The following is a 288,358-nucleotide window of genomic DNA, read 5'->3' on the forward strand; positions in this document are numbered from 1 at the left end:
TGTTCATATGATGTCAATTAAAATGTATTAATCACCTCTATATCATGGCAATCACATATATGTTGTATATACATCAGTGCATAAATATCCTAAAGATACATTTATCTAATTATTCTAAATATTGAATAATAATCTTGACAAAAAGGAGTGCATTAGTCATGATAGGTATTAGTCATGATAGGTATATATTTCAGATATTACATTCCACATAGGACTATAAGAATGAATGCAAGGTATTTGGCCATATCAACAGGAAGGAGTATTTACTTTTCAACTCTTCTATAACTGTATAACCCTTATTAGCTTCATCTGAAGGAGCAAACAACATATGCTTGTGGAATATAAATCATAACATTTACACATGTCACGTTGACTTATGTTAGATAACATATACTGTATAAATTTCAGACACGTATCCCCAAGTATTCTTAAACGGCATAATATGATATCCTCAATAAAAGGACACATAAATTTATCAACAATGTACACCTGCATATTAATTGACATCATGTGAAATAAAAATGAATAAAGCTGTTAATTTTTAGCAGATAAACAGCTATTAGAATAATATTAAGATATATGTTCAAATTTGGATTAGAAAAATGGATGCATATTTATGAGATGAAAATCGCACTTAAAAAAGTGCTTTAGTGCAAAAATTAGATATGATATATCTTGGGTTGAAAAAAAAGAATATTAATTAATTCTTGCGGCGGGATTTTGCCTTTGGAGGAGAGGTACTTAGGGGGGCAGTGTGGCGTCTTGTGCGACGCCCACCAGCTGAATGTGAGGCTAATAACCGCGATTCAGGGTCCTGCAGGGAGATGACAGAGGATGCAAGGGAGGATGGAGTTTGGGGCCTATCCGCGAGCCTCTCCACTGCCTCTGCCAGGCGGACGAGTGAGGCATTATGGATGTCCATTTGGCTCTGTATCCTTCTCAAATCCTGCTGCTGTTGGAGCCTGGACAGCCTAAGCTCTCTATGTATGAGCCTCAGTAGATCATCCTGCTGGGACTGTGCCGGACCCTGTTGTACATTTGGTGTCTCAGGAACTAATAATTGGCTGGTTCCAGGGCTGTCTCTCCGTATTGGTGACTGTGAGGTTGTCTGTGATGGCACTGTTGGCAATACATTGGTGGGTGCAGTGGGTGGTGGTGTGGATTCCTGTTGTGCCATAGGAGTGGGAGGCATATAGTACAGATGATGCAGATCTGTATGCTGCTGTGGTGGGTGCATCATCTGCTGCTGAGGATAATGATGTCGTGGGGGGTGCATCATCTGCTGCTGAGGAGGATGTTGTGGGGGGTGCATCATCTGCTGCTGAGGAGGATGTTGTGGGGGGTGCATCATCTGCTGCTGAGGAGGATGTTGTGGGGGGTGCATCATCTGCTGCGGTGGGTGCAGCTGTGGGGGCTGTGCCATTTGTTGCTGCGAAGTATGCATGAACTGCCATTGTTGAGGAGGATGAGTCTGCTGGGGTTCAGAACCCAAAACATGAAATGTTGTCTCCGAAGTAGATGGAGAAGGGCATGATACATCCTCCACCTCATATGCCCTAGGCTGCTGCATATCATCTTCTAAGAGGCTGATATAGGAGGTAGTGTCACCATAGATATCCTCATCCTCCTCAGTGAATGTAGGAACATCCTGCTGTGGTGTTGGTGCAGCTTCATACTCCTCCTGTTCGGAACCTACAAATAAATATACGGTATGTTTACATTATCTATCTAATAGAATATATTACTTTGTAGCATAACAATACAGACTATTATATTCCATATTTATGTGTATATATGTACACACACACACATACACACACACACACACACATACACACACACACACACACACACACATACACACATACATACATACATACACATACACACACACACACATACATACATATAGTGTGTTTGGGATAAAATCAAAGCATATATGACCATAACTGAGGAATCTTTATAGACTGTGTCTTAAAGGAACATTGTTAAAGGGACACTGTACCCAAATATTTTCTTTTGTTCAGATAGAGCATGCAATTTTATTCAACTTTCGGATTTACTCCTATTTTCAAATGTTCTTTATTCTCTTGGTATCTTTATTTGAAATGCAAGAATGTAAGTTTAGATGGTGGCCCATTTTTGGTGAACAACCTAGGTTGTCCTTGCTGATTGGTGGATAAATGCATCCACCAATCAAAAACTGCTGTCCAGAGTTCTGAACCTAGAAAAAAAGCTTACATGTCTTATTTTTCATGTAAAGATAGCAAGAGAATGAAGAGAAATTCATAATAGGAGTAAATTAGAAAGTTGCTTAAAATTGCATGCTGTATCTGAATCACAAAATAAATATTTTGGGTACAGTGTCCCTTTAAGGACAATGACACATGATTTATATGAAATGCTTAATATTCTTGGATATTATATTATCAATATTCTTGCTTGTCAGAGCAGATATACAATACAGAGTGCTTGCTGAACATATTAAATACAACTATGTAAATTTAGATTCATAGCTAAACACAGATGGGTATTTATGATATACAACATATATACATCACATATATGGTTATATTTAATATTGAATATTCACCTTCATACACCTCTTCAGGTGGCACAGAGGTGTCCATTGTCCCCTTACATCCGTAAACAGATTCATCCGAGATGACATTGGACAGCATCTCCTCCCATGACCTTAGGTGTATCCTCTTGCTAGGACCACCACCTGTCCCACGTGCATATTTGGCCTGCTGTGCCAGCTTAGCTTTGGTTTCCCTCCTGCAGTCATGATAGCGGTGTTTAATGCTGGCAGTAGAACGATTACGTCCTAAGCAGCTGACTGCCACTCGAATCTCCTCCCACAGCTTATTCCGGACAGCCGGCCTCAGGTTAGGGTTCTCCAGCTGAGCTGCCCTCTCCAAGTATGCCTCAACAAGAGCCTCCTTTTCCTCCTCAGAGTACCTCTCCTCTCTTAGCCTGCCCTTCACACCTGAAGGGCCAGCAGACACAGACTCTCCCTCCTGTGACTGGGGACCAGCCCTCTCTACCTCCTCTGTCCCTGCAGGCTGTGACAGGCTACCACCAGCCCCACCCCCAGTTGCCACAGTCTGCCCCACTTTCCCTTTTCTTTTTGTGCCTAGCTGAGGCTGACTCCTCCTCACTCCTCCCACCTCCATTCCTCTTCCACCCTCTCTCCTTCCCTCCTCTGCCAGGGTTTGAGGAAGGACAAATCCTCCACCCAAACCTCGGCCCCTATTCCTGCCCATACTACTCCCTACTTCCCCCCTCCCCCTCCCTCTATCCACCCTCACCACTGCCCTCCCCCTAGCCACCCCCTTCCCAACTCCACTAGGCCTATCCATCCCTTTCTCCTTCCTCCCTAACTCTAACCTAACACTAAAGTCCCTAGCTTACCTAACTACACTAATTCACCTAACTAAACCCTAAATTAAATAGCCCCAAAACTAACTACCTAACCTATCTAGACCCTAACTATCTCTATTCTATATCCCTCAAAATAAAAATAAAATGTGGGGGTGAAAATAAACAAAGGGATGTAAATGAAAAAGGAAAAACTAAGGAGGATTAGAACAAAATTATAGAAAAATAATAAGGGATGCAAATTAAGAAAGGGGTGAGCTATATAGTCAAATGAAACAAAAAATATGGGATGTTAAAAAAAAAAAAAAATAGGATGGGCAAAATGTATATATAAAAAAACAAGTTATATAGTGAGGAAGGGAAGGGTAGTCAAAGGGGGGATGGGAAGTGGAATAAGGGGATTAATGAAAGGAGTAATAAAGGAAGATGGGGATATGGGGGTTAATGTAAAAAAAAATGTGAATGTGTTTGTATCAAATAAAAGTGTGTATGTGTGTGTGTGTGTATTTGTGTGTATAAACTAATGTGTGTTAATTAACTAATGTATGGATGTGTGTGTGTGTGTTCCTAATATTATATGAGGCCTACAATAAGAATATATGGAAATCAAATATCAAACTCTCCACTAACTCTCAAACAACTCTCAAAAACCCAAAACTCCTACCAACGCAACTAGCTCCCGTGTCTTTCTCTCTAGAGGCGATCACAGGTAAAGAGCGCAGGCGCAAACCGTTATTCTTATAGACAGAGGTCGGGTTACCATGGCAATGCACTTGTTATGGCGCGCTTTTCGACAAATCCGACATCGGTTGGCAACGCAAACTTACGTACGGCCGAAAAGAGCGACTGCGCGCAACACGCTAATCTTTTCAATGGAAACCTGGTACTAAAATGGAGCCGTAAATTACCTTTAGCTGTCGTCCGCTTCGGTAGCTTACGGCTCCATTTTTAACGACTCAATGGAAGCGAGGCCTAAGAGTGTATACTAATAAAACAGAATTAGCCTAAGTACAACTATAACAAGTGCATCAAGCAAAAAACTAATAAATAATAGTACAAACAATAGTGTTCAAAAATAGTGTTTCAAAAATAGTGTTCCAAAAAATAGAAAAATGCACTGCAGGGGGGTAGCAAAATAATTGTATAGATACGATCAAATAGTGAGTGAGTGCAAATGGATATAAAAATGCTAGCTACTTAATCCATTGAGGTTAAGATATAATTAAATAAAATACACAATATGCAATAACATAAAAAATAAAATACACAATATGCAATAACATAAAAAATAAAATATAATCCAAAAAAGTGTTCAAAAAGTTGATCAACAAATGTTAGTGAAGAACAAAAATAAGTCAATCAAAACTAAAAAATGGAAAAAATGGGTGATGAAAAGCAAGGTGAAAGTGAGGAAATTGATTCCTTCCAATGTTAGTTACTTTAACAGATCCAAATTCCTGAGTGTGGTAGCTGAAGTAGTTGATTGGATCCTAGCACCTGTCAGCTGCTCCTATGGTATCCTAAAAAGTGTCCCTGTAAAAAAAGAAATTCACAACATAGTGTATCCAATATGAGAATGAAGTAAAGATTAAAGTAATGCTTACCAATATGTCAACGCGTTTCTGCCCTCAAAAAAGGGCCTTTCTCAAGACTAGAATATTGGTAATGGCAGCTAGCCTTATATACAGTTTAGAAGTAGCCTATATGGTAGTTTAATTGATTAATTGTTTGGGCGCCAAATCCCTCCACTTCCTGTGTAACATCTAAAAGATTCCCCCATAAAGTGTAGCATCACTTCCTGTGTAACATCTAAAAGATTCCCCTCCACTTCCTGTGTAACATCTAAAAGATTCCCCCATAAAGTGTAGCATCACTTCCTGTGTAACATCTAAAAGATTCCCCTCCACTTCCTGTGTAACATCTAAAAGATTCCCCCATAAAGTGTAGCATCACTTCCTGTGTAACATCTAAAAGATTCCCCTCCACTTCCTGTGTAACATCTAAAAGATTCCCCCATAAAGTGTAGCATCACTTCCTGTGTAACATCTAAAAGATTCCCCTCCACTTCCTGTGTAACATCTAAAAGATTCCCCCATAAAGTGTAGCATCACTTCCTGTGTAACATCTAAAAGAAAGCCATAAGAAAAGCCGATAAAGGCGGCATGACTGTTGTACTTGACCGTGAAGCCTATGTTGCTGAGGCATTAAGACAACTTAATAATGAGGATGAATACTCTATCCTTAAATGTGATCCAACTTCTGTTTTCAGGAGGGATCTTGTGGATCTTTTGGATGAGGGAGTGGAATCAGGTTTTATCGATTTGACTACTTTTGCATACCTGGTTCCTGATTTTCCTAAAATCCCCGCTTTTCATCATTTTCCCAAGGTCCACAAGTCCCTCTCTGAAGTGAAGGGTCGCCCAATTGTGAGTGGGGTTGATTCCCTTTTGTGCAATCTATCTGAGTGGGTGGACAGCTTCCTACAGCCGATTGTAACTTCTTTACCCTCATATTTGCGGGACACAAAACATGTGTTACAATTAATGGAAGATGTTATCTGGACATCACATTCAATATGGTTGACTGTGGATGCTGTCTCACTCTACTCGTGCATACCACACGATAAAGGTCTCAATGCATTATGCTTTTTTCTAGAGAACTTTGCCGATTACACTGAAGATTTTAATTGTTTCATTGTTAAGGTAGTGGGGTTCCTCCTTACACACAACTATTTTGTGTTTGAGGGGGTGTACTATCTCCATAGATGTGGAACAGCGATGGGGGCGAAATTTGCCCCCTCGTATGCAAATCTTTTCCTAGGATTCTGGGAGTTTTTCCACATCTTTGGAGATAGTAACCCTTTCCGTGCCTATGTATCTACATACAAGAGATATATAGACGATTTGATCTTCATATGGACAGGAACTCAAAAACAAGCAGAGGAATTTTGCACATATCTTAATTTAAATGATATGAACCTCAGATTTACATTTGAATCTAATGACAAGACCGTAAATTTTTTAGATCTTACCCTTATAGGGCTCCCCAATGGCAAAGTCAAAACAGTTTCCTACAGGAAACCTATTTCAGGGAACTCAGTGCTGTTTGGTACAAGTTGTCATCCAAAACATGTCCCTGAAGTGATCGCCAAGGGGGAGATGATCAGGCTCAAAAGGAACTGCTCAGACGATAGTGACTTTAGGACATTAGCTAGGGACCTTGAATCCAGGTTACAGCAAAGAAAATACCCTAAAAAAGCAATCTGTAGGGCTAAACACTCAGTGCACCTTAAATCTAGAGCTAGTCTCCTGGCTGATAGACAGGACACTGATTCTAAGTCTTTCAATGGAGTCACCTTTGTTACCACACATATTGGGCAATACAATGATATTTGCTCCATTATACGCAAACATTTTAAAATCTTACAGGCTGACGACAAATTAATTGAAACAGTTAACAATGGGGTAAGGTGTGCATATAGGAAAGGTCCCACTCTGGGATCTCTGCTGTCCCCTACTGTGCTGCCCACTAACACCAAAGATGCCTGTGCTTGGATCAGACATCAGGGTATGCACAAATGTGGCCACAAGAAGTGTAAGCCTTGTGATTTTGCACGCACAGGGAATACTTTCACAAGTTATGTCACAGGAAAAACATTTAATATCAAAACACTTCTAAACTGCACCTGTACTAATGTCATATATGTACTAAATTGTTCATCATGCAGAATTCAATATATAGGTCTCACTTCTAGAGATGTAAATACTAGAATTAGGGAACACCTTTCCTCTTTCACTACAGCTAAATCCAGTACTCCTGTAGTACAACATTTTGGGGTATATCATGGAGGTAATCTCTCTTCCTTTTCCTGGAGCGCTATTGAGAGGGTTTACAGACCTAAAAGAGGTGGTTCAATTGATCGCATACTGGAGCTGAGGGAGGCATATTGGATTTTTACCATGGGCACTCGTATTCCCAATGGTCTCAACTCCAAGTATGACATCATGAATTTGTGGTAAACCCACACGTTTGGTCTCTGTATTCTAGACTGGCACTTGCACTTTACATATGTTATTTTAATATGTGATTTTCATATTCCATGTTTATATGTTAGTTTTCTAGCTTATTAGTTTAGTGTACCTCACTCTACGCCAATCATCACTCTATTAGAGAATGTTTACAGTTTCTTTCCCATTATTATAGTGTATCCCCATATATAATGTTTATGGGTTAGTTTGAGTAATTTTGACCCCTAATGCAACGTAGTTTCCATGTCATCATATTTTTTTAATATTAGGTTACTATGTGTACCCTCTGTGCAACAATATGAGCATTTACTCTAACTATGCATTTATTTCTTATTGTGTGCCCTTTGCATTTCCCGGTCACGCTGTATGTTAAAGAATAGTATGCTTCCAGCAGTGCTCAATTTGCTAGGGAGGTTTTTCAGATTGTATAGATTAGGTAAGCAACAGCTGTGTTATAATTTCTTTTAACCAATTAGATTGAAGATATGTGTATTTAATAGGTGTGTCACATAGCACTACAGGCTATGACTACGGCTTAAAGACGAAACGCGTAAGCCAGACAGTGCCACACCTGTTGTGCTTTTTCTTGTGTATGCCTTTCGATTTTAATCTTTTTTGCAATAAAGACATTTTAATTATACACTCCAGGATTACCGTTTTTCAATTATGCTACTTTGCCAGTGACCCTGGATGATCGTGCTGTGGGGAGGTGTGTGTTGTTTCCTAACAGCTATTGGTGGACTTTTAGTTCCATTTACCACATGGATTGGTTCAAGTTGACCGACATCTCTACCAGCCAATAGGATTCGGCGCCCGGAGAAAGGCGATCAGGAGATACGCTGTACATTCCTTTACCCACGAGGACACCAAGCAGCTGAGCCGGTGGAGAGACGAGCACTCGGAGAAGGTATAAGGTACCCGTGCATCGCATATTCCAGTAAATTCCAGTAAGAAGAAAGCAGGCTTGGGCAGCAGTGGGGGGACTTACTCCGGTACTTGTTTCTTTGGCTATCCGAAACCGTCATATTGTTCTGATTTGAAGGCTGGTAAATCTTTTGCAATCCACAATATCTATAGCTGGACACAAGTGGTTATTAACTACATATTATCTTGCGCTACTGAGTTTTTTTCTCCTTGTATTCTTAATAAGGTAACTCAGAGATTTTAAACCCTCCTCCCAGTTGTCAATTTCTGTGGATAAAGGGGCATCATGATCACAAAATGATGCAAATATTTTGTTTATGTCTCGCACTCTTTGTTCTTGTCTACTCCTGAAATCTTGTGACAGGCTTGAGGACGTCATACTGTAGTATGATAAATAAATATATTGATAAATATCCCAGAAAATGCTGTCATAAACAGCAGAGAAAATATATAGTTAAATGAAAGAGATGGGATAGTATTTGAATTGTTTACCTCATTCCCAGAGACATATTTTCTCTGGGTCTTTACCCGTATTTGCAATCCACTCAGTTTATCACACTGTGGTTTTTAATTTTCATTTATTTTATACATTCTTATTAAAAGTTACGTTTTATTATCCCTCCTTCTGTTGGATGGTCTCCTATTGCAGCATCCTATGGCTTTCATTTTTTGGTGATGTTGAGTGCTATTTATGTACATACTTTGCAATTGCTTTGTAGTTGCATCTTTTCTCTTCATTTAGAGAAAAAGGCTACAGGGTGCAACTTGGAGGTTAAAGGATCCCTTTGGGTTAGAACTGCTCCAGCCCCTATCTCGGAGGCATCAAACTCTAAAGTGAACTGTAGGCCAGGATCAGGATGGTGGAGCACAGGAGCAGAACTGTACTGGCAGGATTTTTAACAGGATTTGTTTTTACAGAAAACAACAATTATTATCTATAATTAAATAGATATGTCATGTAACATACACTTTATGTATAGGTGTTTAATTTAGAGCAGGAAATAATAAATCATAACTAGATAAATAATTCACTGAAATAAGAATTTATTATACTGACATTAATTTTGAGGGTTAAAGTTCGCTTAAAACTTCCAAACGCCACTACAATGTCAGCTTAAGGTAACAATTGTTACAAAACAAATAATAGTGAATGGATAACGAACTAAGGAAACAAACAAAACTCAGTATTAGTGAATGTAACATATATCTGCTCATAGAACTGAATAAGGAGCAGCACAAATGAAACACAATACTGCCTCATAAGGATATTAAGACTCTCAAAAATAAATATGACTAACTGCATAAATGAGAGCAATGGTACATATGAAAGTTGGTAAGAACGCTACTTACAGTCTTTGATCAGCAGCTCATACGGTACCGTAGTTGGAGGTCAGTCTGTGGAAGTAACTTTGTGATTCACACAGCACCGGAACAGGAATGAGATGAGATCCGGAATCCAAGGTAGGTATGTGAGAGGAAAGTCTATTGATGAAACACACTTAAAGGATTACTTTTCGTTATAATTTTTAAGCCAAACAACTAACTTGATAAAGTTAATAAACATTAATTAAAACCTACTGACCTATATTTTCTCCAAAACGAAGTTTCATAACGTTCTAAAAGTTATATCTTTTATTTGCCAATGATGTCACGTTATCCTGCCCACTATTTTCAGCACTGCATGTTCAAAATACTTAAACCAATGAAATTGTGTTTAAAGCGCCATTTTGAAACCTAGGTATTGTAAACTGATTGGTACAGAGCAAAGGATACCCGTGGAGTGGGTTTAGAAAACAATTAAATTTGCAGACAAGATTTCTGATATACGGTAGAGATATGTTAATGAAATGCTATTGATAAAAAGCGTATTTGGGGTAGTTAGTTAGTAACAGGCATAGAAAATATTTACTTACAGTGCCCCTTTAAGATCAGGTGTTACTACTGAGATCAATCAGCTAAGATACAAGGTAACATAAAACAAGTTACAAGTCAATTATAAACAAGGTAGCATTCCAGAAATAGATTAGCAGTTTCTCAAACGATTATTGCTATAGTAAAAGGCAAGAGGCTTAGAATCTTATAAGCATGGCACACATTAGTACTAGCAAACAAACAATACCAAGCAAAATGGGAAGTGTTTAGAGAGCTCTGATAGGGAAACACAGCAATAGAGAACCTGCCACTAATTAAAGAGAGAGAAGGCATTTATGGCTTCAGGAGGCCAATGTTTACAGTCTTTGTTCCGTTTTGTCAATTCAGTGAGTGAAGCGACTGTTTGGGAAAAGTTCTTTATAAACTTGCGGTAATAATTGGAGAACCCCAAGAGTCTCTGTAGTTCCTTTAATGAAGTGGGTTGAGACCATTCGAGAACTGCGGTAAACTTAGCAGGATCCATGGCAAAACCCTCCTTCGAGATGACATAACAAAGGAACTGGATTTGAACTTGATAAAACTCACATTTTTCTAGTTTGGCTACCAGATAATTGTCTCTAAGACATAGCAGTACCTGTCTGACGTGTTTATGATGCTCCTCCAGGGTGGAGGAGAAAATAAGGATATCATACAGGTAGATGATGACAGTGTGATTGAGGAGGTCACGGAAGACATTGTTGACAAATGCCTGGGGGACTGCAGGGGAGTTACACAGCCCAAAGGGCATTACGAGATATTCGTAATGCCCTGATCTTGTGTTGAAGGCGGCCTTCCATACGTGCCCTGGGAAGATACGAATCAGATTTTATGCCCCACGTAGGTCCAGCTTGGTGAAGTAGCGAGCATTCTGATGTGAATCATACAGTTCAGAGATAAAAGGAATGGGATAGCGATTCTTAATAGTGATGTTGTTTAAGGCCCTGTAGTTGATACAAAGAAGCCAGCCCCAGCAGGAGAGGAGGAAGGGCGAATGAAACCTTTAGCTAAGTTGTCTTGAATTTACTCCACCATGAACTTGGTTTCAACTTTGGAGAGAGGATAAGTCCTCCCTTTAGGAAGTGAAGCTCCGGGTAAGAGGTTAATTTTGCAGTTGTAATGATGGTGGGGTGGTAGCACATCAGCTGCTTTATTTTCAAACACATCTGTGAAATCTGCATATACTGAGGGAATGCTTGAAGGGGTCTGTAGACTGGCTATGGGGATGTTGAGCAGAGGAGTAACCTTAGCAAGGCAGGAGTGGAAGGAGGAGGTACCCCAGGAGGCCAATTGTCCCTCAGCTCAGTCAAGGTAGACCAAGGATGACAGGCTGTGCTGGGGAATGAATGACCTCAAACTGCATCTGTTTGGTATGAAGGACTCCCACAGTCAGGGTCAGGGGCGCTGACTCGAAATGGATTAACCCTGAACCAAGGAGAGTGCCATCCAGAGTAGTTATTTTGAGACAATGGGGCCTATCTATCAAGCTCCGAATGGAGCTTGAGGCCCCATGCTCCATAACCCTGTCCACCTGCTCTGATGAGGCGGACAGGAATCGCCGGAATTCAACCCGATCGAGTACAATCGGGTTGATTGACAACCCCCTGCTGGTGGCCGACTGGCCTTGAGTCTGCAGGGGGCGGTGTTGCACCAGCAGCCCTTGTGAGCTGCTGGTGCAATGCTGAATACGGTGAGCATATTGCTCTCTGCATTCAGCGATGTCTGTTGGACCTGATCCGACAGACATATGATAAATAGGCCTCAATGTCTTTTCTGCAGAAGAGGAAACCCAGCCTGAATCATAAAACGGTGATCCAGAAAGTTTCCAGCTGCCCCTGAGTCAATGAAGGCTTGAGTGTGGACAGAATTCTGAAGGATGGTAAGGGTAAAAGGTACCAGGATCCGAGAGGAGTGAGGAGATTTAGTAGTGATCATGCTTAGAGGTACCTAAGTGTTATCCTCTAAGCATTGGCTTTTCCTAGCCGAATGTCACAATTCTTTAGTTGGTGGGAGTTAGAACCACAATAAAAGCATAGTCTCAATCTCTTTCATCTCTGTCTTTCAGACTATGTGGGTTTGAAGGAGGAGAGCTCCATGGGTTCCTCTACCGGGTTAATTGGAGGTGTTGAAGGGGTAGAGGATAGTGCAGTGACCGGATGAATAGAAGGACGGGAGTGAAGGATTCTCTGAGTTCTGTCTCTCTCAGCTTGTCTCTCCTGGAGGTGAGATTCTAGACTGTTACAAAGTGTTATAAAGTCATCCAAGGAAGAAGGAATATCATGATAAGTAAGTTCAACTTTGATGCGTTCATGCAGACCTCTCCTAAAGGCTGCCTTGAGAGCACTGCCATCCCAACTGGTCTTAAGTGCCAAGGTGCAAAACTCGATGGCATATTGTGCCACAGTTCTATTGCACTGGTGGAGATCCAGGAGAGAGCGTTCTGTTCCATTTCTTTCAGTAGGGAAATGATAAAGGTGACCCATGACTGATGAGACTGGAAGGTGTGAGGATCATTGCGGAAGTGCAGTCTGCACTGGTTAAGAAAACGCCTACAATCAGTAGTACCTTCATATTTGTCAGGTAATAGTATCTGGGGTATAATTCCAGAAGCAGGGGAAGAAGTTGCAGTACTAGGAGCAGATCCTTCACTGGTATCCTTCACTGCAACTAGTGAGGAGAGTTGAGTGGTTATAGCCTCTAGCTTGGAATCCACACTCTGCAACTGTACGGTATGGGTTCCCAACATATGTCCTTGAAGATAAACTGCTCTTGCTACCTCATTTGGGTCCATGGTCCAAGTATAATGTAATGCTCATGGGATATTCCACTATCAGACCAAACTTGGCCAGTAGTCTTCTTATCCCAGCGTCAAGCTGGAATGAAAGGGAATATCCCAGAGCAGATAAACTTTGCAAAATGAGGTAAGCCGTACTCACAATAGGCAGCGTAGCCTTTGGCGGCAACAGGTAGGGAATCCAGTGGTATGGCAGTTCAAGGGTAAACCAATTGAAGGACCGGAAACGGGCAGGAATCAGCAACAAAGGGAATGCAATAATAACACTTCAGGAATAACCAATAGAATGGTCAGGCAGGCAGAGTTCGGTAATAGTATAGCAATCCAATGGTTCAAGGTTTAAACAGGCAAAGTGGTCAGACAGGCTGAGTTCAGCAACTGTATGGCAATCCAGTATTTTAGGGTTAAGCAAGCAGAGTAGTCAGACAGGCAGAGTTCAATAACAGTATGGCAATCCAGTACTTTAGGGGTTAAGCAAGCAGAACAGTCAGACAGGCAGAGTTCAATAACGTTATGGCAATCCAGTACTTAAGGGGTTAAGTAAGCAGAGTAGTCAGACAGGCAGAGTTCAATAACGTTATGCAAATCCAGAATACAGTAACAATCACACCCAGGAGCACACTAAGTAACACCTATACTTGGGCAGTGATAGGTAGAAAGGGAGCAACTTATATAGGTGCAGGATTCATGCCACAGGAGATTTTGAACCTAAATGAGGTCAGTGTCCACAGTTCGAAGTCAAACATAGGACAACAAATGAGTGTATATCTGCACGTTTCGGCTGACCTGAAGCCTTTATCATGATAAAATAAACACTTTTATTATTAATATTATTATTATTATTATTATCGGTTATTTGTAGAGCGCCAACAGATTCCGCAGCACTAAAAACATAGGCGGAATACAACAAAACATTTATAGGGATCAAACGGGTAGAGGGCCCTGCCAAGAGTCGCACTGTTGTAGTCAGTTCTTAAGAAGGTGATCTACAAACAACTGGGCTTTTAAGCTTACATGCTAAGGGGCTTCAAGGGGATAGCCCCATTACCTCTTTCTGTTGGGGTACCGTAAGGCTCTGTCCTCGGTCCCCTTCTTTTCTCAATCTACAAATCCTCATTAGGTTCCTTAATAAATTCCCACGGGTTTCACTATCATCTGTATGCCGATGATACCCAAATCTACCTCTCTGCACCGGAACTATCTCCGTCCTTGCTAACCCGTGTCACTAACTGTCTCTCTTATATCTCATCTTGAATGTCCTCTCACTACCTCAAGCTAAATCTCTCCAAAACTGAGCTCCTTATTTTTCCCCCTTCTTCCAAAATCTCAACACCCCATGTCTCTATAACTGTTGATAACTCCATCATTATACATATATATATATATATATATATATATATATATATATATATATATATATATATATATATATATATATATATATATATATATATTATTTCAATATATTATATTTAATAAATACATAACGCACCTTATTATAACTCATGTTGGGTTAGGGCACTTGAAGAACCAATATACTCCTGTAAGGTTTGCGGCAGGAGTAAACTAATTCTTTTAGGTGCGTTATATATGTATGTACTTAAAAATTCTAAAACATCATCTGAATATATATGTATTTTTCACAGAATCTATAATAATTATTATTCATTTTTTATATTTTATATGTAATATTTGTATAGCACACCTTAAGATAACTAATTCCTAATTCCGCGATAGGCCTAACCTTATCTAAAGTGCATTACGCATATTTTACATTCCTATGTTCTTCTAATAGAAAAAGTTATTTTTATTTTTAAACATATATCTCTATATCTGGTATTATTAATGTAAAATATGTATCTATATAAATATATATATATATATGTGACACACAGAGAAAACCCAGCACTCACTTACAAGCTCTCAGCTAAGATTTAAAAGCAAAACTGGAAAGGTTAGTCACCGCATCTGGCCAAATGGGACAAGCTCAGGTACCACGTCAAGGTCCTTTCCAATACCTGAGACCCTAAAACAGCCACACAATACAAGCTTTCAAATCCAAACAAACTGAAAACAAAAAAAGGGTGCACAGGAATATGTAATCACCCTAGTCATATACAAAACACGGAAGGGAACTGCACTCTCATACCGGACCGGGTACACATCCTATGACCCTGCAACATGCTCAGCCCTGGGTGCCACTGGCACTCACAGGAAGCTGTGCTGTCCCCAGAGCCACAAGCAGTTAACCCCAGACAGGTCTGGGTGCAAGAACCATAGGGAAAATTACAAAACAAATTAATACAACACACAGAGAAAACCCAGCACTCACTTACAAGCTCTCAGCTAAGATTTAAAAGCAAAACTGGAAAGGTTAGTCACCGCATCTGGCCAAATGGGACAAGCTCAGGTACCACGTCAAGGTCCTTTCCAATACCTGAGACCCTAAAACAGCCACACAATGCAAGCTTTCAAATCCAAACAAACTGAAAACAAAAAAAGGGTGCACAGGAATATGTAATCACCCTAGACATATACAAAACACGGAAGGGAACTGCACTCTCATACCGGACCGGGTACACATCCTATGACCCTGCAACATGCTCAGCCCTGGGTGCCACTGGCACTCACAGGAAGCTGTGCTGTCCCCAGAGCCACAAGCAGTTAACCCCAGACAGGTCTGGGTGCAAGAACCATAGGGATATATATTTGTGTATAAATATTTATTTACAATATAGTAATCTGGCCCAATGTAGGTATCTAATACAAAATAATTTTAAATTTGAGACCCTATAATTTAACAAAAAGTGAAAAGAAGCAGGGATGAAATTGATTTTTAAATTGAAGACATTAGCACATGTATATACCATATTAATTTATTTGTATTCAGACCATTGTTGTTGGATTCCTGTAGTTCATCTGAAAATGCCTGAGAGAATATAAATCAGTATAACAGTTTTAATTTTAGCTTTTCCACTCAGTTATCTATATGTGCAGGTTTATTTGAAACAGATAATTTATGAAAAAAACAAGCTTGAAATAACCTCAGAAAAGGCAACTCAATTCAGATGCAACAACTCCTTAAACTGACACCTGTAGCGTATAATGTCCGCCAGACATCGCTGAATGCCGACAGCATAAGCTGTTGGCATTTAGCATTCCACAAGCAGCTCTAGTGAACTGCTTGTGCAATGCCGCCCCCTGCAGATTCGCTAGCTAGCAGGGGGTGTCAATCAACCGAATCAAATTGACACCCCCAGAGGCGGCGGACCAGTTTAAGGAGCAGCGGTCTTAAGACCGCTGCTTCTTCTTCACTGCTGTTTCCAACGAGCCTGCCATAAGTCATTGAGGCCAATAGGGGCAAAATTGTGTTCCATTGTGTTCCATTGGTGTAATGGGGACAGATGGGGTGGAGTCATGGGTGTTTTGTGTACGTAACCTTCCTTATCTGATCTGATGGAAATCCCCAGCAACATAAGCCATTATATCTAATGTAGAAACCCAGCAACATCAACTACAGCACCTGTTCAAATACCAAGAAACATGTTTCCCCTGTGATGAACTTTTTTGCAGTTGTTCGATCCTGTTTATATTTAGGCCCTACTGTAGGTCATTTTTAAATGAGAAACCCAAACATATTATATATCTTTTCAGGAGACCCAGAAGATTCAATCTACACCATTATTTTATGTAGTTATTATGTGTAAGAAAGCTACAACAAATAGTGTAAAAAATGCATTTTGTAATAAAAATGTTAATAAACAAAGTTATAAACAATAGTGAGTGTTTTTTCCCTCTAAACATTATAAAAAAGAAGTGGTTATCAACATATAAATAAGTGGCTTTGGGTATAGTTATGTAACTAAGATCCCATTAACCTCTGGGCAAATAAATGTACATTTATTCACCCCAGTTGATCACTATTTCCACAGTTATTACCTGGCTATTTAAACTTATATAAGGGCTTTATTTTTAAGAGGTGGTTATGGGCTTTAAAACCAGGGTTCTTGTGGGTCCCTAGGCCTTTTTGATGGCCTACTGGAGTGGTATTTATATGGTGTGCTTGAACACATCTGTAGTTTTATACTTAAACCCTATAAGATACAATTACCTTTCAAACAGTAGGTCTTGCAGTCTTCTAAAGCTTACAGGAACTGAGATAGTGGGGTTTAAACACCAACACCCCCATACAGCTCCCTTAAGCCCACTTCACCTTGCTGACACTCCTGGGTTTCCGGGGCTTGGTGATAATATCACCATGCACATGCCTGGTGATGTCACCAGCATCCTCGGACTCCCCAGGCATTGCTGCGCCTTAGGACACCAGGGATTAGGTAAGAGTGTTCTGAAAGCAGCCCCCCTACTTGGTCATCCTTTTCCATAAATACATTTTGTGGATGATAGCCAGGTGTCGTCATGCGCACTTAAAGGGTTAAAAAATATAGAACATAAACCATTCAAATTTAATGAAATCTCCAACAATATGAACTCTGAAATTTGCTTCAACTCTCCAAAACAAGCCTAGAGGACAAACCATTACATACTGTAAATACCAAGAACATGAACCCTTGACTTTCATACAAATTCCAAATATACCCAGCAACATGAGCCCTCATTCTGTTTCCCATCAATTTCAACCTTTCAGTGACGTGCGGTGAGTTCAGAGGCTGGTGAGGCTATTATTAATGTTGCTTCATTCTCTTGTTATCCTTTGTTGAAGGACATGCAGCAATGCACAACTGGATGCTAACTGAACATATTAAATGAGCCAATGACAAGAGGCATATGCACAACCACAGGTACTTACTGTAACTAAGGCAAGCTGGTTAGCTGCAAATTACAGTTGTCTGGTCTTTACTTTATACAATTTTAAATCCATATATTAAAGGTATTAAGACACATGATGGTATGCCAAGCTTTGCTATTGAGCTTTTATTAGTGACACCTCACGTAAACATGCACCACACAAATAGGAGTCAGCGGTCAAATCATAAATGATACCCCAGCCCCACTGCAATAAAATGATGCCCCCAGCACCCCTGCAATAAAATGATGCTCCCAGCAATAAAATGATGCCCCCAGCACCCCTGCAATAAAATTATGCTCCCAGCCCCCTCTGTAATAAATTATCCCCCCAGCAATAAATGATTCCCCCCAGCACCCCTGCAATAAAATTATGCTCCCAGCCCCCCTCTGTCATAAATGATGCCCCCAGCATTAAAATTATTCTCCCAGCCCCCCTCTTTAATAAATTATGCCCCCAGCAATAAATTATTCCCCCCAGCCCTGGGTGCCACTGGCACTCACAGGAAGCTGTGCTGTCCCCAGAGCCACAAGCAGTTAACCCCAGACAGGTCTGGGTGCAAGAACCATAGGGATATATATTTGTGTATAAATATTTATTTACAATATAGTAATCTGGCCCAATGTAGGTATCTAATACAAAATAATTTTAAATTTGAGACCCTATAATTTAACAAAAAGTGAAAAGAAGCAGGGATGAAATTGATTTTTAAATTGAAGACATTAGCACATGTATATATCATATTAATTTATTTGTATTCAGACCATTGTTGTTGGATTCCTGTAGTTCATCTGAAAATGCCTGAGAGAATATAAATCAGTATAACAGTTTTAATTTTAGCTTTTCCACTCAGTTATCTATATGTGCAGGTTTATTTGAAACAGATAATTTATGAAAAAAACAAGCTTGAAATAACCTCAGACAAGGCAACTCAATTCAGATGCAACAACTCCTTAAACTGACACCTGTAGCGTATAATGTCCGCCAGACATCGCTGAATGCCGACAGCATAAGCTGTTGGCATTTAGCATTCCACAAGCAGCTCTAGTGAACTGCTTGTGCAATGCCGCCCCCTGCAGATTCGCTAGCTAGCAGGGGGTGTCAATCAACCGAATCAAATTGACACCCCCAGAGGCGGCGGACCAGTTTAAGGAGCAGCGGTCTTAAGACCGCTGCTTCTTCTTCACTGCTGTTTCCAACGAGCCTGCCATAAGTCATTGAGGCCAATAGGGGCAAAATTGTGTTCCATTGTGTTCCATTGGTGTAATGGGGACAGATGGGGTGGAGTCATGGGTGTTTTGTGTACGTAACCTTCCTTATCTGATCTGATGGAAATCCCCAGCAACATAAGCCATTATATCTAATGCAGAAACCCAGCAACATCAACTGCAGCACCTGTTCAAATACCAAGAAACATGTTTCCCCTGTGATGAACTTTTTTGCAGTTGTTCGATCCTGTTTATATTTAGGCCCTACTGTAGGTCATTTTTAAATGAGAAACCCAAACATATTATATATCTTTTCAGGAGACCCAGAAGATTCAATCTACACCATTATTTTATGTAGTTATTATGTGTAAGAAAGCTACAACAAATAGTGTAAAAAATGCATTTTGTAATAAAAATGTTAATAAACAAAGTTATAAACAATAGTGAGTGTTTTTTCCCTCTAAACATTATAAAAAAGAAGTGGTTATCAACATATAAATAAGTGGCTTTGGGTATAGTTATGTAACTAAGATCCCATTAACCTCTGGGCAAATAAATGTACATTTATTCACCCCAGTTGATCACTATTTCCACAGTTATTACCTGGCTATTTAAACTTATATAAGGGCTTTATTTTTAAGAGGTGGTTATGGGCTTTAAAACCAGGGTTCTTGTGGGTCCCTAGGCCTTTTTGATGGCCTACTGGAGTGGTATTTATATGGTGTGCTTGAACACATCTGTAGTTTTATACTTAAACCCTATAAGATACAATTACCTTTCAAACAGTAGGTCTTGCAGTCTTCTAAAGCTTACAGGAACTGAGATAGTGGGGTTTAAACACCAACACCCCCATACAGCTCCCTTAAGCCCACTTCACCTTGCTGACACTCCTGGGTTTCCGGGGCTTGGTGATAATATCACCATGCACATCCTCGGACTCCCCAGGCATTGCTGCGCCTTAGGACACCAGGGATTAGGTAAGAGTGTTCTGAAAGCAGCCCCCCTACTTGGTCATCCTTTTCCATAAATACATTTTGTGGATGATAGCCAGGTGTCGTCATGCGCACTTAAAGGGTTAAAAAATATAGAACATAAACCATTCAAATTTAATTAAATCTCCAACAATATGAACTCTGAAATTTGCTTCAACTCTCCAAAACAAGCCTAGAGGACAAACCATTACATACTGTAAATACCAAGAACATGAACCCTTGACTTTCATACAAATTCCAAATATACCCAGCAACATGAGCCCTCATTCTGTTTCCCATCAATGTCAACCTTTCAGTGACGTGCGGTGAGTTCAGAGGCTGGTGAGGCTATTATTAATGTTGCTTCATTCTCTTGTTATCCTTTGTTGAAGGACATGCAGCAATGCACAACTGGATGCTAACTGAACATATTAAATGAGCCAATGACAAGAGGCATATGCACAACCACAGGTACTTACTGTAACTAAGGCAAGCTGGTTAGCTGCAAATTACAGTTGTCTGGTCTTTACTTTATACAATTTTAAATCCATATATTAAAGGTATTAAGACACATGATGGTATGCCAAGCTTTGCTATTGAGCTTTTATTAGTGACACCTCACGTAAACATGCACCACACAAATAGGAGTCAGCGGTCAAATCATAAATGATACCCCAGCCCCACTGCAATAAAATGATGCCCCCAGCACCCCTGCAATAAAATGATGCTCCCAGCAATAAAATGATGCCCCCAGCACCCCTGCAATAAAATTATGCTCCCAGCCCCCTCTGTAATAAATTATCCCCCCAGCAATAAATGATTCCCCCCAGCACCCCTGCAATAAAATTATGCTCCCAGCCCCCCTCTGTCATAAATGATGCCCCCAGCATTAAAATTATTCTCCCAGCCCCCCTCTTTAATAAATTATGCCCCCAGCAATAAATTATTCCCCCCAGCCCTCCTGCAATAAAATTATGCCCCCAGCACCCCTGCAATAAAATAATGCTCCCACCCCCTTTCTGTAATAAATTATGCCCCCAGCACCCCTGCAATAAAATGATGCCCTGAGCCCCCCTGCAATAAATGAAGCCCCCAGGCCAGCCTCCCTGCAATAAAATGATGCCTCCAGCAATAAAATCATGCCCCCAGCCCTCCTGCAATAAAATTATGCCTTCAGCCATAAATGATGCCCCAGCCCACCTGCAATAAAATTCTGCTCCCAGCCCCCCTTTGGAATAAATTATGCCCCCAGCCCGCTGCAATAAAATGATGCCCCCAGCCCGCTGCAATAAAATGATGCCCCAGCCCCGCTGCAATAAAATGATGCCCCCAGAACCCCTGCAATAAAATGATGCCCCAGCACCCCTGCAATAAAATGATGCTCCTAGCAATAAAATGATGCCCTGAGCCCCCTGCAATAAATGATGCCCACAGCAATAAAATGAAGCCCCCAGGCCAGCCCTCCTGCAATAAAATGATGCCCCAGCAATATAATGATGTCCCCAACCCCCCTGCAATAAAATGATGTCCCCAGCCCCCCTGCAATAAAATTATGTCCCCAGCCCCCCTGCAATAAAATTATGTCCCAAGTTCCCCCCTGCAATAAAATGATGTCCCAAAAGTCCCCCCTGCAATAAAATTAAGCCTCCAGCCATAAATGATGCCCTGAGCCCCCCTGCAATTAATGATGCTACCAGCCCCCCTGCAATAAATGATGTCCCCATCCCCCCCGCAATAAAATGATGCCCCAAGCCCCCCTGCAATAAAAGTATGTCTGCCCCATAGGAAACAATGGGGCAGTTTGAGCTGAAAAAACCTAACACCTGCAAAAAAGCAGTGTTCAGCTCCTAACGCAGCCCCATTGTTTCCTATGGGGAAACACTTCCTAAGTCTGCACCTAACACCCTAACATGAACCCTGAGTCTAAACACCCCTAACCTTACACTTATTAACCCCTAATCTGCCGACCCCGCTATCGCTGACCCCTGCATATTATTTTTAACCCCTAATCTGCCGCTCCGTACACCGCCGCAACCTACATTATCCCTATGTACCCCTAATCTGCTGCCCCTAACACCGCCGACCCCTATATTATATTTATTAACTCCTAATCTGCCGCCCCCAACGTCGCCGCCACCTACCTACAATTATTAACCCCTAATCTACCGACCGAACCTCACCGCTACTATAATAAAGTTATTAACCCCTAATCCGCCTCACTCCCGCCTCAAAAACCCTATAATAAATAGTATTAACCCCTAATCTGCCCTCCCTAACATCACCGACACCTAACTTCAAGTATTAACCCCTAATCTTCCGACCGGACCTCGCCGCTACTCTTATAACTGTATTAACTCCTAAAGCTAAGTCTAACCCTAACACTAACACCCCCCTAAATTAAATATAATTTTATTCTAACGAAATAAATTAAATCTTATTAAATAAATTATTCCTATTTAAGGCTAAATACTTACCTGTACAATAAACCCTAATATAGCTACAATATAAATAATTATTATATTGTAGCTATTTTAGGATTAATATTTATTTTACAGGCAACTTTGTATTTATTTTAACCAGGTATAATAGCTATTAAATAGTTAATAACTAATTAATAGCTACCTAGTTAAAATAAATAAAACAATTACCTGTAAAATAAATCCTAACCTAAGTTACAATTAAACCTAATACTACACTATCAATAAATAAATTAACTAAACTATCTACAATTATCTACAATTAAATACAAATAAATACACTAACTAAAGTACAAAAAATAAAAACATTTTTTACAAACATTATAAAAATATTACAACAATTTTAAGCTAATTACACCTACTCTAAGCCCCCTAATAAAATAACAAAGCCCCCCAAAATAAAAAAAATGCCCTACCCTATTCTAAAATAAAAATTGTACAGCTCTTTTACCTTACCAGCCCTTAAAAGGACCTTTTGCGGGGCATGCCCCAAAGAATTCTGCTCTTTTGCCTGTAAAAAAACATACAATACCCCCCCGCAACATTACAACCCACCACCCACATACCCCTAATCTAACCCAAACCCCCCTTAAATAAACCTAACACTAAGCCCCTGAAGATCTCCCTACCTTGTCTTCACCACGCCGGGTATCACCGATCCGTCCAGAAGAGGGTCCGAATTCTTTATCGTATCCGGCAAGAAGAGCTCCTCCAGAGGGTCCAAAGTCTTCATCCTATCGGGCAAGAAGAGGACATCCGGACTGGCAAACATCTTCATCCAGGCGGCATCTTCTATCTTCTTCCATCCGGCGCGGAGCGGGTCCATCTTCAAGCAGCCGACGCGGAGCCATCCTTCTTCACCGACGGACTAACGACGAATGAAGGTTCCTTTAAGGGACGTCATCCAAGATGGCGTCCCTCAAATTCCGATTGGCTGATAGGATTCTATCAGCCAATCGGAATTAAGGTAGGAATAATCTGATTGGCTGATGGAATCAGCCAATCAGATTGAAGTTCAATCGGATTGGTTGATCCAATCAGCCAATCAGATTGAGCTCACATTCTATTGGCTGTTCCGATCAGCCAATCAGATTGAGCTCGCATTCTATTGGCTGTTCCGATCAGCCAATAGAATGCGAGCTCAATCTTATTGGCTGATTGGATCAGCCAATCCGATTGAACTTCAATCTGATTGGCTGATTCCATCAGCCAATCAGATTTTTCCTACCTTAATTCCGATTGGCTAATAGAATCCTATCAGCCAATCGGAATTCGAGGGACGCCATCTTGGATGATGTCCCTTAAAGGAACCATCATTCGTCGTTAGTCCATCGGTGAAGAAGGATGGCTCCGCGTCGGCTGCTTGAAGATGGTCCAGCTCCGCGCCGGATGGAAGAAGATAGAAGATGCCGCCTGGATGAAGATGTTTGCCGGTCCGGATGTCCTCTTCTTGCCCGATAGGATGAAGACTTTGGACCCTCTGGAGGAGCTCTTCTTGCCGGATACGATGAAGACTTCGGACCCTCTTCTGGACGGATCGGTGATACCCGGCGTGGTGAAGACGAGGTAGGGAGATCTTCAGGGGCTTAGTGTTAGGTTTATTTAAGTGGGGTTTGGGTTAGATTAGGGGTATGTGGGTGGTGGGTTGTAATGTTGTGGGGGGTATTGTATGTTCTTTTTTTACAGGCAAAAGAGCAGAATTCTTTGGGGCATACCCCGCAAAAGGCCCTTTTAAGGGCTGGTAAGGTAAAAAAGCTTTACAATTTTTATTTTAGAATAGGGTAGGGCATTTTTTATTTTGGGGGGCTTTGTTATTTTATTAGGGGGCTTAGAGTAGGTGTAATTAGCTTAAAATTGTTGTAATATTTTTATAATGTTTGTAAATTATTTTTTTATTTTTTGTAACAGTTCTTTTTTTCTTTTTTATACTTTAGTTAGTGTATTTATTTGTATTTATTTGTAGATAATTGTAGATAGTTTAGTTAATTTATTTATTGATAGTGTAGTGTTAGGTTTAATTGTAACAGGTTAGGATTTATTTTACAGGTAATTTTTTTATTTATTTTAACTAGGTAGCTATTAATTAGTTATTAACTATTTAATAGCTATTGTACCTGGTCAAAATAAATACAAAGTTGCCTGTAAAATAAATATTAATCCTAAAATAGCTACAATATAATTATTATTTATATTGTAGCTATATTAGGGTTTATTTTACAGGTAAGTATTTAGCTTTAAATAGGAATAATTTATTTAATAAGATTTATTTTATTTTGTTAGATTTAAATTATATTTAATTTAGAGGGGTGTTAGGGTTAGGGTTAGACTTAGCTTTAGGGGTTAATACATTTATTAGAGTAGCGGTGAGGTCCGGTCGGCAGATTAGGGGTTAATAATTGTAGGTAGGTAGCAGCGACGTTGGGAGGGGGGCAGATTAGGGGTTAATAAATATAATATAGGGGTCGGCGATGTTAGGGGCAGCAGATTAGGGGTACATAGGGATAATGTAGGTTGCGGCGGTGTGCGGTCGGCAGATTAGGGGTTAAAAAAATTTAATAGAGTGGCGGCAATGTGGGGGGGACCTCGGTTTAGGGGTACATAGGTAGTTTATGGGTTATAGTGTACTTTAGAGCACAGTAGTTAAGAGGTTTATGAACCGGCGTTAGCCCAGAAAGCTCTTAACTCCTGGCTTTTCTCTGCGGCTGGAGTCTTGTCGTTAGATTTCTAACGCTCACTTCAGCCAAGACTCTAAATACCGACGTTAGAAAGATCCCATTGAAAAGATAGGATACGCAAATGGCGTAGCGGGATCTGAGGTATGGAAAAGTCACGGCTGGAAAGTGAGCATCAGACCCTTTCCTGACTGACTCCAAATACCAGCGGGCGGCCAAAACCAGCGTTAGGACCCCCTAACGCTGGTTTTGACGGCTAATGCAGAATTTTAAATCTAGGCGCAAGTGAGTAACAGCACTGCATATTGGAACAAAGAATAGGAGATTCTCTTTAAATCAGAATAAGTATAAGGATGTGGCAGCCCTGTCAGACATGATATTTTCTAACACAACGAATAAAGTACACTGTTAGTTGTAATATGCGATCTCTGTTAAAGGACCAGTCAACACAGTAGATTTGCATAATCAACAAATGCAAGATAACAAGACAATGCAATAGCACTTAGTCTGAACTTCAAATGAGTAGTAGATTTTTTTTCTGACAATTTTAAAAGTTGTCTATTTCCACTCCCCCTGTACCATGTGACAGCCATCGGCCAATCACAAATGCATACACGTACCATGTGACAGCCTTCAGCCATTCACAAACGCATACACACTTATTCTTGCACATGCTCAGTAGGAGCTGGTGACTCAAAAAGTTTAAATATAAAAAGACTGTGCACATTTTGTTAACGGAAGTAAATTGGAAAGTTGTTTAAAATGGCATATTCTATCTGAATAATGAAAGTTTAATTTTGATTGAATGTCCATTTAAATGATAGCAGTTAATTCTAGAAGATAACACAACAACAATGGTGATGCTTCTTTATAGACTAAATTTAGCACTGGGATTGACATAGAACTGTAATTATATTTTCCAAGGTAATGTGCAGCACTGCAGCTATGACTACGTGGTGAGTTGGATTAATCCAGCTGGGAGCTCCCACGAGATATAAACATAGCCTGTCACAGCCTCATCTCTCCGTTGCCATCACATAATTGCACATACAGTTATTCTGGATCCCCCATTTACTCCAGACCCCTACTTACTAGGCAGAATTAGTGTGGTACGGAAGCCCCAGACGATGGGTTGTGAAGATCCTGCAGCCTAGGACTATCTCCTGTTCTCTATGCTTAGGTGCCTCTCTCTGGTCTCTTCCAGTTCCCGCCCGATGTTCAGAGTGACTTCGATGACGTCACAAGCGATGATTGGCTGGGCAATTGGCTGGGCTCCCGAGGCGTTTAGACTAGCAGCCTCTTGGGAGCAATATGGGCCGAAAACTAAGAGACTTAACCACTGGGTGGCAGTCTCTGCAGGTCCCATAGGAAAAAATATCCTCAGGCATCCATATTGCGCAAAGGGAGGGCAGCTGAACGGCTCACAGCCTCTCCTTCCTTGCGCAATATAGATGAGTAGGTAAGGTAATAAAAAAAAAAAAATACTTTGCACTTTGCATTTGAGTGCACTGTGCAGCCATGTTGGCGAACTTTGAAGTGGTGGGGGGTTGGGTGGGTAGGGTATACAAAAAAAAATCAAAAATAAAAATAAAAAAATAAATAAAAAATATATTTTTTTTGTGCAAATAATTACAAAAAGTGTAATTACACACACAGGACAGGTGAGGCGCTGCCTCACATGCCTCCTATGACTGCACATCACTGCAACCTTTAGATATCATGCAAATCACCAGCAATATGAATCCTAAAGTATGATACAAAATCCCAGCAACCTAGAAATTGAATCATCATATTGGATGTGAACAGTAAGTATCTTTTAATATGATCTAAATCACCAAAACATGAACTTTTAAATGAGACAGATCACCGACAGCAAGACCACATTAACAGGAACCCTTAGCTCTAATGCAAATCCCCAGCAAAATTACCCATTAAGGGCCAGATTGGCGCTCTGATAGTTATGCGTGAGCGAAAAGAGGTTTATCATGATTGGAACAGCCAATAGAATGCAAGCTCAATCCTATTGGCTGATTGCATCAACCAATAGGATTTTTTTTACCTTAATTCCGATTGGCTGATAGGATTCTATCAGCTAATCGGAATCTAAGGGATGCCATCTTGGATGACATTATTTAAAGGAACCTTTATTCAGTAAGAAGACTCCGGATGAAGAGGATGCTCCGCGTCTGATGTCTTGAAGATGGAGCCGCTCCACGTCGGATGGATGAAGATAGAAGATGTTGTCTGGATGAAGACTTCTGCCCGTCTGGAGGACCACTTCGCCCGGCTTGGATGAAGACTTCTCCTGGCTTCGTTGAGGACTTCGGCCCGGTTGGATGAAGACTTCTGCCGCTTCCTTGAGGATGGATGTCAAGTCTTCAGAACAGTAAGTCGATCTTCAGGGAGTTAGTGTTAGTTTTTTTAAGGGTGTATTGGGTGGGTTTTATTTTTAGGTTAGGGCTTTGGGCCGCAAAAGAGCTAACTGCCCTTTTAAGGGCAATGCCCATCCAAATGCCCTTTTCAGGGCAATGGGGAGCTTAGGTTTTTTTATTTAGGGTTTTATTTGGGGGGTTGGTTGTGTGGGTGTTGGGTTTTACTGTTGGGCGGGTTGTTTGTAATGCCCCGCAAAAGGCCCTTTTAAGGGCAATTGATAGTTTAGTTTAGGCTAGGGTTTTTTTTTATTTTGGGGGGGGCGTTTTTTATTTTGGTAGGGCTATTAGATTAGGTGTAATTAGTTTAAAGATCTTGTAATTTGTTTTTTATTTTCTGTAATTTAGTGGGTTTTCTGTGATTTAGCTAATTTAATTTAATTTATTTAATTGTATTTCATTTAGGGAATTTATTTAATTGTAGGGTAGTGTTAGGTGTTAGTGTAACTTAGGTTAGGTTTTATTTTACAGGTACTTTTGTATTTATTTTAGCTAGGTAGTTATTAAATAGTTAATAACTATTTAGTAACTATTCTACCTAGTTAAAATAAATACAAACTTGCCTGTAAAATAAAAATAAACCCTAAGATAGCTACAATGTAACTATTAGTTATATCGTAGCTAGATTAGGGTTTATTTTACAGGTAAGTATTTATTTTTAAATAGGAATTAATTAAGTAATAATATTAATTTTTATTTAGATTTATTGTAATTATATTTAAGTTAGGGGGGTTAGGGTTAGACTTAGGTTTAGGGGTTAATAAATTTAGTATAGTTGCGGAAACGTTGGGGGCGGCAGATTAGGGGTTAATAATATTTAACTAATGTTTGCGAGGTGGGAGTGCAGCGGTTTAGGGGTTAATATGTTTATTATAGTGCCGGTGATTTCTGGGGCGGCAGATTAGGGGTTAATAAGTATAATGTAGGTGTCGGCGATGTCGGGGGCAGCAGATTAGGGGTTAATAAGTTTAAGATTAGGGGTGTTTAGACTCGGGGTTCATGTTAGGGTGTTAGGTGTAAACATAAATTTTATTTCCCCATAGGAATCAATGGGGCTGCGTTACTGAGTTATACGCTGCTTTTTTGCAGGTGTTAGACTTTTTCTCAACCGGCTCTCCCCGTTGATTCCTATGGGGAAATCGTGCATGAGCACGCACGACCAGCTCACCGCTGAGTTAAAGGGACACTGAACCCAAATTTTTCTTTTGTAATTCAGAAAGAGCAGGCAATTTTAAGCAACTTTCTAATTTACTCCTATTATCAATTTTTCTTCGTTCTCTTGCTATCATTATTTGGTTTTAGTACTCTGGACAGCACTTTTTTATTGGTGGATGAATTTATCCACCAATCAGCAAGGACAACCCAGGTTGTTCACCAAAAATGGGTCGGCATCTAAACTTACATTCTTGCATTTCAAATAAAGATACCAAGAGAATGAAGAAAATTTGATAATAGGAGTAAATTAGAAAGTTGCTTAAAATGTCATGCTCAATCTGAATCATGAAGGAAAAATTTTGGGTACAGTGTCCCTTTAAGCAACGCTGGTATTGAAGTGAAGTGTGGAGCAAATTTTTGCTCTACACTCACTGGCCTAGATTTGGAGTTCGGCGGTAGATGGGTTGTTAACGCCACGCGTGTTTATGTCTAACGCACGGCATTGTTTGACTCCGGTATTTAGAGTTAAAATAAGACCATCTAACGATGCTCCTAACGCGTGTATGTCACACGCGTAATACTGCCCGCGTTAGACAGTCTCCCATAGAGATAAATGGGAAAGGCAAAAAATAGCTTTTTTCACCTAACACTCGATCTCGCGAGAATACGTACAGCTCGGTCATATGACGCATACCACATCATGCACAACAATAACACGCCGCAAATGTCACAACAACAATCAATCAACAAAGCACACAAGCATTACACATTCACAAGCGGGGGAAGTTTTAATACAATTTTATACGGGGAATACGCATATAGTTTAAGATGCGGAAAATCGCTAAATAACAACAAGGATTAAAAAAGATATACATACACTCGAAACAAAATCGCATTCAATATCACTATATATTAGGACAAACATACATATACAACACTTCACGAAGAACACACCATCGCAAATTCACATTTAAAAAGAATACTATTGGACAATGAAAGATAAAACGAACACTATGACATCATCGCATTCTACACATTCCACAAATACCAACTCTAAATGAGCATGCGCAAATTCACACACTTAATACACATTGCAATAATATTAATTGCTAATAAAGCACACCTGAACACTATTTACAACGGAAATTGGGACATCATTAAACATTTACACAGGGTATATAAGCACCACACAAGCATGGCTTCTTTGACTGTGTTGCTGTTGGGTCTTTGGAGATTGGAGGTTTAAGAATAGAGAGTTTGAGAATTTTTGAGAGTGAGTTAGTGTTAGCGTGAGAGAGTGAGTGAGTTAGTGGGAGTTAGTGGGAGTGGGAGAGAGTCTGTTAGTGGGAGCGTGAGTGAGTTAGTGGGAGTTATTAGTGAGAGTTGTTAGTGGGAGCGTAAGTTACTGGTAGTTAGTGAGAGTTAGTGGGAGTGTTTGTTAGTGAGAATTAGTAGTAGTGTGAGTTAGCGAGCGAGTGATTTTTCTGTACACTTAACACATTTACACGCAAACACATTCAATACATACATACACTTATCAATAACACTACATACACTCCATACCCCCTACCCCCTCATACTACACTCCATACCCCATTCCTTGTAGTCCCATTCCCTTTCATCCCATTTACTCTTATCCCATACCCCATACCCATCCCATACCCATCCCCTAGTTACATTTAGTTTACATATCCTCCTTTTAGTCTTATTCTTTTCGTTTATTTAAATACTCCTTACCCTCTTTGTTTTTTACATCCCTCTCACACTTTAAGCACCTTTCTTGTCTTTTTATTTCTTTATTTTGCCCCCCTTTAATTTCATCACAAACACTTTTTGTTTGATTATTTGGGGTTTAGTTTAGGGAAGAGATGGAGGCCAGGCAGGGGACAGGTAGAGGGGGGAGTAGAGGGAGGGGGAGAGGAACAGGGCAGGAAGCGGGGGTGGAAGCGGTGGGTGGACCCAGCCACTTGGTTCAAGATGACCAAGTGGCTGGGCCCAGTGGCGGTCAGAGTAGGGCTTCACAGTCCGGGAAACAGAGGGCATCGTCACAGGGGAAGGCCAAGGCGACTAGGGAGGCGAGGTTTACGATGGAGGAGAAGGAGGCCCTCGTAGAGGCCTATATGGCCAGGCATAGGATGCTGCAGCACCAAAAGACCACCCCGACTGACAAGAGGAGGCTCTGGAATGAGATCAGGAATGCAGTCAATGCAGTGGGTGGCCGGAACCGAGATATGGATTCGATCAAACATCGCTACCGGGACTGTAAACTGGAACTGAAAAAAAAGTTAGGTCTGGAGCCACGACATGCCGCAGGAACCGGTGGCGGACCTGCCATTGAAATCGAGTACTGCCGATGGGAGGAAATGTTGCGGCCCAGCATCTCCGAGGTGGAAGTAGTCGGTATCGGAGGAATCGATACCGGGAACCTGCCACTCTCATCTGACGGTAAGCTCATTGAACAATAATTTCACATACGAATGTATTTCAATGGACACTATACGCAAACATTTACTTTCATGATTGAGGTAGCGAATACAATTTGACAAAACATTCAAATGTACTTAAATTACCTAATTTGAATCATTCTTGAGATATATTTTAATGAAGAAATAGCCATGCACACGGTGAAACAATCACAGGAGGCAGCTATATTCAGCTAACAATCAGCATCTTATAAGCATATTTAGATATGCTTTTCAGCAAAGAATATCCAGAGAATTAAGCGAATTAGATAAGAAAAGTACATTCGAAAGTTGATACAAAATGTATGCTTCTAAATCATGAAAGATAAAACATTGGGTTTCATGTGTTAAGGATCAGATTAATGCTATAACGTTGTTTACACGCATTCAATTACTTTGCGGTTACATCAGTATCTAGGCTATAGGTTAGGTGTGCATTTAAACAGACTGAAAACAAACGCAAAAACATTCACATTGACCACAGATATCACAAACACGGTTTAGAAAAAGCGGAAATCGTATTGATTGTTTGTTAGATTTCAAAGTGGATTAATGATTCTGCATTTGTAATTGTATCGTAAGCTAAGTCATTTAAACCTTTATTTGCAAATATGCTAATATATACATTTCTTTTTTTCTTTTTTTTTTAATATACAGAGTCTGGGGACGAGGCAGCACAGCCTCCTGCATCTCCCCGGGATGAGAGTGGTGGTGAGGAATTTCCACTTCGGAGGGAAGAGACCCCCCGTGACGAACAGCGCACGGGAGATGATGAAGAGGCCCCGGAAGCACAGAAGGATCCCCCGGAACCCGAGGCCCCTCAAAGACCCGCACTCCGCCATGCACGGGCACCCCGCCGTGCACGGGTACAACAAGCACAACAAGAGGAAATAGCGGAGGTGCGGGTTCTACTGGACTACATAGACCAGATGCGTACCTCCCGGATAGAAAATATAGAAGGACGCAACAGAATACTTGATGGCCAAAATCAAATTATTCAAGGACAAAATGAAATCATCAACATACTGAATCGAATAGAAGAAGGACAAACCAGAATATTTCAGCTTCACCAAGAAATGTTCACTTTTTTCCGGGAGGCGCATGCTGGTCTACCTCCTGGTCCGCCTCTTGTTGCTGGGCCTCTTGTTGCTGGGCCTCTTGCTGCTGGGCCATCTCCTCCTGCCGGCCCATCTCATCCTCCTCAGCCATCTACTCCTCCTCAGCCATCTACTCCTCCTCAGCCATCTACTCCTCCTCAGCCATCTACTCCTCCTCATCCATCTTCTCCTCCTCATCCATCTTCTCCTCCTCAGCCATCTACTCCTCACCTTGGTCGTCCCAGTACTCTTCCTTCCACTCTTCCCACAACAGCTCCAAGGAGGACTCTTCGGAGTCGGCAGTTGCCTCTCCCAGAGCCTCAGCCCCGTGGGAAGAGGGGAAGGAAGAGGAAGTAAGTATTTTTTTTCATCTTTACTGGGTTTTTTTAATTTAATGTGTAATGGATAGGTATGTGATGATGTGGTTTTCATACACTTGTGGACCACACTCCCTATATAATCGACTTCTATGGGACCGGGTCCATGGAGGCAGATTGTTTGCAGAGTGTGGGTTATAAGTGTGTGAAAACCACATCATCACATACCTATCCTTGTTCATGATATTGATTGGTTTCTGTGATGTGATGTCCAAACTGTTTCCCGAATCGCTAACTAAATTACCATAACAATTATCCATGATGGCATATTACTGTTTGAATGCCAATAACACAGCTTAAAGGGACAGTCAGAAAATTATTGATTACAAAGAAAACACTGTATTATGCATTATAAAGTTGGAAACAACAAAACATGGAGAAATACGTGTGACTTATGTGCTTACCCTTGTATCTATGACTATGAAAAATGACCACTTATTTGTTGTTCATACATAACAACATTTTAGATATCAATGATCAATACATGGTCAATAATATGCTGTATGAGCACAAGGTTTTACATATACAAATGCTATCCAAATGCCCTCTAGTGCTCAAATTGTATAATGATTACAAGCACTCTTCAAGATCGAAGAAATGAGCACACCAACCTCATAGGTTTAGATAGCAAATTTAAATAAACCCAGACAAATGTTCAATTGTTGAGAAACATTTGATATCCTTGATATTACATAATTGACTTTTAGAATAATGAAAAACATTATTTTTTTTCTAAACTGTCCCTTTAACAACATTACATATGCTAACACATATTTGAAGCTTGTTGGTATATCTACATGTACTTTGTTAAAAAATAAATATTGAAATCACATTTATATTGACGTGTTAAATAAAGTCTATTTTCTTTAAGAGACATTATTGTGTTAATATTTTATTGTAAATACATTTTTTTTTAACAATGAATATGGTTTAAAGTCCTTTTAGGAGTGTGGGGGGGGGGGGTGAAAATATGCTAACAATAATATATTTGAAGATTAAACTATGTGGATCTCATACATGATACAAAAAACAACATTTGCATTCAAGGGACAGTATCCTATATTTTTAACAGAACTGTATGTAATAGACACTACTACAAACAACAAGATTAACATATACTGATATCAATATTAAAAAGCTTCAAACACTTGAAAATAAAATAGGGTTAGCTATATTGAAAATATAGATGAACCCCCATTACAACCGTAAAACAACACAATACCCCATCATTAACATATGAAAAGACCCTTTACACAAATTGGAGAAAGCTGGAGATGGTACTCACATGAAACTCAGAGGCTTTGCGAGGAGTCAGAAAATTACTTACATCTTCTTAGAACAGAAGAAAAAATAAACGTATTGGTTAAACAATGGACTATCTAACTAGAGACAAAATCAAAGCTTTTGATTTATAATGTGAGTGTCTAATGAACCTTTAATAAAATATACAACGAAATTACATTTAGAAGAAGTCGGCATCATATATTTAGCATATGATAAAGATAAATGCATATTGATTACTTTATTCAAACACAATAGCGCATATTTATTAATTAGATATATTCAACATTAAACACAACATTAATTTTTCAGAAAAAGGAACATTGTTGACAAACATATTAAACATGGACTATAGAGATTTCCACTTGCCTAGAAATATCATATGCATGAAAACATTTTGCTTTCGTTCGTTGATTCAACCAGACATCCAGCAAAAGAGAATGTGGTGGTCTTTATCAGCTACGGGTCAACAATGTAACATGATGCAAATAATACATATTCGCAAGCTTTTTAAAATTGGCTGCAGTCACAAACGTTTTTAACGTGCACAAATATTGCGGGACTACGTAATCCAATCAGACGTTTTTTTACCTTTACATGTGACGTCTTAACATGGCGCTTCCTTGATCACGTAAGAACGCCATCCAATGAAAGGCACATTATTGATCACGTAAGAACGCCCAAAAAAAAAGGCGCATCCTTGATCGCGTCAAAACGCAATCCAATAAAAGGCATATTCCTGATCACGTAAGAACGTCAGTCAATACAAGGAATCATTGGACAGCCTGGCAGGTGACGTCTTAAGCAACATGGCGCATCCGAGATCGCTGAAAAACCGCAGACAATACAAGGACTCAGTGACATCTTGGCATATCACTAAGAAACATATTTATATTTTAGGAACTAGTATGTGTGTAGATTGCTATCTAGGAATGACAACAAATCATGAATCATCTTTTCGGACTTGACTGTCCCTTGAACTATAGCTATGGTGTATATCTTTAACATTTAAAAGATACACATGAGAAATACATATGCCATTGATGTTTTAAGATATGTTTGGATTGTTGTTGAATAACAATAGTTATACATGGATTGATTAAACGTGTCATTTATTCAAGTTTAATTATTGTCAGCCTACCTATAGCCATATATGGGAGGAGATGTATTTTGTTAACATATTTGTTAACAAATATTCATCATCTAAATTATTTGCATTACACACAGAGATTTATTTGGTTACACTTTTACAATAATATAGAATTGAAAATGAAATACAGGTGCTGTCAACATTACAATAAGATTGTTTATAAATAAAATTATATGTCCTTGTTCATGTAAAAAGGACAAAAACGCTTTAGAAATGGAAATACATTCATTAACAATTGTGATCAACATCACTTAAAGGGACATTATTTTGTTTTTAAAAAGAGCATACACATAGACAATACTATTTCAATAAAATGAACACTTTACAGGGATTATATCATTGTATCAATACTCAGATCATTCGGTAAAGGTGCATCAATTCATGCAGAGTTTCTAAATACACACATGGATCTGAACATTGAAATATACATATATACACAACTAACAATCTATATATACATATATAAAACAATTACTATGCTAATCATAATCAGGCAATGATAAAGCTAAGAGAAAAAAATATAAAGACAAATAATAAGATTACATTGGAGATGTTAATCTTAAAGTCATTTACTATTGTCTTACATATATGATTTTATTATAACAAATATATTTGGTAGGTCCCTTTAAGGATCAACAACATAAACTAGAGCTTTCAAAAAATAACATGAAGAATGAGGACAAAGATTCGTGAAATAAAATGTATTTTATTAGTATGTAAGAAAACATACACAACGTTTATAAATAATCTTGTAAAAATAAGGAATATATGAGCCATATGACAAGGTAACACAGTGCATCACAGTCCATGAAGAGAGTTGCCAAGGGCCAGCATAGCCCCATTGGAGACACATGGCAAGGTAACACAGTGCATCACAGTCCATGAAGAGAGTTGCCAAGGGCCAGCATAGCCCCATTGGAGACATATGACAAGGTAACACAGTGCATCACAGTCCATGAAGAGAGTTGCCAAGGGCCAGCATAGCCCCATTGGAGACATATGACAAGGTAACACAGTGCATCACAGTCCATGAAGAGAGTTGCCAAGGGCCAGCATAGCCCCATTGGAGACATATGACAAGGTAACACAGTGCATCACAGTCCATGAAGAGAGTTGCCAAGGGCCAGCATAGCCCCATTGGAGACACATGACAAGGTAACACAGTGCATCACAGTCCATGAAGAGAGTTGCCAAGGGCCAGCATAGCCCCATTGGAGACACATGGCAAGGTAACACAGTGCATCACAGTCCATGAAGAGAGTTGCCAAGGGCCAGCATAGCCCCATTGGAGACATATGACAAGGTAACACAGTGCATCACAGTCCATGAAGAGAGTTGCCAAGGGCCAGCATAGCCCCATTGGAGACATATGACAAGGTAACACAGTGCATCACAGTCCATGAAGAGAGTTGCCAAGGGCCAGCATAGCCCCATTGGAGACACATGGCAAGGTAACACAGTGCATCACAGTCCATGAAGAGAGTTGCCAAGGGCCAGCATAGCCCCATTGGAGACATATGACAAGGTAACACAGTGCATCACAGTCCATGAAGAGAGTTGCCAAGGGCCAGCATAGCCCCATTGGAGACACATGGCAAGGTAACACAGTGCATCACAGTCCATGAAGAGAGTTGCCAAGGGCCAGCATAGCCCCATTGGAGACATATGACAAGGTAACACAGTGCATCACAGTCCATGAAGAGAGTTGCCAAGGGCCAGCATAGCCCCATTGGAGACATATGACAAGTTAACACAGTGCATCACAGTCCATGAAGAGAGTTGCCAAGGGCCAGCATAGCCCCATTGGAGACACATGGCAAGGTAACACAGTGCATCACAGTCCATGAAGAGAGTTGCCAAGGGCCAGCATAGCCCCATTGGAGACATATGACAAGGTAACACAGTGCATCACAGTCCATGAAGAGAGTTGCCAAGGGCCAGCATAGCCCCATTGGAGACATATGACAAGGTAAAAGAGTGCAACAGGCACAACAATTAACTTTTAAAAAGGCCAAATGGCAACAATAAAAATACAAATTCAACATGTGGACGGAGGATTCTTATCTGCCACCATGGAGCATATCCAGATCCTCCACTTACTGGTCATCCTCTTCATTGTCCTGTGCATGTCCAGCTCCAGATTCAGGCCTTGAACTTAATCGCATAATTGCACGCAGAGTCAAGTCCTGAACCCGGAGCTGGGCCTGCATGGTGTCGTTCATCCCTCTCAGGACAGCTGCGTTCCTCAACACGGCCTGCTCTACTCTTGCTATACCTTCTAGCATGAGCCATGCTGAGTCACAGCCTAAAATAAAAAAAAATTAAATATTAAGGATAATTACACAACAGACGAAAAAATTTTACTACATACATTGTCATCATAAAGACAAATAATTCTTTACATCAATTAGTTTACATTTATTCTTTACACATGAATTAGGTTATTCAGACAGACAGAAATCATTAAAGGAACATGTTACTCAAACATGTTGTCCCCTTTAATTGGTTTTAGATGATCCACTTATACAGCTTGAGTGTATCAAATCTTGTTAAAGGATTTACATTGTACTTACATCAGCAATTTAAAAATTAAATTTAGACTGTGGTAGGCACACCTATCCTTAAACATTTTGGCATTGAGGACAAGCTGTGTAAATATAGCAACCTGAAGAAATTACATTCCCACTGGGTTAGACAAGAGATAATGTATCAACATTTGTACATAAATTGTTGGATCCAAGTAGTAGTGATTGGTATATGTAGTGATATCCAATTAAAGGGACACTGAACCTAAATATTTAATGGACTGATTCAGATAGAGCATGACATGACAAATCTTTATAAATTACACATATTCATTATATTTTTTAATTCTCAAGCTATATTTTGAATGCAAGAATGTTGCTTTTTATGGAAGCCAATATTTGTTTATCAACTTTGTTTGTGCCTGCTGGTTGATGGATACATTCATCCAACAATAAAGAAATGATGGCCAGATTTATTTTATTGTTTAAACTAATTATAGGAATTACTTTGTTTCCAAAAATATATCAAGAGAATGATGAATAATTCATAAGAGTATTAAATTATAAATTTGATTAACATTGCATGCTGGATTGGAATCACAATTTAAAAAAATTAACTTCACTGTACCTTTAAGTATCTTATAACGTGTATTTTGAATGATACTTACAGCTGTGCCTGGGAAGGACAATCCGACACCCAGGACAATGAAGGTTGAGACAGGGGGGAGGGATGGGATTGGCTTGGGGAGGGATGGGAGTGGCTTGGGGAGGGATGTTAATGGCTTGGGGAGTGGTGAGCTGCCGCTCCGGGGTAGGCCGTACAGCTGGGGAGTGGGGAGTTTGGGTCTGGGCAGCTGTACGGGCCAGAATACGGGGAGAGCGGCGAAGGGGGGTGTATGGGCGTTTTTTGGGAGGGACAGGATATGAACTATGGGAAGGGCTGGCAGTGGTCTGGGCATGGTCAGGAGTTTGGTCATGGGAAGGGGTCTGGGTCTGTGTAGGGGTCTGGCCATGGTCAGGGGTGTGTGCATGGGGAGGGGTCTGTGACTGGGCAGGGGCGGAAACCAGATGACCAGAAGTGGTGGATCCATCTGAAAATGTAAAGAAAATATATTAACATCTCATACATCCTGACATCAAATCAACGCATTTCAAATTGATTATGTTTTCAATATACTTCGAAGTGTGTTTGAATTTGTAAACAATTCTGAAATGAGGATATGGTATGTATATAGGCACTAAGATGAATATCAATGACTGTCTGTACAATTTTAACCTTATTATTGTGTTTTGGCCTGGAATATGCATGTGACATAATGATGGCATGAATTATAAATTTTTTAAAACAAAAATCCAAGCAGATTTTCATGCTGCCTGATATAGAAAGGGGGCAGTAGTGTATTTGAACAGACAAATAATATTCCTTTTTAAAGGGCAAAAGCTGTAGACTTTGAATGTCTTCAATAAAATGATTTCCAAAAAAGAAACATGTTGGAAACATGATAGATATATTTCACATACCATCAGACTCCAAGGCAGCCTCTTCCTCCTCCGTCCCACATGTTACATCAATCTCTGTAAAACATAACATGTTGTGTACACGTTAAGATCAGATATTATAACATATGTTACTGTTGCTCAAATACGCACATCAATGTTGCATTAAAGATATACACACACAAAGTTATGATTTACATCATTTTGATGGAGCATACAAATGACAATAGATTTGTTATTGTCAATTATTCTGATTTTAAATGTATTGTTTGTATTAGTGTTAAAATCATAAAAGCATAGTACATAGAACATTTAAGATTTCTCATGTGTGTATCACTTGATGACTGTTGTCAAAAAATAACATGGAAACAAACATATGTTATACATCTTATGAATAACAAATGTGTAGACTAATAAAGTTGAAATTATTAATCGTTCAATATTAAAAGAAAATTAATATATAATCAGAAGAGAAATAATTTTAATTTTTATAATGTTATGCTTCATCAGAATCATGATCATAATATTGATTAGCAATACACCTTCAATTACATATAAATGAGTCAATGGACTTACCAGGAGACCGCAAAGGCGGCTCTATGTCACTGCTGGATTCCTGTGGGCTCACCACACCAACTCTCTCTATGAATGATATAGATATATATTATTAAACACATTTGGGATATCACTAAATCACATCTGTCTCGAATTTTAACATTAATCAACTTTAAAATGTGAAGAATAGAGCAGTCATTACACCAGAAAATGCTTGATTGAATCAAGGGGATTCTGTTAAAATTTCTGTATTGAACATATGTTTAATGTCAGACTATATAAGACATCAAATTCATCTCAGATGCTGCTATTGCATATCTAAATATACCCATTGATCAATGTTCTTAACCCTTTAAGGACACAGCTTTCACTTTGCTCAATTGTTTTATGACGGAATAATTCCGTCATATGTCCTTAAGAAGTTAAAAGAATACACACAAACCACATATTGAAGAGCATCTGTTGACAAATCTAAACAAACACATGTGTCACATCGAGCCATTTGTGCAATGTACAGTAATCTTGTTTAGGACACAACACATATTTATCACAATACAAAACAAAATTGATTATTACAAATATGTAATCATGGTGCTGTTAGAGTATGCAGATATCTATAAAGTAACAGAGAATGTGAATTATATATCAATAGTTTTTAATAAAAAGAATGTAAAGATGAATGAATCTATTTTGTCTTAAAGGGACACTGACATGATTAATTTAAATAATTGATTTCTATGTTCAAACTGTTCAAAATGATTTAACATTGACTCCTATTATAATTAGAATGTTGCTCGATTTTAATCTTAAAGGCAGATAAGCAATATTGGATTCAATAAATATTGTTTGTTGAAGGTATCCACCAATCATCAATAAAAACCCAGGTTGGTCAACCAAAATTTAGATGCACATAAACGTACTTTCTTGATTTTAAAATACATTTAGCAATAGAATATGTCACATATGATGATAGTATTATATTTTTATGTTTATTAATATTGCATACTGTATCTGAATGACAATATTAATAATTGTAGCTCAGTATCCCTTTAATCTAAAATTAAATTGATTCCACAATGTTGTTGTTAATGAATTATCTACTCCATATGTTGATGTAATGAATGGTATTGAGCATGCAATTCAAATCTAATATGTTATTTAAGGATATCCGAAGAATTATTTAATTTTCATCTATTAAAGAGACATTACATATAAATATTGAACAATGTGTATTTAGTATGTAATGTTCAGTCCATGTTTCTAAGACAAATGTCAATTAAAAAGAGACATACCATACTGTGACAAGCCCTGGCTTGAGGATCCAGCAGCCACATCCATATCTGTAATATATTAAATGAGGATTGCATATCATTAATACTAATCATGCCATGTTTAAAAACTTTACATTATTAACAAATCAATTGAAAAATATTAATCCTTTGGTAGTCCCATGAGTTAATTGTTTCCTCAATTAAATTAATTATAAATATATCCTGGACTCTTATTTTCAATCAGTTGTGTTGTTTACTGTATCTTTAATAATATCTGCTTGTTATTTCATAATCATCAATTGATGGCCATATGTTATAATTTATTTGTATTCTTTGTTTTTTATTAGCTATAATATTGAAAATAAGAATACTGTATTCTTCACTAATCTAAGAATTCCCATTTAATTTTGAACAACATGTATAAAGCAATGCCACTTACAGCAAAGCCATGTTAACGTGGATGAGAAATGCCATTTTCGCGATCATTGCGCAATGATTCCAAGCGGAATTACGCATCCGTCATTTGACCAACATGTATAAAGCAATGCCACTTTCCGCAAACCCATGTTAACGTGGATGAGAAATGCCATTTTCGCGATCATTGCGCAATGATTCCAAGCGGAATTACGCATCCGTCATTTGACCAACATGTATAAAGCAATGCCACTTTCCGCAAACCCATGTTAACGTGGATGAGAAATTACATTTCCGCTCTGTGACGCATATTCTGTAGAGCGCAAGAAACATCATTCCTATTTCATGTGTCAATAATCTAAAATCAGATATCTAAACATCATATGTAATGTATGTTGTGAGATCTGTATAGGTTTAGTATCTGACTATATACACATTTTTTGATTAAAAAAAAATATATATATATTATATGAAGTTGGATAATTACCTGGTTCAGATTCTCCATCTCCTCCCAGGCCACCGGACGGAGAAGCATCTGCCCTGGCCCCCGCGTCAGGACTTTCAGATCCCGCAGCTGGGAGGGAAGAAGAGGAGGCCGAGGATGGCGAGGATCTAAATCTTTTGGGGACCCGGAGATTGAGGAGCTCGCATAAAGTCACCTCATAAGGGAGTAGGTACAGTTTCCGCGGGGCCTTTCTTTGGCCCCCTCTTTTACGGGCTTGTACCCAGTCCCTTATGAGGTTGACTTTTTTCGATAAACGCAACCTCATATCTCCGAATCTCCTCATGATCTGATCCTGGGTCCTCTGGACGTCACACACCAATCTAACCGCATTGGTGATAGACTCCCAGAGGGCCTTCTTAACAGGCGCATCTGTCGAGCTCCTCTTGTTCCCAAACAGCTGGGGATAAAAGTCCTTGACGGCGTGGACCAGTGCAGCGCTCTCCTCCTTGGTGAACCTGGGAACTGACATGCCTGCTGGGTTGTATAATATATGTATGTATATAATATATACTGGCTGCAGGCATTAGAGAACTGACAAAGATGCCAACGTGTAATGGACTTTTATATGGTGAAGTAAACATGAGATGCACCATGGGACAATTTATCTGTACATCTGATTGGATAAAAGTTTGAAATATTGTTATAATGTCTGTGAGACCATCCTGACTCAAGTTGTGTTTGTGTGATGAACTCTGATTGGCCGTTCCTTAATGTTTCATATCTTAGTAACTTCCTTACACATACCGCTTGGTGGTGCTGTTACTTCATTTTTCATGTAGACTTATTTGTAACTCATGGGCCTGTCATGCGGATATGTGTGACGCAGATTTAATATCCGTGATCCGTTAAATATTAATGATTAAATACTCTTTACAATCTAATACTGTCACATTATTAAATGTTGTCAACATTTCTCGGTTTAATAACGGTCTGTTTCCTTAATACAAATACACATTTAATATTGTATGTCTTTATTGTTCTTTAAATAAATTTATTGTGAAGTATTGACATTGCTCTATTAAATGTCTTTATAATGCACATTGATTGTGTGCTATTGCGTGACATTAGACTCTAATGTTTAAAGATGCTAATCTGGTGTTTCAAGATGCGTTTCCCACGCAATATTTCTTAATGTTAAAAATCAGGTTAGAATGTCAGTAACTTAAATAATCTGTTTATAAATATTAAACTACAGCTTTGTTATTAGCAAATAAACCTCGAGCTTGTATTTGTCTGAAGTGCTCATATATGTTATTGTGCAATGGCGTCTTTAGTTTTAAAGAGACATTAAAAACAAACAATTGTATCAAATGATCTGTAGAGATAGAAGATTGTTTAGACTTTAAAATGTAAATCAATTTCTCTTAGTATTTAGATATCCTCAACAGAAGAAATTTCAATGCACATGGTTGAGCCAATCACATAAGGCATCTCTGTGCATCCACCAATCTTCATCTACTGAGCCTATCTCGATATGCTTTTCAAGCAAAGTATGTCAAGATAGGAAGATAAGTAAATACATTCTTTAAATCTCTTAAAGGGACACTGTCCAAACAAATTTAGCATTGGTGATTGAGCATGAAATGTTAATCAACTTTATTATTTAATCCGATTATCAAATGTTAACAGTTATCTTGTTATGTTTCTTTGCAAATCAATAATGATATTTTATATTACGGACAATTGTTTAATAAAAACCTGGGTTGTCCTTGACGATTGTTGCATCAATTATTCCAAACAATCAAGTTCTGTCCAGAGTACTGAAGCAAATAAATTAGCTATTTACTGCCTTATTTTTAAAGTAATGATAGCAACATCACAATGAGCATTCATAATATGAGACAAGTTTTAAAGTTGATTAAAATAGTATACTCATTCAGAATGTATAAATCATTATTTTTTGAACTGTCTACCTTTAAGTATATTTTGAGTTCATGCCCCTTTAAAGAAACATTTCACAATAATGCTTAAAATATCATAAACCTAGGCACCTTCCTTTTGCTAAATTAGTCTAACATATGAGTAAAGCAAATTTAGATTAACTTCTAGATTGTTTTACACACTGACTGAAATATATTTATTAAAGGAGGTCTTTTTGAGCCTTCAGCTTAGAGGGACATTAAGCTATATGTAATGTATGCATTTTGTATAATATTCTTATATTTGACCAACTTAATATGTTTTGTTATTCAATCATTATATTGTAATTATATATATATATTCTTGGATTAAATACATCTCTACATAGGCTATTTTGATGCTGATTGTTGTTTGCATATAGATGCCTTATGTAATTGACTAAGATATGTGCATTGTTGTTTTTTTTAACAAGTATATTTAAAGACTGAATGTAATTCTATAGTACTTTCTAAATATGTTGAAATTCTTGTATGATATTTTTTAAAATCTATACACAATATACTTTGTGAATGTCCCTTTAAGGACCCAAACATTTTGTATTTTGATTTAACATTGACAAAATAAACAAAAGGGGAATTTACATTCTATATAGATATTTGATGTCTAACCCAAGAGGTAAGATTGTAATAAATACATAATATTACTAAGTATAGTTAAATGACTCCACTAGAAAATTACATAGATTAACCTGGCATCCAATAACTAGCTTTGGAAAAATATAAAGTTAAATGACCTACCATTTATAAATGTAATAATTTAAAGAATTTTTCAAATAATGTTTTGAGATACCTAAGGAAGATACAAGATCTTATACAATTATTTTTACATTCAACAACACTGTCACTTTCATGTAATTGAACCACTTCACCTTCTTAAAAGTTAAAATAAAAAACATTTGACTACATATCCAAAATAATTTTAATATCTACATTTTCAAAAGAAAAGCATTGAAGAATCTCACTCCCTAATTAATGTTATAAAATATATTTTAATTTAATATTCTCGGAAGCATTTGATTTTCTAATATTAATGCATTATTTGATCTTATGCATGTGCTTGTCAAATAGCTAACTACCAGTCATGGGAGTCTAAGTTTTATTTATTTACAGATTATATTGATATTTAGTAGAATCTGTTCAAAAGAATGTATTTAATAATAAAATGTTTAGTATTAACATGAAAAAATAAATTTAATAGAAAATAATTAAATATTCCTGGAAGTCATCAGATGCCAATCTGAAATGACAAATAATAAAAATGGAACAAAGTTAATACACACGTTGTCAAATATTCATAAAATACATTTAAAATCATATGGTGTCTATGCTCTAACTTTGATCAACATTTTTTAAAGATAATTATTAAATTGATTTAAAAGAAATGAAATACATACACCATTATATTGTTGATTCAAAATTCTATTTAAATATCCAAAATTCAAATTATACATAATAATGTATATCACATTTCAACAATATATGTATGCTGAACATAAATGTAATATTTCATGTCCATTCAAATACCTCTATATCAACTATAATATGTATTCCTTTTTCGGATTGTGATCCCTAAATATCTAATGATGAAATAAGTATGACTAATGTATGTAAGCTAACAATAATCAACATTCTTCATGTGATTCTTAACTAGCATGCACCAACCTGGATAATGCATGGTCTTTGAAAGTCAATTCAGGGGTAAACAGTTGATCTTCAATAGGTGTCTTATTCATCAGTTCATTAAATAGAGGACTGGGAAATACCATCTACAAAATAGAAAATCATCTAAGTGTCTCCAATAGGATGTCTCCACAGCCTTATTCTATCAAATAGTTTGCACTTACCATGTGAACATGTCTTTGTATGGTTTTCAAGGTCAGCAGAATTGAAAGATAATGCCAGACATGATCCCATTGGTATACTTCAATTTCAATCTTGGCTTTTTCCCCACTGTCAGTCTGGGCAATCTTCACTGTCAGGCTTCAAATTGTTCCCTTTCAGTCTTTAGATTAAGTCATCTCCCTAATGTAAGAAATATTTTCAAAAGAATTCATACAAGTGTGTGAATCAGTTCTGTACCCCTCTCCCACCCCCCATTTCATAATAAATTTATGTCACTAGCTTACTAAGCCTGTGTATGAACCTGTGTTATTTTCTATCAAGTGTGAAGATGAGTCATATTGAGCAGAACAAACCTCTGTGTGACATTGAACCATAGTCATTCTAGAGTATCCCTTTCTGATTATGTACATTTTAAGTAATGTGTAAACAAATTTATATTTTTGAAAATGTATGCCATATGATGTATTTGTGTACAATTCATGCCAGCAACAGTCCATACATTTCTACTTACCATCTGATGTCCTCTTTAAAAACCAGGTGGCAAAGACTCGCTATAGGACCCAATGCCCAGAGCATCACCTATATGAATAAATTAAACAATTATTCTAACATTTGATCAATCCTAACATGTTTGCACAATTCTCTACTTGTCATTTCCCTAGAGTTCACATCTATTGAAAATACTCCAGTGTAACTTCTATTCTTTACCGTCTAAAGTGGCGGTTGATGACGTCTGCTCTGACATCAAGTCCCTCGTCCTGGAATTCCCCCTCTAGAACAGGATCATCCTCCTCATCTCTGAGGAGGTCTCTGTCCACCGGGACGGCCTGCAGCATCCCAGCCCGCTGTGCAATATTATGCAGGACGCTACAGGCTACAACGATCTTAGCCACCTTCTTTGGGTTGTCTTCAGGAGCCCGAACATCCTTTCAACCACCGCCCTGGTTCTCTTATGAGCCCTATTGTAGCGCTCCTCAGATACATCAGTCGGGCTACGCAAGGGGGTAATGAGCCAAGGCCGGCTCATGTACCCAGAATCACCTATAAATTTTGAACAGAACATAATTCAAACAGAATCCTTAAACTAGTATATTCTTTTATAAATATTTTTTTGTACACGATAATCCATATTAAAAGTTGTCAGAAACATCCAAAAAATAACTTTCTATATTATTCTGTATCTTCCCATTTCAGCTAAGACATGCTACATATGCGTATTTCTCAGAAAACAAACCTTGTGTAAAATGCTAACTACATGGTTACATTGCATTCTCTATCTGAGCACTTAAGGTAAGACATGCTACATATCTGCATTTAAATAAAACTAGACATTAGCGGAAAGAGACAATGACAGGGTTAAATTGCATTAGCTAATATCTTCCCATTTCAGCTAAGACATGCTACATATGCGTATTTCTCAGAAAACAAACCTTGTGTAAAATGCTAACTACATGGTTACATTGCATTCTCTATCTGAGCACTTAAGGTAAGACATGCTACATATCTGCATTTAAATAAAACTAGACATTAGCGGAAAGAGACAATGACAGGGTTAAATTGCATGAGATAATATCTTCCCATTTCAGCTAAGACATGCTACATATGCGTATTTCTCATAAAACAAACCTTGTGTAAAATGCTAACTACATGGTTACATTGCATTCTCTATCTGAGCACTTAAGGTAAGACATGCTACATATCTGCATTTAAATAAAACTAGACATTAGCGGAAAGAGACAATGACAGGGTTAAATTGCATGAGATAATATCTTCCCATTTCAGCTAAGACATGCTACATATGCATATTTCTCAGAAAACAAACCTTGTGTAAAATGCTAACTACATGGTTACATTGCATTCTCTATCTGAGCACTTAAGGTAAGACATGCTACATATCTGCATTTAAATAAAACTAGACATTAGCGGAAAGAGACAATGACAGGGTTAAATTGCATGAGATAATATCTTCCCATTTCAGCTAAGACATGCTACATATGCGTATTTCTCATAAAACAAACCTTGTGTAAAATGCTAACTACATGGTTACATTGCATTCTCTATCTGAGCACTTAAGGTAAGACATGCTACATATCTGCATTTAAATAAAACTAGACATTAGCGGAAAGAGACAATGACAGGGTTAAATTGCATGAGATAATATCTTCCCATTTCAGCTAAGACATGCTACATATGCGTATTTCTCAGAAAACAAACCTTGTGTAAAATGCTAACTACATGGTTACATTGCATTCTCTATCTGAGCACTTAAGGTAAGACATGCTACATATCTGCATTTAAATAAAACTAGACATTAGCGGAAAGAGACAATGACAGGGTTAAATTGCATGAGATAATATCTTCCCATTTCAGCTAAGACATGCTACATATGCGTATTTCTCATAAAACAAACCTTGTGTAAAATGCTAACTACATGGTTACATTGCATTCTCTATCTGAGCACTTAAGGTAAGACATGCTACATATCTGCATTTAAATAAAAGTAAACATTAGCGTCGGTAAATAACAAATGGTTAAATTGCATCCTATAGCTGAACATGACGCTAACATTTACAAACTACAGGGGCAATTGTCAAACTAATTAACCATGTTGTGCACAAATACTCACCAACGAGATAACCAGGGGGCATTTGTCTTTCCTCAAACTGTCTCCACAGGGACGACAGAGAGAGGATGCGGGCATCATGACAAGCCCCTCCAAAATTCGCATACACATGCATAATCCGCATCCGTGCGTCACAAACATACTGCACGTTGAGGCTATGAAAATGTTTGCGATTTCTGAAGGGCAAGTCATCAATTGGAGCACGCAGCGCAATGTGGGTACAATCTATGGCTCCCAAGACATTGGGCAATTGAGCAATATCAAAGAATTCCCGCTTCAGGCGCCTCCAATCACCATCATTCTGTGGGAATCCTATGTATTGCTTACTGATACGTACCATGGCGTCCAGAAAGTTATCAAACACCACAGAGAATGTACCTTGAGCCAGGCCATGCATGTACAGTTCTCCGGATTGAAAACTCCCGGAGGCCAGGACGTATAGACAGCTTAGCATCTTACTCATGGGGGGAACAGCAGTCCTTATTTGTATACGTGGCTCCAAATGAGGTTTAAGAAGCTCGTAAAGGCCAATGAGCTGTTCGCGATCGAGCCGATACTTATCAAAAACCTCAAAGTCGCTCATGTTTTCCAAGGTGGGTCTCACCCTGTAGACAGGAGGACCTCGAACCAGACGACCCCTTCGTCTCGGTCTGAGCCGCCGAGGCTGCCTGATTCGACCAACAGCTAGTTCGCCAATAGCAGCACCAGCAGTGTCTACCATGTCATCGTCATCCATCTTTCAAAACAGCGTAACAAGGTAAGCACTTGATCTGATGTGGATCACAAGTGATGCATTGGCCATGTTGTTTGGGGGATTTATAGTACGATTAGTCCAATGGTAGTGAGTTTTTAAGGATTGCTGATTGTATTCACCTGTTTGTATGTGAGCGGCGCGAATGCTTTCACAGTGGGCGTTTTTTTGTTGTTTGCTGAAATGTTGTTTTCCAACAATGAATCTCAATGTGAAAGTGTCAAATATCACACATACAGTGCATGTTTGTAATGTTTGATCATATGCGTAATCAATATTTCTTAAACGCGATCTTATAGTAACAAGCACACGTCCAGGCTAACATGAATGAAAGTGCATAGTTGTGTATAATGTGCATCGAATGTGATCGATCAATGTTGCTGCAACATTGTTTGTAAACGATAAAGTAACATCTGCCATCTGTAGTATTGTATATATAAGTGATTGCCGAGCTGTCAATATTGTACGCGTCCCTTTAAAATCGCAATAATAATTCCGAACTTCCCGTCTGCCATCTGTAGTATTGTATATATAAGTGATTGCCGAGATGTGAATATTGTATGCGTCCCTTTAAAATCGCAATAATAATTCAGAACTTCCCGTCTGCCATCTGTAGTATTGTATATATAAGTGATTGCCGAGCTGTCAATATTGTATGCGTCCCATTCAAATGGCACTAATACTGAATAACTTCCGGCTGTCATCTGTAGTATTGTATATATAAGTGATTGCCGAGCAGTCAATATTGTATGCGTCCCTTTAAAATCGCAATAATAATTCAGAACTTCCCGTCTGTCATCTGTAGTATTGTATATATAAGTGATTGCCGAGCTGTCAATATTGTATGCGTCCCTTTCAAATCGCACTAATACTGAATAACTTCCGGCTGTCATCTGTAGAATTGTATATATAAGTGATTGCCGAGCTGTCAATATTGTATGCGTCCCTTTCAAATCGCAATAAGAATTCAGAACTTCCCGTCTGTCATCTGTAGTATTGTATATATAAGTGATTGCCGAGCTGTCAATATTGTATGCGTCCCATTCAAATGGCACTAATGCTGAATAACTTCCGGCTGTCATCTGTAGTATTGTGTATATATAAGTGATTGCCGAGCAGTCAATATTGTATGCGTCCCATTCAAATCTCAATAATACTGAATAACTTCCGGCTGTCATCTGTAGTATTGTATATATAAGTGATTTCCGAGCTGTCAATATTGTATGCGTCCCTTTCAAATCGCAATAATAATTCCGAACTTCCCGTCTGCCATCTGTAGTATTGTATATATAAGTGATTTTAGATCTGACAATATTGTATGCGTCCCATAAAAATGGCACTAATACTGAATAACTTCCGGCTGCCATCTGTAGTATTATATATATAATTGATTTGCGATCTGACAATATTTCTTAATTGTCCCATTGAAATCTCCATAATAATGCTGTTCAAAAGTGTGGTTTACGTATATGTTGTATTGTAGTATTGAGTGTTAAAGTTCCTAAAGGGGCGGTACAGTGGTGAATCTGTGATGTGTATGGTTGAATCTTCTAATGACGTCATGATATTCTTAACCTGCCTATGTAGTTCTTAAATCCTCATTGTGTTGTTGTATTGTGCTACATTGTTATTGTGTGCTGAATAAAATATAAATGTGTGCTTTGTGGTTGCGTCATGGGTGATGCGTGTTATGTACATGTACGTATATATTGTGATTGTGTCCCACATATGCTGACTTCTATATAGCGGTCTGGCATTGTTGTTCCTTCCCATAAAGTGACATCTGTAATCTGGTGTAATGATGTTTTTGTTGTAGGTAATTCCTAATGGTTTATTGTGATGGAATCATGATGTTAAAAGTACTGTCAAATCCATATGTTGTGTTTTGTGATTCCTGTAGAGAATGTAATGTGTTTGTCCCCCATCATTTGAATGCACATGTATGAGTGAATGTTAAAAGTAATATATGTGCATCCATGAGTGATTATGTGTTAAGCCTATGTAAATATGCAGTTGCTGCAAGCATATGAGTTGAATAACTGAAATGCAATAATAAAGGTAAATGAGAGGTGTTTCCCATTGTGTACTGTTTGTGAATCCAGAAATGTTTAGTGAATTTTATTTTAATTTTAAATGTAATTTTATTGAAATAATAATGTGTTACTAGTGATGTGGATTTGTAGTTGATGTAATCTAAAAGTGTGAAACAATTTTATGGTGTTGTGAATATTCAATAATTAAAAACCATAAGTCCACCATAGGGAAATAGTCATTTCTTAATCTATTTATCATAGCTGGGTCTAACGCATGAAATCATGTATTTTCTAGCGCTGGTATTTGGAGTTTTTCAGTCTACGCTATTTGCGTGCGTTAGGGAAATGAGGGTTTCGCGTGCACGAGCACGTCTTCCCAATAGAAGTCAATGGAGGCTCTAAAGATTTCTAATTTTTTTTTCTAAGACTGGTTTTCCTCGTAAAGTGAGTGACGTCATGAGCTTGTGTGAAAAAGTAAATAAATCGTGTTCTTTTTGTAATAAATAAATATTTTGGGTATGTCATGTGGTGTATATTGTTTGTATGCATCGATGAGTGTATGTTTGTGATAATGTTATTAGTTAGATGTAGGTATATGAGGGTCTTTTCCCGTATGTCCATGTAAGTCAATGGGAAAATGGATTTGTGTGGATTTTTTTCAAACACCCGAGATCTCGCAACTTTAATACTTTGTATTTTGCTGAAAAAATATTAAATCTGAAAAATAAATATAGTGTAGTGTTTGTATGAGTGTAAGTGTACTTTGTGTAATATTTATTTTGGGATTCGTGGATGTTTTTTTTGTCGGTATATGTTTACTACTGGGTCTGAGGTGGAGGTAGAAATGTGAGCGTTAGGTGTATTTTGAGTGGCGGTAAATAAACTCGAAATACCGGAGTGCGTAAGAAACCCGCGTTAGGAGCCTCTAACGCTGGTTTTCACGGCTAACGCCGAACTCCAAATCTAGGCCACTTTTTGCCTAATAATGCTGGGTTTGTAAAAACCCGTAATACCAGCGCTGCAGGGAAGTGAGCGGTGACAATAAACTGCACGTTAGCCCCGCACCCCTGTTACAGCAAAACTTGTAATCTAGCCGATTGATAGTATAAATTGATATAATCTTTCAACCGCTAAATTTCTATTACCTCCAATTATTGTTATTATATATAATGTATAAATAAAGATTCATTACCCTTAGATTCTTTTTATTCACACTAGTTTAGTTAATATTTGTAATGTCCATTTCTTTCATGTAATTAGCAAGAGTCCATGAGCTAGTGACGTATGGGATATACATTCCTACCAGGAGGGGCAAAGTTTCCCAAACCTCAAAATGCCTATAAATACACCCCTCACCACACCCACAATTCAGTTTTTACAAACTTTGCCTCCCATGGAGGTGGTGAAGTAAGTTTGTGCTAGATTCTACGTTGATATGCGCTTTGCAGCAGGCTGGAGCCCGGTTTTCCTCTCAGAGTGCAGTGAATCTCAGAGGGATGTGAAGAGAGTATTGCCTATTTGAAATCAATGGTCTCCTTCTACGGGATCTATTTCATAGGTTCTCTGTTATCGGTCGTAGAGATTCATCTCTTACCTCCCTTTTCAGATCGACGATATACTCTTATATACCATTACCTCTACTGATTCTCGTTTCAGTACTGGTTTGGCTGTCTACTATATGTAGATGAGTGTCTTAGGGTAAGTAAGTCTTATTTTTTATGACACTCTAAGCTATGGTTGGGCACTTTATATGTAAAGTTCTAAATATATGTGTTTAAACTTATATTTGCCTTGATTCAGGATAATCAGTATTCCTTATTTCAGACAGTCAGTTTCATTATTTGGGATAATGCATATGAAATATTTTTTTTTATTATTTTTTTTTTTCTTACCTTAAATTTTTTTGTTGTTCCTTCAACATCTAATGTTCAGGATGTCCCTGTTAATGTTAAAGAATTTGTTTCTAAATCTAATAGGAAGGCTCTGTCTGTTATTCCTCCTTCCAGTAAACGTAAAAGGTCTTTTAAAACTTCTCATATTTCAGATGAATTTTTAAGTGACCGTCACCATTCTGACTTATCTGTTTCTGATGAGGATCTATCTGGCTCAGAAGATTCTGCCTCAGATATTGACACTGATAAATCTTCATATTTATTTAAGATGGAGTTTATTCGTTCTTTACTTAAAGAAGTGTTAATTGCATTATATATGGAGGAGTCTAGTCCTCTTGATACTAAATCTACTAAGCGTTTAAATTCGGTTTTCAAACCTCATGTAGTTATTCCTGAAGTTTTTCCAGTTCCTGATGCTATTTCAGAAGTAATTTCTAGGGAATGGAATAGTCTGGGTACTTCATTTACTCCTTCTCAAAGGTTTAGGAAATTGTACCCTGTGCCATCTGATAGATTAGAGTTTTGGGATAAAATCCCTAAAGTTGATGGGGCTATTTCTACTCTTGCTAAGCGTACTACTATTCCTACAGCGGATAGTAGTTCCTTTAAGGATCCTTTAGACAGGAAGATTGAATCCTTTCTAAGGAGAGCTTATTTATGTTCAGGTAATCTTCTTAGACCTGCTATTTCTTTGGCTGATGTTACTGCAGCTTCAACTTTCTGGTTGGAGGCTTTAGCGCAACAAGTGTCAGACCATAATGCTTATAGCATTGTTAAACTTCTTCAACATGCTAATAATTTTATTTGTGATGCCATTTTTGATATAATTAGAATTGATGTCAGGTATATGTCTTTAGCTAGCTTAGCTAGAAGAGCTTTATGGCTTAAATCTTGGAATGCAGATATGACCTCTAAGTCAACTTTGCTTTCTCTTTCTTTCCAAGGTAATACATTATTTGGTTCACAGTTGGATTCTATTATTTCAACTGTTACTGGGGGGAAAGGAACCTTTTTGCCTCAGGACAAAAAATCTAAAGGTAAATACAGGGCTGCTAATCATTTTCGTTCCTTTCGTCAGAATAAAGAACAGAAGCCTGACCCTTCCCCTAAAGGAACGGTTTCCAGTCTGGAATAAATCCAAGCCTTTCAGAAAGTCAAAGCCAGCTCCTAAATCCGCATGAAGGTGCGGCCCTCATTCCAGCACAGCTGGTAGGGGGCAGGTTACGATTTTTCAAAGATATTTGGATCAATTTGATTCACAGTCTTTGGATTCAGAACATTGTTTCTCAAGGATACAGAATAGGTTTCAAGATAAGACCTCCTGTGAGAAGATTTTTTCTCTCTCGCATTCCAGTAAACCCAGTGAAGGCTCAGGCATTTCTGAAATGTGTTTCAGATCTAGAGTTGGCTGGGGTAATTGTACCAGTTCCAGTTCTGGAACGGGGGCTGGGGTTTTATTCAAATCTATTCATTGTACCAAAGAAGGAGAATTCCTTCAGACCAGTTCTGGATCTAAAAATATTGAATCGTTAACTGTTGGAGGGGCTGCAACGACATAGGCACCCCAACACACATATGGTGGGCATGTCCTGTCGCCCAAGCATACTGGGAATCAATCAAAATAGAATTTGAAATTTTTTTATCAACAAATCTCGAACTAAACATCTGGTTTTTCCTTTTTAACAAGTTCACTAAAATAAAATGTAAACTAAGACTGGCATTACTAACTATTATGACAAACTCAGCAAAACGGTTGATACCTAAAAACTGGAAAAACCATAGCCTCCCATCAGTTTCAGTTTGGAAAGAAGCGACCTCTCAGTCACTCAAACTAGAAAAACACCACTACAACCGTAATTAACAGACAGATGACTACCATTCCATTTGCTTCCTATGGGAAGAATACCTCAACCAAACACAACCCCCACACACAACATAAGGAACCCTACAATACCTTTTCTCCACATACCTACCTTTACACTCCATTGCCTGTAATTGACAATAGACCTTTCAGCCCCAACCGACCCTCCACCCATCTCCACGACCTAACAACTCTTCTCTTTTCTACCTGCAGGAACCATGCAATCAGACCATACATTATACAGTTAAATACCTAATTAGACACTTTCTTTTATTTAACCAATAGCTATTCTCACCGCTGTTGACCCACAAAGGGTATCTTATTTATGAAAAAAAAAAAAAAGAATTACTTTTCTCTCCTTATGTCAGGTAAAGTTCCCTTGTAATTACAGGATTACAAAAATAAAAAAAAAAACTGACGCATATGTACCATTTTGCATATTTTCATGTTTGTATTGGTTATACGTTTTTCAATAAAGCATTTAAAAAAAAAAAAAAAAATATTGAATCGTTATGTAAGAATTCCAACATTCAAAATGGTGACTATAAGGACTATTCTGCCTTTTGTTCAGCAAGGGCATTATATGTCCACAATAGATTTACAGGATGCATATCTTCATATTCCGATTCATCCAGATCACTATCAGTTTCTGAGATTCTCTTTTCTAGACAAGCATTACCAGTTTGTTGCCCTTCCGTTTGGCCTAGCAACAGATCCAAGGATCTTTTCAAAGGTTCTCGGTGCCCTTCTCTCTGTAATCAGAGAACAGGGTATTGCTGTATTTCCTTATTTGGACGATATCTTGGTACTTGCTCAGTCTTTACATTCTGCAGAATCTCATACGAATCAACTTGTGTTGTTTCTTCAAAATCATGGTTGGAGGATCAATTTACCAAAGAGTTCTTTGATTCCTCAGACAAAGGTAACCTTTTTGGGCTTTCAAATAGATTCAGTGTCCATGACTTTGTCTCTAACAGAAAAGAGACGTCTGAAGTTGGTTTCAGCTTGTCAAACCCTTCAGTCTCAATCATTCCCTTCGGTAGCTTTTTGCATGGAAATTCTAGGTCTCATGACTGCTGCATCAGACGTTATCGCTTTTGCTCGTTTTCACATGAGACCTCTTCAGCTTTGTATGCTGAACCAGTGGTGCAGGGATTATACAAGGATATCACAAATAATATCCTTAAATCCCAATGTTCGGTCTTCTCTGACTTGGTGGTTGGACCACCATCGTTTAATTCAAGGGGCCTCTTTTGTTCGCCCAACCTGGACTGTGATCTCAACAGATGCGAGTCTTTCAGGTTGGGGAGCTGTATGGGGATCTCTGACAGCGCAGGGGGTTTGGGAATCTCAGGAGGCGAGATTACCAATCAATATTTTGGAACTCCGTGCGATTTTCAGAGCTCTTCAGTTCTGGCCTCTTCTGAAGAGAGAGTCGTTTATTTGTTTTCAGACGGACAATGTCACAACCGTGGCGTATGTCAATCATCAAGGTGGGACTCACAGTCCTCAAGCTATGAAAGAAGTATCTCGGATACTTGTATGGGCGGAATCCAGCTCCTGTCTAATTTCTGCGGTTCACATCCCAGGTGTAGACAATTGGGAAGCGGATTATCTCAGTCGCCAGTCGTTACATCCGGGCGAATGGTCTCTTCACCCAGAGGTATTTCTTCAGATTGTTCAAATCTGGGGACTTCCAGAAATAGATCTGATGGCCTCTCATCTAAACAAGAAACTTCCCAGGTATCTGTCCAGATCCAGGGATCCTCAGGCGGAAGCAGTGGACGCGTTGTCGCTTCCTTGGAATTATCATCCTGCCTATATCTTTCCGCCTCTAGTTCTTCTTCCAAGAGTGATTTCCAAAATTCTAATGGAACGTTCGTTTGTACTGCTGGTAGCTCCAGGATGGCCACACAGCTTTTGGTATGCGTATCTCATTCGGATGGCCAGTTGCCAACCTTGGACACTTCCGTTAAGACCAGACCTTCTATCTCAAGGCCCATTTTTCCATCAGGATCTCAAATCATTAAATTTGAAGGTATAGAAATTGAACGCTTGATTCTTAGTCATAGAGGTTTCTCTGACTCAGTAATTAATACTATGTTACAGGCTCGTAAATCTGTGTCTAGGAAGATTTATTATCGAGTCTGGAAGACTTACATTTCTTGGTGTTCTTCTCATAAGTTCTCCTGGCATTCTTTTAGAATTCCTAGAATTTTACAGTTTCTTCAGGATGGTTTGGATAAAGGTTTATCTGCAAGTTCTTTGAAAGGACAAATCTCTGCTCTTTCTGTTCTTTTTCACAGAAAGATTGCTAATCTTCCTGATATTCATTGTTTTGTGCAGGCTTTGGTTCGTATCAAGCCTGTCATTAAGTCAATCTCTCCTCCTTGGAGTCTTAATTTGGTTCTGAGGGCTTTACAGGCTCCTCCGTTTGAACCTATGCATTCTCTGGATATTAAATTACTTTCTTGGAAAGTTTTGTTCCTTTTGGCCATCTCTTCTGCTAGAAGAGTTTCTGAGTTATCTGCTCTTTCTTGTGACTCTCCTTTTCTGATTTTTCATCAGGATAAGGCAGTGTTGCGGACTTCATTTCAATTTTTACCTAAGGTTGTGAATTCTAACAACATTAGTAGAGAAATTGTTGTCCCTTCATTGTGCCCTAATCCTAAGAATTCAAAGGAGAGATCTTTATATTCTTTGGATGTAGTAAGAGCTTTGAAATATTATGTTGAAGCTACTAAAGATTTTAGAAAAACTTCTAGTCTATTTGTTATCTTTTCTGGTTCCAGGAAAGGTCAGAAAGCTTCTGCCATTTCTTTGGCGGCTTGGTTAAAGTCTTTGATTCATCATGCTTATGTGGAGTCGGAGAAGTCCCCGCCTCAAAGGATTATGGCTCATTCTACTAGGTCAGTTTCTACTTCCTGGGCTTTTAGGAATGAAGCTTCTGTTGATCAGATTTGCAAAGCAGCAACTTGGTCCTCTTTGCATACTTTTACTAAATTCTACCATTTTGATGTTTTCTCTTCTTCTGAAGCAGTTTTTGGTAGAAAAGTACTTCAGGCAGCTGTTTCAGTTTGATTCTTCTGCTTATGTTTTCAGTTTTTTTCGTTATTTGGATTAAAACTTTTGATTTGGGTTGTGGATTATTTTTTCAGCGGAATTGGCTGTCTTTATTTTATCCCTCCCTCTCTAGTGATTCTTGCGTGGAAGTTCCACATCTTGGGTATCTGCTATCCCATACGTCACTAGCTCATGGACTCTTGCTAATTACATGAAAGAAAACATAATTTATGTAAGAACTTACCTGATAAATTCATTTCTTTCACATTAGCAAGAGTCCATGAGACCCACCCTTTTTGTGGTGGTTATGATTTTTTTGTATAAAGCACAATTATTCCAATTCCTTATTTTTTATGCTTTCACTCCTTTCTTATCACCCCACTTCTTGGCTATTCGTTAAACTGAATTGTGGGTGTGGTGAGGGGTGTATTTATAGGCATTTTGAGGTTTGGGAAACTTTGCCCCTCCTGGTAGGAATGTATATCCCATACGTCACTAGCTCATGGACTCTTGCTAATATGAAAGAAATGAATTTATCAGGTAAGTTCTTACATAAATTATGTTTTTTAGACTTTTTTGTTAACTTGTATTAGGCTAACAATTTAGGCGCAACTACGCTAACATTTCTCCCATATCTTTGTCATATACTATAAATTCTTTAGGTTTATTGATTTTGCAAGGTTGTTTAGTGGATATATTACAATACACTATCTTACTGTTTCTTATATTGTATACTCAATGTTTTTCACATCGCAGAATATGTTCTAAGTATATATATATATATATATATATATATATATATATATATATATATATATATAAAATTGCAGAGGTGAACGGCACTCACGAGTATGTCAGCTACCTGGTGCTCACACTAGGGAGAGACAAACAGTAAAGCAGTTATGGATCCCACGGACGGACTCCGTGTTGCAGCAGGAACCAAGAAAAGCAGGCACACAGGTTTTTTCATAAACACTCCGGTTTATTTGCAAAGTTGATTACCAAACGTTTCGGCTCACACACGAGCCTTTGTCAATGGTGTACAAAACCAAATGTGGAAAACTAGAGCACAAACTGGTACGACAAATCCTGGTTGACAACCCACTATATACTGGTCCACCTGTGGAATTTCTGCTGCATCTGATGGAGTTCTGCTTGGAGAAAAACTATTTTCGATTTGAAAACGAGTACTTCTTACAAGTTATGGGCACTGCGATGGGGTCAAATATGGCCCCATCGTATGCTAACATTTATATGGCGATGTATGAAAAATACAATATATTCTCCAGGCAGAACCCCATCAAAATGTATCGCAGATACATAGACGGTGTCTTCTTGATTTGGGGTGATACCCCTGAAAAACATATTGAGTGGGTTGAAGGATTAAACACCCTTAACTCCACGATTAAATTTAAAATGGAACATAATAACAATCAGATTCATTTTCTTGACCTGGAAATTTTCAGAGTAGTAACACCTAATGGTGATAAATTGCACACCACCTTGTTCAATAAACCCACTGATAAGAATTCTATACTCCATTACCAGAGTTTCCACCCTAGATTCCAGAGAGATGGTGTTAGCTCCTCACAACTCCTGCGGGTCGTCCGGAACAACACGGATGACTCCCGAAAAGAGAGACAGCTTGAAGAAATGTCACAAAAATTTCTGAGCAGAGGATATCCACCTATGCTAATAGATCAACAAAAGAGTGAAGCCATACAGCTCATCCAGAACGACACTATCCCGAAACGGACAGTAACGGAACAACCGAACCGGATGAACTTTGTAACTACTTACACTCCGGGATCAGGGATGCTTCAGAATGTGATAAGGAAGAATTGGATGATGATCTCCAAGGACACTAGTCTACCTTTTGTGGATGCTCCGGTACCCCGGGTGGTATACAAGCGAGCAAGTAACCTCAGGGATCTACTAGTACTCAGTGATCCCACACACTGCTATGAAAAACAGACATGGCTCACAAGAGGGAAACCAGGATGTTACAAATGTGGCAATTGTGTCACTTGCAACAATCTCATTGCTGGGACATCATTTCAACATCCCCATAACAACAAAAGATACAAAATAAGACATCGATTATCCTGCACATCGGAATATGTGGTGTACGCCATTATTTGCCCATGTTCCAAATTCTACATAGGCAAAACAGTGACAGCGTTCAAAGAACGTTTGGCTAACCATAAAACAGCAATTCGTCAAGCAATAGAAAAAGGTCGATCTGAACAACCGGTTGCGCGACATTTTGCAACTGCAGGACACTCTGTTTCCTCTTTGCGAGTGATGCTGATTGACCATGTGCCCCACAACAGACGTGGTGGTGACAGAGGACTGGCACTATTAAGAATGGAATCCCGTTGGATCTTCACACTGGACACAGTTGCCCCTCGAGGCCTGAATGTCAACATAGACTTTGGCTGCTGGTATAAACACAAATAAGATGTGAAGAATTGGGAGTCATCCAGGACTTAATTTCTACCTACTCCTGATGCAATGTATATCTGCCTAAATATCCAGGGGGCTTGAGATTGTTTTTTATGCCCTCACCTGCTACCTCCCCACATGCCTTGATACCATGAGTATAGAGGGCTGTGTTAGTAGTTTTTTATACTCTGGGTTTCGGTAGCGCTTTTTACTTTATAAGTTACGTATTAGGTTTGTCTTAGTGTTGCATATAGATAGATACCTATTCCTTTATTGTATTTGTATATAGGGGTATTCAGATCACTGTTTGATTAATTGATATGTTTTCCATCAGAGGCTTACCCGCCAGCGCACCCGCACAGTACATTTGTGTATGTTTTGTCTCCATGGTTACGCATGTTTCCATGGTTACACACAGGACGGCGGTAACGTGATGACGTCACGTGACGCCCACATTGAGCCCGGCAATAAGCTGTTTAGGTCTGTGTGAGTGGGTGTGCCGCGGTTACTCTCTCTGATTGGTCTATCACTTGGGCTGGGTGGGTATTTAAGGTTAGTTTGTGCTCTAGTTTTCCACATTTGGTTTTGTACACCATTGACAAAGGCTCGTGTGTGAGCCGAAACGTTTGGTAATCAACTTTGCAAATAAACCGGAGTGTTTATGAAAAAACCTATGTGCCTGCTTTTCTTGGTTCCTGCTGCAACACGGAGTCCGTCCGTGGGATCCATAACTGCTTTACTATATATATATATATATATATATACACTCACAGGCCACATTATTAGGTTCATCTTTCCAGTACCGGGTTGGACCCCCTTTTGCCTTCAGCACTACCTTAATTTTTCTTGGCATATATTCAACAAGGTGTTGGAAACATTCCTCAGACATTTTGGTCCATATTGACATGATAGCATTATGCAGTTGCAGCAGATTTGTCGGCTGCACATCCATGATGTGACATACCTAAGGTACTCTATTGGATTGAGATCTGGTGACTGTAGAGGGCATTGGAGTACAGTGAACTCTTTGTCATGTTCAAGAAACCAGTTTGGGATGATTTGAGCTTTGTGACGTGGTGCATTATCCTGCTGGAAGTAGCCATCAGAAGATGGGTACATGGTAGTCATAAAGGGATGGACATGGTTAGCAACAATAATCAGGTAGTTTGTGGTGTTTAAACAATGCTCAATTGTTACTAAAGGGCCCAAAGTGTGCCAAGAAAATATCCCCCACACCATTACACCACCACCACCAGCCTGAACCATTGATACAAGGCAGGATAGATCCATGCTTTCATGTTGTTTACGCCAAATTCTGACCCTAATATCTGAATGTTGCAGCTGAAATTGAGACTCATCAGACCAGGCAAAATTTTCCAATCTTCTATTGTCCAATTTTGGTGAGCCTGTGCGAATTGTAGCTTCAGTTTCCTGTTCTTAGCTGACAGGAGTAGCACCCGGTGTGGTCTTCTGCTGCTGTAGCCCATCTGCTTCAAGGCTTGACATGTTGTACATTCAGAGATGGTATTCTGCATACCTTTGTTGTAACGGTTATTTCAGTTACTGTTGCCTTTCTATCATCTCGAAACAGTCTTCCAATTTACCTCTGACATCAACAAGGCATTTTGTCCACACAACTGCACCTCACTGGATATTTTCTCTTTTTTGGACCATTCTCTGTAAACCCTAGAGATGGTTGTGTGTGAAAATCCCAGTAGATCAGCAGTTTTTGAAATACTCAGACCAACCCGTCTGGCACCAACAACCATGCCATGTTCAATGTCACTTAAATCCCCTTTATTCACCATGCTGAAGCTCGGTTTGAACTTCAGCAATTCATCTTCACCACATCTAGATGCCTAAATGCATTGACTTGCTGACAATTTGTGCAATTTGTGTTACCAAGCAATTGAACAGGTGTACCTAATAAAGTGGCCAATGAGTGTATTTATATCATGATATATATCTACACCTATAATTATATATATATATATATATATATATATATATATATATATATATATATATATATATATATACATACATATACAAAATGCGGAAGGGAACTGCACTCTCATACCGGACCGGGTACACATCCTATGACCCTGCAACATGCTCAGCCCTGGGTGCCACTGGCACTCACAGGAAGCTGTGCTGTCCCCAGAGCCACAAGCAGTTAACCCCAGACAGGTCTGGGTGCAAGAACCATAGGGAAAATTACAAAACAAATTAATACAACACACAGAGAAAACCCAGCACTCACTTACAAGCTCTCAGCTAAAATTTAAAAGCAAAAATGGAAAGGTTAATCACCGCATCTGGCCAAATGGGACAAGCTCAGGTACCACGCCAAGGTCCTTTCCAATACCTGAGACCCTAAAACAGCCACACAATTGAAGCTTTCAAATTCAAACAAACTGAAAACAAGGGAAGGGTGCCCTGAATATGTAAACACCATAGACATATACAAAACACGGAAGGGAACTGCACTCTCATACCGGACTGGGTACACATCCCATGACCCTGCAACATGCTCAGCCCTGGGTGCCACTGGCACTCACAGGAAGCTGTGCTGTCCCCAGAGCCACAAGCAGTTAACCCCAGACAGGTCTAGGTGCAAGAACCATAGGGAAAATTACAAAACAAATTAATACAACACACAGAGAAAACCCAGCACTCACTTACAAGCTCTCAGCTAAGATTTAAAAGCAAAAATGGAAAGGTTAATCACCGCATCTGGCCAAATGGGACAAGCTCAGGTACCACGTCAAGGTCCTTTCCAATACCTGAGACCCTAAAACAGCCACACAATGCAAGCTTTCAAATCCAAACAAACTGAAAACAAGGGAAGGGTGCACAGGAATATGTAACCACCCTAGACATATACAAAACACGGAAGGGAACTGCACTCTCATACTGGACCGGGTACACATCCCATGACCCTGCAACATGCTCAGCCCTGGGTGCCACTGGCACTCACAGGAAGCTGTGCTGTCCCCAGAGCCACAAGCAGTTAACCCCAGACAGGTCTGGGTGCAAGAACCATAGGGAAAATTACAAAACAAATTAATACAACACACAGAGAAAACCCAGCACTCACTTACAAGCTCTCAGCTAAGATTTAAAAGCAAAAATGGAAAGGTTAATCACCGCATCTGGCCAAATGGGACAAGCTCAGGTACCACGTCAAGGTCCTTTCCAATACCTGAGACCCTAAAACAGCCACACAATGCAAGCTTTCAAATCCAAACAAACTGAAAACAAGGGAAGGGTGCACAGGAATATGTAACCACCCTAGACATATACAAAACACGGAAGGGAACTGCACTCTCATACCGGACCGTGTACACATCCCATAACCCTGCAACATGCTCAGCCCTGGGAGCCACTGGCACTCACAGGAAGCTGTGCTGTCCCCAGAGCCACAAGCAGTTAACCCCAGACAGGTCTGGGTGCAAGAACCATAGGGAAAATTACAAAACAAATTAATACAACACACAGAGAAAACCCAGCACTCACTTACAAGCTCTCAGCTAAGATTTAAAAGCAAAAATGGAAAGGTTAATCACCGCATCTGGCCAAATGGGACAAACTCAGGTACCACGTCAAGGTCCTTTCCAATACCTGAGACCCTAAAACAGCCACACAATGCAAGCTTTCAAATCCAAACAAACTGAAAACAAGGGAAGGGTGCACAGGAATATGTAACCACCCTAGACATATACAAAACACGGAAGGGAACTGCACTCTCATACCGGACCAGGTACACATCCCATGACCCTGCAACATGCTCAGCCCTGGGTGCCACTGGCACTCACAGGAAGCTGTGCTGTCCCCAGAGCCACAAGCAGTTAACCCCAGACTGGTCTGGGTGCAAGAACCATAGGCAAAATAACAAAACAAATTAATACAACACACAGAGAAAACCCAGCACTCACTTACAAGCTCTCAGCTAAGATTTAAAAGCAAAAATGGAAAGGTTAATCACCGCATCTGGCCAAATGGGACAAGCGCAGGTACCACGTCAAGGTCCTTTCCAATACCCGAGACCCTAAAACAGCCACACAATGCAAGCTTTCAAATCCAAACAAACTGAAAACAAGGGAAGGGTGCACAGGAATATGTAACCACCCTAGACATATACAAAACACGGAAGGGAACTGCACTCTCATACCGGACCGGGTACACATCCCATGACCCTGCAACATGCTCAGCCCTGGGTGCCACTGGCACTCACAGGAAGCTGTGCTGTCCCCAGAGCCACAAGCAGTTAACCCCAAACTGTTCTGGGTGCAAGAACCATAGGGAAAATTACAAAAGAAATTAATACAACACACAGAGAAAACCCAGCACTCACTTACAAGCTCTCAGCTAAGATTTAAAAGCAAAAATGGAAAGGTTAATCACCGCATCTGGCCAAATGGGACAAGCTCAGGTACCACGTCAAGGTCCTTTCCAATACCTGAGACCCTAAAACAGCCACACAATGCAAGCTTTCAAATCCAAACAAACTGAAAACAAGGGAAGGGTGCACAGGAATAGGTAACCACCCTAGACATATACAAAACACGGAAGGGAACTGCACTCTCATACCGGACCGGGTACACATCCCATGACCCTGCAACAAAAAGCTTGCATTGTGTTGTAAGTGAGTGCTGGGTTTTCTCTGTGTGTTGTATTAATTTGTTTTGTAATTTTCCCTATGGTTCTTGCACCCAGACCTGTTTGGGGTTAACTGCTTGTGGCTCTGGGGACAGCACAGCTTCCTGTGAGTGCCAGTGGCACCCAGGGCTGAGCATGTTGCAGGGTCATGGGATGTGTACCCGGTCCGGTATGAGAGTGCAGTTCCCTTCCGTGTTTTGTATATGTCTAGGGTGGTTACATATTCCTGTGCACCCTTCCCTTGTTTTCAGTTTGTTTGGATTTGAAAGCTTGCATTGTGTGGCTGTTTTAGGGTCTCAGGTATTGGAAAGGACCTTGACGTGGTACCTGAGCTTGTCCCATTTGGCCAGATGCGGTGATTAACCTTTCCATTTTTGCTTTTAAATCTTAGCTGAGAGCTTGTAAGTGAGTGCTGGGTTTTCTCTGTGTGTTGTATTAATTTGTTTTGTAATTTTCCCTATGGTTCTTGCACCCAGACCTGTCTGGGGTTAACTGCTTGTGGCTCTGGGGACAGCACAGCTTACTGTGAGTGCCAGTGGCACCCAGGGCTGAGCATGTTGCAGGGTCATGGGATGTGTACCCAGTCCGGTATGAGAGTGCAGTTCCCTTCCGTGTTTTGTATATGTCTATGGTGTTTACATATTCAGGGCACCCTTCCCTTGTTTTCAGTTTGTTTGAATTTGAAAGCTTCAATTGTGTGGCTGTTTTAGGGTCTCAGGTATTGGAAAGGACCTTGACGTGGTACCTGAGCTTGTCCCATTTGGCCAGATGCGGTGATTAACCTTTCCATTTTTGCTTTTAAATCTTAGCTGAGAGCTTGTAAGTGAGTGCTGGGTTTTCTCTGTGTGTTGTATTAATTTGTTTTGTAATTTTCCCTAAGGTTCTTGCACCCAGACCTGTCTGGGGTTAACTGCTTGTGGCTCTGGGGACAGCACAGCTTCCTGTGAGTGCCAGTGGCACCCAGGGCTGAGCATGTTGCAGGGTCATGGGATGTGTACCTGGTCCGGTATGAGAGTGCAGTTCCCTTCCATGTTTTGTATATGTCTAGGGTGATTACATATTCCTGTGCACCCTTCCCTTGTTTTCAGTTTGTTTGGATTTGAAAGCTTGCATTTTGTGGCTGTTTTAGGGTCTCAGGTATTGGAAAGGACCTTGACGTGGTACCTGAGCTTGTCCCATTTGGCCAGATGCGGTGATTAACCTTTCCATTTTTTATTTTAAATCTTAGCTGAGAGCTTGTAAGTGAGTGCTGGATTTTCTCTGTGTGTTGTATTAATTTGTTTTGTAATTTTCCCTATGGTTCTTGCACCCAGACCTGTCTGGGGTTAACTGCTTGTGGCTCTGGGGACAGCACAGCTTCCTGTGAGTGCCAGTGGCACCCAGGGCTGAGCATGTTGCAGGGTCATGGGATGTGTACCCGGTCCGGTATGAGAGTGCAGTTCCCTTCCGTGTTTTGTATATGTCTAGGGTGGTTACATATTCCTGTGCACCCTTCCCTTGTTTTCAGTTTGTTTGGATTTGAAAGCTTGCATTGTGTGGCTGTTTTAGGGTCTCAGGTATTGGAAAGGACCTTGACGTGGTACCTGAGCTTGTCCCATTTGGCCAGATGCGGTGATTAACCTTTCCATTTTTGCTTTTAAATCTTAGCTGAGAGCTTGTAAGTGAGTGCTGGGTTTTCTCAGTGTGTTGTATATATATAAATATATATATAAAAAAAAAATATATATATATATATATATATATATATATATATTATACCAAAAAAAATTCAGATATATGTAGAAATATGTATTTAGGAATAAATAGAACATATTCTGCTATGTGAAGAAAATTGGAATGTGAAATATTAATATATTAATGTTGTTTTAGAGCACTTTAGAATATGTGTTTTGCAAGTGAGTAGGGTGCATCAGGTTAGCAAGTAAGCCAAAACTCTTTACTTTCAACTTCTAATACAAGCGCTACCTGACACGCGTAAATACCTTATTTCTAGTGGAGTTAGCGTGCAAGAGTGTTAAATACTGCTCCACTTGAAATCAGGCCCTAAATCGGACGAAAGTCTAGAGAAAAAAACATTAAATCTTATACAAATCCACAGTAACATGAACCCTTAGCTCTAATGCAAATCTAATGAAAAATTAACACAGAACAGATGAAAATCCCCAGCATGACGCATTTTAAAATATAATGCAAATCAACAGCAACACAAACTTTTAGATCTCATGCAAATCACCACCAACTTGGAACCTTATATCTGATGCAAATCAAACACACAAAAAACTACAATCTAATGTATTCCAGCATCATGAACTGTCAGGACTGACAATAAATTCTAGCAGCTTGAACCCTTAGATCTCATGAAAACCACAAGAAACAGTAACCCTTTGACCAGGTATAAATCCCATCAACAATCCCAGACCTATCAATTAGGATGAAATTCCAAGCAATATGAACCCTTTCATTTGATGCAAAATCACAGTAATATAGACCCTTAGATATAAAGCAATCCCCTTCCAACATAAGCCATTATATCTGATGGAAGTTCTCAGCAACAGAAACCATTAAAGCTAATGCTAATATACAACAAATTTAAGGCAAATTGAAGAACAAGAACATTTTGATCTCATGAAAATACCCATCAACATGAATGCTTATATCTGCAAACCCCCAGCACTGTAAACCCTCAGCTCTAATACTGATTCCCGGCAACATGAACCTTTAGATGCCATGAAAGTCCCCAGTAAGATGAACCTTTAGATCTGACACAAATCCCCAGCAACATGAACCATTTGATCTTATGTAGACCCCCAGCAACAAACCTAGATCATGAATGATCACATCTGATAAAATTACCCAGCAATATGAACTCTTAAATCTCATACAAGTTTCCTGCAAGTCTTTCATGATATACATAACATGTCAGTTGCAACCCTTTTCTGTCAGATACATAACTAGATCTAAAATAAGGTGCTAATCCCTTTAAGTCTGTGCTTCTCAACCTGTGCTACGCGTTTACCTAGAGGTACGTGGACCACAGCCAAGGGTTCGCAGGAGTGCCCAGACAAAGAGGTGGCCCTAGCGTTAAAGCCTTCCAGCAAATCTCTGCACCCAGTATTACTGTGACAAACTGACTGAGAGTCACAGAAAATGTACCATATCCCTGACATTCTGCCTGCTCCTGCTGTGTATCTGGAGACTACATTTCCCAGCACCTACTGGTGACAGAGGAGAGGTGTGGTTGAGGGGTTATATTGTGCATCCTATATTTAGAAATGCTGCTAATGACTCTTTAGCCAGACAATCAGGGAGTGTATCACACAGCAGGTAAATAGAAGCAGGTGCGACTGAGAAGAGGAGGTGAAATTGAGCCACCTACTGCTTGAAGAGAAGCATTGGTCATGGGTCAGCCAGCTTTGGGGGGGCGGGGGGTTGAGGGGATTTTATTGTATGTATGTGATGATGATATTTATTAAAAATAATCCTTCCAGGTCTTCTATGATATTCCATGACTACATTCACTCTCCACTTTCTCTCGTCTCTCTTCTGTCTTAATTCTTTATTCTCTTTTTCAGTCCTCTCTCTCACCTGCTCTCTCTCTTTCTTCCTTTTTCTGAAATCATTCCTTATCTGTTATCTTCATCCATTCTCTTTTTTTCACCACTCTCTTTTTATTTCTCTTTTAGTACTTTTAATTATCCCTCATTACTGTCTCATTCTCTTTTCTTTCTCTCTTCACTCTTTTCACTCTCTCCTCTTTCTCTCCTTTTTTCTCTGTTCACTTTCTCTCTGTCTCCCCTCCTCTCTTCCGTCTTTTCTCTTTCCTTTTCTCTCTTCAGTCTCCTGTCTTCACTCTCTCTCCCTTTTGTCTATATCTCAGAACTTTGTCATTTTCTCTCTTTATTGTCTATCTCTCCCTTTTTTCTTTTTTATTTCTTTTAACTCAGCCTTCTTCTGTCCTTCAACAGTCTCCTTCTTCACTCTATCTCTCAAACCTTGCAATATCGAACAATATATACAAACTTTTAAAGTTAGGGGTACTTATATTTTTGAGGGGAAAGCAAAGACATCAAAATGATAAAATTTGGCAAATGTGTGTAATGAAGACCACGTTGCAGCTTAGCAAAACTGTTCCATTAAAGATTCATTTTTGAAGGCCCAAAAAGTAGAAACTGATCGTGTGGAATGAACTGGGATACCTTTAGGTGGCAACTTTTCCACCACTAAGTAAGCTTTGTGAATGACCTGTTTTAACCAAGAAGCCAGAGCAACTGTAGCCTTTTGTCCCTTAAGAGGACCAGAATGATGGTCAAATAAATTAGAACTCTGTCTGAACTCTTTTGTAGCCTGTAAATAAAACGTTAAGGCCCTAACCACATCTAGGTTATGAAGAAGTCTCTCTTTGGAATTTGAAGGATTGGGACACAAGGTGAGATTTAATTCCTTGGTTTAAGTTTTCAGAGGAAAGAACCTAGAACAGCTTTGTCTTTGTGAAATATGAGAAAGAGAGATTCACACGATAGGGCTAATAGCTCAGAAACTCTCCTAGCAGAATAAAGTGCTAAGAGAAAGAGATCTCTGAAGAACAGAAAGAACTCCATGGAGGAGAAATTGGGTTTACAACAGCTATAATTCTAACCAAGACCTGAACATTGACTTGAATCTTGACTATTTTTTTGTGAAAGAAAACCGAGAGAGATGATATTTAACCCTTTAAAGAACTTGTAGATAAACCCTTATCTAATCCGTCTTGAAGAAATTGAAGAATTATAGGAATTCTAAAAGAATGCTAATTGAATCCTTGAGATTGACACCTGGAAAAAAATACCTTCCAAATTTTATGATAAATTTTCCTAGTCACTGGCATTCTGGCCTGCAAAATTGTGTTGACTACTGCAATTAACATTTTTTTGTTTTTTTGACAGTAGATAAGAACCAAAAAAGCCCATCAAGTCTACCCATATTACATGTTACTTTTTCCTTAGGATAGCCTTATGCATGTCCCAAGCATTTTTGAATTCCTTTACAGTCTTTGTGTTTACCACCTCAAATGGAAGTTTATTCCATGAATCCACCACCCTTTCTGTAAAAAAATGCTTCCTCACATTACTCCTGAATCTGCTACCCTCTAACTTTAGATTGTGACCCCTTGTTTTGGCATTTATTTTTTGGTGAAAAATGCTTTCAGCTTCAATTTTATTAAGTCCCTTCATATATTTGAAGGTTTCTATCATGTCACCTCTTTCCCTGCTATCTTCTAAACTATACATATTTAGATCATAGAGTCTTTCTTTGTTTGTTTTATATTTTAGACAATGTACCATTTTAGTACATTGTCTAAAGCTTCTAGTTTATTTATATCTTTCTGAAGATATGGTCTTCAGAACTGTACACAGTATTCCAGATTTGGTCTAACTAATGATCTTTAAAGTGGCATTAGAACCTTGCTATTTCTGAAACTAATACCTCTTTCAATGCAACCAAGTATTAGACTGGCCTTACTGGCTGCACTGCTGCATCGTGTACCAAATTTTCAATCATCTGTAATAATAATTCCAAAGTCCCTTTCTTTTTTAGTTACAGTCAGTAATGTACCATTTAGACTATAATTGGCCTTTGGGTTTTTGGATCCTATATGCATAATTTTGCTCTTGGTAATATTAAATTTCAGATCCCATTTATTTGACCAGTCCTCTAGATTTTTAATATCACAGTTCATTTGATTAACCCCTCCTGGAACATCTACCCTGTTACAAATGTTTGTATCATCAACAAACAAGCAAACCTTCCCCTTAAGCCCACTTCCAATATCACTTATGATCATGTTAAACAAAACAGGCCCAAGAACTGACACTTGGGGAACACCACTAGTAACTGATGCCTCATTTGAATGTACTCCATAAATTGAAATCCTCTGTCATCTATCTTTAAGCAAGCATTCTACCCACTTAACAATTTTAGCATCTATTCCAAGGCAATACATTTTGTGAATAAGTTTGTTGTGTGGGACGGTGTCAAATGCTTTGCTAAAGTCTAAATATGGAACATCTATGGCTCCTCCCTGGTCTATTATTTTAGTTACATGGTTAAAGAAATCAATTAGATTAGTCTGAAACCATGCTGTCCTTTGTCTTATAAGTTGTTTGTCTGAAGGAAAGATACAAGCCTTTTCTTTAAAAGAGTTTCCATTCCTTTCCCTTCAATTGAGGTCAAACTGACTGGCCTAAAGTTAGCAGAATCTTCCCTACAACCCTTTTTATAAAAAGGGGCTACATTGGCAATTTTCCAGTCTTTTGGAACAAATCCTGTTAGAAGTGACTGATTAAATAAATCAGCTAATGTAGTAGCTATTATGGATCAAAGTTCTCTTAGAACCCTTGGATGAATATTATCTTGACCCACAGACTTAATTTCTTTTATTTTTGATAAAAATCTCTTTCTCTGTAAAAAGAAAAGTACTACTCACATTCGCCTAGATTACAAGTCTTGCATTAGCCTTAAAAAGCAGCGTTGAGAGGTCCCAACGCTGCTTTTTAACGCCCTCTGGTATTACGAGTCTGGCAGGTACAGGTGTACCGCTCACTTTTTTTCTGCGACTCGAGCATACCGCAAATCCACTTACGTCAATTGCGTATCCTATCTTTTTAATGAGATGTGCCTAACGCCAGTATTAAGAGTCTTGGAAAAAGTGAGCGGTAGACCCTCTCCTGTCAAGACTGATACCGCATTTAAAAGTCAGTAGTTAAGAGTTTTATGGGCTAACGCCGTAACATAAAACTATTAACTAAAGTGCTAAAAAGTACACTAAAACCCATAAACTACCTATTAACCCCTAAACCGAGGACCCCCCATCGCAAACACTTAAATACATTTTTTAACCCCTAATCTGCCGACCGGACATCGCGGCCACTTCAATAAATATATTAACCCCTAATCCGCTGAACTCCTGCCTCGCAAATATTAGTTACATTTTATTAACCTGTAATCTGCCATCCCTAACATCGCCGACACCTACCTACATTTATTAACCCCTAATCTGCCACCCCCAACGTCGCCGCAAGTATATTAAATTTATTAAACCCCAAATCTAAGTCTAACCCTAACCCTAACACCCCCCTAACAAATATAATTTAGATAAATTGAAATAAAATTACTACAATTAAATAAATTATTCCTATTTAAAACTAAATACCTATAAAATAAACCCTAAAATAGCAACAATATAACTAATAGTTACATTGTAGCTAGCTTAGGGTTTATTTTTATTTTACAGGCAAGTTTGTATTTATTTTAACTAGGTACAATAGTTATTAAATAGTTATTAACTATTTAATAACTTCCTAGTTAAAATAAATACAAATATACCTGTAAAATAAATCCTAACCTAAGTTACAATTATACCTAACACTACACTATAATTAAATTAATTACCTAAATTAACTACAATTAATTACAATTAAATTAAATAAACTAAATTACGGAAAAAAAACGCACTAAATTACAGAAAATAATAAAATAATTACAATTTTTTTAAACTAATTACCCATAATCTAATCTCCCTAATAAAATAAAAAAGCCCCCCAAAATAAAAAATATCCCTACCCTATACTAAATTACAAATAGCCCTTAAAAGGGCCTTTTGCGGGACATTGCCCCAAAGTAATCAGCTCTTTTACCTGAAAAAAAAATACAATACCCCCCAACATTACAACCCACCACCCACACACCCAACCCTACTCTAAAACCCACCCAATCCCCCCTTAATAAAACCTAACACTAACCCCTTGAAGATCCCCCTACCTAGAGGCGTCTTCACCCATCCAGGCAGAAGTGGTCCTCCAGACGGCCAGAAGTCTTCATCCGATCCGGGCAGAAGAGGACCTCCAGACGGACAGAAGTCTTCATCCAGGCGGCATCTTCTATCTTCATCCATCCGTAGCGGAGCGGGTCCATCTTCAGGCCATCCAACGCGGAGCATCCTCTTCCATCCGACGACTAACACTAAATGACGGTACCTTTAAGTGACGTCATCCAAGATGGCATCCCTTCAATTCCGATTGGCTGATAGAATTCTATCAGCCAATCGAAATTAAGGTAGAAAAAATCCTATTGGCTGATCCAATCAGCCAATAGGATTGAGCTCACATTCTATTGGCTGTTCCAATCAGCCAATAGAATGCGAGCTCAATCCTATCGGCTGATTGGATCAGCCAATATGATTGAACTTCAATCCTATTGGCTGATTGCATCAGCCAATAGGATTTTTTCTACCTTAATTTCGATTGGCTGATAGAATTCTATCAGCCAATCGGAATTGAAGGGACGCCATCTTGGATGACATCACTTAAAGGTACCGTCATTTAGTGGTTAGTCGGCGGATGGAAGAGGATGCTCCTTGTCGGATGGCTTGAAGATGGACCCGCTCCGCTCCGAAAGGATGAAGATAGAAGATGCCGTCTGGATGAAAACTTCTGCCCGTCTGGAGGTCCTCTTCTGCCCGGATCAGATGAAGACTTCTGGCCATCTGGAGGACTACTTCTGCCCGGTTGGGTGAATACGTCTCAAGGTAGGGTGATCTTCAAGGGGTTAGTGTTAGGTTTTATTAAGGGGGGATTGGGTGGGTTTTAGAGTAGGGTTGGGTGTGTGGGTAGTGGGTTGTAATGTTGAGGGGGTATTGTATTTTTTTTTACAGGTAAAATAGCTGATTACTTTGGGGCAATGCCCCGCAAAAGGCCCTTTTAAGGGGTATTTGTAATTAAGTATAGGGTAGGGATTTTTTTTATTTTGGGGGGCTTTTTTATTTTATTAGGGGGATTAGATTAGGTGTAATTAGTTTAATTTTTTTTAAATTATTTTATTATTTTCTGTAATTTAGTGTTTGCTTTTTTCGTAATTTAGTTTATTTAATTTAATTGTAATTTATTGTAGTTAATTTAGGGAATTAATTTAATTATAGTGTAGTGTTAGGTGTAATTGTAACTTAGGTAAGGGTTTATTTTACAGGTAAATCTGTACTTATTTTAACTAGGAAGTTATTAAATAGTTAATAACTATTTAATAACTATTGTACCTAGTTAAAATAAAGGCAAACTTGCCTGTAAAATAAAAATAAATCCTAAAATGGCTACAATGTAGCTATTTTAGGGTTTATTTTATAGGTAAGTATTTAATTTTAAATAGGAATAATTTAGTTAATTGTAGTAATTTTATTTAGATGTATTTAAATTACATTTAAGCTAGGGGGATGTTAAGGTTAGGGTTAGACTTAGATTTAGGGGTTAATAACTTTATTATAGTTGCGGCGATGTTGGCGGCGGCAGATTAGGGGTTAATAAGTGTAGTTAGGTGGCGGCGACATTGTGGGCGGCAGATTAGGGGTTAATAATATTATGCAGGTGGTGACGATGTTGGGGATGGCAGATTAGGGGTTAATAAGTGTAAGATTAAGGGTGTTTAGACTCGGGTTCATGTTAGGGTGTTAGGTGTAGACATAAAAAGTATTTTCCCATAGGAATCAATGGGGCTGCGTTAGAAGCTGAATGCTGCTTTTTTGCAGGTGTTAGACTTGTTTATAGATTTCTTAGAGACTCTAAACATGCTAAGATCCCCCACCAAACCCTTATGCGACATAGAAAACTTGGAGGAGTTTATCTTGCAGATTATTACTTGGCAGCTAGATTAGCTCAAAACTCCCTACTTGGTTGGACAAAGGAGGATGTGATATGGCCTATATTAGAAGCAGTCATAGGGGGATATAATTCACAACAGGATATTATATGGGAAAAGGAAAATTATGTCTAGTGATATTAATCGTAATCTGATTACTACAATGGCAACTAAACATATAAGACTAGCAAATAAGGACATAATTTTACTACGCACTAATTCTTTAACGAGGCCCTTAAAATACCTGCTATCAGGGGATCCTAGAACTCAGCTAGAGAAACGGGCACATAAAAATCTTTACCGAATTGCGGACTTTCTTGCTAATATGAAAATATTGACTTTTACTCAACTCCAACAAAAACTAGATCCCATACGTTTACAATTGTTTCTATACTTACAAATAGCATCAGCCATACGCACGTATATCAACACTCGAAATGTATCACAACCTAGAACTATTTTTGAGAAATTTTGCAGTGCCCTACACAGACCAAAACAATCAATTTCTCAATTATATCTTGCTATACAAGGGACAAACAATATATCTAAATCTTCTACTGTCTACCAATGGGAGGGAGATATACACGAAGAAATGGATTTGGATAGGTGGGATAACATTTTCTAGGTAGAGGTCTGCTGAGTGCAGATCTACGAGAGAACTGTATTAAAACTAAATTCCAGTGCTATCTAACCCCACTGAAAACAGCACACATGGTTAGAGGAGGCTCAAGAAATTGTTACAGAGGGTGTTCAGATATAGGTACATATTTCCATATGAGGTGGACATGCCCAAAAGTACAAAGAGTGTGGCTTGATTTAGCTAAATTATTAACCAACATCCTAGATGAGCAAATAACACTAACCCCAGAACAAGCTCTACTAAGTAAGAGGAATCTGAGGTTGAATACACCTATAAATACATTTATAAGAATCTTATGTACAGTAACTCATATAAGTATAGCTAAATACTGGAAAATAGGGATACCCTAGTGGTCAGAAGTGTTGGGGAGGATTAAGTCAACATTTCAAATGTATGAGTCAGCAGCACATATTCAAGATTTAGTGGAGTCTTTTAGCAAAATCTGGTATTACTGGCTTCTACAAGACAATACTATATAATGTAAAATCAGACATAAAGGGATGGGATCTTCACTTCTGATAGAGGGATTGGAGATCTCACTCCATTACAGATAGATCATTTATATAGGAATATTTAGAAATCAAAAACCCTACAGTCATTTAGAAGTATTGAATGATGATTGATTGTAAGAAGGTGTACAGTGAATTAGTTTATTTGTTATATATGTTTTATTGGTTGGTTGTTTATGGTATAATAAGGTTGAACTATTTTGAAAATAAGAACACTTATGGTACAAATCTGAATGTCTTTCAGAGAACTAGATTAGAAAACATAATGTATGGCAATTGTGGCTAGACCAAGAGATGAGCTACAGGGAAGAAAACCATTATTAACCTACATGGATATGGAAATGGACAACTTCAATTTACAGAGCTACTAATCAGCCAAAGAGATTGGAACTTTGCTGGACTCAGATTTGCTCCTTGGCTTTTTTCTGGTTGACTATAAATTTCTATATAAACAAATGGACGTTATGGAACCAGACTCTGACACAGAAGCTGTAATCATGTTGCTATCCATTATGTAATATGAGAAGTGTTCAATAAAAATCTATTTCAATTAAAATAGAGTTTTAGAAAACATGTTAAATGCTCTGGTCTTTTGAGTACGTTTTTTGTCTGAAATTCCTTGTCCGTAAGGGGATAAAAATTAAGTCTTTTCTTTCAATGTGCGGATTTCATTTGTGAAATATAAAATGTAGAATTCGGCAAAATATTATTTTCTACTTTATTACACCATATCTTAATCCAAAAACAAAAATACAGTTAAAATATATAATATGAAAGCTGAATTGATGCTGAAAAAAACACTATATTTTATTCCTGTGTATGTATAAATCTACATTCAAGAGTGAAGTCCAAATAAATACATAGCAAAATCATACAAATCTGTCTGGCTTCCAGCATTATAAAAAAAAGACTCAAGAGACTAAACTAATCTTAAAATTAGACACTAACAAGTCTTTTTTGTAACATTATATTTGCAAATTATTTCTGCCCATTACAATGAGGATCTATGTTTTGATATTTGTGTGTTTAGTTATAAAGTTCACTTTCTTGTTTAGATCGGGTCTTAGCATGATGATGTAACACTTGGGGAAGAAGATACAGCCCAGTATTCCACTGCTGGATGCCGTGATGGCAAAGATCTCCAAAGCCACCATGTATTTGCTGTTGGAACTCAGGTAGGCTGGGATAAAGGTAATCCAGACACTGCAGAACACCAGCATACTGAAGGTGATCATCTTGGCTTCATTGTAATGATCAGGCACCTTCCTTACTACAAAAGCAACAAAGAAACTCAGAGCAGCAAGAACCCCCAAGTAACTAACAACAATATAGAATGCAATAGGGGATCCTTCATTACACTTTAATATCATCTTCCCTGTGACGGACTGGGAGTCATAGTCTGGGTAAGGAGGAGAAGTGATTAACCACACAGTACATATAACAGCCTGACCCAATGAGCAGATAAGGACAAAACCAAAGGACATGCTGGTCCTTAAAAAATTCCTTAATTTGCTATTAGGCTTTGTGGCTTTGAATGCAATGACAACTGTGATGGTTTTAGCCAGGACAGAAGAGACAGCAACAGTGAAAAAAAGTCCAAATACTGTTTGTCGCAGTTTACAAGTCCCTTTCCCAGGATACCCAATAAATAACAAGGAGCAGAAGAAGGATAACATGAGGGCAAACAGGAGCAAGAAGCTGAGGTCCCTGTTATTGGCTCGGACTACAGGACTGTCCCAATTTAATATAAAAAGTCCTAACACTAATGCTGTTATTACAGCCAGGACAACAGCCACAGCAGCAAGGGCAGCACCCAATGGGTCTTCATATGAGAGGAACTCTACAGTTCTTGGAATACAGGTGTCTCTTCCTTGATTGGACCACTGATCTTCAGGGCAGAGTGTGCAGGTTTCTATGTCTGTAAACAGAAAATATGATCATTTTTGTACTGACATAAAATACCTGGTTACCACCAAACTTTATTAATCATTCTGAAGATTTAAAGGGTTGGTATTGAACTCTCCCATCCTAATAGTGATTAATTAATTACTTAACCAATCAGTAAAAAAAAAAAACTTTATGAAATGTAGGGGCAACAGGCCAGGTCAGGTATATCATTAGGTATAATAGTGGGAGGGAATGAGGGGTAACGTTGCAAAACAAATGGGGAGTTTAGGCCTTGCATTTGTACAAGATTACAGTGGGACCTTTGGGTCATTGAAAAAGTTATTTGATATGAGGAGGGTTGTAATGTGGTTGTTCCTTTAAAGTTATAGTGTTCTTAGTGGTATATGGTTAAAATAGGTTGAAGGAGTCTAGGCAGTATGAAATTAATAGCAAGAGTGGTCCAGGTGGCATGGGCATACAGGATTAATGGAGTGAGTATGGTTGTGGTAGGTCTTTGTGGTCAAGAGAGCTTTGAATTAATTGAAGAGGGTGGTGCACTTAGGATTGATAGAGGTTTATGGGCTGGTACTGTTAGGGAAATTCGGTTCAATAATGGTGTATGTCTAAGTGGTAGATTTTAAATTACCGTAATGTCTGTGTTTAGGGTTAGCAGTAGATGGTCTCGTACCAATATTATATATTTCAGAAGTAGGGAGTTAATATGTCACAGTTGCAGAGTGTGATCTTGAAAGTCTGGTTTTTTTTTCTGATACATAAGTTATAAAAAAAAAATCTGCTTTGGGCCCATGTTACACTTAGCCACTGGAAAGTTTTAGAGTTAAAGGGACATGAAATACTTTGGGCATGAATTAAAAAAAAGATTAAACTGTGGTTCCAGTTCGGAGAATTAAACTGTGCCCACAGCGCTGTCCCTAATTGGCTACATTGGAATGCTAGCTCCCATTTTGCTAAAGGTCTTTTTATGTTATATTTGTCTTTTACCTGGAAACTAGATAAAGCTTTGCTTTCAATAAAATGTGGAAAAATTGCAAACACATTACTCCCATTTAACTTGTCCTGACCTTAACCCTTATGTGCATTCCAGGCAATTTGCCTTACATTTCCATTTTCTACTCATAATATGTTCATTTATTCCAAGACTACAAATGTGCCACAATTTTCATTTCTTAAATAAGGCATTTTGGCCTCTAGTTATCAACGTGTCTTCTTACCTGCCATCGCCGGCCCCAATACGCCCACCTAAGCTCGCCTCACATCGCTGCCGCGGACCTGAATACGCTCGCCAAAGTTATCAAAAAAGCTGTCAAAAAGCCGCGCACCAAGTACGGGGCGATGAGCAGCGGACTGTGATAGTTATCACTCATCCAATTTCGCTGCTCTTCGGCTTTTCTACAGCTTTATTGATAAGCTGTCACTAAGCACCCACACTAAACTACACTGTTCTACCCCCTATTCCGGCGCCCCCGGAGCCCCCCGCAACTAAATAAAGTTATTACCCCCTAAACCGCCGCTCCTAGACCTCGCCGTAACTATAATAAATGTATTCACCCCTAAACTGCCGCTCCCGGACCCCGCCACAACTATAATAAATGTATTAACCCCTAAACCGCCGCTCCCGGACCCCTCCACCACCTACATAATACCTATTAACCCCTATCCTGCCCCCCTATACCGCCGCCACCTATAATAAATTTATTAACCCCTATCCTGCCGATCCCGTACCCCGCCGCAACTAAATAAATTGTTTAACCCCTAAACCGCCTCTCCCGGACCCGGCCGCCACCTATATTAAACTTATTAACCCCTAATCTGCCCCCCTACACTGTCGCCACCTATAATAAATTTATTAACCCCTATCCTGCCCCCCCTATACCGCCGCAACCTATAATAAAATTATTAACCCCTAAACCTAAGTCTAACACTAACCCTAACACCCCCCTAACTTAAATATTAATTAAATAAATCTAAATAAATATTACTCTTATTAAATTAGTTATTCCTATTTAAAACTAAATACTTACCTATAAAACAAACCCTAAGATAGCTACAATATTACTAATAATTATATTGTAGCTATTTTAGGATTTATTTTTATTTTACAGGCAAATTTAAATTTATTTTAACTAGGCACAATAGCTATTAAATAGTTATTAACTATTTAATAGCTACCTAGTTAAAATAATTACCAATTTACCTGTAAAATAAAAACTAACCTAAGTTACAATTACACCTAACACTACACTATCATTAAATAAATAAATCCTATTTAAAACTAAATACTTACTTGTAAAATAAAACCTAAGATAGCTACAATGTAATTAATAATTACATTGTAGCTATTTTAGTATTTATATTTATTTTACAGGTAACTTTGTATTTATTTTAACTAAGTAGAATAGTTATTAAATAGTTATTAACTATTTAATAACTACCTAGCTAAAAGACATACAAATTTACCTGTAAAAAAAATCGTAACCTAAGTTAAAATTAAACCTAACACTACACTATCATTAAATAAATTTAATTAATTAACTACAAATACCTACAATTAAATACAATTAAATAAACTAATTAAAGTACAAAAAATAAAAAAATATTACAAGATTTTTAAGCTAATTACACCTAATCTAAGCCCCCAAATAAAATAACAAAGCCCCCCAAAATAAAAAAATGCCCTACCCTATTCTAAATTACAAAAGTTAACAGCTCTATTACCTTACCAGCCCTTAAAAGGGCCTTTTGCGGGGCATGCCCCAAAGAAATCAGCTCTTTTGCATGTACAAAAAAATACAACCCCCCCAACATTAAAACCCACCACCCACATACCCCTACTCTAACCCACCCAAACCCCCCTTAAAAAACCTAACACTAATCCCCCTGAAGATCATCCTACCTTTGCAGTCTTCAGCCAGCCGACCACCGATGTAACAGAAGAGGACATCCGCAGCGGCCGAAGTCATCATCCAAGGGGCGCTGAAGAGGTCTTCCATCCGATTCTATCAGCCAATCGGAATTAAGGTAGGAAAAATCTGATTGACTGATCCAATCAGCCAATCAGATTGAGCTTGCATTCTATTGGCTGATTGGAACAGCCAATAGAATGCGAGCTCAATCTGATTGGCTGATTGGATCAGCCAATCGGATTGAACTTGAATCTGATTGGCTGATTGCATCAGCCAATCAGATTTTTCCTACCTTAATTCCGATTGGCTGATAGAATCCTATCAGCCAATCGGAATTCGAGGGACGCCATCTTGGATGACGTCACTTAAAGGAATATCCATTCGTCGGGTAGGCGTCGTTGGAAGAGGATGGCTCCGCGTCGGCTCGTTTGAAGAAGGCTCCACTCCGCTCCGGATGGATGGATGAAGATTGAAGAGGCCGCATGGATGAAGACTTCTATCGGATGGAAGACCTCTTCAGCGCCCCTTGGATGATGACTTCAATCGGATGGAAGACTTCTTCAACGCCCCTTGGATGATGACTTCTGCCGCTCCGGATCTCTTCTTCATTTCCATCGGTGGGTCGGCTGGCTGAAGACGGCTAAAGATAGGATGATCTTCAGGGGGTTAGTGTTAGGTTTTTTAAGGGGGATTTGGGTGGGTTAGAGTAGGGGTATGTGGGTGGTGGGTTTTAATGTTGGGGGGGATGTATTTTTTGTACATGCAAAAGAGCTGATTTCTTTGGGGCATGCCCCGCAAAAGGCACTTTTAAGGGCTGGTAAGGTAATAGAGCTGTTAACTTTTGTAATTTAGAATAGGGTAGGGCATTTTTTTATTTTGGGGGGCTTTGTTATTTTATTAGGGGGATTAGATTAGGTGTAATTAGATTAAAAATCTTGTAATATTTTTTTATTTTTTGTAACTCAGTTTTTTTTATTTTTTGTAACTTACAGCTAGATTTAAAGTTTTGTCGGTAACGACCCGCGTAGCTAACGCTGCCTTTTTTTTGGCCGCACCATAAAAATAACTCTGGTATTGAGAGTCCAAAAAAAGGCTGCGTTAGGCTCCAAAAAAGGAGCGTAGAGCATTTTTAACGCAACTTCAACTCTCGATACCAGAGTTGCTTACGCAAGCGGCCAGCCTCAAAAACGTGCTTGTGCACGATTCCCCCATAGGAAACAATGGGGCTGTTTGAGCTGAAAAAAAACCTAACACCTGCAAAAAAGCCGCGTTCAGCTCCTAACGCGGCCCCATTGTTTCCTATGGGGAAACACTTCCTACGTCTGCACCTAACACCCTAACATGTACCCCGAGTCTAAACATCCCTAACCTTACACTAATTAACCCCTAATCTGCCGCCCCCGCTATCGCTGACCCCTGTATATTATTTTTAACTCCTAATCTGCCGCTCCGTAAACCGCCGCTACTTACATTATCCCTATGTACCCCTAATCTGCTGCCCTAACATCGCCGACCCTTATATTATATTTATTAACCCCTAATCTGCCCCCCACAACGTCGCCGCTACCTACCTACACTTATTAACCCCTAATCTGCCGAGCGGACCGCACCGCTATTATAATAAAGTTCTTAACCAGTAATCCGCCTCACTAACCCTATAATAAATAGTATTAACCCCTAATCTGCCCTCCCTAACATCGCCGACACCTAACTTCAAACATTAACCCCTAATCTGCCGACCGGAGCTCACCGCTACTATAATAAATGGATTAACCCCTAAAGCTAAGTCTAACCCTAACACTAACACCCCCCTAAATTAAATATAATTTTAATCTAACGAAATTAATTAACTCTTATTAAATAAATTATTCCTATTTAAAGCTAAATACTTACCTGTACAATAAATCCTAATATAGCTACAATATAAATTATAATTACATTGTAGCTATTTTAGGATTAATATTTATTTTACAGGCAACTTTGTAATTATTTTAACCAGGCACAATAGCTATTAAATAGTTACCTAGTTAAAATAATTACAAAATTACCTGTAAAATAAATCCTAACCTAAGTTACAATTAAACCTAACACTATACTATCATTAAATTAATTAAATTAAATACCTACAATTACCTACAATTAAACCTAACACTACACTATCAATACATTAATTAAATACAATATCTACAAATAAATACAATGAAATAAACTAACTAAAGTACAAAAAATAAAAAAGAACTAAGTTACAAAAAATAAAAAAATATTTACAAACATTAGAAAAATATTACATCAATTTTAAACTAATTACACCTACTCTAAGCCCCCTAATAAAATAACAAAGCCCCCCAAAATAAAAAATGCCCTACCCTATTCTAAATTAAAAAAGTTAAAAGCTCTTTTACCTTACCAGCCCTGAACAGGGCCCTTTGCGGGGCATGCCCCAAGAATTTCAGCTCTTTTGCCTGTAAAAAGAAACATACAATACCCCCCCCCCAACATTACAACCCACCACCCACATACCCCTAATCTAACCCAAACCCCCCTTAAATAAACCTAACACTAAGCCCCTGAAGATCTTCCTACCTTGTCTTCACCATCCAGGTTCACCGATCCGTCCTGAAGAGCTCCTCCGATGTCCTGATCCAAGCCCAAGCGGGGGGCTGAAGAGGTCCATGATCCGGTCGAAGTCTTCATCCAAGCGGGGCAGAAGAGGATCTTCCATCCGATTGAAGTCTTCATCCAGGCGGCATCTTCTATGGTCTTCCATCCGGAGCGAAGCGGCAGCATCCTGAAGACCTCCAGCGCGGAACATCCATCCGGTTCCTTTAAATGACGTCATCCAAGATGGCGTCCCTCGAATTCCGATTGGCTGATAGGATTCTATCAGCCAATCGGAATTAAGGTAGGAATATTCTGATTGGCTGATGGAATCAGCCAATCAGAATCAAGTTCAATCTGATTGGCTGATTCGATCAGCCAATCAGATTGAGCTCACATTCTATTGGCTGTTCCGATCAGCCAATAGAATTTAATTAATGTATTGATAGTGTAGTGTTAGGTTTAATTGTAGGTAATTGTAGGTATTTAATTTAATTAATTTAATGATAGTATAGTGTTAGGTTTAATTGTAACTTAGGTTAGGATTTATTTTACAGGTAATTTTGTAATTATTTTAACTAGGTAACTATTTAATAGCTATTGTACCTGGTTAAAATAATTACAAAGTTGCCTGTAAAATAAATATTAATCCTAAAATAGCTACAATGTAATTATAATTTATATTGTAGCTATATTAGGATTTATTGTACAGGTAAGTATTTAGCTTTAAATAGGAATAATTTATTTAATAAGAGTTAATTAATTTCGTTAGATTTAAATTATATTTAACTTAGGGGGGTGTTAGTGTTAGTGTTAGACTTAGCTTTAGGGGTTAATCCATTTATTATAGTAGCGGTGAGCTCTGGTCAGCAGATTAGGGGTTAATGTTTGAAGTTAGGTGTCGGCGATGTTAGGGAGGGCAGATTAGGGGTTAATACTATTTATTATAGGGTTAGTGAGGCGGATTAGGGGTTAAGAACTTTATTATAATAGCGGTGCGGTCCGCTCGGCAGATTAGGGGTTAATAAGTGTAGGCAGGTGGAGGCGACGTTGAGGGGGGCAGATTAGGGGTTAATAAATATAATATAGGGGTCGGCAGTGTTAGGGGCAGCAGATTAGGGGTACATAGGGATAACTTAGCTGGCGGCGCTTTGCGGTCGGCAGATTAGGGGTTAAAAAAAAAATCGAGTGGCGGCGATTTGGGGGGACCTCAGTTTAGGGGTACATAGGTAGTTTATGGGTGTTAGTGTACTTTAGGGTACAGTAGTTTAGAGCTTTATGAACCGGCGTTAGCCCAGAAAGCTCTTAACTCCTGCTTTTTTTCTGCGGCTGGAGTTTTGTCGTTAGAGCTCTAACGCTCACTTCAGCCACGACTCTAAATTCCGGAGTTAGGAAAATCCCATTGAAAAGATAGGATACGCAATTTACGTAAGGGGATCTGCGGTATGGAAAAGTCGCGGCTGAAAAGTGAGCGTTAGACCCTTTTTTGAGTGACTCCAAATACCGGCGGTAGCCTAAAACCAGCGTTAGGAGCCTCTAACGCTGGTTTTGACGGCTACCGCCAAACTCCAAATCTAGGCCTTAGTTTATTTAGTAGTATTTAATTGTAGGTATTTGTAGTTAATTAATTTTAATTATTTATTGATAGTGTAGTGTTAGGTTTAATTTTAACTTAGGTTAGGATTTATTTTACAGGTAATTTTGTATTTCTTTTAGCTAGGTAGTTATTAAATAGTTAATAACTATTTAATAACTATTCTACCTAGTTAAAATAAATACAAAGTTGCCTGTAAAATAAATATAAATCCTAAAATAGCTACAATGTAATTATTAATTACATTGTAGCTATCTTAGGGTTTATTTTACAGGTATTTATTTTTAAATAGGAATAATTTAGTTAATGATAGTGTAGTGTTAGGTGTAATTGAAACTTAGGTTAGTTTTTATTTTACAGGTAAATTTGTCTTTATTTTAACAAGGTAGCTATTAAATAGTTATTAACTATAATAAATACAAAGTTGCCTGACCAAATAAAAATAAACACTAAAATAGCTACAATATAATTATTAGTAATATTGTAGCTATATTAGGGTTTATTTTATAGGTATATATTTAGTTTTAAATAGGAATAATTTAGTTAATAAGAGTACTTTCTATTTAGATTTATTAAAATAATATTTAAGTTAGGGGGGTGTTAGGGTTAGTGTTAGACTTATGTTTAGGGGATAATTAGTTTAATATAGATGGCGGCGGTATAGGGGGGGCAGGATAGGGGTTAATACATTTATTATAGGTGGCAACGTTGTAGGGGGGGCAGATTATGGGATTAATAAGTTTAATATAGGTGGCGACGGGGTCCGGGAGCGGCGGTTTAGGGGTTAAACAATTTATTTAGTTGCGGCGAGGTACGGGATCGGCAGGATAGGGTTAATACATTTATTATAGGTGGCGGCGGTATAGGGGGGCAGTATAGGGGTTAATAGGTATTTTGTAGGTGGCTGCGTTGTCCGGGAGCGGCGGTTTAGGGGTTAATATAATTATTATAGTTGCGGTGGGGTCCGGGAACGGCGGTTTAGGGGTTAATAAGTTTATTAGAGTGGCGGTGGGCTCCGGGAGCGGCAGTTTAGGGGGTAATACATGTATTTAGTTGCGGCGGTGTAGGGGGGGACAGATTAAGGGTGTTTAGACTCAGGGTACATGTTAGTGTGTTAGGTGCAGACATCTCCCATAGGAATCAATGGGATGTCGGGCAGCAGCGAACATGAACTTTCGCTATGGTTAGACTCCCATTGATTCCTATTGAAAACCAGGTGCGCTGGGCCGGAAAAGTGCCGAGCGTACCTGGTAGTCATTTGATAACTTCCAAAAGTAGTCAGATTGTGCCGAACTTGTGTGTGGAACATCTGGAGTGACGTAAGAATCGATCTGTGTCGGACTGAGTCCGGCGGATCGAAGCTTACGTCACTATATTCTACTTTTGCCGGGCAGCAGGGCTTGATAACTCAGGCGAATCAGCCTCGCCACAAATACGCTGCGGAATTCCAGCGTATTTGAGGTTGACGGCTTGATAACTAGAGGCCTTTATGTGATTTTATTTTTAATTTCTTATAGAGCCATGTTGGAGAACTGAAAAAAAACAGCACATTTTCCTCTGACACATTTGTATTTATTTTAGCTAAAGGGACATTTTAGTCAAAATATAAATGCACATAGGTGAATTACATCTTTGAGTAGAAACATATTTGCAATATGCAGTACATGTATTGGCAAAAATGCTTCTAGTAAACGTTATCACTGTTTTAGTGTTAACATTTTTCTATGCAAGTGCATGTGAAGCATAGCTAGATATTCTCACTGCACCAGCATTTTAATACTGTAGCTGCTCAGAGACCCAGTGGGGTATGTATCATTTCCGCATTTAAAATATTGAGTCATTACGAGATGGTACAAGCACCTTAGACTTTCTGTTGAAGTGCAGTGTTTAAAATGCTGGTGCACAGTGCATACTTAAATACACTTTTAAAACAGCTATAGCTTTTAATAGAAGTATTTTGATAATACATGTGTACCACAAAAATGCTTCTATTCAAAACTGAAATGCATTCATGTGGATTTCAATCTTGTCTGGCATGTCCCTTATACCAATCCTAAATTAAGCACAACATCGATCATTGGAATTCTTTGTTATATACATTTTTTTTTTAAATCGTTAGTTTTTACCTAAACATTGGATCCTCTGGTGTGAACATGCAATAGATAGATAGATAGATAGATAGATAGATAGATAGATAGATAGATAGATAGATATATGATAGATAGATAGATAGATGATAGATAGATGGATATATAAATAGATAGGTAGATAGAGGATAAATGGATAGATAGATGATAGATAATAGATAGATAGATAGATAGATAAATAGATAGGTAGATAGATGATAAATGAATAGATAGATGATAGATAGATGATAGATAGATAGATAGATAGATAGATAGATAGATAGATAGATAGATAGATAGATGATAGATAGATAGATAGATAGATAGATGGATAGATTGATGATAGATAGATAGATGGATAGATTATAGATAATGGATAGATGATGGATAGATAGATAGATAGATGATAGATAGATAGATAGGTAGATAGATGATAAATTAATAGATAGATGATAGATAGATGATAGATAGATAGATAGATAGATGGATAGATTGATAATAGATAGATAGATAGATAGATAGATGGATAGATTATAGATAATGGATAGATGATGGATAGATAGATAGATAGATAGATGATAGATAGATAGATAGGTAGATAGATGATAAATTAATAGATAGATGATAGATAGATGATAGATAGATAGATAGATGGATAGATTGATAATAGATAGATAGATAGATAGATAGATAGATGGATAGATTATAGATAATGGATAGATGATGGATAGGTAGATAGATAGATAGATAGATAGATAGATAGATAGATAGATACATGGATAGATATAGATAGATAGATTGTAGATAATGGATAGATAGATAGATAGATAGATATATAAATAGATAGATTGATGATAGATAGATAGATAGATAGATAGATAAAGCGAGAGATAGATAGATACATAGATAGATTTATGATAGATAGATAGATGATAGATAATGGATAGATAATGGATAGATAGATATATAGATAGATAGATGGATGGATAGATAAATAGATTGATGATTGATAGATAGATAGATGATGGATAGAAAATGAAATTAATTGATATTTAGACCGAGGGGCAGAGGAAGCACAAAAGGACAAATAGATTTGCACTGACCTGATTTTCTTCTCAGTGATTCAGAGAGAACACAATTTTAAACAACTTTCCAATTAACTTACATTATCTAAATGTGCACAATCATTTTATATATACCCTGTCTGAGGCACCAGCTCCTACTGAGCATGTGCAAGATTCACAGGATAAACGTATATGCATCTTGTCATTGGCTGATGGCTGCCACATGATACAGTTATACGCACACTGTCTGAGGCACAGCTCCTACTGAGCATGTGCAAGATTCACAGGATAAACGTATATGCATCTTGTCATTGGCTGGTGGCTGTCACATGATACAGTTATACGCACACACTGTCTGTGGCACCAGCTCCTACTGAGCATGTACAAGATTCACAGGATAAATGTATATGCATTTTGTGATCGGCTGATGGCTGTCACATGAAGTATTACAAAGGAAAATTTAACAAATTTTCAGGTAGATTACGAGTTTTGCGTTACGGCTTTTAACGCTGAAAAAATGTAAATTTCAGAGTAAAAGCATTAACGCAGCTATTGGGAGTTGTGTTGGTATAGCTATACCGCAAGCATTTTAGCCTGAAACACAACGTCGATCCCGCACAAAAATTACATTTGTACGTGGGAATTTAATAGCGCCGGTATTATAGGTTGTGCGGTGAGGCTAAAAAGCTTGCGTTACAGCCTATACCGACACGATCCATACGGCCATCTGAACGCAGTAGTTATGAGTTTTGCGCTACAAATATGTTTCACAAAACTCATAACTAAAGTGTTACAAAGTACATTAACACCCATAAACTACCTATATAACCCAAAACTGCCACCCTCCTGCATCGTAAACACTATATTAAACCTATTAACCCCTAATCTGCCGCCCACCCACATCGCAACTATTAAATACATATCCGACACTAATAAAAATGATTAACCCCTATTCCGCCACGCCCCGACATCACCGCCACTATAATACAGTTATTAACCCCTATTCCGCTGCTGCCCGACATCACCACCACTATAATAAAGTTATTAACCCCTAATCCACCGCTCCCTGACATTACCAACACTATAATAAAGTTATTAACCCCTAAACCTCTGGCCTCCCACTTCTCTGCCACTAAATAAACCTATTAACTCATAAACCTCCGGCCCCCCACATCGCAAAACACTCCCCTAACTTTAAATTAAAATTATAATATAACTATCTTAAAATAAATAAAAACTTACCTGTGAAATAAAAATAAACCTAATATTAAACTATAAATTAACCTAGCCTAACTATTAATAAAATAAAAAACTACTACCAATTAAAAATTTAAATTACAAATTTAAAAATACCTAACACTACAAAAAAAAATGAAAAACCTAAAATTACAAAAAATAATTAACACTAAGCTTACAAAAAATAATAAATGAAATGATCAAAAATAAAAACAATTGCACCTAATCTAATAGCTGTTCTACGGTAATCAGCCAATAGGATTTCAGTAGCTCTGTTTTGAACAGCCAATAGGATTGGCTGATTTGAATTTGAAAATCAAATCAGCCAATAGGAATGCAAGGTACGCCATTTTGAAATGGCTACCTTGCATTGAAGCTTCAGTGTACGGCGCGGCCCATATGAAGAGGATGCTCTGCGCTGGATGTCTTCGCCACTCTGTGCCGCCGGGATGAAGATAGAAGATGCCCCCGTGTTGGATGAAGATTTCTCGCCACCTGGACGTTCGGACTTCAGCAACCATGAGTACATATTCTGGGGTTAGTGTAAGGTATTTTTTTATTTTTTGGGGTGTCTTTTTCAGATTAGGGTTTTGGCTATTTGAAAAAGAGCTTAATACCTTTTTAACCTTTTAAAGCCGTTATGCCGTTCCATTCCGTCATAATTAGACTGGGCTTTAAAGCCGTTATGACGGAATGGAACGTCATAACTAACGGCTGTCCTGAAGCCTTCTGTGCTTCAGGGATTTAATCGCGGTCTGGAGGGCGTTCCTAGGATTGTAGGGACGCCCCCCAGATGCGATCCAATAATTGAAATCTCGCGATCGTATGCACGATCGCGTAGTTTCAATTTGTCTACATCGGAACAGTTGTTCCGATGTAGGCACTTTAACCCTGTCACGAAAGGGTTAAGGACAATGAAAAAGAGCTGAATGCCCTTTTAAGGGCAATGCCCACACAAATGCCCCTTTATGGGCAATGGGTAGCTTAGTTTTTTTTTTAGAGTTAGGATTTTTTAGTTTGAGGGTTGGTTGGGTGGTGAGTTGTACTGTTGGGGGGACTTTGTATTTTTTACAGGTAAAAGAGCTGAGCCTTTTAAGGGCTATTGGTTGTTTATTGTAAGCTAGGGGGTGTTTATTTTGCAGGGGCTTTTTTATTTTATAAGGTTATTAGATTAGGTGTAATTGTTTTTATTTTTGATAATTTCGTTTATTATTGTTTGTAAGCTTTGTGTTTTTTATTTTTCGGAATTTAGTGTTTATTATTTTTTGTAATTTTAGATTTGTTTTATTTTTTTTCGTAGTGTTAGGTTATTTTAATTTTGTAATTTAGATTTTTTAATTGGTAGTATTTTTTTATCTTATTAGAATAGTTAGGTTAGGTTAATTTATAGTTTAATGTTAGGTTTATTTTTTATTTCACAGGTAAGTTTTTATTTATTTAAATATAGTTATATTGTAATTTTAATTTAAAGTTAGGGGGTGTTAAGTTTAAGGGTTTAATAGTTTAATTTAGTGGTTTCCGATATGGGAGTTTGGAGGTTTAGGAGTTAATAGGGTTAATAACTTTATTATAGTGGCGTTGATGTAGGGGAGTAGCGGAATAGGGGTTAATAACTTTATTATAGTGGCCGTAATGCTGGGGAGCGGCAGAATAGGGGTTAATAACTTTTATTAGTGTCGGCTATGTCGGGGGCGGCAGATTAGGGGTTAATAACTTTATTATAGTGCTGGCAATGTCAGAGGCGGCAGATTAGGGGTGTTTAGACTTGGGGTTTATGTTAGGGTGTGAGGTTTAAATGCAACTTTTTTCCCCATAGACATCAATGGGGTTGCGTTACAGAGATTTTTCATTCCGTACTTCAGGTGTTAGTTTTTTTTCTAACACTCTCTCCCCATTGATGTCTATGGGGGAAAGCATGCACAAGCACGTCAAAGCAGCTCTTGGATTTTGTGCGGTATGAAGCTTAATACAACCATATCGAAAGCACAAGGAAGTTTTTGCAGTAATTCGTAATGACAGCGATATGGAGGGTGAAATAACACAAAATTTTTGTCGTTAGTTTTCCACCCTGTTTACCGCAAAACTCGTAATCTAGGTGTTTGTCATTTGACAGAGAAAAATCTACTAATTATTTGAAATTTCAACTAACGCCTAGATTTAGAGTTTGGCATTAGAAGTCAAAAGCAGCGTTAAGGGCTCCTAACGCTGCTTTTGGCCGCCCGCTGGTATTTAGAGTCAGCCAGGAAAGGGTCTAAAGCTCACTTCCAAGCCGCGACTTTTCCATACCGCAAATCCCCTTACGCCAATTGCATATCCTATCTTTTCAATGGGATCTTCCTAACGCTGGTAATTAGAGTCTTGGCTGAAGTGAGCGGTAGAGCCTCTACCGTCAAGACTCCATCCACAGGAAAAAGTCAGTAGTTAAGAGCTTTCTGGGCTAACGCCGGTTTATAAAGCTCTGAACTACTGTGCTCTAAAGTACACTAACACCCATAAACTACCTATGTACCCCTAAACCGAGGCCCCCCCCACATCGCCGCCACTCTAATAATTTTTTTTAACCCCTAATCTGCCGACCGCACATCGCCGCCACCTACATTATCCCTATGAACCCCTAATATGCTGCCCCTAACATCGCCGACACCTACATAATATTTATTAACCCCTAATCTGCCCCCCCAACATCGCTGCTACCTAGCTACACTTATTAACCCCTAATCTGCCGACCGGAGCTCGCCGCTACTCTAATAAATGTATTAACCCCTAAAGCTAAGTCTAACCCTAACCCTAACACCCCCCTAAATTAAATATAATTTTAATCTAACAAAATAAATTAACTCTAATTAACTAAATTATTCCTATTTAAAACTAAATACTTACCTGTAAAATAAACCCTAATATAGCTACAATATAACGAATAATTATATTGTAGCTATTTTAGGATTTATATTTATTTTACAGGCAACTTTGTATTTATTTTAACTAGGTACAATAGCTATTAAATAGTTATTTACTATTTAATAGCTACCTAGTTAAAATAATTACCAAATTACCTGTAAAATAAATCCTAACCTAAGTTACAATTAAACCTAACACTACACTATCAATAAATTAATTAAATAAAATACCTACAATTAAATAAACTAAACTAAATTACAAAAAAACCAAACAATAAATTACAAAAAATAAAAAAAGATTACAATCATTTTAAGCTAATTACATCTACTCTAATCCCCCTAATAAAATAACAAAGCCCCCAAAATAAAAAAATGTCCCTACCCTAATCTAAATTTAAAAAAGTTAACAGCTCTATTACCTTACCAGCCCTTAAAAGGGCTTTTTGCGGGGCATGCCCCAAAGAAATCAGCTCTTTTGCCTGTAAAAAAAAAAACACAATACCACCCCCCAACATTACAACCCACCACCCACATACCCCTACTCTAACCCAAACCCCCCTTAAATAAACCTAACAATACCCCCCTGAAGATCTCCCTACCTTGAGTCGTCTTCACCCAACCGGGCCGAAGTCTTCATCCGATAGACCAGAAGAGGACATCCAGACCGGCAGAAGTCTTCATCCTATCCGGGCAGAAGAGGACATCCAGACCAGCAGACATCTTCATCCAAGCGGCATCTTCTATCTTCATTCATCCGACGAGGAGCGGCTCCATCTTCAAGACCTCCGGCGCGGAACATCCTTCATGCACGACGACTAGACGATGAATGAAGGTTCCTTTAAGTGACGTCATCCAAGATGGCGTCCCTTGAATTCCGATTGGCTGATAGGATTCTATCAGCCAATCAGAATTAAGGTAGGAAAAATCTGATTGGCTGATCAGATTCAGATAGTGTAGTGTTAGGTTTAATTGTAACTTAGGTTAGGATTTATTTTACATGTAATTTGGTAATTATTTTAACTAGGTAGCTATTAAATAGTAAATAACTATTTAATAGCTATTGTACCTAGTTAAAATAAATACAAAGTTGCCTGTAAAATAAATATAAATCCTAAAATAGCTACAATATAATTATTCATTATATTGTAGCTATATTAGGGTTTATTTTACAGGTAAGTATTTAGTTTTAAATAGGAATACTTTAGTTAATTAGAGTTAATTTATTTTGTTAGATTAAAATTATATTTAATTTAGGGGGGTGTTGGGGTTAGACTTAGCTTTAGGGGTTAATACATTTATTATAGTAGCGGCGGTGGCGGCGATGTTAGGGAGGGCAGATTAGGGGTTAATACTGTTTATTATAGGGTTTGTGAGGCGGGAGTGCAGCGGTTTAGGGGTTAATACATTTATTATAGTGGCTGCGAGCTCCGGTCTGCAGATTAGGGGTTAAGGGGCGCAATCCGATATGCAGCGTAGTTTGCGGCACAAGCGAGGGAACCCCCGCCGCCCGCAGTTTCAGCTCGCAACTCGAGCTATCCCATATACGGCGCCGTCAGATGCTAAAGTGCCGTAAGTCTGATAAACCAGCGATGTCCAGAAATCTGCGTAATTACAAATTTCTGGAGTCGCCAGTGACTTACGGCACTTTAGAAACTGCCGGCGCCTACAAAACCTGACTAAAGTTATAAAATCACCCGTACTGTCTAACACGCCTCCCAAACATAGCCCGACACGTCTAACCCTCTATCCGCTATCCCCCCTCACTATCCTAACAATAAAAAAGTTATTAACCCCTAAACCGCCGCTCCCGGACCCCGCCGCCACCTAATAAAGTTATTAACCCCTAAACCGCCGCTCCCGGACCCCGCCGCCAGCTATATTAAATCTATAACCCCCTAATGTGAGCCCCTACCCCGCCGCCATCTACCTTACCTACCCCCTACCCCGCCGCCATCTATTTTAAAATTATTAACCCCTAATTTAATCCCCCTTCCCCGCCGCCACCTATATTAAATGATTTAACCCCTAATCTAATCCCCCTACCCCGCCGCCACCTATATTAAATTATTTAACCCCTAATCTAATCCCCCTACCCCGCCGCCACCTATATTGAATTATTTAACCCCTAATCTAATCCCCCTAACCCGCCGCCACCTATATTAAATTATTTAACCCTTAATCTAATCCCCCTACCCCGCCGCCACCTATATTGAATTATTTAACCCCTAATCTAATCCCCCTACCCAGCCGCCACCTATATTAGATTAATTAACCCCTAATCTAATCCCCCTACCCCGCCGCCAGCTATATTAAATTATTTAACCCCTAAAATACTAAACTATCCCTATTACTAAACCTAAGTCTAACCCTACAAATAGCCCTGAAAAGGGCTTTTTGCGTGGCATTACCCCAAAGTAAACTGCTCTATTGCCAGCCCTTAAAAGGGCTTTTTGCGGGGCATGCCCCAAAGAAAACTGCTCTTTTACCAGCCCTTAAAAGGGCTTTTGGCAGGGCTTTGTCACAAAGTAAACTGCTCTTTTGCATCTAATCTAAATCCCCCTACACCGACGCCACCTATAATAAATGTATTAACCCCTAATCTAATCCCCCTACACCGCCGCCACCTATATTAAACACATTAACCCCTAATCTAATCCCCCTACACCGCCGCCAGCTATATTAACTATATTAACCCTAATTATATTAGGGTTCATATAGTTAATATAGTTATTATATTATATATATTAACTATATTAACCCTAATTATATTAGGGTTAATATAGTTAATATCGTTATTATATTATATATATATATTAAGTATAATAACCCTATCTAACTCTAACATCCCTAACTAAACTCTTATTAAAATAAATCTAATATTAATATTATTAATAAAAATATTCCTATTTAAATCTAAATACTTACCTATAAAATAAACCCTAAGATAGCTACAATGTAATTAATAATTACATTGTAGCTATTTTAGGGTTTATATTTATTTTACAGGTAACTTGGTATTTATTTTAACTAGGTACAATAGCTATTAAATAGTTATTAACTATTTAATAGCTACCTAGTTAAAATAATTACCAATTTACCTGTAAAATAAATCCTAGCCTAAGTTACAAATACACCTACACTATCAATAAATTAAATAAACTACAAATATCTAAACTAAAATACAATTAAATAAACTAAACTAAATTACAAAAAAAAACACTAAATTACAAAAAATAAAAAAAGATTACAAGATTTTTAAGCTAATTACACCTATTCTAAGCCCCCTAATAAAATAATAAAGCCCCCCAAAATAAAAAAAATTCCCTACCCTATTCTAAATTAAAAAAGTTAGCTCTTTTACCTTACCAGCCCTTAAAAGGGCCTTTTGCGGGGCATGCCCCAAAGAAAACTGCTCTTTTGCCTGAAAAAAAAAAACACAATACCACCCCCCAACATTACGACCCACCACACACATACCCCTATTCTAAACCCACCCAAACCCCCCTTAAAAAAACCTAACACTACCCCCCTGAAGATCTCCCTACCTTGTATTCACCCAGCCGGGCAGAACTCTTCATCCGATCCGGGCGATGTCTTCAATCAAGCGGCAGTGAAGTCTTCTTCCATCCCGGCGATGTCTTCAATCAAGCGGCAAAGAAGTCTTCTTCCATCCGGGCGATGTCTTCAAGCAAGCGGCAGAGAGTCTTCTTCCATCCGGCGATGTCTTCAAGCAAAGCGGCATCCATCCGCCGCGGAGCATCCATCCGGCACGACGACTTCCCGACGAATGAGGTTCCTTTAAATGACGTCATCCAAGATGGCGTCCATCTAATTCCGATTGGCTGATAGGATTCTATCAGCCAATCGGAATTAAGGTAGAAAAATCTGATTGGCTGATTGAATCAGCCAATCAGATTCAAGTTCAATCTGATTGGCTGATTGATTTATTTTTTTCAGGCAAAAGAGCAGTTTTCTTTGGGGCATGCCCCGCAAAAGGCCCTTTTAAGGGCTGGTAAGGTAAAAGAGCTAACTTTTTTAATTTAGAATAGGGTAGGGAATTTTTTTTATTTTGGGGGGCTTTATTATTTTATTAGGGGGCTTAGAATAGGTGAAATTAGCTTAAAAATCTGGTAATCTTTTGTAATTTAGTGTTTTGTTTTTTTTGTAATTTAGTTTAGTTTATTTAATTGTATTTTAGTTTAGATATTTGTAGTTTATTTAATTTATTGATAGTGTAGGTGTATTTGTAACTTAGGCTAGGATTTATTTTACAGGTAAATTCGTAATTATTTTAACTAGGTAGCTATTAAATAGTTATTTAATAGTTATTGTACCTAGTTAAAATAAATACCAAGTTACCTGTAAAATAAATATAAACCCTAAAATAGCTACAATGTAATTATTAGTTATATTGTAGCTATCTTAGGGTTTATTTTATAGGTAAGTATTTAGATTTAAATAGGAATATTTTTATTAATAATATTAATATTAGATTTATTTTAATAAGAGTTTAGTTAGGGATATTAGAGTTAGATAGGGTTATTATACTTAATATATATATATATATAATATAATAACGATATTAACTATATTAACCCTAATATAATTAGGGTTAATATAGTTAATATATATAATATAATAACTATATTAACTATATTAACCCTAATATAATTAGGGTTAATATAGTTAATATAGCTGGCGGCGGTGTAGGGGGATTAGATTAGGGGTTAATGTGTTTAATATAGGTGGCGGCGGTGTAGGGGGATTAGATTAGGGGTTAATACATTTATTATAGGTGTCGTCGGTGTAGGGGGATTTAGATTAGATGCAAAAGAGCAGTTTACTTTGTGACAAAGCCCTGCCAAAAGCCCTTTTAAGGGCTGGTAAAAGAGCAGTTTTCTTTGGGGCATGCCCCGCAAAAAGCCCTTTTAAGGGCTGGCAATAGAGCAGTTTACTTTGGGGTAATGCCACGCAAAAAGCCCTTTTCAGGGCTATTTGTAGGGTTAGACTTAGGTTTAGTAATAGGGATAGTTTAGTATTTTAGGGGTTAAATAATTAAATATAGCTGGCGGCGGGGTAGGGGGATTAAATTAGGGGTTAATTAATTTAATATAGGTGGCGGAGGGGTAGGGGGATTAAATTAGGGGTTAATAATTTTAAAATAGATGGCGGCGGGGTAGGAGCTCACTTTAGTGGGTAGGTAAGGTAGATGGCGGCGGTGTAAGGGGCTCACTTTAGGGGGTAGTTTAATATAGTTGGCGACGGTGTAGGGGGATCACATTAGGGGGTAGTTAATGTAGAGGTGGCGGCGGGGTCCGGGAGCGGCGGTTTCTGGGGTTAAATATTTTATTAGGGATTGCGGCGGGGGATCGTGGTTGACAGGTAGATAGACATTGCGCATGCGTTAGGTGTTAGGTTTATTTTGTAGCTAGTTTAGGGAGTTACGGGGCTCCAATAGACAGCGTAAGGCTTACTACGGCTGCTTTTTGTGGCGATGTGAAAATGGAGTAAGATTTCTCCATTTTCGCCACGTAAGTCCTTACGCTCTATATTGGATACCAAACTGCGCTGGTTTGATATACCTGTCTATGGCCCAAAAAACTACGGGCGACGGCAGAAATATACCAGCGCAAAATTCAGCGTCGCCGGCATTTGCGAGCGACGCTGCATAGCGGATCGAGCCCAATAAGTGTAGGTAGGTAGCAGCGACGTTGGGGGGGCAGATTAGGGGTTAATAAATATTATGTAGGTGTCGGCGATGTTAGGGGCAGCAGATTAGGGGTTCATAGGGATAATGTAGGTTGCGGCGGAGTACGGAGCGGCAGATTAGATGTCAATAATTTAATGCAGGTGTCGGTGATGTCGGGGGCGGCAGATTAGGGGTTAATAAGTGTAAGGTTAGGGGTGTTTAGACTCGGGGTACATGTTAGGGTGTTAGGTGCAGACTTAGAAACTGTTTCCCCATAGGAAACAATGGGGCTGCGTTAGGAGCTTAACACTGCTTTTTTGCAGGTGTTAGGTTTTTTTTCTGCCCAAACTGCCCCATTGTTTCCTATGGGGGAATCGTGCACAAGCACGTTTTTCCAGCTAGCCGCTACTGTAAGCAACGCTGGTATTAAGGGTTGAAGTGGCGGTAAATTATGCTCTACGCTCCCTTTTTGGAGCCTAACACAGCCCTTCAGACAACTCTAAATACCAGCGTTGTCTTAAGGGTGCGCTGGAAAAAAAAGCAGCGTTAGCTACGCGGGTCTTTACCGACAAAACTCTAAATCTAGGCGTAAGTGTTTTTCCATTGTCTTTTTATTCTGCATTTATTGATTATGTAATTCTCCCATCAAATTCAAAGTGAATCCACTCCAGAATACAATTTAAAGTATTAACCCTAAATTACAAAGCACTCAAAAGTCTAACGCCCAACTATATTTCCTCTCTCCTCGTGAATTATTCCCCATCCCGTCCTCTTCGATCAACCTCTGACCTACGTCTCTCCACTCCTGTTATCTCTACGTCCCAATCCTGTCTCCCAGACTTCGCACGTGCTGCTCCTGTCCTCTGGAACTCTCTACCCCACTCCATATGACTGTCTCCAACCTTGTATAGCTTCAGATGCTCCTTGAAAACTCACCTATTCAGAGAGGCTTATCATCTCTCCTCCATCTCTCATCCGAACCAAACTAATATATGAACTGCCTAACTCACTGCTGCAACCACAACTGATGTGACTACCCCTAACCTTATGTCTCTGCACCCTGAAATTGTAGACCGTGAGCTCTCCGGAGCAGGGCCCTCTCCCTCCTGTACTAGATTGGTTTAGTTTTGTTATGTTTTGTATTTTATCACAAATCCTTGTCATTGCATACCCCTATCATTGTACCCAGCGCTACGGAATTTGCCGGCACTATACAAATAAATAATAATAATAATAATCGCTAAATGAGAATTAGTGCCACATTTACCCTGTACAAAGTATTGTTTCATTTCTGCGTAACGCTGACAATAACTTAAGTTTCTCAATGTTAAATGGACATAAAACACAATTTGAAACAACTTTTCAATTTACTTATTTTATCACATGTGCTTCCTTCTCTTGCTATCCTTTGTTGAAGGTGCAGCAATGAAAATAGACAAATGAGTGCAGCCACCAATCATCAGCTTGCTCCCAGTATTTAATTGCTACTCCTGATATTACCTAGGTATGCTTTTTAATGAAAGATACCTAAAGAACAAAGCAAATTGAAATTAAGAAATATTGTAATAAAGGTTTGGTAAATTCCATTTGTCTGTGTTGTGGTTGGGATTTCTGGTTTCTTGTGTTTCCTAGAGATCACGTTAGCTGTTTGTGTTATCACATAAATATCATATTAAATACATTTAGATATTTTACTATAAATAGCACCCACTCAAAAGCTATAAAAAGTAATGCAAAAGTATCTAAACTGGTGTAGAATGGTAGATAATGTGGTATATTGTGATCTGATATTATTGGCGTTTTACAACTTTCAATTACCAACAACAAAATAAACACAGCCATAGAGATAGATATAGATAGACAGACAGCTATACATTTCTTGCAGTGACGTGCAGTCACAGGAGGCAGGTGAGGCAGTGCCTCCCCTGGCCAATGTATGTAATAACAGCCTTTTTATTAAAAAAAAAAAAATAGATTTTTTTTTTCATATTTTTTTTTTTATAAAAAAAGGTGACACCCCTCCACCAAATTCATGACTTGTGCTTGTGTAAATTAAAACTTATATAAAAAAACGTAATACAATACAGGCAGTCCTCTGGTTACAGACATCCGACTTAAGTACATCTTGTACTTACATACAGAGAAAATAGAGCTTTATCGACAATCCTTCTTTCCAGGATAATCCAAAATACTGAAAATCCAATTGTCACAAGGACAGAAAGTGATGTGAAATTTTCTGAACAGGGGCACAGATAGCAAAACAAACTTTATCCTATGCTATCCAAAACAAAAAAAAATGTTTGGCTAGAGTTTCACCTAAAAAAAGTGCCTGTTCCAACTTACATACAAATTCAACTTAAGAACAAACCTAAAGTCCCTATCTTGTACGTAACCCGGGGACTGCCTTTACATAATTCAATACATTCATATTGCGCAAGACAAGGGCAGCCAGCTGTCCTTGCATTGCGCAATATGAATGTATTGACTCACTGTGGAAGTGTATGGGCCGCTGAGAGACTGCCACCAAGAGGAGAAAAGGTGCTAATGCAGTGCTCTCCAATGCGCCCCATACACTCCCACTGGAGGCTTCACTCTGAAAGCCTCCGGACTCAGCCCTGGCCGCCTCTCAGAGTCTCAGCCAATCAGAATTCAGCAATTCATCTGAGTCTCTCTGGGGCTGGCTGTCACTGAGTGCCGGGCAGGAAGGAAATGGAATTGAGGCACGCGTCAGCGTGTCACGTGAGGTCACGCTCAGAGCAGCTCAACTCAGAGACGGAGTCAGACGTGGTGGACAGGAGGTGTCAGTGAGTGAACTTTACAGCAACCGTTACCGGAGAACAGACTAAGTCTAATCTATCAGATCTATTAGCGCATCTTTTTTAGGTAGGTGGCGGCACTTGACTGTCGGTGCTATAGCTATTACTAAACCGTGCAATGTGTGGCAGACACACCATGTAAAAACACATTTACAACAGGCATACCATGAAAATGGCTATGTCAATATAAAGGCAAACTGGAAAAATACCAGCTTTTAGGCAAAGGATAAAACTCAAGGGGATATTAATACTTTTTTAAATGTATGCATGTCGATGTCCAAAAAAATAAACACTGTCTTCAAGTTCACTTGATTTTTTGCACTGTGTGGCCTCAGGACCTGCTATCTAAATATCTAAATATGCTCAGTAGCTAATGAGCATATTTAGATATGCTTTTCAACAAAGGATATTGAAATAATTAAGAAAAGCAGATATCCTTTGTTGAAAATCATATCTAAATATGCTCATAGCTAATGAGCATATTTAGATCTGATTTTCTTCATTCTTTTGATATCCTTTGTTGAAAATCAGATCTAAATATGCTCATTAGCTATTGAGCATATTTAGATATTTTTTTTTCAAAAAAAGAAAATCTGATTTTCTTCATTCTTTTGATATCCTTTGTTGAAAAGCATATCTGAATACGCTCAGTAGCTTTTAAGCATATTCAGATATGCTTTTCAACAAAGGATATCAAAAGAATGAAGAAAAACAGATATTCTTTGTTGAAAATCATATCTAAATATGCTCAGTAGCTAATGAGCATATTTAGATATGAGTTTCTTCATTCTTTTGATATCATTTGTTGAAAAGCATATCTAAATATGCTCATTAGCTACTGAGCATATTTAGATATGATTTTCAACAAAGGATATCTGATTGTCTTCATTCTTTTGATATCCTTTGTTGAAAAGCATATCTGAATACGCTCAGTAGCTACTAAGCATATTTAGATATGCTTTTCAACAAAGGATATCAAAAGAATGAAGAAAATCAGATATCCTTTGTTGAAAATCATATCTAAATATGCTCAGTAGCTAATGAGCATATTTAGATCTGAGTTTATTCATTCTTTTGATATCCTTTGTTGAAAAGCATATCTGAATACGCTCAGTAGCTACTAAGCATATTTAGATATGCTTTTCAACAAAGGATATCAAAAGAATGAAGAAAATCAGATATCCTTTGTTGAAAATCATATATAAATATGCTCAGTAGATACTGATTGGTGGCTGCATATAGATACCTCATGCGATTGGCTCGCCCATGTGCATTGCTATTTCTTCAACAAAGGATATCTAAAGAATGAAGGCGTATCCGATTGCTAGCCACTGCCTCACCAGCCTCTGAAGTCACCGCACATCACTGATTTCTTGAGAATCTGCCTGAGCACAGTTTAGGGTCCCGATTACTAGTGGAGCACAAATGTTTTTGCGCAAGCGATAATGGGTTTCTTGCAGGGTTTTGTGCTTGTTAAACTTACCGCTCATATTACGATTTGAAAGTCAATGCGATTACTTGAGCACAATTGCAATTTACGCTAGAATGATTACCGCGACTTGAGAGCTCTCGTTAACTGTTTTGTGTGAACATATATATTTATGTATTTATATGTGTAGAACTGTATTTACAGACACATAAACACATGTGATATATAAGTGCATTGAGCCCTTTGAAATTAAGTAGATACAATACAGAAAAATCAAATTTAAGCAATAATCATTGTTTAATAAAGGTTTTACTGTATATATATATATATATACTATATATATACTGTTTTTTTGTACAATATATATTTATACCTATATATATATATATATAAAAGAACGAGTAGCAAAGGAGTTCTTTCAATTTAAAAACATCCAAAATGTATTGAAAATTAAAGGATAAAAAAAAATTCCAACATGAAAAGGTACCATAGACTGAAAATAAGTTATTAGCAATGAAGCAGCAACAATAACGCTAACATGTTTCGGCTCAGGGCCGTATTCATAGCACTCCTTTGCTACTCTTACTTCTATCTACTGCATTCTTACCAGGATTTGCAAAGGGTTTTTCATTTTTGAATATCGCTCCTCTGCCCCCTTCTGAGCAAGTTACAGCTATTTTACAGCTTAGACCTGGTGTACTACTGAGGTTTCTTTCACATACAGGCTACAGCTGACAGCACCATCCTCATATAGGATTGGACAAGCAGGACACGTGGTTTGGCTACATGCACCGCTACAGGGAGACGTTAAAGTTTGGTTGATTGACAGTCAGTGGGACAAACTCGCAAACACGCTGAGGCTGCAGCTGACATGGTCAGTGTTTAACATTGAATGGGCACCAGGACCGGTGAGTGGATCCAGCTGCATAGTGGTTTAAGGTATATCCGTATATCACCTAAGGTGGTTTATGATCCTTACTAATAGTGCCTATCTTTCTGCCTTTTGCTTACAATGCATTACTTTGATTGTTCATCATATTTAGTGCCTATTATAGCTTGTGGATACATCTGGAAACTAAAGGTTTGCGGAAATTCCTACAGCCTGTCAGTCTGTCAGTCTTACATTTGTGATTGCCTCTTTTCTTCAAAGAAGTATATATTTTGCATAAACTGCTTCTATTGAACAGCACACATATGGTCTATGGACAATAGCTGTTGTGGCACACAGGCTTATTAGGCTTGATTATTGATCCCATACACCTTCATTTTCTCTTTGTTTGTATCTATCTATCTATCTATCTATCTATCTATCTATCTATCTATATCCCCCATGTGTATCTGCACTCACAATTCAGGTGGGTCATCGACCAGGGTGCAAAGTCAGTATATCAATAGATTTTTTTCTTCAAGCAGGTACTGCACTCGCTGGGTTTAGATAAAATAATACTTATTTATTACGTGGTAACGTTTCAGGGTTCGCAGACCCATTCCCCCGACCAAACAATGTGCAAGAGAAAACAGTGAATCTTAAATGTTCTAAGCCCCACCCATCAAGCAGTTCAAAGAATTGAACCAACACTGTGTTTCCATGGCAACATCACAGTTGCCTGGTTACAGACATATATAAACATCTATAAACATTAAATGCATAGTGTGTTCCCATCACAAAAAAATAGTTTCTAGTGTAAACAAATCAACGTGCATAAGTACCATTCAGCTGTAATTAGTACCAAGTGTATCACTTAATCAAAATTTGTAGATTCAAGGTTAAATAGCATTACACAAATTAATTCATATGTATCACATTAAGTTAAAACATCAAGTACAACAAGTTACACGTGGATGCAGAAGCAGATATAGTGACAGATGTATACATGTATATATGTGTTTGGTAATATAATATATGTCTAATATCTCCAGACTACCCTGTCATTGTGGCACTTAATCTTGTCTCCTGTTTGCAATCCTGTTATTGTGGTTACCATAGTCAAAGATCAGTGTGTATATAACTCATAGTGCATATTGTAATAACATCATTAGGAGAATCTTATTTAAATCATGGTTACGTGTTAGGTTTATAGATTCCTGCTTAAGATATAGCTCATTCAGTCAGTGATTAATAGTACGCTGCTAGGCAACATCTCTCTGATCCGTAATGGATTGGGCACAGTTTTACAGAGCCGACATGTGCATGGTTTCAGGTATAGCCCAAGCACATGCCTAATTAGCATACTGCTGTGACGTATGCTATACAGCGCTCAATACAAAGTAAATAGGAATGTTGCGTATTTAAGCCTTACTACTATAACCAGATATGTGACTAGTACATCTTCCTAATGTGTGTGTTTTAGCGATACTCAATATATGTATACAAAAGAGGACTAATCAGTGCTAGAGTCTAAAGGAGTCTCAGGCCAATATGCGCAAAGCAGACAGACTCAGGGGGAGGTGTATCAATCTTATTCTATTAACCCAGACTTAATGACATATCAATCTAATAATCACAACAGTATCAACTCATACCCACTCAGTTACAAATCTAGTGTTTTTCAAGTACTCAGTGAAGTAAATAATAATTTAGCCTGTGACAAGTAGTTTGTTGACATATATATCTAATGTATAGCAATTCTATGTGTGTACGTATATTGCTATATTAAATCCTAACACTTATTTATATATTATTATAATCATGTATGTACATATATTTGATACTCTAAACCAAAAGCTACTCAGTATTATTCTGACATAAGTGTTTCCATTATAGTATCAACATGTTCTGGTTATATCACAGTTATTATCTCTGTCAGTTATTGACAATATTAGCAATATTACTGTTGTTATCCATGTGCCAACCCAGCTAGTGGTGTGTGATCAGACCTCATCTGTAAAACCATAGGTCTGTCTACTGACAGTGACAATCATGGTTTACTAGCATACCTTGTGTCAGAGTATGAATGACTCTTACAGCAAAACCTCATATCATTGGTCTACTGTTCACAAATGACAATCAAGGTCATAACTTGAGCTGTAATATCAGACTAAGTTTGAATAAGTATCAGAGTCAAGTGTAGTTTATGGGTCTATAGATGAACCAGTAGCGATTCAAGACATGCAAAGCACCTAGGTCAGCGATCCTACAATATCATGTCTTGTATGGTACCCCCTTAGGTCATCATTGCTGTTTCAGGCATCATATAGATCTCAATCCTATTAGGCCAAACCAGGATCATGCTATATATAGACCTAGTGTGGACCCCATTATGGCATGGAATCCGCGCTGGTCCGATGTCCCAGACGAGCGCAATTAATGCTCGAGCCAGAGCATTAATTGGCGCTCCACTTGTAATCTGATCCTTAGTTTATCTTCTTTGCTGTGTCCAATTAGAGATAGCTGTAAATGAGTTTGTATACTTAACTAAGCAACAACTGTGTAGTATATAGCCGGCCAGACGACATATGGCATACATAAGTATACAGTATGCTTTTTACTTTCTTTTGGATGAGTTGAGAAAAGTACAGTTTGTTATTCAATCACAAATAGAAGAGATGCTGATCTATACTTTATATCATGTGCCGGTATGGAAGAGAGGAAGTGATAGAAAGGATAAATTCAACAAGCTAGAGATCTATTGGATGTTTGCACTAAAAACTAGCAGTCCTCAGGGACTAAATATGAGAAGGGATTTAGATTTATTTACATGATCTTTTTATTCTCTCTCTCTTCCATTTTTTACTAACATGTATATGTTGTAGGCTTCACAATATAAATGTGTCAATACATAGTTACATTTATTTTAACTTTATCATTCTAGACATTTTTAAGGGACTAATATCAAATGGTGTTAACACATGATTTTCTATGAAGAAACTAATCTCTTTATTAGATTGTTACAAATGAAATATTAATCAGATATTTTAAAGAATTAGCATTTTTCTCTCCCCGCTTTTTTTATGAGCTAGCGTGTATTTAAAACGGTGTTAAATATAATACAGATAATCTTGATATCTATCAACAAATAGTTATTCTTTGAAAAGGGAATTGTAAAAAATATTTTTTCCAATAATGTAACCGACATACTAATGGCTAGATAGAATTACAATATGTTTCCTAGCTTTTTGTCTTTTCTAATATAATGAGATGTATCGCTTTAAGAGAATTCTAAAAAATAGAGGTGTGTTCAGGTAGACTAACATGCAGTGAATCAAAAGTGCATGCACGAAACGCGTTTGCAGGTATATCTGTTCACACACACCGTGATTTGATCTTATGGATGCCATATATCGTTTGTGCTTTTAAATGGATTGAATAAAGCATTGGATTTTATCTCATGTGTGGAGCATTTCTGGACACAGTGCGCTTCATATTCTGGTAATTCTATTGCACTAACTATTACATACCTTCTCCTTTACTCACTCTCCTTTGTTCTGGGTTCAGAGGTTACAGCGACTAGGGCTGTGGAATCTACAATCAAGGTGAGAACTATTGTGCTCTTTCCCTGATGTGACTTGTTTGATGTAAATAAATTTGTGTTCTTAACTAAGCAACAACTGTGTAGTATGTAGCCGGCCAGACAACCTGTGGCAAACATAAGTATAGCACAAAAACAAGTGTAAAAAAAGTACACTGCAGTAGCGCTAAATCTATACCCCAAAGTACAAATATATTTCCACAAAACAAAACATAAGCACGATATAGAAACTTAATAGAAAATAGTCTCAGACGTTATAACATGTGCCTGATACAGTATAAACAAATAATATAGTGTATACAAACTTAGTGCTCCAAGTGTATATCCAAAAGTGTAAGCACACATCCAAAGTACATCAGAGTCCAGCAGCACATCTTACTACGGTCAGTCCTCAGACCTCAAAGAATATCACTGTAAAGAAAAGAAGGAGAGGAGCACAAACTCAAATGCAGAGTATAAATTCTTTTAATACAGCCACACGCAAGACAAGTGGCAACTTACAGGATAAAAAATTAAAAACAGCAATTGATACAATATATGTGGTATACACATATGACTTATCCCCACGGCATCTACTGCACAGGCAACTCCAGTTGGATTGGTGTCCCTCTGATGTCCAGAACCATTCAGTAACGTGATCTTCAGAGAGAGTTCCCAACGTGTAAGTGTCCGTGATCTCAGTACAGCAGCCGATGGGAGTCTCTATAGCACCGGTGTCAGATTTTACTACCAGTGTAAAGTATTCAAACAAGATCCTCGGCGCACAAACCAAACCGTTCCTTCCTGCAGTCCGGGAACGTTTGGCGGCTTCACAGGATTAAGTAGCTAGCTAGGTTGGTGGTCCTCTACGCGTTTCATCCCGTCACAGCGGGACTCATTACTCTTGACAAAGTCCCGCTGTGACGGGACGAAACGTTCCCGGACTGCAGGAAGGAACGGTTTGGTTTGTGCGGCGAGGATCTTGTTTGAATACTTTACACTGGTGCTATAGAGACTCCCGTTGGCTGCTGTACTGAGATCACGGACACTTACACATTGGGAACTCTCTCTGAAGATCACGTTACTAAATGGTTCCGGACATCAGAGGGACACCAATCCAACCGGAGTTGCCTATGCAGTAGATGCTGTGGGGATAAGTCATATGTGTATACCACATATATTGTATCAATTGCTGTTTTTATTTTTTTATCCTGTAGGTTGCCACTTATCTTGCATGTGGCTGTATTAAAAGAATTTATACTTTGCATTTGAGTTTGCGCTCCTCTCCTTCTTTTCTTTACAAACATAAGTATACAGTATGCTTTTTACTTTCATTTGGATGAGTTGTGAAAATTACAGCTTGTTATTCAGTCACAAATGTAAGAGGTACTGATCTATACTTTAGCACAAGTACAGACCCATAATCATCTTTATCTTCTTGATAAATGTCCTATACTGGGGCTGTAGCATTTACCATCTGTATGAGTTCAGCTTACGGATGTAACAGTAAGTGTATTGTTATCTCACCCGTTGCATTAGTGATTGATCCTACTGAACATGGAACACAGTCATAGCAACAGCTGTGTTGACCCTGACGAGTAGATTTTCTGTAACCTGGGTGGCAGGTATCACTGCACGTGGAGCGGGGGATCTATTCAAAGGAAAAAGGGGGAATTATTTATACCTCAGCAAAGGGATTTCTCATGTTTAGAAACTAACATATTTTCATGATGGAGTTTCTGATAAGACTTGTAACCTAAAAAACAAGTCGACTAGATTAGAGTGTGGATTGTTTCTATGTCAAAAGGACAAAAACAAAATATTTAAAGAATAAAATGTGGTAAAATAAATCTAAACTCATTACTTGACTAACATTTTTAAAATGATTACATCACACCAAACTGTACCGTATCCTCTCACCGGTAGGGAGGTCTGCCTGCTTTTTTACATCTGCAGTGTTTCTGGCCATGGCAATTGTCCTTGGTTTTTAAGTACTATCACTGCTCCTACCATTAGATCCCTGACCCAGTCCAGCCCCTTCACAACAACATGTCCAGTCAACCCATGATATATTAATAGCCCCAACAACAAAAGACTGATGGGCACCTGCACAAATCTATTCATCCATTTTCTACATTTTGTGGTTAACCACAATTTCACCTGTTCTCTAACTCATCTGGAATTAGGCAATCACATGTCAGTACATTTGATTTGTGAATGCTCTAACATACAAATAAGCAAATAAACAGATAAACCTTCAGATGTTAATTTGTTTAGTATCTCTATCTACATATACTAATTACTGTACCTCTGTGAACATTTGGTGCCACTGGATTGCGGTTGTATTGATAAAAAACTGATCTTTCTCCGGTGCAGAAGCGTTGAAGTTTCCAATACTGATCGGACCGTCAGGCAATATCCAGTTCACAATATCATAATACCATGGGAGGTTCCCGACCTCATCAAAATAGATTGTATCCGAGAGAAGTGAGAAGTGAAGGCTCTGCAGATAATGACGCAACTGAAACATATTTATCAAAGGAAGAACATTTCAGTATTAAGTGTTCTTAAAGAACCATGCAAGGAACACTAGACTAGCTCACTTGCTGCCCCTCAAACCTCCAAAACCAACAATTTTATCCTTTTTTTTCATTGTATATTTATCTCAACCAGAGACCAGGGAATCATGAAGGGATCATGTAACCTCAATAGACAACCAGGGGCCATGGTTTTTAAATACTTAAAAAGATTTGCAGCTGCTCTAGGTACAAAATAAACCAGTGTCTTAATTTTACCTTTTAGTAGATTAAATACACTTAATGGGACATGATACACAAATCTTGAAGCATTTGGAAGTGATGCAGTATAACTGTAAAAATCTGACTAGAAAATATCACCTGGACATCTCTATGTAAAAAAGGAATATCTTTTACTTCAAATTCCCTAAGTATTCACACCCCACTGTAAAGAGACTTTAAGCAGCCAATCAGAATGCTTGTCCCACGACTTGCTAGGGAGCGTGCATCTTTCATGTGCAGGCACCGTTATGTTATTTCCTATTCAGTTTAAATAAGTTCTATGAAATCTCATGAGATAACAGCAAAGGCAGAGCATTACCTCAGCACTGTTGATATTGATTAGCCATTGTTTTTTTTTTTTTGTTTTTTTAACTTGATACAACAGCTGAAATATAACTGTTCACAGAGCACTTACTCTGATGAGCTGAAGAAATTTTAAGGTAACATATCTTCCTATTTTTTATAGAGATGCTCAGGTGATATTTTCTTGTCAGCTTTTTACAGTTATGCTGCATCACTTTTAAGTGATTTAACACATGAGTATTATGTCCCTTTAAAGTTAACATTTAGGGCTATATTACAAGCAAGAAGGTCATTATTGTGGGTGTTTGCACGCATCAGATTTTTTCTTGTATTACAATTTGATAGTAAACATGGTTACTTGAGCGCAATTGAAGTTAACACGTGTCGGGTTAGTACACCTCAGAGCTCTGGCTAAATGTATTGTGATACAAAAAAGTGTCAAAACACATAAAAAACATAATTTATGTAAGAACTTACCTGATAAATTAATTTCTTTTATATTGGCAAGAGTCCATGAGCTAGTGACGTATGGGATATACAATCCTTACCAGGAGGGGCAAAGTTTCCCAAACCTCAAATGCCTATAAATACACCCATCACCACACCCACAATTCAATTTAACGAATAGCCAAGTAGTGTGGTGATAAAATAAGGAGTAAAATAGCATACAAGAAGAGGAACTGGAAATAAAATTGTCCTTTTATACAAAAATCATAACCACAAAAAGAGGTGGGCCTCAGGGACTCTTGCCAATATGAAAGAAATTAATTTATCAGGTAAGTTCTTACATAAATTATGTTTTCTTTCATGTAATTGGCAAGAGTCCATGAGCTAGTGACGTATGGGATAGAAATACCCAAGATGTGGAAGACCACAGAAGAGTCACTAGAAAGGGAGGGATAAAATAAAAACAGCCATTTCCGCTGAAAAAATTAAATCCATACAAAAATAAGTTTTTCTCATAAATTGAAGAAAAAAAACTTAAAACATAAGCAGAAGAATCAAACTGAAACAGCTGCCTGAAGAACTTTTCTACCAAAAACTGCTTCAAAAGAAGCAAATACATCAGAATGATAAAATTTAGAAAATGTATGCAAAGAAAACAAAGTTATTGTTTTGCAAAACTAAACAACCAAAGCTTAATTTTTAAAAACCCAAGAAGTGACAACTGAACTAGTAGAAGGAGCTGTAATTCTCTGCAGTGAAGACTGACCCACCTCCAAATAAGCTATAAGAAACAAAAGCTTAACCAAGAAATGGTAGAAGTTTTCTGTCCTTCCTCGGATCAGAAAAAACAACAAATAGGCTAGAAGTCTTCCTGAAACTAATAGTAGCTTCGACATGTTTCAAAGCTCTTAGGATATACAAAGAAAGTAAAGATCTCTTAAAAGAATTCTTAGGATTAGGACATGAGGAAGGAACAACAATTTCCCTACCAATATTGTAAGAAATCACAACCTTAGGAAGCCTAAATGAAAGAGCCTGCAAATCCTTAAAAAAAATTTTTAAGACTCCAAGAAGGAGAAATTGATTAAATAACAGACTTGATATGAACCATAGTCTGAACAAAATAGTAAATGTCAGGAAAAATAGTAGTCTTTTCTTATAAAAAGAAACAGAAAAATCAAAGATATGTCTCTAAAAAAATACAGACAAATCTTAAACCAAACCATCCTGAAGAAACTGTAAAATTCTAGGAATTCTAAGAGAATGCCAAGACAATTTATGAGAACACCACAAATTATAGATTTACCAAACCTTATAATAAATGTTCTTAAAAACAGACTTATAAGCCTGCAACATAGTGATAATAAACTGAGTCAGAGAAACCTCTATGACTAAACACGAAACAATTTCAATACCTTCAAATTAGTAATTTGAAATCCCAATGGAAAAATAGCCCCTAAAACAAGAGGGCTAGCCAAAGGAAAAATAGCCAAGGATGGTAACTGGACATCCGAACAAGATCCACATACCAAACCTGAGAGGCCATGCTGATGCTATCAGAAACATATGAGACTATTCCAAAATGATCTTGAAGAACACCTTTGGAAGAAAAGAGGCACCCAATGTGTGCATCTGAAGCAAGATTTCAAACTCGCACAGCAGTACTCTATACACAGGGTACTCACACTTTCGAAGAGCACACCAATGTGCTTATAGAAATGGGCTGGTTATAAGAGCTAACCAGCTGGCTCTCTCCAGTGCTGACTCTCCCCACTCAGGCGGTATGGTAGTGACAGGCTCGCTATTAAAGGAAATGCAGATGATGGTATAAAATCAAATCCTTTTTTGTTTATACACTGCAGACAAAGACTGTCAAAGAATATCCTTATAAGATAGCAAATAGCAACAATAGTGTTAGTTTTTGCTACGCGTTTCTCGGCTCTCCTGGCCATTTCATCAGGCATAATTATACAAACATTTAAACTGGATTATATTGCCGCTCACTACCATACCTCTATATGCCCTTCCCCCTTTGGGGGTGTGAATTTGGACCTATCGTAAGCCAAAATCATAGAGAGCGGCTATATAAGCCGGTTCAAATGTTTGTATAATTATGCCTGATGAAACGGCCAGGAAAGCTGAGAAACACGTAGCAAAAACTAACACTATTATTGCTATTTGCTAGCTTATTAGGATATTCTTTGACAGTCTTTATCTGCAGTGTATAAACAATAAAGGATTTGATTTTATACCATTGTCTGCATATCCTTTAAGAGCGAGCCTGTCACTACCATACCGCCTGAGTGGGGAGAGTCAGCACCGGAGAGAGCCAGCTGGTTAGCTCTTATAACCAGCCCATTTCTACAAGCACATTGGTGTGCTCTGCGAAAGTGTGAGTACCCTGTGTATAGAGTACTGCTGTGCGAGTTTGAAATATTGCTTCAGATACACACATTGGGCGCCTCTTTTTGTTTGAATATCTGCAGATCTGCCAGTTTGAGGTTGAAGAAGGGAGAGTGCTGCCTGAATCCTTGTGTGTTGACGTCATAATTTGGGAGTTATTGGACTGTAGCATCTAGACTTTGATCTTACAGATTTAACTGGACATTTTCGTTTTATTTTTGGATATTTTGGTATTTTGTATTTTTCAACTTTTACTGAGGTGCCACTATTTATTCTGAAACCATTGTATAATGTGGAGTAGCTTAGTTTATTTTTAGAGGTATATATGCATGGACATCAGTTCAATTCCCTCTGTATATATTGTACATTAGCGCCCTCTAGTGTGTGTTCACAATATTTGGAAGAAAAAAACAGAGGTGGAAGGATGTAGCCAGGTTGCAAAAACCAAAACACTGCTAAAGTATCCACCATTTCCACCTGAGGATCCCTAGACCTGAAAAGGTGCCTGGGAAATTAGCAGAACACATCTGTATAGAGATACCACTCTCCCAGATGTAAAGACTGACGGTTGAGATAATCCATCTCCCAAATGTCTAAACCTGAGATATAAATCGTAAAGATTAGACAGGAGATGAAAACCACCTAAGAACGTATTCAAGATACTTCTTAATTGCTAAGGAACTGCGAGTCCCTATTAAATGATTGACATATGCCACAACTGTGATTTTGTCTGTTGAAAGAAAAAATATCTCCTAAACGAAGCCAAGCCTGAAAGAGCTCTGAAAATAGCACAGCGTTCAAAATATCGATTGGAAACCGCGCATCTTGAAGTTTCCAAACCGCTTGTGCTGTCAAAGACCCTCAGACAGCTCCCCAACCTGCAAGACTTGCATCCATTAAGAATACAGTCCAGGAAGGATGAACAAAAGGACCCCTGAATAAAACGATGATAGACTAATCATCAAAAACAGAGAGAGTAGAGTGTTAGAATTTCAGAATATCAACTGTGATATCTGAAAACAATCCCTGTATTAGATTTAGTATGCAAAGCAAAAAGAGGTCTCAGATGAAAAACGAGCAAAGGGAACCACGCCAATACTGCAGTTATGAGACCTAAGACTTTCATGCACACTGAAAGAAATATTCCAGACTGTAAGTTAAACAGGCTAATGTACATTTGTCTGATAAAGACAAAGACATGAACAGAGAATCCATCTAAAAACCCAAAAAGAAGAAGTGACCCTTGTCTGAGGAATCACAAAACTCTTAGGTAAATTGAATTCTCCATCTTTTGAAGAAACAAAACTTAATTGATTCATAAGAGATTCCAAAAAAGAAAGATCCATATATATGAATACTGCTCTTTCATATGTATTAGGTACTTGTAAGCACGTCTAATTACCCGTAAGGGACTCAAAACACTGCTCGTTTAATCAACCTCGGAAGAATGAAAGGCTGAATGGACCTCACCAGGAATCTAATCTGCAACCCTCAGGTTGCTACAGAGCTCAGCCACAGTGCATTAGTATGCTAAGCTATCTGTCCATCTTAATAAAAGAAAATGCTAAGCTAATAGATACCATCCAAATAAGGAAGCACCACCATACCTTACTGTCTGAAGACAGAAAAAAGGGCACCAAGAACCTATTAAAATATTCATAAAGCTGTCGCTAGACCAAATGGAAAAGCGACAAATTGGTAAAGCTTATTTAAAAAAGAAAATCTCAGAATCCACAAGTGGACTGAATGAAAATAATATATGAGGATAAACATCCTGAAAAATTAGTGGACATGAAATTACCTTAACAAAAAGGCATAAAAGCCCTTATAATCGCCAACATAAAAGTTGAAACTCTAACAAAACAATATAAAAGTCTTCAGATCCAAAAAATGAACTGAATAAACCCTTCTTCTTTAGGACAAAGAATAGAATTGAATAGAAACCCAAACCCTGTTCCTGCAAAAATAACTGGCATAATCATTCCTGAAAATATATCACAGAGGGTACTGGGAAAGAAAGATTGTTCCCATAGAAGGTCTCATTCTGAAAATCTATTCAAACCCTAAGAAAAATATAGATTTTGGACTGATCCAAAAACAAATTAATCTGCCCCCCACCAGCACTGGATAGAGAACCGCACCATCATACAGTCTAATAACTAGTAAAATTATAGCATATTTCTCCCAAAAAGGATAGAAAACACTTTTTCAGTGCTTACACTCAGAATTAACCAAATTAGCAGCTCAAAAAAACAGTTATTATTACCCAAATAAATGGTATACAATAAGGCCAAAGGGCTGTAATAACCATGCCAGAATATGAATCTGAGACCCTTGGATCTAGAACAACATTTGTAGTCAAGACATTCACCAACTGATCTACATCACCGGACTTAAAGTACGGCAGAAAATAAATCTAGATCTCCAACAATAGTGGAGAAAATAGAAATCAAACAAATTATTATCCTATCAAGATGGGGATAATAAAATAAATTCAAAATCATAATAATAAATATAGTAAACATAATAAAATGATTACTTCTGAAGTAAATAAACAGAGTTATATACTTGAGAATCTGAAACTGCTTATACTAACTGTTCAACAAAGGTTGAGAGAACAGTAATGTTAGCCACAGATAAAGCTGAGCTAAAATATAAACAGTACGTGAATAGTGATGTCGTGAATAATTCGCCAGCAAATAGTTCCCGACGAACATAGCTTGTTCGCGTTCTCCTCGGCGCGCGAACATATGCAATGTTCGATACGCCCCCTATTCATCATCATTGAGTAAATTTTGACCCTGTATCTCACAGTCTGCAGACACATTTCAGCCAGTCAGCAGCAGACACTCCCTCCCTCCCAGACCCTCCCAGCTCCTGGGCAGCAGCCATTTTAGATTCATTATGATCCTGCATTCTTAGTGAGAGGAGGTATGGTGTGGCTGCTGCTGATTTTATAGGGAAATTGATAGCTAGGCTAGTCTATTCAGTGTCCACTACAGTCCTGAAGGACTCATCTGATTTCTGCTGTAAGGACAGCACCCCAAAAAGCCCTTTTTAGGGCCTGTGTAATTTTGACTGTGAAACATCAGTCTGCTAGTGTAATCTAATCGCAGTTGCCTGCCTGCAGTGCCACCACTCATATCTGTTGTAACAGTAGTGTAAATATTGTTAAAAAAAAACTTTTTTGACTGTGAAACATCAGTCTGCTAGTGTAATCTAATAGCAGTTGCCTGCCTGCCAGCGTGTGTGCCAGGCCAACTTGCCAACTAGTGCCACCACTCATATCTGTTGTAACAGTAGTGTAAATTTTTTAAAAAAAAAACTTTTTTGACTGTGAAACATCAGTCTGCTAGTGTAATCTAATTGCAGTTGCCTGCCTGCCAGCGTGTGTGCCAGGCCCACTTGCCAACTAGTGCCACCACTCATATCTGTTGTAACAGTAGTGTAAATTTAAAACTTTTTTGACTGTGAAACATCAGTCTGCTAGTGTAATCTAATTGCAGTTGCCTGCCTGCCAGCGTGTGTGCCAGGCCCACTTGCCAACTAGTGCCACCACTCATATCTGTTGTAACAGTAGTGTAAATTTTGTAAAAAAAAAAACTTTTTTGACTGTGAAACATCAGTCTGCTAGTGTAATCTAATTGCAGTTGCCTGCCTGCCAGTGTGTGTGCCAGGCCCACTTGCTAAGTGCCACCAATCATATATGTTGTAACAGTAGTACAAATTTAAAAAAAAAAAAAAACTTTTTTGACTTTGAAACATCAGTCTGCTAGTGTAATATAATTGCAGTTGCCTGCCAGCAAGTGTGTGTGCCAGGCCCACTTGCCAACTAGTGCCACCACTCATATCTGTTGTACCAGTAGTGTAAATTTAAAAAAAAAAAAAAAACTTTTTTGACTGTGAAACATCAGTCTGCTAGTGTAATCTAATTGCAGTTGCCTGCCTGCCAGCGTGTGTGCCAGGCCCACTTGCCAACTAGTGCCACCACTCACATCTGTTGTAACAGTAGTGTAAATTTTGTAAAAAAAACTTTTTTGACTGTGAAACATCAGTCTGCTAGTGTAAGCTAATTGCAGTTGCCTGCCTGCCTTCCAGAGTGTGTGCCAGGCCCACTTGCTAAGTGCCACCACTCATATATGTTGTAACAGTAGTGTAAATTTTTTTTCAAAAAACTTTTTTGACTTTGAAACATCAGTCTGCTAGTGTAATGTAATTGCATTTGCCTGCCTGCCAGCTTGTGTGCCAGGCCCACTTGCTAACTAGTGCCACCACTCATATCTGTTGTAACAGTAGTGTAAATTTTTTTTAAAAAACTTTTTTGACTGTGAAACATCAGTCTGCTAGTGTAATCTAATTGCAGTTGCCTGCCTGTCAGCGTGTGTGCCAGGCCCACTTGCTAAGTGCCACCACTCATATATGTTGTAACAGTAGTGTAAATTTTTTAAAAAAAAAACTTTTTTGACTGTGAAACATCAATCTGCTAGTGTAATCTAATTGCAGTTGCCTGCCTGCCAGCGTGTGTGCCAGGCCCACTTGCCAACTAGTGCCACCACTCATATCTGTTGTAACAGTAGTGTAAATTTTTTTAAAAAAAAACTTTTTTGACTGTGAAACATCAGTCTGCTAGTGTAATCGAATTGCAGTTGCCTGCCTGCCAGCGTGTGTGCCAGGCCCACTTGCTAAGTGCCACCACTCATATATGTTGTAACAGTAGTGTAAATTTTTAAAAAAAAAACTTTTTTGACTGTGAAACATCAATCTGCTAGTGTAATCTAACTGCAGTTGCCTGCCTGCCAGCGTGTGTGCCAGTCCAACTTGCCAACTAGTGCCACCACTCATATCTGTTGTAACAGTAGTGTACATTTAAAAAAAAAATTTTTTGACTGTGAAACATCAGTCTGCTAGTGTAATCTAATTGCAGTTGCCTGCCTGCCAGCGTGTGTGCCAGGCTCACTTGCTAAGTGCCAACCACCACTCATATCTGTTGTAACAGTAGTTTAAATTAAAAAAAAAAATTGACTGTGAAACATTAGTCTGCTAGTGTAATCTAATTGCAATTGCCTGCCTGCCAGCGTGTGTGCCAGGCCCACTTGCCAATTAGTGCCACCACTCATATCTGTTGTAACAGTAGTGTAAATTTTGTAAAAAAATTTTTTTGACTGTGAAACATCAGTCTGCTAGTGTAATCTAATTGAAGTTACCTGCCTGCCAGTGTGTGTGCCAGGCCCACTTGCTAAGTGTCAACCACCACTCATATCTGTTGTAACAGTAGTGTAAATTTTTTTTAAAACATTTTTTTGACTGTGAAACATCAGTCTGCTAGTGTAATCGAATTGCAGCTACATGCCTGCCAGCGTGTGTGCCAGGCCCACTTGCTAAGTGCCAACCACCACTCATATCTGTTGTAACAGTAGTTTAAATTAAAAAAAAAAATTGACTGTGAAACATCAGTCTGCTAGTGTAATCTAATTGCAATTGCCTGCCTGCCAGTGTGTGTGCCAGGCCTACTTGCCAATTAGTGCCACCACTCATATCTGTTGTAACAGTAGTGTAAATTTTGTAAAAAAGAAAATTTTTGACTGTGAAACATCAGTCTGCTAGTGTAATCTAATTGCAGTTGCCTGCCTGACAGCGTGTGTGCTAGGCCCACTTGCTAAGTGCCACCACTCATATCTGTTGTAACAATAGTGTAAATTTAAAAAAAAACACTTTTTTGACTGTGAAACATCAGCCTGCTAGTGTAATCTAATTGTAGTTGCCTGCCTGCCTGCCAGCGTGTGTGCCAGTCCCACTTGCCAACTAGTGCCACCTCTCATATCTGTTGTAACAGTAGTGTAAATTTAAAAAAAAAAAAACTTTCTTGACTGTGAAACATCAGTCTGCTAGTGTAATCTAATTCTAGTTGCCTGCCTGCCAGCGTGTGTGCCAGCCCCACTTGCCAACTAGTGCCACCATTCATATCTGTTGTAACAGAAGTGTAAATTTAAAAAAAATAAATTTTTTGACTGTGAAACATCAGTCTGCTAGTGTAATCTAATTGCAGTTGCCTGCCTGCTAGCGTGTATGCCAGGCCCACTAGCCCAGTGCCACCACTCATATCTGGTGTAACAGTAGTGTAAATAATAAAAAAAAAAAACTTTTTTGACTGTGAAACATCAGTCTGCTAGTGTAATCTAATTGCAGTTGCCTGCCTGCCAGCGAGTGTGCTAGGCTCACAGCGTATACTGTGCCCACTTGCCCAGTGGCACCACTCATATCTTTCTTGTTTAATAATAGTGTAAGTGTTAAAGTGTACATTTAAAAAAATAAAAACTTTTTGGACTGTGAAACATCAGTCTGCTTTTTTTGTGTCAGGCTCACAGTGTATACTGTGCCCACTTGCCCAGTGGCACCACTCATATCTTGTTTAATAGTAGTGTACATTTAAAAAAAAAAATGACCGGCAGAGGCAGGCCACCCCGCAGGTGCCGTCATGGTCGTGGTGCTGTGATTCTCTTTGGCCGTAGAATAATGCCCAGTGTTCAGAGGCCACGCCCCATGAACTCGAAAAGTTCTGAGGAGGACATAGTTGACTTTTTAACACAGGACACCCAATTTTCTATAGCTTCCGCTCCGAACCTTGACGCACCATCCTCCTCCAGCTTATCTTCGGGCACCTCTCAAGTTACCACCACTTGCCCGCCCGCCTTCCGCCACCACCAACACTAGCACCACAGCCGCTTCACTTGATGTGTCAGAGGAGTTTTTTACACATCAGTTGGAAGAAATGAGTGATGCGCAACCATCATTGACAGAGGATGTAGATAACAGTGATATGTCTCAGTCAGGCAGCATTACAGACATGGACGTACGGTGTGATGACGATGCGTCCGTGGATGTCATGTGGGTGCCCGCTAGAAGAGAAGAAGAACAGGGGGATAGTTCAGATGGGGAGACAGAGAGGAGGAGGAGACGAGTTGGAAGCAGGGGGATGTCGTCTCAAGGAGCTAGTGGCACAGTCAGACAGCATACATCGGCACCCGGCGTCAGCCAGACAGCATGCCAATCAACGCATGCTGTTGCCACCACCAGAATGCCGTCATCGCAGAGCTCAGCAGTGTGGCATTTTTTGTGTGTGTCTGCCTCTGACAACAGCGATGCCATTTGCAACCTGTGCCAAAAGAAACTGAGTCGTGGGAAGTGCAATACCCACCTAGATACAACTGCTTTGCAAAGGCACATGATCGCACATCAACCACTGCTGTCCTCCTTGCCCCCTCTAAATCATCCGCCACTCCATCTCTCTTCTGGAGCAGTTCCTGCTCATCTGCCCACAGTCTGGTGTCTGTCAAGGACATGTTTGCTCGTAAGAAGCCAATGTCTTAAAGTCACCCCCTTGCCCGGCGTCTGACAGCTGGCTTGTCTGAACACTTAGCCAACCAGCTTTTACCATACAAGCTGGTGGAGTCTGAGGCGTTCAAAAAATTTGTAGCTATTGGGACACCACAGTGGAAGGTACCCGGACGAAATTTCTTTTCGCAAAAGGTAATCCCCAACCTACACTGGATTGTGCAAAAAGAAGTAATGGCATGTCTGGCACACAGCGCTGGGGCAAGGGTCCATCTGACCACTGATAGCTAATCTGCAAAGCATGGTCAGGGCAGGTATATCACCTACACTGCGCATTGGGTAAACCTGCTGACGGCTGCCAAGCATGGAATGCATGGTTCTGCAGAGGAGGAGTTGGTGACACCACCACGACTTGCAGGCAGGCCTGCTGCCACCTCCTCTACTGCTCCTACTCCATCCTCTTCCATAACCTCCTCAGCTGAGTCCTCTTCTGCTGCTGCATCTTGCTCCGGCACCCCCCCAGCTCTGCAGGTACTATTCCACATCCCGGATATGGCAGTGTCACGCCGTCTTGGGGTTGACTTGCCTGAAAGCAGAGAGTCACACCGGACCAGAACTCCTGTCTGCCCTGAATGCACAAGTGGATCAGTGGCTCACTTCGCACCAACTGAAGATCGGCAAAGTGGTTTCTGACAATGGAAGTAATTTGGTGGCGGCATTGAAATTGGACAAGTTGACACATGTGCCGTGCATGGCACATGTGTGTAATCTGATCGTACAACACTTTGTGCATAAGTACCCAGGCTTACAGGACGTCCTGAAGCAGGCCAGGAAGGTGTGTGGCCATTTGAGGCATTCCTACACGGCCATGGCACACTTTTCTGATATCCAGTGGTGAAACAACATGCCAGTGAGGCGCTTGATTTGCGTCACGTTGGAATTCAACACTCCTAATGTTCGACCGACTGCTCCAACAAGTAAAAGCCGTTAACAAGTATTTGTATGACCGGGGTGCTAGGACAGTCTCTGCGGAGCTGGGAATTTTTTTGCCACATTACTGGGCGCTCCTGCGCAATGCCTTTAGGCTCATGCGTCCTTTTGAGGAGGTGACAAACCTAGTCAGTCGCACCAAAGGCACCATCAGCGACATCATACCATTTGTTTTCTTCCTGGAGCATGCCCTGCGAAGAGTGCTGGATCAAGCTGTAGAAGAGAGTGAAGAGGAAGAGGAAGAGTTGTGGTCACCATCACCACTAGAAACAGCCTTATCAGCATCACTTGCTGGACCTGCGGCAACACTGGAAGAGGATTGTGAGGAAGAGGAGTCAGAGGAGGAATGTGGCTTTGAGGATGAGGAGGAATACCAACCACAACAGGCATCCCAGGGTGCTCGTTGTCACCTATCTGGTACCCGTGGTGTTGTACGTGGCTGGGGGGGAAGAAGATACCTTCAGTGACATCACTGAGGACGAGGAACGGGAAATGACTAGCTCAGCATCCAACCTTGTGCAAATGTGGTCTTTCATGCTGTCATGCCTGTTGAGGGACCTTCGTATAAAAAAGCTGAACGAGAACGACCTGTACTGGGTGTCCACGTTACTAGACCCCCGGTATAAGCATAAAGTGCCAGAAATGTTACTGAATTACAACAAGTCAGAAAGGATGCAGTATTTCCAAAATAAATTAAAAAGTATGCTTTACACAGCGTATAAGGGTGATGTCACAGCACAACTTGAATCTAACAGGGGAAGAGCTGAAAGTAATCCAACGACTCCCACGACCACGCTGGCAAGGACAGGATGCTTTACAGATGTGTTGTTGATGGAGGACATGTGGAGCTTTTTAACTCTTATGCATCGCCACAGCCCTTCGGGGTCCACCCTCAGAGAACGACTCGACCGACAGGTAGCAGACTACCTAGCCTTAACTAGGTAGTCAGATCTCGACACTCTGAGGAGCGATGAACCCCTTGACTACTGGGTGTGCAGGCTTGACCTGTGGCCTGAGCTATCCCAATTTGCAATCGAACTTCTGGCCTGCCCCGCTTCAAGTGTCCTGTCAGAAAGGACCTTCAGTGCAGCAGGAGGTATTGTCACTGAAAAGAAAATTTGCCTAGGTCAAAAAAGTCTAGATTACCTCACCTTTATTAAGATGAATGAGGGATGGATCCCGAAGGGACTGACATTGGGCGATACATTCAAGTAAAAAAGGCCTGATGAGATGAGCTGCCTTGGGCTAAAAATGGTCCACACACTGCTGAATTTTATCTTCAAATGCCGGATGACTTGCGTGACTTATCCGCCACCAACTAGGGTTCAAGCTGCAATGTTATGGGCACTTTCTGCCTGGGAAACAAGCATCATTTTTTCTGGCCGCTGCTAAAGCAGCGGCTGCAACAATACCTAATTTTTCAGGCATGTGTACATGCCAAATTTTTCTGGCCTCTGGTGCTGCACTGTGGTTTCAAAACCAAAACCAAAAAAAAGACACTTAACAGGGATTAAACTGATAGGAATAGTACTACTTAACACACCACTCCTATCTGGTGGCACATTAGATTGCACGCGCAGTGCCCCAAATTTGAAGTAGGAGGACCGACCAATCATCTTTTTCTATCTCCCGGTTCCTAAAATCCATGCCATATACAGATCCCCTGATAGGGGACACCACAGTGGAAGGTACCCGGCCGAAATTTCTTTGCACAAAAGGCAATCCCCAACCTGTACTCGATTGTGCAAAAGGAAGTAACCTTACCATGGGTCCCAGAAGCATGTCTTGTAATTCTCTGTCTGGGAAATTAAATATCTATCAAATCTATCTATTTATCTATCAAATCTATCTAACTATCAATCGTATCTATCAAATGTATATTGCATCTATTGATCTATGTAATCTATGTATCTATCTATCAAATCTATCTATCTCGTGGCCAGACGGTTTTGTGACAGCCACTTGTGTTTCGCCAAATGTCCGTCGGCTAAAAGTCCAGCCATGATTGCACGCGCAGTGCCCCAAATTTGAAGTAGGAGGACCGACCAAGCATCTTTTTCCATCTCCCGGTTCCTAAAATCCATGCCATATACAAATCCCCTGATAGGGGACACCGGAATGGAAGGTACCCGGCCGAAATTTCTTTGCACAAAAGGCAATCCCCAACCTGTACTCGATTGTGCAAAAGGAAGTAACTTTACCATGGGTCCCAGACCGCACGTCTTGTAATTCTCTGTCTGGGAAATTATATATTTATCAAATCTATCTATTTATCCACTCGTATCTGGTGCCACAGTAGATTGCACGCGCAGTGCCCCAAATTTGAAGTAGGAGGACCGACCAAGCATCTTTTTCCATCTCCCGGTTCCTAAAATCCATGCCATATACACGTCCCCTGGCGCCGCAACTGCCTCTGGGAACTTTACCATGGGTCCCAGACCGCACGTCTTGTAATTCTCTGTCTGGGAAATTATATATCTATCAAATCTATCTATTTATCTATCAAATCTATCTAACTATCAATCAATCGTATCTATCAAATGTATATTGCATCTATTGATCTATGTAATCTATGTATCTATTTATCAAATCTATCTCGTGGCCGGACTGTTTTGTGACAGCCACTTGTGTTTCGGCCAAATGTCCGTCGGCCAAATGGCCGTCTGCTAAAAGTCTGGCCACGATTGCACGCGCAGTGCCCCAAATTTGAAGTAGGAGGACCGACCAAGCATCTTTTTCCATCTCCCGGTTCCTAAAATCCATGCCATATACACGTCCCCTGGCGCCGCAACTGCCTCTGGGAACCTTACCATGGGTCACAGACTGCACGTCTTGTAATTCTCTGTCTGGGAAATTATATATCTATCAAATCTATCTATTTATCTATCAAATCTATCTATCTATCTATCGTATCTATCAAATGTATATTGCATCTATTGATCTATCTATCTAATCTATGTATCTATGTATCTATCAAATCTATCTATCTCGTGGTTGTGCAAATGGACTGTTTGCGGTTGTTTGCTGTGCGTTAGACGGGGAGTTTGGTCTGTCACTGTGAAGCGGGCATAACCCTTACACTACCTGATCGATACAACATCATACCTGATGTTTTAAAGCACGTTATTCCAAACAATTTAGGAATATTAGGTGATTTATGCCCTTTATGGCTTAAAAACAGACTCTGCATCAACTATGTCATTTTCCGTGGGAGTTTTGCCATGGATCCCCCTACGGCATGCCACAGTCCAGGTGTTAGTCCCCTTGAAACAACTTTTCCATCACTATTGTGGCCAGAAAGAGTCCCTGTGGGTTTTAAAATTTGCCTGCCTATTGAAGTCAATGGCGGTTCGCCCGGTTCGCCCGTTCACGAACAGTTGCGGAAGTTCGAGTCCGCCGTTTGCGAACGGAAAATTTTACGTTTGCGACATCATTATACGTGAATATGCTCTACCAAGGTTATATTCAAAAATGCTAAAGAATCCTGAAAATAAGTACCAATCTCCATAGAAATAGTAGTACAGTCCCAAGAGGGAATCAGGATAATCATTCTCTATAATATAATACAAATAGTATATTGAATAGGAAAAAAACCTCAAGAGCAAAAAAATCTTAAAATCCAGTTTTGAAAAGGATTAATAACATTTAATAGGAGGACTCCTAAAGCTATAAATAACAAATATTTCCTTAACAAAGAACATAAAAAAATGTTCAAATGAAAATTAAGGAGATTTTATAACAAACTGTCTGATACAGGCTCTTTAAAAAAAAGAAACCTTCATCAGTATAATAAACTTAAGTATGCTGTCAGTCAGAACAAAATTAATAAAATTTTAACAATTTTGAAAAGACCTCGTAAGTTTATTTAAAGGCATAATAGAAGTCAGCACCCTAACATGTACCCCAAGTCTAAAGACCCCTAATCTGCCGCCCCCGACACCGCTGCCACCTACTTTATACTTATTAACCCCTAATCTGCCGCCCCGACACAACTGCCACCTACTTTATACTTATTAACCCCCAATCTGCAGCCCCTGACATCGCCGCCACCTACATTATACTTATTAACCCCTAATCTGCCGCCCCCTACACCGCCGCCACCTACATTATACTTATTAACCCCTAATCTGCCACCCCTACACCGCCGCAACTTACATAAAGTTTATAACCCCTATCCCACCGCTCACGGAGCCCACCGCAACTAAAGAAATGTATTAACCCCTAAACCGCCAGCCCCTACATCGCCATAAACTAAATTAAACTATTAACCCCTAAATCTAACAACCCGCTAACTTTGCATTAAATATTAACTCATTCCTATCTTATAATAAATTAAATATTTAAATTATTAAACTATATTAAACTATTAATTAACCTACCCTAACTGTTATACAAAAATTACAGTAAACTATATTAAACTATTAATTAATTTACCCTAACTATTATACTAAAATTAAAGTAAACTATATTTAACTAATAATTAATCTACCCTAACTGTTATAGTAAAACTACATTAAACTACAAATTAAATTAACTATATTATATATTTAAAAACCTAACCCTACTCAAATAATTTAAATCTACAATAAAAAATTACAAAGTTACACAAAATAAATATAAATTATCAAAAATTTAAACTAATTACACCTAATCTAAGAGCCCTATGAAAATAAAAAAGCCCCACCAAAATGAAAAAAAAACCTTACCTACAAAAAACTACAAATAGCCCTTAAAAGGGCCTTTTGCAGGGCATTGCCACAAAGAAATCAGCTCTTTTACCTGTAAATTAAAAATACAAATACCCCCCCTAACAGTAAAACCCACCACCCACACAACCAAACCCCCAAATAAAACCCTAACTAAAAAAACCTAAGCTCCACATTGCCCTGACAAGGGCATTTGTATGGGCATTGCCCTTAAAAGGGCATTTAGCTCTATTGCGCCTAAACCCCTAATCAAAAAATAAAACCCACCCAATAAACCCTTAAAAAGTCCTAACACTAACCCCCGAAGATTCACTTACAGTTTTGAAGATCCGACATCCATCCTCCTAGCCGGGAGAAGTCCTCATCGAATCCGGCAGAAGTCTTCATCCAAGCGGCCGAAGTCTTCATCCAAGCCTGCAGAAGTCTTCACTCAGACGGCATCTTCTATCTTCATCCATCCAGCGCGGAGCAGCTCCGTCTTCCAGACATCCGAAGCGGAGCATCCTCTTCAAGGGACGCCATCTTGGATGATGTCATTTAAAGGAAGATTCATTCGGGAAGAAGATGTTGATTGAAGAGGATGCTCCGCGTCGGATGTCTGGAAGATGGAGCTGCTCCGTGCCGAATGGATGAAGATAGAAGATGCCGTCTGGGTGAAGACTTCTGCGGGCTTGGATGAAGACTTCTGCCGGATTCGATGAGGACTTCTCCCAGCTTGGAGGATGGATATCGGATCTTCAAAACGGTAAGTGAATCTTCGGGGGTTAATGTTAGGATTTTTTAAGGGTTTATTGGGTGGGTTTTATTTTTAGATTAGAGGTTTGGACGCAATAGAGCTAAATGCCCTTTTAAGGGCAATGCCCATAGAAATGCCCTTTTCAGGGCAATGGGGAGCTTAGGTTTTTTAAGTTAGGGTTTTATTTGAGGGGTTGGTTGTGTGGGTGGTGGGTTTTACTGTTGGGGGGTATTTGTATTTTTAATTTACAGGTAAAAGAGCTGATTTATTTGGGGCAATGCCCCGCAAAAGGCTCTTTTAAGGGCTATTTGTAGTTTATTGTAGGTTAGGGTTTTTCTTATTTTGGGGTGGCTTTTTTATTTACATAGATTAGGTGTAATTAGTTTAAATCTTTGATAATTTATTTTTTATTTTGTGTAACTTAGTGTTTATTTTTTTTTGTAACAGTCGGCTAGATTTAGAGTTGGGCGGTAGCCGTCAAAACCAGCGTTAGAGGGTCCTAACGCTGGTTTTTACCGCCCTCTGGTATTTTGGAGTCAGTCAGGAAAGGGTCTAACGCTCACTTTACAGCCGTGACTTTTCCATACCGCAGATCCCCCTACGCCATTTGCGTATCCTATCTTTTCAATGGGATCTTTCTAACGCCGGTATTTAGAGTCGTGGCTGAAGTGAGCGTTAGAAATCTAACGACAAAACTCCAGCCGCAGAAAAAAGTCAGTAGTTAAGAGCTTTCTGGGCTAACGCTGGTTTATAAAGCTCTTAACTACTGTGCTCTAAAGTACACTAACACCCATAAACTACCTATGTACCCCTAAACCGAGGCCCCCCCACACCGCCGCCACTCTATTAAATTTTTTTAACCCCTAATCTGCCGCTCCGTACACCACCCCCAGCTACATTATCCCTATGTACCCCTAATCTGCTGCCCCTAACATCGCCGACACCTACATAATATTTATTAACCCCTAATCTGCCCCCCCCAACGTCGCCGCTACCTTACCTACACTGATTAACCCCTAAACTGCCAACCGAACTGCACCGAACCAGGTACAATAGCTATTAAATAGTTATTAACTATTTAATAGTTACCTAGTTAAAATAATTACAAAATTACCTGTAAAATAAATCCTAACCTAAGTTACAATTAAACCTAACACTACACTAGCAATAAATAAATTAAATAAAATACCTACAATTATCTACAATTAAACCTAACACTACACTATCAATAAATTAATTAAATAAAATACCTACAATTATCTACAATTAAACCTAACACTACACTATCAATAAATTAATTACATACAATACCTACAAATAAATACAATTAAATAAACTAACTAAAGTACAAAAAATAAAAAAGAACTAAGTTACAAAAAATAAAAAAATATTTACAAACATTAGAAAAATATTACAACAATTTTAAACTAATTACACCTACTCTAAGCCCCCTAATAAAATAACAAAGCCCCCCAAAATAAAAAAATGCCCTACCCTATTCTAAATTAAAAAAGTTCAAAGCTCTTTTACCTTACCAGCTCTGAAAAGGGCCCTTTGCGGGGCATGCCCCAAAGAATGCAGCTCTTTTGCCTGTAAAAAAAAACATACAATACCCCCCCCAACATTACAACCCACCACCCACATACCCCTAATCTAACCCAAACCCCCCTTAAATAAACCTAACACTAAGCCCCTGAAGATCTCCCTACCTTGTCTTCACCTCACCGGGTTCAGCGATCAGTCCAGAAGAGGGTCCGAAGTCTTGATCCAAGCGGCGGCTGAAGAACTCCATCATTGGGCTGAAGTCGGAAGTCCATCATTGGGATGAAGTCTTCTATCAAGCCGCATCTTCAATCTTCTTTCTTCCGGAGCGGAGCCATCTTCTTCCCAGCCGACGTGGATCCAACCTCTTCAAGCGACGCCTACTCGCCGAATGACGGTTCCTTTAAATGACGTCATCCAAGATGGCGTCCCTCGAATTCCGTTTGGCTGATAGGATTCTATCAGCCAATCGGAATTAAGGTAGGAATATTCTGATTGGCTGATGGAATCAGCCAATCAGATTCAAGTTCAATCCGATTGGCTGATCCAATCAGCCAATCAGATTGAGCTCGCATTCTATTGGCTGTTCCGATCAGCCAATAGAATTCAAGCTCAATCTGATTGGCTGATTGGATCAGCCAATCGGATTGAACTTGATTCTGATTGGCTGATTCCATCAGCCAATCAGAATATCCCTACCTTAATTCCGATTGGCTGATAGAATCCTATCAGCCAATCGGAATTCGAGGGACGCCATCTTGGATGACGTCATTTAAAGGAACCGTCATTCGGCGAGTAGGCGTCGCTTGAAGAAGTTGGATCTTCGTCGGCTGGGAAGAAGATGGCTCCGCTCCGCTCTGGAATAAAGAAGATTGAAGATGCGGCTTGATAGAAGACTTCATCCCGATGATGGACTTCCGACTTCAGCCCGATGATGGAGTTCTTCAGCCGCCGCTTGGATCAAGACTTCGGACCCTCTTCTGGACTGATCGCTGAACCCGGTGAGGTGAAGACAAGGTAGGGAGATCTTCAGGGGCTTACTGTTAGGTTTATTTAAGGGGGGTTTGGGTTAGATTACGGGTATGTGGGTGGTGGGTTGTAATGTTGGGGAGTATTGTATGTTTTTTTTTTACAGGCAAAAGAGCTGAATTCTTTGGGGCATGCCCCGCAAAGGGCTCTTTTCAGGGCTGGTAAGGTAAAAGAGCTTTGAACTTTTTAATTTAGAATAGGGTAGGGCATTTTTTTATTTTGGGGGGCTTTGTTATTTTATTAGGGGGCTTAGAGTAGGTGTAATTAGTTCTTTTTTATTTTTTGTACTTTAGTTAGTTTATTTAATTGTATTTATTTGTAGGTATTGTATTTAATTAATTTATTGATAGTGTAGTGTTAGGTTTAATTGTAGATAATTGTAGGTATTTTATTTAATTAATTTATTGATAGTGTAGTGTTAGGTTTAATTGTAGATAATTGTAGGTATTTAATTTAATTTATTTATTGCTAGTGTAGTGTTAGGTTTAATTGTAACTTAGGTTAGGATTTATTTTACAGGTAATTTTGTAATTATTTTAACTAGGTAACTATTAAATAGTTAATAACTATTTAATAGCTATTGTACCTGGTTAAAATAATTACAGAGTTGCCTGTAAAATAAATATTAATCCTAAAATAGCTACAATATAATTATAATTTATATTGTAGCTATATTAGGGTATATTTTACAGGTAAGTTTTTAGTTTTAAATAGGATTAATTTATTTAATAATAGTTAATTTATTTCGTTAGATAAAAATTATATTTAACTTAGGGGGGTGTTAGTGTTAGGGTTAGACTTAGCTTTAGGGGTTAAAAAAATTATTAGAATAGCGGTGAGCTCCGGTCGGCAGATTAGGGGTTAATGTTTGAAGTTAGGTGTCGGCAATGTTAGGGAGGGCAGATTAGGGGTTAATACTATTTATTATAGGGTTATTGAGGCTGGAGTGAGGCGGATTATGGGTTAATACATTTATTATAGTAGCGGTGCGGTTCGGTCAGCAGATTAGGGGTTAATTATTGTAAGTAGGTGGAGGCGACCTTGTGGGGGGCAGATTAGGGGTTAATAAATATAATATAGGGGTCGGCGGTATTAGGGGCAGCAGATTAAGGGTACATAGGGATAATGTAGGTAGCGGCGGTTTACGGAGCGGCAGATTAGGGGTTAAAAAAAATATGCAGGTGTCAGCGATAGCGGAGGCGGCAGAATAGGGGTTAATAAGTGTAAGGTTAGGGGTGTTTAGACTCGGGGTACATGTTAGAGTGTGAGGTGCAGACGTAGGAAGTGTTTCCCCATAGAAAACAATGGGGCTGTGTTAGGAGCTGAACGCTGCTTTTTTGCAGGTGTTAGGTTTTTTTTTTTCAGCTCAAATGGCCCCATTGTTTTCTATGGGGGAATCGTGCACGAGCACGTTTTTGAAGCTGGCCGCGTCGTAAGCACCGCTGGAATTTAGAGTTGCAGTGGCGTTAAATTATGCTCTACGCTCCCTTTTTGGAGCCTAACGCACTGAAAACGCAGCCATTCTGTTAACTCTAAATACCAGCGGTATTTAAAAGGTGCGGGGAAAAAAGCACGCGTAGCTAACGCACCCCTTTGGCCGCAGAACTCTAAATCTAGCCGAGTGTTTGTTATTTTTTGTAACTTATTAGTTTTTTGTAACTTTGTAATTTTTTATTGTAGATTTAAATTATTTGAGTAGGGTTAGGTGTTTAAATATATAATACTAGTCCTAAAGCACGTTCACACGGGCCATTTTTTGCAGTACAGCGGTCTCACCCCTTGCGCTCTCTCCCTCCCCCTATCTTTTGCTCTCTCTCCCCCCTCTCTTTTACTCTCTCTCTCCCCCTCTCTTAGGCGCTTTCTCCCCCTCTCTTTTGAACTCTCACTCTCCCCCTCTCTTTTGCATTCTCTCTCACCCCTCTCTTTTGTGCTCTCTCTCTCCCCTCTCTTTTGTGCTCTCTCCCCCCTCTCTTTTGCACTCTCTCTCTCCTCCTCTCTTTTGCGCTCTCTCTCTCCCCCACTCTTTTGTGCTCTTCCCCTCTCTCTCCCCTCTCTTTTGCGCTCTCTCTCCCCCCTCTCTTTTGCGCTCTCTCTCCCGCCTCTCTTTTGTGCTCTCTCTCCCCCCTCTTTTGATCTTTCTCCCTCCCCCTCTCTTTTGCACTCTCTCTCTCCCCCTCTCTTTTGCGCTCTCTCTCCCCCATCTCTTTTGCTCTCTCTCCCCCTCTCTCCCCCCTCTCTTTTGCGCTCTCTCTCTACCCCTCTCTCTTTTTCTCTCTCTCTCCCCTCTCTCTCTTTCCCCCCTCTCCCTCTTTCCCTCCTCTCTCTCTCCCCCTTTCTCTCTCTCCCAACTCTCTCTCTCCCCCTCTCACACCCTCTCCCCACTCTCACCCCCTCTCCCCCCTCACACGGGCCATTTTTTTGCAGTACAGCGGTCCTACCCCTTGCACTCTCTCTCTCCCCCATCTCTTTTGCTCTCTCTCTCTCCCCCTCTCTTTTGCACTCTCTGACTCCCCCCCTCTCTTTTGCTCTCTCTCTCTCCCTCTCTTTTGCGCTCTCTCCATCCCTCTTTTGAGCTCTCTCCACCCTCTCTTTTGCGCTCTCTCTGTCCCCCTCTATTTTGCCGTCTCTCCCCCTCTCTTTGGGCTCTCTCTCTCCCCCTCTCTTTTGTGCTCTTTCTCCCCCCTCTCTTTTGTGCTCTCTCTCTCCCCCTCTCTTTTGCGCTCTCCCCCCCTCTCCCTTCTTTTGCGCTCTCCCCCCTCTCCCCTCTCTTTTGCGCTCTCTCTCCCCCATCTCTTTTGTGCTCTCTCTCCCCCTCTCTTTTGTGCTCTCTCTCCCCCTCTTTTGTGCTCTCTCTCCCTCCTTTCTTTGCGATCTCTCCCCCTCTTTTGCGCTCTCTCCCCCCTCTCTTTTGCACTCTTCCCCCTCTCTTATGCGCTCTCTCTCCCCCTCTTTTACGCTCTCTCTCTCTCCCCCCTCTCTTTTGCGCTCTCTCTCCCTCTGTTTTGCCCTCTCTCTCTCCCCTCTCTTTTGCGCTCTCTCTCCCTCCTTTCTTTTGCGCTCTCTCCCCCCTCTATTTTGCTCTCTCTCTCCCCCTCTCTTTTGCACTCTCTCCGTCTCTCTTTTGAGCTCTCTCTCCACTTCTCTTTTGCGCTCTCTCTATCCCCTTCTCTTTTGCCCTCTCTCTCTCTCTCCCCCATCTCTTTTGGGCTCTCTCTCTCCCCCCTCTCTTTTGTGCTCTCTCTCCCCCCCTCTCTTTTGCGCTCTCTCTCCCCCTCTCTTTTGCGCTCTCTCTCCCCCATCTCTTTTGCGCTCTCTCTCCACCTCTCTTTTGTGCTCTCCCTCTCTCCCCTCTCTTTTGCGCTCTCTCTCCCTCCTTTCTTTTGCGCTCTCTCCCTCCTCTCTTTTGCGCTCTCTCCCCTCTCTTTTGTGCTCTTCCCCTCTCTTATGCGCTCTCTCTCCCCTCTCTTTTGAGCTCTCTCTCCCCCATCTCTTTTGCGCTCTCTCTCCCCCTCTCTTTTGTGCTCTCTCTCTCTCCCCTCTCTTTTGCGCTCTCTCTCCCTCCTTTCTTTTGCGCTCTCTCCCCTTCTCTTTTGCGCTCTTCCCCCATCTCTTTTGCGCTCTTCCCCCTCTCTTATGCGCTCTCTCTCCCCCCTGTTTTGCGCTCTCTCTCTCCCCCTCTCTTTTGCGCTCTCTCCCCCTCTCTTTTGCGCTCTCTCCCCTCTCTTTTGCGCTCTCTCTCCCCCTCTCTTTTGCGCTCTCTCCCCCCTCTCTTTTGCGATCTCTCTCTCCCCCCTTTCTTTTGTGCTCTCTCTCCACCCTCTCTTTTACACTCTCTCCCCCTCTTTTGCGCTCTCTTGCCCCTCTTTTGCATTCTCTCTCCCCCTCTCTTTTGCGCTCTCTCTCCCCTTCTCTTTTGCGCTCTCTCTCCCCTTCTTTTGCGCTCTCTCTCCCCCCTCTCTTTTGCGCTGTCTCTCTCCCCCTCTCTTTTGCTCTCTCCCCCTTTCTCTCTCCTACCTCTCTCCACCCTCTCTCTCTCTTTCTCCCCCCTCTCTCTCTCTCTCCTCCCTCTTTCTCTCTCCCCCTCTCCCCCTCCTTTCTCTCTCCCCCTCTCTCTCCCCCCCTTTTCTCTCTCCCCCCTCTCTCTCTCTCTCTCCCTCCCCCCTCTCTCTCTCCCCTCTCTTTTTATTTCCCCCCCCTCTCTATCTCTCTCCCTCCCCCTTCTCTCTCTCCCCTCTCTTTTTATCTCTCCCCCCTCTCTATCTCTCTCCCCTCTATCTCGCATGAACGACCATGCCCGGTCACGCCCCTTCACACCCGGTCACGCCCTTCATGGCAAACCATACCCCCACGTGCTGTAGATCACCTAGGGACTCAAAGGCCAGATGTGTTTGTCCTTGTGCTGTCTCTACTGCGCATGACAGCTTCGGTCAAACACACTTGGCCTTTTATATAATAGGATAGTTAATTTAATTTGTAGTTTAATGTAGTTTTAGTATAACAGTTAGGGTAGATTAATTATTAGTTTAATATAGTTTAATGTAATTTTAGTATAATAGTTAGGGTAGATTATTTAGTAGTTTAATATAGTTTAATGTAATTTAGTATAACAGTTAGGGTAGGTTAATTAATACTTTAATATAGTTTATTGTAATTTTAGTATAAAAGTTAGGGTAGGTTAATTAATAGTTTAATATAGTTTAATTTAAATCTAAAGGTAAATTTTAATTTATTATAAGATAGGGATGAGTTAATATTTAATGTACAGTTAGCGGGTTGTTAGGTTTAGGGGTTAATAGTTTAATTTAGTTTATGGCGATGTGGGGGGCTGGCGGTTTAGGGGTTAATACATTTCTTTAGTTGTGGTGGGCTCCGTGAGCGGCGGGATAGGGTTTAATAACTTTATGTAGGTTGTAGCGGTGTAGGGGGCAGCAGATTAGGGGTTAATAAGTATAATGTAGGTGGCGGCAGTGTAGGGGGCGGAAGATTAAGGGTTAATAACATAATGTAGGTGGCGGCGGCGTCCGGGAACGGCGGTTTAGGGGTTAATAAGTTGATTAGAGTTGCGGCAGTGTCGGGAAGCAGCGGGTTAGGGGTTAATATCTTTATTCAGTTATGGTGGGCTCCGGGAGCGGCGGGATAGGGGTTAAACAGTTTAGTATAGTGGCAGTGTTTAGTGACAGTATACAAATAAAGTTGTGAAAAAGCTGAATAACAGCGAGATCGATGACTGTTTAGTTAACAACAGTCCGCTTCTCATCGCCCCTTACTTGGTGCGTGGCTTTTTGACAGCTTTTTTGTTAAATTTGGAGAGCGTATTCAGGTCCGCGGTCGCGATGTTAGGCGATGTCAGGCGAGCGTATTGGTGCCGTTGAATGCAAGTAAGTTGATGGCTTGATAAGTAGGACTCATTACCTTTTTGATATAAGCAACAACATGAAATGTTTGCAAATGAAATCAAATACAAGAACTGAATATGTAAAAAAACAGTAAATGTCATTATACATATAGAAACATACAGCCAGATTACTAGTTGTGCCTTATGAGTGAAATAGCAGCGTTATGGCTCATAACGCCGCTTTTTTCACTAACGCTGGTATTACGAGTCTTGTAGTTATAGGTGTACCGCACACCTTTTTGGCCGTCACGCAACGTCAGTACCGCATTTTTAAAACAGCCCTTTTTCAATGGGACTTTCATAGCGCCTGTATTACGAGTTTCCCTGGCAGGCCAAAAAGTGAGCGTTGCAGCCTATAACTACAAGATCCGTACAGCCATCTGAAGTCAGTAGTTATGAGTTTTACGCTACAAAGCTTTAGCATAAAACTCATAACTAAAGTGTTAAAAAGCACACTAACACCCATAAACTACCTATTAACCCCTAAACCGAGGCCCTCCCACATCGCAAACACTAAAATAAAATTATTAACCCCTAATCTGACACTCCGGACATCGCTGCCACTATTAAAATGTATTAACCCCTATTCCGCCGCTCCCCGACATCATCGCCACTATAATAAACCTATTAACCCCTAAACTGCCACCCGTCCCGCATCGCAAACACTACTTAAATATCATTAACCCCTAATCTGCCGTCCGCCCACACCGCCGCTATAATAAACCGATTAACCCCTAAACCGCAAGCCCCCCACAACGAAATATACTAAAATAAAATATTAACCCCTAAACCTCTGGCCTCCCCCATCACTACATAAATATATTAACCGCTAAACCTAACTCTAACCCTAAAGTAACCCTAAGCATAGCCCTAACGTAACCCTAACTTAAGCATAATTAAAATAAATCTAAATAAAACTTACAATTAGGAGCTAAATTATTCCGATTTAAAAATAAATACATGCTTACCTGTAAAATAAAACCTAAGCTAGCTACAATATAACTAATAGTTATATTGTAGCTATCTTAGGTTTTATTTTTATTTCACAGGTAAGTTTGTATTTATTTTAACTAGGAAGACTAGTTTGTAAATAGTTATTAACTATTCACTAACTACCTAGTTAAAATAAATACAAAGTTACCTGTAAAATAAAACATAACCTGCCTTACACTAAAACCTATCATTACAATAAAATTAAATAAACTAAATTAATAAAATACTATGTACTATATTACAAAACAAAATAAACACTAAATTACACAAAATAAAAAATAAACGCCTAGATTTAGAGTTCTGCTTTAGCCGTCCAAACCAGCGTTAGGGGGTCCTAACGCTGGTTTTGGCCGCCCGCTGGTATTTAGAGTCAGTCAGGAAAGGGTCTAACGCTCACTTTCCAGCCGCGACTTTTCCATACCGCAGATCCCCTTACGTCAATTGCGTATCCTATCTTTTCAATGAGATCTTTCTAACGCTGGTATTTTGAGTCTTGGCTGAAGTGAGCGTTAGAACTCTAACGAAAAAACTCCAGCCACAGAAAAAAGTCAGGAGTTAAGAGCTTTATGGGCTAACGCTGGTTTATAAAGCTCTTAACTACTGTGCTCTAAAGTACACTAACACCCATAAACTACCTATGTACCCCTAAACCGAGATCCCCCCACATCGCCGCCTCTATAATAACATTTTTTAACCCCTGATCTGCCGAACGCACACTGCCGCAACCTACATTATCCCTATGTACCCCTAATCTGCTGCCCCTAACATCGCCGACCCCTATATTATATTTATTAAACCCTAATCTGCACCCCCCAACGTTGCCGCTACCTACCTACAATTATTAACCCATAATCTGCCGACCGGACCTCTCCGCTACTATGATAAAGTTATTAACCCCTAATCCGTCTCACCCCCACCTCAAAAACCCTATAATAAATAGTATTAACCCCTAATTTGCCCCCCCCCTAACATCGCCGACACCTAACTTCAAGTATTAACCCCTAATCTGCCGACCGGACCTCGCCGCTACTATAATAAATGTATTAACCCCTAAAGCTAAGTCTAACCCTAACACTAACACCCCCCTAAGTTAAATATAATTTTTATCTAACTAAATAAATTAACTCTTATTAAATAAATTAATCCTATTTAAAGATGAATACTTACCTGTAAAATAAACCCTAATATAGCTACAATATAATGAATAATTATATTGCAGCTGTTTTAGGATTTATATTTATTTTACAGGCAACTTTGTATTTATTTTAACTAGGTACAATAGCTATTAAATAGGTAATAACTATTTAATAGCTACCTAGTTAAAATTATTACAAAATTACCTGTAAAATAAATCCTAACCTAAGTTACAATTAAACCAAACACTACACTATCAATAAATTAATTAACTAAACTATCTAGAATTATCTACAATTAAATCAACTAAACTAAATTACAAAAAAAACAAACACTAAATTACAAAAAAAACAAACACTAAATTACAAAAAATAAAAAAAAATTACAAGAATTTTAAACTAATTACACCTACTCTAAGCCCCCTAAAAAAATAACAAAGCCCCCCAAAATAAAAAAAAATGCCCTACCCTATTCTAAAATAAAAAGTTAACAGCTCTTTTATCTTACCAGCCCTTAAAAGGGCCTTTTGCGGGGCATGCCCCAAAGAAAACAGATCTTTTGCATTTAAAAAAGCATACAATACCCCCCCCAACATTACAACCCACCACCCACATACCCCTAATCTAACCCAAACACCCCTTAAAAAACCTAACACTAAGCCCCTGAAGATCTCCCTACCTTATCTTCACCACGCTGGGTATTACCGATCCGTCCAGAAGAGGATCCGAAGTCTTCATCCTATCCGGCAAGAAGAGGTCCAGAAGAGGGTCCGAAGTCTTCATCCTATCCGGCAAGAAGAGGACATCCGGACCGGTAGACATGTTCATCCAGGCGGGTCTTCTATCTTCATCCATCCGGCGCGGAGAGGGACCATCTTGAAGCAGCCGACGCGGATCCATCCTCTTCTTCCGGCGACTCCCGATGAATGAAGGTTCCTTTAAGTGACGTCATCCAAGATGGCGTCCCTCGAATTCCGATTGGCTTATAGGATTCTATCAGCCAATCGGAATTAAGGTAGGAAAAATCTACCTTAATTGAATCAGCCAGATTCAAGTTCAATCCGATTGGCTGATCCAATCAGCCAATCAGATTGAGCTTGCATTCTATTGGCTGATCGAAACAGCCAATAGAATGCGATCTCATAATTGGATTCTTGCAACTCATAACTAAAGAAAACATTTCTTATATAACAAATATCACAACAATTTAAACATCCAAATATATTAGTAATGTCTGACTCACATTACAGTACCCATTAAACAATAACCTTAAGTTTTAATCTCCCAACTCTAGAGGAAGTCACTTTTGGACCTCTGTGACTGTGACAGACCCCTCTGTCAATACTGGAGGGGTTAACTCTCCCCTTGTTCAGTTTTGAGTAACTGTATTGTCTAACACAGAGACAGGTTTCTTGGCATCAGCTACTGTTTACTGTAATTAGGTTTAGGTGATAAGTGTTCACATTGTTTAATCACCTCCAGAGTTCAGACGGCCAGGTGCCAGGGAGGAATCCATTGTTTTCTTGTGTTTGATTGTTTCTTTGGTTAAGTAATGTAATCCTATTGTATCCTGTAAAAGGGCATCTTCCCTCTATCTAATGTACTATACTCTTCCAACCCCCCATCTGGTCTCCTAGGGAGTGTCAACCAGGTGGGAGACCTGCATAAATACTGGGCATAAAGCCCTCAATAAAACACATTCTGTTTTACCCTCAAGATGGAGCTTGGTCTCGTGTTTGGGGGGAATTAACTGGGTTTGTGTGTTGCTGATCCCGTAGTCAGGGAATCTTTCATCTGGTATTAACCTTCGATACCAGGGTTATACCATAACAATTGGTGGCAAGCGACGGGATGGTCCTCATCGCCCAGAAGAGCAACTACACATCCGGACCTAATAGGAATACCGTATGAAAGGCTGAAACGAGCCACCCTTAAAGACCTGCTAGAACAACAGGGCTGACAGGCCAGTAACCTCAGGAAGAGGGAGATTATTACAATACTGACCGAGATGGACGGAGTACCAGGGCCCGAAGGAACCAATGAGCCCAGCATATCAGACAGAACCCCCGAAGAAGCAAGCTTTGACCGTGCGGTTAAAATAAGACTGGCACATTATGGCCCCAACCCGTCTGCCGAAATTATCGACCGGGTCATAGCAGCCGTGGAGGACAATCTACTTCGCCAAAGCAGCGCTGCAGCAGCCCAAGTCACAGCAACCCCAGTGGAAAAGAGAAAAGTACATTTTGGAGCTTTTAAAAACTTCCTGGAAACAGAAGGAGAGATTGATGGGTACCTTGCGGATTTTGAGAGGCAATGTGCCCTACACAAGGTACCCGCAGAGGACTGGGTCATGATATTATCCGGAAAATTATCCGGCCGGGCCAGCGAGACTTTTTGGGCCATTCCAGATGAGGAAGTCAGGGATTATAATGCTGTAAAAGAGGCTCTGCTCTCCAGGTATGCAATTATACCGGAGGCATACAGGAGACGGTTCAGAGACACTGTTAAACTAGCTGGAGATTCCTATGTCGAGTGGGCATGTAAGGTGCACCGCACAGCAGCTCACTGGATGGCGGGGTGCAAGCCATATCTGGGGAAGAGGTGCTGCAGCTATTTCTGTTGGAACATTGCTTTGACAAGTTATCCGCAGGAGTTAGAGAGAGGGTTTGGAACCGTAAACCCTCCACCCTGTATGAAGCTGCTCGCCTGGCAGATGAGTATATGGATGTCCACAAACTGGACACTGCTACCACTAAGATCCCTGCCAGAGTGGAGTACCAACCCACAGTCACCCCAGCAGCTACCAGTTACCAACCCCCGGCGCACCGCTCTACCACACCGCCTCCAGCCATGAACTATCCTCAGACAGTCCGGTTCAATTCACAGGACTACGGGACTACTCACAGCCTTTAGGGCACAAAAGACCAGAGTGTCCCCTAAACACAGTGAACCAAGCACAGTCCTGGAGGAGACCTGCCGGCGGAAACCCACGTAACCCTCAGCCTGCTGCCCACTGCGTAGAGGTGGAAGAATGCTGGGGCATCCTACATGAAGCAGACCCCGTGCAAGCTGCCCACTGGGATAGCCGGCAACAGCACCGGCAACTGGTTAAAGTGAATGGGAAGGAGGTCAGTGGTCTACTGGATACTGGTGCTACCATGACCTTGCTCCAAAAGAACTTGGTGTCTGAGAACCAGAACACCAGAGACACTGTGGCTCTGAGGGTAGCAGGGGGTGCTGTGTTCCGCCTACCTGTTGCTTGGGTACATTTGGATTGGGGAGTGGGCTCTAGACATGTGAATGTGGGGGTCATGAAGGACATACCAGCTGATGTTCTCCTTGGAAATGACTTGGCCCCCCTTGTTTCTGCCTACGCTCCCATGGGTCCCTCCGATGTTAACCCTGTGACTACCCGTGCCCAGATCCGTGCCGCTGAGACCAACCCACCTGCTGCTAAGCCCCAGGATACTGAGCTCAGTAAATCTCTATCCACTATTGATACGTGGAAGTCCCATTACAACGTGCTGATGAAGGAGAACAGTCAAGTAGAGGATGAAATGGTCATGTTAAACAATCACGTAACAGTGCTAGCGGGAGAAAAGAGGAGCGCAGAGGAAAAAGTGCGTTTAGAATGGGAATCTCTGCTAGACAAGCTGCACCGACAGACTGCAGAAAACACCCGCTTCAGAGTGGAACATGAAACAGTAAAGACAAACTTAGCGACACTGGAGGAGAAGCTGACACTGGCTTATAGTGAGGTGCAGCAACTCAAGGGCAACTTACATCAGTATGAAAGGCTTGTGGATACCTATAAAGAGCAGGTACAAAAAACTTGTAAAGAAGCCGATGAGATTTGTCTCCAACTGGAAAGAATCGTCTCTGAAAACAAAAACTTGAAGGACTGTTTAGCCCTGGTCTGGGCACTGAAGAAGTTGAACCCTTATTTATATGGACAGGAATTCTCTCTCATAACGGGAATGCAGATGGATTGTCCCGGCAAACTGACATTCCTACCACCTCCTAGTCCGGTCATCCCCAAGTTGACCCACCAAAGGGTCAACCCGGGTCTGCCGGAGTGTCCCACCAGGAGGGAGCCGTGTGACAGACCCCTCTGTCAGTACTGGAGGGGTTAACTCTCCCCTTGTTCAGTTTTGAGTAACTGTATTGTCTGACACAGAGACAGGTTTCTTGGCATCAGCTATTGTTTACTGTTATTAGGTTTAGGTGATAAGTGTTGACATTGTTTAATCACCTCCAGAGTTCAGACTGCCAGATGCCAGGGAGGAATCCATTGTTTTCTTGTGTTTGATTGTTTCTTTGGTTAAGTAATGTAATCCTATTGCATCCTGTAAAAGGGTGTCTTCCCTCTATCTAATGTACTATACTCTTCCAACCCCCCATCTGGTCTCCTAGGGAGTGTCAACCAGGTGGGAGGCCTGCATAAATACTGGGCATATAGCCCTCAATAAAACACATTCTGTTTTACCCTCAAGATGGAGCTTGGTCTCGTGTTTGGGGGGAATTAACTGGGTTTGTGTGTTTCTGATCCCGTAGTCAGGGCATCTTTCATCTGGTATTAACCCTCGATACCAGGGTTATACCATAACAGTGACCATTAAGAAACAACTATATATAGAGGATCTTTATTATATGTGGGAAGTTATTCACTATAATCCCATTCAGCTATCACTAATAATTGGGCAATACTAAAATATAAGGGATATTTGTTATAGAGTTGAAAAGGGCTATTTATTACAACATGTGAAGATATTATATAGTTCCAAACTGTTCTTCAATAAGTTGTGGGAGCCTTAGGACACTCATAGAACAGTAATTAATTGCCCCCACCTAGAGGATATGTGACATATCTATGAGGCGTTTCAGAATACCGCTTAAAATCTCACTGGTACACTATAAAGTATATAAAAAATGAGTACATTTATATAAACTCCCTAAGAGTGGCAAATAGATATCCACCAAAACTCTGTAAAACCAGACTGCAGCCATAGAATGAACTTATAACGTGGCATGAACATTTTAGCGAGTAAATATAAACAGTAAACTATGCCTATAAACTTAATTATAAGTCCCACATCTGTCTAGGGAGTCTCCCAAAAAGGCCAGATACGATACCACAAAAACCGATCAAGGTAGTCTCTGCTGTCAGATATATATTATCCTACCCCACATCAAAATGCCAGAGTATTTGTCTCAGAGGGGTTTCAACAACAAAAAAACTTGGTGGGATACCCCTATCGGTTACTTTAGCTTCACTGGAACAAAACACCAGCAGTAGGATCAAAGGATCTTGGCTCAACTGTTTATGTGAGCGTCCAGCGCTCTCTTCCGTGCAGAGCATCCAAACAAGTGAGTGAGGTATTGTGATCGGGTAGCTAGGGCCCTTCGCCCCCAACCACAACACATCAGGCAGGATAGTTGAATAATCATAAAGATCGCTCTGTGTGGGTATTGATTTGTTGGATAGATCAGCAAATTGAACTATGGCCCATATCTCCAGATCGGCCGCACTCCACGAGGTCGGGCTGTCCCACAGCATCTCATTACATTCAGGCTCCCATTGCTCTGAGAATAATAGCGCATCTGTAGGTAATTGCCAGCAATCCAGGGGTTGAATCTCATTGAGTTTAGTAATCTTTCCCAAGCGCTCAAACTGCTGAATCAGGTCCACTTTGAGATCTGTGAAGAGAGTATGTAGTACTTGCTGGATATCTTCCATGTTGAAAACCATGTAAATTAGCCCTAATAGTTCATGGATATAGAACAAGGGCTTGAAACAATATTAGTATCTGCGTACTTTGTGACCCAGAGGCCTGGGGGGGAAATGTGCGCGGCAGCCTCAGTCACGCTATTCTCTATCTCAGAATGAGTGATGGCCTTCTTAGCAGAAGTCATACCCAGATAGCAAGGATAACTTGCCACAAACTTGTAGCTAACTTTTGCTGTAAGTCGGTATAACTTGCTGCAAGTTTTCACTGGCAAGTGTGTTTACCTTCATCATAATTGCAGCAAAAGTTCTAGTTGACACTTTTTCAACTTGCAGCAAGTTTACCTGGCAAGTCTCTAGCAAGAGCATTTCTGGTAAGTCAACTGCAAGAGCTCTGCAAGTTTGTTGCCAATTTTTGGCAAGTCAACTGCAAGAGCTCTGCAAGTCTATTGTCAATTTCTGGCAAGTCAACTGCAAGAACCAGGGCCGGCGTTTGCTATAAGGCAGCAAAGGCAGTCGCCTTAGGGCGCACCAGCTGGTGGGGCGCTAAGAGCGGTGCCGACTGTGAGGATTTCATTTTATTATTTATTCATTTTTATTTTTTATGTTGTATAGAACTTAGTTTTTGCCCATCGCTGCGCCCCTGGCTCTGGCTGGCTACCCCTGCAACGCTACTTAGTCTAGTCTAATAAAGTCTTCCTGTCCCGCTGGGCTGGTCCGGCTTTTGCTATTATAATAAACTGAGCGCTGATGGGAATGTGGATGTGGGCGTGCCACGCGTGCGTGTGGTGTTACTGTCAGCGTCAGCCAGAGCATGGAGGAGGCGGAGCTCAATTTGCGCAGCAGCTGTCTACTACCTAGGTCACTCTGAGAGCGAGGGAGAAAATTGTGCGCCTGACTCCACGTGACATGGCTCACTCACACACAGAAGTACACACTGTACCCTCTAGCTGAGCCACGGGTGAGTATGACTGATGCTGGCCAGCCAGCCTGCAGATGAGATGAGTGAAGTCAGAGAGAGACCAACCGACTGAGTGAGGTAGGAATGGTGGGGGACAGCCCGGACGGGAACGGGTCTCTGTGGTGAGGGGGCCAGAGCGGGCATACAGTGACTTTCCTGAATTTCATAGAGACAGAATTGTTGTGCACAGACTCCTCTGCTGCTAAGGTCACTGGCTGCTACTGAGAGTCTCTGTTTCATTTTTATTGTAATTATATTATGCTGCAGTGTAATTTTACTGTGACATCTCCCACACTGTTGCTATAGGAGGTGTATGGTTTCTCTAAGCTCATGTTTCTGAGCACTTTGCTACATGCTTTACAGTATTTTGCAGTTAATAGCCAACAGGTGGAGAAGCCAATTTTTTGTATTGTATTATGGATTTCTTACTGTTTTTCAGAAATATGGGGAATCAGTCTGCTTAAATTCTTAAAGCTTAAATAACCGACTGTAAGGCATTGTTACTGGCTGGCAGCAAAGTGCTTGGAGGAGATGGTCAGCCTTTTTTTAAAATCTTTCCCAAGTGCAGCATAATATTGCACACTTGAAATAGTGCATTCCATTCAGGCCAAGAAGTACTAACACAGCCTGAACTGGACAATGATGCCTTTTCAGGAACTTGCAAATTACTAGTGTGACATTCCCTCTGCCATCAGTCAGGACAGGGACAGTAGAAACTAGGAAAAGGATGATCAAATTTAATAACATGTTATCATTTACTTATTTGTAAAATTAAACAAATTGATGAGAGAGAATCTAACAAAATAATCTATGATGAAATGGAGCTGGTGTTCAGAACTTAATGCCTTTACCTGTGTATTATGTTGTATTATTATAACTGCTGAGCTCTTAGTATCTCTATACAGCAATAGGTGACTGGTTGTGATTGGATTTAACCCCATTGTTGCAACATGGTCCTAGTCCCCTTCTCTAAATGTGTTTATGAATATGTGCATTTGTGTGTATAAAGGTGTGTAAATGTGTGTGTGTGTGTGTGTGTGAATGTTCACCCACAACAGTAATCCATAACTTTCCTTCTTTTGTTGGGACATTAACTTTCTCAATGTAAAATTTCTCTATATGTGTGTGTATATATGTATATAAATATACAAATATATATATATATATATATATATATATATATAATTGTTATGCAGCACACCCACTGTCTGATTTGATATGCAGCACTAGCATTGTCTGATTTGCTATGCAGCACAACCACTATCTAATTTGTTATGCAGCACAACCATTGTTTGAAAATTAGAAAGTTGCTTAAAATGTCATGCTCTAAAAAAATTGGGGTTCATATCCCTTTAACTAGAATGGTATGTAATTAGGGGAGGGGGGCGGCAAAATGTATCCTCGCCTATGTGGCCAAAAATCCTAGCACCGGCCCTGGCAAGAGCTCTGCAAGTTTGTTGTCAATTTCTGGCAAGTTAACAGCAAGAGCTCTGGAAGATAATTGCAAATTTCTGACAAGTCAACAGCAATAGCCCTTCAAATCTATTTCTCACAATTTAACAGCAAGAGCCCTTCAAGTCTACTGCAAAAGCTCTGCAAGTCTGTTACAAATCTCTAGCAAGTCAACTGCAAATCTTTAGCATATCTCTGGCACATATATCACAATTAAGAGCAGTGTCTGCCACAAGAGCACTACAAATTTACTATTATTTACGTCAATCATATTTACAAATTAATAATAAAATGTTTTTTTCCTGCAAAAGTTTATCTATGTAAGTTGTTTGTATGAATTTAATTGATCTTAAAGTTGTATCCATGCATTATCTGAGGTAATATATATTCATATATAAAATTAATATTATGACCGGTAATATAGTAAAGGGACACTAAACCCACATTTTTTCTTTCATGATTCAGACAAAGCATGTAATTTTAAGCAATTTTCTAGCTTACTCCTATTATCAATTTTTTCCGTTTTCTTCCTATTTTTATTCGAAAAAGCAGGAAAGTAAGTTCAAGAGACCATTTTTGGTTCAGCACAAGGGTATCGCTTGCCGATTGGTGGCTAAATGTAGCTACCAATATGTAAGCGCTACCCAGGTGCTAAAACAAAATTGGGCTAGCTCCTAATCTTACATTTCTGCTTTTTCAAATAAAGATAGCAAGAGAACGAAGAAAAAATGATAATAGGAGTACATTAGAAAATAGCATGCTATATCTGAATCATAAAAGCAAAACAATGGGTTTAGTATCCCTTTAGTATCCCTTTAAGTTGAATACTTGATGCATTCTTATATTAGAGTTATATTATAACACTAATATCATTATCTCAGGTACAGTATGGCCCCTTTTTACAGCACACCCCTTTAAGGCATTTCACTTATAAATCAGTCTTCAGTTCTGCCCATCGTTATTATGTTTCATGTTTTTACCTCCCTTTCAGTCTTTTTTGACCGTCATTTTAATTGATTATTTTCTTTATGAATATTTGTTTCACAGATATCTCAATATCTGTGCATATTTTAAAAATAATTATTGTATATAACTAACTGCAAATGTTACATAAAGAAAACTAGGAAAATCATATTTATTTTTTATATTTTACTGATTTTAATAAAATTAGCCTTTGCCTGTCTGGTAAATATGATCTGTTAACCTCAATACTGTATGAAGATAAAAATATTCACCAAAAAATCAACTGTTAGGTCCTCCTGTTTACGTTCGAGGGTGTCTGTTCGATATATCACCAATACTCGCAATGTCCCTTTTGAGTTCTGCATGACTTTTATCAAATTTTTTAGAGAGTGATTCATGGTGGTTAGCCAAGAGAGATTTGATAGAGTCCATAGTAAGAGGTTCATTATGGTGTGAAGGATCGATTCTAGTCTTCATCGTTGGAAGATTTTGAGAATGGGGAGTAACAGTGTCCTCGAGTCCTTCTTCTTCAGATGAAGTGTGGGTAGACATTGTTTGGTTGCAAAAATCTTCAACCACAGTGCGCTTTGGCACGGAGGACCCTTTTTGTTTTCTTTTAAATGCTTGAGACATTTCTGCATAAGGGTATATAGTAAGACTGAGAATTATGCACAGAAGTGATCAATGCTGAGTGACTGTGTTCTTCCCCTGTGAGAGTGTTACATCCCGGGGTCAGCAGGGCCTAGACATTAGATTTTACTCCATGTTGGCCCAGAGTAGGAGTATGCAGAGAATCAGATAGGTTAGGCTAGCCAGGAGTGGTCACAGTCAAGATCTTAATTCCAACACCCACACCTCAGAAATCTGGGGGATACGACCTGAGATACACTACCACAAGAAGGGGAAAAGGTAGGTGGAAGTCACCAGCCAGGAAGATTAGGCCAGAAGGGGTGAGGGTGGGTGTATCCACAGGGCCTACCGGACAGTAGAAGTTAAAGGTTTAGAATGAGTAATTATCCTGAAAAATACTCCTAGTCTCTATATTGGAGCCTTCTTAGAGAGTCTAAGTTAGAATAGGATGGGTCAGTTAATTCAGGACCTACAGGGCCCTTTGGGCCTAGAAGGGGTATAAGGGTTACCCCAGCTGATATTAGTGGTCTTTATTGGAGTTATTGCAGATGTGATTCCTCTATTGAGGAACTTTCCTCACAGTATGGGATGCCAGGAGTTAATTCTCTCTTATCGGAGGAGAACGCGTGTACCAGCCCAAGTAGCGGTAACTACCTAGCAGTAGTCTGCAGCGGATATAAAAGATAGGGTCAGAGCAGGGCTGGTGAGCATGCAATCTGTGATCCTGTTTCCTAGTCTGGAGTTCACCTGAGCAGTCAAAGATTAATCCCCTGAGGTACACATGTGGAGGAGAGATGCCTCAATTAAAGTCTCTCACACCCTCAGATGAAGTTGTCCCCACGGTGGAGGTTCCAGCAATAACACACTTTCAATATTTTCCAGCAGTACACCCCTTCTAATGATCACAAGAGTGATAAATTTAAAACCACCTCAGTAGTGTCCTGTAGTAAAGTTCAAAACAAGTAGTTGAGGTAGGTATTCAGGGTATATTAGGGGAGTTGGGTCAGGTTATATTCCCTGTGTGTGTGTGCAGTATCTGTTGCACACTTACTTCTGAGGAAAGATGGCGTCGTTCCCTCTCACAGGTTTCAGGCCTATGTCTGGAGCTGCAAACCTTAGATCCTGATGTGCAGTTATTTATCAGGGATAGTAGTTCTGCCTGCTTTAATCGTATTCTTTCCTGAAGATTTCAGGCTCTTTAATGAGCCAGAGACTTCCAAGGTAGTCCGAAGCCTGGGATTTTCCTGAAAATCCTCTGGAACTCCTTTCTGGGTAGATCAAATTTTTTCTCAAACTCAGCCAATGGTCCCTTGTAGTGAGTAAATACTGCTCCAAAGTTTTTTTCTGGGAATCAGCGCCTAAATCGTGCTTTTTAGGGCCAATAAATGACAGGTTTTAACTAGCGCTCTGTTAAATTGTGACTGTCTAGGCTGCTAGCTAGCTCCGCCCCCAATTTACTATTATTAACTAAATTATTCCTATTTAAAACTAAATACTTACCTATAAAATGAACCCTAAGATAGCTACAATATAATTAATAATTACATTATAGCTATTTTAGGATTTATTTTTATTTTACATGCAAATTTGTATTTATTTTAACTAGGTACAATAGTTATTAAATAGTTATTAACTATTTAATAACTACCTAGTTAAAATAAGTACAAATTTACCTGTAAAATAAATCCTAACCTAAATTACAATTTAACCTAACACTACACTATAATTAAATTAATTACATAAACTAACTACAATTAAATTAAATAAACTAAAGTACAAAAATCAACAAACACTAAATTACAGAAAATAAAAAATTAATTACAATTTTTTAAGCAAATTACACCTACTCTAATCCCCCTAATAAAATAAAAAAGCCCCCCAAAATAATAAAATTCCCTACCCTATACTAAATTACAAATAGCCCTTAAAAGGGCCTTTTGCATGGCATTGCCCCAAAGTAATCAGCTCTTTTACCTGTAAAATAAAAGACAATACACCCAACCCTATTCTAAAACCCACCCAATCCCCCCTTAATAAAACCTAACACTATCCCCTTGAAGATCACCCTACCTTGAGCCATCTTCACCCAGCCGGGCAGAAGTGGACATCCAGAGGGGCAGAAGTCTTCATCCGATCCAGCCAGAAGAGGTCCTCCAAGCGGCAGAAGTCTTCATCCAGGCGGCATCTTCTATCTTCTTCCATCTGGAGCGGAGCGGGTCCATCTTGAAGACATCCGACGCGGAGCAACCTCTTCCTTCTTGATCCGACGACTGAATGAAGGTTCCTTTAAGTGACGTCATCCAAGATGGCGTCCCTTCAATTCCGATTGGCTGATAGAATCAGCCAATAGGAATTAAGGTAGGACAAATCCTTTTGGCTGATGCAATCAGCCAATAGGATTGAGCTTGCATTCTATTGGCTGTTCCAATCAGCCAATAAAATGCGAGCTCAATCCTTTTGGCTGATTGGATCAGTCAATAGGATTGAACTTCAATCCTATTGGCTAATTGCATCAGCCAATAGGATTTTTCCTACCTTTATTCCGATTGGCTGATAGGATTCTATCAGCCAATCGGAATTGAAGGGACGCCATCTTGGATGACGTCACTTAAAGGAACCTTCATTCAGTCGTCGGATCAAGAAGGAACAGGATGCTCCACGTCGGATGTCTTCAAGATGGACCCGCTCCGCTCCTGATGGAAGAAGATAGAAGATGCCACCTGGATGAAGACTTCTGCCACTTGGAGGACCTCTTCTGGCCGGATCAGATGAAGACTTCTGCCCTGATTGGGTGGGTTTTAGAATAGGGTTGGGTGTGTGGGTGGTGGGTTGTATAATGTTGGGGGGGTATTGTCTTTTATTTTACAAGTAAAAGAGCTGATTACTTTGGGGCAATGCCCCACAAAAGGCCCTTTTAATTGTAATTAATTTTTTATTTTCTGTATTTTAGTGTTTGTTGTTTTTTGTACTTTAGTTTATTTAATTTAATTGTAGTTAGTTTATGTAATTAATTTAATTATAGTGTAGTGTTAGGTTTAATTGTAATTTAGGTTAGGATTTATTTTACAGGTAAATTTGTACTTATTTTAACTAGGTAGTTATTAAATAGTTAATAACTATTTAATAACTGTTGTACCTAGTTAAAATAAATACAAATTTGCCTGTAAAATAAAAATAAATCCTAAAATAGCTATAATGTAATTAATAATTATATTGTAGCTATCTTAGGGTTTATTTTATAGGTAAGTATTTAGTTTTAAATAGGAATAATTTAGTTAATAATAGTAAATTGATTTAGATTTATTTAAATAATATTTAAGTTAGGGGGGTGTTAGGGTTAGGGTTAGACTTAGGTTTAGGGGTTAATAACTATTATAGTGGCAGCGACGTTGGTGGCGGCAGATTAGGGGTTAATACATTTAATAGGCTATGTGGGCTTTGGCGGTTTAGGGGTTAATAATTTAGTTATTACTTGCGTTGTGGGCTATGGCGGTTTAGGGGTTAATAGAGTTTATTAGTTATTGCGGTGGGGGATTGCGGTTGACAGGTAAATAGACATTGCGCATGCGTTAGGTGTTAGTTTATTTTTGCAGGCATTTTCGGGAGTTACGGTGCTCCCATACTCAGCGCAAGGCCTGCTACGGCTGCCTTTTATGGCGAGGTAAAAATGGAGTAAGATTTCTCCATTTTCGCCACGTAAGGCCTTGCGCTGGATATTGGATACCGATTTACGACGCGGTCCCATGTTAGCCTATGGGAGTAAAAATTGCGAGCAACGGGTGAAATATACGTGCCGCATTTATATGCGGCGCTGTATATAGGATACCAAAATCACGTAAAAACTGACGCTGCATATGTAATGGAGGCCATGATTGTTGATGCGATCATGTGATTTCAAAGCCAGGATCACCCTTTGTCAAAGGGGGAAGCTGCAGGACACATTATAGGGTAGTATGTTCCATGCAGTCTTAACGGCATTAAAACCCAGTGCAGTTAGGATGACATGGAACGTCTTAAAGGCATAAAGGGGTTAAACAAAAAAACATAAGGTGCTCATGTGCATGTGCTTAAAGGGACACTGAACCCAAATTTTTTATTTTGCGGTTCAGATAGAGCATGCAATTTTAAGCAACTTTCTAATTTACTCCTATTATCAATTTTTCTTCGTTCTCTTGCTATCTTTATTTGAAAAAAGAATTGTGGGTTCAGGACCATGGATAGCACTTGTTTATTGGTGCTGTCCAATTAACAAGGACAACCCAGGTTGTTCACTAAAAATGTCCGGCATCTAAACTTACATTCTTGCGTTTTTAAAATAAAGATACCAAGAGAATGAAGAAAATATAATAGGAGTAAACTAGAAAGTTGCTTAAAATTGCATGCTCTATCTGAATCCCGAAAGAAAAAATTTGGGTTCAGTGTCCCTTTAAGACGGCTTGCAGGTCTCTCATGAATAACTAAAGACGTGCATGATGGCATATAAAACCCTCCAGCTGATGTTCATATCTGAGGGCTATATAGGCCTCAGTGCTTAGGATTTAGGGCTCCATTTATAATTGTCTGGGCGGTGCCTACGTTTGTCATTGCACAAGCAAATGCTTCTGAGAGCAGGGGCTGTCAGTCAACCAGTTTGATCAATCTGGTATGATCTGTTTTAAGATGGCAGTTTTTTCACTATCAATTGTACGTTCACTTGTGTGTCCCTGCAACAACTCAGAGGCTGCCTCTGCAGCTAGATAAATTAAGCACATTATGGGTTAGATTACGAGTGGAATGGTATTTTGTGCTCCCGTTCTAACTCCACTAGAAGTAAGCTTTTTTGCGCATGTCGAGTAGAGCACATACTACAAGTTGAAAGAAAAACGTTTTTGAACAAGCATTAACTCGACACGTTCAAAAAGACATTTAGTATATTGCAACCCCATTAACGTAAACTCAATAGAAGTCAATGGAGCAAGAAAAGTGGAAAGAAACACCCTACTTGCGCGCAAACACAATCAGATTTCCTCAAGTGCGCTAACCCAACATGTAAAAATGTATTATTTCATATTCCAAATCCAATATTCTTCACATAGCAAAATATGTTCTATTTATTCATAAATACATATTTCTACATATATCTAATGATTATAGGAACTATTTACAGTAAGTACATATTTCTACATATATCTAATGATTATAGGAACTATTTACAGTAAATACATATTTCTACATATATCTAATGATTATAGGAACTATTTACAGTAAATACATATTTCTACATATATCTAATGATTATAGGAACTATTTACAGTAAATACATATTTCTACATATATCTAATGATTATAGGAACTATTTACAGTAAGTACATATTTCTACATATATCTAATGATTATAGGAAATTTTTACAGTAAATACATATTTCTACATATATCTAATGATTATAGGAACTATTTACAGTAAATACATATTTCTACATATATCTAATGATTATAGGAACTATTTACAGTAAGTACATATTTCTACATATATCTAATGATTATAGGAACTATTTACAGTAAGTACATATTTCTACATATATCTAATGATTATAGGAACTATTTACAGTAAGTACATATTTCTACATATATCTAATGATTATAGGAAATATTTACAGTAAATACATATTTCTACATATATCTAATGATTATAGGAACTATTTACAGTAAGTACATATTTCTACATATATCTAATGATTATAGGAACTATTTACAGTAAATACATATTTCTACATATATCTAATGATTATAGGAACTATTTACAGTAAATACATATTTCTACATATATCTAATGATTATAGGAACTATTTACAGTAAATACATATTTCTACATATATCTAATGATTACAGGAACTATTTACAGTAAATACATATTTCTACATATATCTAATGAGTATAGGAACTATTTACAGTAAATACATATTTCTACATATATCTAATGATTATAGGAACTATTTACAGTAAGTACATATTTCTACATATATCTAATGATTATAGGAACTATTTACAGTAAGTACATATTTCTACATATATCTAATGATTATAGGAACTATTTACAGTAAATACATATTTCTACATATATCTAATGATTATAGGAACTATTTACAGTAAATACATATTTCTACATATATCTAATGATTATAGGAACTATTTACAGTAAGTACATATTTCTACATATATCTAATGATTATAGGAACTATTTACAGTAAATACATATTTCTACATATATCTAATGATTATAGGAACTATTTACAGTAAGTACATATTTCTACATATATCTAATGATTATAGGAACTATTTACAGTAAATACATATTTCTACATATATCTAATGATTATAGGAACTATTTACAGTAAATACATATTTCTACATATATCTAATGATTATAGGAACTATTTACAGTAAATACATATTTCTACATATATCTAATGATTATAGGAACTATTTACAGTAAATACATATTTCTACATATATCTAATGATTATAGGAACTATTTACAGTAAATACATATTTCTACATATATCTAATGATTATAGGAACTATTTACAGTAAGTACATATTTCTACATATATCTAATGATTATAGGAACTATTTACAGTAAATACATATTTCTACATATATCTAATGATTATAGGAACTATTTACAGTAAATACATATTTCTACATATATCTAATGATTATAGGAACTATTTACAGTAAATACATATTTCTACATATATCTAATGATTATAGGAACTATTTACAGTAAGTACATATTTCTACATATATCTAATGATTATAGGAACTATTTACAGTAAGAACATATTTCTACATATATCCAATGATTATAGGAACTATTTACAGTAAATACATATTTCTACATATATCTAATGATTATAGGAACTATTTACAGAAAGTACATATTTCTACATATATCTAATGATTATAGGAACTATTTACAGTAAATACATATTTCTACATATATCTAATGATTATAGGAACTATTTACAGTAAATACATATTTCTACATATATCTAATGATTATAGGAACTATTTACAGAAAGTACATATTTCTACATATATCTAATGATTATAGGAACTATTTACAGTAAGTACATATTTCTACATATATCTAATGATTATAGGAACTATTTACAGTAAGTACATATTTCTACATATATCCAATGATTATAGGAACTATTTACAGTAAATACATATTTCTACATATATCTAATGATTATAGGAACTATTTACAGTAAATACATATTTCTACATATATCTAATGATTATAGGAAATATTTACAGTAAATACATATTTCTACATATATCTAATGATTATAGGAACTATTTACAGTAAATGCATATTTCTACATATATCTAATGATTATAGGAACTATTTACAGTAAATACATATTTCTACATATATCTAATGATTATAGGAACTATTTACAGTAAGTACATATTTCTACATATATCTAATGATTATAGGAACTATTTACAGTAAATGCATATTTCTACATATATCTAATGATTATAGGAACTATTTACAGTAAATACATATTTCTACATATATCTAATGATTATAGGAAATATTTACAGTAAATACATATTTCTACATATATCTAATGATTATAGGAACTATTTACAGTAAATACATATTTCTACATATATCTAATGATTATAGGAACTATTTACAGTAAATACATATTTCTACATATATCTAATGATTATAGGAACTATTTACAGAAAGTACATATTTCTACATATATCTAATGATTATAGGAACTATTTACAGTAAGTACATATTTCTACATATATCTAATGATTATAGGAACTATTTACAGTAAGTACATATTTATACATATATCTAATGATTATAGGAACTATTTACAGTAAATACATATTTCTACATATATCTAATGATTATAGGAACTATTTACAGTAAATACATATTTCTACATATATCTAATGATTATAGGAAATATTTACAGTAAATACATATTTCTACATATATCTAATGATTATAGGAACTATTTACAGTAAATACATATTTCTACATATATCTAATGATTATAGGCACTATTTACAGTGAGTACATATTTCTACATATATCTAATGATTATAGGAACTATTTACAGTAAATACATATTTCTACATATATCTAATGATTATAGGAACTATTTACAGTAAATACATATTTCTACATATATCTAATGATTATAGGAACTATTTACAGTAAATACATATTTCTACATATATCTAATGATTATAGGAACTATTTACAGAAAGTACATATTTCTACATATATCTAATGATTATAGGAACTATTTACAGTAAGTACATATTTCTACATATATCTAATGATTATAGGAACTATTTACAGTAAGTACATATTTATACATATATCTAATGATTATAGGAACTATTTACAGTAAATACATATTTCTACATATATCTAATGATTATAGGAACTATTTACAGTAAATACATATTTCTACATATATCTAATGATTATAGGAAATATTTACAGTAAATACATATTTCTACATATATCTAATGATTATAGGAACTATTTATAGTAAATACATATTTCTACATATATCTAATGATTATAGGCACTATTTACAGTGAGTACATATTTCTACATATATCTAATGATTATAGGAACTATTTACAGTAAATACATATTTCTACATATATCTAATGATTATAGGAACTATTTACAGTAAATACATATTTCTACATATATCTAATGATTATAGGAACTATTTACAGTAAATACATATTTCTACATATATCTAATGATTATAGGAACTATTTACAGAAAGTACATATTTCTACATATATCTAATGATTATAGGAACTATTTACAGTAAGTACATATTTCTACATATATCTAATGATTATAGGAACTATTTACAGTAAGTACATATTTATACATATATCTAATGATTATAGGAACTATTTACAGTAAATACATATTTCTACATATATCTAATGATTATAGGAACTATTTACAGTAAATACATATTTCTACATATATCTAATGATTATAGGAAATATTTACAGTAAATACATATTTCTACATATATCTAATGATTATAGGAACTATTTATAGTAAATACATATTTCTACATATATCTAATGATTATAGGCACTATTTACAGTGAGTACATATTTCTACATATATCTAATGATTATAGGAACTATTTACAGTAAATACATATTTCTACATATATCTAATGATTATAGGAACTATTTACAGTAAGTACATATTTCTACATATATCTAATGATTATAGGAACTATTTACAGTAAATACATATTTCTACATATATCTAATGATTATAGGAACTATTTACAGTAAATACACACCATACCACTTCATTAAAGGGACAGTCTACAATAGATTTTTTTTATTGTTTTAATAGATAATTGCTTTATTCCCCATTCCCCAGTTTTGCATAACCAGCACAGTTATATTAAATTAAAACCACCATCCACTTAGTATATTCTCATATTACATATTTTAAAAGTATTATACGCGTTTGCTGCCTTCTCGGATATAAATAGTGGGGATCCCCCAAGCGCCTACCAAACCGGAGGCAAAAAAGCGATAAGTAAAGTGTATTCGGTAGAAAAAATGCTAGATATATATTACATAATCTAAAAAACATATACAATACAACTCATGGATCCATGAAGAATAATAAAACAGGAATGGTAAATAAAAGCTAATAAAAACAAATGAAAGCTAATAAAAACACATACATTGTTTTTAACCTCTGTATGTGTTTTTATTAGCTTTCATTTGTTTTTATTAGCTTTTATTTACCATTCCTGTTTTATTATTCTATTGGTCGTTACTAGGTATCACCCCCCCCCCAAGCTCTAAGGGTATAGAGTAGGCGCTAGTCCATATCCCCATCACGCCTTCTCACATATACACAGCTGCTGCTGTCTCCCCTCATTATCCTATCCTTTTCACACTGTAGAAGCCCTTTACTGGCACTGGTATATGTGGTATTCTAACACCGCCAATCTCCATTGCTGGAAAGCTCACTCTTAGATGACATCAGCATGTTACGCCACGCACCCAAAAGCACAAACACACACACATATATATATATATAGTGAAGAGAATATGTGCATATGCTTAGTAGCAGCAATGCATTACTGGGAACTAGCTGGTGACTGCTGGCTACACACGTCTCTTGTGTTGTGATTGTCTCACCAGATGTACTCAGCTAGCTCCCAGTAATACATTGCTGATCTGGGGCTGACTTTAACTATGTTTTTAACACCTTTGTAGAGGTTAAACACACAGTTGTATAAACGTAACAGTACAATAATAACATATTAGAGCATTTTCTTTTTGCACCTTTATGTCCCTTTAATGTTCATGTAGGTTTCTATTAAATGACCTCTATGTTCTATCCCTTTCTCTGTACATAAAACATTATTTAACAGTAAAGTAGAAATCCATCAATTGCAGCTGTAAAACATAAACCATCTTAAAGGGATATGAAACCCAATGTTGTGTCAGGATTTAGCTAGAGAATACAATTTTAAACAATTTTCCAATTTACTTATATTATCTAATTTGCTTTATTCTCTTGATATCCTTTGCTGACAAAGAAGCAATGCACTGAGTGAACCAATATTTTGAAGCAGATATGTACAGCCACCAATTAGCAGCTCCTGTATCTAGGTCTCCCTTTAAACAAAGGATATCAAGAGAACAAAACAAATTAGATAGAAGTGAAGTGGAGAGTTGTTTAAAATCACATCGGGATCATGAAAGAAAAACAAAATGGGGTTTATATCCCTTTAAAGATCAGTCCATAAAAAAGGTGTGACAACATGTATTTAAAGGCTAGATGAGACATGGAGGCCCATTTATCAAGATCAGTAGGGAGCTTGTGGCCCCGTGTTTCTGGCGAGTCTGAAGACCGCTGCTCCATAACCCTGTCCACCTGCTCTGAGCAGGCGGATCAGAATCGCCAAAATTCAACCCGATTGAGTACGATCGGGTTGATTGACAGCTCCCTGCTGGTTGCCTATTGGCCGCGAGTATGCAGAGGCGGCATTGCACCAGCAGCTTTTGTGAGCTGCTGGTTCAATGCTGAATACGAAGAGGGTATTGTTTTCCATATTCAGCGAGGTCTTACGGACCTGATCTGCACTGTCAGATCAGGTACGCCAGACCTTTCATACATAGGCCTCATGGGATGTGTTGATAAATGCTATAAAGATGTAAAATGCATGTTTACCAAGCATATTTCATTCTATTAATAACTAGCCAAAGCTACCAATCAAAAACTAAGGAGTTAATTACCTTGTAACCTGATGGAAAGGGATTAATGGGAAAACCATTCATGCAGTTGTACATTATAGAGCAGCCACTTGACACTGGCAGCCAAATAGATAACAGTTTTGGTGAAGAGGTAGCTATGCATAGACGTTTGCACACCCATCCAACCAAATAAGCAGCAGGGGAAAGGATCATTGTCCAGAACTCAGCACTGCAAGGCAGCAAACCACAAGTAGGAGAAAGGAAACACATCAAAGTCGGGGGCTGGGGCTTCTCTCCAAGTCAGCAGCAGATTTATATGACAGGCTGATTGACTGATGGGCTTCTGAAAGAGGCTCTAGCAGGGGAGAGTGGAGCCAAGAAAGCCAGGGACGTAAATTAGTGAGATCCATACAGGAACTTGTGGTTGGATCAGGTCTGACACATTTTTTTGCAATATCCCTCTTAACTGCAGCTAATAAAGAATAAGCACAGTGTGAACCATTCCTCTTCTCCTGCTTTTTACTAATTTCCCGCACTGAGCTAAATGTGAGAGTCACATGAGGCAGTGATCTCCAATACACAGCGTATTAGAGTCTATGGGGCCTACTTATCAAGCCATCAACTGTGCTGCATTCGACGGCATCAATACGCTCGCCTGACATCGCCTAACATAGCGGCCTCGGACCTGAATATGCTCTCCATATTTATATAAAAACTGTCAAAAAGCCACGCACCAAGTACGGGGCGATGAGCAGCGGACTGTTGTTAACTAACAGTCATCGATCTCGCTGCTATTTGGCTTTTTCACAGCTTTATTTATACCCTGTAACTAAACTAAAATGTTTAACCCCTATCCCACCGCAAATAAATAAAGTTATTAACCCCTATTCTGCCGCTCTCTGACACAGCCGCAACTAAATAAATGTAATAACCCCTAAACCGCTGCTCCCGGAGCCCACCGCAACTATATAAAGTTATTAACCCCTATCCCGCTGCTCCCGGAGCCCACCTCAACTAAATAAAGTTATTAACCCCTATCCCTCAGCTCCCGGATCACACTGCAACTAAATAAAGTTATTAACCCCTAAACCCCTGGCCTCCCACATCACTACCACTTACTAAACCTATTAATCCCTAAACCGCCAGGCCCCCCACATCGCCATAAACTAAATTAGCCTATTAACCCCTAAACCTAACAACCCGCTAACTTTATATTAAATATTATCTCATCCCTATCTTATAATAAATTAAAACTTACCTTTAGATTTAAATTAAACTATATTAAACTACTAATTAACCTACCCTAACTATTATACTAAAATTACATTAAACTATATTAAACTAATAATTAACCTACCCTAACTATTATACTAAAATTACTTTAATCTATATTAAACTATTAATTAATCTACCCTAACTATTATACTAAAATTACATTAAACTATATTAAACTATTAATTAATCTACCCTAACTGTTATACTAAAATTACATTAAACTACAAATTAAATAAAATATATTATATAGTTAAAAACCTAACCCTACTCAAATAATTTAAATCTACTATTAAAAATTACAAAGTTACAAAAAACTAACAACTAAGTTACACAAAATAACAAACACTAAGTTACACAAAATAACAAACACTAAGTTACACAAAATAAAAAATAAATTATCTAATATTTAAACTAATTACACCTAATCTAAGAGCCCTATGAAAATAAAAAGCCCCCCCCCCCCCCCCAAATAAAAAAAAACCCTAGTCTACAATAAACTACCAATGGCCCTTAAAAGGGCCTTTTTCGGGGCATTGCCCCAAAGAAATCAGCTCTTTTACCTGTAAATAAAAATACAAATATGCCCCCAACAGTAAAACCCACCACCCCCACAACCAACCCTCCAAATAAATACCTAATCTAAAAAATCTAAGCTTCCCATTGCCCTGAAAAGGGCATTTGGATGGGCATTGCCTTTAAAAGGGCATTTAGCTCTTTTTCCTTGCCCAAACCCTAATCTAAAATTAAAACCCACCCAAAATACCCTTAAAAAAACCTAACACTAACCCCTGAAGATCCACTTACAGTTTTTGAAGACCGGACATCCATCCTCAACGAAGCGGCAGAAGTCCTCATCGAAGCTGGCAGAAGTCTTCATCCAAGCGGGCTGACGTCTTCATCCAACCAGGCAGAAGTCTTCATCCAGATGGCATCTTCTATTTCCATCCATCCGGCGCAGAGCGGCTCCATCTTCAAGACATCCGGCGCGGAGCATCCTCTTCTTTGGACGTCTTCTTTACAATGAGGTTTTCCTTTATATTACGTCATCCAAGATGGCATCCCTTAGATTCCGATTGGCTGATAGAATTCTATCAGCCAATCGGAATTAAGGTTGAAAAAAATCATATTGGCTGTTGCAATCAGCCAATAGGATTGAGCTTTCATCCTATTGACTGATCCAATCAGCCAATAGAATGCAAGCTCAATCCTATTGACTGATTGGGGGGGCTTTTTTATTTTCATAGAGCTCTTAGATTAGGTGTAATTAGTTAAAATATTTGATAATTTTATTTTTTATTTTGTGTAGAGAGTCCAGAAAAATGCAAAAATCTGCTCTGGCCACACATACAGAACTGGCAGGGGTAGCAGGTGCGTGCAGGCAACAATACTCGGACAGTACCGGGCTCCTACAAACAGTGTGTCCCAAGCGCTGCATCCTTTAAGTGTATTCTATGGCCAATCCCATATAGATGGGCAAGCAATTTTTACCTGCAGTTAGTGTTGCAGCGCCATTTTGTCTCTTCCTCGCCCTCAGCTGAGCTGCTCAGTTAGTCACACAAACTCTGTGTAGACCTCTGCCCACATACTCCTTTTAGCCAATGGGAGGTTAGAAGACCGTCTGTGCCTAGACATCCCCATTGATAACTGATAGGGGATGTCAGAAATTATTTAAAGGCACAGAAGAAGCATTTGCAAAGCTCTCTCAAACAGGGCAGATACAAAAAACGCCCTGTCTGAGAAAACTTTGCAAATGCAAGATTTGTTTTTCTTCTTTTAATAGCAACCTAAAATTTAACAAAAAACAAACACAAAAAAAGCAATAGCAACATATTCCAAACTGTTTCACCACACTGGCATATTATTATTTCTTTCCTTTAGCAAAGCCAATGGGGTGTTCCCCGGAATGTCCCTATGGAGAAGCCTCCACTGCTGCACAGACTTGAAAATATACATTGCAGTTAATTCACAGCTGTGCAACATTTGTTCAATGGTCCAATCATAAAATTGCAGAATCTGATAACTTTAAAATGCTTTATATTGGTTAACCTTGAGATTTACTGTACCTGCCACTGTCTGAATTCTGTCTTCTGATGACCGATATCCTTAATGTCAGAGAGCATTGTGTGCAATGCATGAGCTAGTGCATAGACAGCTGTATAAATGCTGTATGTTCTCCTGAAGTTCTGGACATCATAATCACGGAGAGGAATATCCCTCAGTGTTTCATTCCCTGTACATGGTGGTAACCTAATTTCTGATTCCCTGTAGCCAGTAACATAAGTGTCATTATGGGAACCAACTTGGCCACAATAAAATTCTATAGACCATGCACATTCAAATCTGTTATCATTAGGATACTTCTGCGGATTTGCACTATACATAAAATCTCTCAACCCTGGGATATTTCCTTTTCTGAGAGAAAGTACCAGAGACCCATTAAACATCAGCATTGTGTATAATTCAGGGGAAGATGTTAATGTACATGTGATGATCCAAGCTACTGCTGGTATTTCCTCTTTACTCAAAAATTGTGCAAATATGATCATGTAATCACTGTGTGTGTAGAGTATAACAACGTTGGCTGTAGATCTTGATATCTCATAAAAAATATCTAGTATGTCAGTCTCTATTGTATCTGAAAATTTAATTAATAGCTTCAAATAAGCAACACAGTAACCGCTTTTGAGGAGAAGTTCCTTCAGTTCTTGGCTTCCTTTTAGGCTGCTGTCATCGTCTGAAGCTACAATCCCCACCCAAGTCCAGCCAAAGTGATGTAGGATCTTTAGAATTGCACCATATTGTTTACGTTCATTAGGAACTGTTCTAAAGAAAAATGGAAATTGGTGCTTATCATCAAAGACTGAATCCATAGCTCCATAACTGACCTGTGGACACCAGGGGAATATAGTAAAAGGTGAATATAGTAAAAAGTTCCATTGCAATTTATTAAGGAATTGCTTAGTTACTTAAAGGGCCATGAAACTCAACATTTTTCTTTCATGAATAACTTACAAATGTACTTGTATTATCGAATTTGCTTGACCTTGGTATCCTTTGTTGAAGGAGCATCTATGCACTACTGGGAGATAGCTGAACACATTGGGTGAGCCAAGGAAAAGAGGCATATATGTGTAGCCACCAACTAGTAGCTGGTTCCCAATAGTGCTTTACTGCTCTTGAGCTTACCTGGTATGCAAAGTTGTTGATGAAATTTCATAGAAAAATGCCCAAAAGACCAGGAACATTTTAGATTTTTTTGCTATCACTTCATTTAAACAGAAATAGAGCCTTGTTTTTTTTTTCCTTTTTTAAATTTTCCTATCAAAACTATTTATATATATTTTATTAGTAGACAACCAAAGGTATTGAACTAGGCCCCTTTTAGTATATTTCATGCCACTGTTTTGCCGTCAAATGTGATCATATAAAAAAAACAAAAAATGTGGGGTCGTGTGCAAGCAGCGTCCATGAATGGACGCACTTTTTGGAGCTCCTAAAGAAACCCTGATAATCCGCCAATTGTTGGAAAATATTTACAGCATCTGCATATATTTTGTTGCATCACTTTGTGAGATCTGATCGACAGCTTTATTTGCTGTTTTAATGACTTAGGAGACATACGGGCAGTTCCGGCCTATAGCCGTGGCTACCATAGTGGCTCAACTCCCTCCCCCCAGTAACACGGTTATTTCACCACTTCTGACCCTATTAAGGAAAGAAAATCCATAGTAACAGCACAATCAACAATACAATCTTTCAGACCTGCCATACAGCATGACCATGAATGGAGAGGAGCTATTATCACACCTAGATGTGCATTACCTGAGATTAGAAACTATTTTCTCTTCCTTACTTGAAAGAGCACCTACCAGTCAAATGCTAGAAAAGTGGATCTCTCAAACTCCAGCTAATACAGAGAATGCTGCAATCAACGCAAAACAGGGTAATGTAAAACACAAAGACACAATTCTTAAAGAAAATCTGAAAGCTAGACACATTTGTCTACCACAGAGAGAAGCGACTGAAACACGCGAACTCCTATCTGCACGTGAAATGCTCAGTAACTTATCCAGCCCTTCAACTACACGAACGCAGCTTTAGTTTCAAGTTTAAAAACAAAGGGACCAGGTTTCCTAATATACAGCCATCCCATGTACAGTAGCATTGTAGTTGAGTCAAGCCTGGGGCCAAACAAGAGGAAAAACCACTGAACTAAATAGAGAGGGATAGACCTCACTAAAGACTGCACATATAGCACTCTGAGCCTGGACTCATAGTGGAGAAATTGGGAATGTTAAAATATAACCTTTATTTATACATTAAAATTGAACACTCAATTAAAAACAACCTGAGAGTTGTGGGCCTATTCCTTAATCCTCAGTAAGCCTTTGATATATCTAAAGTACTTAGAAGGAAATTGTGTAGGCGGGAAGTTATATGTGAGACCACTATTCAATACATTTCAAGGTAATAAAGGGTTAATATTCTTGTATCAGATACACACATATATAAGTATCTTAGTAGGCTGATACCCTATCCTTAGATATTGGAGTTGGGTTAAATGCTAGTAGCACTCAGTGAACTCAGAAATAAAAATAGAAATTGTTTGAATATTTCACTTTATTAATATATGCAACTTCGCTTGTGTTATACTTGAGTATAGGATGATGTAATTTCCAGAATATTCAGATTACACATAACAATTTATGAATCTGTTTATGCTGATTGTATCGTTGAAATTCGAATGAATAATATAAATCTGCTTAGGTCAAGTAGTTTCCACTATACATTTATTTGTTATCAGAATATTTTTCAAAACCTCACTCTATAATATAGTCCAGGTGATCTATTTGGCACATAAATGTTATCAGAGTATTATGATGGTAACTTGTTTCTATTTGATAGCTTATCTATATCTAGGATAACACAGATCCTGTAACTAGAATGAATATAGTAGCATTATTGTTTGATGTCATAAATGTAGCAGTAAGGTTGTTACAATATTGTCTAAGCACCACACTCCAATGAGGAATGCCTGTTGGATGAGGTTATTTAAAAAATGTTCCTTCTATTAGATCCAATGCTTGTAATATGAGTGTGCATATATAAATAGAAAGGTGTAATAGATTTCTTACGCTTAACAACTCAGCCGGTATATATTGCTATATATTTATATAGCTATAAAGATAACTAGATCTTTCTATTCTCCACATTGTTACTTATATACAGTATTAATGTCCTATTATTTCCTCATATAGAGGGTGACAATAATAATTGTAGTTTTGAAATTGGACAAATAAGTAGCTAACTTTCCTTGTCAGTATATATCCGCTCTATTATACAGCTGTAGCGGATATTGCAATCTTTCTTACACACTTACTGCAGTACTATAAATATACTGTATCTCACTCTTTATAGTGGCTTGGTATCTCATGTAATTCAGTGTTACACTAAAATTACTACATCGTGATCTATGTGAAATACTCCTATACAGGATGCTATTTTTCTAGAGATAATTGTAAAAAGCAGACAAGTAGATTCGCTATAGTAAGTCACATGAGGTTTAGTCTTGGCATACATGTCTAGGTAGTATTAGTATAATAAATTTTTTGCCAAGCATATGTACCGGTATGTTTTCGGTCAATATTTAAAACTACAGTAATGTTATGATATCATTGCACCATTAACTATAGTTATTTGGTTTTGGTTAATTCACTTTTGTAATCATAGCCAGAGTGTGAGGCCTGTGTATTTGTTGCCTTGTAAAGAAGGAAGAAGATCCCAACTGCAGACTTATAAATGATTGAAATGTATCACCTTATATAACAGGCTATTAATTAGCATAGACTGTTTGGAATAAGGTGAAAAGATTACTTTGAAGTAAGTGGTAAATGGGAAAATATAATGTCCCCAAATCACAGCAGCGAGGTTATTTACATAGTACAAGGTTCAAGGTGTTTTCACTTATAACAAGTAGATAGAAGTTTCACAGCAACAGAGACTTACAGGATGCTGAGGTAGGAGGAGATCCGATAACAGAACAAGGAAGTCACTGCAGTAATATAAGTTGGTAAGTAATCCCCTTAATAATTTTGGGAGCGGAGAGACACAGCAGATGATACTGACAGCTGAGCGCTGTGACCGCAAATGAGCGGAGCTGAGTTCTGGCTAGAAGGTGGAGCGGACCAGTTGATTGACAGCGGGAGACGCTGTATGAAAATAATATAACAGCGGTGTGACAGGCAGTAAGTCCTTATCGTAGGCAGAGGAAATCTTTGTTAAACAGACCTGAGAGGTACTCCTTTGAGAAGGGAGTCTCTGGGGACAGTAGGCTGTTAGCAGGAGAAAAGCTTTTGTAATCCTCTGCAGAGATGCAGTGAGAAAACCGATCCGTAGGTAACAGTTCCAGGATAAAATGGAGTAAGTTTGCAGAAGTAGATCAGAGTCTTTTTCTATTATCCGATGAAATGCAGAGGATTTAGAACTTATCATACAATTATTCAGAATTAAGTTGTTTTTGGAGCTTGGACATTCACATAGTAGCATAGGTTAGCAGGGTTGCTGATAGCTGCTACAAGTGCAATAACTAAGCACCTGTGTGCAGTCATGTGATGACTTAAATGCAGGTAAGGAGAGAACAGGTGATGAGGAGAGCTGGAAAAAGTGAACTGGAATCCTTACACAGAGAGGTTGGATTTTGTAATGTAGCAACAAACGCTAGAGAATTAACCGCTAAAATGGTTCCTCTGGTTGTAAGTACAACTTAGCATAGATTGTTCCCCCTAGTACGGTATCCTAAAGATACCTCCTTGCGGGTAGCCTATTGCAAGTAACTCTTTACTAAATCACTTTCTATTGTGGTCAAAGTTATAACTAAATAAGAGAGCTAAATGTGACTGTTAGTCATTCATTAAAGCTAAATGTTTTAAGTCAAACCCGCCTAAACAGGCCAACAACTCTTGGTAAATTTAAAAAATGAATAGAGCTCCCATACGCCACTGTATTTGTGTTGTGGTAAAGAGGAAAAACCAAGTCGCAAATATCACCTCCTTCCCGCATCAAGAAAGATGGACTGATAGGAATGCATAGCACTTGGGCTCAGCAAGATCCTCTAACATCTCCAACCACTAAGGCTTCAGCAACTGAAATTGCAATTGACAACTTTGAAGGGCAGCTTGGACACTACTTACTGCATGCAGATGTGCAAGGAGGGATCACTGTTGCAGCCGTGCTTCCATGAGAAAATACAAGTAACACAAGAAACTAAAATATAAGCTGCTGCTGCTGCTATTATCAGTGCAGTTACCCAAATCCTCCCCGATCTGGGTCCACAGTTCAATCTTGACCCGGTAAGCCTGATCATCTTCACAACTGCAAAGCATTTTTACTCCTACTTTTTTTTTTCAGATCCATGGGACTTTCAAGACAATTCCAAATCTTATTCTGAGTTCAACAGCTGAAGTTGGCTGAACTATAATAGCTTTATTCCTCAACCTTTTTATAATTAACTAGTCCTAAAGCCCGTTTACATGGGCCAATTATTTAGGTACCGCGGTTCGTTCGCTCTCTCTCTCTCTCTCCCCTCTGTACCTGATCATCGCGCTGCTGCTACAACTCCTGTACCTGATCCTCGCGCTGCTGCTACAATTGCGGAGGTGTGAGTGCGAGGTCGGGTGGGTGCGCGTACGAGGTCGGGTTCTACCTGTTCATCGCGCTGCTGTTACAATTGCGGAGGTCCGTGTGCGAGGTCGGGTGGGTGCGCGTGCGAAGGTCTATTCTCTGCTGTGCGTTGCTTAAACTACTGAGGTGCGCGTGCGAGGTCAATCTAAGGCCAAGTGTGTTTGTCTCTACTGCGCATGACGGCTTCAGACACACTTGGCCTTTTATAATATAGGATAGTATTATAATTATTGCTTGTTTATACATTTTCTCTTAGTTGATTAGCCGATCTAATGCTAAATACAATTGAGTTAGAGTTTACTACTGGCAGGTTGTGTTTTGTAAGATGGTTCTCTTACATTGTAATATGTTCTGTATTATTCTTAGGATAGAACTATAGTCATAGTCTCCTAAATGTTAGCCAAATGAGTTATAATTTACTGGCAGGATGTGTTTTGTAAGATGGACTATTAACCCTGTTATATGCTAAGTATAATTTTCAGAATAGATTAAAATGTGTAGTTTTTCAGATATAACTCATTTGAGTAATAACTTATTGACAGGCTGTGTCTGTAGGATGGACTTCTGGCATTGTAATATGATGACATTTAAAAAAGAGTTACAGGTATGTTTTTTTTTTTGTTTCTTTTTTTGATGTTTCTGTCAGCTTTTAGATATATAATTTTACATAATGGAGATGATAAAAAACCATTTCAACTTTTTGTTTCACCCACGTCCTGCGATCAGCGACCGAGATCGTGGTTTGTGGCGGAGAGTCATTATTTATATCTAATGGTAAGGTTCACCTCACTTCCATACAAACTCTCCGTTAGCATTTGGCTACAGTACATACAAAAAATGTATATAACTTACAAGACTACATCTAACCTTGATTTAGAAATAAGATGAGTGTCCATGCCCTGGATGCCATATGTAGCTAACGCCTCTCAATCACTGATTATATTTCTGTTTTTCTCCTAGTCCATCCACATAATCGATATCCCTTCATATTTACCTATTTACTTTTTTACTTATCTCCTTGGTTGCTATATGGTAGTAGACTAACACCTAGTTTGATACTAGTTTAGTTTTGTTTCCTAATCAGAATATACAGCAATCACAGGAATGGTTTTATATTTTCATATTATGTTTATTTTTCACTATATATATATATATATATATATATATATATATATATATATATATACAGTATCTCACAAAAGTGAGTGTGACAACACTGAAGAAATTACACTTTGTTACAATGTAAAGTAGTGAGTGTACAGCCTGTATAACAATGTAAATTTGCTGTCCCTCAAAATAACTCAACACAGCCATTAATGTATAAACCGTTGACCACAAAAGTGAGTACATCCCTAAATGGAAATGTTCAAATTGGGCCCAAAGTGTCAATATTTTGTGTGGCCACCATTATTTTCCAGCACTACCTTAACCCACTTGGGCATGGAGTTCACCAGATCTACACAGATTGCCACTGGAGTCCTCTTCCACTCCTCCATGACAACATCACGGAGCTGGTGGATGTTAGAGACCTTGCGTTCCCCCACCTTCCATTTGAGGATGCCCCACAGATGCTCAATAGGGTTTAGGTCTGAAAACATGCTTGGCCAGTCCATCACCTTTACCCACAGCTTCTTTAGCAAGACAGTGGTCGTCTTGGAGTTGTGTTTGGGGTTGTTATCATGTTAGAATACTGCCCTGTGGTCCAGTCTCTGAAGGGAGGGGAACATGCTCTGCTTCAGTATGTCACAGTACATGTTGGCATTCATGGCTCCCTCAATGAACTCTAGCTCCCCAGTGCCAGCAGCACTCATGCAGGCCCAGACCATGACACTCCCACCACCATGCTTGACTGTAGGCTAGACACACTTGTCTTTGTACTCCACACCTGGTTGCTGCCAAACACGCTTGACACATCTGAACCATATAAGTTTATCCTGGTCTCATTGGACCACAGGACATGGTTCTAGTAATCCATGTCCTTAGTCTGCTTGTCTTCAGCAAACTATTTGCTGGCCTTCTTGTGCATCATCTTTAGAAGAGGCTTCCTTCTGGGATTCCATGCATACCAAATTGATGCAGTGAGTGGCATATGGTCTGAGCACTGACAGGCTGACCCCCCACTCCTTTAACCTCTGCAGCAATGCTGGCGGGACTCATACATCTATTTCCAAAGACAGCCTCTGGATATGACGCTGAGCATGTGCACTAAACTTCTTTGATCGACCATGGCGAGGCCTGTTCTGAGTGGAACCTGTCCTGTGAAACTGCTGTATGGTCTTGCCCACCATGCTGCAGCTCAGTTTCAGGGTCTTGGCAATCTTCTTATAGCCTAGGCCATCTTTATGTAGAGCAACAATTCTTTTTTCACATCCTCAGAGAGTTCTTTGCCATGAGGTGCCACGTTGAACTTCCAGTGGCCAGTATGAGAGAGTGTGAGAGTGATAACACCAAATTTAACACACTTGCTCCCAAACTAATGAGTCACATGACACTGGGGAGGGAAAATGGCTAATTGAGCCCAATTTGGACATTTCCACTTAGGTGTGTACTTACTTTTGTTGCCAATGGTTCAGACATTAACGGCTGTGTGTTGAGTTATTTTGAGGGGACAGCAAATTTACACTGTTATACAGGCTGTACACTCACTGCTTTACATTGTAGCAAAGTGTCATTTTTTCAGTGTTGTCACATGAAAAGATATAATAAAATAGTTACAAAAATTTGAGGGGTGTACTCACTTTTGTGAGATACTGTATATATATATATAAGGTCATTCATTGACCCTTTATGCTGGTTAACCCTTAACATATTTGAGTATTATTTATTCAGAGGTCCATAAGAGACCCATATATGTTTGAGAAGGGTAAACAAGGAAAAAGGACTGCAACTTTGTATGTTTATCATTGTGAATCAGATATGATGAGAATATTTGAATATTTTATGTGAATAATTGCTCTTTATTGCTGTCTGTATACATTTTTGAATGTCTGAAATAAAAATGTACTTGTTCACAAACTTTCGGCCAGATTACGTGTTTTGCGTTATGAGGGGTGCGGTACTAACTTGCACATTATTGTCACCGCTCACTTCGCTCACTTCCCTACAGCACTGGTATTACGGGTTTTTCTAAACCCGGCGTTAAAAGACAAGAAGTGAGCATAGAGCAAAATTGTGCTCCATACCGCACTCCAATAGCAGCGCTGCTTAAGTCAGCGGTGAGCTGGTTGTACGTGCTCGTGCACGATTTCCCCATAGACATCAATGGGGAGAGCCGGCTGAAAAAAATCTAATACCTGCAATAAAGCAGAGTAAAGCTCAGTAACGCAGCCACATTGATTCCTATGGGGAAACTAAATTTATGTTTACACCTAACACCCTAACATGAACCCCGAGTCTAAACACCCTTAATTTTACACTTATTAACCCCTAATCTGCCGCCCCCGACATCGCTGACACCTACATTATATTTATTAACCCCTAATCTTCTGCTCCGAACATCGCTGCCACCTACATTATACTTAGTAACCCCTAATCTGCTGCCCCCAACATCGCCGCCACCTACATTATATTTATTAACCCCTAATCTCCCTCCCCCAATATCGCCGCAACCTACCAACATTTATTAACTCCAAATCGGCCACTCCGGACATCACCGCCACTATAATAAACATATTAACCCCTAAGCTGCCGCACTCCAGCATCGCAAACATTAGTTAAATATTATTAACCCCTAATCTGCCACCCCTAACATCGTCGACACCTACCTACAATTATTAAACCCTAATATGCCGCCCCCAACGCCGCCATCACTATATTATATTTATTAACCCCTAAACCTAAGTCTAACCCTAACACCCCCTAACTTAAATATAATTAAAATAAATCTAATTAAAACCTACAATTAATAACTAAAAAATTCCTATTTAAAACTAAATACTTACCTATAAAATAAATCCTAAGCTAGCCAAAATATAACTAATAGTTACATTGTATCTAGCTTAGGTTTTATTTTTATTTTACAGGCAAGTAAAAAAGTTTTGAAGATCCGACATCCATCCTCAACGAAGCTGGGAGAAGTCCTCATCGAAGCGGCAAGAAGTCCTCAACGAATCCGGGAGAAGTCTTCATCGAAGCCGGCAGAAGTGGTCCTCCAGACGGGCAGAAGTCTTCACCCAGACGGCATCTTCTATCTTAAGGTTGAAAAATCCTATTGGCTGATTGCATCAGCCAATAGGATTGAGCTCGCATTCTATTGGCTGTTCCAATCAGCCAATAGAATGCGAGCTCAATCCTATTGGCTGATTGGATCAGCCAATAGGATTGAAGTTCAATCCTATTGGCTGATTGCATCAGCCAATAGGATTTTTTCAACCTTAATTCCGATTGGCTGATAGAATTCTATCAGCTAATCGGAATCTAAGGGACGCCATCTTGGATGACATCATTTAAAGGAACCTTCATTCCAGAAGAAGCCGTTGATTGAAGAGGATGCTCCGCACCGGATGTCTTGAAGATGGAGCCACTCCACGTCAGAAGGATGAAGATAGACGATGCTGTCTGGGTGAAGACTTCTGCCCGTCTGGAGGACCACTTCTGCCGGCTTCATTGAGGACATCTTGCCGCTTGGATGAAGACTTCTCCCGGCTTCATTGAGGCTCTTCAAAACTGTAAGTGGATCTTCGGGGGTTAGTGTTAGGATTTTTTAAGGGTGTATTGGGTGGGTTTTATTTTTAGATTAGGGGTTTGGGCCGCAAGAGAGCTAAATGCCCTTTCAAGGGCAATGGGGAGCTTAGGGTTTTTTAGTTAGGGTTTTATTTGGGGGTTGGTTGTGTGGGTGGTGGGTTTTACTGTTGGGGGGTTGTTTGTATTTTATTTTCAGGTAAAAGAGCTGTTTTCTTTGGGGCAATGCCCTGCAAAAGGCCCTTTTAAGGGCTATTGGTAGTTTAGTTTAGGCTTGGCTTTTTTTATTTGGGGGGGGGGGTTATTTTGATAGGGCTATTAGATTAGGTGTAATTAGTTTAAATATCTTGTAATTTGTTTTTTATTTTCTGTAATTTAGTGTTTTTGTTGTTGTAATTTAGCTAATTGTATTGAATTTAGTTAATTGTATTTAATTTAGGGAATTTATTTAATTGTACTGTAAGGTTAGGTGTTAGTGTAACTCAGGTTAGGTTTTATTTTACAGGTAAATTTGTATTTATTTTAGCTAGGTAGTTAGTAAATAGTTAATAACTATATAGTAACTATTCTACCTAGTTAAAATAAATACAAACTTGCCTGTAAAATAAAAAAAACCTACGTTAGATACAATGTAATTATTAGTTATATTGTAGCTAGCTTAGGGTTTATTTTACAGGTAAGTATTTAGTCTTAAATAGGAATTATTTAGTTATTAATAGTAGGTTTTATTTAGATTTATTTAAATTATATTTAAGTTAGGGGGTGTTAGGGTTAGGGGTAGACTTAGGTTTAGGGGTTAATAAATTTAATATAGTGGTGGCGACGTTAGGGACGGCAAATTAGGGGTTAATAATATTTAACTAATGTTTGTGAGGCGGGAGTATGGCAGTTTAGGGGTTAATATGTTTATTCTAATGGCGGCGATGTCGGTAGGGGCAGATTAGGGGTTAATAAATGTAGATAGGTGGCGACGATTTTAGGGACAGCAGATTAGGGGTTAATAATATTTAAATAATGTTTGTGAGGCTGGAGTACGACAGTTTAGTGGTTAATATGTTTATTCTAGTGGTGGAGATGTCTAGAGCGGCAGATTAGGGGTTAATATTTTTATTATGGTGTTTGCGATGCTGGAGGGCCTCGGTTTAGGGGTTAATAAGTAGTTTATGGGTGTTAGTGTACTTTTTAGCACTTTAGTTATGAGTTTTATGCTATGGCTTTGTAGTGTAAAACTCATAACTACTGACTTTAAAATGTGGTACGAATCTTGACGGGATAGGGTGTACCGCTCACTATTTGTCCGCAAAAAAACAACTTGTAATACCGGCGCTATGGAAGTCCCATTGAAAAAAGACTATACGCAAATTGCGTAAGTTGATTTGCGGTAAGGCAAAAAAAGTGTGCGGTGCCCCTAAACTTGCAAGACTCGTAATACCAGCAGTAGTAAAAAAGCAGCGTTATGAGGTTTAATGCTGCTTTTTTCTCATACCGCAAAACTCGTAATCTAGCCGTTTGATTTTTACACTGAAATTATTTGCACACAACTACTGCAGTCATAAGACAAATGGTTGTAAAAGCTTCTCCGGGATCCCCTCTGTTGAAATAGCAGACATGCAATGATTTGCCTTTGTTTTCTGGTAATTAGAAGGTTGCTAAATGCAGCTGCACAACACACTTTTGAAATGCCCGGCCATGAAGGGGTTAATAAGGTAGTTTCTAAGGTTAATTTTAGCTGTAGAGATTACACTCTAAATTGACATCTCCCAACCCCTGATCCCTACCTGATCCCTCAAAAAAGAGCTCTCTACCTTCACAAACTGGTCACCACCATCTTAGGTACTGGCAAATAATCTGTCAGTATGCAGTATAGGGATGATATTTTTTGTAGGTAAACCTCTTCACCCACCCACTTCCCTGAGCCCTCTAAACAGCTTTCTAACCCTCCCCCTCACAAGATGCAGCCATTTTAAATACTGTCTGCCATTACCTAGTGTTTATATTTTGAATTTTCTTTAATATTTAAAAAAAAATCTGTATTGTAGTGGCCCCCCCTCCAATTACCCCCAACGATTGTCACAAAGACCCCCCTCCCACCCTTACCCCTTTTCCATAGTGTATCCATCCTTCTCATTTGCATTTATTTTCTGTAGTGTAGAGCCCTTTCCACTCCATCCCCCTCCTTCCCACCTTCACCACTGGGTCGCCCAACCACCTCCCACCTTTCCTCCCACACTAATCGCCAGCCACAAGAGAGATCTGGCAATCAACCTTCAAATAATCAGTGCTCTTACCATATAAATGAAGATGCCTTCTTCTTCTGGCTGCATGGTCTTTGTCACTGTTCTCAGCTGTCAGAGCTTACAGCTGGGACTGCAGCATCAAGCAGAAGGTAGGGCGTAGCTACTATGTCAACATGGTACACTTGGCAAAGTACCCTGTGTCGTAGAAGCTAGGTTCAGTTGACTTAAGGGGTTCAAATTGCATTTTCTGTCTGCATTATAAAATACAAATGTTGGGATTCATGTCCCTTTAATTAACCTTAAAATGGGGCAATCTTATGTAGTCAAACTTATTTTATAGAACAAAGATTATGTTCGGGTTTAAATTGGTGTAAATTATTTTCGAATGGTTGATTTATTTTTTTGCTGTGAGCAAATTATTACAGAAGAGATTGTTTTTATTTTCCATTGAAGTTAAAAAACAAGATATTGTGCTCAGTTTATACTGACCCCATTAAGGTATTTAAGCTTGCCAAATGCTGATGTTAATGGACTCAGGTTTTGGCTAACTCTACCGGGTCAGATTTTCTTTTTACAATTAGGGCGAGATTTATCATGAGGCGAATGCCCCATTTAAACCACTGCTTCATAAAATCTCTCCACCAAGCTGGATTTGGTAGATGAAAATCACCCTTGATTCATTTGACCATGGTGATTGACATACTCTCAATCAATTGGTTGCTTCAGGATATGGTGCCGGCACTGCATGTAGGGTTATGTTTAAAGCAACACTAAACATATTATTACAAGATATTATTGGTATCTTACTAAAAAATAATATTTCAGACAAGTGTAAATATTTTAATACCAAATTATAATCTTGTTCGCTGCATTTGTTTTTATAGGGAGAATCCCACCCTAGTTACCTTGTTTAGCCAATTATGCAGATAATTATGATAGCATAAACTGCATTGTTTTGCAATTGTTTTCAGATGAAAGCCATAAGGGACAGATATGTAGCATGATTTGCCTTTAGAAAACACACTGTGCATTTTCATCTCTTAAAATGAGACAATCCCCAATTTCCTTGCTACATTACATGAAAAGTATGCAAAATAAATAATGAAAGCACACTGCAATGTTGCTTTTCTTTGTATAAATAAACAATATTTACTGTCCCTTTAAACCCTTGTGCCAACTAGATGTAGGTTCTAGGTCACAAAGTACTTTGCCCAGTGTACTGTGTTTACATAGTACCTACATCCAGCTCAATGTGGGGGGTGCTTATGGTAATTAAGCACTGACAAAGCCACAGTGTGTGGGAGGGGTTGAAGGGGAGGAAGGAGACAATTGGGCAGGGATCATGGGCAGTGGGAGGGACAGGCAAGTGGGCAGTGATTGTGGGCAAAGGGAGGGAAAGTCAGGTTGGCAGTGCTCCTGGGCAGGGGGAGGGAGAGGCAAGTGGGCAGTAATAGTGTGCAAAAGGAGGGAGATGAAGGTGGGTAGAGATCATGGGCAGAGGGAGGGAGATGCAGGTGCCTACACTAAAGAAAATTAAACCTCAGGAAGACAGAGGGAGAAAATAAAAAACAGTGTTCCTACAAAACAGTAATCACTTGGAGGGGAAGGTGAGATCCTACACTACAGAAAAATGGTTAATCACTTGGAGGGTGAGGTGGAGAGGTTGTGGAGCAATCCCTACACTGCATAAAAATAAAATAAATAATAAAAATATATCTATCTATCTATATCTATATCTATCTATCTATCTATCTATCTATCTATCTATATATATATATATATATATATATATATATATATATATAATAACAAATAATCCATTAACCCTTTGCCTGAATATTTCTATAAAAAAAACTTTTCAGAACTGATTCACAGATGCAATTGTTGGCCTTCTAATTAGTGAAAACCAATAACAAGCCCAGACATATTTGCTGCTTCTCGACAAAGGTCCTAAAAAAAGCTTGTAAGATCATTTGTATTATCTCTATACAAGTTGTGTGTAAATAATATCAGGGAAAAAACTAAAGTTGGTGAATATTTAACAATTTTATTTCTCTGATAACTAAATGGTGTCATGAAATCTACCAAAATGGGTTTAGATCAATTAATAGGTTTAGATAAATACTTTGGGTTGGGGTAAATTTTGAGCATTGATGTTGTTATGCCATATTAAATAGGTCCTAGATCCATTTCTATAACGTGTCTAAAAATCCTCTTTCAGAAATGGTTGCACAGCTACACTTACAAGCCTTCTATTTACCAAAACCAATGGCAAACCATGCATGTCTTCTATTTCTGAACAAAGAGAATCCTAGAAAAGCTTTTACAACCATTTGTCGTATGACTGCACAAGTATGTAAATAATTTCAGAAACCCAATGATTGTGAAAATGTTAACATTTTTTTTTTGTATGACCACATACATCTGACAGCCAAATAGGGGCATAAAATATACCAAATATCGACCTAGATCAATAACTTTATATAAATATACATAGTTTTGGGAGTCAATTTTGAGAATTTAGGCAGTTCTGCTATATCAAATGAGAGTTACCGATTGAATCATTTTAAAACATGATATAGAAAGATAAAGATAAAGAACTTAAATTTATGAAAAGTAATAAAAATCAATAAATATTTGGTCTTAGCTGACAGAAGATGCCAATGAAGTAATTTTCAGATTTCTTTTTTTTATAAATTATCATTTGTTTCTAACTTCTTAATTCTGTGAATAAATAGCTAGTTGCAACCAGAGTCCCCTCTAAGGTCAGATTGTGTGAGCGGTCTAGGAGTGAAACAGTTAGAAAACCACACCTTGCAGTTAGAAAACATTAAACATTGCAGACATCATGGTAAAGTTATCTTATTAACAGTGGGTCGCTACAGGGGGGCCAGGGGGGCATTTGCCCACACGGCTGCCCCCCCCCCGCCACCAACCCCTGTATATATATATATATATATATATATATATATATAATGTATAATGTACTGATAATAATGTAGTTGTAGTGTGACTGTAAAGTGAATCTGATAGATTTTTCTTTCTTTTTTTTAATTGTTTGCAAACCGCCGGTGTTTTCTGAAAGTCCTCACTGAAAATGAGTAATAAATTATGCGCAGCGCAGCAGAAGCACATGCCTCCGCTCTACGTGTTCAGTTAGTTGGATTTAATTTTTTGAGCCCCTAGGAGGCCCCACCAACCACACGTGCCTCGTGCTGGCCTGGCTCTACACGCAGCACCATGGCACTACAATACGCCATGCTTGATGGCTGCTGGGGCTATTTGCTTCTCTTCCTCCACTGAGAGCGTGTGCTTGCACATCCCAGAATCAGGATGGTAGTATTTTCCAGAGCTGCACTGTGACTGAGAGCGGTTGCCTAGAATATCATCCCTGAGTCTGGAACAGAAGTATAAGTAGAGAGAGACTGAGAGAGAATTTTGCTCACTGTCAGGGAGTCTGGGAGATAATTTGGCTCAGTGAATGAGCCAAATGTTTCCCCAGTCTTTCTGACAGACACTGTGAGCCAAATTCTCTCCCAGACTCTCTGACAGACAGTGAGACAAATTCTCTTCCAGTCTCTCTGACAGACAGTGAGACAATTTCTCTCCCAGTCTCTCTGACAGACACTGTGAGACAAATTATCTCCCAGTCTCTCTGACATAAAGTGAGCCAATTTCTTTCACAGTGTCTCTGACAGACAGTGAGCCAATTTCTCTCCCAGTCTCCCTGACAGATAGTGAGCCAAATTCTCTCACAGTCAGGGTCTCAGGGTCTGTTCATTGGTCTTCATTAGTGACATATCTAACATAGGGGATTCATTACAGAGCCCTGGTCACTGTGTTTGCTAAAATTGTTTTAAACTATTAAGAAAAGCTTTGAAGTGTTTTCCTCTGAACTGAAGCCATACCTGAGAAAAAAAAAACTCTTGATGGCTTATCTTTTAAGTATTAGGTTAGTATAATAAGAAGGTATCATTGCATACCACATTACTCTGGTATTTTGAAATCCTATTTATATATATTTATTTAGTTTATTTTCAGTGGTATGATTTAATGGTGAAAATTATTAGTGCCCCCCCCCGTTTGAGTGTTTTATCTTATGTGCCCCCCCTATATATTGTTCCTAGAGTCGCCACTGCTTATTAACTGTTTCACTGCTGGGCAACCCACAAAATCTGATCTTAGAGGGAACACTTTGTAACTGTCATCCACTGAAAGTTCTTTTTATTCCATATATATATTTCATAGGTTAAACAAAGGCTGTTTCTCTTTACATGGAGTGATAGCAAAAATATCACAAATTTGCTGGTACTTTTTCTCTAACTTTTACAATAGAGAAGGGGTTAACAGGTTTAAAGCTTTGCAGCTCATAATTAACCCCAGTATTTAATTAACACCCATTATTAATTGTATTAAATGTATTTAAATATTAAAAGAAGAACAGTCTGCATTGGAATAAAATAAGGGAAACCTTAACTGGTTCCTCTTTATGTATTTGTGCTTTGCTTGGACATTCTTGAGCTTCATTTTGCTTATTTAAATCCTTATTCTTTTATTACTCTGCAACTGGGATCTGCTCCTTTCTTACAGATTTATTACAAATATGCAGCATATCTAACAACACACGTACCTGGGAATATCCGTACATGCCGGTAAGTGTAGCCATCGAGAGGGACGGTGCAGTATTTCTGTCTCCAATAAAAGCAATAATTTTGTTTTCTTTTGAACAGGCGTAATTAGGTATTACATCACCTGTCCCTGTTAACAGTCTCAGTATATTCATCTGCGCGATCTGTTCAGATCCAAAAGATTCGTACACTTTATATCCTAGGGTGATGTTGGGTAGAAGGTCATTGCTGGAGTTGATCTCTTCAACTGCGTAAATTAAGGCCAAGTAATGGCGGTAAAAATGTAGGTCAATGCTGCAAGATAATCACAATGTCTGATTGCTGGAAACGTATTATCAAAGCCGTATAAACACATAGCTAACAAATTTTCTACTGGACAGTCACAGTTTGGAATCTCTGTACCACTGTCCCTATCACAGTATAGTGATCTCCTTGATTCAGCCTGTAGATCCCATTCCAGATGCTATCCAGGAAATACTGTGAGGCATACAAACATATGGCAAATATACAAAGGACCTGTCTACAGAAATTACATTAGGTTTTTTTCTACATCATTAAACATTTTGGTAAAATTGCTCCTCTCATTTCTAATAATATCCCTTACTCACAACCACTGCAATTTAGTTATAGTTTATAGTAAAGGGTTGTTTTATGATAAAAATAATTTAAGTTAGGAGCTATTTAATAGGTCATATTAGTACAAAAGAGGAATAAAAAAAGTAAGGTAGTGTAAAGCTAATTTGTATAGTTTTACCCAGAATCCCCAGCTCAAGGGGATTCATTGTTAGTACAGGTTATCTGTGGAGAAATTTACAGTTAGGTGTTTAATAATTTGTTGTGTAAAAATTGTCATGGGGTTAGAAGTTAAATAGTAAATTGATACAAGTTGTATGTATTCAATGCTACATAGGAAAATGTACTATTTTTTATTGTGAATATTTAACAATATACTGTATATTTCACTTTGAAATTCAGTCAGCTAAGTATCTGCTTTTGTATTTATTTTCTTTATCAAAATAAATTTCAGGTTTAATAAAAAGTAATCACCTGGCAGGTGTGGTTTTTTAGTCCAGCTTACAGTTACCTTTTGGTATGTCATATGATATATTTTTTATATTTCTGTAATCAATACCTTTAAGGGCTAGGACAATCAAAAACTTAAATATTTTTAATCTCTAATGCTATGTGTTTAACCACTGCAAAGGGTTTAAACACATAGTAGAAATACTACTGGGGACCTGCAGATCACTGCCTCTGATCCAATCAGCAGCGCTACTCGCACAAAGCTGACCAAATAGAACTGTGATTGGATCTGTTAGTTTGTGACTGGTTGGCAAGGGTCCTTTTTTATGGAACTGAGAAATTAGTAAAAAACAAACTAGTTTGACAAAATAAAGCTGCATTATCTCATGCATAAAGATAGAATATCATGCAACTTACAATTTGTATTTAATAACCCTTAACTAATATATTCTAATCTTTTACAATAGCTGTTTTTTTAATGAGTTAACACAGCACAACAAGATAAATGTTATAATGAAAATGTATTTAAGCACAAACAAATAAAAATAAATGTGTATATCACTTTAAATGTGCTCTTTACAGGGATATCACAGACCTGCATGGGAACATTACACCAGCAGGAAATGTAAAACACTGGATTAATTTTACACCTAATGGTGACACCTAATGTGTTGGCCTAACAAAGAATATCAGATCATGAGGTCTGTAATTAAATATGTTTTAGAATTATTCATTGCAATAATAGATTCAGATAATCATGTATCATGTATCATCAAATGTCATAATTTTTTATGTAATTGGTGTATTTTTTTAATTGAACTAAAACAAGATTGGAAACTGAAGACTCACAGAAACCTAATATAATAAAATAACTGATTAAATAGCTATAAGAAAATGCTCCTCAAAACCAGATGAAATATCCAGCGGTCAAGTTAGTTGGTTTAAAAAAGTCCACAAGTTATGAAAAACCTTTTTATTTGTCTCTGACAGATGGGAATACAGCTGTTTAACAGTCCCCTATAAATATTCATGGGCACTATAATGAGAGTTTTTTACTTGATTTCAATGCGTTTGAATTTTAAAATTTTGCAAAAAAGTAACTGTAGGCAATTTGCACTGGGATTCTAGTGGATTGGAATGAGGATCATATATAGCTTTTATAGGTATTACCCCTGTATTTTAGTTATTTGTGTATAAAGGAATTTATGTTCTCATAAAATATATATATATTTGTTAAAGTCTTACCAATCAGGATACACTTGTACAGGAGGCTCCTTGAATTTGTTAGTTATTACTTTTGTAAGAGAAATTAGCTGTAATATTGCACCCAGCAAAAAATCTCCCTGTTTGAAATAGTTTTCCTGATAGACAGGGTGTGTAGTAAAGTCACTGCTTTCTGCAATAAATATAACAAAAGCCAAAGACAACAGCTGGACCTCTGCAGTGACCTGAACCATACCCTGGGCTGACAGGGAAGCCTTGTGCGCCATATTATATATAGTCAAAGACTCATTGCAAGTGCTTATTCTCTGATGCTAAGGATTCTGTGTGTCCGCTTAATAAAGTGTCACACACATACACATAAACATGCACAAACACATACGCATAAACACACACACTCACACACACATACACACATATACATTCACTCACACACACACACACACACTAACACACAGAAACACACTTTAAGTAATGAACAGCCAGTTTCATAACTTTTTAACTTGTTCTATGGTGATTTACCACCTGGATGAAGCTACATATATATATATATATAGTGTTACTTTGAATACAGGTGTCCAAATTACAGTTTGAACAAGCTTCTTGCAGACTGTTAATCACAATAACTGTAATTATGAAGCTTCCAATAATAAAAAAACCTAGTGTATTAGTAAACAAAAATACTTACTGTGATTTAAACATATTTTTAGTATGATGTACTCTTTATCTCTCAGTGGATCAGAGTTGACAAAAAAGACTGAAAAGCTAAGTATAAGTTTAAATTCACTTTTTAAACTCTAGTTTTCTTTATCTTTGTATAAGATATTTTCAATACATTTTTTCAAAAGTTTAATGAGACATAGGAGCCGATTTACCATCTGTCGGACGGACATGATACGCTGTAGCGATCATATACTCCCAACATCGCGGAATGCTGACAGTGTACGCTGTCGGCATTTAACATAGGCCCCATATGCTTTACAGAGAACTATACATTGTACAGTAAGTGAACCAAACATATATTGAATATCAGATAATACATATATTTCACATATTAACTGACAAATATTAATGAGTATGTATTAACTCAAGTTATAGAAGTCAATAGATGATGAAAGAAAGCGAATAGAAAAAGATAAGGATAAGGGGATTATGGAGAAAAGGGAAATACGTAGATGCAGGGAGGGAAGGGAGAGTATAAAAATAGAGAGATAGTCGATTACTGTATTATAAAAGCTATAATATTATGTACAAGAAAAAGGTGGCTTTAGACACAGACTAATGATTATTATTACTATTATAAGGTATTTGTAGAGCTCGAACAGATTCTGCAGTACTATAAACATTGGCGGTATACAATATAACATTTATAGGGATCAAATAAGTAGAGGGCCCTTCCAAGAGTTGCACTCTTGTAGTTGTCTCTTATGAAGGTGATCTACAAACAGCTGGGCTTGTAGGCTTACACTCTAAGAGGTTCAAGGGGAAAGCAATGGAGTTAGGAAAGGTTAATGTAGGTTGTATGCATCCCTAAATATTAGAGTCTTTAGGGAGCGGTTGAAGCTTTTAAAACAAGGGAAGAGTCTTGTGGAGCGAGGCAGAGAGTTCCACAAGATGTAAGCCAGTCTGGAGAAGTCCTATAAATGGGAATGTGAGGAAGTAGCAAGAGAGGGAGAGAGTAGGAGATCATGAGCAGATCAAAGGGGACGGGAGGGAGATTATCTGGAGACAAGGTCTGAGATGTAGGGGGAAGCCGGGCAGTTGAATGCTTTGTATGAAAGAGTGAGAATTTTTGTGTTTAATCTGGAGGCAAGAGGAAGCCAGTGAAGGGATTGGCAGAGAGCTACAGCAGATGAAGAGTGACATGCAAGGAAGATGAGCCTGGATGAGGCATTCATTATGGATTGTTAAGGAGCTAGGTGGCAGCTAGGGAGACCAGGGAAGATGGAGTTGCAATAGTCGAGGCGGGAAAGAATGAGAGAGTGGATTAAAATCTTAGTAGTGTCTTGTGTGTTAGGCTCGTGGGATACTTCTCTATCAGACTGGACTCGGCCAGTAGTCTTGTTATCCCGTAGCTGAGGCGAGCGGCACTCACCACAGACTGGACAGCACAAGGCAAATTATGCAGACAGAATATGGCAACAGAGAACCAGTGCAGCAGATTAGGGGTTAACCAGTTAGTGTAGTGGGACAGGCAGGGTTCAGGCAACAAGGTATCAGTCCAGCAGATTAGGGGTTAACCAGTTAGCGTAGTGAGACAGACAGGGTTCAGGCAACAAGGTATCAGTCCAGCAGATTAGGGGTTAACAAGTAAACGATCTGTCACTCCTAGGAGCACAAGAAAGTAGCACCTATACTTGAGCAGTGACAGATCCAACAGATTAGGGGTTAACCAGTAAATGATCTGTCACTCCCAGGAGCACAAGAAAGTAGCACCTATACTTGGGCAGTGACAGATTGTTCACTGCCCGCTTACATACCTGTTAATGGCACCAAGGGACCGGCCGTCATCAGGAGCGTGCGGCGATGACGTCAGCATCCTGAGCCTACACAGCCCTAGGCAACGAGCATGGAGAGGACTCCGCGCCCCTAGCAACGGCACAGCGTGACATAGCCCCCTCATCAAGGGTTCCCTCCAGGAACCAGAGCCGGTTTCAAAGGGTTAGCAGCATGGTACTTGGGGAAGAGAGATGGAGCATGTACATCACGGGCAGAGACCCAGGAACGGTCTGCCACAAGGTAACCCTTACAATTTATCAGATACTGTAGTTGTCTGCGCCTGTATCTGGAGTCCAGAATCTTAGCTACTTCATATTCAGGGTTACCACAATTCAAGAGAGGAGGAGGAGTTTGAGGCTGAGAATATCTATTCTTGATGTATGGTTTGAGTAGTGAGATGTGGCAGACTGGATGTATGAATAGGGCTCTCAGCAAGGCCACTTTGTAGGCAACAGGAGACAGTCTTTTCAGGACCTTGTAAGGACCAATAAATCTAGGCCCCAATTTGTGACAGGGTTGACGTAGGCGGATATGTCGAGTGGAGACCCAAACATGTTCACCCACCGAAATGGCACGTACAGAAGCCCTTTGATGGTCAGCAAACTTCTTACATCTAGAAACAGCTGAATGCAGCTGAAAGTGAATATGTTGCCAATGAGCGGTGAGATCAGTGACGTGATGGTCTGCGGCAGGAACCCCAGTGGGCCGAGCTGAAAGAGGGAAGATACGAGGTTGATAACCTGCTGCAGCTTGAAATGGAGAGCATCGCAGAGATGAGTGCCAATGAGTGTTTCTTGCCAGTTCAGCTAGGGGTAGCAAAGCAGACCAGTTGGTATGGCGAGTGTTGACAAAGGCTCTAAGGTAGGCTTCAAGATCCTGGTCTGAGGATGGTAGCCAGACGACAAGGAAACGGTAGTTCCAATCAACTTACAAAAGGCTCTCCAGAAGGCAGAGATGAACTGTGAACCCCTGTCGGAGACAATATTTACAGGAATACCATGACATCGTACCACATGCAAGAGAAAAAGGGACGACAACTCCTGAGCAGAAGGCAGTTTGGTTAGGGGTACAAAGTGAGCCAGTCTGGAAAAGCGATCCACCACAACCCGTATGGTGGTTGGAAGAGGGAAGATCAACAATGAAGTCCATTCTTTTGTGTGTCCAGGGTCGTTTGGGAATGGACAACAGTTGGAGAAAGCCAGAAGGCAAGGATCAGGGAGTTTTGTTGGCAGCACAAATTGTGCAGGCTTTCACGTAGTCCTGAGCGTCAGACTTCATAGTAGGCCACCAAACATGTTAGCGAAGATGCCTGAAGGTCCTAGTCGAACCAGGATGCAGAGAGAGTTTGCTATCATGAGCTCAGGCTAGCACAGAGATACGGAGGTTCCGAGGTACAAAGAGGATGTCATATGCCATGGGGGCACCAGTAGGTTTACTATAGACTGAGCACGTTGCAATCTTTGCAGAAGAGTGGTATTGAGTTGAGTGATCACACAGGAGGGGGGTATGATGTGTTCAATAGGAGCTTCAGAGGAATCACTTGAGTGAGGGAACTGATGGGAAAGGGCGTCCGCCTTCTTGTTCTTCGTTCCAGGAAGGTGGGAAACCACAAAGTGAAAATGGGAAAAGAACAAGGCCCACCTGGCCTGACAAGGGTTGAGTCGATGAGCAGTTTCTAGGTAAGTCCGATTCTTATGGTCGGTGAGGATCTGAATAGGATTGACGGTGCCCTCCAACCAGTGACGCCACTCGGTTAAGGCCATTTTAATGGCTAAGAGTTCATGATTACCCACATCATAGTTCCTCTCAGCAGGAGGGGAACGTTTAGAAAAAAAGGCTACAGGTTGCAATTTGGAAGTCAGAGGATCTCTTTGGGTAAGAACTGATCCAACCCCTACCTTGGAGGCATCAACCTCTAAAGTGAACTGTAGGTCAGGATCAGGATGGCGGAGCACAGGAGCAGAACAGAAGCCTTTTTCAGACAAGAGAAGGCATTTATGGCATCAGGAGGCCAATGTTTACAGTCCTTATTCCGTCTAGTCAATTCAGTGAGAGGAGCGACTGTTTGAGAAAAGTTCTTTATGAACTTGCGGTAATAATTAGAGAACCCCAAGAACCTCTGTAATTCCTTTAAGGAGGTAGGTTGAGGCCATTCTAGTACAGCAGTGAGTTTAGCAGGATCCATGGCAAAACCCTCCTTTGAGATGAGATATCCAAGGAATTGGATCTGGACTTGATCAAACTCACATTTTTCTAGCTTGGCTACCAAAGACGAAGAAGTACCTGTCTCACGTGCCTATGATGCTCCTCTAAAGTGGAAGAGAAAACAAGTATATCATCCAGGTAGACGATGACAGTGCGGTTGAGGAGGTCACAAATGACGTCGTTGACAAATGCCTGGAACACTGCAGGGGCGTTACACAGCCAAAAGGGCATTACAAGGTATTTGTAATGCCCCAATCTTGTGTTGAAGGCTGTCTTCCATTCGTGGCCTGGAGAGATGAAAATTAAATTGTATGCCCCACGTAAGTCCAATTTAGTAAAGAAGCGAGCAATCTTGGAGCGAGTCATACAATTCAGTGATCAGTGGTAGGGGATAGCGATTCTTGATGGTTATGTTGTTCAAGGCCCTGTAGTCTATGCAGGGTCTGAGTCCACCATCCTTCTTACCAACAAAAAAGAAGCCAGCCCCAGCAGGAGAGGAAGAATGGCGAATGAAACCTTTAGCTAGGTTCTCTTGGATGTATTCCTCCATTGATTTGGTTTCAGCCTTGGAGAGTGGATATGTCCTGCCTTTAGGAAGTGGGGCTCTGAGAAGAAGGTCGATCTTGCAGTCATAGAGATGGTGGGGTGGAAGCATATCGGCTGCCTTTTTCTCAAAGACATCAACAAAGTCTGTATATACCGAAGCAAGGATGGAGGGAGTCTGGATGCTGGCTATGGGAATGCGGAGCAGAGGAGTGACTTTAGCAAGGCAGGTGTGGAAACAGGAGGCACCCCAAGAAGCCAATTGTCCCTCAGCCCAGTCGAACTGTGGATTGTAAGTGAAGCCAAGGGAGGCCAAGGATGACAGGCTGAGCAGGGGAATGAATGACCTCGAACTGGAGCTGTTCAGTATGAAGAACACCGATGGTCAGGGTCAGGGGCGCTGACTCAAAATTGATCAAGCCTGAGCCTAGGGGAAAGCCGTCCAGGGTAAATATCTTGAGACAATGTCTTTTCTGTAGAAGGGGTAGACCAGCTTGAATCATAAAACGGTGATCGAGGAAGTTGCTAGCTGCCCCTGAATCAATGAATTCCTGAGTGTGGACAGTATTCTGAAGGAAGTTAAGGGTAACAGGTACTAGGATCCGAGAGGACAAAGGGGATTTGGTAGAGATCATGCTTAGAGGTACCCCTGTGTTATCCTCTAAGCACTGGCTTTTCCCGGCCGAATGTCACAGTCCTTTAGTTGGTGGGAGTTAAAGCCACAATAAAAGCATAGTCTCAGTTTCCTTCTTCTCTGTCTCTTGGACTCTGAAGGTTTGGAGGAGTAGAGGTCCATTGGTTCCTCCACTGAGGTAACTGGAGCTGCCGAAGGGGTGGAGGATATCACCTGAACCAGATGAACAGAGCGACGGGAAGGGAGGACCCTCCTTGTTCGGTCTCTCTCCGCTTGTCTCTCCTGAATGTGAGAGTCCAGGCTGATACAAAGTGCTATAAAGTCATCCAAAGAAGAAGGAATATCCCAATAGGTGAGTTCATCCTTGATGCATTCCTGCAGACCCCTCATAAAGGCTGCCTTGAGAGCACTACCATCCCAAGTGGTTTCAAGTGCCAAGGTGCAAAACTCAACGGCAAACTAAGCCACGGTTCTGTTGCCCTGGTGAAGATCCAGGAGGGAATACTCTGCAGCAGAGGTACGGCCTGAAGTCCAAAACACAGCAGAAAATGCAGAAATGAAATCATCAGCATCATGCAGGAGTGGAGCGTCCTGTTCCAGAAGAGGAGAGACCCAGGCTAGGGCCTTGTCTTTCAGCAAGGAAATGATAAAGGTGACCCTTGACTGGGGAGAATGAAAGGTGTGGGGATCATTACGGAAGTGCAGCCTGCATTGGTTATGGAAACCCCTGCAATCCGTAGTACCTTCATACTTGTCAGGAAAAGGTATCCAAGGTATGCTTCCAGTAGCAGAGGGAGGAGCCACAGTACTGGGAGCAGGGACTGGCGGTGTAACAACAGGACAAATGATAGGAGCACCAGGCAATCGTTGTGGTAAAATAAAACGTAACTTTTATTCTGCTTACAGGCAGTTTGCTATCATAGCTATGATTACGGCAATAGCCGAAATGCGTAAGCTGGAACACTGCCTTTGATATACAGGGAGTGCAAAATTATTAGGCAAATTAGTATTTTGACCACATCATCCTCTTTATGCATGTTGTCTTACTCCAAGCTGTATAGGCTCGAAAGCCTACTACCAATTAAGCATATTAGGTGATGTGCATCTCTGTAATGAGAAGGGGTATGGTCTAATGACATCAACACCCTATATCAGGTGTGCATAATTATTAGGCAACTTCCTTTCCTTTGGCAAAATGGGTCAAAAGAAGGACTTGACAGGCTCAAAAAAGTAAAAAATAGTGAGATATCTTGCAGAGGGATGCAGCACTCTTAAAATTGCAAAGCTTCTGAAGCGTGATCATCGAACAATCAAGCGTTTCATTCAAAATAGTCAACAGGATCGCAAGAAGCGCGTGGAAAAACCAAGGCGCAAAATAACTGCCCATGAACTGAGAAAAGTCAAGCGTGCAGCTGCCAAGATGCCACTTGCCACCAGTTTGGCCATATTTCAGAGCTGCAACATCACTGGAGTACCCAAAAGCACAAGGTGTGCAATACTCAGAGACATGGCCAAGGTAAGAAAGGCTGAAAGACGACCACCACTGAACAAGACACACAAGCTGATACGTCAATACTGGGCCAAGAAATATCTCAAGACTGATTTTTCTAAGGTTTTATGGACTGATGAAATGAGAGTGAGTCTTGATGGGCCAGATGGATGGGCCCGTGGCTGGATTGGTAAAGGGCAGAGAGCTCCAGTCCGACTCAGACGCCAGCAAGGTGGAGGTGGAGTACTGGTTTGGGCTGGTATCATCAAAGATGAGCTTGTGGGGCCTTTTCGGGTTGAGGATGGAGTCAAGCTCAACTCCCAGTCCTACTGCCAGTTTCTGGAAGACACCTTCTTCAAGCAGTGGTACAGGAAGAAGTCTGCATCCTTCAAGAAAAACATGATTTTCATGCAGGACAATGCTCCATCACACGCGTCCAAAAACTCCACAGCGTGGCTGGCAAGAAAGGGTATAAAAGAAGAAAATCTAATGACATGGCCTCCTTGTTCACCTGATCTGAACCCCATTGAGAACCTGTGGTCCATCATCAAATGTGAGATTTACAAGGAGGGAAAACAGTACACCTCTCTGAACAGTGTCTGGGAGGCTGTGGTTGCTGCTGCACGCAATGTTGATGGTGAACAGATCAAAACACTGACAGAATCCATGGATGGCAGGCTTTTGAGTGTCCTTGCAAAGAAAGGTGGCTATATTGGTCACTGATTTGTTTTTGTTTTGTTTTTGAATGTCAGAAATGTATATTTGTGAATGTTGAGATGTTATATTGGTTTCACTGGTAAAAATAAATAATTGAAATGGGTATATATTTGTTTTTTGTTAAGTTGCCTAATAATTATGCACAGTAATAGTCACCTGCACACACAGATATATCCCTAAAATAGCTATAACTAAAAACAAACTAAAAACTACTTCCAAAACTATTCAGCTTTGATATTAATGTGTTTTTGGGTTCATTGAGAACATGGTTGTTGTTCAATAATACAATTAATCCTCAAAAATACAACTTGCCTAATAATTCTGCACTCCCTGTACAATGCTGTGCGAATACTGAGATGTATATATTTTATTACAAATATGCTGCAAACTGCCTGTAAGCAGAATAAAAGTTAAGTTTTATTTTACCACAACAATTGCCTGGTGCTCCTATCATTTGTTCTATTGGATACATTGCAACTGGGGACTGAGAGCACAGACATCAAAGTGGAGCCAGACATAAGAAAATAACTTTGTTTCCACGCTCAAACTGACAGCTAAGTGCATTGGAAAAAGGAGAGTGAGACAGAACGCACAGGCTCGATGAGTGACGTCATCAGCTGCAGCCCTTGGTTGAGGAGAGGAGCGGATAGAGGTCAGAAGAGGCTGAGATCCAGAAGCACAGAAAGGTGCAAATGAGTGGGTTGCCTTCCAGACAGTTCCCAGAGACGGACCAGGTGGAGGAGAGGTATTGTACCTCATCTTATTACAGCTGACCGGTAAGACCGGATATTTGGCCAAATGTCATACACCATGAACTTTTTCTCTACATAGTGACTATGCATGCTGGTTTTAAAAGTTTGAAAATATGCACAAATATCACAGAGATACATAAAAGTATATGGAACTGACCAACATATTGTGCTATATATAAATAGCAACCACTGGGAAATACAGTTTTTGAAACAAAGGGCATTTACTTTTCTTCTTTTTTGCAACACATAAGGTATAACATACTAAGCTGTTTCATGTGGTGCTGAGACTTTTTTGCTCTGTATTTGAATGGTGTAACAACAGGAGCAGAACTCCTCAAAGTGACTAGTAAGGAGAGTTGAGCTGTGATAGCCTCTAGCTTGGAATCCATATTTTGTAATTGTGTAGTATGGGTTTCCAACATCTGTCCTTGGAGATAAAAAACTCGTGCCACCTCATCTTGTTATCCCGGCGTCGAGCCGGAAAAATAGGGAATATCCCAGAGCAGAGAATATCAGGAAAATGAGCGGCACTCACCACAGACTGGACAGCACAAGTCAAATTATGCAGACAGAATATGGCAACAGAGAACCAGTCCAGCAGATTAGGGGTTAACCAGTTAGCATAGTGAGACAGGCAGGGTTCAGGCAACAAGGTATCAGTCCAGCAGATTAGAGGTTAACCAGTTAGTGTAGTGAGACAGGCAGGGTTCAGGCAACAAGGTATCAGTCCAGCAGATTAGGGGTTAACCAGTTAGCGTAGTGAGACCGGCAGGGTTCAGGCAACAAGGTATCAGTCCAGCAGATTAGGGGTTAACAAGTAAACGATCTGTCACTCCTAGGAGCACAAGAAAGTAGCACCTATACTTGAGCAGTGACAGATCGTTCACTGCCCGCTTACATACCTGTGAATGGTGCCAAGGGACCAGCCGGCATCAGGAGCGTGCAGCGATCATGTCAGCGCCGCACGCATCCTGAGCCGACACAGCCCTAGGCAATGAGCATGGAGAGGACGCTGCGCCCCTAGCAACGGTGCGGCATTACATTGTGTAAGAAAATGTCTAATTTTAGAGATATCTTTAAGGTGGAAGTGGCAGGCTTTAGCCAAGGACTGAATGTAAGGAGTGAAAGAAAGATCTGAGTCGTGTCACCCCAAGACATCGGGCATGCAGGGTATGGGTAATGATGGATTTATCAACAGTTATAGAGAAATGGGGGGTGGAGATTTTGGAAGAAGGGAGACAAATAAGAAGCTCAGTTTTGGAGAGATTTAGTTTAAGGTAGTGAAATGAAATCCAAGATGAGATATGAGAAAGACAGTTAGTGACACTGGTTAGCAAGGAAGGAGATAGGACAGGTGCAGAGAGGTAGATTTGGGTATCATCGGAATACAAATGATATTGAAACCCATGGGACTTTATTAGGTAACCTAATAATGATGTGTTGATTGAAAAGAGAAATGAACTGTCAGTATATGGCCGGGTTATAATACAATATATTTAATGATTATTCTTTAAAATAAACCCCCAATAAAATGCATATACAAAACAATAAAATTATTGTAAATTCCTAACAGCTAGATTACGAGTTTTTGTCGGTAGGCTTGCGGTGCTAACGCTCCTTTTTTTTCTCACCGCTCAGGTCTTTTTCAACCCGGCATTAGCCTCTAAAAAGTGAGCGGAGAGCAAAATTTAGCTCCACATCTCACTGTAATACCAGCGCTGCTTACAGTAGCAGTGAGCTGGCTAAACGTGCCCATGCACGATTTCCCCAATGGGGCTGAGCTGGCTGAAAAAAAACCTAACACCTGCAAAAAAGCAGCGTTCAGCTCCTAACACAGCCCCATTGTTTCCTATGGGGAAATACTTTTTATGTCTACACCTAACACTATAACATGAACCCTGAGTCTAAACACAACTAATCTTACACTTATTAACCCCTAATCTGCCGCCCCTGACATCGCCGACACTTGCATTATATTATTAACCCCTAATCTGCCGCTCCGGACTCCGCCGACACCTACATTATACTTATGAACCCCTAATCTGCTGACCCCAAAATCGCCAAACCCTACATTATATTTATTAACCCCTACTTTGCCGCCCCCAACATTGCCGCAACCTAACTACATTTATTAAGCCCTAATCTGCCGCCCCCAAAGTCGCCACCACTTAAAAAAATATATTAACCCCTAAAGCTAAGTCTAACCCTAACCCTAACCCCCCTAATTTAAATATAATTTAAAATAATCTAAAAAAAATTACTACAAATAAATAAATTAATCCTATTTAAAATTAAATACTTACCTATAAAATAAACCCTAAGCTAGCTACAATATAACTGATAGTTACATTGTAGCTATCTCAGGATTTATGTTTATTTTACAGGCAAGTTTGTATTTATTTTAACTTATACAATCAGCCAATAGAATTGAGCTTGCATTCTATTGGCTGATTGGAACAGCCAATAGAATGTGAGCTCAATCCTATTGGCTGATTGGATCAGCCAATAGGATTGAACTTCAATTCTATTGGCTGATTGCATCAGCCAATAGGATTTTTCCTACCTTAATTCCGATTGGCTGATAGAATCCTATCAGCCAATCGGAATTGATGGGACGCCATATTGGATGACGTCATTTAAAGGAACTTTCATTCTTCATTTTTACTTCGTTTGAAGAGGATGCTCCGTGTCGGCTGGATTGAAGATGGACCTGCTCCGCTCCAGATATATGAAGATAGAAGATGCCATCTGGATGAAGACTTCTGGCCATCTGGAGGTCCTCTTCTGCCTGGATCGGATGAAGACTTCTGACCATCTGGAGGATCACTTGTGCCCAGTTGGGTGAAGACGTCTCAAGGTAGGGTGATCTTCAAGGGGGTAGTGTTAGGTTTTATTAAGGGGGGATTGGGTGGGTTTTAGAGCAGGGTTGGGTGTGTGGGTGGTGGGTTTTAATGTTGGGGGGGTATTGTATTTTTTTTTACAGGTAAAAGAGCTGATTACTTTGGGGCAATGCCCCGCAAAAGGCCCTTTTAAGGGCTATTTGTAATTTAGTATAGGGTAGGGAATGTTATTATTTTGGGTGTATTTTTATTTTATTAGGGGGATTAGAGTAGGTGTAATTAGTTTAAAAAAATTGTAATAATTCTTTTATTTTCTGTAATTTAGTGTTGTTGTTTTTTGTACTTTAGTTTATTTAATTCAATTGTAATTAATTGTAGTTAGTTTACGGAATTAATTTAATTAGAGTGTAGTGTTAGGTGTAATTGTAACTTAGGTTAGGGTTTATTTTACAGGTAAATTTTTATTTATTTTAGCTAGGTAGTTATTAAATAGTTAATAACTATTTAGTAACTATTCTACCTAGTTAAAATTAATACAAACCTGTAAAATAAAAATAAATCCTGAGATAGCTACAATGTAACTATTAGTTATATTGTAGCTATCTTAGGGTTTATTTTATAGGTGAATATTTAGTTTTAAATAGGAATAATTTAATTAATTGTAGTAATTTTATTTTTATTTATTTAAATTATATTTAAGATAGGGGGTGTTAGGGTTAGACTTTGGTTTAGGGGTTAATACCTTTAATATAGTGGCAGCGATGTTGGGGGCGGCAGATTAGGGGTTATTAATTGTAGGTAGGTGTCGGTGATGTTAGGGACGGCAGATTAGGGGTTAATAAAATTAAACTAGTGTTTGTGAGGCGGGAGTGCGGCAGTTTAGGGGTTAATATATTTATTTAAGTAGCGGCAATGTCCGGTCGGCAGATTAGGGGTTAAACATTTTATTTAAGTGTTTGCGATGGGGGGGGGGCTCGGTTTAGGGGTTAATAGGTAGTTTATGGGTGTTAGTGTACTTTTTAGCACTTTAGTTAAGAGTTTTATGTTACAGCGTTAGCCCATAAAACTCTTAACTACTGACTTTTAAATGCGCTAGGAGTCTTGACAGGAGTGGGTGTACCGCTCACTTTTTCCAAGACTCGTAATACAGGCATTAGGAAAATCCCATTAAAAAGATAACATACGCAGTTGACGCAAGGGGATTTGCGGTAAGCTCGAGTCGCGGAATAAAAGTGAGCGGTACACCTGTACCTGCCAGACTCGTAATACCAGGGGTGTTAAAAAGCAGCGTTGGGACCTCTCAACGTTGCTTTTTAAGGCGAACGCAAGACTCGTAATCTAGGCGTATGTTCTTTGTATTAGTTAAAATTTATAGACACATTGAATTATATTTATAGGAAAACAGATATGAATCAATCTATACCAGCGTAAACTGTTATTATGTGCTATGCAAAGATCATAAAAAATTACCTTATTCACAATAATCTCTCAAACCAGAGTTGAATTTAAATATCACAATGAGGTGCCAAGATAGGGTTCACTAATTTTAACAGTGCCTAGTTAAACAATAGAATAATATACTTTAACAGTCAATTTCTATGCCAATTTATCTGAGATGAATTACATTCTTAATTATCTACAATCAAGACAAATTCTAAAATATATTTATGTGGCTGCAACTATAAATTACTTGGCAAACAACAGACTAGTTTTAAACTACACAGGACTCTGAATATGAGTCCAAAATATAAAGTGCCTTTTTAAAATTGCTGATCTGAAATTTGTTATGGTTACCAAATACCTTTGATTTAAATATTTTAAAAAAAATGATTATACATCACCAGTTTGAGCCAATTAGTAGTTCAGTCTTTTCCAAGTATTTTCAAATCACCTCATATGAAGAAAAGGAGTTATTGCATAGATCCAGAAGCTAGTCTCAGCTTTTTGATATGTGATTGTTTTCCCAAATATCGCAGCAGTTATTCAATAACCAGTATCAGCAGGCAACAGACTGTCTCCTTTCCCTTGCATTCAGCTTTTCTATATTGTAATCATTGGTGATCTTGTTTTTGGTTACGCAGCACGGAGCTTGCCCCTCTCATTGGTTATCTGGGAGAGGCCTCCCTTATTGACTCTGGGAAATTTCATTTTCAACAGTCAAATGCCTTTTGGCTGTAATACCGGATTTAGGCCATTGGGGGCAGCAGACAAGACAGTTTAATTTTTAACACTGTTATATGGTAAATACAGTGTTAATGTTTATTAAATATACCATAATTTCTTGATATTAATAAACTCATCTGATCAATATATATACCCCATTTGATATAATTTAACATGTATCTATAGATACTACTCATGAGTATTATAGTCATATCACAAAGTAACTCCTATACATTTAACAACTTATTGTATGTACAGGTAGCCCTCAGTTTACGCCGGGGTTAGGTTCCAGGAGGAATGGTTGTAAATCAAAACCGTGTTTATAATGTAAGTCAATGGGAAGTGAGGAAGTTAGGTTCCAGGCGCCTCTCAAAATTGTCATAAGTAACACCTAATACATTATTTTTAAAGCTTTGAAATGAAGAGTTTAAATGCTAAACATCATTATAAACCTAAAAATATAGATTGTATCGTCATCAAACTAAGTTTAATGAACAAAAACATTTGCTAAACATCACCTAATAAAATAATCACACTACAGACTGCATCATCATCAAACTAAGTTTAATGAACAAAAACGTTTTTTTACTTGCATTTTTCTGCAATCAGTTTTCTGCATTGTTAGCATGTTAGATAATATTGGGTCTTCACCTATTCAGTGCATTTCAATCTGCAGTGATTAATAAGCAGTTAAGCACCCTCACCTGAATCTGCTGGAGAGGAAGATAATAGGGAAGTGCCTGTTAAATAATTTTGCTCAATAGATCTGGTCTGATCTGTGTACACAGATCAATTTAAGGCAGTTAAGTTGCATAACTTTGCTGCAAAACAAGTGGACAGCTCCACCTACTAGATATTTTAATTAGTGCATTGCTTTCCAAAATCTTTTCAATAGCAGTCACATGACTGAAAAAAAAGGTTATTCTGAAACGGTGCAAATTCAATCGGCGTAAACCGAGGGCCACCTGTATATCTCTTTCTGATTGCATAAAACATATTATACGATTTATGGGACGCCCACACGTGTATTTGTTAAATGCCTGCAAATATAAAGAAATAGGTAATTAAAATTGGCCATTTTAAATCCTTAAAACATTTTTTTTTTTTTAAAATACATAGGTTAAGACATGCTGAAATTTTGACTCTGAGGCCCCCAGCCTCCAATATTACCCTTCTTAGGCTTAGACAATCTCCCAGATTCATGTGTTTATATTTAATATGTTGTCTAAATATATGTACATATATATATATATATATATATATATATATATATATATATATATTCATTTGAGTATCTTACACTTACATGAAGATTAGACACAATTGTTTTTGCAAGATTCATTTTTTTTATATGTCATACAGAGACTTACAATGCTAATTTGTCTGGGGCTGCATATTATAATCTTCGCAGGGGACAATTCACACCCAGGTGACATTTAGTCATCTCCTCAGCCAGAAACTGTTTTTTTTTTCCTGAACCCAATCAAGCTTCAAACAAAATCCAACGACCCATGGTGTTAAATTATCACATCTGTTGGCATATGCTTCTCTTTGAAATTCTGTTAGCTTATCTGAAAATAGTGTAGAATTTCGTCTACAACAGAGGTTGGTGGTCTAATATTTGATCATCAAGTAAATGTTAATTATTACTTTCCTGAGTTTTAAAGCCATTCTTCACTAACTGACCAAATGTATTGAACAAAAGGTACAATTTAGCATATTAAGTGGGGAGGATTGAATTGTGGTCAGTCAGGCATCTAATGTCTTACAAATAAATAAATCATTTGTTGTAGACAGCCATATATATTAAATAATATATATATATATATATATATATATATATATATATATATACATTATTTAATAACATTCAGATACCCTGACAGGACAGAGGACAGAGCCTTGAGGTACCCCAACAGAAAGTGGTAATGGGGCAGAGGATGCACCAGAGAAGGCTATACTAAAGGTACAGTTAGATAGGAAGAGAACCACGATAGAGCTGTGTCCCAAATGCCGAAGGATTGGAGAGTTTGGAGCAAAAGAGGGTGGTCAATAGTATCAAAGGCTGCAAACAGATCAAGAAGGATAAGCAGAGAGAAGTGTTTTTTTTTGGATTTTGCTATAAGTAGGTCATTGGTAACCTTAAAGTGAATGTAAATTTTGATTTTTAAGTGCCCGGTTTTTAAAACTTTGATTATAAACAGGGGCACTTTAATTCATCAAAATTTACATTTCACTCCTGTTGTGACAAAAAACTTACCTTTTAAACTTCACAGCAGCTGCTGCTTCCTCCGGTCTCAAAAGCTATTTCTGATGTCAGAAATGATTGATAGGTCATCCTCCAATCACAGATTCCCCCCCAGGGGATTCAGTGTCTGATTCACTGCTGTGATTGGAGGAAGCCAGATACCTCATTTTAGACCCAGGAAGAGGCTTTGAAACAGGTGGAGGAAGCTGGAGCTGCTGTGAAGATTAAAAAGTAAGTTTATTTTCACAACAGGAGTGAAATGAAAATATTGATGAATTAAAGTGCCTCTGTTTTTAATCAAAGTTTTAAAAACCGGGCACTTTAGCATCAAAATTTACATTCACTTTAACAATTGCTTTCTCTGTGGAGTGATGAAGATGAAATCAAGATTGCAGTAGGTCAAGGAGGGAGTTTAATGTAAGGAAATGGGATGTACTTACATATACTAGTTTGCCAGTCAGAATCATGTTTGGCTGTCCATTCTGACCATATAAGTTCAAAAAGATCAATATTACCTAGGGTATAAAAATATTTCTTCCCATAGAGTGTATATATGCCATAATGTCTAAGACAGAGGACCAACTTGGAAGGGATTATTTTTTCCAAACCCTAGCTATTGATAATTTAACTGTGTTTAATAGGTATATACATAGGTAGCTTTAATGTTTAGGTAAGGGTTTTATAACAATATTTATTAATGCAAGGGCTGGGGTCTTAGGGAGGTTAATGCTCAAGCTGGATAGGGTTGAGAAACTCAAATTCGATAATATTGAAAGTTTAGGACAATGCCACTAGATGTTTAAAGAATCTCCTGCTCGTTCACATCCTCTCCAACACATTGGTGAGAGACTACTGTTTAGCTTATCATGTAGGCACGTCAAAACAATGTGTAAGAAGTTTTTAGTAAGTTTCAAACAGGGTTCTACAGTGAACAGCCTTTATAGTCAGTGTAGTAGTTCTTCGCCAGGTCTGCAAAGGAATTGAAGAGTTTAAGGAGTCTTCCCATATAATTAGATGGGTTGCCTTATGAGCTGATTCAGCACCTTCCATGAGATTATAGTGTTTGGACCCACATAGATTTCTAAGTCATTAAGGGGCGAGGAGGAGTGGGGTGAAAGCCCCCAATCCCATAGCATGCTTTTAACCAGGGTATATTCAAAAGATAAATAAGGAGGGACAGTTAAAGGACCCACAATCTGGTCTAGGGTAGGGAACTAATCTTGTGAAATGTCAAATATTAAGTGTGACGAAACCAATCTCGCCACTGTGCCTTGGAGGGCTTGTTATGGAACATTCTTTGGGCTGGAGGTACATGGGCTTAAGGATACCCAGAGACTGCATGAAAATATGGAATTTTATATGCTGGACACCCCATGTACTTTCATAACTCTGTCTTATGTCTATGTCACCCTGTATCCATAAATACAGGATGGGTACAGGGTGTGAGTGCACCTTGTGGGAGCTATGTGACAGACCCTGCGGTCAGGACTGAAAGGGTTAACTCTATTTTCTAAATACAAGTTGCTGGCTCCAGCTATAATCTAGTTAATGATAATCCTGCCATTGTTTGATCACCCTTAGAGAGAAAACGCCTAAGTGATAAGAAGAGCCAAGAGTGTCTTGTGTTTAAAGTGTTTAAGTAAATAATTCTATTGTATCATGTCAAAAGGCGTGTTCCCGCCATCTAATGTATAAGATTCTTTTCAACCCCCATCTGGGGGGTTAGACCTGCATAAATACTAGGCATAGCCTTTTAATAAATGTCATTCTGTTTTGAAACCTGAAATGTGGAGCTTGGTCTCATGTTTGAGGGGGAACCGATTGGGGTTGTGAATTGCTGGTTCTGTATGCAAGACATTGTTCATCTGGTGTTAACCCTTGGTACACTGTTGGTACTGTAACAATTGGTGGCAAGCGACGGAATGAACCTTATCGCCCAGAAGAGCAACTACACAAGCCAGTAACCTCAGGAAGAGGGGGATTATTACAATACTGACTAAGATGGAAAGAGTACCAGGGACAGAAGGAACCAATGGGCCCAGCATATCAGACAGAACCCCTGAAGAAGAAAGCTTTGATCGGACGGGTAAAATAAGACTGGCATATTATGGCCCCAACCTATTTCGCCAAAGCGGCGCTGCAGCAAACCCAGTGGAAAAGAGAAAAGTAAATTTTGCAGCTTTTAAAAACTTCCTGGAAACAGAAGGAGAGATTGATGGGTACCTTGCGGATTTTGAGAGGCAATGTGCACTACACAAGGTACCTGCAGAGGACTGGGTCACGATATTATCTGGAAAATTATCCGGCCAGGCCAGTGAGGCTTTTCGGGCCATTCCAGATGAGGAAGTCAGGGATTATAATACTGTAAAAGAGGCTCTGCTCTCCAGGTATGCGGTTACACCGGAGGCATACCGGAGGCGGTTCAGAGACACTGTTAAAGTAGCTGGAGATTCCTACCTTGAGTGGGCATGTAAGGTGCACCGCACAGCAGCTCACTGGATAGCGGGGTGCCAAGCCGTATCTGGGGAAGAGGTGCTGCAGCTATTCCTGTTGGAACATTGCTTCGACAAGTTACCCGCAGGAGTTCGAGAGTGGGTTCGGGACCGTAAACCCTCCACCCTGCATGAAGCGGCTCGCTTGGCAGATGAGTATACGGATGCCCGCAAACTGGACACTGCTACCACTAAGCCCCCTGCTAGAGTGGAGTACAGACCCCCAGTCACCCCAGCAGCTGCCAGTTACCAAACCCCGGCGCACCGCTATACCACACGGCCTCCGGCCACGAACTACCCTCAGAGAGCCCAGTTCAATTCGCGGTGCTACTCACATCCTATTCGGTGCTTTAGATGTAAGCAACTAGGGCACAAAAGACCAGAGTGTCCCCTAAACGCAGCGAACCAAGCGCAGTCCTGGAGAAGACCCGCCGGCGGAATCCCACGTAATCCTCAGCCTGCGGCCCGCTACGTAGAGGCGCCAGAATGCTGGGGCATCCTACATGAGGCAGACCTTGTGCAAGCTGCCCACCGGAATAACCGGCAACTGGTTAAAGTGAATGGGAAGGAGGTCAGTGGTCTACGGGATACTGGTGCTACCATGACCTTGCTTCAAAAGAACTTGGTGTCTGAGAAACAGTACACTGGAGACACTGTGGCTGTGAGGGTAGCAGGGGGCGATGTGTTCCACCTACCTGTTGCCAGGGTACATTTGGATTGGGGAGTGGGCGCTAGACCTGTGAATGTGGGGGTCAAGAAGGACTTACCTGCTGATGTTCTTCTTGGAAATGACTTGGCCCCCCTTGTTTCTGCCTATGCTCCCATGGGTCCCGCTGATGTTAACCCTGTGCCTACCCGTGCTCAGATCCGTGTAGCAGAGACTGACCCCCCTGCTGCTAAGCCCCAGAACGCTGAGCTCAGTAAATCTCTATCCGCTATTGATACGTGGAAGTCCCGTTACAATGCGCTGATGAAGGAGAAGAGGAGCGCAGAGGAAAAAGCACGTTTAGAACAGGAATCTCTGCTAGACAAGCTGCACCGACAGACTGCAGAAAACACCAGCTTGAGAGTGGAACATGAAACCTTAAAGACAAACTTAGTGACACTTGAGGAGAAGCTGACGCTGGCTCATAGAGAGGTGCAGCAACTCAAGGGCACCCTATGTCAGTATGAAGGGATTGTGGATACCTATAAAGAGCAGGTACAGAAAACTCATAAAGAAGCTGATGGGATTTTGAAGGACTGTTTAGCCCTAGTCTGGGCACTGAGGAAGTTGAACCCTTGTTTGTATGGACAGGAATTCTCTCTCATAACGGGAATACAGATGGATTGTCCTGGCAAACTGACATGCCTACCACCTCCTAGTCCGGTCATCCCCAGGTTGACCCGCCAAAGGGTCAAGCCGGGTCTGCCGGAGTGTTCCACAAGGGGGGAGACGGTAGGCCCCACAGCCGTGCAGATGGGACCGTGGTCTCTGCACTTGCAGCACAGGGTGTAGGGACAGTTGGTCCTGTCCCCCAGCAACAGTGCTGTTTAACCAAAGGGGAGACGATTGGTCTCCCTCTCCAGCAGCACAGCTATGTATCCAAAGGGGAGACAGTCGATCTCTCCCTCCAGCAACCAGGCTCCCACCAGGCTACTTCCATGGTAGTGCTGGCACCCGGGCAGAGTACAGCTGGTCTCTGCCCACCTCGCAACCCACTAATTCAGCGTACCAGTCCCCCACACAGCTGTGGTGAGGCACCTGGACATGGACAGGTTTTCCTCGTACTCAGGTGTAGTAACCATTTATTGTGGGTGGGCTGTACTACTAATTGTGTTTTATGGGTGGGTTGTTGGACTAACCAGGGCACTGACCGGCAGGAGGTCAGATACCCTGTTAGTCTGTTTGGAAAAGGGGAGAGATGTGACGAAACCAATCTCGCCACTGTGCCTTGGAGGGCTTGTTATGGAACATTCTTTGGGCTGGAAGTACATGGGCTTAAGGATACCCAGAGACTGCATGAAAATATGGAATTTTATATGCTGGACACCCCATGTACTTTCATAACTCTGTCTTATGTCTATGTCACCCTGTATCCATAAATACAGGATGGGTACAGGGTGTGAGTGCACCTTGTGGGAGCTATGTGACAGACCCTGCGGTCAGGACTGAAAGGGTTAACTCTATTTTCTAAATACAAGTTGCTGGCTCCAGCTATAATCTAGTTAGTGATAATCCTGCCATTGTTTGATCACCCTTAGAGAGAAAACGCCTAAGTGATAAGAAGAGCCAAGAGTGTCTTGTGTTTAAAGTGTTTAAGTAAATAATTCTATTGTATCATGTGAAAAGGCGTGTTCCCGCCATCTAATGTATAAGATTCTTTTCAACCCCCATCTGGGGGGTCAGACCTTCATAAATACTAGGTATAGCCTTTTAATAAATGTCATTCTGTTTTGAAACCTGAAATGTGGAGCTTGGTCTCATGTTTGAGGGGGAACCGATTGGGGTTGTGAATTGCTGGTTCTGTATGCAAGACATTGTTCATCTGGTGTTAACCCTTGGTACAATGTTGGTATCGTAACATTAAGTAAGAAACTCAGTTAATTCCTAGCCTAGTTCACGCATTGGGGTGACATTCAGGTAGTGGCAAAAGGAGGCCTGTAAGGGAATAGAAGGGTGATGGGTGTGTGGCTACCCCTGGGTAATGGCAAATTTTATCCAAATGGTGTAAACATTCTAAAATAATCTTATTGTCGATATTTAAGGTTCTACGACAGTGGTGGGATACCCACATTAAGGCCTGTTCAATATCTCTCCACCTACTAGGGTTCTGTTTTATTCCCCATTGGGAAATATGAGTCAATATAGGTGCCTCATAGTATCTAACCACAGAGGGTGAGGCAATGCCACCATGTGGTCTAGGGAATTGCAGAGTTCTATGGGCCACTTGAGCTGATTTACCCTGCCATATATAACCATTAAAACCTCTTTGGAATTGTAACAGCAAAATTCTTGGTAGTCCACAGCGCTATGAATATACCTCAGTTTATTCAAGCATAACAGAAAGGTAAATGTGAAATATTTCGGGCTCACACACCTTTAGTTATGCAAGACATCATAATACACATGAGTTACCTTTAAAGGAAACAACAACCAATCAATATACACTTTCAGTTAACCATTTACGAGACATTAATTCACTTACAAAATATACCACCGCCTAGTGGATATATATAGAAATACCTTTTTTTTTAGAAAATATTGTTAAACTCTTTTAATTTCGTTATTTATTATTTACATATGGGGCAGCCTACAAAGTAATATTGTATATTCATTTGTATAAGAATTGAAAGAAAAATAGCCTTAGAGATACTAATGCATATATATTCAGAAAAATACAGATAGGTCAAATTCTCTATTGAGGCATTTCGGATGCATATAATCTAATCTATGTATCTAGAATGCCTCCTTCTGCTTGACATATTGTCTCTATCACCTCCTGCTCTAGGGACATCAACATGATTGATAATTTGCAATCTTAAATGGCTAATGTGATGATCAAACTATAGGAAATGGCAAGCTACATGAGCTTGTTTGTCACCTTTTCTGATATTGGACCTATGCTGATTAAGGCGTTCCCTCATCTTGCAAGTCGTTTCCCCTAGGTAAATTTTGGGACATGGACATTTAATCAAATGAACCACAAATGTTGATTCACAAGTATAAAATGATCTAATTTCCATCCTATGTCCTTTCCAAGGGTGCACAAAATAATCTCCTTTTATTACTGAGCTACATTTGTGCATCCTAAACAAGGAAAACTGCCTAAACTATTCTTATTAATATATCTAGTTCTATCCTTTTTATTAGAACCTAAGTTAGTTCTCACTAACATATCTTTTAAATATCTAACGGCTAGATTACGAGTTTTGTGGTAAGAGCTGGTTAGTACTAACTTGCAAGTTATTGTCACCGCTCACCTCCCTACAGCGCTGGTATTACAGGTTTTCATAAACCCGGCATTAAAAGACAAGAAGTGAGCGTAGAGCAAAATTGTGCTCCATACCGCACTCCAATACCAGCGCTGCTTAAATCAATGGTGAGCTGGTTGTATGTGCTCGTGCACGATTTCCCCATAGACATCAATGGGGAGAGCCGGATGAAAAAAAGCCTAACACCTGCAATAAAGCAGCGTAAAACTCCGTAATACAGCCCCATTGATTCCTATGGGGAAACTAAATTTACATTTACACCTAACACCCTAACATGAACCCCGAGTCTAAACACCCCTAATCTTACACTTATTAACCCCTAATCTCCCGCCCACGACATCGCCGACACCTACATTATACTTATTAACCCCTAATCTGCCGCCCCCAACGTCCCTGCCACTATAATAAACATATTAAGCCCTGAACCACCGTACTCCCGCCTCGCAAACACTAGTTAAATATTATTAACCCCTAATCTTCCTCCCCTAACATCTCCACCACCTACCTACATTTATTAACCCCTAATCTGCCGCCCCCAACGTCGCCGCCACTATACTAAAGTTATTAACCCCTAAACCTAAGTCTAATTCTAACCCTAACACCCACTAAATATAATTAAAATAAATCTAAATGGGGGGGGCGGAGCTAGAAACAGATGAGACAAGATGCACAACATTTGAGCTCCTGCAATATTAACAAATATTAAGCCTTTTATAGGGTATAATTGGTACTTTCTATCTCAGCCTTTGATCTACACTTCTATGGGAAGGAAATCATTTTTACAGTTGATCTTGACAAAGCCTTAAACATCTACTACAATGCCATCCTGGAGCCACACAGACTGGTAGAACCACGAGGCAGAAATATTTGCTCATTTTACAGCTGTAGTGTCATTCATACAAAACCCACGGCTACCTAACTAAGGCCTAGATTTAGAGTTCGGCGGTAGCCGTCAAAACCAGCGTTAGAGGCTCCTAACGCTGGTTTTGGGCGCCCGCTGGTATTTGGAGTCAGTGATTAAAGGGTCTAACGCTCACTTTACAGCCGCGACTTTTCCATACCGCAGATCCCCCTACGCCATTTGCGTAGCCTATCTTTTCAATGGGATCTTCCTAACGCCGGTATTTAGAGTCGTTTCTGCAGTGAGCGTTAGAGCTCTAACGACAAGATTCCAGCCGCCTGAAAATAGCAGGAGTTAAGAGCTTTCTGGCTAACGCCGGTTCATAAAGCTCTTAACTACTGTACCCTAAAGTACACTAACACCCATAAACTATCTATGTACCCCTAAACCGAGCTCCCCCCACATCGTCGCCACTCGATTAAAAATTTTAACCCCTAATCTTCCGACCGCCACCTACGTTATACTTATGTACCCCTAATCTGCTGCCCCTAACCCCGCCGACCCCTATATTACATTTATTAACCCCTAATCTGCCCCCCACAACATCGCCGCCAGCTACTTAAAATAATTATGGGGAAACACTTCCTACGTCTGCACCTAACACTCTAACATGTACCCCGAGTCTAAACACCCCTAACCTTACACTTATTAACCCCTAATCTGCCGCCCCCGCTATCGCTGACCCCTGCATATTATTTTTAACCCCTAATCTGCCAATCAGATTGAGCTCGCATTCTATTGGCTGATCGGAACAGCCAATAGAATGCGAGCTCAATCTGATTGGCTGATTGGATCAGCCAATCGGATTGAACTTGATTCTGATTGGCTGATTCCATCAGCCAATCAGAAAATTCCTACCTTAATTCCGATTGGCTGATAGAATCCTATCAGCCAATCGGAATTCGAGGGACGCCATCTTGGATGACGTCCCTTAAAGGAACCGTCATTCGTCGGGAGACATCGGAAGAAGAGGATGGATCCGCGTCGCCTGCTTCAAGATGGACCCGCTCCGCACCGGATGGAAGAAGATAGAAGATGCGGCTTGGAGAAGATGTTTGCCGGTCCGGATGTCCTCTTCTTGCCGGATAGGATGAAGACTTTGGAGCCTCTTCTGGACCTCTTCAGCACCGGATTATGGATCGCCAACCCCCGCTTGGGTTGGATGAAGATCTTGGAGCCAGGACGGATCGGTGAACCTGGTATGGTGAAGACAAGGTAGGAAGATCTTCAGGGGCTTAGTGTTAGGTTTATTTAAGGGTGGTTTGGGTTAGATTAGGGGTATGTGGGTGGTGGGTTGTAATGTTGGGGGGGGGGGTATTGTATGTTTTCTTTTACAGGCAAAAGAGCTGAAATTCTTGGGGCATGCCCCGCAAAGGGCCCTGTTCAGGGCTGGTAAGGTAAAAGAGCTTGTAACTTTTTTAATTTAGAATAGGGTAGGGAATTTTTTATTTTGGGGGGCTTTGTTATTTTATTAGGGGGCTTAGAGTAGGTGTAATTAGTTTAAAATTGTTGTAATATTTTTCTTATGTTTGTAAATATTTTATTATTTTCTGTAACTTAGTTCTTTTTTATTTTTTGTACTTTAGCTAGTTTATTTAATTGTATTTATTTGTAGCAATTGTGTTTATTTAATTTATTGATAGTGTAGTGTTAGGTTAATTGTAGGTAATTGTAGGTAGTTTATTTAATTATTTTATTGATAGTGTAGTGTTAGGTTTAATTATAACTTAGGTTAGGACTTATTTTACAGGTAATTTTGTTATTATTTTAACTAGGTAACTATTAAATAGTTCTTAACTATTTAATAGCTATTGTACCTAGTTAAAATAAATACCAAGTTGCCTGTAAAATAAATATTAATCCTAAAATAGCTAAAATATAATTATAATTTATATTGTAGCTATATTAGGGTTTATTTTACAGGTAAGTATTTAGCTTTAAATAGGAATCATTTATTTAATAAGAGTTAATTTATTTCGTTATATGTAAATTATATTTAAGTTAGGGGGGTGTTAGTGTTAGGGTTAGACTTAGCTTTAGGGGTTAATACATTTATTAGAATAGCGGTGAGCTCCGATCGGAAGATTAGGGGTTAATAATTGAAGGTAGGTGTCGGCGATGTTAGGGAGGGCAGATTAGGGGTTAATACTATTTATGATAGGGTTAGTGAGACGGATTAGGGGTTAATAACTTTATTATAGTAGCGCTCAGGTCCGCTCGGCAGATTAGGGGTTAATAAGTGTAGGCAGGTGTCGGCGACGTTGTGGGGGGCAGATTAGGGGTTAATAAATATAACATAGGGGTCGGCGATGTTAGGGCAGCAGATTAGGGGTACATAGGGATAACGTAGGTTGCGGTGGTTTACGGAGCGGCAGATTAGGGGTTAAAAATAATATGCAGGGGTCAGCGATAGCGGGGGCGGCAGATTAGGGGTTAATAAGTGTAAGGTTAGGGGTGTTTAGACTCGGGGTACATGTTAGAGTGTTAGGTGCAGACGTAGGAAGTGTTTCCCCATAGGAAACAATGGGGCTGCGTTAGGAGCTGAACGCTGCTTTTTTGCAGGTGTTAGGTTTTTTTTCAGCTCAAACAGTCCCATTGTTTCCTATGGGAGAATCGTGCACGAGCACGTTTTTGATGCCGGCCGCGTCCGTAAGCAACTCTGGTATCGAGAGTTGCATTTGCGGTAAAAATGCTCTACGCTCCTTTTTTGGAGCCTAACGCAGCATTTGTTTTAACTCTCGATACCAGAGTTAAATTTATGGTGCGGCCAGAAAAAAGCCCGCGGAGCGTTAACAGCCCTTTTACCGCCGAACTCCAAATCTAGGCCTTAGCATGGCAGATTTCTATGAAAGGGTACAAGCGTTACTCCAAAAATTTGAGGAGAAGATGGACTACAGCTTTCATGATCTAACACTTGTGGTCAGAGGTCAGTGTGGAGGAGAGGCTAACCTAACCCTTAAAATGGCACCTACAATAGATATCGCTAGGAACGCCGAGACCTCCCACCTCAACGCAAGAACCTCATCACCGGGACTGAAAGCACCCCAGACCCGCACAGAGTCTCCCACACAATCTTTCCCTCTGAATCCAGTGGCGGGTTTTGTAGGAGAGAAGAGTACTATTTTGCTCACTCTGTTGGAAAAGATTATAGTCTAAGAGGCAGAGCACCGCAGTCAGTTAGCACCTTACCTCCAATAAGCGCTTCAAATCCTCCTGCAGAGAGCTGGATTTCTGGTTCCGCAGTAGTCCTGGCTACTGGGGAATCTATTGCCGATGCTTGCTGCACCACATGTCTGACGAAGATAGACATTACTTTGAAGCTGCCGTTTACCACAGTCATGCTCCCAAGGGAAGCCTGTAAATCTGATGGTCAGGTTTGATAGAATCTCTCTAAGAAAGAAAATATCAGATATACCCCAGTAGATGGTGCTGTTATATATGGCAGAAAAACACTCCAAGAAAATGGTTTTACCTCAAAAATAACCAAATATAAACTAAAAAAGTTTAATGGAAATTGGAAAGTGGAATGATCTCAGAGTGCGCCCGAGAGTTCTCTAAATGAGGGATACTCAGTCTTAATTCGCCTGGTGTACTAGAAGAAATTATTTAAGGTTGTAAAAAAATATATAGGTTCATTGATCAAGTATGTTCCAACTATGTGTTTAACGTTGGATATTATTGGATGTGATTATTATTATTTAAAAGACCCAAATAGTTGTTCCAATATACATTGAATTATAATAAAATAATTGATATACGGTCAATTTGAATGATATAAATGACAAAGAAAAGAAACTCTAAAGTCCCGGGCAAACCACTTTATAAACTCATGTGAGATAATATTAACTTAGCTGAGCAATAAAAATTGAATTTGTTTTTTTTTCCCGATGTTAATTGATCAGTTTGGTTCTCTTCACTGACTGTTTTTTATTTCATTTAATTTATTTACCTATGCATATATTTGGCTCACAAGTGAGAGTTTTATTCCAGTAGAATTAATTTATCCACTATCACATATCACACACTAATTGACTGATGAAGTTTAAGTAGTGTAAATATACATCAACTTAGCAACACATAAATTTATAATAACTGGAGTGTGAACAATCTATATCTATTTGTGTGTCCATTACTATGCGAATTCATTAATAGTTTAAGTACCGGATCCGGTTCGTTTTTAAATAAAAAGTAGAGTATATTATCAGATTTTATTCTCTCCTCTTATGAAATGTATGTATATTGAGACATTGAGACATTATAGATAATTTTATTGTATCAACTGCATTTATTTATTGTTTTTTACAATTTTGTTTTATCAGTAAAAATATATTTATTTTAACATCTGAGTATTTGTCATTTATACCATTCAAATTGACCGTATATCAATTATTTTATTATAATTCAACATATATTGGAACAACTATTTGGGTCTTTTAAATAATAATAATCACATCCAATAATATCCAACGTTAAACACATAGTTGGAACATACTTGCTCAATGAACCTATATATTTTTTTACAACCTTAAATAATTTATTCTAGTACACCAGGCGAATTAAGCCTGTAAATCTGCCCTGAAGACGCTGGAGAGAGAGACCCTAACTACCCCAAATATTCAAGGTATCAACCCGGAGCAATTGCCAGTGGATCCTAGATGCATGACCATTGGTCTGTCCGACTACCATATGGTTCAGAACCGTGTCACAACCTACCTTGTCAGTGGTTCCCGGATCCTATTCGAGATACCTCTCATACTCTGGAACAAACAGGGAACCTTTGATAAATCCTTGCTCCCTATAGAGGTGGCGATTCTTGTTGTTCTCTGTGAACTTAGAGGAGGTATTGGCTAAATTGAAGTTGTCGTTTGTATCTGCCATAGCTGATTCTGTTATGGCCTCCGGAACTTTTATCTTGTACTCTATGCTACTCACTGTATTACACATACCCTCTAATGTAATCACTTACAGAGCTTATTTTATTTAGAAATGTATAGCTATCACCCTAAGTGTTATTTACATACGGCTAGATTTAGAGTTTTGTCGGTAACGACCCGCGTAGCTAATGCTGGCTTTTTTCCCCCCGCACCTTTTAAATACCGCTGGTATTTAGGGTTCACAGAATGGCTGCGTTTTCAGTGCGTTAGGCTCCAAAAAGGGAGCGTAGAGCATAATTTACCGCCACTGCAACTCTCAATACAAGCGGTGCTTACGGACGCGGCCAGCTTCAAAAATGTGCTCGTGCACAATTCCCCCATAGGAATTAATGGGGCATTTTGAGCTGAAAAAAAACCTAACACCTGCAAAAAAGCAGCGTTCAGCTCCTAACGCAGCCCCATTGTTTCCTATGGGGAAACAGTTTCTATGTCTGCACCTAACACCCTAACATGTACCCCGAGTCTAAACACCCCTAACCTTACACTTATTAACCCATAATCTGCCGCCCCCGCTATCGCTGACCCCTGCATATTATTATTAACCCCTAATCTGCCGCTCCATACACCGCCGCAACCTACGTTATCCCTATGTACCCCTAATCTGCTGCCCATAACACCGCCGACCCCTATATTATATTTATTAACCCCTAATCTGCCCCCCACAACGTCGCCTCCACCTACCTACAATTATTAACCCCTAATCTGCCGACCGGACCTCACCACTACTATAATAAATGTATTAACCCCTAATCCGCCTCACTCCCGCCTCAATAACCCTATAATAAATAGTATTAACCCCTAATCTGCCCTCCCTAACATCACCGACACCTAACTTCAAGTATTAACCCCTAATCTGCCGACCGGACCTCACCGCTACTCTAATAAATGTATTAACCCCTAAAGCTAAGTCTAACTCTAACACTAACACCCCCCTAAGTTAAATATAATTTAAATCTAACAAAATAAATTAACTCTTATTAAATAAATTATTCCTATTTAAAGCTATATACTTACCTGTAAAATAAACCCTAATATAGCTACAATATAAATTATAATTATATTGTAGCTATTTTAGGATTAATATTTATTTTACAGGCAACTTTGTAATTATTTTAACCAGGTACAATAGCTATTAAATAGTTAATAACTATTTAATGGCTACCTAGTTAAAATAATTACAAAATTACCTGTAAAATAAATCCTAACCTAAGTTACAATTAAACCTAACACTACACTATCAATAAATTAATGAAATAAAATACCTACAATTATCTACAATTAAACCTAACACTACACTATCAATAAATTAATTAAATACAATACCTACAAATAAATACAATTAAATAAACTAGCTAAAGTACAAAAAATAAAAAAGAACTAAGTTACAAAAAATAACAAAATATTTACAAACATTAGAAAAATATTACAACAATTTTAAACTAATTACACCTACTCTAAGCCCCCTAATAAAATAACAAAGCCCCCCAAAATAAAAAAAATGACCTACTCTATTCTAAAATTAAAATAGAAAAGCTCTTTTACCTTACCAACCCTTAAAAGGGCCCTTTGCGGGGCTTTCCCTGAAAGAATTCTGCTCTTTTGCCTGTAAAAAAAACATACAATACCCCCCCAACATTACAACCCACCACCCACATACCCCTAATCTAACCCAAACCCCCCTTAAATAAACCGAACACTAAGCCCCTGAAGATCTCCCTACCTTGTCTTCACCACACCGGGTCCCGATCGGTCCAGAAGAGCCTCCGAAGTGTTCATCCAAGCCCAAGCGGGGGCTAAAGAGTGACGTCCATCCTCCGGCTGAAGTCTTGATCCAAGCGGCGGCTAAAGAATTCCATCTTCGGGCAGAAGTCTTCATCCTATCCGGGCAGAAGAGTCGATCCAAGCCGCATCTTCTATGTTCTTCCATCCGATGACGACCGGCTCCATCTTGAAGACCTCTGGCGCGGATCCATCCTCTTCTTCCGACAACTAGATGATGAATGAAGGTTACTTTAAGGGACGTCATCCAAGATGGCGTCCCTTGAATTCCGATTGGCTGATAGGATTCTATCAGCCAATCGGAATTAAGGTAGGAAAATTTTGATTGGCTGATGGAATCAGCCAATCAGATTCAAGTTCAATCCGATTGGCTGATCCAATCAGCCAATCAGATTGAGCTCACATTCTATTGGCTGTTCCGATCAGTCAATAGAATGCGAGCTAAATCTGATTGGCTGATCCAATCAGCCAATCGGATTGAACTTGAATCTGATTGGCTGATTCCATCAGCCAATCAGAATTTTTCTACCTTAATTCCAATTGGCTGATAGAATCCTATCAGCCAATCGGAATTCGAGGGACGCCATCTTGGATGACGTCCCTTAAAGGAGCCTTCATTCGTCTGTAGTCCGTCGGGCCAGCAGGATGTTCCGCGTCGGAGGTCTGCAAGATGGATCCTGAAGAAAGAAGATTGAAGACCCCGCTTGGAAGATGACATCGCCCGGATGGAAGACTTCTTCAGCGCCGCTTGGAGGATCACTTCATCGGATGGAAGACTTCTTCAGCGCCGCCTTGGAGGATCACTTCATCGGATGGAAGATTTCTTCAGCACCCTTTGGGGAATCACTTCTGCCGCTTAGGAGGTCCTTTTCAGTTCCATCGGTGGCTCGGCTGAGTGAAGACGACTCAAGGCAGGATGATCTTCAGGGGGGTAGTGTTAGGTTTTTTTTAAGGGGGGTTTGGGTTAAATTAGGGGTATGTGGGTGGTGGGTTTTAATGTTGGGGGGGTTGTATTTTTCTTTTACAGGCAAAAGAGCAGTTTTCTTTGGGGCATGCCCCACAAAAGGTCCTTTTAAGGGCTGGTAAGGTAAAAGAGCTTTGAACTTTTTTAATTTAGAATAGGGTAGGGCATTTTTTTATTTTGGGGGTCTTTGTTATTTTATTAGGGGGCTTAGAGTAGGTGTAATTAGTTTAAAATTGTTGTAATACTTTTCTTATGTTTGTAAATATTTTTTTATTTTTTGTAACTTAGTCCTTTTTAATTTTTTGTACTTTAGTTAGTTTATTTAATTGTATTTATTTGTAGGTATTGTATTTAATTAATTTATTGATAGTGTAGTGTTAGGTTTAATTGTGGACAATTGTAGGTATTTTATTTAATTAATTTATTGATAGTGTAGTGTTAGGTTTAATTGTAACTTAGGTTAGGATTTATTTTACAGGTAATTTTGTAATTAATTTAACTAGGCAGCTATTAAATAGTTATTAACTATTTAATAGCTATTGTACCTGGTTAAAATAAATACAAAGTTGCCTGTAAAATAAATATTAATCCTAAAATAGCTACAATATAATTATAATTTATATTGTAGCTATATTAGGGTTTATTTTACCGGTAAGTATTTAGCTTTAAATAGGAATAAGTTATTTAATAAGAGTTAATTTATTTTGTTAAATTTAAATTATATTTAACTTAGGGGGGTGTTAGTGTTAAGGTTAGACTTAGCTTTAGGGGTTAATACATTTATTAGAGAAGCGGTGAGGTCCGGTCGGCAGATTAGAGGTTAATACTTGAAGTTAGGTGTCGGCGATGTTAGGGAGGGCAGATTAGGGGTTAATACTATTTTTATAGGGTTAGTGAGGCGGGAGTGAGGCCGATTAGGGGTTAATAACTTTATTATAGTAGCGGTGAGGTCCGGTCGGCAGATTAGGGGTTAATAATTGTAGGTAGGTGGCGGCGAGGTTGGGGGCGGCAGATTAGGGGTTAATAAATATAATATAGGGGTCGGCAGTGTTAGGGGCAGCAGATTAGGGGTACATAGGGATAACGTAGGTGGCGGTGGTGTGCGGTCGGCAGATTAGGGGTTAAAAAATTTTAATAGAGTGGCGGCGATGTGGGGAGGCCTCGGTTTAGGGGTACATAGGTAGTTTATGGGTGTTAGTGTACTTTAGAGCACAGTAGTTAAGAGCTTTATGAACCGGCGTTAGCCCAGAAAGCTCTTAACTCCTGGCTTTTTCCTGTGGCTGGAGTTTTGTCGTTAGATTTCTAACGCTCACTTCAGCCATGACTCTAAATACCGGCGTTAGAAAGATCCCATTGAAAAGATAGGATACGCAAATGGTGTAGGGGGATCTGCCGTATGGAAAAGTCGCGGCTGGAAAGTGAGCGTTAGACCCTTTCCTGACTCTAAATACCAGCGGGCGGTAAAAACCAGCGTTAGGAGCCTCTAACGCTGGTTTTGACGGCTAACGCCAAACTCTAAATCTAGGCAATAGTTTGGTTCAGGGGGGCTACTTTTATTAACCATCTCCCTTTCTCATATTTACTTAAGTGAGGATGGGTTATTTTCTAACAAACTCAGAATTGACATATACAGTTACACTTAACTATTGTGGTACATACCCCAAGTGGGTGGTTTGGCTTCTACCCCCTAGACCCTGCCTATTGACCTGTAAAGCTGTTATGATTTTATATATATTCATCTGTGAATGTCTGTTATTCTCTGCTCTGGACCCATTCTAAAAGCCTTTTATTTTATTTTTATTTTAATACAAAGTTATATATGTAGGTATTAATATGCTGTTAGGGCTCCCATTTTTCCATCAAAGCTCCACTTCATGAGATACTCAACCACGCTTTTGTATGTCACACAATATATACCATATGTCTAGTGAATAGTCCTGTACAGATAAGTGTTAAAGAATTGTAGGGGTTGGTATACCTCTGGCAGTTTGTGTGTTCCACTAGCTCTGCATAGCCCAGAAATCTGACAATGACTTGGTAAGCAATTTAAGAAAACATAATTATTAACATATATATGTGTTACAGAGGTCTATATCTTCTAATGCTCAGCTTCATGAAGTTGGTATATGCTATATTGGTTATTCCTCCTGATTTTCTTCATATAGCACATTGCTTAGAGGCAATCATACTGACAGGTGCCCTTCATCTTAGTTAACATTCCTCACAGGTTTCCCTAGGACTAGGTTAATGATTATTATACGTGTGGTAATGAACTATACTATTGATGCGGCACTCTCTGGTAAGGGATATCTTAGACAACTGGGCCCTCTGGTACTTTTGCTCAATGTTCATGGGTCTCCATACATATATATTATGCCCCTATCATTCTGAATTAGCACTATGTGCGTCCTACTATGGTAATTCTTAAGGGACATAACATTATGGAGGGAATTTTTGTGGCAGCCTAATGGTTTGGAGTCTCCCTGTTTGAGTGTCTTCACCAAGTGGCATATAGTATATATTAATATATATTTTTTTTTCCTTGCCCTTACACGCAATCTCGTTGGGAGCTGCCTTCCCTCGTTTTATGCCCAACAGCCCTAGGGACCCAAAAGCCCTCCAAGACTGATATTCTAACTTGCTCCACCCCCCTCCCCCATTTTAGAGCGGCTCTGGCCCGCTGAATTCCCCCCCTCTAAAAAAATAAAACCTTGCTACTAACCCCCCATTTCACCCCAATCTGTTCTGAATAGATAAACCATTCTGGAGATCATTACTATTTTTCCTAAGTTAAAGGTTAAAAAAAAATTAGGTCTCATAATTATATGCTCCAGTTACCCTTATCTACCACACTTGAATTTCTTTCTATATTTAATTTTATATATCATACGTTTTATGATCCACATGTCAGATATACTGTTATATCCCTTGTTAGAATCCATTTTCTGGCTGTTGAACTTGCTGTTCTGTAAACTAAAAGCCTTCATTGGCATGTATTTACCACCGCTGTAGATCAGACTCAGTAATTTTAATGGTAATAAGGGTATCCTTATGTTTTAGTTCAATTATACTTTCTGTACGAGAAATGTATAGATATTCTTGTCAAGTCTAATTTGTACCTGGACATATTTTTCTGTTTTGTTGTTATCACTTTTTACCTCTATAAAAAATATTAAAAAAAAAAAAAACAAATCTAAATAAAACCTACTATTAATAACTAAATAATTCCTATTTAAAACTAAATACTTAACTGTAAAATGAACCCTAAGCTAGATACAATATAACTAATAGTTATATTATATCTAGCTTATGTTTTATTTTTATTTTACAGGCAACTTTGTATTTATTTTAACTAGGTAGAATAGTTACTAAATAGTTATTAACTATTTACTAACTACCTAGCTAAAATAAATACACATTTACCTGTAAAATAAAACCTAACTTGTCTTACACTAACACCTACCATGACACTACAATGAAATAAATTACATAAAATAAATACAATTAAATAAATTACAAAAAAACAAACACTAAATTACACAAAATAAAAAACAAATTACAAGATATTTAAACTAATTACTCCTAATCTAATAGCCCTATCAAAATAAAAAGCCCCCCCCCCAAAAAAAAAAACAAAAAAAACCTAGCCTAAACTAAACTACCAATAGCCCTTAAAAGGGCCTTTTGCGGGGCATTGCCCCAAAGAAATCAGCTCTTTTATCTGTAAAAAAAAATACAAACAACCCCCCAACAGTAAAAACCCACCACCCACACAACCAAACCCCCCAAATCCTATCTAATAAAACCTAAGCTCCCCATTGCCCTGAAAAGGGCATTTGGATGGGCATTGCCCTTAAAAGGGCATTTAGCTCTATTGCTGCCCAAACCCTAATCTAAAACTAAAACCCACCCAATAAACCCTTAAAAATACCGAACACTAATCCCCAAAGATCCACTTACAGTTTTGAACAGCTGACATCTATCATCAACGAAGCCGGGAGAAGACCTCAACGAAGCTGGGAGAAGTCCTCAACGAAGCCGGGAGAAGTCTTCATCCAAGCCAGGAGAAGTGGTCCTCCAGACGGGCAGAAGTCTTCATCCAGATGGCATCTTCTAACTTCATCCATCCGGCACTGAGCATCCTCTTCTTCTGACGACTCCCGACGAATGAAGGTTCCTTTAAGTGATGTCATCCAAGATGGTGTCCCTTAGATTCCGATTGGCTGATAGAATTCTATCAGTCAATTGAAATTAAGGTTGAAACAAATTGTCTTGAAGATGGACCCGCTCCACGCCGGATGGATGAAGATAGAAGATGCTGTCTGGATGAAGACTTCTGCCCGTCTGGAGGACCACTTCTCCCGGCTTGGATGAAGACTTCTCCCGGCTTTGTTGAGGACTTCTCCCGGCTTCGTTGAGGACTTCTCCCAGCTTCGTTGACGAAGGATGTCGGCTCTTCAAAACTGTAAGTGGATCTTCGGGGGGAGTTCCAAGTGCTGAGCTTTATTTAATCTTCTTTAGTAGTCTAATTGGGAGGCTGCAAAATAAATATGTCAACTTCTGAAGGAAGGACATTTTTAGGGCCATGATTTTTTCCTAGCAATGATATAGACTGGAAGTTCCAATTAGATTTAAGGATTTGCAATTTGGTCAAAAGGGGAGTATAGTTCAGTGACTTGCCCTCATAGGAGGCAGGTGAGGCAGTGCCGCACCTGCAAATGTAGGAGGAAAGGTTTTAATAATAATGAAAAAAAATCTCTTTTTTTTTTGTACATTTGCATCAATTTACACACCATGTTGTGCAATGGAGAGGCTGTGAGCCGTTCAGCTGCCCTCAATCACGCAACATGGATTTGTGTATCAGCGAGCAGAAGGAGCTAGCGCCACCCAGTGGTACTACTTATGGCTAGCTCCTCGCATGGCACATTATGCTCCCAGAGGCTTTTCTCTGAGCAGCCTCGGGACTTGGGGAGCCAATCAGATCTGGAGTGTTATCACATGAAGAGACGAGATTGGTGCACTCTGTACTGACTGGACTGGAGGCTGTTCCACTTCCTTCCTAGTACTGCGAAGGAAGCAGAGCCTCAGCCTGGCAGGAAGGTAACGTGTGACACTGTGACTGTGTCTTTGAGACAGACTCTGTGTGTGTCCGTCCTAGGATTGTGTGGGAGATAGTGGGCTGGCTCACTGTCACCTGTACTAGTGTGCTTTCAGAATCTGTAATGATTGAGGCCTTGCTATATCTCTACCAGGTAAGAGAGGAATCTGGAATTGTTTGCTATGGCTCAGTAGTGATCAAAGTACAACGGTCTAATGACAGCAGCACTGCAGGCTTCTGTGTTATTGTGGTAGGTAAAGCTGGGGACAATCTATTTTGCTGCTTTTAACTCTTTAAAAACATTAAATCAATCTGTACTATTAACACTGGGGTTGCTAAAGGGTGGGCAGGGGATATCACCCCCCTCTACAGGATAGTTTTCACAATGCTGAAGAAAATATTATATGCTAAAGAATTGTATTATTGCACTGTTGTTTGTAAATAACTGTTTACCCTTGCAGCAACTTTGCAATATATGTTCATAATTTATTTTGTCCCCTTTTCATGTAATTTAGCTCTGAAAATTAAACAATTTTTAATTCTCAGAACTTGAAATGCAACCTGAAATATCAAGGCTCTACACAAAGAGTCTTCCTTTTGTGTGGTTGCAAGCTTAATATTTTTGGCTTGTTTAGTAAGGGCCCCCAATATTTCTAGTGGTGACCCTGCCCTCCACCTTCAGTATTGTATTCAGTATCATGTAAATGTTAGTCCGACACCTGTCCTTGATATATGCTATTGCGCCCGTTACTAAAATGTAATGCATGTAGAAGAAATCAAAATGTGTATGTATTATATCAAGTCTTTATTTCTAGATAACATAAGTGGCAAGCTTTATTTGGGTTAGTTTGGGATGGCAATGGCAATAACAAATTAGGCAAGGAAAATCAAGGTGTTTAGATTAGAATCACTACAAGAAACCACATTGGCCAACCAGATTGATGCGAATTGTTTCCTTGTCATTAGCTGCCTTGATGGATGATGTGCCAATAAATGAGAGTACTGTGTAGACCCATAGGTCTGTAACAGCTGCATCCTTAATGTTCATATTCGTGTTGAATGAGTATAAATAGTGGTACTGCATTTGCCTAAACAAGAGTTTGATTAGTTTCTTACCTGTATGCATGTGCTGTAAAGAATTCTAATCATCATTGTGCAACCTGCTAATTTAATCGTTAATTTAAGTGACCTCTATTGGGTTCATATATGTGTTTCTCGGGTGTATCATAGCAAGTGCCACACCAGCCTCTTATCTCACCGCACGTCACTGGTATAGTTATCATGAATAGTTTTCAAGATAGTATAAGAGATGTGGATTCCCAGATGTTTTTAGTAGAATCTCCATACCTTTTAAATTTATAGAGGTTCATTACTTGTTGCAGGTAATTTTCTTAATAGCCCCATGTTTAGATTTTAGTTTTAGTAGAGTTTTATTTATAATAGGACATTTTGCCAGGAGTCTAACACCAAGATTACAAGTTATGCGCTAAACCAGGTGCGTAAATAATGCAGAAAAATGAGCATTATTGCACTTTCCATAGGGCTGCCATCCATTACAAGTTACAGAAAACCTCCTTGTGCTGTAAGATATGGTGTGATAAGCTCCATACCGCACAAAACCCAAGGCCTGACTTGACGTGCTCGTGCACTTTTTCCCCCATAGATTGTGCGATTGCAAAATGGAGATCGCCGTAAGGCAACCCCATTGATATCTATGGGGAAAATAAAAACAGAATAATTGAGCGCTAAAAATATTATCCTTCAAGGCCAAGCTACAAATCTGCCCCTCTTAAGCAGATAAAAGAACCTTATACTCAAAAACAAATTTAGCTGGCACTCCAACAGGGGATCAAAGGATAAATATATGGAAGTACACAGATAATATGTAAGTGTGAACATACACAGAAGATGTATAAAAATGAGAGTGTATACAGAAAATATCAGAATTATATATTTAATGTGCAAAACTCAGATAAAAAGTGCTAATATGTAAGAACAATATAGGGACGTCTCCCTAAATGCTGAGTAAACATTTAAATGTCTGTTAAAAGGTACCTTTAGAAGAATACAACTTGGGTGTGAAATCAAATGTCAGTTTTCTTCCATAAAAACAAAGTGGTTTGGGGATTATGGGAAGAATGTTCCTAGCCCAATATGAGCTGAGTGCGAACCTCGTGCTATTCCGACGCTAAATTGACAATCTGATTATCATATAGAATGACAGCAAAACATTTCTTCACTCCTTTCTTGAGGATATGAATAATAACACAAATAAAATCAGTAAAGAAAATATAAAATTTTTAGACATTAGGGCATATGTATCAATGTGTGAGCGGACATGATACGAAGTAGCGTATCATGTCCGCTGCACATCACTACACATCGATAAATGCCAACAGCATAGGCTGTCAGAATTTATCGGCCACTAGCAGAGGGTGTCAATCAACCCGATTGTATTCGATCGGGTTGATTTCTGTCCGCTGCCTCAGAGCAGACGGACAGATTATGGAAAAGCGGACTTTAGACCCCTAATTCATAACTTCTTCAAAACTTACGAAGCTTGATAAATATGTCCCTTAGACATAGAAGTCAAAGATAGCAATTTAGAAACAAGATCTAATTTCAAGGAAGTGGACGTCAATAATTTAATACATTCAAATAGCTGCCATCTACTGCAACTGCTCAAATATAACAGACTACCAAGAACAGGCAGAAATTTTGGAGCAGAAATTTATGTAAAAAGGGTACCCTAAAGAAAACTTACAAAATACAAAATAAATTGTTAAACAGAAACAACGTAAAGAAATTCTAGAATACAAAAACAAGAATAAAAAAACATATCAAAACCTAATTGATAATGAGTGTATAGATGTTCCATTAATCACCCTGTACTGTCCTCACTAACTGATAGCTAGACAGCTAGTTAAAAAACCAGACAGAAATAGCTTTGTGTTTATTGCAAACTGATTTTACTTCTGAATCGCTATTTTGTAAAACTGCAATACAATAAGAAAAGTTGAAATTACAATATGTAGTTACACGTGGTGCTTGCAATACATACAATAATACATGTTTCTAACACAGAGAGCTTACATTTAAACCTTACAGCAAATAGTAATGCAATTCAAATGCACAATGAACTCTTAGCAAACAATAAATAACTTACAGGCATATGTATATTTAGAGGGAAATATGAAGAGCTGATTTCCATGCTTCTTGAAGCTAAGATGGCTGATGAGAAACTAAAAGTAAAACTTTTTATTAACAAACTTTATTAACACTTCCTGTTTTATTCTTGAGAGGAACCAAGCTGCAATTGCAACATGAAACCACCAGATGTCATCAACATGAACATAATAAGCATATAATAGACAAAACACTCCCTGCCTGGTATAAACATATACCACTATTACATGATCTATAAATTATTATTAAATTCAACCAGATAACTCTTTACTTTGAAAAAGAACAATCAAATCTGACACAGGTCTGAGGTATACTTTAGCAGTCCCTTGTTTAATGATTTTGACCTCTACTTTCACCACTAGGAATGGCTTTTACAATAAGACTCATTGTCCATCCATTGCGCTTTACTTGAGAGTCTTTCAACAATACAAGATCTCCTTCTTGAACGTTTTGTTTCTCTTTCCATTTTCTATATTTCCATGTTTGGATACATTTGATAGTCACTGTTTCAGCTTGCAAGAAATCTAATGAATGGCATAACCCTTTGCAGCAATGCCAGCCTGTACATGACTCCTTTTGAGTGCTGCTGGAAAATGACTTGGCAATGTGAATAAGTGTTGCTATACCTCTCACAAGGGACTTCCACTTTGAGAATCTGAGAAATGTGAGTCTAACTGGCGTTCATACACTTCAGTTTTTAAAGCTGTCACTTCAGGTATGATCTCACTGTCAGAATCTGGTTCAATGAGGTCAAATACTTTAGCTTCAGATTGATCGCTAGTATCTGCCTGATGTAAGAAATCTGTGCCTGAGAACCAGTTGGTATGTTTTAGGTGAGCTGCCTGAATTGGTCTTGTACCATGATCTGCTGGATTCTGACTGGTGTTAATATAATGCCACTGATCTGGATTAGTAGATTTTCTAATACGAATTATTCTGTTTCAGACATATACATGAAATCTCCTACAAGTATTGTGAATATAACCTAACACAATTTTGCTATCAGTGTAATATTTAACTGCATAAAGTTTAATGTCCATTTCTTCAGTAATAAGTTCAGCTAGCTCAACTGACAAAACAGCTGCACATAATTCTAGACGTGGCACTGTATGGGCTGGTCTTGGAGCTAGTTTAGATTTGCCCATAATAAAGCCTACATGACATTGACCACTACTGTCTATGACTCTGAGATATGCCACAGCTGCTATCACTACTGTAGAAGCATCAGAAAAAACACATACCTCCTTTCTCACTGTGGACGATAGTGACACCGGCAAATAGGGTCTGGGAATACTGAGATCTTCAAGATGGATCAGGTCTTCTGTCCATGCTCTCCATTGAGCTTCTCTATCTGGTAAGAGTGGGGAATCCCAGTCATATTGGTCTGTTGAGAGTTCTCTGACTAAAGATTTACCTTGCATAGTGATTGGAGATGCAAACCCAAGTGGGTCATAAAGACAGTTTACTGTAGCCAGGATACCTCTCCATGTGAAAGGTTTTACCTCTTTAGACACTTGAAAGGTGAAACTGTTGGTCTGTAAGTTCCAACTTACTCCTAAGCTCCTTTGGAGGGGTAGAGGATCGACACCTAGAACAAGGTCCTTTAGATCTTTAGCTCTGTCATCTGCGGGAAATGCTTCCATTACTGGACTTCTGTTGGATGCCACTTTGTGTAGCTTGAGATTCAATCCTGCGAGCATGTCCTTAGCCCTCTGCAGAATACTGATTGCTTCAGCTTTAGTAGGCACAGATGCGAGTCCATCATCTACATAGAAATTCCTCAAGATAAACTGTTCTACATCTTCGCCATACTCACTCTTTCCTTGCTTTACTATTTGTCTTAGACCATAAATGGCTATGGCTGGAGAAGGGCTGTTTCCAAAGACATGTACCTTCATCCTGAACTCTGTAATTTCTTTGTTAAGGTCATTGTCACAAAACCAAAGAAATCTCAAATAGTTATGGTGATCTTCTCTAACCATGAAACAGTGAAACATTTGTTGTACATCAGTGGTAATTGCAACTTGTTCTTTGCGGAAACGTAAAAGGACACCTAGTAGTGTATTATTTAAATCAGGCTCACTGAGGAGTGTGTCATTCAGTGAGATGCCTTCAAACTGAGCACTTGAGTCAAAAACTACTCTGATCTGTCCTGTCTTCTGAGGGTGATAGACACCAAAGATTGGTAGGTACCAGCACTCCTCACCTGGTTCCAATGGTGGGGCAGGTTCTGCTTGGTCATGGTCAAAGATCTTTTGCATAAAGTTAACAAAATGTTCCTTTATTTCAGGTTTTTTCACAAAGGAACGCTGTAGAGCAAGGAGTATTTTCTGGGCTTGCTCTACGTTGTTTGGTAGTCTAAGTCGAGGTGAGCGAAATGGTAGGGGTGCTACCCAGTAATTTGCTTCATCAATAAACATCTCTTTTTCAACTACATCAAGGAACATACCATTTTGAATAGACATAGCAGGTTTGTCATCGTTTGGAGTAGTAACAAACACATTATCATCTAAACTGCCCACATTGTGAGTTGCAGTTTCTAAATAACACAATGAGGGGGTGTATGACTGTTGTTTACAAGCATTAAAAGTCTCTTTTACCTGTATATAGCTAGTGCATGGGCTGAACAGAGAAGTGCGCCCACTAGGCAGCACATTTGTCTCGAAAGAGTTCACATCTGCTGATCTATGAGCTCCTCCTAAGCATACTTCCACAACTATGACCCAACCTAAGTCTAAATGTTGTGCATAAGGACTGTTATGAGGCCCATTAATCTGATCACGTACTTTGTGCACCTTCAGAATGTCTCTTCCTAACAAGAGAAGTATTTGTGCGTTAGGGTAAAGTGCTGGGATCTTGTCTGTTAATGATTTCAGATGAGGGAAATGCTGTATAATCTCAGGTGTTGGAATTTCTGACCTGTCATCAGGTATCATGTCACATTCAATGAGTGTGAGGAGTTTTATGTGTGTTTTCCCATCAATAGACTGAACAGTAAAGTTGGGTACCCTACACCCTGTTTTCTCAGTAATGCCTGAGCATGTTCTTAGAGTGTAGGAAAATGTTTCACCACTAATGTTGAACACATCACAAAACTCTGATTTGGCTAAAGAACGGTTATTTTGATCATCTAACACTGTATACATTTTTACAGAACAGTCAGGTTTGTTAGAGGGATATACAGTCACTAAACAAATCTTGGAACATGATCTGGGCCTTGTCCCTTTCCCGCATACTTCTGTACACTTGGATACAATAGTGGGTGGAGTAGCTTCCTCTTGCTCCCCGCCTTGCTCTCTCTTAGGTAAAGGAGTCTCTACTACCCAGGGAGCTGGACCTGGATGCAAAGCTGAAGTATGTTGGTCACTGTTGCATTCTCTGCATCTTATGTTATTTTTGCAGTCTTTGGCAATGTGTCTGGTGGAAGCACAACATCTAAAGCAGATAGAATTCTCCTTCAGGTAAGCTTTACGTTCATCAATATGCTTGCTTCTGAACCCACGAGACTTTGACAGTGGGTGTGGTTTATTATGAATTGGACATGGACTATCTGATTCCATGGATTTCCTTGCAGGGCTGTTCACTTGTGGAGTTGCATTAGTAGCTGACACGTCTGTCTTTCTTACTGACACTGTTGGTCTGTTACTGTACCTTGTTCCTGTTTTCTCTGTATTTGCTGGAACTTGGTTGCTGCATGTTGAGAATATGAAGCTTGGATCATTTCTGGTCTTTGCTTGGTTGACAATAAATCTGGTGAAGAAACTGAATGGTGGGAAGGAGACATGATGGTCTTCTTTGTACTTGGAACCTTGAAAAATCCACTTTTCTTGCAGGCTATATGGCAGTTTTTCAATAATTGGTTTGATGCCACGGGCTGTGTCTAGGTATGCCAGTCCTGGCAAAAAGCCTCATGTCTTAGCTGCATTCACCTCCAACAACATGTCACCAAGTTCTCTTAACTTTATGTTGTCTTTGAGATTTTGGGGAAGTTTTCTAGCTTCTTTAACAGTGCATTCTCAATAGCTTCAGGGCTGCCATAACATTCTTCTAGCCTCTGCCATACCATTTTAACTCCATCAATTGGGTTATGAACATGCACTGACCTGATTCTCTTAGCCTGTTGAGATGACTCTGGACCAAGCCACTTAGTCAAAAGATCTAGCTCTTCTCTGGCTGTAAGATTAAGATCTCTGGTGACACCTTGGAATGATGTCTTCCATGCCCAGTAGTTCTCTGGTTGATCATAAAATGTTAGTAGCCCTGTACTCACTAACTCTCAACGAATCAGGTGCTTTGCTAGGTCAATAGTCTCTGAAGTTCCTAATGTACTATTTCTGAGAGGGGATATGTGAGAGTCCATATAATGTGATGGATGTTGTGGATTAGCATAGCCTCTGCTTTCTTGAAAGCGCACCCTTGGTGTTGAGACATTTGCAGTGTCAGTCTGGGAAGGAGGGTGCAAGTCAGGAATACTTGGAGTGGACTGTAAATATGTTGAGTCAGGAAACTGTGGTATTATGATGGACATAGGTTGAATAGGAGCATGCTCTGTTTTATCTTGGTCCAGAGCATGGTTCTGTACATACTCACGAGTCCTTTATATAGAATCATGGGTAGTTATTTCTGCAAAATCTTGAAGTGGTTCCTCTTCAAGTTCAGCTGCTGCTTCATAGACTGCTGCTTCTGCAGATGCTGCAACTACTGCCCATTTGAATCTTTAGCACATGCATATTAGCTTCTAACTCTGCCTTGCGTTGCGCTGTTTCAGCTTCCATATCTGCTTTGCGCCTAGCTGCTTCTGCTTCCATATCTGCTTTGCATCTAGCTGCCTCTGCTTCCATATCTGCTTTGTGCCTAGCTGCCTCTGCTTCCATATCTGCTTTGCGCCTAGCTGCCTCTGCTTCCATATCTGTTTTGCGCCTTGCTGCCTCTGCTTCTAGTGCTGCTTTCTGCTTTATCATGTGTGCTTTTTCAGCATAAGAAATTTGTGCCTGGGCTGCTTGCGCTTTAGCCAAGCTCTGAGTCCTGCAGAACTGGCTGATGATCTGCTGGAGCGCATTGAATATTTAGAGCCAGAGGCATAGGATCTGGTCTCTAAAGTTTGCTGCGTCATATCAACATTCTTATCTTGGTTCATAGTGATCAGGTTAAAGTAGTGCAATATTTTAAATGCAGTTCTTGTGCAAATTATTTTTACTGCCTTTCACTTTAAATTACAGGTCTTGTATGGTTGCTTGTTATTTACTGTTTTTTACTTTAAAATGCAGCCTTTGTATCTTGCTTGTTATTTCTTCTCACTTTACAATGCAGCTCTGTATCTTCCCTTGATATAGCATGCCTTTTTACTTTACAATACAGCTCCTATATCTTGCCTTGATATAGCATGCCTTTTTACTGTACTGTCCTCACTAAATGATAGCTAGACAGCTAGTTAACAAACCAGACAGAAATAGCTTTGTGTTTATTCCAAACTGATTTTACTTCTGAATAGTTATTTTGTAAAACTGCAATACAATAAGAAAAGTTGAAATTACAATATGTAGTTACACGTGGTGCTTGCAATACATACAATAATACATGTTTCTAACACAGAGAGCTTACATTTAAACCTTACAGCAAATAGCAATGCAATTCAAATGCACAATGAACTCTTAGCAAACAATAAATAACTTACAGGCATATGTATATTTAGAGGCAAATATGAAGAGCTGATTTCCATGCTTCTTGAAGCTAAGATGGCTGCTGAGAAACTGAAACTAAATTTTTTTATTAACAAACTTTATTAACACTTCCTGTTTTATTCTTGAGAGGAACTAAGCCGTAATTACAATGTAAAACCACCAGATGTCATTAACATGAACATAATAATCATATAATAGATAGAACACACCTAATATAATGATGAACATAAGGTGCTAAAAAGAATAATGAAAAAACATTGGCACGGTGCAAAATTACCCAATAATTTGCAATGAAGTGACCCCATATCCTAGAATCATTTATAGAAGGGCTAGCAATTTAAAGACCATATTAGCCCCAAGGGAGTTAAAAAATAAAAATATGAACACAGGCAAACAAATAGATCTAACTGGAAATCCACTAAAGGGCTTTTACCCATACTTTCCTGCATGTATAGTAGTAAAAAGAAAAGATTCAAATCCAATGTTACAGGAGAAACAAAACAAAAAAATCACAGACACTATCAGATGCCAAGGCAAAGGGGTCATATACAGTATCTAATAGAATGTTTGTGTCAAAAACAATACTTTGGGGAGACTACTAGAAGTCTATGAGAGAATGAGGGAACATATATGGGCAATAGAAAATGAGAAGAAACATACAGTACTATATTAACATTTTAAAGTAATCCATAATCTCTCTGACTTAAAATTTTGGGACATTTACAAACAGAGAAAAAAGTAGTAGCTGCAAACATTGAGTTTAAACTCAGAATTTAACATATCACTATTTACAGTATATGATGTCTACAAACTGTTTAATAAAATGCACTAATATGTCCTGTTATCAATATTCGATATATTGTTATTTATATAAAGTCAAGAATCTGTATAATATGATTTATTTATTGTACTTCTTTAACTATATATTCTAGAACTCTTATAATTCATATTAATATGTCCTAGAATCAATGTAAACATTTTTTAAAATTCTTTTTATATGATTTTTTTAATGAAATTTTATATGAAATAGATTCTTGTTTATATTTTTCTTTAATCCCATGATGGTTCTAGCATTACTCACTCTATTTCTTCTTATCATTTTATCTATGTAAAGTGGGGCAAAAAAGTATTTAGTCAGCCACCAATTGTGCAAGTTCTTCCACTTAAGAAGATGAGAGAGGCCTGTAATTTTCATCATAGGTATACCTCAACTATGAGAGACAAAATGTGGAAACAAATCCAGACAATTACATTATCTGATTTGGAAAGAATTTATTTGCAAATTATGGTGGAAAATAAGTATTTGGTCAATATCAAAAGTTCATCTCAATACTTTGTTATATATCCTTTGTTGGCAATGACAGAGGTCAAACGTTTTCTGTAAGTCTTCACAAGGTTGTCAAACACTGTTGCTGGTATGTTGACCCATTCTTGCATGCAGATCTCCTCTAGAGCAGTGATGTTTTGGGGCTGTCGCTGGGCAACACGGACTTTCAACTCCGTCCAAAGGTTTTCTATGGGGTTGAGATCTGGAGACTGGCTAGGACACTCCAGGACCTTGAAATGCTTCTTATGAAGTCACTCCTTCATTGCCCGGGCGGTGTGTTTGGGATCATTGTCATGCTGAAAGACCCAGCAAAGTTTCATTTTCAATGCCCTTGCTGATGAAAGGAGGTTTGTACTCAAAATCTCACGATACATGGCCCCATTCATTCTTTTATGTACACGGATCAGTCGTCCTGTTCCCTTTGCAGAGAAACAGGCCAAAAGCATGATGTTGCCACCCCCATGCTTCACAGTAGGTATGATGCTCTTTGGTTGCAACTCAGCATTCTCTCTCCTCCAAACTTGACGAGTTGTGTTTCTACCAAACAGTTCTACTTTGGTTTCATCTGACCATATGACATTCTCTCAATCCGCTTCTGGATCATCCAAATGTTCTCTAGCATACTTCAGACGGGCCCGAACATGTACTGGCTTAAGCAGGGGGACACGTCTGTCTCTGCAGAATCTGAGTCCCTGGCGGCGTAGTGTGTTACTGATGGTAGCCTTTGTTACGTTGGTCCCAGCTCTCTGCAGGTCATTCACTAGGTCCCCCTGTGTGGTTCTGGGATGTTTGCTCACCGTTCTTGTGATCATTTTTTTTATTTTTTTATTGAAGTATATTGAAAGGCATACATCAATTATGTAAATACATTTTTGCACTACATGTTACATACGATAAAGGCTTCAATGTTCCTGCAGTAGCAAAATAAACACATAAGAAATGAGAAAAAAAACAACAGGTTACATACCATGTAGACATTGTATATAGAGGGTGCCCAACACTAAGAGACCCTCTAAAAGCATTAAGGTAGAGGAAGGCAAATATAGGCCAAAAAGACAATTTTTGGATCTCATCATTATACCTCGGTTTTATAACATTTAAAATGTAGAATGTAATATATTAAATATGCTATAACAAAATAAAAATCAAAACCCCATTAATAATAATAAGTAGGAACCTTATTAGAGCCTTCCGACCCACACATCAAGGTATTAACTGCTATATATCTGGTCTCAAAAAGGCCCCTGATATATGTTGAAGGAAGAAAAACTCAGCAGGTACAATTCAAGCAGACTTACTAGTCTGATCAAAATAGGTGGGTTCCATATTATGGTGCAATATGGAATAGAAAGGGATACTAAGGGGGTGATGGAAAGTGCAGTATAAGCGAGAGAAACCGCTTTTTTAATTCTCCTAGAACTAGGAGACATATTATGGAATAGTGTGGGGGGGGGGGTGGTAAGATAAATACGATGAATGGAATATATGCCAAAGGAGACTTTCAAGGTGTAGGGCATCAATTATATAATGTTACTATGTTGAGGAGGAGAACAAGTGAAACTGTAAGGAAGACAGGGCTTGTATAGAGATTATAGACTCAGCTAGCTAGTGTTATTGATCAGTCCTGCTGATCTAAATAAAGTAGGTAAAGTCAGTACCTTGGTATTGAGAGTAAATACTAAGAGAGTAAATAGGTAGTGGTAATTCTTTTGCATCTAGGGTGAAAAAGGTTTTACTCGGGATGTTGTACCATTGACAATTGGTTGGCCTATGTACACTAAATATAGACATCATTAAACTTTGGGGGGATCAGAGTTATTGCCATTGTGAAGCGTGATTAAAACACGCTGAAGAATTTTTTGTTCTGGGAGTTAGTCTTATAGGGTGCAAAATGATAAGTTCAACTTAGTGAGGAAAGGGAAGGGTGTGTAAATCATTCTGAGATACTAAGATAGTGCTTGATATTGGGGAGATATAGTTACATACATATAGTATCTTGGCCAGTTTAATATAAAAGTACGATTGTAGCAACATTGCATCTATTGGAGTATGGGATAGGGGCATAAATCAGCTTTTATGGCAATAATATAGCTTAGCAACCATGTTAGTTGGATATGGGCCCTATATCCAACAATAGGCTATTGTGTCAAAGTTAATTACCTCCTTCCCATATGTACAATAGATAGGCAGCTACCAGTTTCTCAGCATGTCAGAACAATTTAAACTTATATGAGCATAGAAAAGAAAAGTAAACATACTCAGAGTAATTTTATGAAAGGCAATACATGTGATGGTAGAAACACGCCACACATCAACAGCAAACAGTATGAAACAATCAACTGGGTTATGATAGCAAAGAATAACATTTGAACCCCAAAACAGGCCAACCCCAAAAATGAGTAAAATACAGTGGGAAAGTTCTCTGTATGTGTCCATGATCCCTCTAATCGGCTTGTAGCCTGTGTGCGAAACAAAGCAATGGACCGGTATGTTACAAGGGAGAACATTTTACCCAACTCCAAAACGCAAAGCTAGGGAAAAAGCTGTTCTGCAGATCTGGCAATATAAAGCTCTGTAGTGATTAATGTATCCCCCGGGGTCCCAGTCCACAGCCACAAAGTCTATTTTCCCCATCATGCTGGATCGCAAACATGGGTGTTCACTGTCAGTAGTTTGCACTATGTTTATTGCCAGCTTCGTAGGGTCAATCACCCGACTAACCGGGTGGTGAGAAGCGCCTTTGTTTTGAGAGATACTTATAGGCATCAGTGTGGGAGCCATCCGGACTTGTTTGTAGTCGTCAGAGATCTGTAAGTCTATTAAGTCTGTCTGGGTTACACAGGCATCGGGCTTCAGATGTAGATCTCTTACCTCTTCGTTACAAGATGGAGCTTTACTGTGCGAGATGTCATCAAGCCGACATCTGAGTCCCAGAGCACTATCCTCTGCATACTCTTGTGATCATTTTGACCCCACAGGGTGACATCTTGCGTGGAGCCCCAGATCGAGGGAGATTATCAGTGGTCTTGTATGTCTTCCATTTTCTAATTATTGCTCCCACAGTTGATTTCTTCACACCAAGCTGCTTGCCTATTGCAGATTCAGTCTCCCAGCCTGGTGCAGGTCTACAATTTTGTTTCTGGTGTCCTTCAACAGCTCTTTGGTCTTCACCATAGTGGAGTTTGGAGTGTGACTGTTTGAGGTTGTGGACAGGTGTCTTTTATACTGATAACAAGTTCAAACAGGTGCCATTAATACAGGTAATGAGTGGAGGACAGAGGAGCCTCTTAAAGAAGAAGATACAGGTCCGTGAGAGCCAGAAATCTTGCTTGTTTGTAGGTGACCAAATACTTATTTTCCACCATAATATGCAAATAAATTATTTTCAAATCAGACAATGTGATTGTCTGGATTTGTTTCCACATTTTGTCTCTCATAGTTGAGGTATACCTATGATGAAAATTACAGGCCTTTCTCATCTTCTTAAGTGGGAGAACTTGCACAATTGGTGGCTGACTAAATACTTTTTTGCCCCTCTGTATGTATACGACCTTAAAATTACCACCTTAACAACAATGGAGTCTGATATCCAATCAGAGAAGAATGTGATTAACGAATTAAATCCAATGTATGGCTATAAATTAAGCACATCTAGCAGTCAGAAAGTATCTTGATAAATCCCTTGTGAGGGTTAAACGCGTAGACCTTACTGCCTGTTACAGAGGAACGTCATTGCTTTTTATTACACCATCAACACAGCATTAAAATCATTATCTGCCTGCGTTGCTCCTGGGAGTATCTATGGATACGAAGGAGAAAGGCCAAGTCTTTTTACATATACACATTTATAAATTTAAATACCACACAGTGGTTATTAAGAGCTGCATCGCTGGAATTAAAACTCCCTATACAGCAGAAAAAGAGCAATTATCATTTTGAACCTAAAGCATAAAAATTTGCTTGAAAGCGGATTTCATCGTTTCCATGACAACAACGTTTTCTACATCGCTAGCGCATTGAAGGCTTTAGGATACATTGTAACGGCCGGCAGGATTGAAACAACATATCACGTGAGTGAATAAGCCTATGAGGCACCGGAGAACTCCAATCACGTGATTTCACCACTTTGTTTTTATGGAAGAAAACTGACATTCAATCTCACACCCAAGTTGTATACTTTTATGTTTAAATATTTTTTATTGGTTACGTAATTCTTGTTTACTTACAATACAAAAATTGATCAGCCATTTCTCCAGAAACATAAACATTAAGATAACAAGAGATGACAATCTTAATATACCCAGACAGCATTCTCCTCCACCCTCCTCCGCATCCCAATACATTTCATAGACTCAGAAAGACCTATCTTTGCGTGTAGAGGGTTCTGGGATACTACATCAGTATCCAAAGATGTCCAAGGTGTTCCTCTGTATCTTGGAGATTGACCCAGATGGATTGTTACAATCACGTAAGTCTGTTTCTCAATAATAGAACAGTAAAAAAACAAGGGTGACAATTTCTTAACTCTCGTAATGAACAAGTAAACATTTAGATTAAGGTAAGTAGTTGTCCTTAAGACTCCTTTCAAATAAAACAGTTTCAGAAAGGGAAGAAAAAAAGGGGAGGGGGGAAAAGAAGGGGGGGGTGAGAGGGAAGAGAGTAGAGAAGGGGGAGATAGTGTCCCCGCTCCCAGCGATCCTCCAAGGCCTACAAGAAGCGTTCAGACCTAGTTTCTAGGGGTCAAGTCGGCCTGCGCGTTCTCCTCAGTGGAGTGTGCATTGCTAATCCAGTAGTACCATATCTTCTGAAAAGAGGCCCTATTATTTAACATGTCTGTTGCGTATTCATACATAGTATAGGTGTGGCATATTTTATTGTATATTTCTAACCATGGGGGTGACCCTATCTTCCAGTAATTTGCAATGCAAACTCTTGTCACTGTGCACAGAATTCTGATGAATGTATTGATATATCTATGGAATCTGTCTATGTGTTCGTGTAGTAATGCTTGTTGGATAGTGAGTGTAACCTCCTCCTCCAGCGTTTGGCTAATAAGGGCAGAGCGTTTTTGCCATGTCCCCTGTATTTCCCTACATTCCCACCACATGTGTTTGTAGGATCCCAATTCCCCGCACCCTCTGTAACATAAGTTGCTGCCATTTGGCTGTATATGGGCTGTCCTCATTGGGGTTAGGTACCATCTAAATAGGGTCTTTGTGACATTTTCCTTTAGATCCATACTAATTAATCCCTTATCAGCTACTTGGAATAGTTCCTCCCATTCGTGTACTTCTTTACTTATGTTCAAGTCTTCCTCCCATTTTACCATTATCATGGATTTAGCTCTGTTTGGTGGCGTCTGCAGTGTTATGTATATTTTAGAGATATTGTGTTTGGTCCTTGTAGGATTTGTGCTATAGGTTTCTAACACCGTAGATTGTCCCTTATTTGATTTTTTCAGGAATAAGTGCAAGGAGGAGTTTAACTGAAGATATAGGTACCAGTGGAGCTTTATAGGAATCAGTTTTGTCTGTAACTGGGTAAAAGGAAGCAACTGTCCCCCCTGTATCGCGTCCGCTACTCTGTAGAGCCCCTTGTTTTCCCATTTGGCCACTAGTCTGCGGGAGTCTCCTGATAAGAGGCATCTAATTGGTGTCATTAGAGAAAATTCTGGGAACAAGTCTGTTCTTTTAAGTGTTTGTGTCCAAGTCTTTATGGTCAGGTCCGTGGTGTATGTGTTAGTATATGTCTTAGTTGGGTGAGTAGTTTGTGCGTCCCATAGAATCAAGTCTCTGTCCTCCCACCCCCCTAGTTCCATCTCCAAGAATACCCAGGTGGCCTCTTCCGACCTTCTCAGGAGGCAGGAGTCTTGGGCTAGCCTGGCGGCTTTATAGTATTCCAAGAGATCTGGAGCTCCCACTCCCCCCGCCGCTCTACTCTTACAAACCACCTGTTTTGCTATTCTGGCCGATTGTGGCCCTCTTATAAAAGCTAGTATTTCAGCCTGTATTTTAACAAAATCTGTTTTGATCAATTTAATGGGGAGGGCCCAAAAGAGGTATAATATACGTGGGAGTATGTTCATTTTGATCAGCGCTACTCTTCCCATCCAGGAAAAGCCACACCTCCGCCATCCCGAAAGGTCTTTTCTAAATTGGTTAAGGAGTGGAGTATAGTTGTATTTATACAACTGTTGCATCTGAACCGGAAGGTTGATACCTAGGTATCTTATTGTTTTGGGAGCCCACCGAAACTCGAAGTTGAGTTTTATTATTTTCTGTGTGTGTGGGGGAATGGCCACCGGGAGGAGCTCGCTTTTTTCCACATTTATTTTATAACCTGATATATTTGAGAATTCACTTAGTAACAAATGTAGATTAGGAAGCGATATGAGCGGTTTAGTAATTGTGAGCAAGATGTCGTCCGCAAATAAAGAGATTTTGTATTCAGAGTGGGCTGTTCGAACTCCCGATATGTCTGGGTGTGTCCGAATTTTGGCCGCCAGCGGTTCAATACAGAGGGCGAACAACAGGGGCGACAAAGGGCACCCCTGTCTCGTCCCGTTCAGTATGGGGAAAGAGTTGGACCTATACCCCCCTGAAGTTACTTGGGCCTGTGGGTTGGAGTATATAGCCCGCAGAGCGGACAGAAAGGTGTCACCGAAACCCATCTCCTCCATGACTGCAAACATATATTTCCAGTCTATTCTATCAAACGCCTTCTCCGCGTCCAGTGATAGGATCAGAGAAGGCGTCTGTGTTTTTTCTAGGTGGTGAACTAAATTAATCACTCGTCTGATGTTATCTGGGGCTTCTCTATGCTGTATAAACCCCACTTGGTCAGGGTGGATTATAGATGGCATGAATGGTTTGAGGCGGTTGGCTAAGATTTTTGTAAAGATCTTAAGATCCTGGTTAATTAAGGATATAGGACGATAGTTTCTGCATTTTTTGTGGTCCTTATCTGGTTTGGGAATAACTACTATTTTTGCATCTAACAACTCCCGGGGGATGGGTTTACCCTCCAGAATGAAATTACAAAACTTGGTTAAATGGGGAACGAGTGTGCTTTTGAAAAGTTTATAATATTCTCCTGGGAAACCATCGGGGCCTGCTGCTTTCCCCGGTTTCAAATCTTTAATGGCTCCTAGGATCTCTACAGGAGTTATCTGGGCATCAAGAGCGTCTCTCTGTTCTACTGTGAGTGATGTCAGTCTGCAGTCATTTAAGAATTTTCCTGTTTGGGTCATTGTCTCCGTGTTATGAGTCACCTTTTCCCCGTCATAGAGTTTGCCATAAAAATTTGCAAAGGTATCAACTATCTCCTGGGGGTGGGAGGTCAGAGTTCCCTCTTCTGTTTCTATTGAGTGTATCGCTGATGCTCTACATTTCTCCCTAATCCTATGTGCCATAAATCTGTCTGGCTTGTTCGCATAGATAAAGTACTGTGATTTAAGTCGCTGCGCTGCCCTTGCCGCTTGTGTATTTAACAGTGTGGTTAGAGATTGTTTCCTATATTGTAGGGCTCGTAGCGTCGCTGGGTTCTTGGTCAGTTTGTGTTGTCTCTCCAATACTTCGATATCTTTGTGTAATTGTGCTATGTGGGTTCTATATTTCTTGGTATTTTTAGCTTTGAGTTGGATCAATAGTCCCCTAATCACTGCTTTATGAGCAGCCCAGGAGTACATAGGGTTTGTGGTGGAGTCGGTGTTAATAGTCCAGAATTCAGTCATGGCACGGAGTATGTCATTATTATCTTGGTTGGCTCTTAGCAAGGTAGTGTCGTATGTCCAAGTCCTGGTTCTATTAATATCCCTTAATCCCTCTAGGTCAGCCGAAATTATGGAATGGTCCGACCACACACAGGCGTGTATACTCGAGCTTCGTAACATGGGTTGCAATATCTGGCTTGTATAGATGTAGTCAAGTCTAGTGTAGGAGTCATGTGCAGCTGAATAAAAGGTAGTGTCTGTGGTTGTACCATATAGCGTGTTCCATGTGTCTCTAAGAGTGTGTGATGCAAACTAGTCTTGTATGTCTTTGACAATGCGGTTGTGTCTGTGATGTTTAGGAGTCAATATTTTGGTGCGTGGGAATTGAATAGGGGTCATGGTTATGTTAAAGTCTCCTGCTAATATAATCTTAGTTTGTGACCAATCTGTCAAGAGACGAGCCACGTTGGCAAAAAATGTGTGTTGGTTATCATTGGGGGCATATATGTTACACAGGGTGACCTCACTGTCCAGGATACTTCCCTTCACTATTAAGTATCTGCCTTCAGGGTCGGCTAGTGTGCTGTCATGATGGAACCCCACCGAAGAGTGTATCAAGATAGACACTCCTCGAGTCTTCTTGGGTGCTGTGGCATTGTAGTGTGTGGTGAATTGCTTTGTCCAATATTTCGGGGGGCTATCTCTAGGAAAGTGTGTTTCTTGCAGAAACACTATATTGGCGTTCAGTGCCCTATATTGATTCATTGCCATCCTCCGTTTAATGTCAGTGTTGAGACCCCGAACGTTGTGGGAAATCAGTCTAATTCTATTATTCATAGGTGTTTGTGTGGGTTTGCGTATACGTGAGTGATGGTTTATGCAAATACATGTGGCCTAGATAGTGAATTATCTTACCCCAGGACATCTGTTCCGCTGTGGTGGATTGTAGCTTATGAGTCTCTATTTCGGAGGGATCGCTGAGAGGGGGAAAAAGAAGAGTAAAGAATAAATAACAACAAATCAAACATTCAACATTCAATTGGTCCCCAACAGTGGGACAACTTAACAGTGCCCAAAGGCATCTTGAAGGTTGTGTGATATTCACTCAACCTTAGGTATTGGGGGGCATCTGCCCGTTTCTCTGAAATATTAGCAGGGCGAGAATAATCGCAGAGTGCGACTACCTCCTAACCAACTAGGGTAAGTGATGGTAATTTTAATATCTGTCCATGACATGATGTTAAACCTATGTAGTTCAGATAGTTGATGGTGATCAGTTCCCTAGCATGGTTAATGGCACTTAAGCATTGAAGTCTCATATCTATGAAGGATCTTTGTGGTTTCCACTTTTCCCCAAGTCTCTTGTTATATGAGAGGAAACCCAAGAAAAAGAAAGGAGGGAGTTCACGATATCTTGTCTCTGAGTTCATTGGTTTTTTGCCTCTTGTTGTTGGCCTTCTGCCAGGTCAATTGGGTATTAGAGCTCACTGAGGGTTCCTTCCGTGGTGGTGGTGAATCTTGGTCCGGGAGGGTTGGTGGCTCCAGGCCCAGTAGGCCACATACCTCCGGAATATCCTATGGTTTTTAATATTTATTGTTTTAGAGTCCTTGAGAATGCTTAAGATAAAGGGGAATCCCCATCTATAAGGAATTTGTTGTTTGCGCAAGATGGTAGTTAGTGGTCTTAGTGATCCCCTTCGTTGTAGAGTGTGCAGACTCAGATCTTGGAAAAATTGTACTATGTTTCCCTGAAATTTAAAGGTAGGGTTTTTCCTAGAGGCCTGCAGTATTTTTTCCTTGTCAGGAAAGAATGTCAATTTAACTATTACATCTCTTGGGGGTATTCCGTTTTTGGTTTTAGCTTTAAGAGCTCTGTGTGCCCTCTCCACGTGGAATGTGTACTCAGGGGGTGAGTTTGTTATCTGACTAAAGAGCTGTGCAATGTATGCTGGAATGTTTTGATTTGTGACATCTTCTGGTATTCCTTTTAACCTAATATTGTTTCTTCTGCTCCTATTCTCTAAATCTTCCATCTTATCCTGTATATCCTGTAGGGGCTGCTGTTGGTTAGAGACCGTTTGCGCTATTTCATCTACGTTTTCCACCATCGCATCTTTTTGGTCTTCCAATATATCGATTCTGTTTCCCATATCTGTGAGATCAGACTTAATTTCAGCTAGGCTGGATGTCACTGACGTGTGTATGGAATCTATCTTCTCCCACAGCTTTTCAAAGTTATCCGTTAGATCTTTTTTTGGATACTAGGGAGTGTAGATCCGCTCTAGTGATAGGAGATTGATCTTCATTGGGTGGTTGGAAGGGTTGATCCAGCTCTTCGTCTGTCTCCATGTCTTTGTTACTTTTGGATGGATGAGAGGCTTTAAAAAAGGAGGATACTGATGAAGGAGTGTTTGGGTTAATTATTTTCTCTCCCTTCCCTCCTCTCCTTGTAGCCATTGCTTTGATATGTTGATTATAGCAGCTATGGAATCTAGTGGTGTTATAAAGGATGGTCACTTTTGTGGTTTTGGGTGGCCGAAAAGTTCCTTATCTTTCTCTGTCTCAGGGTATGGTGGTGCACAGCTCAAGGGGCAATAGGGTCCCCCAAATAAGGTTAATGTTTCAAGAGAGTTGGGGCAAAAGGAGAGAAGAGGCAAAATCCCCCACCAAGGTATGGCTATATATTAGTAGTTCTTCTTCATTTAAATGACAGACAACGCCCTGCTAAGTCTCTTTTGCAGCATATGTAGAGGCAAATGTCCCCCCATTCTGTTACCATAGACTACATAACTCTTAGATGGGGTTTAAAGTTGCGGAAAGTGTACTCCCTTAGCATGCAGTTAATTGTAATGTCCAGTGGAGTGCTGGGTAAGCCCCAAATAGCGTTAAAAGAAAAAATTCCCCCTTTAAGTTTTGCTTGTAGTGAGGAGGCTTCAAATCTTTCAGAGCAGGTCAATGCAGGTGTGTATTTCAGTTTAAGTATTTAACCTTTTGTGTTATCAGGGTGTGTGAAGCTTTTGCCTGAAAGGTTAACAGTTCTCTGTTGCAGCACAGTTTTTGGTTTGTAAGCTCTCTTTTCAATGTCCAATTTCTACAGTGGGTTAGTAGTTGTGACTATTTCAGGGGGTACCTGGGAGAAGTGGTGGCGAGGGGACTAGTGGAGCTTAGGTAGATTTATGGTATGGGTCAAAGCAACGTTATTTCTGCAGTTACTAATAGGGTCTTAGCAGTGTGTCCCTTGATTTTTATTTCCTGAAGCTCTGTTTAAATTGCCACTAACAGTCCGGTGTTAATAGGGCTTCTCTGGAAGTAAGTGGGGTCTTGGACCAGATCGTATGTTATTCCTTAGACTGTGGGCCACCCCACCTCCTCAATCTCCTCCCCAGGTCCCCCCTACCTTCAGAAGATTGTTCCTCCCTGCTGTTGTGTGGATCCGATGACGCCCGGCACCTCCGGCGGTTTCTTTGCCGTTTCTCTAGGCCCTGCACGGGTGAGGTACGGTGACCCAAGCAAGATGGCGGCAAATTGTATACTTTTAAAGGTACATTTTGACAGACATTTTAATTTTTACTCAGCATTGAGGAAGACATCCCTATACTGTTCTTGCATATTAGAACTTTTTATAAGAGTTTTGCACATTAAAAAGATATATTTCTCATGTTTCCTTTATACACTAATTTTTATACATCTTCTGTCACGCCGCTTCCTGTAGCAGCGCGGTAGCTACTCTGGCTGTTGCCAGGAATGTGGCGGTTCCTGTGAGCGTGCAGTGATGATGTCATCGCTGCACGTCTCTCCCTCTGAATCCGGATCCTTTGACCTGCGAATCGGCGCCTATGTAAGTACCTGCAGTGCTTTCATACACTGCCAAAGTAAAGATGTTGCTTCGTGTGCTCCTGGGTGCTGTGTTACTATATGCTGGATTACCTTACTGTTATTGAACTCTGCCTGTTTGACCACTCTGCTTGATTAACCCTGAACTGCTGGATTGCTATACTGTTATTGAACTCTGCTTGCCTGAAAATTCTATTGGTTTACCCCTGAACTGAACTGCTGAATTGCTATACTGTTATTGAACTCTGCCTGTCTGACCACTCTGCTTGATTAACCCTGAACTGCTGGATTGGTATACTGTTATTGAACTCTGCTTGCCTGAAAATTCTATTGGTTTACCCCTGAACTGAACTGCTGAATTGCTATACTGTTATTGAACTCTGCTTGTCTGACCATTCTTTTGGTTTACCCCTGAACTGCTATACTGCTGGCTATACGGTTATTGAACTCTGCCTGTCTGACCACTCTACTTGATTAACCCTGAACTTCTGGATTGCTATACTGTTATTGAACTCTGCTTGTCTGACCATTCTATTGATTTACCCTTGAACTGAACTGCTTAATTGCTAAACTGTTATTGAACTCTGCTTGTCTGACCATTCTATTGGTTTACCCCTGAACCGCTATACTGCTGGGTATACTGTTATTGAACTCTCCCTGTCTGACCACTCTGCTTGATTAACCCTGAACTGCTGACCATTCTATTGATTTACCCCTGAACTGAACTGCTGGATTGCTATACTGTTATTGAACTCTGCTTGTCTGACCATTCTATCGGTTTACCAATGAACCGCTATACTGCTGGATATACTGTTATTGAACTCTGCTTGTCTGACCATTCTATCGATTTACCCCTGAACTGCTATACTGCTGGATTGCATTCCTGTTGCTGGACTCAGCCTGTCTCAACTATCCTCTGCCTTCTTCGTATTGTCCTGAAGGACTACCCTGTCTACCGTGAGTACTGCATACCTCATTTCACTAACTTAGTCTGCTCTGGGATATTTCCTATCATTCCACTTGATGCCGGGATAAGAAGAATACTGGCCAAGTTTGGTCTGATAGAGGAATATCCCACAAGCATTACATCTTCTATGTATGTTCACACTTATACATATTTTCCGTGTATTTCCATAAATTTATCCTTTGCTCCCCATTTGGAGCGCTAGCTAAATTTAGTTTTTGAGCATGAGGAAAATAAAGTACCTGAGAGTATGTGTGATACCTCATTCCTCTTATCCTGTCTAATCTGTTCTGCAACAGGTTCCATGGCCAGAGCCAACAGTAATGGTGACATAGGGCAACTTAGCCTGATGCCATTAGAAACTACGAAAGGGGGAGAACAAAAACCTAAACCTCTTACCCTGGCAGTAGGAGCAGAGTAAAGGGCTTTTCTACATAATTGGATATTCTGAGGAATTGAAAAGCATCTAGGGCTTCCCAAAAGTACTCTTATCTGTTATGGTCGAAAGCCTTCTCGGCATCTAAGGAAATAACCGAGAAAGGCCTGTTAAGTCTTGTGGATTCTAGGAAGATATTGAGGAGGTGTTGCATATTATCCGGTCCCTCTCAGTTAGGAATATAACCTACTGGGTCTATATTAATTATAGAAGGAAGTAAAATAGATATATGATTCACAAGAACTTTAGAATAAATCTTGATATATGTGTTGATCAAGGAGATAGGTCTATAGTTGGAGCAGAGAGGGGGTCCTTAAAGAGCTACGGGATAGTTATTATGGATGCAGCTAGGAATTCCTTATGGAATGTGTCTGTTTTCCCAGCTAAATAGAAAAATCACAAAAGGATAGGGGATAATTATTTGTTAAATGTTTTGTTTAAGAGCGCCGGATAACCATCTGGTCCTGGAGAATAAAGTGGTTGTATGTGTTTAATAATGTGTTTAACTTCACTCAATGAATTAGGTGACTTTAAAGCATCTTGTTTTTCAGGTGTGAAGGTTGGTAGTTTGATGGTATTTAAAATGATTGACTGACATGTTTAAGGGCTGGATTAGTGATCTCGGATTGTTTAATATTATATAAGGATTCATAGAATTTAGCTAAACATTTTCCAATTTGCGAAGGGAGGTGGGAGACTTGACCGTTATGTTCTAGATGTTGAATGCACGCAAAACTTACCCTATTTGTGAGTTTTTTTCGCAAGGAGGAGAACAGCTGTTTTATCTTTAAGAGTTGCTATTGAGTACATCTTAATTCTAGTTGACAAATATGGGTTTTGAGTTCCTTCATTTTAAGGATGAGATGTGAAACAGGAGATAGTTGATTATGGTGTTCTAATTCCCTAATGGTGCAAAAGTCCTGGGATATGGTAAGCCCTAAGGATTTTATGATGATTGCTTGTTTGTTGATGATGTAGCCTCTGACCGTAGACTTGCTTGCCCTCTACAAGATATCGTCCAGAACAGTGTTATTGTCATTTTTATGAATCAAGTCAACAATTTCTATCCATTAGTCCTCTCTGAATGGGATGTCTGAAAGTATAGTATGAGTCAAATGCCAGGTTGTTGCAGACATTCTAACCTCTAAGTCAGCTGGAGTTATGGGCACTTGGTTGTGATTGTACAAGGGACATAAATGTATGTTAGCTGTTTTAATGGAGTCTAACCTATCAGCCTGGCAGAAAATGTAGTCCAATATGTATAAACAATGCAGTTACCCAGCACCTATATATATAGAGGGTGCAAACGCCTATCAGGACCACACACTAAAGTCCCAATGTATACAATCCAGGAAAAAAAGTAATGGTAGCACTCCAGGGATTAACCGGTTATTCCTGTTTATTCAACACATCTCCAAATGACAAAAAGAGAACAACGTTTTGGGTGTCAGCCCTTATTCATGTCGCATATACACCATACAGTTTGCACACCTTAAATAACATAAACCCCACCACCATTCTCCACAACACCAGTGTCTATCTCTACACAGGTAAAATATTCACAACATAGTATTCCTACACAACCTAGTGATCAATTCAGCATAATTTTAAAACTGCATTAATTAGCATAATGTTAAAACATTGGATTGGATTTATGAATTGGAAGCTATAAGGATGAATAAAGATTTTGATCTAACTGTATTTTTATAACACAACTGGTTGGCAGTTTATAAATAATGATGAAGGTTCTATGGTCTTATATTTCTGCTTGGATTTAGCTAATAATAATAATATGACTAGTATGAATAGAAAAAACTTGCTGATAGTAAAAACTATATGAAAAGTGATGTACATATATAATATGGTGTGAATTGACCACTAGGTGCTGTAGGAATACTATTTTGTGAATATTTTCTTGTGTAGAGATAGACACAAGTGATTTATAGAATGGGGGTGGGGTGTGCAAACTGTATGGTGTATATACAACATGATTAAGGGCTAATGCCCGAAAAGTAGTTGTCTTTTTGTCATTTGGAGATGTTTTGAATAAACTGGAATAACTCTTTAATCCCTGGAGTTCTGCCATTAATTTTTTTGCTAGCCATTACTTTTTTTGCAAGAAAATGTAGTCCAGTCTGGAGTAAATGGTGTGTGAGTGTGAGAAGTGAGTATAGTCTCTATCTAAAGAGTGAAACAAACTCTCCATATATCGTAGAATCCAAATTTTATCAGGGATCTAAATTTAAAGGTCAGGTGGTCAATCTGTAGGCCCTTATTCCTTGGTCCAACTGTTTTCTTGTCATTATGGGGGTCCCAAACTATGTTAAATTCCCCTTCCCATTATTGTCCTACCTTGCTTCAGCCTATCCACTAAAAGCAAAATTTTATGTAAGTATTTAGGCTTTATATTATTGGGTAGATACGTTGAAACCAGTGTATAGAATGTATGGTGGAGTTTGCATACAAATATATCATATCTAGCTTGGGAATCCTTTACAATGTGTATCACTTTGCAAGCTAATCTCATATGTAAAACAATAAAGAAGTCACTGTGATGAGAACAATCACTAGGCTTCTATAGGAGGTGCTTAACTCTTACGTATATATGTATATGGAGAATAATATATATACACTAATGTAAAGGAGTATCAAATGAGAAAGGAACAAGTATCAATATTAGGAACAATATATAACCATACAAAATATATTGAATTCTAAAATACTATATGTTAGTTCAAGAGAATGGTTAATACAAATCAATAATCTGGGCAAACCAGATCTGGAAAGTCCAGCAGATGTCCTCAAGTGTCCCCCAATACTTGAATAGGCCGCTCTCTGTCTTCACCCAAAGGGCTGATACAATTCTGTGATGTCAAAAACAAAAACAAGAACAGAGGCGTCACATGTGTGGATCAATAAAACCAAAACATCCAGTAAAAGAGCAGAATGAGGGTACTCACAAAGGAGGCGGCACTCCCTCGTGCCAATAGGAGCAGGCTGGTTTTCAACAGCAAACCAGCTGGCTGTGTATGGATCTCCCCCAAATATGCTGGATATCTCTGTCTTCTGAATCCCAGACCAATGCTCCTAATGATGGTAACGATCTCCAACCGAAACTGCAGTAGGAATAGGAGGAAGGGCTATGCTGCCCTTAGGTTACTGATATGAGGATAGTCACACCAACACCAGACTTGTAAAAGTATAAAATCAGTATTTTATTGTACAAAAGCAAGATACAATGTAGCGACGCGTTTCTCGTGGATCACCCCGTTTCCTCAGGCTTGTATGTTCATTGTGTGTATGGGTGCCCTTTATATAGGGCCCAGTAACCTAATGTTCAAATGAACCCTCCCCTTCCTATTCACAAATTGTCCTATCACATCCTTCCTTTCTCCACACTCCCAATTGTTGTGGCGGAGTGTTTTGTCTAATTAATCTAAATTTGTATGTTAAGCTTATGTTGTCAAATGAGAATCATTGATTGTAAGTGTGTCTGTGACAACTATATAATCATACATAATTAGATGGGTCAAATATCTTTTCTCTTTTTTAGTAAGAATCTTTAGGTTAAGGCCTTGTTCCAGTAAGCCTGTCGGATTTTGGAAGATACTGATTATTACACTAAACTAACGTACGACCCAACCATAGAGTACACTAAAATTCTTAACACCTTACTGGAACAAGGCCTTAACCTAAAGATTCTTACTAAAAAAGAGAAAAGATATTTGACCCCTGACCATCCGAGCATACCGTATTACTACCATCTCCCTAAATTGCACAAGAATGAAAGAGTGCCTCCAGGTAGGCCTATTATAGCTGGAATGAATAGTATTACTGACAGATTGTCAGAATACATTGACATCTACCTACAGAGGTATGTAATCAATTTACCATCTTATATTAAGGATACTAAAGACTTGCTCAACAAACTTTCTCTTGTGCAATTGGATAAAAGTAAGAACTATCTCTGGCTTTCATGTGATGTCGGATCGCTCTATTCGAATATATCGCATGACTTGGGGATACATACAACACAGATATATTTGGACAGAGATCTGTACATGCCTTCAATTCAAAGGGAATATTTCATTTTACTTATTAATTTTATTTTAAAGCACAATTATTTTCAATTCCTTGACACTTTTTTCTTACAGATTAGGGGAATGGCCATGGGCACCAGATTTGCCCCGAGTTTTGCCAATCTATTTATGGGTTGTTATGAAGATCTTTACATCTATAACTCACCATGGAGGGGCAATCTGGTGTTCTATGGCCGTTATATAGATGACCTTATCTTTATTTTTGATGGTTCAGAGTCAGAAGCATTAGATTTTGTATCACATTTAAACGATAACAACATGGGTATTGGATTCACCCACAATCTACAAAAGGAAAATATAGAGTTTTTGGATGTGATCCTTTCTTGGGATCAGAAAGAGAACATATCTACGTCCACTTTTTTAAAAAAAGTGGACTGCAATAATTTTTTACATTTTTCAAGCAACCATTTAACAAAATGGAAAACTAATATTCCTTTCAGCCAGTTTTGTAGACTGCGTAGGAACTGCAGTACCATCGACCAATATAATCAGCAATCGCAGATCCTTAAATGCAGATTTATTGAAAAGGGATACCCGGCTGAATTGATAACAAATGGCTACGAGAGAGAAAAAAACCTGCATAGGGAACATCTACTATCATCTGTCTCATCTAAAGGTAGAGATAAAGAGACATTTGTGAATAAACAACCCCTGTTTGTAACACAATATAACTCAAACCACAAAATTATTAATAAAGTCCTCAAGAAACATTGGCCGATCCTTTTAAAAGACCCAGTCTTGAAAAAAACACTTCCACCTCAACCTAAACTAGTTTTTAAAAGAGCCCCCACTTACAAACAAAAATTAGCCCCCAGTAAGGTGGTTATGTCAAAAAGGAAATCTGTTAACACTACCAGATTGGGAGATCAGACTTATAACAACTACACCTTTAACAAAATAGGAGCTTTCAGATGTGGAAAGAACAGATGTCATATATGTAAATATATAACACATGGTCACAGTAATATACTATCTAACAATACAGGGGAGTCATTCCCTATTAAAAGTCGATTGTCCTGTGACTCCAATTATATTATATATGCACTGTCCTGCCAGTGTGGGATTCAGTATATAGGCAGGACCTGCAGAAAAGTTAGGACCAGATGGAGTGAACACTTGAGGAACATCAAAATTAAATCATCTAAACATAGCGTCTCCAGACATATTTGTAATAGCTATATCCCTGGAAAATGCTCATTCAGAATAACACCATTAGAAAGAATTCCTCCAAGTAATTTGTACAATAGGTTCTCTAAATTGAGACAAAGGGAAACCTATTGGATTTTTAAATTCAATAGTTTATTTCCCACTGGTCTTAATGAGGTTATAGATACTGCTGCTTTTTTGTAAATATCTGTGTCCATATATACATATAGTATACTGTTGCTTATAACATATTTATAGTAACATGTATATTTGTTCGCTGGACTTTCCCTACCCAATTGTTGTTGGCTTTGCATCAATATGTCTTACAGTTTACATCACATATTTAGGACATTTTCATCACTATTTGTTATATAGATACATAACATCCCAATAGGGGGCATTTTAATCTAATTTAATTTAACTTATTTCATAATTTATTTTTGTTGCCTCTAGTTCATATGGTATGTACTTCACATCACCAGATCACATTTATCATGACCATATATATTTATCACAAATTTCATCATTGTTACATACGAGTTAGCTCACTTATACACTTTGCACATCTCCACTATAGCCCTATTATTGTGCTACAGTGTCACTATAGTTCATACCACTTGTTCACATCTATTATTAATTCAGCACACATTTCCATCTGTTACAGAAGCATTAGTTATTTTGTTGTGAAGAGCTTATTTTCCAGCAGCAATGCCTGAACCAGCAAGCCAGCGCCTAAGAAGGGCTCCAAGAAAACCGTAACAAGTATCATTTCATAAAGAGTTAACTCTTTTTTTTCAGCTTTTAGAAACAATGGCCTAAATACACGTTTGCTGGCCTCAGCTCTAAGTTTAGTGATAACAAATCCCATTGTCTAATCACCTCTGGAGCCAGACTGCTAATTGATAAGATGAACTTGTAAACTTGTTATCTTAAGTACTGTAATCCTATTGTGGCCTGTCAAAGGACAGTGCTCTCTATCTAAATGTGTGATGGGGGATTTTGTGCTTCCCCCCCTCTCCCCCTGGGAGTGCCCTGTGTGCATGTAACCTTAATAAAAAGCAGGCTGGGCATCCCAGTCCTGAGTTCTTGTTTGACCCTCAATCGCAGCGTTGACTCGTTTTTGTGGGCAGAAGGGTATCCTAGCTGTACTGCAGCTAAGGGAGATTATTCTATATTTGAAAGACTCATATAGAATACTATGGAAAGCATCTTCTCCCCTCTTTAGCAATAGGGATCCAGGCTACTAAGCGGTCCATCTCTCAGCGAGACTAAGAGTAACCGTAACATTTGGCGGCAGCGGCGGGATTTTCCTGGATTTCCTAGGAGAGGTACAGAACGGATGGAGAGCGCTTACGAAAAATTGAAGCATACAACCCTAAAGGATTTACTTGAAAGCAGAGGGGGGTACGCCAGCAACTGGCCGAGGAGAGAGCTGATCGCAGAATTGACCAAACTGGATCAGAGCTTCACAATGGCGGAAACACCGACCACGATTAGTGATGAAAAAAACAGGATTGTTCGGGAAAGGCTCTCATTATACGGGCCGAACCCCTCCATGGAATTGGTACAGCAGTTGATGGCGGAGGCGGACGAGGATATACGAGAGACTCGAGCCCACAAACTCAACCTAGCGAATGCACACCGCAATGCTGAAGCCCCGCAGGTAATCATCCCTGTCGAAAATGCTGGGAGGCCCAAGATACCCTATGCAGCATTTCGACCCTTCCTAGAAAGCGAGACAGGGATTGATGAATATTTGGCGGACTTCGAAAGGCAATGTGCCCTGCACCAGATTCCCAACAGAGAGTGGCCCACGATATTGTCTGGGAAACTATCCGGGCGAGCCCTGGAAGCCTTTCGTACTCTGGGTGCTGAGGAAGTGACACAGTATGAGCTAGTTAAGGAGACACTGTTGCGACGGTACGCTGTAACTCCAGACACGTATCTCCAACAGTTTCGGGGCACGGAAATTAAGCCTAACGATACCCATATGGAATGGGCCCACCGAATGCGGAGAGCGGCAAATCACTGGCTGAGCGGAAGTAAAGCGGTGACTGGGGAGGAAATTTTACAATTGTTTCTCTTAGAACATTTTTATAATGGCATGGAACAGCAAGGGAAGGAATATCTGCGAGACAGGCGGCCTTCTACCTTAGAAGAAGCAGCCAAATTGGCCGATGAACATTATGACTCCCGTCTTCATGAACCCATGAACTACCGAGCTCCAGCACGGGTCGAACCCAGAGAGGTTTACCGTGCACCCCCTCGTGCTGAATTCCGAGCCCCGGTGCCCACAGGGCCCGTCCGACACTCAGGACCACCCAATAACAGCTCTGAGCATTCCAGACTGACTTGCCACCGATGCAAGCAACCAGGGCATTTCATGGCTAGCTGCCCCCTAAATACGCACCAGACACCCAGGAATTACAATTACCCCTCTGGGTCCTATCGTCCGGCCCGGGCCCTCTGTGTTAACCAAGAGGCCCCTATGGAGGGATATGTGGGGCCGCTTCACGAGGCAGACCCTGTATATGCTGCCTCAGATAACCGCCAGCACCATCGGCAGAGGGTATGGCTCGAGGGGCGATCTACCGAGGGATTGCGAGACACAGGGGCTACTATCACGCTGGTACAGAGTCATTTGGTGCCAGAGCACAAGCGATCCGGACAGACTGTGGCCGTTAGAGTAGCGGGGGGGGGGGGATGTGTACAAAATTCCAACAGCTAAAGTGCATCTTGATTGGGGAGCGGGAAAGGGGGCTGTGAACGTGGGCCTAATGGATAATTTACCTGCCGAAGTACTACTGGGCAACGATTTGGGCCCCATGACTTCTGCCTATGCTCCAGTATGCAACAACGAGGCGGACCCAGTGACTACACGGGCCCAAGCCCGGACGGAGCGAGAGCTCTCACCAGTGTGGGAGACACAGGTAAGACCTACCCTGACCTTGCCTGACAGGTTAGGCCCCATACCCTGGGACACCCCAGATGCTTTCGAGGCAGAGTCTAAGACTGACCCGACCTTACAAAAGTACCGGGAACGAGCAGAGACCGGAGGGGGCAGGGCAGATAACGAAACATTCTTATTGGAAAAAGGGAAACTATACCGCTGGACAGAGAAAAGGGGACAGCGTAGGCGACAGCTGGTAGTGCCCCACAAATACCGTCAAGAAATCCTCAAAATAGGCCACGACATCCCCTTAGCAGGCCACCTAGCCGTTACCCGTACCCTACACCGCATTACTCACACGTTCTTTTGGCCAGGGGTGCACGCTGACGTTAGAACTTACTGTAACACCTGCGATGTGTGTCAACGAGTAGGAAGGCGAGGTGATCACCCTAAAGCCCAGCTAGTAAATATGCCCATTGTAGAGGAACCCTTCAGCCGGGTTGCTATTGACCTAGTGGGACCACTGGCTACCCCTAGTCCCTCCGGTAAGCGATACATTCTTACCGTAGTGGACTACGCTACCAGGTACCCAGAGGCTGTCGCCCTATCCAACATACAAGCGGATACGGTAGCAAATGCACTAGTACAGGTGTTCTCCCGGTTGGATTTCCAAAAGAAATCCTATCCGACCGAGGCACCCAATTTACGGCTGAATTGACCCAACAACTCTGGCAGGTTTGCAAAATTAAGTCCCTCCTGAGCTCCCCATACCACCCCCAGACGAACGGGCTGTTTGAGAGGTTCAATGGGACCCTCAAGCAAATGCTCAAGACGTTCACTCAGGAATACCGAGACTGGGAACGCTTCCTGACGCACCTCCTATTTGCTTATCGGGAGGTGCCCCAGGAAACGACAGGGTTCTCTCCCTTCGAGTTGCTCTACGGAAGAAAGGTACGGGGACCCCTAAACCTGATCCGGGAGCACTGGGAGGGAGAGATGGAGGCTGACGGTGTCCCCATTGTGCCATACGTGCTGGAACTCAGGGACCGAATGGAGCAATTAGCCAAATCCGTGCGGGCTAATCTCCAGTTGGCCCAGAGAAGACAGAAAGTATGGTACGATCGGGGGGCCCGAAAGAGAATCTTCACCATAGGACAAAAGGTGTTAGTACTTAAGCCGGTGAAGACAGACAAATTGCAGGCGTCCTGGCAGGGTCCCTACCAGATCGTAGAGAAAAGGGGAGACACCACTTATGTGATAGCTAGCTGCCACGACAACAATCTTAGAAAGACATTCCATGTAAACATGCTCAAGGAATATTTTGAGCGACCAGAGAACGTGACGGCCGTATGTTGTTCCCCTCAGGAAGACCCCGACAGTTTACCCATTCCAGACCTATTAGAAAAGAGCCTCCCCACAGGTATAGTGGCGCAGGTTCAGATAGGGGACCGACTTAGCCCCACTGAAAGGGAGCAGCTCAACCAACTCCTCCAGTCCAAACACCTCACCTTCTACCCGAAGCCAGGGTACACTACTTTAACCACCCACCAGGTAGATACTCCGGGACAAGCTCCCTTGCGCCAGGCTCCGTACCGAATCCCCGAAGCAGTTAGGACAGGAATGAAGAAGGAGATCGATGAGATGCTCCAGCTCAGGGTAATTGAGCCCTCCGATAGTCCCTGGGCCTCCCCAGTTGTCTTGGTGCCCAAGAAAGATGGGACCACCCGGTTCTGCGTAGACTATCGGAGGCTCAATGAAAATACCGTGACGGACGCTTACCCTATGCCCAGGGTAGACGAGCTACTCGATCGTATAGCCAGGGGAAATTACCTGACCACTATTGACCTCTGCAAAGGTTACTGGCAGATTCCCCTGGCCCCGGAGGCTATCCCCAAGTCGGCATTCGTCACCCCATTCGGCTTATATCAGTTTAGGGTAATGCCGTTTGGGATGAAGAATGCCCCAGCTACATTCCAGCGCTTGGTGGATAGGCTCCTGGATGGCTTCCAGAGTTTTGCTTGCGCCTACCTGGACGACATAGCGATCCACAGTGAGTCCTGGGAGGACCACTTAGCTCATGTGGGAATGGTTCTGGATCAGATCCGGGCTGCTGGCCTGACTCTGAAGCCAGAAAAATGCCACTTTGGGATGGCCGAGGTACAGTACCTGGGTCACCGGGTGGGGTGTGGAAAGCAGCGACCAGAGCCGGCCAAAATAGAAGCTGTCACCAATTGGCCCACCCCCATCACTAAGACTCAGGTCCTAGCCTTCCTGGGCACGGCAGGGTACTATAGACGGTTCGTACCAGACTACAGCACACTTGCCAAACCCCTGACTGACTTGACCAAGAAGAACTTACCTCGACAGGTCCTGTGGTCTCCCCACTGTGAAACGGCTTTCCAGGCTCTCAAAAATGCTCTAATTATCGCTCCTGTCTTGGCGGCCCCAGCCCTTAACAAACGTTTTATCGTCCATACAGATGCTTCCATGTTCGGGCTGGGAGCCGTCCTCAGCCAAGTAGGCGAAGATGGAGGGGAGCATCCAGTTGCCTACATCAGCCGGAAGCTCCTGCCCCGCGAAGTCAGCTATGCAGCGGTCGAAAAGGAGTGTTTGGCTTTGGTGTGGGCATTAAAGAATTTGACTCCCTATTTATATGGTCAGGAGTTCACTCTGGTCACCGACCATAACCCGTTGGTGTGGCTGAACCGGGTCTCTGGAGTTAACGGCAGGCTATTACGTTGGAGCTTATCGTTGCAACCCTTCAATTTCACCATTACTTACAGACCTGGGAAACAGAATGGCAACGCCGACGGGTTGTCCAGACAAACCGACCTCAGCCCCGCATAACCAGCGGTCTGGACAGCCTTAGTCTGCCCCGAAAAGGGGTCAGACCGTGTCTGCCAGAGTGTTCCACAGAAAGGGAGCACTGTTACAGAAGCATTAGTTATTTTGTTGTGAAGAGCTTATTTCCCAGCAGCAATGCCTGAACCAGCAAGCCAGCGCCTAAGAAGGGCTCCAAGAAAACCGTAACAAGTATCATTTCATAAAGAGTTAACTCTTTTTTTTCAGCTTTTAGAAACTATTGCCTAAATACACGTTTGCTGGCCTCAGCTCTAAGTTTAGTGATAACAAATCCCATTGTCTAATCACCTCTGGAGCCAGACTGCTAATTGATAAGATGAACTTGTAAACTTGTTATCTTAAGTACTGTAATCCTATTGTGGCCTGTCAAAGGACAGTGCTCTCTATCTAAATGTGTGATGGGGGATTTTGTGCTTCCCCCCCTCTCCCCCTGGGAGTGCCCTGTGTGCATGTAACCTTAATAAAAAGCAGGCTGGGCATCCCAGTCCTGAGTTCTTGTTTGACCCTCAATCGCAGCGTTGACTCGTTTTTGTGGGCAGAAGGGTATCCTAGCTGTACTGCAGCTAAGGGAGATTATTCTATATTTGCGAGACTCATATAGAATACTATGGAAAGCAGCTTCTCCCCTCTTTAGCAATAGGGATCCAGGCTACTAAGCGGTCCATCTCTCAGCGAGACTAAGGGTAACCGTAACAACATCATATTAGATTTCATTCACTTTTACATATATATATATATATATAGGTTAGTTTTACATTGATTATTTTCCACTAGTTATTTTTAACAAATATATCTCGTCACTCCTTTCATATAGATTCATCAACATCACAATTTAGAGATCTATTTGATCGCCACAATCACAAGTTAAAACATCCTATTTAGAAGCTTACCGGTTTATTTTGTTAACTTTCATTATAAGCTATCCACTTTATTCTTATGGATTAACACAGTAATTTAGAGATCTATTTAATCGCCAAAACTATAAGAAAAAACATTTTATTTATTTATTCATTTTTGGATTGTACATATAGATCCAATAGTTTATGAGGTGTAATTTCACATGTATATAGCTATATAACCTTTTGCTGCATTTTTTCGTCTCACTACATTAAGCATTAATATACATATATAATAGCAACCAACTATTTGGTGTTTTCTACAATTCATAGTCTCCTATTGGTGCTAGATATATATGGGCGTAATCTTCTCGCCCCACGTCACCTTAACGGATAGGGATACATATTGTGGACGGGCTAAGGGGATCATGTGATCATGCGTCATCTCTTTTGACGTCTCAAATCACGGCTACAGCCATTTGCTGCTACTCCGATCACATGACGCTACGCCTTGACAACACTAATCGTAGTTCAGGGCACACACCATAGAGCGCAACCTATGAGAAGGAGATATAAGGACAGGCCCCTAACACGGCACCAATCGATTGGTTAGGAACTTACACATATGTTAGTTTTTTTACTTCTAAATTTATATTTATAGGGAACGATCGAAACTTGAAATCTTCGATCTAATTATGTATGATTATATAGTTGTCACAGACACACTTACAATCAATGATTCTCATTTGACAACATAAGCTTAACATACAAATTTAGATTAATTAGACAAAACACCGCCACAACAATTGGGAGTGTGGAGAAAGGAAGGATGTGATAGGACAATTTGTGAATAGGAAGGGGAGGGTTCATTTGAACATTAGGTTACTGGGCCCTATATAAAGGGCACCCATACACACAATGAACATACAAGCCTGAGGAAACGGGGTGATCCCCGAGAAACGCGTCGCTACATTGTATCTTGCTATATGGTATATTGTGGGGAGATAGGTCATCATCACCCAGCTGTAATTTGTTATACCTTTTGGTATTTTTATTTTGTACAATAAAATACTGATTTTATACTTTTACAAGTCTGGTGTTGGTGTGACTATCCTCATATCAGTAACCTAAGGGCAGCATAGCCCTTCCTCCTATTCCTACTGCAGTTTCGGTTGGAGATCGTTACCATCATTAGGAGCATTGGTCTGGGATTCAGAAGACAGAGATATCCAGCATATTTGGGGGTAATCTCATATGTATAAGGCTACTCCTCTTCCTTTAGTCATGAAGGGGGCAAATTTGTTGATGTGCAATTTTTTGAGAGAAGTCTTGGTGGGTCGGATATTTTCCAATGAGTTTCCCGTTTAAAAACTACATCCAGATTTTGATGTGCTAGAGATCTCAGGAAAAGACTTATTTTGCTTGGGGAATTTAATCTCCTTACATTATGGGTGAGGAATTTAAGTATGGACATACAAAATATTTAACATAGTGCTAAAGTCTTGAGTCATTCGGAACCTATAGAACATCAAAGAAAGGGGAACGAGGAGGGAGGGATAAAAGCAGAAAGGTATAAAAGAGTATAGAAGCAACATTGAAAGAGATATAAAGGATACACAGTGGAAATAGTCCACCCAAGTGGAACCCTAATAAGAGCTGTATGAGGGACGAGTGTTTGTTTAGTGAGTAGGCCTAAGTGGTACACCCCGTCTGGGTGTATAATAACTAGTGAGCAACAGTGTGAACAAATAGAAGTAACAAGTGCTCATATAAAGACAACCAAATTCAAAAATATCATATCGAACCTTACAAGTAATGGTAACCTGTGAGAGGTGGTGTTTTTGACGTTTGGCTCTGGTGTTTTTAATTTTTGGCTCTTTGGTTTTGAACAACAAACAACGTCAGAAGGGTCTTACCTGGGCTAAAGAAAAACAGACCTGGTCTGTTGCTCAGTGGTCCAAACTCCTCTTTTCTGATGAGAGCAAATTTTGCATCTCATTTGGAAACTAAGGACCCAGAGTATGGAGGAAGAATGGAGAGGTACACACTGCAAAATGCTTGAAGTTCAGTGTGAAGTTTCCAAGATGCTTTTGACGTTGTTTGTTGTTCAGGAGTGGCTTGACAAGAGGAATACGACATTTGAAGCCCATGTCCAGGATCCATCTGCGTGTGGTGGCTCTTGATGCACTGACTCCAGCTTCAGTCCACTCCTTGTGAAAGTCCCCAACACTTTTGAATGGCCTTTTTCTGACAATCCTCTGCAGACTGCGGTCATCCCTGCTGTTTGTGCACTTTTTCTGCCACACTTTTCCCTTCCACATAACTTTCTATTAATGTGCTTTGATACAGCACTTTGGGAACATCCAACTTCTTTTGCAATTACCTTTTGAGGCTTTCCCTCCTTATGGAGGGTGTCAATTATGGTTTTCTGCACAACTGTCAGGTCAGCAGTCTTTCCCATGATTGTGATTCCTACTGAACCAGACTGAGAGACCATTTAAAGGCTTAGGAACCCTTTGCAGGTGTTATGCCTTAATTAGCTGATTAGAGTGGGACACTTTGAGCCTAGAATATTGCACCTTTTCACAATATTCTAATTTTATGAGATTGTGGATTTGGGATTTTCATGAGCTGTAAGCCATAATCATCACAATTATGACAAATCACGGCTTGAACTATCTTGCTTTGCATGTAATGAGTCTATCTCATATAATAGTAAGTTGCATTAGTGAAATAAATGAACTTTTGCACAATATTCTAATTTTTTGTGTTTTACCTGTACAAGTTCTGATGAGTAATCAATGACAGAAGTGTCAAGTAATTTGATTCGTTAGTGATAGTATAAAATGTATAGTTCAATCAGATTGGCTGATGTCATAAATCATGTAAGTATGCTTATCCCAATCAAAAGTAGTTGAGAAATTCACCAATTTGTGGGTTGTTTTGGGGTTTGCGTCAAATTTGTTGCGAAAAGTGTTGCGTCAAATTTGATGCGAAGTGGAGAGTGGGACTTGTATTACATGCCTTAAACATGGTGCATATAGATTTATCCAAAGATAAAAAAAGGAAGATAGCTATACTATGAGGCCTTCTTATCAAGCCGTCAACTTACTTGCATTCAACAGCACCAATACGCTCGCCTAAGATCGACAAAAATGCTATTAAAAAGCCGCGCACCAAGTATGGGGCGATGAGCAGCGGAATGTTGTTAACTGACAGTCATCGATCTCGCTGCTCTTCAGCTTTTTCCCAGATTTATTGGTATACTGTCACTAAACACCCACACTATACTACACTGTTTAACTCTTATCCCACTGCTCACGGACTAAATAAAGTTATTAACCCCTAAACCGCCGCTCCCGGAGCCCACCGCCACTCTAATAAACTTATTAACCCCTACCCTGCCACTCCCGGAGCCCACCGCCACCTACATTATACTTATTAACCCCTAATCTGCCATCCCCAACATCGCCGCCACTATATTAAATTTTTTAACCCCTAAACCTAAGTCTAACCCTAACACCCCCTAACTTAAATATAATTAAAATAAATCTAAATAAAATTCCTAACATTACCTAATAATTCCTATTTAAAACTAAATACTTACCTATAAAATAAACCCTAAGCTAGCTACAATATAACTAATAGTTACATTGTAGCTAGCTTAGGGTTTATTTTTATTTTACAGGCACGTTCGTATTAATTTTAACTAGGTAGAATAGTTACTAAATAATTATTAACTATTTAATAACTACCTAACTAAAATAAATACAAATTTACCTGTAAAATAAAACCTAACCTAAGTTACAATAACACCTAACACTACTCTACAATTAAATAAATTAACTAAATTAAATACAATTAAATACATTATATACAATTATCTAAAGTACAAAAAAACAAACACTAAATTACAGAAAATAATAAACAAATTACAAAATATTTAAAATAATTACACCTAATCTAATAGCCCTATCAAAATAAAAAAATCCCCCCCCCCCCAAAAAAAAAAACAGAGCCTAAACTAAACTACCAATAGCCCTAAAAGGGCCTTTTGCGGGGCATTACCCCAAAGTAATCAGCTCTTTTACCTGTAAAAAAAATACATGCAACCCCCCCAACAGTAAAACCCACCACCCACACAACCAACCCCCCAAATAAAATCCTATCTAAAAAACCTAAGCTCCCCATTGCACTGAAAAGGGCATTTGGATGGGCATTGCCCTTAAAAGGGCAGTTAGCTCTTTTGCGGCCCAAAGCCCTAACCTAAAAATAAAATCCACCCAATACACCCTTAAAACCTAACGCTAACCCCCTGAAGATCGACTTACCGGGAGAAGTCTTCATCCAAGCCGGGCGAAGTGGTCCTCCAGACGGGCAGAAGTCTTCATCCAAGCCGGGCAGAAGTGGTCCTCCAGACGAGCAGAAGTCTTCATCCAGACAGCATTTTCTATCTTCATCCATCCGGCGCGGAGCGGGTCCATCTTCAAGATATCCGACGTGGAGCATCCTCTTCTGGCGACGACTAAAGCTGAATGAAGGTACATTTAAGTGACATCATCCAAGATGGCGTCCCTTAGATTCCAATTGACTGGTAGAATTCTATAAACCAATCGGAATTAAGGTAGAAAAAATCCTATTGGCAGATGCAATCAGCCAATAGGATTGAAGTTCAATCCTATTGGCTGATCAAATCAGCCAATAGGATTGAGCTCGCATTCTATTGGCTGATTGGAACAGGTAGGTAGGTTGCGGCGACATTGGGGGCGGCAGATTAGGGGTTAATAAATATAATGTAGGTGTCGGCGATGTTAGGGGCAGCAGATTAGGGGTTCATAAGTATAATGTAGGTGGCGGCGGTGTCCGGAGCGGCAGATTAGGGGTTAATAAATATAATGTAGTTGTCGGTGATGTAGGGGGTGGCAGATGAGGGGTTAATAAGTGTAAGATTAGGGGTGTTTAGACTCGGGGTTCATGTTAGGGTGTTAGGTGTAAACATAAATTTTATTTCCCCATAGGAATTAATGGGGCTGCGTTAGTGAGTTTTACGCTGCTTTTTTGCAGGTGTTAGACTTTTTTTCAGCCGTCTCTCCCTGTTGATTCCTATGGGGAAATTGTGCATGAGCATGTTACACCAGCTCACCGCTGACTTAAGCAGAGCTGGTATTGAAGTGAGATTTGGAGCTAAATTTTGCTCAACGCTCACTTTTTGTCTTTTAACGACGGGTTTCTGTTGCATGTAAGTGAGCGGTGAGACAAAACTGCTTGTTAGCACCTGATAGCCTCTAATGCAAAACTCGTAATCTAGGCGAAAGTTTGTATTTATTTTAACTAGGTAGAATAGTTAGTAAATAGTTATTAACTATTTACTAGCTACCTAGTTAAAATAAATACAAATGTACCTGTAAAATAAAACCTAACCTGTCTTACACTAACACCTAACCTTACACTACAATTAAATAAATTACATTAATTAAATACAATTAGCTAAATAACAAAAAAAAGCAAACACTAAATTACACAAAATAAAAAAGAAATGATCAAATATTTAAACTAATTACACCTAATCTAATAGCCCTATCAAAATAAAAAAGCCCCCCCAAAATAAAAAAAAAGCCTAGCCTAAACTAAATCTAAAAAATCTAAGCTCCCCATTGCCCTGAAAAGGGCATTTGGATGGGCATTGCCCTTAAAAGGGCATTTAGGTCTTTTTCCGCCCAAACCCTAATCTAAAAATAAAACCCACCCAATAAACCCTTAATAAAACCTAACACTAACCCCCAAAGATTCACTTACAGTTTTTGAAGACCGGACATCTATGCTCAACGAAATGGCAGAAGTCTTCATCCAAGCTGCAAGAAGTCCTCAACAAAGCCAGGAGAAGTCTTCATCCAAGCAGGCTGAAGTCTTCACCCAAGCCGGCACAAGTCTTCATCCAGACGGCATCTTCTACCTTCAACCATCCGGCACGGAGCGGCTCCATCTTCAAGACATCCGGCGCGGAGCATCCTCTTCTTATGGCAGCGACTGAAGAATGAAGGTTCCTTTAAGGGACATCATCCAATTTGCCAATAGGATTGAGCTTCAATCCTATTTTTGATCCAGTCAGCCAATAGGATTGAGCTTGCATTCTATTGGCTGATTGCAACAGCCAATAGAATGCGAGTTCAATCCTATTGGCTGATTGCATCAGCCAATAGGATTTTTTCACCTTTAATTCCGATTGGCTGATAGAATTCTATCAGCCAATCGGAATTCAAGGGAAGCCATCTTGGATGATGTCCCTTAAAGAAACCTTCATTCTTCAGGTAAAACAGCTGATTTCTTTGGGGCAATGCTCCGGGCTATTGACAGTTTAGTTTAGGCTAGGTTTTTTTTTTATTTTGGGGGTCTTTTTTATTTTGATAGAGCTATTAGATTAGGTGTACTTAGTTTAAATATTTGATCGTTTCTTTTTTATTTTGTGTAATTTAGTGGGGGTTTTTTGTAATTTAATTAATTGTATTTAATTAATGTAATTTATTTCATTGTAGTGTAAGGTTAGGTGTTAGTGTAACTCAGGTTAGGTTTTATTTTACATGTAAATTTGTATTTATTTTAGCTAGGTAGCTAGTAAATAGTTAATAACTAGTTATATTGTAGCTGGCTTAGGGTTTGTTTTATAGGTAAGTATTTAGTTTTAAATAGGAATTATTTAGTTATTAATAGTAGGTTTTATTTAGATTTATTTTAATTACATTAAAGTTAGTGGATGTTAGGTTTAGGTTTAGGGCTTAATAACTTTAGTATAGCGGTGGCAACATTGGGGGCGGCAGATTAGGGGTTAATAAGTGTATTTAGGTGGCGGGGACATTGGGGGCGGCAGATTAGGGGTTAATAAGTGTAGGTAGGTGGCAGCGATGTCAGGGCAGCAGATTAGGGGTTAATAACTGTAATGTAGGTGGCAGCGATGTTGGCGGCGGTGTCGGGGGCGGCAGATTAGGGGTTAATACATTTATGTAGGTGGCGGCAACATTGGGGGAGGCAGATTAGGGGTTAATAAGTGTAGGTAGGTGGCGTTGTCGGGGGCGGCAGATTAGGGGTTAATAAGTGAAATGTAGGTGTCAGCAATATCAGGGGCAGCAGATTCGGGGTGTTTAGACTTGGGGTTTATGTTAGGGTGTTAAACATAACTTTTCTTTCCCCATAGGAATCAATGGGGCTGTGTTACGGAGCTTTACGCTCCTTTATTGCAGGTGTTAGGCTTTTTTTTAGCCGGCTCTCCCCATTGATGTCTATGGGGAAATTGTGCACAAGCACGTAAAACTAGCTCAAAGCAGCGCTGGTATTGGAGTGCGGTATGGAGCTCAATTTTGCTTTATGCTGCAATATTGCCTACTAACGCCGGGTTTTTGAAAACCTGTAATAGCAGCGCTAGAGGGAGGTGAGCGGTGACAATAACTTGCAATTTAGCACCAAGCAGCTCTTACCGCAAAACTCATAATCTAGCCATTTGTTACGTCTTCCCACCCCATCAATTCAAACAGAAATAGAAGATAAATGCCTGTGAAGTATGTACTTCGAAATTCCAGCATCCTTCTACTCTTGCATCCAGTCTAACATTGCCTCCAACCTCCCAGAAGTCAAATTCAATTGGCTACACCCCCTTAACATTTCCCACCACATAGACCATGCCTGCACATACGACTTACTTTCCCATGAGCTAATGCTCGCTTCACCAACCTCAACCTCTCAGAAAGGCCAACCTCCACACTCCGCCCCATTACTTCTGCCTCTGGCAACAAGCAGTGAAAATGATCCCACTGCAAACAGGAAAGAGCGTCAGGCACCTCATTACATTTTCCCAGCACATGCGTGACAGCCCTGAAACTTATATTACACCTCAGACACTCCAACACAAATAATCAAAAAAGATGTACTACAGGAGGGGAGAAAGCACACAGACGATGGATAGCCATCACCACACCCTTGTTATCTGAATGAAATGCCAGACACTTATCAGACATGCAAACAACTTAATAGACAGTGCCTAACTAAAAGTTAAATAATGTAAAACACCCCACACTTTTCCAATCAATGGGAGGCTGAGACTGTCTTGTAATACCCTATATAGAGACACAATCACATATATCATAGGTATATAAGGGTGACAAACCCAGTGCTCGGGGTATAAAAAGAATGATGCTGACCGTAATGTCGTGTGATGCCTTATATAAACACACAGTCACATATATCATAGGTATGTAAGGATGAGTTACAGACTCAGTGCTTAGGGTATACAAAGCCAATAATAAATGAAATATAAAGTCTGAATTAGCAAACAGGAGATGGGGCCACATTCAAAGCCACAACAAATGGAAAGAGCTCTAAAAAAAATCGTAGTCAACCCATTTTCCACCCACTGTCTCGGCCATTGGCCCACATTTGGCAAACAAATGAAGATCAGAATCCAAAACCCCCACTTGATGTATTACCGCCCTACCATTTACATTTTCAAAAAACTTCAGCCACACTAACAAATCCTCCTAATGTTCCTTCAACAGACAAATTCTATGATGTGGTTCTTGAAGCCCTTCCATCACCTTGTAAAAACCCATCCTATTGGAATGATTCTAAGTGCAAATGTAAGCTTACCTAACATGGATTGCGAGTCCTTCAACCGAATCTTCAGTTTCACCAATGCCCCTGCAATGCAAATCCTGCACTTTGTCCTCCGGTAAGCGAAACTCCATTTGGACTGAATCGATCTGAATCCCCAAGAAACTCCTCTATAGCCTTAAGTCTTCTCCACTAACACAGAAATCCCGAAAATCTACAGAAAACTGCCATAAGCCTATCACAAACCAAGGACCCACCAGGACTAACAAAAAATCATCCAAATAATGCACAAGGGGAAAAAAAATAGTGCCTAGATACCGAGTCTTGCATTATGAGCTATGCGGTGCTACCGTGCAGTTTTTTCTCAACGCTCACTTACCTGCAGCGCTGGTATTACGGGTTTTTACAAACCCGGCGTTAACAGGCAAGAATTGAGCGTAGAGCAAAATTGAGCTCCATACCGCACTCCAATACCAGCGCTGCTTAAGTGAGCAGTGAACTAGTCATACATGCTCGTGCACAATTTCCCCATAGACATCAATGGGGAGAGCTAGCTGAGAAAAAGTCTAACACCTGCAATAAAGCAGCGTAAAGCTCAGTAACGCAGCCCCATTGATTCCTATGGGGAAACAAATTTTATGTTTACACCTAACACCCTGAGTCTAAACACCCCTAATCTTACACTTATTAACCCCTAATCAGCCGCCCCCGACATCGCCAACACCTGCATTATACTTATTAACCCCTAATCTGCCACTCCGGACATCACCGCCATCTACATTATACTTATTAACCCCTAATCTGCACCCCCCCCAACATCGCCGACACCTACATTATATTTAATAACCCCTAATCTCCTGCCCCCAATGTCGCCGCAACCTACCTACACTTATTAACCCCTAATCTGCATCCCCCAATATTGCCGCCACTATATTAAATGTATTAACCACTAAATCTAAGTCTAACCGTAACACCCCCTAATTTAAATATAATTTAAATAAATATAAATAAAATTACTATCATTAACTAAATTATTCCTATTTAAAACTAAATACTTACCTATAAAATAAACCCTAAGATAGCTACAATATAACTAATAGTTACATTGTAGCTAGCTTAGGGTTTATTTTTATTTTACAGGCAAGTTTGTATTTATTTTAACTAGGTAGAATAGTTACTAAATAGTTATTAACTATTTAATAGCTAACTAACTAAAATTAATACAAATTTACCTGTAAAATAAAACCTAACCTATGTTACAATAACACCTAACACTACACTACAAGTAAATCAATTCCCTACATTAAATACAATTAAATAAATTAAATTAAATTAGCTAAATCACAAAAAAACACTAAATTACAGAAAATAAAAAACAAATTTCAGATCTTTAAACTAATTACACCTAATCTAAGAGTCATATCAAAATAAAAAAAGCCCACCCAAAATAAAATAAAAAAACCTAGCCTAAACTAAACTACCAGTAGCCCTTAAAAGGGCCTTTTGTGGGGCATTGCCCCAAAGAAATCAGCTCTTTTACCTGTAAAAAAAATACAAACAACCCCCCCAACAGTAAAACCCACCACCCACACAACCAACCCCCCAAATAAAAGCCTAACTTAAAAAACCTAAGCTCCCCATTGCCCTGAAAAGGGCATTTGGATGGGCATTGCCCTTAAAAGGGCATTTAGCTCTATTGCTGCCCAAAGCCCTAACCTAAAAAAAACCCCCACCCAATACACCCTTAAAAAATCCTAACACTAACCCCTGAAGATACCTAGTTAAAATAAAGACAAACTTGCCTGTAAAATAAAAATAAATCCTAAAATGGCTACAATGTAACTATTAGTTATATTGTAGCTATTTTAGGGTTTATTTTATAGGTAAGTATTTAATTTTAAATAGGAATAATTTAGTTAATTGTAGTAATTTTATTTAGATGTATTTAAATTATATTTAAGCTAGGGGGGTGTTAAGGTTAGGGTTAGACTTAGATTTAGGGGTTAATAACTTTATCATAGTGGCAGCGGCAGATTAGGGGTTAATAAGTGTAGTTAGGTGGCGGCGACATTAGGGGCGGCAGATTAGGGGTTAATTATATTATGCAGGTGGCGACGATGTCGGGGACGGCAGATTAGGGGTTAATAAGTGTAAGATTAAGGCTGTTTAGACTCGGGGTTCATGTTAAGGTATTAGGTGTAGACATAAAAAGTATTTTCCCATAGGAATCAATGGGGCTGCGTTAGAAGCTGAACGCTGCTTTTTTGCAGGTGTTAGACTTTTTTATAGATTTCTTAGAGACTCTAAACATGCTAGGATCCCCCACCAAACCCTTATGCGACATAGAAAACTTGGAGGAGTTTATCTTGCAGATTATCACTTGGCAGCTAGATTAGCTCAAAACTCCCTACTTGGTTGGACACAGGAGGATGTGATAGGGCCTATATTAGAAGCAGTCATAGGGGGATATAATTCACAACAGGATATTATATGGGAAAAGGAAAATTATGTCTAGTGATATTAATCGTAATCTGATTACTAAAATGGCAATTAAACATATAAGACTAGCAAATAAGGACATCATTTTACTACGCACTAATTATTTAACGAGGCCCATAAAATACCTGCTTTAAGGGGATTCTAGAACTCAGCCAGAGAAACGGGCACATAAAGATCTTTACCGAATTGCGGACTTTCTTGCTAATATGAAAATATTGACTTTTTCTCAACTCCAACAAAAACTAGATCCCATACGTTTACAATTGTTTCTATACTTACAAATAGCATCAGCCATACGCACGTATATCAACACTCTAAATGTATCACAACCTAGAACTATTTTTGAGAAATTTTGCAGTGCCCTACACAGACCAAAACAATCAATTTCTCAATTATATCTTGCTATACAAGGGACAAGAAATATATCTACATCTTCTACTGTCTACCAATCGGAGGGAGATATAAACGAAGAAATGGATTTGGATAGGTGGGATAACATTTTTTTAAACTCAAGTATAGGTCTGCTGAGTTCAGATCTACGAGAGAACTGTATTAAAACTAAATTCCAGTGCTATCTAACACCACTGAAAACAGCACACATGGTTAGAGGAGGCTCAAGAAATTGTTAGAGAGGGTGTTCAGATACTCATATAAGTATAGCTAAATACTGGAAAATAGGGATACCCTAGTGGTCAGAAGTGTTGGGGAGGATTAAGTCAACATTTCAAATGTATGAGTCAGCAGCACATATTCAAGATTTAGTGGAGTCTTTTAGCAAAATCTGGTATTACTGGCTTCTACAAGACAATACTATATAATGTAAAATCAGACATAAAGGGATGGGATCTTCACCTCTGATAGAGGGATTGGAGACCTCACTCCATTACAGATAGATCATTTATATAGGAATATTTAGAAATCAAAAACCCTACAGTCATTTAGAAGTATTGAACAATGATTGATTGGAAGAAGGTGTACAGTGAATTAGTTTATTTGCTATATATGTTTTATAGGTTGGTTGTTTATGGTATAATAAGGTTGAACTATTTTGAAAATAAGAACACTTATGGTACAAATCTGAACGTCTTTCAGAGAACTAGATTAGAAAACATAATGTATGGCAATTGTGGCTAGACCAAGAGATGAGCTACAGGGAAGAAAAGCATTATTAACCTACATGGATATGGAAATGGACAACTTCAATTTACAGAGCTACTAATCAGCCAAAGAGATTGGAACTTTGCTGGACTTAGATTTGCTCCTTGGCTTTTTTCTGGTTGACTATAAATTTCTATATAAACAAAAGGACATTATGGAACCAGACTCTGACACAGAAGCTGTATTCATGTGCTATCCATTATGTAATATGACAAATGTTCAATAAAAATATATTTAAATTAAAATAGAGTTTTAGAAAACATGTTAAATGCTCTGGTCTTTTGAGTACGTTTTTGTCTGAAATTCTTTGTCCGTAAGGGGACAGTAATTAAGTCTTTTCTTTCAATGTGTGGATTTCATTTGTGAAATATAAAATGTAGAATGTGGCAAAATATTATTTTCTACTTTATTACACCATATCTTAATTCAAAAACAAAATTACAGTTAAAATATATAATATGAAAGCTGAATTGATGCTGAAAAAAACAATATATTTTATTCCTGTGTATGTATAAATCTACATTCAAGAGTGAAGTCCAAATAAATACATAGCAAAATCATACAAATCTGTCTGGCTTCCAGCAGTATAAAAAAAGGCTCAAGAGACTAAACTAATCTTAAAATTAGACACTAACAAGTCTTTTTTGTAACATTCTATTTGTAAATTATTTCTGCCCATTACAATGAGGATTTATTTTTTGATATTTGTGTGTTTAGTTATAAAGTTCCCTTTCTTGTTTAGATCGGGTCTTAGCATGATGATGTAACACTTGGGGAAGAAGATACAGCCCAGTATCCCACTGCTGGATGCCGTGATGGCGAAGATCTCCAAAGCCACCATGTATTTGCTGTTGGAACTCAGGTAGGCTGGGATAAAGGTAATCCAGACACTGCAGAACACCAGCATACTGAAGGTGATCATCTGAGCTTCATTGTAATGATCAGGCACCTTCCTTACTACAAAAGCAACAAAGAAACTCAGAGCAGCAAGAACCCCCAAGTAACTAACAACAATATAGAATGCAATAGGGGATCCTTCATTACACTTTAATATCATCTTCCCTGTGACGGACTGGGAGTCATAGTCTGGGTAAGGAGGAGAAGTGATTAACCACACAGTACATATAACAGCCTGGCCCAATGAGCAGATAAGGACAAAACCAAAGGACATGCTGGTCCTTAAAAAAATCCTTAATTTGCTATTAGGCTTTGTGGCTTTGAATGCAATGACAACTGTGATAGTTTTAGCCAGGACAGAAGAGACAGCAACAGTGAAAAAAAGTCCAAATACTGTTTGTCTCAGTTTACAAGTCCCTTTCCCAGGATACCCAATAAATAACAAGGAGCAGAAGAAGGATAACATGAGGGCAAACAGGAGTAAGAAGCTGAGGTCCCTGTTATTGGCTCGGACTACAGGACTGTCCCAATTTAATATAAAAAGTCCTAACACTAATGCTGTTATTACAGCCAGGACAACAGCCACAGCAGCAAGGGCAGCACCCAATGGGTCTTCATATGAGAGGAACTCTACAGTTCTTGGAATACAGGTGTCTCTTCCTTGATTGGACCACTGATCTTCAGGGCAGAGTGTGCAGGTTTCTATGTCTGTAAACAGAAAATATGATCATTTTTGTACTGACCACCAAACTTTATTAATTATTCTGAAGATTTAAAGGTCTGGTATTGAACTCTCCCATCCTAATAGTGATGAATTAATTACTTAACCAATCAGTAAAAAAAAAAAAAAAAGTTTATGAAATGTAGGGGCAACAGGCCAGGTCAGGTATATCATTAGGTATAATATTGGGAGGGAATGAGGGGTAACGTTGCAAAACAAATGGAGAGTTTAGGCCTTGCATTTGTACAAGATTACAGTGGGACCTTTGGGTGATTGAAAAAGTTCTTTGATATGAGGAGGGTTGTAATGTGGTTGTTCTTTTAAAGTTGTAGTGTTCTTAGTGGTATATGGTTAAAAGAGGTTGAAGGAGTCTAGGCACTATGAAATTAATAGCAAGAGTGGTCCAGGTGGCATGGGCATACAGGATTAATGTAGTGAGTATGGTTGTGGTAGGTCTTTGAGGTCAAGAGAGCTTTGAATCAATTAAAGAGGGTGGTACACTTAGGATTGATAGAGGTTTATGGGCTGGTACTGTTAGGGAAATTCGTTTCAATAATGGTGTATGTCTAAGTGGTAGATTTTAAATTACCGTAATGTCTGTGTTTAGGGTTTGCAGTAGATGGTCTCGTACCAATATTATGTATTTCAGAAGGAAGGAGTTAATATGTCACAGTTGCAGAGTGTGATCTTGAAAGTTTGGGCTTTTTTTCTGATACATAAGTTATAAAAAAAAAAATCTGCTTTGGGCCCATGTTACACTTAGCCACTGGAAAGTTTTAGAGTTAAAGGGACATGAAATACTTTGGGCATGAATTAAAAAAAAGATTAAACTGTGGTTCCAGTTCGGAGAATTAAACTGTGCACACAGCGCTGTCCCTAATTGGCTACATTGGAATGCTAGTTCCCATTTTGCTAAAGGTCTTTTTATGTTATATTTGTCTTTTACCTGAAAACTAGATAAAGCTTTGCTTTCAATAAAATGTGGAAAAATTGCAAACACATTACTCCCATTTAACTTGTCCTGACCTTAACCCTTATGTGCATTCCAGGCAATTTGCCTTACATTTCCATTTTCTACTCATAATATGTTCATTTATTCCAAGACTACAAATGTGCCACAATTTTCATTTCTTAACTAAGGCATTTTGGCCTCTAGTTATCAACGTGTCTACTTACCTGTCATCGCCGGCCCCAATACGCCCGCCTAAGCTCGCCTCACATCGCTGCCGCGGACCTGAATACGCTCGCCAAAGTTATCAAAAAAGCTGTCAAAAAAGCCGCACATCAACTACGGGGCAATGAGCAGCGGACTGTGATAGTTATCAGTCATCCGATCTCGCTGCTCTTCGGCTTTTCTACAGCTTTATTGATAAGCTGTCACTAAGCACCCACACTAAACTACACTGTTCTACCCCCTATACCGGCGCCCCCGGAGCCCCCGCAACTAAATAAAGTTATTACCCCCTAAACCGCCGCTCCTAGACCTCGCCGCAACTATAATAAATGTATTAACCCCTAAACCGCCACTCCCGGACCCTGCCACAACTATAATAAATGTATTAACCCCTAAACCGCCGCTCCCAGACCCCTCCGCCACCTACATAATACCTATTAACCCCTATCCTGCCCCCCTATACCACCGCCACCTATAATAAATTTATTAACCCCTATCCTGCCGATCCCGTACCCCGCCGCAACTAAATAAATTGTTTAACCCCTAAACCGCCGCTCCCGGACCCCGCCGCCACCTATATTAAACTTATTAACCCCTAATCTGCCCCCCCCTACACCGTCGCCACCTACAGTGGGGATAAAAAGTATTTAGTCAGCCACCAATTGTGCAAGTTCTCCCACTTAAGAAGATGAGAGAGGCCTGTAATTTTCATCATAGGTATACCTCAACTATGAGAGACAAAATGTGGAAACAAATCCAGACAATCACATTGTCTGATTTGGAAAGAATTTATTTGCATATTATGGTGGAAAATAAGTATTTGGTCACCTACAAACAAGCAAGATTTCTGGCTCTCACAGACCTGTATCTTCTTCTTTAAGAGGCTCCTCTGTCCTCCACTCATTACCTGTATTAATGGACCCTGTTTGAACTTGTTATCAGTATAAAAGACACCTGTCCACAACCTCAAACAGTCACACTCCAAACTCCACTATGGTGAAGACCAAAGAGCTGTAGAAGGACACCAGAAACAAAATTGTAGACCTGCACCAGGCTGGGAAGACTGAATCTGCAATAGGCAAGCAGCTTGGTGTGAAGAAATCAACTGTGGGAGCAATAATTAGAAAATGGAAGACATACAAGACCACTAATAATCTCCCTCGATCTGGGGCTCCACGTAAGATCTCACCCCGTGGGGTCAAAATGATCACAAGAACGGTGAGCAAACATCACAGAATCACACAGGGGACCTAGTGAATGACCTGCAGAGAGCTGGGACCAACGTAACAAAGGCTACCATCAGTAACACACTACACCGCCAGGGACTCAGATCCTGCAGTGCCAGACGTGTCCCCCTGCTTAAGCCAGTACATGTCCGGGCCCGTCTGAAGTATGCTAGAGAGCATTTGGATGATCCAGAAGTGGATTGGGAGAATGTCATATGGTCAGATGAAACCAAAGTAGAACTGTTTGGTAGATAAACAACTTGTCGTGTTTGGAGGAGAGAGAACACCATACCTACTGTGAAGCATGGGGGTGGCAACATCATGCTTTGGGGCTGTTTATCTGCAAAGGGAACAGGACGACTGATCCGTGTACATGAAAGAATGAATGGGGCCATGTATCGTGAGATTTTGAGTGCAAACCTCCTTCCATCAGCAAGGCCATTGAAGATGAAACGTGGCTGGGTCTTTCAGCATGACAATGATCCCAAACACACCGCCCGGGTAATGAAGGAGTGGCTTCGTAAGAAGCATTTCAAGGTCCTGGAGTGGCCTAGCCAGTCTCCAGATCTCAACCCCATAGAAAACCTTTGGAGGGAGTTGAAAGTCTGTGTTGCCCAGCGACAGCCCCAAAACATCACTGCTCTAGAGGAGATCTGCATGCAGGGATGGGCCAACATACCAGCAACCGTGTGTGACAACCTTGTGAAGACTTACAGAAAACGTTTGACCTCTGTCATTGCCAACAAAGGATATATAACAAAGTATTGAGATGAACTTTTGATATTGACCAAATACTTATTTTCCACCATAATTTGCAAATAAATTCTTTCCAAATCAGACAATGTGATTGTGTGGATTTTTTTCCACATTTTGTCTCTCATAGTTGAGGTATACCTATGATGAAAATTACAGGCCTCTCTCATCTTCTTAAGTGGGAGAACTTGCACAATTGGTGGCTGACTAAATACTTTTTTTCCCCACTGTATAATAAATTTATTAACCCCTATCCTGCCCCCCCTATACCACCGCAACCTATAATAAAATTATTAACCCCTAAACCTAAGTCTAACACTAACCCTAACACCCCCCTAACTTAAATATTAGTTAAATAAATCTAAATAAATATTACTCTTATTAAATTAGTTATTCCTATTTAAAACTAAATACTTACCTATAAAACAAACCCTAAGATAGCTACAATATTACTAATAATTATATTGTAGCTATTTTAGGATTTATTTTTATTTTACAGGCAAATTTAAATTTATTTTAACTAGGCACAATAGCTATTAAATAGTTATTAACTATTTAATAGCTACCTAGTTAAAATAATTACCAATTTACCTGTAAAATAAAAACTAGCCTAAGTTACAATTACACCTAACACTACATTATCATTAAATAAATAAATTTATTACATTGTAGCTATTTTAGGATTTATATTTATTTTACAGGTAACTTTGTATTTATTTTAACTAGGTAGAATAGTTATTAAATAGTTATTAACTATTTAATAACTACCTAGCTAAAAGACATACAAATTTACCTGTAAAAAAAATCCTAACCTAAGTTAAAAGTAAACCTAACACTACACTATCATTAAATAAATTGAATTAATTAACTACAAATACCTACAATTAAATACAATTAATTTAAATAAACTAACTAAAGTACAAAAAATAAAAAAAAACTAAGTTACAAAAAATAAAAAAATATTACAAGATTTTTAAGCTAATTACACCTAATCTAAGCCCCCTAATAAAATAACAAAGCCCCACAAAATAAAAAAATGCCCTACCCTATTCTAAATTACAAAAGTTAACAGCTCTATTACCTTACCAGCCCTTGAAAGGGCCTTTTGCGGGGCATGCCCCAAAGAAATCAGCTCTTTTGCATGTACAATAAAAAACCACCCCCCCAACATTTAAACCCACCACCCACATACCCCTACTCTAACCCACCCAAACCCCCCTTAAAAAAACCTAACACTAACCCCTTGAAGATCATCCTACCTTTGCAGTCTTCAGCCAGCCGACCACCGATGGAACAGAAGAGGACATCCACAGCAGTCGAAGTCATCATCCAAGGGGCGCTGAAGAGGTCTTCCATCCGATAGAAGTCTTCATCCATGCGGCCTACCCGACGAATGGATATTCCTTTAAGTGACGTCATCCAAGATGGTGTCCCTCGAATTCCGATGGGCTGATAGGATTCTATCAGCCAATCGGAATTAAGGTAGGAAATATCTGATTGGCTGATCCAATCAGCCAATCAGATTGAGCTCGCAGCCAATCGGAACAGCCAATAGAATGTGAGCTCAATCTGATTGGCTGATTGGATCAGCCAATCGAATTGAACTTGAATCTGATTGGCTGATTGCATCAGCCAATCAGATTTTTCCTACCTTAATTCCGATTGGCTGAGAGAATCCTATCAGCCAATCGGAATTCGAGGGACGCCATCTTGGATGACGTCACTTAAAGGAATATCCATTCGTCGGGTAGGAGTAGTTGGAAGAAGATGGCTCCGCGTCGGCTCGTTTGAAGAAGGCTCCGCTCTGGATGGATGAAGATTGAAGAGGCCGCATGGATGAAGACTTCTATCGGATGGAAGACCTCTTCAGCGCCCCTTTGATGATAACTTCGGCCGCTGCGGATGTCCTGTTCTGTTCCATCTGTGGTCGGCTGGCTGAAGACGGCAAAAGGTAGGATGATCTTCAGGGGGTTAGTGTTAGGTTTTTTTAAGAGGGGTTTGGGTGGGTTAGAGTAGGGGTATGTGGGTGGTGGGTTTTAATGTTGGGGGGGTTGTATTTTTTTGTACATGCAAAAGAGCTGATTTCTTTGGGGCATGCCCCGCAAAAGGCCCTTTTAAGGGCTGGTAAGGTAATAGAGCTGTTAACTTTTGTAATTTAGAATGTTAGGGCATTTTTTTTATTTTGGGGGGCTTTGTTATTTTATTAGGGGGCTTAGATTAGGTGTAATTAGATTAAAAATCTTGTAATATTTTTTTATTTTTTGTAACTTAGTTTTTTTTATTTTTTGTAACTTAGTTTTTTTAATTGTATTTAATTGTAGGTATTTGTAGTTAATTAATTTAATTTATTTATTGATAGTGTAGTGTTAGGTTTAATTTTAACTTAGGTTAGGATTTATTTTACAGGTAATTTTGTATTTCTTTTAGCTAGGTAGTTATTAAATAGTTAATAACTATTTAATAACTATTCTACCTAGTTAAAATAAATACAAAGTTGCCTGTAAAATAAATATAAATCCTAAAATAGCTACAATGTAATTATTAATTATATTGTAGCTATCTTAGGTTTTATTTTACAGGTAAGTATTTATTTTTAAATATGAATAATTTAGTTAATGATAGTGTAGTGTTAGGTGTAATTGAAACTTAGGTTAGTTTTTATTTTACAGGTACATTTGTCTTTATTTTAAATAGGTAGCTATTAAATAGTTATTAACTATAATAAATACAAAGTTGCCTGTAAAATAAAAATAAACCCTAAAATAGCTACAATATAATTATTAGTAATATTGTAGCTATTTTAGGGTTTATTTTATAGGTAAGTATTTAGTTTTAAATAGGAATAATTTAGTTAATAAGAGTAATTTTTATTTAGATTTATTAAAATTATATTTAAGTTAGGGGGGTGTTAGGGTTAGTGTTAGACTTATGTTTAGGGGATAATTAGTTTAATATAGATGGCGGCGGTATAGGGGGGGCAGGATAGGGGTTAATAAATTTATTATAGGTGGCGACGTTGTAGGGGGGGGCAGATTAGGGGTTAATAAATTTAATATAGGTGGCGACGGGGTTTAGTTGCGGCTGGGTACGGGATCGGCAGGATAGGGGTTAATACATTTATTATAGGTGGCGGTGGTATAGGGGCAGGATAGGGGTTAATAGGTATTATGTACGTGGCTGCGTTGTCCGGGAGCGGCGGTTTAGGGGTTAATATAATTATTATAGTTGCGGTGGGGTCCGGGAGCGGCGGTTTAGGGGTTAATAAGTTTATTAGAGTGGCGGTGGGCTCCGGGAGCGGCAGTTTAGGGGGTAATACATGTATTTAGTTGTAGGGGGGGACAGATTTGGGGTGTTTAGACTCAGGGTACATGTTAGGGTGTTAGGTGCAGACATCTCCCATAGGAATCAATGGGATGTCGAGCAGCAGCGAACATGAACTTTCGCTATGGTCAGACTCCCATTGATTCCTATGGGATCCGCCAGGGTGGCGGATTGAAAACCAGGTATGCTGGGCCAGAAAAGTGACGAGCGTACCTGGTAGTCATTTGATAACTTCCAAAAGTAGTGAGATTGTGCCGCACTTGTGTGTGGAACATCTGGAGTGACGTAAGAATCGATCTGTGTCAGACTGAGTCCGGCGGATCGAAGCTTACGTCACTATATTCTACTTTTTCAGCAGGGCTTGATAACTTAGGCGAATCAGCCTCGCCACAAATACGCTGCGGAATTCCAGCGTATTTGAGGTTGACGGCTTGATAACTAGAGGCCTTTAGGTGATTTTATTTTTAATTTCTTATAGAGCCATGTTGGAGAACTGAAAAAAACTGCACATTTTCCTCTGACACATTTGTATTTATTTTAGCTAAAGGGACATTTTAGTCAAAATATAAATGCACATAGGTGAATTACATCTTTGAGTAGAAACATATTTGCAATATACAGTACATGTATTGGCAAAAATGCCTCTAATAAACGTTATCACTGTTTTAGTGTTAGCATTTTTCTATGCAAGTGCATGTGAAGCATAGCTAGATATTCTCAGTACACCAGCATTTTAATACTGTAGCTGCTCAGAGACCCAGTGAGGTTTGTATCATTTCAGCATTTAAAATATTGAGTCATTACGAGATAGTACAAGCACCTTAGACTTTCTGTTGAAGTGCAGTGTTTAAAATGCTGGTGGACAGTGCATACTTAAATACACTTTTAAAACAGCTATAGCTTTTAATAGAAGTATTTTGATAATACATGTATACCACAAAAATGCTTCTATTCAAAACTGAAATGCATTCATGTGGATTTCAATCTTGTCTGGCATGTCCCTTATACCAATCCTAAATTAAGCACAACATCGATCATTGGAATTCTTTGTTAAATACATTTTTTTTTTAAATCGTTAGTTTTTACCTAAACATTGGATCCTCTGGTTTGAACATGCAATAGATAGATAGATAGATAGATAGATAGATAGATAGATAGATAGATATATGATAGATAGATAGATGATAGATAGATGGATAGATAAATAGATAGGTAGATAGAGGATAAATTGATAGATAGATAGATGATAGATAATAGATAGATAGATAGATAGATAGATAGATAGATAGATGATAAATGAATAGATATATGATAGATAGATGATAGATAGATAGCTAGCTAGATAGATAGATAGATAGATAGATAGATGGATAGATTGATGATAGATAGATGGATAGATTATAGATAATGGATAGATGATGGATAGATAGATAGATAGATAGATAGATAGATAGATAGATGGATAGATTGATGATAGATAGATAGATGGATATATTATAGATAATGGATAGATGATGGATAGATAGATAGATAGATACATGGATAGATATAGATAGATAGATTGTAGATAATGGATAGATAGATAGATATATAAATAGATAGATTGATGGTAGATAGATAGATAGATAGATAGATAGAGCGGGAGATAGATAGATACATAGATAGATTTATAATAGATAGATGATAGATAATGGATAGATAGATATTTAGATAGATAGATGGATGGATAGATAAATAGATTGATGATTGATAGATATATATATAGATAGATAGATGATGTATAGAAAGTGAAATTAATTGATATTTAGACCGAGGGGCAGAGGAAGCACAAAAGGACAAATAGATTTGCACTGACCTGATTTTCTTGCTTTGCACTTCTTAAAGGGACAGTTAAGACAAAATTAAACTCTCAGTGATTCAGAGAGAACACAATTTTAAACAACTTTCCAATTAACTTACATTATCTAAATGTGCACAATCATTTTATATATACACTGTCTGAGACACCAGCTCCTTCTGAGCATGTGCAAGATTCACAGGATAAACGTATATGCATCTTGTCATTGGCTGATGGCTGTCACATGATACAGTTATACGCACACACTGTCTGAGGCACCAGCTCCTACTGAGCATGTGCAAGATTCACAGGATAAATGTATATGCATTTTGTGATCGGCTGATGGCTGTCACATGAAGTATTACAAAGGAAAATTTAACAAATTTTCAGGTAGATTATGAGTTTTGCGTTACGGCTTTTAACGCTGAAAAAATGTAAATTTCAGCGTAAAAGCATTAACGCAGCTATTGGGAGTTGTGTTGGTATAGCTATACCGCAAGCATTTTAGCCTGAAACACAACGTCGATCCCGCACAAAAATTACATTTGTACGTGGGAATTTAATAGCGCCGGTATTACAAGTTGTGCGGTGAGGCTAAAAAGCTTGCGTTACAGCCTATACCGACACGATCCATACGGCCATCTGGAAGCAGTAGTTATGAGTTTTGCGCTACAAATATGTTTCACAAAACTCATAACTAAAGTGTTACAAAGTACATTAACACCCATAAACTACCTATATAACACCAAAACTGCCACCCTCCTGCATCGTAAACACTATATTAAACCTATTAACCCCTAGTCTACCACCCACCCACATCGCAACTATTAAATACATATCCGACACTAATAAAAATGATTAACCCCTATTCCGCCACTCCCCGACATCACCGCCACTATAATACAGTTATTAAAGTGAATGTAAAGTCATTCTGGCTGCTAAACACAGCATTAAAATGTATTTGAAAATAGGTATACTTTAATTGATGATTTTTGTAATAAGTTTGTATTTACCGAGTATTTTGTATTTAGATAGCTGTGATCGTACTTTTAATCCTCCGCCCGCCATCTTTGATGATTGATTGACATAGTAGGCTCGATCTTGTCAACCAATCAGTGAATCCACCACGAGGGGACCAAAACTTTTTCTCTACGTCATGCGTCCGTAATGTGCTTGCATTAGAGCGCTGTTCTAATACTGATCTCAGACACGCGCTCACATTTTGCGCATGCGCTCTTCAACGATTTTGGGTCTTAGTAATTTATTCCCCAATTTTGGATCGCAAGGTATGTAGCGATCATACAGGGGCTGGCTCGATCGCTGCTGTACTGTCTTCAACGATAGTATTCAATGAATGTTTTCATTCATTGAATACTATGTTACTATACAATTACATTGGTGTGTAACGCATGCGCAGATGTGCCGATAGCCAGGAGCGCGCATTTCCTCTACGTAAACAGCGGGTGGGACCGCTGTATATGTAACATGGAACAAAATCAGGAAGTTGTGGATGGGAGGAGCTGGTCCATGAAACGGACCAAATTGGTAATAAAAGTATAATATTTATTTTACATTTAAAAAAAAAAAAAGTGGCGGTTTGAATTGTACACCAAAAAGCAAACAAGATAAACGTTCAAAGTAGAGAAAATTTACATTCACTTTAACCCCTATTCCGCTGCTGCCCGACATCACCACCACTATAATAAAGTTAATAACCCCTAATCCACCGCTCCCCGACATCACCAACACTATAATAAAGTTATTAACCCCTAAACCTCTGGTCTCCCACTTCTCTGCCACTAAATAAACCTATTAACTCATAAACCTCCGGCCCCCCACATCGCAAAACACTCCCCTAACTTTAAATTAAAATTATAATATAACTATCTTAAAATAAATAAAAACTTACCTGTGAAATAAAAATAAACCTAATATTAAACTATAAATTAACCTAACCTAACTATTAATAAAATAAAAAACTACTACCAATTAAAAATTTAAATTACAAATTTAAAAATACCTAACTACAAAAAAAATTAAAAACCTAAAATTACAAAAAATAATTAACACTAAATTACAAAAAATAAAAAACACTAAGCTTACAAAAAATAATAAATGAAATGATCAAAAATAAAAACAATTGCACCTAATCTAATAGCTGTTCTACTGTAATCAGCCAATAGGATTTCAGTACCTCTGTTTTGAACAGCCAATAGGATTGGCTGATTTGAATTGGAAGAATCAAATCAGCCAATAGGAATGCAAGGTACGCCATTTTGAAATGGCTACCTTGCATTGAAGCTTCAGTGTACGGCGCGGCCCATATGAAGAGGATGCTCTGGGCTGGATGTCTTCGCCACTATGTGCCACCGGGATGAAGATAGAAGATGCCCCCGTGTTGGATGAAGATTTCTCGCCACCTGGACGTTCAGACTTCAGAAACCATGAGTACATATTCTGGGGTTAGTGTAAGGTATTTTTTTATTTTTGGGGTGTTTTTTTCAGATTAGGGTTTTGGCTATTTGAAAAAGAGTTTAATACCCTTTTAAGGACAATGAAAAAGAGCTGAATGCCCTATTAAGGGCAATGCCCATACAAATGCCCCTTTAGGGGCAATGGGTAGCTTAGGTTTTTTTTAGAGTTAGGATTTTTTAGTTTGGTGGTTGGTTGGGTGGTGAGTTGTACTGTTGGGGGGACTTTGTATTTTTTACAGGTAAAAGAGCTGAGCCTTTTAAGGGCTATTGGTTGCTTATTGTAGGCTAGGGGGTGGGTTTATTTTGCGGGGGCTTTTTTATTTTATAAGGTTACTAGATTAGGTGTAATTGTTTTTATTTTTGATAATTTGTTTATTATTGTTTGTAAACTTTGTGTTTTTTATTTTTCGGAATTTAGTGTTTATTATTTTTTGTAATTTTAGATTTGTTTTATTTATTTTTTCGTAGTATTAGGTTATTTTAATTTTGTAATTTAGATTTTTTAATTGCTAGTATTTTTTTATCTTATTAGAATAGTTAGGTTAGGTTAATTTATAGTTTAATGTTAGGTTTATTTTTATTTCACAGGTAAGTTTTTATTTATTTAAATATAGTTATATTGTAATTTTAATTTAAAGTTAAGGGGTGTTAAGTTTAAGGGTTTACTAGTTTAATTTAGCGATTTCCGATGTGGGAGTTTGGAGATTTAGGGGTTAATAGGGTTAATAACTTTATTATAGTGGCCGTAATGCTGGGGAGCGGCAGAATAGGGGTTAATAACTTTTATTAGTGTTGGCTATGTCGAGGGCAGCAGATTAGGGGTTGATAACTTTATTATAGTGTTGGCAATGTCAGAGGCGGCGGATTAGGGGTGTTTAGACTTGGGTGTGAGGTTTGAATGCAACTTTTTTCCCCATAGACATCAATGGGGTTGCGTTAGAGATTTTTCATTCCGCACTTCAGGTGTTAGTTTTTTTTCTAACACTCTCTCCCCATTGATGTCTATGGGGGAAAGCATGCACAAGCACGTCGAAGCAGCTCTTGGATTTTGTGCGGTATGAAGCTTAATACAACCATATCGAAAGCACAAGGAGGCTTTTCAGTAATTCGTAATGACAGCGATATGGAGGGTGAAATAACGCAACATTTTTGTTGTTAGTTTTCCACCCTGTTTAGCACAAAACTCGTAATCTAGGTGTTTGTCATTTGACAGAGAAAAATCTACTAATTATTTGAAATTTAAACTAACGCCTAGATTTAGAGTTTGGCGTTAGCCGTCAAAAGCAGCGTTGAGGGCTCCTAACGCTGCTTTTGGCCACCCGCTGGTATTTAGAGTCAGCCAGGAAAGGGTCTAAAGCTCACTTCCAAGCCGTGACTTTTCCATACCACAGATCCCCTTACGCCAATTGCATATACTATCTTTTCAATGGGATCTTCCTAACGCAGTTATTTAGAGTCTTGGCTGAAGTGAGTGGTAGAGCCTCTACCGTCAAGACTCCATCCGCAGGAAAAAAGTCAGTAGTTAAGAGCTATCTGGGCTAACGCTGGTTTATAAAGCTCTGAACTACTGTGCTCTAAAGTACACTAACACCCATAAACTACCTATGTACCCCTAAACCGAGGCCCCCCCACATCACCGCCACTCTAATAATTTTTTTTAACCCCTAATCTGCCGACCGCACATTGCCGCCACCTACATTATCCCTATGAACCCCTAATATGCTGCCCCTAACATCGCCGACACCTACATAATATTTATTAACCCCTAATCTGCCCCCCCAATGTCGCCGCTACCTACCTACACTTATTAACCCCTAATCTGCCGACCAGAGCTCGCAGCTACTCTAATAAATGTATTAACCCCTAAAGCTTAGTCTAACCCTAACACCCCCCTAAGTTAAATATAATTTTAATCTAACAAAATAAATTAACTCTAATTAACTAAAGTATTCCTATTTAAAACTAAATACTTACCTGTAAAATAAACCCTAACATAGCTACAATATAACGAATAATTATATTGTAGCTATTTTAGGATTTATATTTATTTTACAGGCAACTTTGTATTTATTTTAACTAGGTACAATAGCTATGAAATAGTTATTTACTATTTAATAGCTACCTAGTTAAAATAATTACCAAATTACCTGTAAAATAAATCCTAACCTAAGTTACAATTAAACCTAACACTACACTATCAATAAATTAATAAAATAAAATACCTACAATTACCTACAATTAAATACACTAAACTAAATTACAAAAAAACCCCCACTAAATTACAAAAAATAAAAAAAAGATTACAATAATTTTAAGCTAATTACACCTACTCTAAGCCCCCTAATAAAATAACAAAGACCCCCAAAATAAAAACAATTCCCTACCCTAATCTAAATTAAAAAAGTTAACAGCTCTATTACCTTACCAGCCCTTAAAAGGGCTTTTTGCCGGGCATGCCCCAAATAAATCAGCTCTTTTGCCTGTAAAAAAAAACACAATACCACCCCCCAACATTACAACCCACCACCCACATACCCCTACTCTAACCCAAACCCCCTTAAATAAACCTAACACTACCCCCTGAAGATCTCCCTACCTTGAGTCGTCTTCACCCAACCGGGCTGAGGTCTTCATCCGATGAGGACATCCAGACCGGAAGAAGTCTTCATCCTATCCGGGCAGAAGAGGACATCCAGACCGGCAGACATCTTCATCCAAGCGGCATCTTCTATCTTCATCTATCCAACGAGGAGCGGCTCCATCTTCAAGACGTCCAGCGCAGAACATCCTTCCTGCACGACGACTAGTCGATGAATGAAGGTTCCTTTAAGTGACGTCATCCAAGATGGCGTCCCTCGAATTCCGATTGGCTGATTCTATCAGCCAATCGGAATTAAGGTAGGAAAAATCTGATTGTCTGATTGAATCAGCCAATCAGATTCAAGTTCAATCGGATTGGCTGATCCAATCACCCAAACAGATTGAGCTCGCTTTCTATTGGCTGATTGGAACAGCCAATAGAATGCGAGCTCAATCTGATTGGATCAGCCAATCGGATTGAACTTGAATCTGATTGGCTGATTCAATCAGCCATTCAGATTTTTCCTACCTTAATTCCGATTGGCTGATAGAATCCTATCAGCCAATCAGAATTCAAGGGACGCCATCTTGGATGACGTCACAGATTCAAGTTCAATCGGATTGGCTGATCCAATCAGCCAAACAGATTGAGCTCGCTTTCTATTGGCTGATTGGAACAGCCAATAGAATGCGAGCTCAATCTGATTGGATCAGCCAATCGGATTGAACTTGAATCTGATTGGCTGATCCAATCAGCCATTCAGATTTTTCCTACCTTAATTCCGATTGGCTGATAGAATCCTATCAGCCAATCGGAATTCAAGGGACGCCATCTTGGATGACGTCACTTAAAGGAACCTTCTAGTCGTCGTGCAGGAAGGATGTTCCGCACCGGAGGTCTTGAAGATGGAGCTGCTCCTCGTCGGATGGATGAAGATAGAAGATGCCGCTTGGATGAAGATGTCTGCCGGTCTGGATGCCGTCTTCTGCCCGGATAGGATGAAGACTTCTGCCGGTCTGGATGTCCTCTTCTGGTCTATCGGATGAAGACTTTGGCCCGGTTGGGTGAAGACGACTCAAGGTAGAGAGATCTTCAGGGGGGTAGTGTTAGGTTTATTTAAGGGGGTTTGGGTTAGAGTAGGGGTATGTGGGTGGTGGGTTGTAATGTTGGGGGGTGGTATTGTGTTTTTTTTACAGGCAAAAGAGCTGATTTATTTGGGGCATGCCCCGCAAAAAGCCCTTTTAAGGGCTGGTAAGGTAATAGAGCTGTTAACTTTTTACATTTAGATTAGGGTAGGGACATTTTTTTTATTTTGGGGGTCTTTGTTATTTTATTAGGGGGCTTAGAGAAGGTGTAATTAGCTTAAAATTATTGTAATCTTTTTTTATTTTTTGTAATTTTGTGTTTGTTTTTTTGTAATTTAGTTTAGTATATTTACTTGTAGGTATTTTATTTAATTAATATATTGATAATGTAGTGTTAGGTTTAATTGTAACTTAGGTTAGGATTTATTTTACAGGTAATTAAGTAATTATTTTAACTAGTTAGCTATTAAATAGTAAATAACTATTTAATAGCTATTGTACCTAGTTAAAATAAATACAAAGTTGCCTGTAAAATAAATATAAATCCTAAAATAGCTACAATATAATTATTCGTTATATTGTAGCTATATTAGGGTATATTTTACAGGTAAGTATTTAGTTTTAAATAGGAATACTTTAGTTAATTAGAGAAAATTTATTTAGTTAGATTAAAATTATATTTAACTTCGGGGGGTGCTAGGGTTAGACTTAGCTTTAGGGGTTAATACATTTATTATAGTAGCGGCGAGGTCCGGTCGGCAGATTAGGGGTTAATACTTGAAGTTAGGTGGCGGTGTTGTTAGGGAGGGCAGATTAGGGGTTAATACTGTTTATTATAGGGTTTGTGAGGCGGGAGTGCGGCGGTTTAGGGGTTAATACATTTATTATAGTGGCAGCGAGCTCCTGTCTGCAGATTAGGGGTTAATAAGTGTAGGTAGGTAGAGGCCACGTTGGGGGGGGCAGATTAGGGGTTAATAAATATTATGTAGGTGTCGGCGATGTTAGGTGCAGCAGATTAGGGGTTCATAGGGATAATGTAGGTTGCGGCGGAGTACGGAGCGGCAGATAAGATGTTAATAATATAATGCAGGTGTCGGCGATGTAGGGGGCGGCAGATTAGGGGTTAATAAGTGTAAGGTTAGGGGTGTTTAGACTCAGGGTACATGTTAGGGTGTTAGGTGCAGACTTAGAAACTGTTTCCTCATAGGAAACAATGGGGCTGCGTTAGGAGCTTAACGCTGCTTTTTTGCAGGTGTTAGGTTTTTTTTCTGCCCAAACTGCCCCATTGTTTCCTATGGGGGAATCGTGCACGAGCAGGTTTTTCCAGCTAGCCGCTACCGTAAGCAACGCTGGTATTGAGGGTTGAAGTGGCAGTAAATTATGCTCTACGCTCCCTTTTTGGAGCCTAACGCAGCCCTTCAGACAACTCTAAATACCAGCGTTGTCTTAAGGGTGCGCTGGAAAAAAAAGCAGCGTTAGCTACGCGGGTCTTTACCGACAAAACTCTAAATCTAGCCGTAAGTGTTTTTCCATTGTCTTTTTATTCTGCATTTATTGATTATGTAATTCTCCCATCAAATTCAAAGTGAATCCACTCCAGAATACAATTTAAAGTATTAACCCTAAATTACAAAGCACTCAACAGTCTAATGCCCAACTATATTTCCTCTCTCATCGTGAATTATTCCCCATCCCGTCCTCTTCGATCAACCTCTGACCTACGTCTCTCCACTCCTGTTATCTCTACGTCCCAATCCTGTCTCCAAGACTTTGCACGTGCTCCTCCAACCTTGTATAGCTTCAGATGCTCCTTGAAAACTCACCTATTCAGAGAGGCTTATCATCTCTCCTCCATCTCTCATCCGAACCAAATTAATACATGAACTGCCTAACTCACTGCTGCAACCACAACTGATGTGACTACCCCTAACCTTATGTCTCTGCACCCTGAAATTGTAGACCGTGAGCTCTCCGGAGCAGGGCCCTCTTCTGCCTGTACTAGATTGGTTTAGTTTTGTTATGTTTTGTATTTTATCACAAATCCTTGTCATTGTATACCCCTATCATTGTACCCAGCGCTACGGAATTTGCCGGCACTATACAAATAAATAATAATAATAATAATCGCTAAATGAGAATTAGTGCCACATTTACCCTGTACAAAGTATTGTTTCATTTCTGCGTAACGCTGACAATAACTTAAGTTTCTCAATGTTAAATGGACATAAAACACAATTTGAAACAACTTTTCAATTTACTTATTTTATCACATGTGCTTCCTTCTCTTGGTATCCTTTGTTGAAGGTGCAGCAATGAAAATAGACAAATGAGTGCAGCCACCAATCATCAGCTTGCTCCCAGTATTTAATTGCTACTCCTGATATTACCTAGGTATGCTTTTTAACGAAAGATACCTAAAGAACAAAGCAAATTGAAATGAAGAAATATTGTAATAAAGGTTTGGTAAATTCCATTTGTCTGTGTTGTGGTTGGGATTTCTGGTTTCTTATGTTTCCTAGAGATCACGTTAGCTGTTTGTGTTATCACATAAATATCATATTAAATACATTTAGATATGTAACTATAAGTAACACCCACTCAAAAGCTATAAAAAGTAATGCAAAAGTATCTAAACTGGTGTAGAATGGTAGATAATGTGGTATATTGTAATGATATTATTGGCGTTTTACAACTTTCAATTACCAACAACAAAATAAACACAGCCATAGAGATAGATATAGATAGACAGACAGCTATACATTTCTTGAGAATCTGCCTGAGCACAGTTTAGGGTCTAGATTACTAGTGGAGCACAAATGTTTTTGCGCAAGCGATAATGGGTTTCTTGCAGGGTTTTGTGCTTGTTAAACTTACCGCTCATATTACGATTTGAAAGTCAATGCGATTACTTGAGCACAATTGCAATTTACGCTAGAATGATTACCGCGACTTGAGAGCTCTCGTTAACTGTTTTGTGTGAACATATATATTTATGTATTTATATGTGTAGAACTGTATTTACAGACACATAAACACATGTGATATATAAGTGCATTGAGCCCTTTGAAATTAAGTAGATACAATACAGAAAAATCAAATTTAAGCAATAATCATTGTTTAATAAAGGTTTTACTGTATATATATATATATATATATATATATATATATATATATATTTATATATATACTGTTTTTTTGTACAATATATATTTATACCTATATATATATATATATATATATATATATATATATATATATATAAGAACGAGTAGCAAAGGAGTTCTTTCAATTTAAAAACATCCAAAATGTATTGAAAATTAAAGGATAAAAAAAAATTTCAACATGAAAAGGTACCATAGACTGAAAATAAGTTATTAGCAATGAAGCAGCAACAATAACGCTAACATGTTTCGGCTCAGGGCCGTATTCATAGCACTCCTTTGCTACTCGTTTTTTTTTTTTTTACTCGATTTGCAAAGGGTTTTTCATTTTTGAATATCGCTCCTCTGCCCCCTTCTGAGCAAGTTACAGCTATTTTACAGCTTAGACCTGGTGTACTACTGAGGTTTCTTTCACATACAGGCTACAGCTGACAGCACCATCCTCATATAGGATTGGACAAGCAGGACACGTGGTTTGGCTACATGCACCGCTACAGGGAGACGTTAAAGTTTGGTTGATTGACAGTCAGTGGGACAAACTCGCAAACACGCTGAGGCTGCAGCTGACATGGTCAGTGTTTAACATTGAATGGGCACCAGGACCGGTGAGTGGATCCAGCTGCATAGTGGTTTAAGGTATATCCGTATATCACCTAAGGTGGTTTATGATCCTTACTAATAGTGCCTATCTTTCTGCCTTTTGCTTACAATGCATTACTTTGATTGTTCATCATATTTAGTGCCTATTATAGCTTGTGGATACATCTGGAAACTAAAGGTTTGCGGAAATTCCTACAGCCTGTCAGTCTGTCAGTCTTACATTTGTGATTGCCTCTTTTCTTCAAAGAAGTATATATTTTGCATAAACTGCTTCTATTGAACAGCACACATATGGTCTATGGACAATAGCTGTTGTGGCACACAGGCTTATTAGGCTTGATTATTGATCCCATACACCTTCATTTTCTCTTTGTTTGTATCTATCTATCTATCTATCTATCTATCTATCTATATCCCCCATGTGTATCTGCACTCACAATTCAGGTGGGTCATCGACCAGGGTGCAAAGTCAGTATATCAATAGATTTTTTTCTTCAAGCAGGTACTGCACTTGCTGGGTTTAGATAAAATAATACTTATTTATTACGTGGTAACGTTTCAGGGTTCGCAGACCCATTCCCCCGACCAAACAATGTGCAAGAGAAAACAGTGAATCTTAAATGTTCTAAGCCCCACCCAACAAGCAGTTCAAAGAATTGAACCAACACTGTGTTTCCATGGCAACATCACAGTTGCCTGGTTACAGACATATATAAACATCTATAAACATTAAATGCATAGTGTGTTCCCATCACAAAAAAATAGTTTCTAGTGTAAACAACACAACGTGCATAAGTACCATTCAGCTGTAATTAGTACCAAGTGTATCACTTAATCAAAATTTGTAGATTCAAGGTTAAATAGCATTACACAAATTAATTCATATGTATCACATTAAGTTAAAACATCAAGTACAACAAGTTACACGTGGATGCAGAAGCAGATATAGTGACAGATGTATACATGTATATATGTGTTTGGTAATATAATATATGTCTAATATCTCCAGACTACCCTGTCATTGTGGCACTTAATCTTGTCTCCTGTTTGCAATCCTGTTATTGTGGTTACCATAGTCAAAGATCAGTGTGTATATAACTCATAGTGCATATTGTAATAACATCATTAGGAGAATCTTATTTAAATCATGGTTACGTGTTAGGGTTATAGATTCCTGCTTAAGATATAGCTCATTCAGTCATTGATTAATAGTACGCTGCTAGGCAACATCTCTCTGATCCGTAATGGATTGGGCACAGTTTTACAGAGCCGACATGTGCGTGGTTTCAGGTATAGCCCAAGCACATGCCTAATTAGATTACTGCTGTGACGTATGCTATACAGCGCTCAATACAAAGTAAATAGGAATGTTGCGTATTTAAGCCTTACTACTATAACCAGATATGTGACTAGTACATCTTCCTAATGTGTGTGTTTTAGCGATACTCAATATATGTATACAAAAGAGGACTAATCAGTGCTAGAGTCTAAAGGAGTCTCAGGCCAATATGCGCAAATCAGACAGACTCAGGGGGAGGTGTATCAATCTTATTCTATTAACCCAGACTTAATGACATATCAATCTAATAATAACAATAGTATCAACTCATACCCACTCAGTTACAAATCTAGTGTTTTTCAAGTACTCAGTGAAGTAAATAATAATTTAGCCAGTGACAAGTAGTTTGTTGACATATATATCTAATGTATAGCAATCCTATGTGTGTACGTATATTGCTTTATTAAATCCTAACACTTATTTCTATATTATTATAATCATGCATGTACATATATTTGATACTCTAAACCAAAAGCTACTCAGTATTATTCTGACATAAGTGTTTCCATTATAGTATCAACATGTTCTGGTTATATCACAGTTATTATCTCTGTCAGTTATTGACAATATTAGCAATATTACTGTTGTTATCCATGTGCCAACCCAGATAGTGGTGTGTGATCAGACCTCATCTGTAAAACCATAGGTCTGTCTACTGACAGTGACAATCATGGTTTACTAGCATACCTTGTGTCAGAGTATGAATGACTCTTACAGCAAAACCTCATATCATTGGTCTACTGTTCACAAATGACAATCAAGGTCATAACTTGAGCTGGAATATCAGACTAAGTTTGAATAAGTATCAGAGTCAAGTGTAGTTTATGGGTCTATAGATGAACCAGTAGCAAGACATGCAAAGCACCTAGGTCAGCGATCCTACAATATCATGTCTTGTATGGTACCCCCTTAGGTCATCATTGCTGTTTCAGGCATCATATAGATCTCAATCCTATTAGGCCAAACCAGGATCATGCTATATATAGACCTAGTGTGGACCCCATTATGGCATGGAATCCGCGCTGGTCCGATGTCCCAGACGAGCGCAATTAATGCTCGAGCCAGAGCATTAATTAGCGCTCCACTTGTAATCTGATCCTTAGTTTATCTTCTTTGCTGTGTCCAATTAGAGATAGCTGTAAATGAGTTTGTATACTTAACTAAGCAACAACTGTGTAGTATATAGCCGGCCAGACAACATATGGCATACATAAGTATATAGTATGCTTTTTACTTTCTTTTGGATGAGTTGTGAAAAGTACAGTTTGTTATTCAATCACAAATAGAAGAGATGCTGATCTATACTTTATATCATGTGCCGGTATGGAAGAGAGGAAGTGATAGAAAGGATAAATTCAACAAGCGAGAGATCTATTGGATGTTTGCACTAAAAACTAGCAGTCCTCAGGGACTAAATATGAGAAGGGATTTAGATTTATTTACATGATCTTTTTATTCTCTCTCTCTTCCATTTTTTACTAACATGGATATGTTGTAGGCTTCACAATATAAATCTGTCAATACATAGTTACATTTATTTTAACTTTATCATTCTAGACATTTTTAAGGGACTAATATCAAATGGTGTTAACACATGATTTTCTATGAAGAAACTAATCTCTTTATTAGATTGTTACAAATGAAATATTAATCAGATATTTTAAAGAATTAGCATTTTTCTCTCCCCGCTTTTTTTATGAGCTAGCGTATATTTAAAACGGTGTTAAATATAATACAGATAATCTTGATATCTATCAACAAATAGTTATTCTTTGAAAAGGGAATTGTAAAAAATATTTTTTCCAATAATGTAACCGACATACTAATGGCTAGATAGAATTACAATATGTTTCCTAGCTTTTTGTCTTTTCTAATATAATGAGATGTATCGCTTTAAGAGAATTCTAAAAAAATAGAGGTGTGTTCAGGTAGACTAACATGCAGTGAATCAAATGTGCATGCACGAAACGCGTTTGCAGGTATATCTGTTCACACACACCGTGATTTGATCTTATGGATGCCGTATATCGTTTGTGCTTTTAAATGGATTGAATAAAGCATTGGATTTTATCTCATGTGTGGAGAATTTCTGGACACAGTGCACTTCATATTCTGGTAATTCTATTGCACTAACTATTACATACCTTCTCCTTTACTCACTCTCCTTTGTTCTGGGTTCAGAGGTTACAGCGACTAGGGCTGTGGAATCTACAATCAAGGTGAGAACTATTGTGCTCTTTCCCTGATGTGACTTGTTTGATGTAAATAAATTTGTGTTCTTAACTAAGCAACAACTGTGTAGTATGTAGCCGGCCAGACAACCTGTGGCAAACATAAGTATAGCACAAAAACAAGTGTAAAAAAAGTACACTGCAGTAGTGCTAAATCTATACCCCAAAGGAAAATATATTTCCACAAAACAAAACATAAGCACGATATAGAAACTTAATAGAAAATAGTCTCAGACGTTATAACATGTGCCTGATACAGTATAAACAAATAATATAGTGTATACAAACTTAGTGCTCCAAGTGTATATCCAAAAGTGTAAGCACACATCCAAAGTACATCAGAGTCCAGCAGCACATCTTACTACGGTCAGTCCTCAGACCTCAAAGAATATCACTGTAAAGAAAAGAAGGAGAGGAGCACAAACTCAAATGCAGAGTATAAATTCTTTTAATACAGCCACACGCAAGACAAGTGGCAACTTACAGGATAAAAAATTAAAAACAGCAATTGATACAATATATGTGGTATACACATATGACTTATCCCCACGGCATCTACTGCACAGGCAACTCCAGTTGGATTGGTGTCCCTCTGATGTCCAGAACCATTCAGTAACGTGATCTTCAGAGAGAGTTCCCAACGTGTAAGTGTCCGTGATCTCAGTACAGCAGCCGATGGGAGTCTCTATAGCACCGGTGTCAGATTTTACTACCAGTGTAAAGTATTCAAACAAGATCCTCGGCACACAAACCAAACCGTTCCTTCCTGCAGTCCGGGAACGTTTGGCGGCTTCACAGGATTAAGTAGCTAGCTAGGTTGGTGGTCCTCTACGCGTTTCATCCCGTCACAGCGGGACTCATTACTCTTGACAAAGTCCCGCTGTGACGGGACGAAACGTTCCCGGACTGCAGGAAGGAACGGTTTGGTTTGTGCGGCGAGGATCTTGTTTGAATACTTTACACTGGTGCTATAGAGACTCCCGTTGGCTGCTGTACTGAGATCACGGACACTTACACATTGGGAACTCTCTCTGAAGATCACGTTACTAAATGGTTCCGGACATCAGAGGGACACCAATCCAACCGGAGTTGCCTATGCATAGATGCTGTGGGGATAAGTCATATGTGTATACCACATATATTGTATCAATTGCTGTTTTTATTTTTTTATCCTGTAGGTTGCCACTTGTCTTGCGTGTGGCTGTATTAAAAGAATTTATACTTTGCATTTGAGTTTGCGCTCCTCTCCTTCTTTTCTTTACAAACATAAGTATACAGTATGCTTTTTACTTTCATTTGGATGAGTTGTGAAAATTACAGCTTGTTATTCAGTCACAAATGTAAGAGGTACTGATCTATACTTTAGCACAAGTACAGACCCATAATCATATTTATCTCCTTGATAAATGTCCTATACTGGGGCTGTA

General features: G+C 39.2%; 3 protein-coding genes across 3 annotated transcripts in view; 1 reads left to right on the top strand and 2 right to left on the bottom strand.

The window, feature by feature from the left end:
- Positions 1–6,525, top strand: part of LOC128656840 (vomeronasal type-2 receptor 26-like) — an 80,446-nt gene extending 73,921 nt beyond the window's left edge. Inside the window, exons 6-7 of the mRNA XM_053711006.1 lie at positions 5,651–5,807; positions 6,421–6,525. Of these exons, the coding sequence (XP_053566981.1) occupies positions 5,651–5,807; positions 6,421–6,525 (262 nt within the window). The remainder of the gene's footprint in view (positions 1–5,650; positions 5,808–6,420) is intronic.
- A 70,267-nt stretch (positions 6,526–76,792) lies between these two features.
- LOC128656841 (vomeronasal type-2 receptor 26-like) lies at positions 76,793–206,868 on the bottom strand. Its single transcript, XM_053711007.1, has 6 exons — positions 206,718–206,868; positions 177,829–178,073; positions 160,665–161,486; positions 108,805–109,017; positions 108,024–108,147; positions 76,793–77,706 (listed from the first exon to the last, which is right to left on the bottom strand). Exons 1-6 carry the CDS (start codon positions 206,866–206,868, stop codon positions 76,793–76,795), a joined length of 2,469 nt encoding a protein of 822 aa, XP_053566982.1.
- Positions 206,869–264,143: 57,275 nt separating this feature from the next.
- Positions 264,144–282,481, bottom strand: LOC128656842 (vomeronasal type-2 receptor 26-like). The gene is made up of 2 exons (XM_053711008.1): positions 282,475–282,481; positions 264,144–265,136 (listed from the first exon to the last, which is right to left on the bottom strand). Exons 1-2 carry the CDS (start codon positions 282,479–282,481, stop codon positions 264,223–264,225), a joined length of 921 nt encoding a protein of 306 aa, XP_053566983.1. The 3' UTR covers positions 264,144–264,222.
- Positions 282,482–288,358: the final 5,877 nt, after the last annotated feature.

The sequence above is a fragment of the Bombina bombina genome, chromosome 4 (assembly GCF_027579735.1).
Source record: "Bombina bombina isolate aBomBom1 chromosome 4, aBomBom1.pri, whole genome shotgun sequence".
In the NCBI taxonomy this organism is placed as follows: Eukaryota; Metazoa; Chordata; class Amphibia; order Anura; family Bombinatoridae; genus Bombina; species Bombina bombina.

What these genes read in the sequence shown, in the direction of transcription:
- LOC128656841 (XM_053711007.1), bottom strand. Translation starts at nt 206,868, where the DNA reads ATGACTGTGGTAAACGGCAGCTTCAAAGTAATGTCTATCTTCGTCAGA. An exon ending in GCATGTACGGATATTCCCAG is followed by an intron (nt 161,487 to 177,828) that starts GTACGTGTGTTG and finishes TGGTGTCCACAG; the next exon opens with GTCAGTTATGGAGCTATGGA. An exon ending in GGCACCAAATGTTCACAGAG is followed by an intron (nt 108,148 to 108,804) that starts GTACAGTAATTA and finishes TCCTTTGAATAG; the next exon opens with ATCCCCCGCTCCACGTGCAG.